The 288,358-nt window shown below is 30.0% G+C and overlaps 6 protein-coding genes and 3 long non-coding RNA genes across 10 annotated transcripts; 6 read left to right on the top strand and 3 right to left on the bottom strand.

Annotated features, from left to right (window-relative positions):
• Positions 1-83,754: 83,754 nt before the first annotated feature.
• LOC127283906 (uncharacterized) lies at positions 83,755-117,462 on the bottom strand. Its single transcript, XM_051309023.1, has 6 exons — positions 117,295-117,462; positions 114,965-115,048; positions 114,782-114,835; positions 105,335-105,400; positions 97,178-98,004; positions 83,755-84,699 (listed from the first exon to the last, which is right to left on the bottom strand). Exons 1-6 carry the CDS (start codon positions 117,305-117,307, stop codon positions 84,016-84,018), a joined length of 1,728 nt encoding a protein of 575 aa, XP_051164980.1. The 5' UTR covers positions 117,308-117,462; the 3' UTR covers positions 83,755-84,015.
• A 3,942-nt stretch (positions 117,463-121,404) lies between these two features.
• LOC127283904 (ARF GTPase-activating protein GIT1) lies at positions 121,405-243,370 on the top strand. 2 transcript variants are annotated; one of them, XM_051309021.1, is made up of 13 exons: positions 121,406-121,801; positions 127,476-127,609; positions 128,219-128,331; positions 128,401-128,587; positions 132,209-132,339; positions 133,880-134,069; positions 145,717-145,789; positions 176,627-176,824; positions 188,489-188,652; positions 206,314-206,484; positions 212,722-212,910; positions 227,062-227,295; positions 243,014-243,370. In XM_051309021.1, exons 1-13 carry the CDS (start codon positions 121,750-121,752, stop codon positions 243,212-243,214), a joined length of 2,037 nt encoding a protein of 678 aa, XP_051164978.1. In that variant the 5' UTR covers positions 121,406-121,749; the 3' UTR covers positions 243,215-243,370. The 2 variants fall into 2 exon arrangements, with proteins under 2 accessions (XP_051164979.1, XP_051164978.1); XM_051309022.1 differs by lacking the exon at positions 176,627-176,824 and having other exon boundaries at positions 121,405-121,801.
• Positions 129,764-130,561, bottom strand: LOC127283910 (uncharacterized). The gene is made up of 2 exons (XR_007843403.1): positions 130,258-130,561; positions 129,764-129,929 (listed from the first exon to the last, which is right to left on the bottom strand). It is a non-coding gene; the product is annotated as an uncharacterized LOC127283910 (long non-coding RNA).
• LOC127283911 (uncharacterized) lies at positions 221,787-222,584 on the top strand. Its single transcript, XR_007843404.1, has 2 exons — positions 221,787-222,090; positions 222,419-222,584. It is a non-coding gene; the product is annotated as an uncharacterized LOC127283911 (long non-coding RNA).
• A 5,048-nt stretch (positions 243,371-248,418) lies between the features above and the next one.
• Positions 248,419-250,398, bottom strand: LOC127283909 (uncharacterized). Its single transcript, XR_007843402.1, has 3 exons — positions 250,375-250,398; positions 250,127-250,294; positions 248,419-248,712 (listed from the first exon to the last, which is right to left on the bottom strand). It is a non-coding gene; the product is annotated as an uncharacterized LOC127283909 (long non-coding RNA).
• A 4,987-nt stretch (positions 250,399-255,385) lies between these two features.
• Positions 255,386-258,014, top strand: LOC127283895 (zinc finger protein 862-like). Its single transcript, XM_051309009.1, has 2 exons — positions 255,386-255,572; positions 255,697-258,014. The coding sequence occupies exons 1-2, from the start codon at positions 255,386-255,388 to the stop codon at positions 258,012-258,014; spliced, it is 2,505 nt and encodes an 834-aa protein (XP_051164966.1).
• A 13,854-nt stretch (positions 258,015-271,868) lies between these two features.
• On the top strand, positions 271,869-273,242 carry LOC127283894 (uncharacterized). Its single transcript, XM_051309008.1, has one exon. It carries the CDS (start codon positions 271,869-271,871, stop codon positions 273,240-273,242), a length of 1,374 nt encoding a protein of 457 aa, XP_051164965.1.
• A 120-nt stretch (positions 273,243-273,362) lies between these two features.
• LOC127283893 (uncharacterized) lies at positions 273,363-274,255 on the top strand. Its single transcript, XM_051309007.1, has 2 exons — positions 273,363-273,475; positions 273,547-274,255. The coding sequence occupies exons 1-2, from the start codon at positions 273,363-273,365 to the stop codon at positions 274,253-274,255; spliced, it is 822 nt and encodes a 273-aa protein (XP_051164964.1).
• Positions 274,256-274,297: 42 nt separating this feature from the next.
• Positions 274,298-276,996, top strand: LOC127283892 (uncharacterized; the record flags this gene model as incomplete). The annotated part of the gene is made up of 4 exons (XM_051309006.1): positions 274,298-275,069; positions 275,263-275,625; positions 275,692-275,844; positions 275,908-276,996. Coding segments are annotated over exons 1-4 (2,377 nt in total), but the record flags the coding sequence as incomplete, so codon positions are not given.
• Between the last annotated feature and the right edge of the window lie 11,362 nt (positions 276,997-288,358).

Below are 288,358 nucleotides of genomic sequence, written 5' to 3'. Positions count from 1 at the left end.
TATTTCGAATCAAACTGATATTTAGGGAAATTATTATCCTGCCTGGTAGTAATACAAAGCAAAACAAATTTTTGACTTTTTTAAAAATTTGGTTGATGTAGAAAGGGGACATGGGACATTTCACGTAACATGACAAATTTTTCCGGTTTTCCTGGTCAATTTTAAAAATTCTGGCCCCCAATGAAAATTCCCACATAGGCTCCCATATGGGAAACCACATGGGTCCCTATATAGGAAGCCATATGGTTTCCTATACAAAATCGTATACGTAATTGGAACAGGAATTTAAATAGGAAATTAAGTCGGAATTATCATATGAATCCACATCCACACAAGAATGTACATTCCTATGTATATTCCTATTTCAATTCCTATAATATGAATTTTTTTTTTCAACTCTAAGATATATATCTTTCAATAGTAGAGGATCCTGATAGCCTACAGAAATAAAAAAAATTTATTGCGCAGCCGAAAAAGTTGATGAAAACTACTGCGCATGATATTAAGATATAATGTGCATTCATATGATAATTCCTACTTAATTTCCTATTCAAATTCCTGTTCCAATTACGTATACGATTTTGTATAGGAAACCATATGGCTTCCTATATAGGAGCCTATGTGGGTTCCTATATAGGAGCCTATGTGGGGATTTTCAGTAGGGGAAATTCTCGGTCTGAAAAATTTAAATAAAATTCTTGTGAATGTAACTGAATTTTCGAAAATAATTATTTAAAAAGTTGTCAAATAATTAAAACTTGGTAAAAATATGTTGCAAATAATTTATTTTATTATTAAGGGGAGGCACTACCCCCAACTTTGACTCCTTTAAATTTTAATTATCAAAAAAGGTTATGTTGCTTTTCTTGCATCATTTCACGAAGTAGCATCATTTTTAACCCAAAAACATATAGGGTGGTCATTAAATAAAAATTTCAATATTTGAAGAGGTTAGGATATTTATTTTTTCACCCGTCGCATATTTTTACAAATCCATGCGAGAGTTTGTTTGAAATTGTGAAAAAAGCTTAGAAAAAAATATCGTTAAAAAATATTTAAAATTGTAAGAGGAGATTGATTTTTAATATTTAAAATTTTATAATTTTAGTAATTTTTCGAAAGCCCTTGATCTATAATTTTTTAAAACCATGTGTACTTATGTAATTTGATGCTCTGATTGCAAAAATCATAGTGAAATTTGTCCAGTAACTCATTTTCATTTTGGGAAATGTTTGAACATCCTTTAATTCTGTGAAGTACAAAAGTCATGTGGCAAATAAAATCGTCAACACAATTAGAGAAGCCTCGATATGTAATTGTTGGATTCCAAACAAAAAGAAAAGATAAACATAAAGATTCTGCCTGTTATTTCGATCACTGTGACATTACAAATGTAAATCTCTTTTTGAATTCACAATCATATCTGTATGGAAATTTAAGTCTAAATTTTAATCAAAATCAATATTCTATACTTTATGATATGTATGCGAATTTTCAATCTTCTTACTATGGAAGAGATACTAAACCCATATTAAAGCTTGAAACTTTTAAATCATTGGCTCCTCTAATTGTCATTGCTTGTTCAAAACAAAATGAGTTTCTCAAGCAAACTTCAGTTGATGTACGTTTGGAATTTAAAGCTAGATATAATATACTTGCTGAAACAACTGCTTATTGCCTCATCATACATGATCGCATTTTACAGTATAAACAAATCAGCGGTATAGTTAAGAAGATGTAAAGCAGTGGAGGGGGTAAAATGACAGTAGTGGGGTGTTGAACTGAGAGTATTTCTATTCCAGGATGGGCTTCATTGTAGACGTTCAAGGCTTCAAGAAACCCTGCAACGATTTCATTTTGAAAGAGTTGGCTATACTTCCTCTTAAAGCTGATGCTCAACCTCGAGTTTACCTCTTTGAATCTCCATGTGCTTGGAATTCACTACCTGAACATTATAAAAGTGAAAATATCTGGCTAACAAACAAATATCATGGAATCTACTGGATGTCTGGAGATGTATCTTACGATGAACTGCGTACCATTATACAAGAAACATTACGAGGTTTAAAAACTATCAACACGAAAGGTTTGAAAAAATCAGTGGTTAGAAAAATATTTGTTGAATGTGCAAAATTTAGAAGATATAGACTGTCCAGCGATTAAAAATATTTAAACTGAATCATTTTTAACTACAAGTACGCATCATAATACACAAACTAACCATTGTGCTGTAAACATTGTTATGATTCTTCGAAATTGATTTCTGAATGTATCGAATGAATTAAAAAAAATTTTCAGAAGGCATCGATGAACTGGATTGTACTTATACTACTTTGAAATCTTTTTATGAACAATCTGAATCTTATGTATAATAAATTTTAAATCCTTTATCGGAATAAATTAATTTATTAGTTTTTTAAAAAATAAAAAAACGCCTTTTTATTGCTTAAACCTAAACTCTTAGTATTAAGACTAATAATGAAGGTAAAACAAGAAAAAAACAATTTTTTATGTAAATTTATACGTTTATTTGTCTCACATTTCGAATATTTACAATTTTATATTACAATTTTTTTCTTTTCTTTTTATAGTCTAATAATTTTTTAATATTACTTATATTCAAATTCAATTACATGAAACTTTCCGCCGATATATTTTAATTGTAATTTTTAAGATTGCGCGGCTTCTTCAATCATTGTAAATGTAGCAGGTTCAGCTTCGAACAGCTTCGCGAAACTTGCTGGGAGGAAAGTGGTAAATGTAGCATCTAGTTCTGCTATAATCCTACCTCCGAATTTTGTGTGCACCCTCTTTATTTTAGTTACAGTATATAAAGCATTTGGAGTCAACTCAGCAAGCGGTTGTGTTGGCAGGAAACTTTCCATGTGACCAATAGCGTTGAGTTTTTGTAAATCCATGATTTCTTTTTATATCTCTAAGCAGAAGTTAACCCCTTAAGGTATCACATCGGCACTAATCGGAGTCGAAAGTTTGTAGCTCGCATTACTACTTCCCGCACTATACTTTTGCCCTCAACTCCCTATACTCTCAGCCCATACTGTACCTACTTCTACAAATACACTCGTACACGTATACCCCACACTAGCAGCGATTGGAAGGAGTAGGAGGTTTGACAACGTCGCTATAAGTCTCGCTTTGACTACTGTGGACTACTGTCTCTCTCTAACTAATGTTACCATCCTGCGATGTTGCCACATCAAAGTGGCGGGTGTGCTATATATTGCAAATGACGTCATGAAATAGAATTTTTAATTTATAATTACAAATAAACGGCACGGTAAATTATAAATTTCTTTGTATATTTTAGTTCCAAATTTATTCGTGAATTCAACATTAGTTTTTGAAAAAAATTTATAGAAAACTTCTGATGATATTTATGAAAATGTACTTCTCCCCCATACATTAGTCCCGTCTCCCATGCAAAATAAGCAACTTTGATTGCTAATATCTCTGGTTTCGTACGGTGAAAATTTTTCATATTTTGCAAATTTGTCAAGAATGATAATAAGAACATATGGTAAAATTTTCAAGAAAATTTATAGAAAACGGTTTTACCGATGTGATACCTTAAGTGCAACGTGAAAATCAGTAAATGTGCCCTGAATGCCAAAAAAAAAATTTTCCAATTTGCCTGAACATCGTCATTCGGGGGTTTTCGGGGTCACTGATTCCGAATTCGATGTCCGTTTTTCAAAATTCAAAATGGCCGATCCAATATGGCGGAAGATTTTCTAAAAATTGATTAGATTTACCTAAAAATCGTCACTCGGGGGTTTTCGGGGTCGCTGATTACGAATTCGATGTCCGTTTTTCAAAATTCACAATGAAATACATCCTGATCAACAACTGAATCACCTAACTTTTCCGTCAAAATTTAGTTAAAGAAATTGTTGCTGCTTACGGAAATAATTTACATCGAAAGAAAGAAAGTATAATCCTTGATGCAGCTTTGTCACGTCGTTCGCAACATGGTCTTGTAAAGATTCCACAGACTGAAAAATAAAAAATTCAAAATCCAACCAAACGTTGCGCGGTTTGTTACAAGAAAGGCATTAGAAAAAATGTCCGACAAGTTTGCAAAAAATGTGACATTGCTTTGTGCTCATATCCATGATTTGAAACATGTCATCAGTAAATCATGATTTTAAAGATAATCTTAATTCGTTGACTTAAAGCTAATTTTAACTCTTCCAAAGTATTTTATTACAGCTTGTTTATATTAATTAAACTTCTAAAATAAAATTTAAAAATTAAATATAAAGAACAGAAAAATTTTTTTAATTAGGATAAAAAATATATTTAAATCGGCTCGATAAATAATGTATAAAAAAGATTTTAAAACAATTTTTAAATCAATAAAATTTAAAAAAAAAATTTTTTAAATGTTTAAAAATAAAAAAAAAATTTTTAATTAAAAAAAAACGTTTAAAAAATAAAAAAAAATTTTAAAAATTTAAAAATTAAAAAAAAATAAAAGTGGGTTGCTAAATCCTATTGTCAACCTCCTTGAACCCAAGCTGACATCAGTTTGGAGGGTGCATCCTGGTGACGTATGTTATTCACAAATATACCAGCTAATGACAAAGGTTGTAAGATGTTCAAAAACGTTATATTGTGAAATTTAAAAATAACTTATACATATACAATATACATTTCATAACTCAGTAATATCACAATTTTGTGTTATTTTGTTACCAAAAAAATTATTTATCAGCTATTTTAATTGATTTTTAAAAAAATTATCAGCCATATTAGACCCATCATTTTCAATTTAAAAAAATTTTGAAATAATGACTTCGGATTCGTAATCAGCGACCCCGAAAACCACCGAGTGACGATTTTCAGGTAAATCTAATCAAGTTTTAGAAAATTGTCCGCCATATTGGATCGGACATTTTGAATTTTGAAAAACTGACTTCGAATTTGTAATCAGCGACCCCGAAAACCACCGAGTGACGATTTTCAGGTAAATCTAATCAATTTTTAGAAAATCGTCCACCATATTGAATCGTACATTTTGAATTTTGAAAAACGAACATCAAATTCGTAATCAGCGACCCTGAAAACCCCCGAGTAACAATTTTCAGGTAAATCTAATTAATTTTTAGAAAATTGTCCGCCATATTGGATCGGACATTTTGAATTTTGAAAAACTGACTTCGGATTCGTAATCAGCGACCCTGAAAACCACCGAGTAACAATTTTCAGGTAAATCTAATTAATTTTTAGAAAATTGTCCGCCATATTGGATCGGACATTTTGAATTTTGAAAAACTGACTTCGGATTCGTAATCATCGAACCCAAAAACTCCTGAGTAACAAGTTTCAAACGATTTCAGCCATTTTTAAAACGCAAATGGATTGCACTGTTCATGGCAAAGATTTTGAAAAATTTGACAAAAACGTTGTTTTTAATAATTTTTTACTTTTTTGTTATTTATTTAATTGAAAAACGGAAACTGGCATCGATTTCTTTTTATCTTAGACTTCCTAAAACCCATTTAAAAAATTTCTTTTATTCATTTTTGACTTTTTTATTTCAATTTTTACCATGGCAAAGATTATCAGTTTCGTGCACTCAGAGCAAAGTTCGAAATGGCAAAGATCTTTGCCATTGGCACATAAGGGGTTAACAACTAAATGAGTCCTTTAATCGATTAAACAACTAAGCAAACCCTCTATATACATTATTAAGCAAACCCAACTATTATTTAATCTAGAATACAAAAAAAGCATAACCTATCATTCGGATGATCAATTAGGCAATCCAGCCTTTTTATAAATTTGATTTTGTCTGAGTGAAAAATTTTTGGACTTCGGTTACTGTTCCATTTATCATAGAGAGAGTGGCCTCTCTTAAATTAAAGACTGGATAATTTGTCGTAGAATTACTTTCCGATAAGAATCTTAAGAAACGATATCTGCTGCGCCTGTAAAGAGGATAATCACATAAAAGGTGTCTTATGCCCAGATATTTATATCCGCAAAGGTAATCACAAGTTACATTCCAATTAAATCTCTGAAAGTATTCTTGACATTAACAAATTCATAATATATGTTTGTAGAATCCGCAATAGAACCAAATGGTCAACAAAGCGCACCCCAAAACTCAATGTTCTTCTTGATTGTTAATTTAAGATCAGCATAATCTACTCTGTTTGTTGTGACGGTTGGAAACTCAGTAGCTATTCTTGCCAAGTAATTCGCTCTGTCATTGCCAATAATTCCACTGTGACTAGGTATCCACAATATTTTTACATCACCCAAGCCCTGATTACGATATAATTTCAACATTAATTTTAATTCTTGGGCGATCCTTAAAACCTTATACTTCCCCTACAGGGGTTAACCCATTTCAGAAACCGCATTCTTAGAATCAGAAATCAATAAAATGTTTCTTAACTCAAATGTCCTTGAAAATTGCACCGCAGCAAAAATAGCCAACAATTCCAATGACTTGACGGTATGAAAAGACGAAACCCTTACTCCATACTGAATGTTCATTTCGGGAATATAAAATGCAATAGCCGACCTGAGTGTGCTTGGATTCAGTGAGGCATCAGTATAAATGATCAAATTTTTACCACATTCGCTTCATCAAGGTATTCCCGGAATGGCATTTCTGGATTCTGATCCTCCTTCCACAAAAGACCAGTAATTGAGTCTGCATGTTTATTGTACTGAATCTGTGACCACTCCAGATCGAAATAAGATTCTCGCTCTGTTGGCCACATCATATCCATAAGCTCATTAGCCGCCCAATACGAACATAACATTCCCAGGCTCTCCCTAGGCAACTTCGATGGAAAACCATCTAAATCTCGGCTCAATGACTTTAGGTTCATCAGAGTAGGATGGCGCTGCCATTGTGCATTAAGCAAAACCGTCTGCTGAGCTGTTTCTGCCCTAACAAGTTAATCCCTTACAGACAATTCGCTAAACTTCCGGTGATGGTCCTGATGAAACCTTGGCCAAAACTTTAATTACATTATTTGCCCTAGAAATTCTTGAAATCAAGTAATTTATATGATAATTCCACAGCAATTTGTCGTCCAGTATAATTCCTAAGGACTTAACCTTCTTTCTAGGATTTAGACATTGCTGATTTAATACTATAGACTGTTCAGAAGCTGCTACCTTAGTACTCTTTGTAAATATAATAAACTGGGTTTTAAGAATTAATATCTCCAAACCAAATTCCAGTAGCCAATAATAAGAATAAACTGTATGCAAGTTGAAATAATTATTGGTTATAGTTTTTAATAACTTTTTTTTTATAAAAAAATTTAGTTTATTCAAATAAAATAAACTCGAAAGTTTAACATAAAAATTGAGCAAACGTTTATCTGAAACTCGTTCAATATTGATGTCACAGCCCCACAAAAAAAAAAAGTGTCATGTACTTTTGACCGGAATACCCTAACCCTATGTATTTTGACGCGCTGAACACGAATCCGAAGTCCGTTTTGCTCCATCACGTCAGGATTTTTTTCTAACCTCAAAAAACATGTCGGATTTTGAGAAGTAGGCGATTTTTTTAAAAATTGATGTATTAACTTCAAACTTGGTATCTGGGGGTTTTTTGTGTCGCTGATTACGAATCTGAAGTTAGATTTTCAAATTTAAAAATGGCAGATCCAATATGGCGGACGAATTTTGAAAAAATTTTAAGATTTACTTCAAACTTGGTATCTAGGGGTTTTTTGGGTCGCTGATTACGAATCTGATGTCAGATTTCCGAAATTCGATATGTCTGATTCAATATTAAGGAATTATTTTTAAAAAATTGTCAGATTATTATGAAATTTGGTATCTACAGGTTTTCTAAGTTGCTGACAAGTAACACTAGGGAAGTGACATACGCCGATTTTTCTGAAACTTGGCAGTTTTGTAGTTTTTTGAAAACAATTTGACACGTATGTTTTGTTTTTCCCCAAAAGCTGATTTATGGGGGGGAAATACCCCTTGAATTTTTTTTTGGTAGGGGGACATTATTTTACGAAATTTTTCAAAAATTAATGTGCAATAGTGTATCTGGGGGTTTTTTGGGTCACTGATTACGAATCTGATGTCAGATTTCAAAAATTCAAAATGGCATATCCAACATGGACTTCTATCGGCCACATTAGATACGCCATTATCAATTTTTGAAAACTGACATCAGATTCGAAATCAGCGACCCAAAAAACCCCTAGATACCAAGTTTGAAGTAAATCTTAAAATTTTTTCAAAATTCGTCCGCCATATTGGATCCGCCATTTTTTATTTTGAAAATCTAACTTCAGATTCGTAATCAGCGACACAAAAAACCCCCAGATACCAAGTTTGAAGTTAATACATCAATTTTTAAAAAAATCGCCTACTTCTCAAAATCCGACATGTTTTTTGAGGTTAGAAAAAAATCCTGACGTGATGGAGCAAAACGGACTTCGGATTCGTGTTCAGCGCGTCAAAATACATAGGGTTAGGGTATTCCGGTCAAAAGTACATGACACTTTTTTTTTTTTGTGGGGCTGTGTGTTTTGATATTTAGTAGGTACTTTTAACAACTTCAGTATTTTTATATTTAATATGTTTTTACAAAATTTATTCTTTAATTTTAAATAGAAAGTGTTTAAAAGTAGGGAAAACCCATATACACATAATAAAAAATATAACCCTATTGAATGTCGTACCATAATCCCTTGGTGTCCCCTGCTGATTTTGTTTATTACAAGTTGAACCTCGCACTCAAATATAGTTAGGTAAATTAATGCCTCAATTTTAAAGATTGTTTTCCTACCGTAGTCTTATACAAATTTCAAAAATTTAATGTAATAGATTATAGTATAATAATTTATAACATTGCCTGAAGTTTATAATGTTCATATTATTTTTAATTTTTATTTATGTTTCTTGTATATAACAATTGCTTTAACAATCTTAATATTCATTATTGAAAATAAAAAATGTAAATATGAAAACTATAATATTTAACATTCTTATTCATATACGTTGTAATTAGAAAATGAACAAAAATTATATATATCTAAGCTCTTTATATTAAATTAATAAAATTCTGTATGTTTTTTTGGGTTAAGTTTAGCGTTTAACATTGGGGAAGTTTTTATTATTATGCCTTTATTTATTATTTATTATTATAAAAAAAATGTTTAATATTCTCAATATTGTGTTTCTATATGTAATTATTAAATTATTGTTTGAATTATTAAATAAATAAAAATATAATAACTATAATAACAATTTGTTTAACGTAAATCATTATAAAAAAATGTTTGCCGTACGACACTTTTTTAAAAAATCTCTAAAAGTTTAGAATTTAACTTTTTTCGTATATTGACAAAATTACAAACTATTTTCTTTTGAGAAAAAAGGATCCGATCCACAGCTCAATAGTCTCGAGCGTCTTCATATAACTGCTTTCTAAAACAGATGTGCACCAAACCTTTTTCTTATTGTACATTTTTTTGAGAAAAAGGCAATAAAAATTTTAAACCGTCTTTTTCAATTTGTTCAAAATGAAATGTAAATCCATATCCTAATATCGAGAATGATTTTCAGACATGAAGAAAAGTGTAGAAACTTTTATGGCGTCAACTAATAACAATAAAAGAATGAAAATTCCCAATTTAAAAAATATCGACTCTTTCACTGACACGGATTCCGAAAATGATAAAAAAAATTTAAAGCGAAAGGTAAATTAAATTTATAAAATATTTCAGTTATAGTTATAAACATTTTCAAGAAAAATGTGGAAATTCTGTCCTTGTGTTATAATGACTTATTTTGTCTGTAACTATTTTTAAAAATTATTATAAAATAAAAATTTTTCCAATAAAATAATATAAGAAATTATAATAATTTAATAACAAAATTGAAAAAAAGATATAGCTGCTCTACTTATCGTGGCGCAAGTACGAAAATTCAATTTTATTTTATATTCTACATAAACGGCATATCATTTATATCCTACAAAGAAAAAAATTTCTAAATGATCAAATGTAAAATTAAAAGTTTTTGAATTCCTTTTTTTTGAAAGTATATGTGTGAAGAAATGTCGGTTTTTTTATTTTGAGAATTATTATTAAACATTAATAAAAATGATATATATTATTACAGGCCTCGGATCGACTTTAAGGAACAAAAATGTCGTTTTGGTCATTTTTTTTATTTTAATAAAATTTAATTGGTTAATAAATATTTTACTTTAAATAACTAATGTTATTACATATTAAATTAATTTTATTACTTATGTAATGAGAATCTATAAGAATATTATCAAGAAAATTTATTTCGAGAATATTTCAGAATCAAACTAATTGTAAACATTTTAAACTTTACAAAAGTATCAAACATGACATCTAAATTGTACACATTGAAAATTTTTAATTTATAATATGGTCAATTATTTGATATAATTTCTCGTAGCATATTTTACAAAATTTGATATATTTAAAATAAAAAATACAATAAACTGTGAAAAGAAGTAAATATTTTGATAATCAGAAAAATCTTTGTTTTTTATTAAATTAACAAGTAGATAACAATAATGAAACTCAGAAAAATATTTTAAATGCCAAGTTGGCAAAAATGGCAGCAGTTTCTCAACCAACTATAACACCAATAACAGTACCGAAACCTGCAATAAATGTGTCTGAACTTGATAAAAATGTGCCAAGACCGTCCGAGAAGATTAAAGAATTATCGGTAAGTTACACACTCTTTCACAAAAATATGAAAGATTGTAGTGGAGTGACTTTGTAGCTGTATGTATTTTTACAGGTAAACTTAAATAGAATTGCTTCTACACAAAATGTCAGTAACTTTACAGTTAATAATATTATACAAAAAGAAAATTCTATAAATTTTGATAAAATTCATCAACGTGAAACTCCTTTAACCCTTTCGTGCCTCCGGTACATATATGTACCACTTACAAAATTTGATATAACTCTTACAAATTTAACCCAATCAGTAATTCCAATGGATAGTTTTATTGACAATCGTTATTACTATATGTTAAAAAATAGAAAACAGTATAATACAGTTATAATTATTTTAAACAATAGGTACAACATTGATAAAAAATTAACAAAAGTTATATATCAATAATGTTAAGTCATTCATTTAGGCTTCATCCGTTTTTAACAACACATTGACTCTTAATATTTTCGAGGTCGCTGATTACGAAACTGGAGTCAGATTTTCAAAATGCAAAATGGCGGATCCAATATGGCGGTCGAATATCCAAAATTTTATCTGTTCTCTTCAAATTCGTCACTCGGGGGTTTTTGGGGTCGCTGATTACGAATCTGAAGTCAGATTTTCAAAATTCAAAATGGCGGATCCAATATGGAGGAATAAATTTCAAAATTTCACCGATTTCCCTTAAAACTCATCACTCGGGGGTTATTAAAATTATTATTTTATTAAACTAATTATATTGAAATTAATAATTTTATTTTAATCACCATCTGAAAATTATATTTAATTAATTTCTTTTATATTAATTGAACAATTTTTTGTATTTTGTTATATGTAAAGCTTACATCGAATTTGAAAATTCGCGAGACTCACATGATAATGAAATTCATCCACCTTGTTAAAATAGGGTTCTTGGCGAAGGTTTACTGTAAAAAAAACCTAACGCGCCTTATTCGGAACCTCTTAGGTGGTGTGGAAGACCGTCACCGCTGCAAACAATTGCTTTGAAAGTGAGAAAAATTTAAAAATTTCTAAAAATTTTTTGAACAAACTCGATCCGTCATTTAGAATTTTGAAAATCTGACTGCAGATTCGTAATCAGCGACCCCAAAAACCCCCGAGTGATAAGTTTTAAGTGAAACCGGTGAAATTTTGAAAATTAGTCCGCCATATTAGATCGGCCATTTTGAATTTTGAAAATCTGACTTCAGATTCGTAATCAGCGACCCCAAAAACCCCCGAGTGATAAGTTTGAATGGAAACCGGTGAAATTTTGAAAATTAGTCCGCCATATTGGATCCGCCATTTTGATTTTTGAAAATCTGGCTTCAGATTCGTAATCAGCGACCCCAAAAACCCCCAAGTGATGAGTTTTAAGGAGAACAGATAAAATTTTAAAAATTTGTCCGCCATATTGGATCCGCCATTTTGAATTTTCGAAATCTGACTTCAAATTCGAAATCAGCGACCCCAAAAACCCCCGAGTGATGAGTTTTAAGGGGAACAGATAAAATTTTGAAAATTTGTCCGCCATATTGGATCCGCCATTTTGAATTTTGAAAATCTGACTTCAGATTCGTAATCAGCGACCCCAAAAACCCCCGAGTGATGAGTTTTAAGGGGAACAGATAAAATTTTGAAAATTTGTCCGCCATATTGGATCCGCCATTTTGAATTTTCAAAATCTGACTTCAAATTCGAAATCAGCGACCCCAAAAACCCCCGAGTGACGAGTTTCAACAAAATCTATAAGCTAGGTTGCCCGGGGGCACGAAAGGGTTAATTCTCAAAACCAAAGAAGATTTTGATAATATGGTATTATAATTTATTATAATACCATTATAATTATGGCAAAATCCACGTCCATCCTCAACGCGATTATGTCGGCCAATTAAATTTATATATAAAAAAGAAACCGCTGAGTTAATTCGCTCCGAAATAAATTTAATAAAATTGCAAATATTAAACTTGGAAGACGCTATTGTTACTTTGAAAAATATGCAAACTATAAACTGTAAATTCCTGATGCATTTGACCATGCTTGATGTCAAAGCGATCAATGCAATAACAGATAACAGTTCAACTCAGACCTGTTATCTATGTAAATCTAAGCCAACAGAAATGAACAACTTGTCTAACCCTAAGCATGTAAATACAAACCCTGATTATTTGGAGTACGGTCTGACTACGATGCATGCCTGGATAAAATTTTTAGAGTGCGTGCTAAACATTGCTTATAAATTAGAATTAAAAAAACCTACAATCAGAAACATAAGTTCAATTGATCTGGAAACTTTCGAACTGAGGAAAAAAATGATTCAAACGGAATTACATAAACATCTTGGAATAAGAATCGATAAAGTTGTTCAAGGGAAAGGGACTTCAAATACGGGGAATGTAGCCCGTAAATTTTTCACAAATTACAAAGAAGCATCAAGAATTACAGGTGTAAACGAGGAATTAATCAGACGATTCTGGATAATCATGGTCGCCTTGTCGAGTGGTTATAATTTAGATGTTCAAAAATATGACGACTTCGCAAAAGAAACCGCTTCTTTATACATGGAACATTATTCCTGGTATAGAATGCCAGTGAGTGTCCATAAAATTATTGTACATGGAGCAGTAGTTGCTCAAGCAATTATGTTGCCGATTGGTATGATGTCTGAAGAAGCTCAGGAAGTAAGCAACAAAATATATAAACAAGTTCGTCAAAAACACACTAGAAAAATGGATCGTGCTAAAACTACTACTGACTTAATGCACAGGATGCTGGAAATGTCAGATCCTGTTATAACAAAAGCTCGAGGACTTCCGAAAGAGAAAAAAAGATCTTCCGAATGATGTTTTACCATTGATTATATTGTAAAATTCCACAAAGAATAACAATAAAAAAAATTCTTTTTATTTTTCTACGATATAAATAAAATTTTTTATAATGTTCTATTATTAAGTGACATTAATTGTAAACTTTTAATTAAAATATAAAAAACTTAAAAAACTTTTAATTATTAATTACAAATTTAACACTTTTAATCAGAAAAATTAATAACTGGCAAGCTAAACTCAAAAATTTATTTAAAATATTGTAAACATCTTACACTTCATTAAAATGCACTGTATTTCAAACTCTATGTACTGCATCTTGACTCCATCATTTTGAATTTTTAAAAACTGCCCTCAGATTTGTAATCAGCGACCCCAAAAACCCCTATATACAATGTTTTAATTAAATCCACTGAATTTGTAACTTTGATGTCCGCCATATTGGGTCTACTATTTTGAATTTTGCATAACTGCCCTCAAATTTGTAATCAGCGACCCCAAAAACCCCTATGTACAATGTCTTAATTAAATCCGCTAAATTTTAAACTTTGATGTCCGCCATTTTGGATCCGCCATTTTGAATTTTAAAAAACGGCCCTCAGATTTGTAATCAGCGATCCCAAAAACCCCTATATACAATGTTTTTATTAAATCCGCTAAATTTTAAACTTTGATGTTCGCCATTTTGGATCCGCCATTTTGAATTTTTAGAAACTGACCTCAGATTCGTAATCAGCGACCCCGAAAACCCCCGAGTAACGAATTTCAAGTAAATTCATCCAAAGGATTTTGAGAAAATAGTTTTGTCCGCCTAGATTCGAGTTTCAGACCACTGTGTGCCACGTGGTTTATGGAAAGCCCCTATGACTTTTTACAGTAAGATGAAAATTGTTTAAAAGTGAATTTATTATACTTTTGCAAGATAAAAGAGATGTTTCCATTAACGAAAACATTAAAATTTTAGTCCTATAATATTTTCATAATTCGCACTCGTATACAATACAAAACGATTATTATTTGGTTGGCAAAATTAATTTGACAAACAGAGAAGTTGGCAAAAAGATTATTATAAGTTCATTTGTTTTTTTTCAGGGGCATAGGCAAAAAAAGTTTTAGAAAAGATTTTATGTTTGCTTATATTTCTCAAAAAAATTCAAAATTTCACGGGGGTGGATGTTTTAATCCTAAAACCCCACTATGTTTCTTGGGATGGCATGTAAATGTGCCCCCTGGATCCGCGACAGAAACTGTAATACAATAATAACCTTCTTTTCGCTATTTACATTTAAAAAAATGTACTTTTAATGGCGAAAATATTCAATAGGACCGTTCTTATAAACGGCTCCACAGATCATTTTGATTTTTTTGAGAAAAGTTTCTATTTTCCATATACTTTCACAAGAAAAAAAATTTTTTACTGAGCAAAGACTTTTCGGTTGAGTCTGGTTAAGGCGCACCGTGTCTGGTATCAGTTAAGCGTCGTATCACTTATGACAATCATATGCTGGATATTATTGAATTGATTTATTTAGGTTCAACATTGCCGTCGACAATTCAACTTTCTTATTTTGAATACCCTGTTATCCCGATTGTTTCTTGCCCAGTTCGCTGTTATAAATGTCAGAGATACAGACATGTGGAAACACAATGTAGATCAAGATATTTTCGATGTGAATTCTGTCTTGAATCACATGAATCTAAGGATTGTCATAACAGACTAAGATCTTCTATACGTTGTAATTGTAATGGCCCTCATTCTGCTACTTCGGTTGAATGTCCGAGATATATCAAAGAAAAATTAATAATGCTGATTCGCTTAGATCATGGAATAGGATATCAGAAGGAGGAAGCTCAATATTCAGAATTCGATAATACTCAAATAGAAAATAAAAATATTAGAAGTCTTACGCGTTCTAGGTCAGAAGAAAAACTAACTTGCAATATTTTATTACAGCAACCCAAATTTATTCCTCCTGAATACAGTGGATCCTTTCTGAACTCCAGAGTTTCTGACCAGCTGAGCTACTAGCTCCCCACTTGATGAACTGAATGAAGCCAAAAGAAAGCGTTTAAAAGATAATAATTCAACTTCATGAGTTAATGGTCACTTCTTATCTTTCTAAATTGTTCGAGCGTTTAGTCAACAGAAGGTTGGAGCATCTGTCGGAGTCACGGGACTGGCTGCCGTGTTTGATGCGGTTTCCTGCCTGATCTCTGACATTAATCGGACATTTGGGGAAAAAAAGAACATGGTTGCTCTTGCCTTGGATATCAAGGGGGCGTTTAACTGTATCTATCCAGACAAAATAATTCAAGAAATGGTTGACCTTGATATTCCTACTAGGTTGATAAATTTTGTAAGTTTCCTAATTACCAAGAAGAATTTTCATTTTTCTCTTGATAGGAGCAAGGTTAGATTTTCAGGGGTGGAGCTACCACAGGGTGGTGTTCTTTCACCCTTTCTGTTAAGAAAAATAGAAAGATGTTTGGGCCGGGATACAAAGATTCTAATGTTCGCAGATGATATTTTTATTTATGTTGTTGATGAAAATGTAGAGAGTGCAAAGGCGAGGATAGTGCCATGCTTAAAAAATTTGATAGAATTTGATAGAAAAAATTTTTAATACTTTTCAATCCGTTTTTTGAATCCGCAATTTTGTGTATATTGTATAAGATACTATCAATAGTTTTGGATAGAAAGTCTATCAAAATGAATACTTGTTTTTGATAGAATTTGAGGGAACAAAGTTTTAATCCTTTCAATCCGATTTTTAAATCCGCAAGTTTCTGTATACTGTATAAGATTCTATTAATTATTTTGGATAGAAAGACTATCAAAATGAATGCTTATTGTTAACAGAATTTAATGGACAAAAATTTTAATACTTTTCAATCAGATTTTTGAATCTAAAATTTATAGTGTAAATTGATTAAGATTCTATCAATTATTTTGGATAGAAATTCTATCAAAATGAATACTTTTTTCCGTTTAATTGAGGGGCTGGATGCTATAAGGGAATACGCGCCATATTAATTAAATAACACGTAGCGCATTATAGCATCCAACCCTTCAATTTGATATACTAATTTTTAATAGAAAATATTTGTATGCATTTGAATTCTTTTTTTAATCTGCAATTATAGATCAATTCTTTAAGTTTCTATCATAAAGTTATTATTGTAAACTTATCAAATTTAATACTTTTTTACAGAAAAAAATCCTAGACATTTTAGTTATATTTTGTATAAGTTTTTATTCAGAACTTTTGTAGCAATGTTTATAACATATATAATAAATGTTTATTTACTACCTTAAATATATATATATACATTGTGCAATTTTATATATATATATATTTTAAAAGATTTTTTTTAGAAAAGACAATGATTTTCATATTTTATTTTATTTAAACACTATAATGTAATAAGTTAAATAGTACGTAAACTAAAGTACATTGATATAATAGGAATAAAATTTTCAAATGCTCTGATATAATATATTTAGTTGAATACTCTTAAAAAAATATTTTAAATAAATAAATAAACCTAAATACACTATTAAATATTCTTCTCATCGAATAAATTGTCATTCATGTTCAAGGGTTCGATAAATAAGGGATCTTGGTAGTTGTCATTTACATTGTCATTAATACTGTCGTTATCATTGTCATTGTCTGACAAGTCGTCAAATTCATAATCACCATCTGATGCTACAGTTTTATCATTACTTTCATCCACTTCCATGTTATCACCTTCGTTTCCAATGAAAATATATCCTCTACTTTTTCAACACTTTCTATTTCTTGACAAAATTTTTCTTCTGCTGCTCCATTATCTAAAATAAATAAATAATTGTTAAATATGTTTTATATTATAACGAAATTATTAAATTAATTAAATGTTGTTAATTAATAAGCCCTTTTTAAGTTACAAAAAGATAACCCAACGTGAAAATTGTTAGACGCCAGCCAATTTTTAAATGGAATTGGCAAACCAGAAAAATCATAAAATAACCCCAAAACTCAAAATATCAATCATCGATCTCGGAGGAGATTCTGTCGAGAACACAGGTCGAGAAAAGGGATACGACCCTTGAGACACGACACAACAAAATTGGACTTACCCACGTCGAAACTCGGCTCACAATTTCCTTTTTGTCTGTCCTCTCAGCTGATGTCGGGAAGACGCCGGTAAGGGAAAAATGTCCAAACACAGAAAATAAACAAAACTCTCCCTTTTACACTTTATTACTTCACAATAAGTCGAGCACCCACTCGACGGCTGTACAACGATTGTTTTTTGTTACACTTTTCTTCCCAATCTACTCTCTACACTCTCAACAACAACTCGAAAAAATACAAAAACGCAATACGTCGACGACTCAACACGCTCTCCGTCTATCTCTTATTGATTTCCACTTCGATCGCCTTCGTCTCCGTCTCGTTCCATAAGTGGCCGCCGTGATGGCGCCACCTCCCGGACTCCTGCGTTGTCTCTGCTCCAAATCCCCAAACGCGCGAAACCCAATTCCAGTCAAAAATTGCCTTGTGACGAATTACTTCGTCACAATATATAATTTTTTCTATTATTTCATATTTATATAACTAAAATAATTAGATATTTTAATGTAATTAAGCAAAACATTCGTACTTGTAACTGCAGTTGACTCTTCGCATTTTTTAATACATCTTTTCATTTCATTTATTTTATGTGAAATGTATTTACCCACTTTTGCTTTTTCTAGTTCTAGTTCGGCCGATATTTTATTTAGTCAATATTTTATTTTATCGAAATTCTAAATGATAGACATTTATGAAGGTCGACATTTTATTTAGTCGATTTTTTATTCGGTCGAAATTCTAAATGATCGACATTTCAAGTGGTCGAAATTTTATTAGTTAGATAGTTAAATATCCTTTAAATAAAATGTCGACTACTTTAAATATCGAGCATTTAGATTTTCAATCAAATAAAATATCGGCTAAATAAAATGTCGACCATTTTAAATATCGACCAAATAAAATATCGACTAAATAAATTGTTGACCACTTTATATATTGATCATTTAGAATTTCGAATAAACAAAATATCGACCAAATAAAATGTCGACCACTTTAAATATCGATCATTTAGAATTTCGATTAAATAAAATATCGACTAAATGTTAATAGTGTAATTGAAAAATGTTCTGTATTTTAATTATGTTTACCTCCAATAGCCATCAATTTAATTGGATCCAATTTAAATATCTCCTGTTCTGCGTCTGCGATCTTTTTACTTTTGGACCAATTTGATGTTTTGCCTGTAACCGTACTGGCTAAGAGTGTATCTATGTCAAAGACGGCCAAAGCTATTTCTTTCACAAATAAAGCTAGTGTAATGCGAGATTTTCCTTTAATGGCCCTGTTTACTATTAATAATTTTATTTATTAGAGATTTGATATTTCTAGGAAAACGAAACAAAGAAAAATTACAACAATGAACTCAAACTTATTTTAAGGAAAAAAGATATTGAATTAAAAAAATGTATAATCGAAATTACAAAATTAAAAAAACAACTGGAAGATGAAATGCATCAGAAAAATGACTTGCTTTTGTTAAACATTGACTTACAGAGAACGGTCATTGGACAATTTTCAAATTTACATTGTTAATATTTAATCAGATAATTATTATTATAAACGTTTTAAGTACTATACTTCATATTTTTTTACATTTTATTAATAAAAACATTTTTTTATCTATAGCTAATTTAAAGGAATTGACGAGTGAGGTTACAGAGGTAGCAAACATGTCAGGAAAAGAGTGTGCGGACTTGATTAGAGCCATGAAAGGAGATGAGGTAAAAATTTAAGAAAAAACTATATATATATATATATATATATGTGACCTGGACAGTGAAAAGGGGACTTACGTGCAAGTTTACTAGAAGCTTAATGATAAAATTAAAAAAACTGTTATAAAATATTATTATATATTATATATATATACCTGGGTCGTAATATTTGGATAAAGAAGACTGCCTATGACGCCATTAAAGGAAAATCTCGCATTACACTAGCTTTATTTGTGAAAGAAATAGCTTTGGCCGTCTTTGACATAGATACACTCTTAGCCAGTACGGTTACAGGCAAAACATCAAATTGGTCCAAAAGTAAAAAGATCGCAGACGCAGAACAGGAGATATTTAAATTGGATCCAATTAAATTGATGGCTATTGGAGGTAAACATAATTAAAATACAGAACATTTTTCAATTACACTATTAACATTTAGTCGATATTTTATTTAATCGAAATTCTAAATGATCGATATTTAAAGTGGTCGACATTTTATTTGGTCGATATTTTGTTTATTCGAAATTCTAAATGATCAATATATAAAGTGGTCAACAATTTATTTAGTCGATATTTTATTTGGTCGATATTTAAAATGGTCGACATTTTATTTAGCCGATATTTTATTTGATTGAAAATCTAAATGCTCGATATTTAAAGTAGTCGACATTTTATTTAAAGGATATTTAACTATCTAACTAATAAAATTTCGACCACTTGAAATGTCGATCATTTAGAATTTCGACCGAATAAAAAATCGACTAAATAAAATGTCGACCTTCATAAATGTCTATCATTTAGAATTTCGATAAAATAAAATATTGACTAAATAAAATATCGGCCGAACTAGAACTAGAAAAAGCAAAAGTGGGTAAATACATTTCACATAAAATAAATGAAATGAAAAGATGTATTAAAAAATGCGAAGAGTCAACTGCAGTTACAAGTACGAATGTTTTGCTTAATTACATTAAAATATCTAATTATTTTAGTTATATAAATATGAAATAATAGAAAAAATTATATATTGTGACGAAGTAATTCGTCACAAGGCAATTTTTGACTGGAATTGGGTTTCGCGCGTTTGGGGATTTGGAGCAGAGACAACGCAGGAGTCCGGGAGGTGGCGCCATCACGGCGGCCACTTATGGAACGAGACGGAGACGAAGGCGATCGAAGTGGAAATCAATAAGAGATAGACGGAGAGCGTGTTGAGTCGTCGACGTATTGCGTTTTTGTATTTTTTCGAGTTGTTGTTGAGAGTGTAGAGAGTAGATTGGGAAGAAAAGTGTAACAAAAAACAATCGTTGTACAGCCGTCGAGTGGGTGCTCGACTTATTGTGAAGTAATAAAGTGTAAAAGGGAGAGTTTTGTTTATTTTCTGTGTTTGGACATTTTTCCCTTACCGGCGTCTTCCCGACATCAGCTGAGAGGACAGACAAAAAGGAAATTGTGAGCCGAGTTTCGACGTGGGTAAGTCCAATTTTGTTGTGTCGTGTCTCAAGGGTCGTATCCCTTTTCTCGACCTGTGTTCTCGACAGAATCTCCTCCGAGATCGATGATTGATATTTTGAGTTTTGGGGTTATTTTATGATTTTTCTGGTTTGCCAATTCCATTTAAAAATTGGCTGGCGTCTAACAATTTTCACGTTGGGTTATCTTTTTGTAACTTAAAAAGGGCTTATTAATTAACAACATTTAATTAATTTAATAATTTCGTTATAATATAAAACATATTTAACAATTATTTATTTATTTTAGATAATGGAGCAGCAGAAGAAAAATTTTGTCAAGAAATAGAAAGTGTTGAAAAAGTAGAGGATATATTTTCATTGGAAACGAAGGTGATAACATGGAAGTGGATGAAAGTAATGATAAAACTGTAGCATCAGATGGTGATTATGAATTTGACGACTTGTCAGACAATGACAATGATAACGACAGTATTAATGACAATGTAAATGACAACTACCAAGATCCCTTATTTATCGAACCCTTGAACATGAATGACAATTTATTCGATGAGAAGAATATTTAATAGTGTATTTAGGTTTATTTATTTATTTAAAATATTTTTTTAAGAGTATTCAACTAAATATATTATATCAGAGCATTTGAAAATTTTATTCCTATTATATCAATGTACTTTAGTTTACGTACTATTTAACTTATTACATTATAGTGTTTAAATAAAATAAAATATGAAAATCATTGTCTTTTCTAAAAAAAATCTTTTAAAATATATATATATATAAAATTGCACAATGTATATATATATATTTAAGGTAGTAAATAAACATTTATTATATATGTTATAAACATTGCTACAAAAGTTCTGAATAAAAACTTATACAAAATATAACTAAAATGTCTAGGATTTTTTTCTGTAAAAAAGTATTAAATTTGATAAGTTTACAATAATAACTTTATGATAGAAACTTAAAGAATTGATCTATAATTGCAGATTAAAAAAAGAATTCAAATGCATACAAATATTTTCTATTAAAAATTAGTATATCAAATTGAAGGGTTGGATGCTATAATGCGCTACGTGTTATTTAATTAATATGGCGCGTATTCCCTTATAGCATCCAGCCCCTCAATTAAACGGAAAAAAGTATTCATTTTGATAGAATTTCTATCCAAAATAATTGATAGAATCTTAATCAATTTACACTATAAATTTTAGATTCAAAAATCTGATTGAAAAGTATTAAAATTTTTGTCCATTAAATTCTGTTAACAATAAGCATTCATTTTGATAGTCTTTCTATCCAAAATAATTAATAGAATCTTATACAGTATACAGAAACTTGCGGATTTAAAAATCGGATTGAAAGGATTAAAACTTTGTTCCCTCAAATTCTATCAAAAACAAGTATTCATTTTGATAGACTTTCTATCCAAAACTATTGATAGTATCTTATACAATATACACAAAATTGCGGATTCAAAAAACGGATTGAAAAGTATTAAAAATTTTTTCTATCAAATTCTATCAAATTTTTTAAGCATGGCACTATCCTCGCCTTTGCACTCTCTACATTTTCATCAACAACATAAATAAAAATATCATCTGCGAACATTAGAATCTTTGTATCCCGGCCCAAACATCTTTCTATTTTTCTTAACAGAAAGGGTGAAAGAACACCACCCTGTGGTAGCTCCACCCCTGAAAATCTAACCTTGCTCCTATCAAGAGAAAAATGAAAATTCTTCTTGGTAATTAGGAAACTTACAAAATTTATCAACCTAGTAGGAATATCAAGGTCAACCATTTCTTGAATTATTTTGTCTGGATAGATACAGTTAAACGCCCCCTTGATATCCAAGGCAAGAGCAACCATGTTCTTTTTTTCCCCAAATGTCCGATTAATGTCAGAGATCAGGCAGGAAACCGCATCAAACACGGCAGCCAGTCCCGTGACTCCGACAGATGCTCCAACCTTCTGTTGACTAAACGCTCGAACAATTTAGAAAGATAAGAAGTGACCATTAACTCATGAAGTTGAATTATTATCTTTTAAACGCTTTCTTTTGGCTTCATTCAGTTCATCAAGTGGGGAGCTAGTAGCTCAGCTGGTCAGAAACTCTGGAGTTCAGAAAGGATCCACTGTATTCAGGAGGAATAAATTTGGGTTGCTGTAATAAAATATTGCAAGTTAGTTTTTCTTCTGACCTAGAACGCGTAAGACTTCTAATATTTTTATTTTCTATTTGAGTATTATCGAATTCTGAATATTGAGCTTCCTCCTTCTGATATCCTATTCCATGATCTAAGCGAATCAGCATTATTAATTTTTCTTTGATATATCTCGGACATTCAACCGAAGTAGCAGAATGAGGGCCATTACAATTACAACGTATAGAAGATCTTAGTCTGTTATGACAATCCTTAGATTCATGTGATTCAAGACAGAATTCACATCGAAAATATCTTGATCTACATTGTGTTTCCACATGTCTGTATCTCTGACATTTATAACAGCGAACTGGGCAAGAAACAATCGGGATAACAGGGTATTCAAAATAAGAAAGTTGAATTGTCGACGGCAATGTTGAACCTAAATAAATCAATTCAATAATATCCAGCATATGATTGTCATAAGTGATACGACGCTTAACTGATACCAGACACGGTGCGCCTTAACCAGACTCAACCGAAAAGTCTTTGCTCAGTAAAAAATTTTTTTTCTTGTGAAAGTATATGGAAAATAGAAACTTTTCTCAAAAAAATCAAAATGATCTGTGGAGCCGTTTATAAGAACGGTCCTATTGAATATTTTCGCCATTAAAAGTACATTTTTTTAAATGTAAATAGCGAAAAGAAGGTTATTATTGTATTACAGTTTCTGTCGCGGATCCAGGGGGCACATTTACATGCCATCCCAAGAAACATAGTGGGGTTTTAGGATTAAAACATCCACCCCCGTGAAATTTTGAATTTTTTTGAGAAATATAAGCAAACATAAAATCTTTTCTAAAACTTTTTTTGCCTATGCCCCTGAAAAAAAAACAAATGAACTTATAATAATCTTTTTGCCAACTTCTCTGTTTGTCAAATTAATTTTGCCAACCAAATAATAATCGTTTTGTATTGTATACGAGTGCGAATTATGAAAATATTATAGGACTAAAATTTTAATGTTTTCGTTAATGGAAACATCTCTTTTATCTTGCAAAAGTATAATAAATTCACTTTTAAACAATTTTCATCTTACTGTAAAAAGTCATAGGGGCTTTCCATAAACCACGTGGCACACAGTGGTCTGAAACTCGAATCTAGGCGGACAAAACTATTTTCTCAAAATCCTTTGGATGAATTTACTTGAAATTCGTTACTCGGGGGTTTTCGGGGTCGCTGATTACGAATCTGAGGTCAGTTTCTAAAAATTCAAAATGGCGGATCCAAAATGGCGAACATCAAAGTTTAAAATTTAGCGGATTTAATAAAAACATTGTATATAGGGGTTTTTGGGATCGCTGATTACAAATCTGAGGGCCGTTTTTTAAAATTCAAAATGGCGGATCCAAAATGGCGGACATCAAAGTTTAAAATTTAGCGGATTTAATTAAGACATTGTACATAGGGGTTTTTGGGGTCGCTGATTACAAATTTGAGGGCAGTTATGCAAAATTCAAAATAGTAGACCCAATATGGCGGACATCAAAGTTACAAATTCAGTGGATTTAATTAAAACATTGTATATAGGGGTTTTTGGGGTCGCTGATTACAAATCTGAGGGCAGTTTTTAAAAATTCAAAATGATGGAGTCAAGATGCAGTACATAGAGTTTGAAATACAGTGCATTTTAATGAAGTGTAAGATGTTTACAATATTTTAAATAAATTTTTGAGTTTAGCTTGCCAGTTATTAATTTTTCTGATTAAAAGTGTTAAATTTGTAATTAATAATTAAAAGTTTTTTAAGTTTTTTATATATATCAATGGTAAAACATCATTCGGAAGATCTTTTTTTTCTCTTTCGGAAGTCCTCGAGCTTTTGTTATAACAGGATCTGACATTTCCAGCATCCTGTGCATTAAGTCAGTAGTAGTTTTAGCACGATCCATTTTTCTAGTGTGTTTTTGACGAACTTGTTTATATATTTTGTTGCTTACTTCCTGAGCTTCTTCAGACATCATACCAATCGGCAACATAATTGCTTGAGCAACTACTGCTCCATGTACAATAATTTTATGGACACTCACTGGCATTCTATACCAGGAATAATGTTCCATGTATAAAGAAGCGGTTTCTTTTGCGAAGTCGTCATATTTTTGAACATCTAAATTATAACCACTCGACAAGGCGACCATGATTATCCAGAATCGTCTGATTAATTCCTCGTTTACACCTGTAATTCTTGATGCTTCTTTGTAATTTGTGAAAAATTTACGGGCTACATTCCCCGTATTTGAAGTCCCTTTCCCTTGAACAACTTTATCGATTCTTATTCCAAGATGTTTATGTAATTCCGTTTGAATCATTTTTTTCCTCAGTTCGAAAGTTTCCAGATCAATTGAACTTATGTTTCTGATTGTAGGTTTTTTTAATTCTAATTTATAAGCAATGTTTAGCACGCACTCTAAAAATTTTATCCAGGCATGCATCGTAGTCAGACCGTACTCCAAATAATCAGGGTTTGTATTTACATGCTTAGGGTTAGACAAGTTGTTCATTTCTGTTGGCTTAGATTTACATAGATAACAGGTCTGAGTTGAACTGTTATCTGTAATTGCATTGATCGCTTTGACATCAAGCATGGTCAAATGCATCAGGAATTTACAGTTTACAGTTTGCATATTTTTCAAAGTAACAATAGCGTCTTCCAAGTTTAATATTTGCAATTTTATTAAATTTATTTCGGAGTGAATTAACTCAGCGGTTTCTTTTTTATATATAAATTTAATTGGCCGACATAATCGCGTTGAGGATGGACGTGGATTTTGCCATAATAATAATTCGTCTCCAGCATTATTAAGCCCAACAATACGCAAAGGTACAACTGTAAGTAAAAATAAATTGGAATCCAGCACGCCTTCATCCATCTCAGATTTTGGCGTCTGCATGAACTCTGAATGCCCTGAACTACCGTCTGCTCCCCATTTTAAAATTAATGTAATTGTTGTAACATTTAGTGGAATTTCGATTGTTGAAACTAATCTTGTAACGGTATGGTTAAGCAATTTTTGTAATGGAATTTCAGAACCTGCAAGAAGAATTTTTTTTAAAGTGATTCAGTATAGAATGCTTTCTGAAAATTAGGTACACTCAGGTTTTCCACAGGTCAGGCAAATCAGGAAAGTCAAAAAAATGTTAAGGAAAATGAAACTTTTATGGAAACCCTGAGTACTCTCAAAAAGCAAATGAAAACTACCGTCAAAACAGCAGGATAACTTCAGACACTTGTAGTTTTTTGAAAATATTTTGTATTTCTGTTCTACCTGATCGTTTTCATTAGGAGTTAAAATTTCTTTGGTTTTATTAACCATTTAAGGAATATAATGTGGCAGATTAAAATTAAAAATAAGCTAAGAAATTCAAAGAAAAATTATTTTTAATTTTTTGAGGTAATGTAATTTTGTAGGGTAACTTTGGACATGGGACGAACATGTAACATAGTTAGAAAAAGTCGAAATACATGTTAGCATACATGTTCAAAAGCTGAAAATATATATTTTGTTTTTAATTTCCAATTTTATAACATTTTTATGTTCATAAAATTATATTAAAAACTGCTAAATTTCAATAATGTTCAATCTTTAAATTTACCTTAAATTGATTTTAATTTATTTATTTTTGTAGAAAAAATTATAAAAAATATTTAAATAGTTTTGGAATAGATTATTTAAAAAAAAAAGTTTAATAAAATATATCTGTTTTAAATATTTTTGAATCAAGCATTAAATTATGAAGTGTAAGTTACACGACCTTGGAGAATAACTCTAGACACTTGTTTTTTACTTTAGAGAAAATAATAAAGATAAATAAAAAACTTTTAACTACACATATCATAAAACAAGACATTAAAGATTGTATATTTCAAGCGGTAAGTCCCTAGATATTATATTATAAAAGATATTAATGAAAAACATCAAATACCGTCTGAAATTACCCGTTTTGACGATACTTATCTATTTCAAAGGGGATTTATACGAACCACAATCAGTAACAATGACACCTTCTGGGTAACATAGTTTTTTGGCTGTTAGCACCTTTTCGTACGCAGGGTATATATCTACATTTCTTTGCTTCGCTCCCAATCTCATTTCATGGACATATGCATCTTTAGTCATCCCGCTGTTCAAAATAGAAGCTAATGCTTCTTCCGGAGTGTACGGTGTAATTAACTTTGCAGGCTTGGACGCACTGGTACTACAAGAAACTTCGACGGTTTCAGATTCTGATTTTTCTATACACTGTCCTAAGAGCTGAGCTGAAGACTTTAATCCTTTGTTGTACAGAGTGGTTTTAGTCGCAGCAATAAGTTCCTCTAAGGATGTATTAGCTCGTAGTTTTTCTGTTCTTCTTCTTTTTGTTCTAGAACTACATTCGGAAAATATTTTTTGTGAACGTCCGGATCCACCAACATTCTGCAAATCTTTTTCAGCATTCGAGGTTGAAGCTTCTGAAATAATTCCAACATAAACAAAATCTTTAGTCGCTTCTACTCAGGAAATGAATTAAAATACAATTTATAATTATGCATGGGAATAAGGTAACAAAAGAATTGTATGTACTTTAAAAATTGTCGATCATAAAAAACACTATATAAAAAATGAATGCTGAAAAATATACCGGAAAAACTTGGTAGATTGAACGTCAAATCAAACCAATCAGCGTGTTTTGAAAGAAAATTAGAGTTAGTGCGATTAATTCCTTTCCTGTTCCATTTAAACGCTAAGTGAGAGCAAAAAGTAGCAATTTTCAATTTCAGTTTTTCTTCAAAAAAATCGTTGGTTATAGTCAAGTTCGCCGCAAGTATTTGCTTGTTTATATAAAGGAGAAGGCATTGTGAAGATGCTTTAGAAGAAGCAGTTAATGAAATGGATTGCGTTCGCAGTTCATCATACAAATCACGGTTTTTTAAAACTAATTCTGCCATAATACTGGAAAAATACATTAATGATTATAAAAAATTACACAAACTAATAAACTTGAGGATATTATTATACTCACCCTTTTCGCTATATTCCTAAAAGTTGACGAAAACATGCACAGTACTTTTATTTTTAAGTATAGTTGATTAGGAGATATTCACAAAGATTCAGTACGTTGACTGTTAATAAAGACAAGAGACAAAATCTATATTATTTTGATTTAAATATACTCTTTACGAAATTTTAGTTTTTTTCTTTTTTCTTAGAGATTACTCACTTACGTATTTTTCAATAATATTTATTTTACGTGAAAATTAATTTAAAACATAAATATTTATTTAATACTTAAATTAACTAAACAATTAAATTAATATTTATTATAAATATATTGCATAGTCACACTATAAAACATATTTGAGGAAATATTTTGTATAAGATTACTTACTATTTTCTTTTCTGCATCAACAAGCCACGACAAGTTACTGCATGCCGCGTCGCACCTATTTGTTTGCACTAATATGTCGCGCGCCAGTCGATTTAAAGACGGATATTTCAAAAACTGGCAAAAACTGGCAAAAATCTTTTATGTCCTCCGAAAGTTTACGTCTTCATGAATATTTTCTAGTAAATAATATCTCGGCACAGGTCGGCATGCTTAACTTATAGTATTTTCAATTTTGTAATATACAAACACTGTAAATACTTACCTTCATTGGTGCTTTTTTAATACTAGGATTAAAAATTGAGAGATATTTATTACAATACCTAACAAGTAGTAAAACGAACTGTTGAATTGATTTAAACATTATTAAAATAATAACATTTAAAAGGTTAGTAGCTGCGAATAATTAAACATGTGCGTTTTACGACAAAATCAAATATTCGCGAAACAGACAAGGTTGAAGCTATGTTACAGCAATAAAAAATTTTTTTAATAGATGAAATATTCTGAATCAAACAAAATAGATATCATGAAGCATAAAACCACAAAAAAAAAATTTGAATACTTAGGATTTCTGACTTTTGGCCAGCTAAAGTCGGCTCTCAGACCACTGTGTGGCACCCTTTTTGCAACTTTCTGACACCTCCCTCCCGCTACGTCGCCAAAAGTGGTTTTACACTGAACCCCCCCTCCTCTATTGTGACACGTGGCTTAAACGATTAATTTTATTTTATCGCGTCGAGACACTGTACATCTACGAATATCAGTATTTAATTTTTTTTATTGTAAGGGAAGAGTGCCGGTTGTGGACACCTTCCGGTTGTGGGCACCACTACGTAATTTTTGACAGCATATAGATATTGCTGATCTGAATATGGTCAAACTTGTATGTTGACAGTACACTGTTTTTGTATTAATACCGAAGCGATACGCGCATTTTTTTAGAAAAAGTGAGCATAATGAAAATATCTCGAAAAAAATGAAGGAAAAAGTGATTTTCTACTTTTTTCCAAGTGTGTTAAATAGGTGTAAATTATTAAAAAAAGGTGATTGCAATTTTTTTGTTCACTGTTTACATTATATTTTGTGGTTAAATTTGAATTTAACTAAAAAATCAAAACTACATAACTTGTTGGTCTTTTTTAAAAAAGGTGCATGTTCCGGTTGTGGGCACCCTAGTTTCTTTCAATTAATGCGTATATTTAATTAATCTTTTAACACTGAAGAAAAATTGATAGTAGGTGTAAACTAATGCAACACCATAATAGGTGTTTTTTTAAAATCATTGATTATAAATTTTATGTCGTATTGACAATTTGACAGTTGACAGCTGTTAAAGCAACAGTCGAAGTTTCTAAAAAATAATTATGTTTAACAAAATTGACGCTATATGGGTTTACAGTCTTGCTCATTACGATTATGATGTCAAATTGACCGTTGGCAGCTGTCAATTAAACTGTCAACTTTTCTAAACAAGATGGGGGTCCCTTTTTATAAAAGAAGTTTATGTTCATTTCATGAACATTTTGCTTCCTCATTGCGCAAAGCAAAAGATTTGCTTCCTCTTGGAGGAAGCAATAAATTAATAATTTATATACATATTATTTTTAAAATATGATAAATGATTTCAAAAAATATATCTTTTTCCACCTTTTCCACTCTTTCAACCGTTTTATTGCTGTTATCGACTGATTCCGGTATAATCGCTTTTTCCGTTACAGCAGATTCCGGTTCAATCTTTTTAGTTTGAATTTGTTGAATTTGTTTATAAAAGAAATTTGTTATAAATTCAAACACTGAAAAATCCAATTATTTATTGTAGATAATAATAATGTAATAATAAATGTAATGTTTTATTTTATTTACCCATGTTTTATTTTCAACAAAAATCCTTTTGAAAAATCTTGACCCTAATTTTTTAATAAACAAGAAGTAATACAATTTAATTAATTTAAAATTACTATAACAACTTATAAATATAAAAAATATCTCACAAAGGTAGCATTTGATTTTATTGGAGACCTAAAATCCAGGCTTTGCATATCTCTAATAAATAAAAAAGAAGAAAAAGTTTGGATAATTCAAAAAAAAGTAGGATTGAAACTGAGAGAGGATAAAAACAATTAAAGAAAAAGAAGACATCAAATCAAGTAAAATAATATGGGGCCGTCCATATACCACGTGGACACTTTCGCGGAGGAGGGGGGGTTTAAAAATGTATAAAATTGTCCACGATCCAATGCATTTTGGTGTCCACAAGGGGGGAGGGGGGGTCAAAAATCTGTAAAAAATTGTCCACGTGGTATATGGACGGTCCCTATAACAAAACTAATTATAATATTAATTAAGTTAATTACTGTAAACAATTATTAAGTTTAATTAATATAATATAAATGAAAAACTTTTTCTACATCCTCTACGAGGTGAAATTTTTTAAAAGATCAGAAGAGTAATGGAATTCTTCCTTAAAGATTTATTCTTTAAATTTAAATGAAATCAAAACTTTATATATATACCAATCAGTTTCTTTTGACGTAAGGAATAAGATTATTATATGTATTGCCTTTATTTTAGCTTTGAAACAATTTTTTTATTAAAATCGATTTTTTGAAAAAAAGTAAAAAAAAATTTTTTTTTAGGGGGTACTTTCTAAAATTGTTGTGTTCATTTTGAGATATTAATGTGACAAATGTACATACCGAATTTTAGCCAAATCCGTTAAAACGTATTAATGATATCGTGTTCACAAAAACTTTTTTAACTAAAATATGAATTTTTGAATTTTGAATTTTTTAATTTATTCTTTAAATTTCAATGAAATATAAACTTTATATATACCAATCGATTCGTCTTGATATGAGGAATACGATTTTACTATGTATTGCCTTTAATTTTGCTTTCAATAAATTTTTTCGATTAAAATCGATTTTTTTGAAAAAATGCCAAAAAAAATTTTTTTGTGGGTATTTTCTAAAATCATTGTGTCCATTTTGAGATATTGATGTGACAAATATACGTACCAAATTTTAGCCAAATCCGTTAAAACGTATTAAAGTTATCGTGTTCACAAAAAAATGGATCCACACACACACACATACACACACACATACATACATCCGGACAATTGATCAGGGACTTATATATGACATTTATAAATAGAAAAAAATTTGTTTGGTGCATTTCTAATAATTTCATAATTTGAAGGACTACATAGCTTCCTCCAGAGGAAGCAAAAGTAATTATTTTTAACGAAAATGTCAATAACAGGGTTTTTCGGGTCGCTGATTACGAATATGATGTCAAGTTGACAATTATTTGTCATTATTATTGTCATTTATATTTTATGTTTTAATGTTGGAATATTCTTGTAATTTCGAAAAATACGATGTAATTTTTATTTTTTTCAATAATATTGATGCATTATTCATATTACAATATTTCATAATTTTTTATTTGAATATTCCCAAAATATTCTAATGGAATATTCCCACAATATTCCAAAAAATATTCCTGAAGTAATCCTATGAAATATCCAAATATTCTTGCAAAATTTCAAAAGAATAATAATCTTCTTTTCGCTATTTTCATTCAAAGAAATATATTTTTAATGGTGAAAATATTCAATCGGACTGTTCTCAAAAACGGCTCTATAGATTATTTTGATTTTTTGAGAAAAGTTTCTATTTTCCATATACTTTCACAAGAAAAAAAAATTTTACTGAGCAAAGACTTTTGGGTTAAGTCTGGTGAAGGCGCACCGTGCAGATCTTTAAGACTTTCCTGGTTAATCCTATCAGCAATATTATTTGCTGGTAAAGAACAATCGACTTCCCTAACCATACCCTTGACAAATTTTAAAGATTTAGGAATATACACCCTATATTTATTCTTAATAACTTTAGGTGAACCAAGCAACACATTAGCATCTTCTAAACTCTCACAAGTAATTTTGACTCTGTTGATGCCACTTCTTTGAATTAGTCTATTCCCTTTAATAACACTTTGTACCAAATCGGCAACAGCTATGGGATTCAGTTGACCTATATTAAGGGATTGGTTTAAGCTTTCTATCAGTATAATATAGGGAGGCAATCAATTTGGTGGAAAAAGTGGAGACGGTAGGTTTTCCGGGTTGTTCCATATTAGGAACTCATCCGCACAAACAATCTGATCTCCTTCATTTTTTCTGGATATTCGCAATTGATCATCCAAATTATCCTGTCTATGAGTCATGGTGAGTAATATTATATCTGATGAAATCAATGATAAAGAATCAGTAGAGACAGATATAAAACTATTCAAATCAAAATCTCGGGAAACAGAACCTGCCGTAGATTCAATAACCTTTTTTATAATCCTCTTACGATAAGAATTAATCAGATCATAGACAAAATTTTAAAATTAGTTTAATTTATTTAATTTTTATTATAATTATCTAATTTTTATTTTATTTTGAATTTATAAGGATCAGAGTTTCAATATCACATACTTAGGTCAAAAGGCAGAATCAATTTTCTTATAGCAAAACTTTCAAATATATTTCTTATTTATTCATTTCTTTAATAATGAGAAATATCAACTCAAAACTCTAATAGTTGTATTGATCAGGTAAACTAAGAACCTTCATGTGATTGCCTTCCCATTATTTGTTTATTTTCCAGCTCAATAATAAACTTTGCATCGATCAGTTGAAACTATTTGTTTACTTTATTTTTAACCTAATCAAATCATCCCACATACATGTTCAAACATTTAATATTTACTCTCAAAAAATAACTTAAAACATATACTGATCAATTGCTGCAGTACAAAAATACAGGAATGAATAAAAAATATTTTTAGCAAAAATTCAAATTATGTAAGTATTTTAAATATATTAAAAATAACTAATCTTTATTAGCACAAACAATTAAACTTAAGATTTTTAATTTTTATTTTATTTTACTCATGTAACTGTAAAGTTACTATTTAGATATAAAACTGTCTGTTTTATCCATGAAGGTAATTAACGAAAAAGGAAAAATGGAAAGCATTTAACTGCAAAGCACGTGCTAAAAAGTGGTATCAGTTCAACTACACTACCGTCCGAAATTGTGCGAACTCTGCTTTTTCAACAACTATAAAACTGTTCAAATCTTCAAAAATATTAAAACTGAAATTTTTTCCTCTTTATTTTATTAAAGCTAATAAAATTCTGAAAGAAATAACACCTTGACAAAGAGAATATGTTAATTTTTCAATTAGATATCTAAGAAAAACCCAATTTTCAATGTTTTTACTATTTTTTTATTTCTCTTGAAAAAATTAATATTTTTAAACGTTCTTAGGCTCATTGAAATCGTATTTTGTTATGCAATTCAAATTATATAAAACAATTCATGTACACATTCTTCCCTAGCGTATGCAAACCGTGAAAGTTGGCTCATAAAATGTCAAAAAATTGTGATTAATGTTTATATGACAAAAATTGATCAGTAAAATGTATAAATTTCAAACTTACTTACATAAATCAGAGAAGTTTAGAATGATATATTTACTTGATTTTTAAACATTATATTTTATTGTAGAATTAAATTTCAATTTTTTGACATTTTATGAGCCAACTTTCACGGTTTGCATACGCTAGGGAAGAATGTGTACATGAATTGTTTTATATAATTTGAATTGCATAACAAAATACGATTTCAATGAGCCTAAGAACGTTTAAAAATATTAATTTTTTCAAGAGAAATAAAAAAAATAGTAAAAACATTGAAAATTGGGTTTTTCTTAGATATCTAATTGAAAAATTTACATATTCTTTTTGTCAAGGTGTCATTTCTTTCAGAATTTTATTAACTTTAATAAAATAAAGAGGAAAAAATTTTAGTTTTAATATTTTTGAAGATTTGAACAGTTTTATAGTTGTTGAAAAAGCAGAGTTCGCACAATTTCGGACGGTAGTGTAATCCATAGCTTTCTTGTGCATGCTGCTTTTATAGAATTTGACAAGCATTCCTTATGTGGTTTTTATTGTTTATATTAACAAAAATCTTTTACTTTGTTTAATCCTTTTTTGATGAACTCTCGGGGATTATTTAGTATAAATGAACAATCATATTACATCAACTACTGTTGATTACCGGCGTAAACTCTAATAGATACAATGTGAGTCGTCCTGAATTATTTTTATATATTTGGATTATTATATGAACAATGTCCTTCTAACTAATTACATCTGGCTCTTATTTAAAATCCGCATATAATTTTCACTACAGTTTGTTTTAAAACACTATAAAAGACTCAATTTATTATACTATAAATTACGTGTTTAAACACACGTCTGAACACGTAGACAGATTGGAACAGAGTCCCTCTTTTTCTCTTGATTTCGAGTTAGAATAACTATCCGAATAAACGAGGCAATAGTACACGGAGAGAAAAAATGAGTCTTTACAGCATGGACCTATATATGCTCTCTTCGTAAGCGCCTCTACCGTCTATCTTCGGTACCACCTCTTGCTGTATAGTAGCTCGGCTCCTTACTATTTAGTACGGGCACATGAAAATATAACATAATGTCGTATCGAAGATGGGCGGTAGAGGCGCGTACGAAGAGAGCATATATAGGTCCATGCTGTAAAGGCTCGTTTTTTCTCTCCGTGTAGATTATGGTTATGTAGAGGTCCGCTCTGGGACGTTGTCCTGATCGGTTGTGTGTTTTTGTTCTTATATGTAAATCTGTGTTACTTTTTCCGCGCAATATAGAAGCGCAACGTTTTGTTCATAATATAACTGTTGGTTTTGTATCCATTCACATCGAAGTACATTTTACACAAAATTAAAAATTACTTTGACATTTTATATTAAAATAAATCAGTTCTTTAAATATTTCTCAAAAGTTTAATCTTTTTTATAGCTCGAGAAATGTGCTATCACGTGCCAACCTAACCTAAAATCTTTTCATATCTAACTTTACCGTTGTGTTTAATCACTTTGAAAATTCCATTTATGAATCTTCGATGCTGTGGTGGGGAGTGGAATTTGTTTCGTTTTATTGATTAAATCGGCGTGGAATACATCCAGGAATAGAAGGATCAGGAAACCTAACCTCAAAATTTGAGTGCTCTATTTCCTTCAATTCATCAGGAGTTCATTTGTGATCGTAACAGCAATGCAGCTTGTCCACTATAATTAGATTAAAGTAGAATTTTTCTATGATCTACAAATTCTCAAGGTAAAAGCTGAACTTTTTATATCACACAAACATTTGACATGGATGTGCATTATGCTTATGAGGATTTTTGAAGTCAATTATTGCACTCTGCTATCCTTTTTTTCCTGTGCTTTGCCAATTACTCCCTTATCCTATTTATTTGCTTTGCTCAATTATTATAAATTCTAAATTTACTGAATTTTATATTGTATGTATGCTATATGTATGTATGCCTGGCTATCTTTCTTGCTTTTTTCTCTTCTCTTTCAATCCCGCTTATTCTTTTATATTAAAATTGTGCTTGTTTTTGTTAAACATTATCCTCTGATTTGAAATTAAAACAAAGCTTTTATACATTACTCATGACTCAGTTTTTAATAAATAATTTTTTTTTAGATCTCACTCAATGAATGAACATCTCTCGAATCACCAAGGGGAGTTGCCGTCATTTCAGTCTACTGTTTGTGAAGGTGATCAACAGAATAATTCAGTTACTTCGGAACTTGAGATCTTCAGGGGTCCTACGATTCAAACTCTGCAAATACTTCCGCAGGTTCATTTGATCATGTGCCTCAGCGAGCAAATGAAGCTCCCCAATCTGAACCGTAGACCACGAGCTCGAATCTTCTTTCTGATTTAGGGGATGATGTCCCGGACAATTTTATCCCTCTTGGATCTGTCTTGTGGGATCAGGATGATTTAGAGTGGTATAGTGATTCGGTCACTCCTTTTTACAATGATTTTAGTCCTTCGCCTTATTTAGTTCTCATGGAAAGTACTCGTCGGGGTATGAACGTTGGTAAACTGGATCCTGTTATTGTTATAGATCTCTTGTCGCCTCTTATTCGTGGGAAAAAGGTTATTACTAGAAATGGGAATAATCAACTTAAAATTGATTGTGAGGATTGGCAAAGTGCCATTGCTCTTGTGACTTCTTAGAACCTTATTCTTGCTGGTTTCAAAGTTTTTATTCCGGAATCTTTCCTCAGAAAGAAGGGATTCACTACCGTCTTCCCTTCTTCTAGGTCTATTAGAGACATTGTCAGAATAAGTGAGGTTAATGATCTGGCGAATATTACTAATATTAAGAGGCTGGTAGACGATCGCAACAACATTTTAGATCGTGTCGAATTTACCTTTAATGGTCCTACGGTTCCTAGAAAGTTTCAGTTAGGCGGTTTTACGATCCAAATTACTCCAATCATTCAACGTCCTCGTAGATGTTATCGTTGTCAAAGATTTTGTCATGTGGCAAATCAGTGCAGATCAGCATATCCTTCTTGTAAATTCTGCGCTGGTCGACATCTTACCAATGTTTGTTGTTACATCCCAGTAACAAATTTTAAACTTCGTTCAATACATATATATATAAATAATAAACCATAAAATTTATTTTGTATTTAAAACAGTTATAAATAATATCTTAAAACTATAATTATTTCAAAAATTATATAAAAGCATTGATTCATATTCATATACGCGCGACTATATCTATATATATGCATATCTCTGCCTGCATGTTATGACTCGTCGCGAGCGAGCGATATATATAGATATAGTGCGTACAGGCATGGATATGTGAATATAGATATAGCGAGTAGATGCATCACCGAAGGTGACCTCCCGCTACAGAAGGGCTATGCTGAGGAATCGCGTGTGGTTGTTGAACAAGAGCGAAAACTATCTACACTAGTTTTCGCCCTAATTCTTCAAAATTAATTAATTCTTTTTGCTATTATATTTAAAATACAGTTATCTATTACTTTAAAATAATAAATCTTACACATTTTAAACTTAAAGCATTTAAAATGCCATTATTCAAAAATATAAATAATGTTCAGTATATAAAATTTTTCTAATTTGAATCCCACGCAATGCTTCAGCTAATTCTTAGGAATTGTTTTTGCAGCTGCATAAAGTATAAAGTCTTATGCGATGATCTACTTCTCACTTGTATCAAATCGCATAGGCTAACCTTTGACTTAAATATCGAAAGCCTGGTAGGCTATTCCTAGAAATTAAACCTATGCCATTTGACACTACTACGCATATTACTCAGTAGCAGCGAGTGGACTTATGACTCATGTAAGCGTTAGCGAGGCGCAAGCACAGTATTCTAGCGTCGCAATATTGTGAGATGCTTGTAGACAATGTAATAGCGATACTTGTGCTATGCGATACAGGATGCAGGTGTTCATCTAAGCTCTGAGAATTGTTACAGTTCTATGAAAATCTAAGAGTCAAGCTTAGAGATGGGGTGATCTTTGAACTTATTTACTCCCACTGAGGGTAATTTTCTAGTATAAAAACCCATGCAAATCCATTGTCAGTCGTCAGTTGCTCCGGAATCATTCTATAATTCAGTTTTTTATTAAAGTAAATTCACCATCGTGAAGCTTGACCCTTCGGTTATTTTGAAAGTTCTACGACTGTAACTCTTGCATCTCAAACAGTATATGCCCAAATAACAAACGTGTCTGGCACGTTACAGGCACAACGAGCGGCGGACCGTGTCCCTGCTGTAACGCACCTTTTGTGCCACCTACTTTATGACAAGACCGACTGTGCCAGCATCGTGCTCGTAATATTCCTGACATATTATCCGGATCTTTTGTCAAGGATATATCTGCCAATAGGCTTGTTTAAATTTCTGTTTTTGAATCTTCATTATAAATAAAAAAAGTATTACTTTCACTATTAAAATTAAATAATTTATAAATAAATTAATTTTTATTGATATTTTATTTTTTTGGAGTGATAAGCAAAACAAGTTTGCAATAATTTTTTTTATGGTTCAAAATATATAAAAATATAAATAAAAGAATAAATCTAGGGATAAGAGAAAATAACAAGATTTGATGAATAAGAGTTAAATCCTTCCATGTTAAATTGTTGTTGATAAAATTAAATGATCGTGGGAAGGTAAAAAATTTTTTTTGAATAAATTCAAAAGTGTATCGTCAATATAGCGACGTTTCGTTGGCTCAGGTTTGCCAACCTCATCAGGCTAGATTTATTAAACACAAAAAAAAACCTTAATATTTATACATGTCTAAAGCGCTATTTTTAAATATCGATTGAAAATAATTAAAAGTAAGGAAGACATTTCTACACGACAGTTTAGTGTCAACTGAGTTAAATTTGAAATTTACTCAAATATACAAGTCAAAAATTATATAAGAGAAAAGTCAATGACCTGGGATGTCAACACCGTTTAACCAGAGGTGCAAAAGGTCTGTTTTTCTTTATAGACACGAGTCCAAACGTCTGAGAAGAGGAAAGAAAGTTTTATTTAGAGTGAATATGTCTTCCTTTCTATTAATTGTGAAATGATTTGTTTTTATATGAATCATTTCAGATATACGTCTTTTTTTATAATTAGATTCATTGTCCAAAACCCTTGCATTTTCCCAATCAAATTCATGATTATATTCGATGCGATGTCGGTAAACAACAGAATTTTCATTCACTTTTTTGTGTTCTTTTATGCGAGTTATCAAAGATCGTTTTGTCTCGCCTATATATGTCACAGGACAATCCTTACAATTAAACTTATACACGACATTAGTTCTATCCCATTTTTTAGTCACGTCCTTACCTAATCGAATGATGGAATTACAGTTTTTATTTATAAGGGGAATTGAAGCAAAATGAAATTCGTTCAGAATACTTGACAATTTAAAAAAAGATTTTTCATTAAACGGTAAAGAAACCTTCGGAATTTGACGATAAATATTAGCACTATTTTGATTGTTATTGTTGTTATTATTTGAAATTTTTGATTTATTCATTCGAATTTTAATATGTTTATTGATAAAGTCTGGAGTATAATTATTGTTTTTTAAGATAGTTTTTATTTTCTTTAAATTGTCAAAATGAAATTTTTTATTGGACAATGAAATCGCCCTGTCAACCAAATTATACACAATATTCTTTTTTTGTTGAATTGGGTGATCTGAAAAATAATTGATGAGTCTATCAGAAGAAGTCGGTTTTTGATACCAGTCTGTGATGAATAAATTCTATAAAATAATTGATAAATTCTATAAAAAATTTAGAGTCCGCCTTAACTAACCTTGATATTGACGAAAGCTCCAAAAACTCCTTACGCGGAAAATTTTCTAACGTTCTTGCAAATAATATTAAAAATACAAACCTCCCCACAAATCAAGATAGATCTTTCTCAAAAAAATTACAAAGTACTAAAATTTTCTTAAAAAACAATCCTGATGTTTTCTTCACACCAGCTGATAAAGGCAATGTCACTGTCCTCATCAAAAAATCTGATTATAATCAGAAAATGATGAACTTATTTTCCGATGCGCCCACGTACGAACTAGTTAGAAAGAATCCTCTTATCAAACTTGTAAAAGAGACATCCACCATTTTAAAGTACCTGAATGACAATGAATTTCTTGACAAGATTTACCATCCAAATCAATTGACCTTGACTGATACAGTTTTAGCAAAAGCGTATGGACTTCCAAAAATACATAAAGAAAATGTTCCTCTTCGTCCAATTATTTCCTTAATAAATAGTCCGACTCATATTCTCGCCAAAATATTATATAATTCATTAAAAGATTGTGTTTCTCTACCACATTCACACATTAATAATAGTTTGGAATTAAAAAATAAATTAAGTAATGTTACCATGGATGATAGCTATACTTTTCTTTCACTTGATGTAACTTCCATGTTCACTAATGTCTCTTGCGATTTAGTTATTCAGAGTTTGGACCGTCGTATGCGCTCTATAAACCAAAAGAGTAAGATTCCTTTTTGTGATATCATCGACTGTGTAAAATTCGTTTTTGAAAACACGTTTTTTTCTCATGATGGCAAATTTTATAGACAGATCTATGGAACTCCGATGGGTTCTCCAATTTCGGCTTTTGTTTCGGATATTGTTATGGATGATCTGGAAACTGATTGTTTAAAAATCTTAAAGGAAGAACACAATTATGTCCCACTATTCTATTATCGATATGTGGATGACACAGTTTTAGCTGTTAAAAAAGAACATGTCGCACTCGTTTTTGATACTTTTAACTCTTATAATAAAAAATTACAGTTTACTTTAGAGAAAGAACAAAATAATTCTATAAAATTCCTTGATCTCAAACTAATTAAATATAATAATAAAATCATCACAGACTGGTATCAAAAACCGACTTCTTCTGATAGACTCATCAATTATTTTTCAGATCACCCAATTCAACAAAAAAAGAATATTGTGTATAATTTGGTTGACAGGGCGATTTCATTGTCCAATAAAAAATTTCATTTTGACAATTTAAAGAAAATAAAAACTATCTTAAAAAACAATAATTATACTCCAGACTTTATCAATAAACATATTAAAATTCGAATGAATAAATCAAAAATTTCAAATAATAACAACAATAACAATCAAAATAGTGCTAATATTTATCGTCAAATTCCGAAGGTTTCTTTACCGTTTAATGAAAAATCTTTTTTTAAATTGTCAAGTATTCTGAACGAATTTCATTTTGCTTCAATTCCCCTTATAAATAAAAGCTGTAATTCCATCATTCGATTAGGTAAGGACGTGACTAAAAAATGGGATAGAACTAATGTCGTGTATAAGTTTAATTGTAAGGGTTGTCCTGTGACATATATAGGCGAGACAAAACGATCTTTGATAACTCGCATAAAAGAACACAAAAAAGTGAATGAAAATTCTGTTGTTTACCGACATCGCATCGAATATAATCATGAATTTGATTGGGAAAATGCAAGGGTTTTGGACAATGAATCTAATTATAAAAAAAGACGTATATCTGAAATGATTCATATAAAAACAAATCATTTCACAATTAATAGAAAGGAAGACATATTCACTCTAAATAAAACTTTCTTTCCTCTTCTCAGACGTTTAGACTCGTGTCTATAAAGAAAAACAGACTTATCAAAAAGATGAGAAAAATATAAGCCAACAAATTTTTTATAAATTAAGCAGTTTAATAAGTATAAAAATCCTAATAACTTAAGTTTTGTAAAACACACTATAGAAATGTTAAGAAAAGAAAATTCTTAAAATATAAGAAAGTTAAGGAGATTATTCATAAAATGAAGGAGTTTAAAAAATGTAAGAACAAAGCTTTAAAGAACGAAAAAAGCTTAAAATATTTAAAAATTCCCAAAACAAAAACTAAACAGCTTTAAATTTTAAAAAAATTATGAAATGTTAAAAATTGTATAAAATAAAATGTTGTAAGAAAATAGAAGAATTTATAAACGAATATAAAAAGAATCTGAAAATTAAAAAAAATTGAAATGATTTGCAGAAATATTTTTAAAAAATTAAAGAAAATGTTATAACAGAACGAAAAACTATTGAAATATAGGAACGATTGGGAAATTTGTAAAAATACAGGAAAAAATGCAAAAAAAACTGACTAGAATCTATTAAAAAAAAATATAAGGAAAAAGTTATTCAGTTTAGAGAAGGGACAACATTTCTAAGAAATGAAAAAATTATGAAAAACCATAAAATTTATTAAATGAGCAAAGAATGATAAAGAATTATAAAGGAACTTAACAACAAAATGAGAAAATAACGTATAAACACACACAGCACATGATATTTTCTAAATATTTCTGAAATATTTCATTGAAATTTTGAAATATTCCAATGTAAAGTCCTTGAAATATTGCTGAAATTAGGGAAATGTCCGCCTATAAGTAATATTACCGTATAATTTTGCTGAAATATATCATTAAAATATTATAGAAAAATTCCAACTTAAATGATGCTAAGGATCCTAAGGTGTTGAACATGTTAGAAAATAACGATTGATTTCGTATTTTAAAAAAGTTTCTAACTTTCTTTGAAATATTTTCTGAATATTGCAGAGTCTTCATTTGTAATATTGCAGAAGTCTTAATGTGTAATATTTCAGCAAAATTTCACGGCAATATTTCTTATAGGCGGACATTTTCCTGTTTTCATCAACATTTCATGAACCTTGCATTGAAATATTTCAAATCTTTCAATGAAATATTCATGAAATGTTTATGAAATATAATGTGATGTGTGGGAAAAAAAGAAAATCCTTAAAAAAATTAAACGATTAACTGAAAAGTTTTTTAAAAATTGTACTAAATATTAAACAAATAAAAATTCATGAAACGAATTGAATTAATTGAATAATAAATTGAAAATTGGATGGAATAAATTTAAAAAAACTATGAAAACTTTTAATAAAGGTAATAAGTTTGACTTCGAAATATTTATTTTGTCTTACTTTAACAAAGAAATAAATTAATGAATTAATAAAATAAAGATAGATTTAATTATTAATGTTACATTGAGAATTTATATCGATGGCTCCTAAATGAAAACACGTTATTCGCGAGAGCAAACAAAAAACACCCTTATTTACGAAAAAAAATAGAAAACTCATCTGAAAATTTTGTATCCTAATTTTCTTAACTTTTGCTATGTTTTTATTTTAAGCCAATATCAAATGTCTAAATAAAGTAATTTAAGGATACAACGTTAGTTTGACACAACATAAACGTTTAAATTAATTTAAATTTTAATGTATCATTCATACTTTAAAAATAACCATTAATTAAAATTGTAACATAGCCTTCAAACAACTGTCATTTTGAATAAGATGTTTTCTATTTGTTTTTCTTAATAAAGTGTTTCCTATCTGCACTCGCGAAAAACGTGTTTTCATTTAGGGGCCATCGATATAATTTACAAGAATAATTTTAGAATTTCTTTTGTAACTTGTTTGCTACTTAAGTTTGATGAATTCGTAAATATAATTAATCATTAGTGAAAAATTTATTATTTTAATGAATATAATAATTATATATTGCATTTAACAATCATGCGATTATACGAATATTCTTAATAACACAAAAAATAATCATAGAATATCTTGAAAATTATTACAATCTATATAATAATATTCAAAATGTTTGATCTATTTATAATAAAAATAATTAATTCTAAGAAGAATATTTGAATAAATGAAATTTTGAAAAACAATAATTTTAAATAAAAGTATTTTATAGTTCATTTTTAGGACAGAATTCTTGTAAATAAAAGCAAGTGCGTTGATAGATCAGTTGGTTAGGCATTAGGTTTAGTTTGCGTTCGGTCGCGGTTTCGATTCCCCTTGTGTGCGTGAGATAATTTAACTTTAAGATAAGTATTGTAAATAATCATACTGAATTAAATATATGCATATCCGTGATTAAATTCCGAAAACAGCTCATTTTTTACTAACGAAATATTTTTGAACACTCTTTTTTTAGCTATTTAATCAATGAGATGGTTGATTATCTGATAAAAAAAATTACCAGAACACATTTTCAAAATGTTAATCAGCACGTGTAATTTTTTTACTGAAATTGTTTAAATAATCATTAAACGTATCTACATAGACGCAGTTTCAATTTTTATTTTAGTAAAAAACATTTTCTGTACTTTAATGGATCGGACCGCGGGCGGGCGATATCGCCAGCAATGGCGCGTACATTGCGCTGCTTATGTGCCGGCACGTTAGTCCGATCAATCGGACTGAGGTCCGGCACACGGCCTGCTATTATGCAGGCATTTTGTTATCTGTTACTCGTTGTTCGGTTTTTTGAGCAAGTAATCATCATCGCCAGATTTGTGAGCTTGTAAATTATTGAAATTTAAAATAAATCGTCGTATTAGTGTATTCTCATTTATCGATTTTGCAAACGTGACGTGTGTGCATTTCGGAGTTTACGAACTAAAAAACTGTGAAGAAGTCCCAACTGTTCCTTTTAAGGAGTTGTAAAAACTCACAGCGTCGCTGACAAGTGCCAACTTGTTTTATATTCATTTCTGCCCTCTGAACAGAGGTAATTGTAAGTAATATATTTTATAAACACAATTTTCTTTGTAACAACATTTTTACACTAAAACACCTTTGTAATATTTTGAGTTCAATTCATTTATATTAATAAATTATACAAAGTTTAAATTAATAAAATACTTTATTAATTTCTCATTTACCTAAATTTATCATAACTATTCATATTCAACTTAACAATTATAAGTGGAAAGGCAATTATTTAATAGTAAATTACTTAAAGACGACCCCCATAGGATCGATAGGAACAAACGTTCTCACATAAAAATAAATGGTCAAGCCTTACCAACTTGACTTAATCAGCCTACCATTCCTCCAAAATTTAAAAATTGATTTTATTAATTAAAATTAAATTCAACCTCGCCTTTCGCTCGGGATGTAACATTGTCTTAATGGTCACCTCTCTCCTTTGTGCAAAAATTGTAAACGGAATCACATCGCTTCATCTACTGAGTGTCCAATATTTAAGATGGAATTCGGGATACTTAAGCATCGTTATACCTCCAATTGTAATAGAGATGAGGCCAAATTAGCCTTCTATGCCGAAAATCCAGACCTGGTTAATAATTTTCAATTAAGGGATGGAATTTCCCCTCCCGCTTCTCCGCATAATTCGCGGGAAATCAACAGTTGCCTCTCTCCACGACGGAAACAGGAACTTCTATTCCTTTAAATGTTTCCTATCAAAATAAACCTCGCGCTCCTGATCCTATGATATGTGGACTGTGTGGGTGTTTGTATATCTACTAACCGGGGAAGAATCCAGATTCTTGCTACTTATGCTCCTCCAGGTATACGAGTTCTCCCTCAAATCTGGTCTGATCTCATTAATTGTTTTAATCCAGAGGATCGAGTCATTCTTTGTGGTGATTTTAATGCTCACTCTTGGATGTGGGGGTCTAATTTTAATAATCAAAGGGGGATACATTTGGGTGATGCAATTGGAGACGCTGATCTGGTCCCGCTCAATGATTGCGATCCCACATTCATTAACAGTGAGGGTAAAATAAGAGGTAACTTGGATCTAATCTTTGTTTCTTCTTCTCTGTGTAGCATTTCGTCGGACCATTTTTTGGTCACGGCCTCTTTTGATATTTCTCCCAAACTGCAGAAATCTAATACAAAGAGATTTAACATTAATAAAGTTGATTGGTCTACGTTTTCAGATCTTATAGAACCCCGAGTAGAAGTATTAACTCATAAACTGGAGGTACCGGAACGCTCTAGTGAAATTTAAAATGAATTCTTGAATTCCATTAGGGAATGCCTTTTAGCTTGTGGTGCCTATGTCCCCTCTGCTTTGCCAGGCAAAAGGAAATTCAAACCTCTTTGGTGGGACCAAGAGTGTGAGGGGGCGCTGAACCGCAAGCGGGAAGCTAGGAAGGCATTTCTGTTGGATCAATCGGATGAAATGAGGTCTAGGTTTAGAGAGGTTGACAACAAGGTCAAATGGTTTTTACGTGACAAAAAAAATCCTTTGTAGATTTTTGTGATTCGATTAATCCCTCAATGGGCTCGAGACAAATTTGGGCCAAAGTTAAGGCATTTGCCACTGCCTCTCAACCTTTTCGGACAAACATTGGAAATGAGTTCTGAGGTTTTTCTTAATCTTCAGAAAGATCTTGTCCAGGAACATCTCCCTCCTGTCCGACTCCCACTTCTGACTGAGGGAAATAATGATGATCCTCTTAATGGTCCTTTCTCAGTGAAGAAGTTTCTTTCGGCTTTATCCAGCAACAAAAAAGATAATTCTCCCGGAATGGATTCCATTACAAACTCCATACTAAAAAACTACCGTTATCCGCTCGCAAACTTTTATTAAGCCTGTTTAATACTTTTTTTGTCAAAGCTCTTTATCCTAATGAATGGAAGAATACCAGAGTAGTATTCGTTCCCAAACCCAACGGTCTTATCTCCTTTACTCTTTAACTTAGCGGTGAGTAAAATCTTTACTGTGATACCACATCAAGTCAAATGGTTAATGTACGCTGACGACTTACTTTTATATGTTAAATCGAAGGACGTCTCGAAGGCTATTGGGATTTTGAGTGACACAATGAAAGCTTTGACCCCTTGGCTATTTAATATAGGTCTCTCTATTGCTCCTGGTAAATCTCAATTACTGTTTTTTCGAAGTGTAATGATAAGTTCTTGAATGCACATATTATGATGAGAGAGGTTAGGATTGATCTTCAGGAGGATCTTTTCTATCTAGGTATACATCTGGATCGACGTTTGACTTGGAACAGGCATATTCACCCTTTAAGGACGGGAAGGACACTTTTTTAGAGCAATATTCAATGACATATTTCTCTGCGACTAAGAGTTTTAAAATTTTGAGAGGAAGTGTGTCTTATGTATTCGATATCGTTATTTCAGAATCCATATTCAAAATTTTGAAAAAATCAAAATTCAAAAAGTTACGGCCATGTTTTTGAAAAAAAACACGTTTTTTTGAAAATTTTTTATTGTAAATTATTATGTTTCGAAGCTATTTGCTTTAGGAGATGCATAAAACCCTAAAATATCGTGTCCTAAATGTTCAGACATGAAAATGGTGCAAAAGGTTTTTTCTTAAATTCAAGATGGCGTACCAAAAATAGCGTCCAAATTTAAAATTTTTTACAAAATCATAACCTAGTGGACGAAATTTTAAAAAATGCTCAAATGTGCTTGAAATTTGTTACTCGGGGGTTTTTGGGGTCGCTGATTACGAATCTGAAGTTCTTTTTTGAAAATACAAAATGGCGGATCCAATATGGCGGACGAATTTTTAAAAAATTGATCCAATTTGCCTGAAATTTGTTACTCGGGGGTTTTTAGGTCGCTGATTACGAATCCGGTGTTCGTTTTCAAAAATTCAAAATGGTGGATTCAATATGGCGGACGACGTTCTGAAAATCTAATGCAATTTGCTTGAAATTTGTTACTCGGGGGTTTTTGGAGTCGCTGATTACGAATCTGAAGTCCGTTTTTGAAAATACAAAATGGCGGATCCGATATGGCAAAAGAAATTTTAAAAAAGGCTTAAATTTGCTTGAAATTATTTACTCGGGGGTTTTTGGGGTCGCTGATTACGAATCCGATGTTAGTTTTTCAAAATTCAAAATGTCGGATCCAATATGGCGACGACTTTTGGAAAATCTAATGCAATTCGCTTGAAACTCGTTACTCGGGGGTTTTTGGGGTCGCTGATTACGAATCCGGTGTTAGTTTTCAAAAATTCAAAATGGCGGATCCAATACGGCGGACAAATTTTTGAAATTGTTAAATTCGCCTGAAATTTGTTACTTGGAGGTAGGGTAAATGCACCAGTGGTGGATCAGGCACCAATGGTGGATCAACAGCGTTAAAAAGGTTAAAATAAGCTATTTCTAATTGAACTAAATGTTTCAATCGTTTAGGGGAGGTGTATAGATAAGTTTTATGAAATAAAATCATTTGAAAATATTTAGGAAAACAAAGCAATACAACAATTGTTGATTTTATGCTTTTTCACATGAAATCTTAAAAAATAATTGTTTAGTCTAAATTTTTTTAATTTTTAGAGTAGAAAGTAATCAACTCTTTCCATATAGAATACATTTGGAAAAAAATTTACATCATTAAGTTATTTTTGTGTAGTGTAAAGGGGTAAATGATCCACGACTGGAGCAATATCATTTTATTGTTGAATGTGGGTGTGAGGGGGTGTAAACGTTACAAGCAGGTCGAAAACTACACGATAGTGTCCTGGAAGACTTGTTAATTCATACTATTGTAAAGATTACCCTCTATTTTTCATCTGAAAAAATCTGTACACCTTTAAAATCAAAATAATAAATTTAGTAGGCTTAATTGATCCACCACTGGTGCAGTTACCCTATTCGGGGTCGCTGATTACGAATCTGAAGCCAGATTTTTAAAATTTTCTTAATTCAAAATGGCGGATTCAACATGGCGGATAAAATTAAAAAAATTGACCCAATTCGTTTCAAACTCGCTTCTCGAGGGTTTTTGGGGTTACTAACTACGAATCTGAAGTCAGATTTTTAAAATTTCTAAAAATTCAAAGATGGATCCAATATGGTGGACGAATTTTTTAAAATCGTTCTGATACGTCTAAAATTTGTAACGGTCTTCCACACCAACACCACCATCATAAATTATTCATCAAAAAGTTAATAATAATAATAAATCACAACTATCTTTTCAAGCGAAAATTAATGGTTTTCAAAAAAACTTATCCGCCATGTTGGATCCGCCATTTTGAATTTTTGAAAGCTAACATCGGATTCGTAATCAGCGACCCCAAAAAAACTACAGTAAAAAATTACAGACAAATCAAAACGATTTTTAAAAATTCGTGCGCCATATTGGATCAACCATTTTGAATTTTTAGAAATTTTAAAAATCTGACTTCAGATTCATAATCAGCGACTCCAAAAACCCCTGAGTAACAAGTTTCAAGCAAATTGCATTAGATTTTCAGAACGTCGTCCGCCATATTGAATCCACCATTTTGAATTTTTGAAAACGAACACGGGATTCGTAATCAGCGACCCCAAAAACCCCCGAGTAACGAGTTTCAAGCGAATTGCATTAAATTTTCCAAAAGTCGTCTGCCATATTAGATCCGCCATTTTGAATTTTAAAAAACTAACATCGGATTCATAATCAGCGACCCCAAAAACCTCCGAGTAAATAATTTCAAGCAAATTTGAGCCTTTTTAAAAATTCGTCCGCCATATTGGATCCGCCATTTTGTATTTTCAAAAACGGACTTCAGATTCGTAATCAGCGACCTAAAAACCCCCGAGTAACAAATTTCAGGCAAATTGGATCAATTTTTTAAAAATTCGTCCGCCATATTGGATCCGCCATTTTGTATTTTCAAAAAATAACTTCAGATTCGTAATCAGCGGCCCCAAAAACCCCCGAGTAACAAATTTCAAGCACATTTGAGCATTTTTTTAAATTTCGTCCAGTAGGTTATGATTTTGTAAAAAATTTTGAATTTGGACGCCATTTTTGGTACGCCATCTTGAATTAAAAAAAAAACCTTTTGCACCATTTTCATGTCTGAACATTTAGGACACGATATTTTAGGGTTTTATGCATCTTCTAAAGCAAATAGCTTCGAAACATAATAATTTACAATAATAAATTTTCAAAAAACCGTGTTTTTTTCAAAAACATGGCCGTAACTTTTCGAATTTTGATTTTTTCAAAATTTTGAATATGGATTCTGAAATAACGATATCGAATACATAAGACACACTTCCTCTCAAATTTTTAAAACTCTTAGTCGCAGAGAAATATGTAATTAAAAATTGCTCTAAAAAAGTGTCCTTCCCGTCCTTAAAGGGTTAAAGAAATTGCACTTAAAGCAACGAAAGCGATCAACATTTTAAGACCAATGGCTAAAATTTCATAGCGAGCTAACCCTCTCTCTATGCTCATGGTGTATAAGGGTCTGATAAGATCACATTTAGAGTGGGGTTGTCAATTTTTTGGCTTAGCCAGTAAGACCAATTTGGCTATATTAGATAGGATTCAGTTTGCGGCAATAAGGGTTATCATTGGCTGTATGAGATCTACTCCTACTGGTATTTTATTATCAGAAACTGACAAGCCTCCTTTATCTCTTAGAAGAGCATTTCTGAGTAGGAATCATTTGATTAAAAATTTTTCATGGTCTCATCAATCCTCTTATACCTAAATTGAAATTATTGCGCGAGAGATAGGAAGCTCCGGCACGTAGAGGCGAAAAGACTTTTCTACTCCAATCTTCGTTGCTCGATTCATACAGAGACATCTCTGAGATTCTCAGTAACTGTGGTCGCCGAAAGAAACCCTCTTCTTTCGACCTTACCTGGGACGAGCTCACTAAACCGCTCTTGATCGACTTGGATTCTGGTTATGAACTTAGAGGTGCTATTGACTCGAACTCTGTGTTTGAGGAATTGTGTCATTTTAGGTTTCGGGATTATGTTAGAATTTTTACGCATGGATCACACGATCCTGTTTATAACCGATCTGGCTCAAGTTTTGTCATTCCTCTTATTAACACGGAATTTGGAGTCAGACTCAGCGGTTTGATGTCTAGTGATTCCTGTGAGCATTAAGCAATTTTATCCGCCTTAAAACAGTCTTCGAGAAGTAACTTTGACAATACCTTTATAGTAACAGATTCTCGTAGTTCTTTGTGTGACATTCGTGATTGCTTTAGTGGTCCGAATCCTCACCCTTTGATTGTTAAAATTATCAAAACCATAACTGATCTTACTAATAGGGGAGGTTGTGTGTGTTTTTCATGGATTCCAGCTCACATAGGGATCAAAGGAAATGAAAAAGCGGATAGATGTACCAAAAACTCCCTGAACTATCCTTATGGAAACTTTTTGGGGGCTCCTCCTGGGGATCTCTTCAAGATCGTGAAAAGATATTATATTCAATGGCAGAGTTACCTCTGGCCTTTTTCCAATAATCGTTCCGTACGTAATGAATATTTTAATAGGGTGAATTATAAGTCTACACGGCCTTGGTTTTAGAGCATCGATGCCCCTAGGAAATATATTAATATCATTAATAGACTGAGATCGTTGGGGCGGTATAGATTCTACACAAATAAACCCTACACGAGAAAATTGCGCACCGATAATTTTACAAAAAAAAATCCTACACTTGTACAATAAGCAAAATAAAATTAATTAACAATTTTTTACTTTAAACAATTAAATCAAACATAATTTTATTCTACACATTCAATTGCACACAGGAAAACCCTACACCGTTAACTCTGAAAAAAAAATTCTACACAATAATATGCGGAATAAAATTTAAAAACAAATAATAAAAATTCTGAACGATTAAATACTACAAAATATAACCGTACAAATTAAATTGCACTCAGGAAACCCCTGCACGATTAACTCTGCACAACTCTCCACGGTTAATTAGAATTTTTTATATTCTACACAGTCGACATGGCAACCCTGTTTTTTCATAAATAAACATACTTCTGAGTAAGTATATAAGGTGCAGAATCTTCTTGTGCAGAGTTAATCGTGTAGGGTTTTACCGAGTGCAATTTAATTTGTACGGTTATATTTTGTAGTATTTAATCGTTTAGAATTTTTATTATTTGTTTTTAAATTTCATTCCGCATATTATTGTGTAGAATTTTTTTTCAGAGTTAACGGTGTAGGGTTTTCCTGTGTACAATTGAATGTGTAGAATAAAATTATGTTTGATTTAATTGTGTAAAGTAAAAAATTGTTAATTAATTTTATTTTGCTTATTGTCCAAGTGTAGGATTTTTTTTTGTAAAATAATCGGTGCGCAATTTTCTTGTGTAGGGTTTATTTGTGTAGAATCTATACCGCCCCAGATCGTTACATATACGTACTGGCGAACATTTTGCTAGACTGGGCTTTTGAGCTTCTGCCCACGTCTCTCTCAAGGCAGACCAGCTTTTTGTTCATTTTTAAATCAGAGACTTACTCACTTCAATCCTGATAATTTTGTTTTAGATGATTTAATATTTAATCCTGACTTAAATTCCACTAATGAAATTGGGAAGTTTTTCGACCAAGTTAATGGTTCCATTTAATTAATATAGGGTGGTACGAGGGAGAGCGGAAGAAAGAGGGAAAGATTTTTATTAAAAACAGAAACATATATACATTTATACATAAATTGTTAAATTTTAAAGAAAATAAAATTACTGTTTAAATTTTTAATTAAGCTGTTAATTTTGATTTATTAGTAGTTATGCAATTTTTTCTTTTTTTTAATAGCACAATTTGACCCCATAAAATTGAATTTCTCCTTTCAATTCTTTCCCGCGCAGTTCTCTATCCTCTCATACAGAAGTGCTGCAATACAGTAACTGCCTATAACGGCACATGAGTAACTAACCTACTGGACAACTTGATATTAAACAGTCAACAGCTTTCCTATTGAGCAACAACCTTGCTATATAACTATTCTGTTTGGATGAATCATCTGTACGAAACTACGTATATTTACCGAAATATTATTTAGTACTGGCTATTTGTTTCTACAAGAGGCCATTTAAACAAGAAGAAGAAGAAGAAGAAGGTTATGTAGAGACAGACCGCGGAACAATCAGCCCCAAAGCGAAAGTCACAATTAACCTCGTTATTTCGACACTCACTTTTTATCATATATTAAAAAACTAGATAAATTAAATAATTATTTCAATACAACATTCAATCCCTCGATAAATTTGGATTATTTAAAAAACGCATCGATATCTTTAAAAGATGCAAAAAATGGACTAAAAAGTACAAACTTAAAAACTTATACGTAAGTGCCTCCAAAGCACTTCAATTTTTAAAATAAAATATGACAGATTTCCTTTTTAAACGAATTTTTACATAATAAAATTAATAGCTATCGAACTTTTGTTTGACAGAATTTTTATCTTCCACAAGGAGAAAAAAAGAGGTTTAGCAGCATGGACCTATGTATGCTACCTTCGTACGCGCCTCTATGGTCCATCTTCAGTACGACCATGTGCTGTAGGTCGTACCAAAGATGGACGATAGAGTTTCGTACGAAGGAAGTATACATAGGTCCTTGCTGTAAAGCCTCGTTTTTCTCCGTGTAGTCATTTTCTTTATATGACTTTTAATTAACAAAATTCTCATTCAATCGAATTTTTAAATGACATAAATTCCTATTCACCGAAATTCAAATTTGTCCAAATTTTTGTTTATACGAATTTTTAATTGATTGGATTTTTAAGACGTCGAATTTTCATTTGTCCAAACAAAAAATCAACAGAAAAATTTCGTCTAAACCAAGAAAAATCAAAAGAAAATGTCAGCATTTCATAATTTTTAATGTTTTTTCATCTCGTAGAATACTTTATGAAATAAATTAAAATTTTGGAGAGAAATTAAAAATATAATTTTGCTATTATTGTAGCTTCTACATGTTAATGTGGCTTGAAACTCGTTACTTGAAGGTTTTTGGAGTCGCTGATTACAAATCTGATATAAAATTTTCTAAATTCCAAATGGCGTGAAAATTTAAAAATTGATCAGATTTGCTTGAAGCTTGATACATATCTGGTTTGTATAACTTTTATTTTTGATACTTTCACTCAATGTGAAATTTGTGTTACAATTTCGGCCCAAAATATTGTCTCGTATGGTCACGTAGGCTACACGTAAAAATTGGTATGTGTGCTGAATTAAAGCTCTTCAGACACACAAGAAATAGAAGTTAAGGGGGAACAAGGTCATTTTTGCAATTTTTCCGAAAAACTAGATCTCTTTCCTTTCTAGTTCGTAACCATCATTTCCAATCGGGCTCGCTGTTTTTACTGTAATCTACGCGTGAAAATACATCTGTGTATCAAATATCAGCTCTATATATCAAACACTGCAGCAGCTAGGGGGAGAAAACACATAGCTGGGACGAACGAAAGAGTATTTTTATAAAGGTTCTATCGGCACATCGAAGTTGTACAGAACCCTAAAAATCAATTGAATTTGACTAAAAATCATTACTCGAAGGAACAGATCATTGCTCAAAATAGACGCTCGTACTTTATCTTTTTCGCTTTACTCTCGATAGAGTCCCTCTCTATGAAATCTCTATTATAATTTATTACTCGGGGGTTTTTATTTTTACAAAAAGTTCTTTTATTAAATTTTAAAACTTTTAAGCCAGATTCTCCGTCTTATTAGATTCGCCATTCTAAATTTTGATAATCTGATGACAGATTCGTAATCAACTACCTGAAAAACCACTAAAAAATTCCTTTCTTGCAAATGTGATCAAAATTCATTTTTGACGTTTTTTTAAACCACTACTAATTTTCAGATGTGAAGTCGATTGATTTAGTTTTTTTGTATTAATGAACCAATGTACTATTTTTGTCTTCCCAACAAAATTTCAGTTGAATCCATCAAGTATTTTACGACAAAACATATGAGATTTTTATTACACTTAGGATCTAAGTGTTATAAGTTTGCAATAATTTTTTTATATTTTAGGAAAAGGATTGTCAACAGATCAATATTAATGTAATTAAAAAGCGCGTTATAGTTAGGCAGATCAGCACGCAAGTAATAAGAAAAATATTTTGTTATCATTTAATAGCATATGGGTGATTCTCGGCTATGCGCACAATTTCATTTTTCTCAAATTTTATAAAAAAAAACTCACACGAAAAAAGTTATCGCTAAATTTATGAACATCTGATATGAGGGGCTGATAGTAAAAATGATTTAAAATAACATTGGGAGCAAAAGTGGGATAAGTGACTTGGGAGCAAAAACGGGTTAAAATGATTCGTGTAATTTATTGATAAATTCATTATATTATCGATTAAAAAATATTAATTATAATAAAATATGCATTTTTTCCTATTGTTAATATTTTTTAATCGATAATATAATGAATTTATCAATAAATTAAACGAATCATTTTAACCCGTTTTTGCTCCCAAGTCACTTATCCCACTTTTGCTCCCAATGTTATTTTAAACCATTTTTATTATCAGCCCCTCATATATTGGAAGTTTTAAAGGGGTGGTTAAAAATTTTTCAATTTTTTGCAGTTTCTCGAAAAATGAAATTGGATTTTCTTTCGTATAGTTATTTTTTTTAGCAATTAAGGAGTACATTGCGTAAAAATGTCGTTAATAGCACACGTGGATATTTAACATCCAATCATTAAATCGAGGTCTATAATCTGGAATTTGCTTAAGCCTTAAGTTTTATGCTTAATTTATCAGTCTTATGCTTAAGTATTAAGTCTTATACTTAAGTTTTAATTCTTATGCTTAAGTTTTAAGTATTGAAACATTAACAGTAAATTTTAAATTCTTTAAGGGAGAAGTCTACTGTGACAAGAGAAAAATAGGCCGATTTTCCGGATTTTTTTTCTAACAAAATATGACTCGTACATTAAATTAAATTAAACCATCACCCTTATTACAAATACTTGTATATATAAGAAAAATGACGGTTTAATTTAATTTAGTGTACGAGTTATATTTTGTTAGAAAAAATATCCGGAAAATCGGCCTGTTTTTTCCCTTGTCACAGTAGACTTCCCCCTTAACACTGGAGGTTGATTCCGTAACTAGGGATGTGGGATGTAAAAAATAAGATGTAAGATGTGAGAAGTGAAATGTGGAATGTGAGTAGTGGGATGTCGGAAGTGAGATGTGGAATATGAGATCTGAGAAGTGAAATGTAGGATGTGAGTAAGGTTGGATTTACATGTTGATGTAAATGCAGAATGCAAAACCGAAAATAATGAGAGTAAAAAGGATAGTGATATATCCCTGTCCTTTTCACTCTCATTATTTTCAGTTTTGCATTCTGCATTTACATCAACATGTAACTCCACCCTAATGGGATGTAGAATGTGAATAGTGAGAAGTGGGATATGGAATGTGAAAAGTGAGAGGTGAGAAGCGGAATGTAGCAAGTGAGATGTGAGAAATGGGATATGGAATATGAAAAGTGAGAGGTGAGAAGTGGGATGTAGGAAGTGAGAAGAATGGGGGGAGGGGGTTGAAGGAGTATAGAGAGACCAACACTGTATAAAACTACGAAGCGATTATATTATCAACGATAAGATTTGAGTGTCTGGTATTTCTGAATATGCGAATGAGAGAGTATAGGGCAACTCCGGAAAGAGTCGTGCAATTTCGGGAAAATGAGCGAAGATTCTTGGAAGAAGTGGCATTCGTTCGAGGAATAGGTAATTAAAGTGGGGAAAATGATGTAGGGAAATAAATTCGATGGCTCGATGACGCTCCGCCTCAATCGTTCGTAAAAATTGAACAGACAAGTTGTCTGATTTCTGCGCCATATTTTATATCCGACGCCGATGATTTAAGGGTAAAATTTCTTTTGTTTATTGTAATCGGTGTGAAATTAATTAGAAAATCATAATTTGTTATAATTTTAAATGTTTGTTCAGTATGGCGCTTTTGTTCTAATATGGTTGCAAAATGAGGTGTTGAGGAGGTCGAGCGTCCGTGAAGCGGTAATCGGATCCAGGTTGATAAACGGCGTGATCCTGGTCAGATTGGGCCTAAAAAAGACTCTGGAAAGGAAAATCCAAAGAGGAGTTGCTTCCGAGTATAGATATTCAAACGTATCTTTCCTTGTGTGAAACATAACGCTTCGGACCAGTGCCACGATTCCGCCCGCACTCATCACTGCCAAGAACGATGACTGATAAGTCTTTAATTTTATTATTTTTGTCTTTCTGAATTGCTCTGTGCTCTATGTTTTTACATTTTTACAATTGCTGTCTTTTTATTGTTCTCTTTTTTTTGTTAACTATAATATTTAACGATTATTCTCTATTGATTCGTCAGATTTGTATGTGTATGTATATGTGTGAATGTGACAACGACGAATTTAAATTTTGAATATCAAAGACTCGAGTCGAGATAGATTGCGATCGCGAGTGTATTATCTATTTTGATTTATATTAAAGACTGATTTTTATACTTGAATTGTGAAGTGTTTATATTTTTCTATAATTGATAATTTTTCGTATGTAATTTCCATCTCTCTTGTCATATAATTCCATTGTTTATGATATCGGGTCTTATTTAAATAATCTTATTTTAATATTTTCTAATCGTTTTGTAAAAATATATTTTAATATTTCTCTTGAATAATCAACTATTACAGGGTGTAAATTACCTAAAATTTATATCACGTAAAATATGTAAATGGTCCTATATTAAAAAATTAACTTTGACAAACAAACTTTTTTCAGGTCAAAATTTCAGACGTCATTATGAATGACATATGAAGCCTTGCATGAAGCCATGCATGCAATCAAATTGGAAGATCCTTTAAAATATCTTGTACTCGGATACTGGAACCCCTCCTCAGAAGACGTAATTTTAATAACTAGTCGACATACAATGAGTATTTTAAGTAAGTACACTACTTTCAAAATTACGTTGATCTCTACGATGAGCATTTTGAGAAATGTAACTATATTAAATTTGAATCTAATATACTTAAAAAATGACAACAAATTGTGAACTGATGGTTGCAAAATCAACAAACAGAAGAAATTTAGATTTTGTCATATCCACAATCGTAATTATTAACGACTGGGAAGATAAAGGAATTAAAAAAATTATTATCAATTTATTTATTAATGTTGACGGTTTACCAATTTATAAAGCATCAAAAATTTCTTTATAGCTAATTATGTGCTCAGGAGTTGAATAAAAAAATGTTTATTTAATTGGAGCGTATGCAGCAAGTCATCATCCAAAAAATGCTAATGAATTCTTATCAAAATTTGTTGAAGAAGCGAAATTATATTGTAAAAATGGAATGAACTTTGAAAATCGCGAAATTCAAAACCCTTTAAGGACGGGAAGGACACTTTTTTAGAGCAATTTTTAATTACATATTTCTCTGCGACTAAGAGTTTTAAAAATTTGAGAGGAAGTGTGTCTTATGTATTCGATATAGTTATTTCAGAATCCATATTCAAAATTTTGAAAAAATCAAAATTCAAAAAGTTACGGCCATGTTTTTGAAAAAAACACGGTTTTTTGAAAATTTTTTATTGTAAATTATTATGTTTCGAAGCTATTTGCTTTAGGAGATGCATAAAACCCTAAAATATCGTGTCCTAAATGTTTAGACATGAAAATGGTGAAAAGGTTTTTTTAAAATTCAAGATGGCGTACCAACAATGGCGTCCAAATTCAAAATTTTTTACAAAATCATAACCTAGTGGACGAAATTTTAAAAAATGCTCAAATGTGCTTGAAATTTGTTACTCAGGGGGTTTTTGGGGTCGCTAATTACGAATCCGATGTTAGTATTTCAAAATTCAAAATGGCGGATCCAATATGGCGGACGACTTTTTAAAAAAGGCTCAAATTTGCTTGAAATTATTTACTCGGGGGTTTTTGGGGTCGCTGATTACGAATCCGATGAAATCCGACCGAATCAATCAGAAAATTGATCCAATTTGCCTGAAATTTGTTACTCGGGGGTTTTTGGGGTCGCTGATTACGAATCTGACATTAGAATCTTTAAAAAATTATTTCGGATTAATTATAGACCCCAAAAACTCCCGACTAACAAATTTCAAGCTATTTTTGTGTAATAATTAATTTTTTAAATATATATATAAATATATATATATATATATATATTATTTATTTATTATATATATATATTATTTATTTATTATATATATATATATATATATATATATATATATATATGTTATGGTAAAAGTACATAATCGGTAAATGTGCACATTCACCAAGGTCGTTGGTAGAAGTAAGAAATCTGTGATTAAATAAAAAAATTTCGGACATTTACCATGCAAAATTGGTAAATGTGCACATTGACCACCGTTAGTTGGTAAATGTTGATATTTTGTTAAACGTTGTTTGCTATTATTGTTATCACTGTCATTGATGTTTACAAAATATTTTAATTAAGTATTATTTATTTTTTCTATTTATTATAACAATAGCTGGTTCTTTTTCAAATGATAAAAAAATTATTATTTAATATAAGGGTCATTTTCAATGAACGCGTAAATTTGAAACGTCGGAATTAAAAAAAAAAGAATCCAATTTTTTCAATTTTTTCTATTGATACATGTTTTTTAGGGTTTAATTAGGTAATATATTAACTGGCCGAGCGTGACTACTTAATAGTAATGAGAAATTGCAATTTCAAATTTTTAATGCAACTGATAAAATTACTTACCTATATTCGTATTAAAATTGTTATAAATATTTTATATTTTTCATGAATTTTAGAAATTAACGTGCTGAAAAGTGAGAAAAGTTTATTATATTTGGAAATATATTAATTTATTTTTGAACTAATAATATGAACAAATTTTAACACAATAGTTTTCGTTTTTTTTTTGCTTTTCTTATTTTTTCTAATAAGAAATTTCACCTAAATGAAAGTGCTTGCAACGAGAATCTAAGTTGCAGTCGTAGCAACTTAGCTTGTTGAAGCGAATAGTACTAGGTTTATTTCTGCACCAAATCCATTGATGCATTTTCATAGTTCCCTTGAACGTTGGCAACTTCTTTTCCATTTTTTTGTCTCTTTGCATTATTTCTTTATTCGTGACAGAAGCAAACCAAACGTTAACCTTACTTTCCTCGAGTGCCTGAACAAGGCTTTCAAAATTGCTGACGTCCTTGACACATGCTACAACATTATCAGCGGTTCTCTTGGTTACAGCACCAACTCCATCAGCTGCGTTTTTTCCATGTCCACTTTCTGAGAAATTGTAAACAATGTACTTTATTTGTACAAAATTCTTCCTTATCAAATTCGTCAAAAGTGAAAACATAAATTTACTGCGGTATTGAGATGTTGGACCGTCACTGAGAAAATGTAATTTATTTATTTTAGGTTTCATTTTCAAAACTCGTTGTAAAATTGGATTCAAATGAGCAATGATAGCTGGAGGATCATGACGCAGGCATGGTGATAACGTACAAAACGATTCATAACTATTTTTTGAATACCACACGCCGGTATGCAGACTAACTGAATCTCTTGAAGCTCCAAAATGGACTGCTTGCAGCTCCTTGACATACTTGCAGCTGTAATTTTCACTGAAGTCTATATTTAAAAAAAGATCGTTTGAAGTCAGAGATTGCTTAACTTTAGTCACGACTTTATACTGGTGTTCCATTCTGTGAACATGATTCTCAAATTGCGTAAAATTGTCTAATAGCAATTGTTTCAGCTCACCGACTGTTGAGTGCAAACGCTGTTTTACTGTACGCTGAACTTCTATATCATTCTTCGTCTTTATTGAGACCCTTTTTTCTTTTATTCTTCCCCATTCAAAATAATCAATTGGTTCATCATCACAAACGTCAGAGAAACAGATGGTTTTAACCTGGCATTCTGGACATTTCTTTAAAATACAACCTTCAGTACGCTGATCACACACAAGTGATTGAAAAAGCTCAAATGTATTCTTGTATTCAATTACTTTTTTCTTATGCAAAGCATCAACAACATGAGACATATTTTTATGCTGTAGACATAGGCATGTATCACGATCAGATACTTTTGCTTTAACCACCCAAAATGGACGGAATCTCGAGAAAGTCGTGTGACTTAATTTCAGTGTATTGTGAGTCTTCTGAAATAATTTATATAAATTCAACATAGAATCGTTCATGTACATTTTCTGTTTTTTTATTTTGTTCTCCAAATAATAACCTATCTTTAATAACGGCACTTACTCGATGTCTACCAATCAAATCGTTTACAACAGCTTTTGGGCTTGCACGGTCCTTATCTTTTACACTTTGTCTCCATTTCGCTTTTCTTAATCTTCTTACTTCACGTTTCAATTTTTCATTTTCTTTCTTGAAGTTTAGCATTTCTCTGTATACTTTAGATCTATTCGCTTTTACTTTTTTTCGGCCAACTATCGCTTGCTTTGTAGGAATTTTACAATTTTCAGGATTTATCTAGGAAATAAAATATATTATTAATATACAATTTTATTATTACTATTATTATTATTATTATTTTTTATTTTTTATTTTTTATTTATTTTTTTTTTTTTTTGCTTAGGGACTATTGGGAAAATCTGTATACAGATACCTTGGCTTCCGCATGCCAAGGTTATGTGGGGTTGGTAAAAAAAAGAGAACACTAAACAAAAATAAGCTGGCGAACTACTACCAGCCCCGACCCACCAAAAACCCGTCAACCCTTCTTGGGAGCCCTTTGATCCACCCTCGGTACTGTCGTGAAGACTTTTGCCTTCGAGGGTAGCGCTCCAACTCTGTCGCAAAAGCGACTTCGTCCATTCCTGCGGACATCCTGCGTTACCAATTCTAAAATAAAACGGAAATCTATGTCAAGCGGAATCAACAGCACACCAGAAAAGAAAACAATAGATAGTCAATAAATAAAATAAAAGTAAATTAAACAAAAGTCAAAAATAAAATTGTAAAAAGACAGATGAACAAACAAAATTTAACAAAAAAGTGTAAAAAGACTAAAATAAATAAAAACAGAAATTTGTAAAAAGACAATAAAAGGACAAAATAAATAATAAAATGAACAAATAAATAAATAAAATAAATAAATACTGTACACTGTTAATTACGCCTTTCTGCGGCCATCGAGATCCTTTCTCATCATAACAGAGATGATAAAGGACTCGATGAGCCGCCAGTTTTCCAGGGACTGGATCATCAGCGCTACCATGTTCTCCGGTGTAACTGTAGCGTTTACACCGGTGAGCATGGCCTGCCTCTCCAAATCCCATCGACTGCAGGCGAAGAGGGTGTGCTCTGCGTTGTCCACAGGGAACTGTCAGTAAGCACACTCCTCGCTATCTATCTTTTTAAAGCGCTGCAGGTACGAATTAAAACATCCGTGACCTGTCAGCGCTTGTGTCAAGTAGTAGGAGACCTCTCCATGGTTCCTACTTAACAAAGTGGCGAGTGTCGGTATAAGGCGATAAGTCCATCGACCTTTTACCTCCCCGTCCCATTTTTGTTGCCATTTTTCGACGAGCCTGTGCCTCGCTTCGAAGCGGATGCGGTCCTTGATGGGTCGATCTTCCTCTTCAGAGGAATTCGCCTCTTTGAGAAGGAGGATAATTTCCTCCCTCTCAAGCGCCAAAAGATCTGCTGGCGGGACACTTGCAAGGACCTGCACAGCGCTCGTTGATACTGTCCGATAAGCAGAGGCGATACGTGAAGTAATGCACCTCTGCGCGGACAGCATCTTTTTACAGATGGTTGAACATCTGTTTGTTCTCAGGGAGGGGGCCCACGCTGGCGATGCGTAAAGCAGCTTAGCGTGGGCGACACTCGCCACCAGTCTCCTTTTCTTCTCACGGGGGCCACCAACATTTAGCATCACCCGTGCTAAGTTAGCCGCACATTCGATCGCCTTGTTCGACGCCGTAGCCATGTGGTGATGGAAGTTTAACCTTCCATCCAGTTCCACACCAAGGTACTTTATCTGTCTCCTCCACTTGACCTCGAATTCGTCTATCACGATTCGTGGGGATTTATAACCACGTCTGTCTGTGACCAGCAATGCTTCGGTCTTTTCCAGGGCCATTTGAAGACCTCTGGTTTCCAGCCAGCATTTTGCTAGCCGCAGACATTCGTTCACCAATGTCCCCAGAGCTTCCGCCGAGTCGGCAGTGCACACGATCAACGCGTCGTCCGCAAAGCCGACGATCACCGCACCTTCGGGCAGGTCCATTCTCAGGAAGTCATCGTAAGATATATTCCATAAAAATGGTCCTACCCTCGAGCCTTGAGGGGCCCCACGCTGCATTTTTCCATTTTTTTTCGCAAATATTTTGCATGTTCCTTTTTTTTAATAACCTTAACTTGTCTGGATCAGCTTTTATTCTTTTTAGACGTTCTCTTTCTGCAATGCGTTTTCTTTCTAAAGATTTTTCTTTCTCTATAATTTTAGACTGATTATTGAGTTTTGAATATTTTTTTTCGTTTTGCCTTTTGCCATCTGCGTTTGGTTCGGTTAAATTATTCGTTTTCTTTAACCTCGTATTCATTTTCACTAATTAAAAAATAATACTCAATTAATGCCAATTTAAATTTGTTACTTACTTTATTAAGTATTCCCATTGAAAATTCTTACCTTTATTCACATATTTGGTTTATTTTCAATAAATAAATTTTTTGACGTTTTGTCAAATTTGAAGGTTTAGTTAAAAGTTTACGTGTACCACGTTGTGTGCAGTTTTTTGTTTTTGAAATTTTTTTGCGAACAGAGGACGTTACATTCCAGGGTACGTTACATCATATAATATTTGATATTTTAACGTATACGATATAATTTATTTATTATTATAAGATATTAGAAAGAATTTATAAACTTAATATTTGTAGCCATCATTATCGAAGGAAAAGTTTATATTTTATATTTCATATCATGCCAGGGGAGATACATCAAAAAAGGTACTATAGGTTTTTTCACATTAATTGTATTTTATTTCAAAATATGATTTTTTATAAAGAAATTAATTATTACCAACTGAAAGCTGGATAAAAATACTTGATAACCAACATAAAAGAAAATTTTTTTTCTATTAATAATTTCTTTTACGAAATAATTTTTTTTGAGTCTGTTGGAACATCAAAAGTGTAAGACATCGTTAAAAGAAGTGTAAATATTTTATTCATGAATATTTTACTTCATTCAATGTATTTTCATGTTCGTTTGGATGTATAGAAAAAGTACGTATAATTGAAAATTACCGATAAAACATATGTTACTACTAATAACGCGTTAAAAGTTCCAAAAAGCACTTGAAGACAGCCAGGGGACGTTACATTTCACACTTCAATCTACTCTCACATCTTATGAACTAAATATTTGCAATTTCTGAAAATAGAAATGAGTAAATATACTATTATTTAACATGTATCACCATTATTAGCAACATAAACATTTTTTTCATTAAATAATTACAGAAGACTCGAATTTACGCGTTCATTGAAAATGACCCATAAAAAAATTAAATTATCAAAAAATCAAAAATTATTTATTCTGGCAAGGACCACTGACATGGCATTTAGAATTGCACAACAGATTTTGTGCTTTACAGCTGCATTTTTTTGTGTTGCATTTTCCCTTACAAAGGCATCTTTGAAATCCTTGTCGTCGATAATCAACAAATGTTTTGTTCTTTAATTTCATTTTCGCGTCACACACTTCTTGCACAATTTTAATATATTCTTCATTAGACAAATAGAAAGAATTATTTTTTTTTTCATTTATAATTTTTTCTGCACATGCATTAAATTTTTCTTCCATTTCAATAAATTCATTCATTTTTATTTCACGAATTAAAACTGACACTTTCGCTATCAAAAGCAAACTGAGAGAATAATAACTGAGATTGCTAATATAAACATTCTACTTTTACAAATCTATCCTCTTTGTATAAGTTTGATTTGTATCTCATTAAAATGTATACAAAATAAAATGTCAACATTTACCAACTAACGGTGGTCAATGTGCACATTTACCAATTTACTTGGTAAATGTACGAAATTTTTTCGTCATTTTAAAACTTTCTCACATTCACCGGCCTTCGTACATTTACCGTAACATATATATAATATATGTAAATATAAAACTTTAAAAATGCGACCTCAAAAACGTTTAAAAACTGTAAAAAATATTTCGAAAACTCTTGAATGCATATTGACTAAAATTTTTGAAAAAGATAGTGAGATAGATATTGCATATATACCTAATGGATGAGATTCCGATATAGAATCTGATGAAAATAGCGAGAGTAACGATTCAGATATTGAAGCAAAAGAGAGCATTGATTTTGATTTTCACGATGATGATGATGATACTGAATTGCATTCAAGAGATCATGTAATACCATCTTATCGAACAGTACTAAAACATTATTTTGAGAAACAAAAACTTTTGGAAAAAGATCACGAATATCACTGGGTTTTTGGCGAAAATTCTAATAAACGAATTCCTCAAAATGAATGTTTATTAAAAGACACACAAAAGAATATGATCTCAAATAGTACACCAGTGGAACCATTTGAAATATTTTTTTCTATGAGCATGAAACAATATATTATTGAAGCATCAGCTGAAAAGGATTTAAATATTACAATAGAGGAGTTAAATGCATTCATAGGAATAATAATTCTGGCTACTTTCAACAAAAGGACATCAGAAAAAGACTATTGGTCTTCAGATTCATTATTAGAGTGCCCAGTTGTTAGAGAAATAATGTCAGTGATAAATTTTTGAAAATAAAAAGAAATTTAAAATGTTCTAAAATTGAGAATAAAAATCCTGAGGATGCAGCTTGGCGAGTTCGAGCGATTTTAGAGATGTTTAGAAATAATATAAAGTACATTGGTTTCTTTGAAACGGCACTTTCGATTGATGAGATGATGGTCAAATTTTATGGTCGTTTAAAAATAAAACAGTACATAAGAAACAAGCCAACTCGGTTCGGTATAAAAATGTCATCATTATTAATATGAATTGTTATATTATTTTTAAAAAAATGTAATTGAATTGTACAATATTAAAATTGTAACTTGGAAAAAAAAGTAATTTTTCATATTTAAAAGCAAGATAGAATTAATTTCAGAAATATTAGACAGCGCCACCTAATCTACTTTACCAACATATACAAACTACTAATTAAAAAACCAAGGATGGGAAGATACAGCAAAAAATCGTTGACACATAAAGTTATGACAAATGGGAATTATGTCAAATGAAAATTATGACAAATGAACAGTATGTCAAATACACATTATACTAATTTAGTGTTATACCAATTAAAAATTATTACAAATAAACATTATGTCATAAAATAGTTATGACAAATGAACATTATATCAAGTACATTTTATACTGCATGATAATTATGACAAATAAAAATTATGAACAATGAACATTATGTCAAATTAAAATTATGTCTAATGAACATTATGTCAAACTTAAATTATGCGAAATAAACATTATGTCAAGTGCTTATTATAAAAAGTTAACATTATGTCAATCAGTAATTATGACAAATAACAGTTATGACTAATAAGAATTATGACAAATGAGCATTATGAGAATTGTAAATTATGACAAATTAACATTATATCAAATAACAATTATGTTAAATTGAATTTATGCCAATTAAGAATTATTATAAATGAAAATTATATTAAACAATCGATGTGACGAATAAACATTATATCAAATATATTTTATACTAAATGATAATTATGCCAAATAAAAATTATGACAAATGAAAGTTATGACTAATAAGAATTATGACAAATGAGCATTTTGTGAAATGCAAATTATGACAAATGAACATTATGTCAAATACACATTATACTAAATAAGCGTTATGTCAATTGCTGATTATTAATAATAAACATTATATCAAACAGTGATTATTACAAATGACAGTTATGATTATTAAGAATTATGAAAAATGAGCATTATGTCCAATAGTCATTATGTTAAATTAGCGTTATACCAGTTAAGAATTATTACCAATAAATATTATGTCAAAAAGTAGTTATGACGAATGAACATTATATCAAATACATTTTATGATGAATGATAATTATGCCAAATTAAAATTATGATCAATGAAAATTATGTCAAATAAAGATTATGACAAATGTATATTATGCCAAATAAAAATTTTGACAATTGAAAGTTATACCGAATATAACTTATACTAAATAAACATTCTGTCAAATGCGAATTATGCTGAATAATTAGTATGTCAATTAAAATTTATGCTAAAGTAAAATTATGACCAAAAAAATTATGACAAATATTGGTTATGTCAACTGGTTTTATGTCAAATGAATATTATGACATTTGAGATTTGGGGAAAATTACGGCACCACGATATAGCAATGCCAGCCGCGTTTTCCCTATATAATAAATACATGGGAGGCGTAGATACACATGACCAGTATTGTAGTAAACTTCTACCTATGTTCAGAAGTAAAAAGTGGACTTGGCCTATTTTACTCCGGATCATTCCGTCAGCAATTACAAATGCAGTCATCATTTCCAATCACGTGCAACAAGACAAAAAAAATCAAGTGCTAAGGAGTTTGCCATGAGTATTTGTGACAGCTACTTCAAACAATCGAAAAATGATCTCTCGAGTCACAAAAAAGTTAAAGTAGAAAAAAAGAAATATTGTTCTGAAGAGAAATGTCACATTAGAACACAATTCCTTTGCAAACAATGTGAGAGATACTTCTGCAAAGATTGTTATAAAAAACGACATACTAGCTAGAAGTGTTAAACAAATGAATTAAACAATAAATTGAACAACAGTGAACAGGTTTCATATAAAAAAAATACAAAAAATATAACAAATTTACAAAAAAATTTACAAAAAAATTTAAAAATATACAAAAATTATAAAAAAAACAAAAGAATCTTGAGAACACGGTTACCTCCACGCGGTAAGAGTCGGACAACATCATAAATTTTTTATGGCTAAAATCGTGGAAGTGTACATAAAATTAAAAAATTTTAGTTAGATTCGTAATCAGCGACCTCAAAAACCCCCGAGTAACAAATTTCAAGCAAATTGGATCGATTTTTTAAAAAGTCGTCCGCCATATTGGATCCGCCATTTTGAATTTTGAAAAACTAACATCAGATTCGTAATCAGCGACCCCAAAAACCCCCGAGTAAATAATTTCAAGCAAATTTGATCCTTTTTAAAAAGTCGTCCGCCATATTGGATCCGCCATTTTGTATTTTCAAAAACGGACTTTAGACTCGTGATCAGCGACCCCAAAAACCTCCCGAGTAACAAATTTCAAGCACATTTGAGCATTTTTTTAAATTTCGTCCACTAGGTTATGATTTTGTAAAAAAATTTGAATTTGGACGCCATTTTTGGTACGCCATCTTGAATTTTAAAAAAACTTTTTGCACCATTTTCATGTCTGAACATTTAGGACACGATATTTTAGGTTTTTATGCATCTCCTAAAGCGAATAGCTTCGAAAAATAATAATTTACAATAAAAAATATTCAAAAAACCGTGTTTTTTTTAAAAACATGTCCGTAACTTTTTGAATTTTGATTTTTTCAAAATGTTGAATATGGATTCTGAAAGAGCGATATCGAATACATAAAACACACTTCCATTTAAATTTTTAAAACTCTTAATCGCAGAGAAATATGTCATTGAAAATTGCTCCAAAAAAGTGTCCTTCCCGTCCTTAAAGGATTAATAATTCTAGGTTAATATGTGACAAAAATATATATGTAGAAACTTACCAAAAGACTGAACCAACTATTATGACACAAATTCCTCGGTTTAAAGATGTGTCAAACGTGGTTCTTGATTACATGCACCTCGTGTTATTGGGAATCTTTAAAAAACTCATTCTTCTGTGGTTATGCGGTCCTTCAAAAATAAAAATCGATGCAAATCTTATTGATAAAATTTCAGCAAAATTAATGGAATTAAGAAAAAGTTAACCAACAGATTTCTATAGGAGCCCAAGATCTTTAAGGGATGTGAAATTTTGAAATGCTACTGAATTCAGGAACTTTTTATTGTACAGTGGTTCGATTGTTTTGAAAGATATCTTGCCAGAAAAGATATTTACAAATTTCATGTCTCTTCATGTAGCGATAACAATACTTGAAAGCCCTATTTTAATTAAAAATCAAGAGAACTGGAAATACGCTCGAGAACTTATTGAGTATTTTATTATAACCTTCCAAGATACATATGGCAAAGAATATATGTCTTACAACTTCCACAACTTACTGCACTTATGCAATGATGCTTTAGTTTATGGTCACGTAGATTCATTTTCAGCATTCAAGTTTGAAAATTTTACGACGACTATTAAATAAAATTAAGAAAGAAAAATAAACCTTTGCAACAGTTGAGTAGAAGATAATATGTTGAAATCGAAGCTTCTGAAAAAGCGAATGGTCTACAATCAAAGAATAGTATTATTCTAATGCAAACTCATTTCACAGGTCCTTTAATAAACGATGGCATAAAAATTACAAAGCAGTACAAACGTCTTAATTATGGTCCTTTTGCTTCCTCGTGGAGGAAGCTATGTAGTCCTTTCGTTTATAAAATTTTTAAAAATGGTGAAAACAAATTTTCCTCTATATAGAAACATGTTATATGAGATCCTGATCAATTGTCCGGATGTATGTATGTGTGTGTGTATGTGTGTGTGGATAGTTTTTGTGAACACGATATCTTTAACAGGTTTTAATGGATTTGGGTAAAATTTGGTAGGCTTATTTAACACATTAATCTCTCAAAAATGACGAGAGGATTTTTAAAAATACCCCAAAAAAAAAATTTTATCGTCTTTTTTCCAAAAATTTTTTTTTAATTGAAAAAATTTTTAAATCGAAAAATTTAAGGTAATATATAATATAATCGTCTTCTTTATGTCAAGATGAATCGATTGATATATATATAAAGTATAGATTTGATTGAAATTTAAAGAATTAATGAAAGTTAAAAAATCAAAAATTCTCATTTTAGCTAAAAAATGATGTGTTTATTTAAATTCATGTTTATATATGAAATAATTTTATTCCCTGCATTAAAACGAATCGATTCGTATATATAAAGTTTATGTTACACTCAAAATTAATTAAAATTTTCTTTATTTTTCAAAAAATTTAATTAATTTAAAACATTTTTAACTCGAAATTTTTTAAATCAATCAATTGAATTGGACAAATTCATTACTTCCTTCACGAGGAAGCGAATTTTTTGCTTCAAACAATGAGGAAGCATAATGTTTATGAAATAAACATAAAGGACCCCCTCCTTGTTTTATTGATTGTGATAGCGTAAGGAATAACTGCGTTCTTTTCAAAGATGACGTTATCGCAGTAATTTTGAATATTGTAGAAACTGGAGAAAATAATATTCACTTAATTGGAAGAAAATGCTCTCTTCAAGGCGATGTTTATAACATTCCATGCAATTCAAGTGATTACAACATTCACGAAATAATTGAAAACAATAATGAACTTTTTTCTTGGCCAATATCTGAATTGAAAATAAAGTTCTGGAAAATTCCTGGAAAAAACAAAAAATCAATAGTATTTCCAATAATGCACACAAATTCCATGTAAAGACTGTCACTTGAAACACGATATTTATGGAAATAATTATAAGTAAGTAATAAAATAAAACTGAATTCCAAAAATTTAATTAATCCAGAAATACTAATAAAATCACATAATTAGTTTATTTAGATTATAATTTTTCTGAAAGTGAGAAATTTACATATTGAATTTATTAGTCTTTATAATGTGGATTATTTTTTACTGTTAAAATAGTTGTTGTTTGCTTATAATTAGAAATTTCATGGCTTTAAATTAATCAATGACTCTGTTTAAGTTTATTAACATAATTATTTATAAATCATATTTTAAATAAATATTTTTTAAAAATTACTTACCTTAAATGTTATAAATGTGTGCAGAAATTAAAGGGACTCTCTGAATTATGGGTTTTCATTCACGGATTACATAAACGTTTGAAAAATGATGCATTAGAAAGTGACAAAGATTGATGGAGCTGACAATTCTAACGACAGCACTGACGACGAAGAAGATGAATTTTAATTTGCCTTTCATAAAGTTTTATTATTATTATTCTAGTATTTTATTATTTACATTATAACTTTTCAACGAATTTGTATTTATTTTCACACAAATAAAAATGCTGTTTATATCACGCAAGCCTAATTATATTTTATCAGTCAACTCATGTAATAGTTTCCATTGACTATGTAACAATATTTTACATTTTCCTTATATTTTTTCAATTTCCTGAATTCTTCTCAAAATTAGTTTTTCTTTTCCTACTATGATCAAGTTAAATATTTTTAAAAAATTTCTAAAATATTGCAGAACATTTTAATGAAATATTACTGCAATGTTGCATCGAAATATTCCAGCAATCTTCCGGCAACTTTCAAAGATTCTGCGAACATTTTTTTGGAATGTTTCTGGAATGTATCATGGGTATGTTCCTTTGAGTCGGACATAGGAATGTTCCTGAAACATTACTGCAATATTTAGTTGGATAAGTCGCTGATGGTGCGGCTGGCATACTAGCCGCTGACCCTGTCTCACTCCTGTTTCGTTATTCGCGTTGATTTGATTGTTTGTCAAATCCACTTCAGTTACCGGTACCTTGTCTTTGTCCGACATAGCCTCCACCAGAAAATTTTCCTCCGCATCACTGGCATCAAATTTTCTCATCCAAGGGACGAAGACTATTTCGCCATAAACTAGCCTTGTCCGAATGCGCAAAAAAACGTTCGCGGAGTATTTGTACAGAACCCAATGTGCTCACATTATGATCGTTCAATTCTCTCACGACGTCAACAACAACAACGGTAAAGAAACTAACTTCGGGATATTCTCCACTTTACCTGATCAAATAATAACGCTGAAAAAAGATAACACACTAAAAAAATTCTTTGGTACTAATCTGCGGCACTTAACACTACTCTATTCGTTTTTTTTAAAACAATTGAGTTGTCGCTGAAATGACGCTGACTTTTTCGTACCGATTTACCGAATACACAATATATAGTAAGAGTAAGAAAGAAAAAGATATTTCACTAATAAAGAAAATAATTTCTCTATTTAACACAAAAATTCGAAAATACATTTCCAAATTGGACGCTAAAAAGAATTACACTTTATTAAAAGAATAATTTCTAAAAAATATTGCACCCGCAATAGTTAATCAGGTCCATAAAATAATTTCCAAACGCCAACGACAAAAAAAATTTCTCCGTAGCAAGCAAGTGTCAAACTAATTTTTAAAAAAAAATTAAATAAATTTTTTCTTATTGAAGAGAGAAAGAAATATTCAAGGGGACATTTCAGTTCAAAACGGGGAAAAGGAAGGCTTTTTTTGGATGTATTTCTAAAAAAACCATTATATTTATTCAGAAATTTTTGTTTACATGTTATAAATAACTTATTGAAGAATATGAAGAAAAAAAATTTCACTTGTAGGGGAGAGTGGAGCAAAACCGGGTACCTTTTTGTAATTCTCGGTTTACAAAGAATTTATCAAACAAATCAGTTCAAGTCTCATTGAAAATTCTTCCTTGAACATTAGAAAATGAAAAAATAAGGTCGATCCCTGCTAAAAATAAAATCACAGAACGTCAAAAAATTAGTCAGGATCTCTGACGTTTTGAGACTGTTTATGTTACGATTGCAGTCACAGAACACCACAATAAGTGAGGTTTAGTCAAAGAATCGTCAATAGTAGTCAGATTTTTTATGAGGGTCGGGGACCCTTTTTTTTGGCCATACCATAAATCATTAAACCCTGTGACTATTTGTGATGTTAAATGACATTTCTTTCTATAAAATAGTTTTGAAGATTCCTGACTCACTTCTCATGAATTCTGACTACAAATATTTAAAAATAAAAAAAAATCAATATTTTATCATCACAAAAATAAATTATCGCACAACATTTTTTTATCTTTACGTTACACATACTTAATTATTATTTTTACAATTTATTATATTTATTTACTCCTATCGTAGAAAATTTCACAAACGCAGGGAATCGAACTCACAACCTAACGAACGCAAACCGAATACCTAACCCCTGAGCTAAACTAACCTACCTGAGATCTTAAAAATAGAATACGGTTTTATTAAAATAGAAGATCTTATTACTTTTTTTCAATTTTATCAACATATTTTGTTGATGATTATTATTATTATTATTTTAAAAAAAATTTATAATTTTTAAAAATTAACAAGTAAAGTTAAAATAGGTATATTGTTATATTGATCAAAAAACATTTGTAGTCCAATTATCATATATTAATGTATTCAATTAATAAAATTTGCTTCAGCAAATATTTAATTAAACAAAAAATTCGTATGTAAATATTATTTGAATTCCAACTTAAAAAAATATGTGTAATATAGAAATAAAATAGTCTAGAAAAATAAGATACTGTCGGATTGTCTCAAGTAAACTCTGAGCGAATTTTATCAGGTTTTTCACTCACGTTTTAGCACATTCATTACTATTATAATTAATTATAATGATAAGAATTAATTAATATGCATATATTAATTACTATATTATTCAAATTCAATTTAACATAATTCTTCCACAAATCAACTAAATAATTACTAATTTTAATTTCTCTTTTTAGCATACTGCACTATAATTAGATGCAATATTTGGTTCAAATCAAATTTATATTTAGTGAAAACTGGTTCAAATTCGGTAAGAGATTGATTGAGCGATCATTTCATATATTCTATTTTACAAGGGACCAGAATGTTTTTGCTCATCTAGTTGTAAAAAAATAAACTTTTATGTGAAATAGCCACCGATTTCTAATTTTTTTTCAAATAAATATATATATATATATATATATATATAGAGAGAGAGAGAGAGAGAGAGAGAGAGAGAGAGAGAGAGAGAGAGTTAACACAGTGGTAAGAATAGGTTTTCAACATATGTTGCTTTCTTATAACTAAATGTAAGGAAACTAGCTTACTGTAAAATAATAAATACAAATTTGAAGTAGGGACTTTAAAAGTATAGTCGTAGTCATTGACGCCTTCCTTTTTCTGTCCTTGTCTTACAAACGTGATTCCATGTATATTATATGTACGTTAGAAAAGGACAAAAAGAAAAGTATAGGCCAGAAGGATCTTTTATGGTTTTATGGCTTTTCATTGCAAAATTACAAATTGTTGCATTTGAAAAAAATAATTTTTAAATATTATATTCGTAATGTACATGTTAATACAATTACAACGACATAAAATTTTTTGCAAATATTTTTAAATTATTGAGAATTAATTTTAATTAATGGAGTATTTATTGTATAATCATTATGTAATTTTAGAGTTTTTACATAATGTTTTATATCATTGGAATCGTTAAAATCTATAAATTACAAATATAACATTTAAAAAAATATTTATTTAAATTTAAATAATTTTTTATTTTGCATTAAAAAGTCATAAAACCTGATGGAACCTCGAAAGGACCCTTCCATTGGAAAAAGGGAATATATAATATAATAGAGTTATATGGTGGGTTTGAGTGGCCTTGGTACCTCTCTTGGAACCCTTTTTACAAAAAAAATAAAACGTAGTGAGAAATAGTCACTTTTTAGAAAACGTCAGGCCCATAAAAACTATTTTAGTCAGAATTAGTCAGCAGCATCACAAAACATCAAAATAGTCTCAAAACGTCAGAAATTGAGACTGATTTCTGATTTTATTTTTAGCAGGGATGGCATGAAAAAAAATGTTTTGATCAATTTAAATGAGGTTTTTCAAAAAAATGCAAAGTACACTACTATAGGATACTATCAAGAAAACATATAAATCATGGAATATTTTTTAACTTTTTATTCAATTATTATTAAATATTACTTAAATTATAGAAGATAATTAATATTCAATAAATTTTATTGAAATATAATATATTAATAATGAATAACAGCAGTTAAATCTTATAAAACGAAATTTCTCATATTTTTATTACTTTTTTATCGTTTATTCATCGATATGGTGAAAAATTTATATATCGAATGTTAAACAACGATCTCGAAACATACATGTCGATTCTTTTGAGATAAAATTTAAATATGCAAAGTGTAATGCATTTGAATATACCAGATTTTGCCCCGCACTGCATTTTTTAACAAAATGTAAAATTCATAAAAAATCCAATAATTTAAAAAAATTATACCACCAAAAAATTTAACACGTTTTTTGAGGTTACGAAGAAATCCAGACCCCAGGAGCAAAATGGACTTCAATTCTGCGTTTAGCGGCCCAAAATACATGGGGGTACACGGAGAGAAAAAACGGGAAATAATAGCACCGAGGTCGTTCGTGACTTAAACGCATTGGCGCTTCACTTACCCGTTGAGAATCAATTCATACCGTGGCTGCGCAAGCAAGCTCCATACTATGAAGCCGTGGCAGCAGTGCTTTATTTGTATAAACCCCCGTACTGAATAAGTAGCGTCGCCATGCGGATACCGCAAGAATCAACAACGTGCAAAGTTTGCACGTGTTCCGTCCTATTTCGGTAAGGGAACCTTACAAATTGTTTTGTTGTGACTAAAAGATGTCGCTTTAGTTTCAATAGTGATCAGACAGGAACATCGAATCTCATGATCAAATATTCATGAATATTCATCACTATAGAAACTAAAGCGACATCTTTTAGTCACAACATAACTACACGCTACAATAACTTTACTTACCTGAAAATATTCTCTTGCTGTCGGTATAGTAGAGTTCTTATCACTTTTAAGAAAACTTTTTTTTAAAATCAAATTGCAATTATTTTAAACTGTGCTCGATAAATAATAAAATAATTTAATAAAATTTGCAATTTCTATTAAATATAAATTATTTTTTCACACATTTTACAATAATTTCTTGAAAATATTATGAAAACTGACAACGAGTTAAAACCTACAGTTACCACTTGCACATATCAAGTGATTATTTATTATTTATCACGTTAATAATTAAAATTCTTACAAAAATTAACTCTATAAATGTTCATTTAACCTCACAATACTAATTTTTATAAATTTTCATCAATTTAAAGCTTTTTTTGATAATTACCTAAATTCGACTTAGATTCGCCCCAGCTGGGTCGAATTTACGTAAATCAAATCCGCCAGGTAAATTGTCAAAAAAGATACACTTAAACATTTGAATGTAAAATTAAATAATATTTAATATTAAAATTAAATATAAATAATATCTATAAAATACGAAAATGTCGAGACGTATACTTTGATACTTAAAAATCAAATAATTGTAGTTTTAATAAATTTCAACCTGAAATTGAGAAAATTTTTAGAGTGCGATGTATATATTTTTAATTAAATAAACTTCAAATGAAACTAAATTCCGACTGTTTAAAGTGTATGGCAGTTTGAAATAATTTCGGCAATATATACTGATTCAGTAAACCAAAAGAAATTTATAAAAATAATTTATTTATAACTTAATTTAATTATTATAATACCAAACATTTTCTTGATACAAGCAAAATTTATTTTATTTGAAATATAAGTCGAACCATTTGTAAATAAAATATATTTATGTAAATGATAAGTGGATATTAACTACCAAATTAATTTTATTTTTGCAAACCGTTTGAATGTTGAGAAACTGAAGGTGACAAAATTGGACTTATACTATTACTCATCTTGTCTTCACTAAATGAGTTCATTGTGCTTTGTTCTTAAAAACAATATTTTAAATCACCTTTTATTTGAAATTCTACACAACACTAATTTCTCACAACACTTGACAAAATCTACAGATGATTATAGTACACTAACAATAAAAAAAAATCAGAAAATAATTTTCATATCAGTATGTAAAGCTCAAGAGTATATTTAAGTATATTTATTTTGTTTCTAATAAGGCGAATGTGTCACTATACCAAATTAATTTTATTTTTGCAAACCGTTTGAATGTTGAGAATCTGAAGGTGACAAATTTGGACTATTACTTATCCTTATACTATTACTCATCTCGTCTTCACTAAATGAGTTCATTGTGCTTTGTTCTAAAAACAATATTTTAAATTACCTTTTATTTTAATTTCTACACAACGCTAATTTCTCACAACACTTGACAAAATCTACAGATGATTAGGGGAGAATGGGGCATGAATAGTTAGGTAAGACGTTTTCGAATCTAGCGACCAAACCTGAATTTGTATCTGCAAACGAGTAGTATTTTTGGAAAACCTGGTTATTTGGATATAATTTTGCTATACATTATTTTGCTGTAGAGTGAAATCCCTACGAGATACGAATGAAAAAGTAAAAAAAAATATCAACTATCCTTGCCCCAGTACCGGGACAAGGATAGTTAAAAGAATCCAAATGCTAAAATTGTCATAGAAAGTCAGTAAATTTTCGGTTTCTTTATTTTATTGGATTTAGACTATTCAATATTGATATATCAAGTATTAACAACATGTTTTGAACATTTTCTAAATATCAATTATTGCATTAAAATTCGTCTGAACTAAACTCTGAGGTTTAACCAATTTTCTTCAGATGATCACCAATTTCTTGGTCAATAAGCTTCTTTTTTCGTAAATAATTACGTACCATTATGTATATCAACATAAAAAGAACAATTAAACATTTTTTTATAATTTGCAGTCGCATTAGCAGGATTTTATCAAGCCGTAATAGCTCTAACTATCCTTGCCCCATGAGCACATATTTCAGTTTATTCTAAATTTTAAGGAACGACGTTAATTAATTAGAAAATAAATACGATATTCGTGTTCAGCAGAAAATTTCACTCCGGAAAACATTTACGAAAATATATATTCGGAAGCACTAATATAGAAAACAGTATGATAAACACTACGTTGACATTTTAGCAAAACAGACTTTTTACAAAAATAAACTCCTGACTTCGCAAATGGTAGCAAATTGACTTCCAATTTTTACTATCATCTATTGGTGTTAAGACGCAAATATACCATGAATGACGCGAATTTTGAGCAAGCCGTCTAAACATAACAGCAACTAACTATCCTTACCCCTTAACTATCCTTGCCCCATTCTCCCCTATAGTATACTAACAATAAAAAAAAATTTTGTTTCTAATTAGGCGAATGTGTCACTATACCAAATTAATTTTATTTTTGCAAACCGTTTGAATGTTGAGAAACTGAAGGTGACAAAATTGGACTATTACTAATCCTTATACTATTACTCATCTCGTCTTCACTAAATGAGTTCATTGTGCTTTGTTCTAAAAAGAATATTTTAAATTACCTTTTTTTTAATTTCTACATAACACTAATTTCTCACAACACTTGACAAAATCTACAGATGATTATAGTATACTAACAATAAAAAAAATCAGAAAATAATTTTCATATCAGTATGTAAAGCTCAAGAGTATATTTAAGTATATATATTTTGTTTCTAATAAGGCGAATGTGTCACTATATTTATTTATTTTTCCATTATGATTATTATCTTTATTAAAATATTTTGGTTTACTAAAATATTAAACTTATATTAATTTAAATCAATTAAAATTATTAATGTTCAAGTATTACTTACTCCAAGAATAATGGAATAAGCCGAAAGCATCCACAATATATCCAAAGCTCGAGAATTGGCAACATATAACACGGGTTTGTACAATTGCTCACTTGCAAGTAGGTTTTCTTACCGAAATGGGACGGAACACGTGCAAGCTTTGCACGTTGTCAATTCTTGCGGTATCCGCATGGCGCCGCTGCTTATTCAGTACGGGGGTTTATACAAATAAAGCACTGCTGCCACGGCTGCATAATATGGAGCTTGCTCGCGCAGCCACGGTATGAATTCATGGTCAACGGGTAAGTGAAGGGCCAATGCGTTCAAGTCACGAACTACCTCAGTGCTATTAATTCCCGTTTTTTCTCTCCGTGTAGGTTACTCTGATCCCCGAACCCTTACACTTTGTTTGTGGGGCTGTATAATGAATAGAAGATTTATTTAACTCATACATAATATTCAACAAGAATAATCAAGCATGTAATGCTATACTTGATAATGAGTTTTCGCGAATGGGTCTTCTCTTCAATACAATCCGCAATCGACTAACTAATTGACCGTCAACTTGCCCTAGATCCCCTGATCCATGAGAGGGACGCGCTATTCTCCTTCCTTCTCCCTGGACGATTTTGGCGCACAAAGTAATAATAAGGCACGGAGGAATAGTAAGGAGACCGATCTCTGCGTTTGAAAATGTCAGAAAAACATGTACGACCCGTGTGGAAATCTTCAAAAGGCGTTAGAGAGGCCCTGGCCAATCTGCCTTGTGAATAGAAAGGGACTGGGGAGTAATATTGGCCAGTAACTGGACAGGCTGTAATGCTAGTTTTGGGGAATGCCTTTAAAAGGGGAAACTGGCCAGTGCCTGGCATGTTTTTCTGGAGAAAGCCTTGTTCTTTTTTTAGTAGAAGCCTTTTCGTTTTTACAACAAAGTTTTAAATAAATAAATTAAAATTAATTGTTACATAATCTTTCTCATGAATTTATAAAAAATTAATTACATTAATATTAACTTATTAAAAATATTAATATATTTATAATTTAAACAAGGATAGAATTAAAAAATATATTCAGAGTACTCATTTCAACAAAATAATATTTTAGTTTAAAAATTAGTTATTATTTAATTTTTTTAAACTTTTTTTTATTTGAAGGCAGGAATTTTATGCACATTTATGTCTATTATTATTTAAGAGTCAACATTAACATTCTATGTACCCAGTTATACTTACATACAAACATACATATATTCAGAAAATTCCTAACGCAGGGATTCGAACCCCTAACACAATATCGCAACGCAAGTTTGGATAACGCAAGGACGCTTTAAACCGCTCGACCATATCGGAGGTCGTGTAGAATTCACTTTGGAGAAAAGTGTACTTTTAAAAGACAGGTCATGTAAACCCTCCCCCTCTCTCTCTCTCTCTCTCTCTATCTCATCCTTTAAAAAAATGAAAACCCTAAGTTATTTAGATTCTTTGCAGGTATGGATCGTTTTATGGGGTCTTTCTTACAATATGTCACATGTTTGTAGCAAATTTTTGGGATTTCCCAGATGCAATTATACTACTCCTATTCGAAATGAAATTATATTATTTTAAGTATTTAAAATAACAAAAAATTAATTTTATGGTTGAGCCAAAAACAGGTGACAAACCATTTAACTAATAAAATGTTTCATGTTTATTATTCATATTAATACTTAAGAAAATAAGCTTCTCAATGTGTAACTTTTGTTTCATTCGACATCTTCTAACACGAAGACGACTCAGTTCGTCTCTTTTTCTTTTATTCTGTCGTTGCCGAGAATTTATGGTAAAAATCTGTATGGTATTGATAAGTATTTCTATTGAAAGTCCTATTAAGGGCTCTGGCGAGAAATTCTATATGGCGTTAGTTAATATTTCTGGTGAAAGCCCTATTAAGGGATTTGGCGAAAAATTCTATGTGGCGTGAGCCAGTATTTCTGGTAAAAGCCCCATTCAGGGCATTGGCTAGAAATTCTAGTTTGGTGTTGGCAAGTATTTCTGTTAAAAGCCTTTTTAATGGCTCTGACCAGAATTTTTATACGGCATTGACGAGTATTTCTGGTAAAACCCCTTTTAAAGGCTTTGACCAGAATTTTTTTAAGGCATTGACAAGTATTTCTGGTGAAAGCCTTATTAAAGGCACTCACCAGAAATTCTATTAAACACCACACATTTTGGAAAGGCGTTTACAAGTAACACTGGTAAATGCCCTTATAAGGGCTTCAACAGAATTTCTGGTAAACGCCATGAAAAAAAAATTGTAATAACCGTTAAATAATGATATTTATTAATAGTTAACAACGGTATTGGAAAAAAAAGTTATTAAAAACTTGTATTTATATATTTTTTTATTAATCTAGAAAAACTGGCCAGGGCCTCTCTAACGCCTTGTTATTATCAGGGCCAAACAGGGCCATTTCCACACGGGGATAAGTGCCAGGTTCAGTGCATTGTACTCAACTGGCCAAAGTAGTTGAGCATGCGCATTGGACCTCAATTTTGACAGATGAAAAGTGTGGTTATGCGATATACATATATTATGTCACAAAAAAATCTTAGTGTTCAGTGTTTATTTCAGAAATTTTATTTACCATTGCGATATTGTATCTCCAAAATCATGTGTAAGTATATAAAAATGTATGCTATTGGAACCCTACCGAAAGAGTGGTACTGGAATGGTACTAAATTGGACTTGGCTTGAGTTCCACTTCAGTACCACTACCTGATAACCCATAAGAAGACATTTTTAAAGTACTTTAACAATAGTTTTAAAGGTATATAAGATCAACAAACCGTCTCTCACGATATACGTGTAAAACAGCAAAAAAAACATAATAGTTTGTAGAAAATTTCTGTTAAGTTTAGAAATTATATTGCAATCCCTCCTTGAACAATAGACCCTTAGGTCCTTTGTTGAAGGATTAAAATTTTAACCCGAGTTTTATTGCTTAAAAAATTTGTAATTTTAATAACTTAACTTTAAAAAATATATATTCAGTTTCGTTAATATTTCCAGATTATGAATATCTAAAATTTATCATAAAATAATTACATTTAAAAAAGTTATAATTTATCTCGTATACCTTAAGTTTGATAAAAAAATGGACATCATTTTTGAATTTAGCTGCCAAAGGAAATATCATATGCATAATAATGTATGAAAATAATATAAATCCATGAAAAACAAATATAATATTGAAATAAATATAATGTTTTAGTTTAAACATATTGAAAAAGCTAGTCGCTTTTCACTTTTACGAGGGTATTAACGGTAACTCGACCCTTTTCGCAGGTAAATTTCCCAGTTCCATTTCAGTACCAAAATGCACCAAATTAGAACTGAGTTGGTACTGAGATCTCAGTTCCAATTTCCCAGTACCAATCCAGTACCACCCTTCCGGTAGGGAATATTTAAAGTGTCAATAAATTGAAGTAATTATTAAAAGAATAATGGAGCCATAGTAATTACAAACATATTATTTATTATGTATGTCATGAAAAAGATTTTTCTTACATCCTGCCACACAGCACGACATTTTAAAATAAACATTAATAATAATTATTAAAATAATAACACATAACCCCTTCATCACAACACGCATGGAAGACTTGAGAAATATACGTCAGCCAGATCTCACTCGCACACTTTTTGCGAGAGAAAGAGAGAGCACATGGCTAATGCGCATGCTCAGCTACTTTGGTGGTTATGTAGAATGCAGTGAAACTGGCACTTATCATGCATGTTTTTCTGACATTTTCAGAAGCACTACTACAGCAAGATCGGTCTCCTTACTATTCCTCCGTGTAATAAGGAGACTTCACTCCATGTATTCAATGTCCCCAGTTTAGGGAACATGATGAGTTGAACGTAGCAGCACAAGCGCCCCTTAAGAAAAAGCTGGAAAATACAGATTTTCCAGTGTCACGTAATGTTTTTTTGCGTAATGGTTTTCCCTTACATTTCCCGGTGCATATGCACTGATGATAAACAATTGTTTTTTGTTATGAATTTTTATTTTTATTATTGAGGTTTCTAAAGTTTCCATTCTCGTCTGATATGATAGTTTAATGCTCTCATAGTTAATTAGTTTATTTATTATTATGGCTGTGCCGCCGCCTTTTCCTTTAATTCTATCATCTCTTATAATATTGCTGTACGTTTTAAAAAACAATTTATGACTATTTTTCAATTTCATTTCGCTTATTAAGGCAATATCAATTTTGTATTTATTAATATATTGTAATGATTGTATCTTCTATTGTTAGCTACAATTGAATTGACATGTATTGCTAAAATATTTATATTACCAAATTTTAATATATTTGGTTTTTGATTATTTTTTTTTATTATCCATTATTTTTATTTTTATTTAATATATTGTATAAATGCTCTATATTTTGTTTATTTTGATTTACTATCTCTTTGACTCTGTCTAGCTCTGTGGTTAAATATGATTCTTAATTTGTTCCATAAACGATCTTGTCATCCATGATGTGCGCATAGAGGTAGTAAATAATATCAATAATAAATGTATGGTAATTTCATATGACAGTGACCATAATGCATTATTTTTAAAAATACAAATAGGAAATCTAGATAATTTTTTGTTCACACAAGAGCAAAATAATAAATTCAATTTAAACAAAACCAATTGGGAAAAATACAAAAAACTTAAAAAAAATAGAAATAAATATACCCAAGGATAAAAATTTGAAAAACTTATATTCATTTCAAATTTAGCCAAACTTTAAAAATTATGGTTGGCAAAACATACGCATCTAAAGTTGGACCAACGTTGGAGTCAGTTGTCGGGCCCAACTTTTGGCATGCGAAGAAGGGCCAACCACAGGAATAATTGGCCCAACTTTGGGCCGACCAAAAATTGGCACCTGGGAATCTAAATTAATTGTACAGAAATTTTTCGCACAATTTTAATAAATTATAATGAATTCAAATATCTGTTTTCTTTTAATAAAGTATCAATATGTATTACTTTATTATTATTTATTATTATTATATATATTATTATATTATACATTATTATTATTATTATTATTTATTACCTTCACTTTTCGTATATAAATTGATCGCATATTCAAATTTGTGTACATTATAGCTTTGTCAAATTCAAAATCAGCTTTAAATTTAAATTTAGTTTTAATTTTCAAAAAGTTTTATAATTTCTAAAAATTCAAGCTTGGCGAAAATTTATTAGACAGACACATAATTATTAGAAACTATTAAAGAAAGTTTGTACAAACTTATTTCCAGAAAACCTGAATATTTTACTGTTACAAATAATTAAGTGTAACAATGGTTTGAAGAATATGCAAGGATCAAGGGTGGCAAGTCTTAAGTTCTCTAACAATTGTAAATGGATAATTCCATTTAATAGAAACAATTCTTCATTATATTATTTTTAGTACACTGTGTAATCAGTTATTAATAAAAATCAATTGTTAGAGAAAACAAGACATTTGCAATGCCGAAAACTTTTTGGATGATTGTATTATTAGAAAAAATAAACTCTATATTAATATAAAAATAATATTATTTATGTAAAATTTGTTAGAATAAATAGTAGAAAATAATTTTATAACCGACATTATAAGAAGTTCGTTATGATATAGACATGAAGATAGTAAAATATATTTTATATATAGTTATAAAAAATTTACTTTACAGTATGAAAATATTATAAATAGTAAAAAATCCAGAGAATGTGCAATTTAAAAAATACATATATTAAAAAACAATTAATGAATATAGTATTTAAAATCATCAAGTACATTTTTTAAACTTTCGTACAGGGATACACAATATCCAATTCTCTTTCCAACGCAAGAAAACTGTCCTCTCCTAGAGACTGTCTAAGATGATGTCTAGCAATGCGTACAGAACGTCTAAGCTTCTGGGAATCCATGCCAGAAAATGTTTTTCTACGCGTCATTGGTGTTTGGAAATTTTCCTTATTATCTGTTTTTGTAGAAGGAGTCATTAATTTTATTAACGGATTCCTATCTATTGTTTTTGGTGTTTTTAATAAGTTATTTTCGATACTTTTCAAATTTCGTTTGGGTGTTGAAAGTACAGAAGTAACGTCTATTGTAGGACTTCGAGAGCATTGTTCAGTTACTGTTGAATTTAAGTTTTCGATTGTATCCTGTTCTTTTTGAATCTCTTTCGTTACAACATCATTGGTAGATGGAAACTTTAAACAGTCCTCTAATCTCACTCGCAATGTGTCAATTTCGTGGAGAGATTTTTCATTCGACAATATATTTTCAGAGTTCGTCTCAGAAACAGATGGTGTCAAAAACGAAATAGAAGGAGGACTCGTGTCACCATAAGTTGGTTCTATTTTCACATCAATTATGTCACAGAGTTCCGAAACAGGATTAAAGACATTTTCAATGATAGGAGGAGGCGGGAAGAATGTTGAAGTATATTCCTTATTACCACACACAGTAGATTGTACCTGAAAATGTGTAAATATAAATTATTTAAATTTATGATAATGTAAAAACGTTTTTAAATAAAATATCCGCACAGCAAAATATCTTCTTTTAAACTTATTGAGAAGATTGGTAAAATCCTAAAAGAAGCTTAAAATATCCACCTCACGGGAAGCTTCCCTAGAATCTTGAGGGAATCGAGGAATGCTTCTTTGAACATTTCAGTGGAAAGTTAATTTTCTTGATATTTTGGAATGAATGCAATTCTTCACTTATATTATACTGATACATAAAATTTAGAAAAAATAGTCAAACAACTTTCTACTGAATGCTTCCCATGAAGCGGATATTTAAAGCTTTCTAGAAGCTTCCACCAGATCCTCACGGACCTTCCCAAGAAGCTTCTAGGAAGTTATCGTGCTTTATGGATAATTTCAAATATGCGGCAATCTGTCAGATCCGTTTAAAATAATAATTAAAATATTTCTACTTTTATTTTCGGAAAATAATATTTGAACAAAAATAAAGCCAATAATAGTATTTTAAATTATCATTTTTTTCAAATACACGAAGGGATAATTAGGTAGGTGTAGTTTTTGTGTCCGATTTTAAAAAAAAACTAAACGTGAAAATGATAAACATTGATTTTAAAATACTTTCTTCTCGAAAGATGAACACTTTTTACAAAAGCAGCTAGAGATCCTTATCTTATATAAATTTCCTAAATCCTAAAGATTATACGAATCCATACAAAAACACGATTGCAAAACGAAAAGTAATATAATGAGGGGTTCATTACCTCCTGCCGCCGTCAGATGGCAGCAGCATGCAGGGCGCACAAAGTCGCAGCTGTTATTAGATTACTTTTCTACTTTTTGTTTTGCAACCATGTTTTTCTATGTATTCGTACAGTCTTTTGATTTAGGAAATTTATAAGATGAGGATTTTGGCTGATTTTGTTAAAAGTGTTCGTGTTTCGAGAAAAAAGTATTTTAAAATCAATACTATTTCACGTTCAGAGCGATAATTAAAGCTCTCTTCTTGCCAAAGAATTTCAGATACCGTTCGACACTCTTAATGCATAAATATAAAAACGAAACAAGAAAATAACTTCATTGTTAATAAATTTATATGAACCCAAATCTAAAACATCTATTATCTATACGCATATAAGTATACATTAAATAAATTCTGGTTCCTCATAAAATACTATTTTTAAATATTTAAAACTCAATTTGTTTTAAATTGGGCACGTAAGCTGATTTTAAAACCTATTGAGAAAAGTTTTTTATTCATCTTAGAACCATAATCAAAAAGAATTTTTAAGTGCCAATTCATTTTTATTTAAACCTCCTTCTGGCGCACCGTGATAGGCTTGCTGAAGGACAAGGTTGAGTTCTTAGCTTTATTTATGAAGCAGGGAAATTTCATTGAACCACATATGAAGGTTTTCGTGTATCGAAATCGATAGTCAGACATTGGGGAATATTTTTCTAAAGATGAAGATCTGGTATATTGCACTGACATTAACGGACTCCTGAATGAAATGAAATAAAATTGCTACAGATTGGCTTTTCGATCAGTTGCTCAAAACATCCTAGGCAATCAAAGAAGTCTACAATACAAGGAATTAGCCGCCAAGATGATCCGGAATAGAAGAAACTAGGATGCTTAATAAACTTGAATTTAATTTATTTATAGAAATTGTTAAATAAAGCAATTTATTTGTTAAATTTTTGGAAAAATTTATAATAGTGAATTTTTGAAGACTTACAATTTTTAAACAGAAAAATGAAAAAAAAATTTGACCTATATGTTTTCAAAAAGTTTTTTCCTGCTCTCTCGAATGATGCAACAATTTTTTCAAATAATTCAAAATTTGACCCTTTTTTGAAAATTAAAAATTTTTGTGACTTTTTTTTAAGATCGGTCTTTTTCTTAATTTTTTTTTAAGATAAAAATGTGTACTTTTACCACAAAAAATATTGAGATGTCCTTTTTTGTTATTTTTGAGATATTAATAAAATTAATGGATATACTTCCGAAGTAGGGGTACCTCCGATTTTAATAAAACTTGGTATACTAACGTATTTTGGTGCGCTGATTACGAAAATGATAGTGAAAATTGGCGCAAATTTGATAATCATGGTAAAAACCATAAAAAACACCATAAAATCATGGTTTTTTACGATTATCTCGTAAAAAACAAAAAATTTCGAAAACAGTTTTAGACAAAAGTTGTAGATCTCAAAAAAAACACATTTTATGTTTTATCCATTTTTTATCAAAAGTCATTATTTTTCGAGAAAAATGGTCCGAAAGTAATTTGCGGAAATTGTGGGGTGGAGTCTACAGCAGCGGTAAATGCAAAATAGTAAACACGGCCTTCGGCCGCGTAATGTACTGCTCGCTTCTCTTTTTAAGAAATCTTGGCGAGAGGGGGTGGATGTGTCCGAAAGTAATTTGCGGAAATTGTGGGGTGGAGTCTACAGCAGCGGTAAACGCAAAATAGTAAACACGGCCTACGTACGCGTAAGGTACTGCTCGCTTTTCTTTTTAAAAAAAACCTTGGCGAGAGGGGGTGGATATGGCCGAAAGTTTTTTGCGGAATTCGTTGGATCCTGAGTAATGGTGAATATGATACTACACTGGAGTCTCCCAAGAGAGGACTTCTGAAGAGAGGACTAAGTAGTGACGCGGCGCGGTAAGGAGTGAGGGGAGAAGAGATGGGCGGGATCAGAAAGAGGAACGTGAACTCAGGAGCGTTTGTTCTTAGTGTACCTTTCTCGCGCAGTGTTTTATGTATGTAATAGAATGTATTCTGTTAAAAAAACACATCTCTGTGATACGATATACGGCCCGGGAGTGTTTACAATTTTCGGCGTCAAGGGCGAATTCCGTAGAGAGGTCCAAGACTCTTCCTGTCCTCTCTTCGGAGACTCTAGTGTATATACAAGTCAAATAATATGTCTAACCATGACTGCTGTATATGTTTTCATTATCATGGTGTTTTTCGTTTTTTGGATTTTTCTCAAAAAATAATGACTTTTGGTAAAAAATGCATAAAACATAAAATGTGTGTTTTTTGAGATCTACATCTTTTGTCTAAAACTGTTTTCGAAATTTTTTGTTTTTTACGAGATAATCGTAAAAAACCATGATTTTATGGTGTTTTTTATGGTTTTTACCATGATTATCAAATTTGCGCCAATTTTCACTATCATTTTCGTAATCAGCGCACCAAAATACGTTAGTATACCAAGTTTCATTAAGATGTTAATGTTATAAATGAATATCACTTAAATTAAAATTAACCCCTTCGCAGTCTAGGCCAAAATCTCATAAGTGGGCCCAAAATGTCAGTAAATTTTTGAATGACCAAAATTTGTGAAAATGTGTATACTATGGTATTTAAGGTCGCTAATTACGATTCCAAAGTCAGATTTTAAAAATTCAAAATGGCGGAGCCAATATGGAGGACGATTTTTCAAAAAATGACAAAAATGATTTAAAAATACTTAAAAATTGTTACTCGGAGGTTTTTGGGGTCGCTGATTACGAATCTAAAGTCAGATTGCAAAAATTCAAAATGGTTGAGACAATATGGCGGACGATTTTTCAAAAAATGACAAAAATGTTTTTCAAATACTTAAAAATTATTACTCAGGGGTTTTGAGGGTCGCTGATTACGAATCTATAGTCAGATTTCAAAAATTCAAAATGGCGTTACCAATGTGGCAGATAATTTCTCTCTAACGTCGCTCTTTACGATATTCAAGTCAGATTTTGAAAATTCAAAATAGCATAGTATGGGTGTGATTATTATTGTATCCATTTTGAAATTTTGTAATTCTCACATCAAATTCGGAATCAGCGACCCCAAAAACTCCCGAGTAACGAGTTTCAAACGAATATGGTCAATTTTCAAAATTTTTGGTCGCCATATTGGTTCCGACATTTTGAATTTTTGTAATTCTGACATCAAATTCGGAATCAGCGACCCCAAAAACCCCCGAGTAACGAGTTTCAAGCGAATATGGTCAATTTTCAAAATTTTTGGTCGCCATATTGGATCCGCCATTTTGAATTTTGTAAATCTGATATCAAATTCGGAAGCAGCGACCCCAAAAACCCCCGAATAACAAATTTTAGGCCAATTCCGTCTTATTATTGGGCTCAAAATTTATGTGCGTGTATACACGTCATCGACACTTTGAGCCCACTTATTCCATGACGTGTATACACGTCATCGACACCCAAGGGGTTAAAATAGTGAATAAGCAGTAATGCGCAAGCTAGAAAAAGATTAAAAGTAGAGGGGATGTGCGTATGCGATTACGAATTAGGAAAAGATGATATAATGGTTTATGGGCACGTATGAGTGAGTTGGCTTGTAAAAGCGATAAATACAAAACGAATATTTAAATGATATTAATTGATGTGATTTAGTGATGTGTTACATAATAAAGGAATGCGAAGAAACGAAAGTGAATGAAGATGTAAAAGAAGTGCTGGGGGAAAATGGGCAAGGATTGGAAATAATGAAAAGGATAGAAAAAAAGAGAAATCTAGTGTTGGAAAAAGAGAAATAAAGACTGATAAGTGAGTTTTCTTTTTATATTTAATAAAGTTCGAATCAAGATGAAGTTTTGGATTAGGTTTGTAATTCGTTAATATACAAGGTTATTTTATGGAGTTGAATACTTCACTTTTGATTTTTAATGTTTGTTCATTTATTATATTACGACTTTTATAGTTTAGTTTATAGTTTACTCACATTTTAATTTAATTTAAGTTTTAAATTTACGTTTTGTGCAATTATTTTGATGTAATATAAGAATAGAAAGATGTAAACCGGAAGTTCGTCCGAAACCGAAAGGTGTGGACTATGAATAAATAATAATAGTGATGTGTTAATTAAGTGCTTTATAACTAATCGGTTATTCAGAAGTTATAGTTAAAACTTTGTGTATATTATACACCCACGTGTAGTTTGTAAACTAACATTAAATACTCTGTTTAATTATTTCTATATTATTAATAAACTTTTATAAATAAAAACTTTTATAAACTTTTATAAACTTTTTTTTCTTAAATCATCTCGTACAGTTTTTGCATGACTGAACGAGCTCGAAGCATCCAAAATTAATCATGAGTGAAGCGATGCAATTACTTTTAGCATTGCAAAATCCCAACTGAAATCAGCTGCTCAAAAATGGATATTATACAAGTCGTCTGATGTGAACGACTATCAAACCTTTAAAATTTTGTTCAAATCAACATTTTTGTTTAGCAGAAGCCCGGTCGAAAAACTGAAAACTATGGTGGCTCGAATTCAAGGGTAAACAGAAACTATTCAAGAATATATAATGGACAAAATATGGCTATGTTCTGGACTCAGTTTAACAGTGTCGGAAATAAGAGGTGAAATTGCTGCTGGATTATGGTTGAGAAACGTAGCAGATCACATCCTGGGGAAAACATTCGACAGCACTGACGAAATCCTTCCAGAAATTTTACGATATCAGAGGATGGAGAGTAGTCGACGAGAGAAAAGGAAACGAGAAGGAGAGAAGTCAGAAGACATCGAGTAATCAAGCAACGCTGAAAGAGGGGAATAGCGATTCGAAAGAAGAGGATACATCAGGTGAGGGAAATGCGACATCCAAACCCGCTTGGACGAATAAGGTAAGAAAATGCTATCGTTGTGGTTCAACGAAACACTTATCTAATGTATGTACATGAAAATACTTTACACTAATTTTTCCGTGTTCTTAAATGGTTATAGTAACCAAAAATAAAAAAAAATAATTTCAATTATTTGAGAAAAAATCACCGTAATTTCCCCTTAAGTGAAAATAAAATTTACATCAAAGCAGGGCAAATGATTGGGGATTCTTTGTACATGGTTAATGAAAAACTTTCAAAAACGGAAAAACGTGTTACAGTTATTGATCCATCTGAAATCAAAACAGATCAAAATATCACCTTACACGGAAAATGTACATACAACACAGTTTAAACCAATCCCCTACAGCAAACTAAATACTAACACGCCTATACATTTATATTACCCCAACCAAAAATTCCAGTATTATACCAGAGTTAACTACTGGCGCAGTACTGGTTCAGTATTGGCTGCCGAGGCTGGGCAGTCTGTACTGAACCAGTACTGGTATTTTCATTGATTATTTTCTTTTTGATTAATACTAGTTTACAAAAAGTTCTAGAGTGAACCTGATGAATCTTTTTGTTTAAATATTTTGTTTATAACAATTTTTTCACTTTGATTTTATTTTTGAAAATTAAAAGGTATTTTATTTTGCTTTTTTGTGGGTGAAATTATTTAAACAAAAAGTTTCCTGAGACTAATTCCAAAACATTTTGCAAGTTTTTGTTGCAAGTGCTTTAAACATATCGGAATGTAAAAATGTTGACAAGACGTTCTAGTAATAAACATTCTTTAGATGGAAACGATTTATGGTTATTTTAAACAAGTGAGACTCTAGCGCAACATTCACTTAATAAGTCTGCTTAAATTACAAAATAAAATTACGTAGAATTTCTTTTAAAAATGCGACCCCAAAAACCCCCAAGTAATGACTTTCAAGCGAATCTAGACAATTTTTATACTTTTTGACGCCATATTGGATCCGCCATTTAGAATTTCTTAAATCTAATATCAAATTCAGATTCTGCGATCTAAACTACTATAAAGTACTTATGGAAATTGAAATGAAATTTGATTTAGTACGTTTTTCTAAGGTGCTTTTATACAGAGTTCATGATCGAAATACTAAATGTTAGTTTTTTTAAAAACGGCCCGATGGATTATTTTAATTTTTGTTGGAAAATAACTTTATTTATTTGTAAAATATTTCATTTTTTATTAACATTAATTAATTAATTATTATCTCGAAAATAACAAAAAGGACATCTCTATATTTTTTGTTGTGAAAATACACATTTTTAACTTAAAAAAAAGACCGATCTTAAAAAAAAGTCAACAAAATTTTTAATTTCCCAAAAATGGGTCAAATTGGGTTTTTTTTTGAAAATTTTTTTGCACCATTCGAGAGAGAAGGAAAAAACCTTTCAAAAACATATAGGTCAAATTTTTTTCATCTTTCTGTTTAAAAGTTTTAATTCTTCAAAAATTAACTGTTTAAATTTTTCAAAAAAAAATTCTCCCTCTTCATTTTCGATATGCTACCAAAGTTACAAATAATAGTTTCCATAGCATTTCTAAATATATGGGTGATTTTCCGCGTAGCACACAACTTGCTTTTTTTCAGGTTGTGAAAGAAAAAGCACAAATACACTACCGTCTGAAAATGTGCGAACTCTGCTTTTTCAACAACTATAAAACTGTTCAAATCTTCAAAAATATTAAAACTGAAATTTTTTCCTCTTTATTTTATTAAAGCTAATAAAATTCTGAAAGAAATAACACCTTGACAAAGAGAATATGTTAATTTTTCAATTAGATATCTAAGAAAAACCCAATTTTCAATGTTTTTACTATTTTTTTTATTTCTCTTGAAAAAATTAATATTTTTAAACGTTCTTAGGCTCATTCAAATCGTATTTTGTTATGCAATTCAAATTATATAAAACAATTCATGTACACATTCTTCCCTAGCGTATGCAAACCGTGAAAGTTGGCTCATAAAATGTCAAGAAATTGAAATTTAATTCTACAATAAAATATAATGTTTAAAAATCAAGTAAATATATCATTCTAAACTTCTCTGATTTATGTAAGTAAGTTTGAAATTTATACATTTTACTGATCAATTTTTGTCATATAAACATTAATCACAATTTTTTGACATTTTATGAGCCAACTTTCACGGTTTGCATACGCTAGGGAAGAATGTGTACATGAATTGTTTTATATAATTTGAATTGCATAACAAAATACGATTTGAATGAGCCTAAGAACGTTTAAAAATATTAATTTTTTCAAGAGAAATAAAAAAAATAGTAAAAACATTGAAAATTGGGTTTTTCTTAGATATCTAATTGAAAAATTAACATATTCTTTTTGTCAAGGTGTCATTTCTTTCAGAATTTTATTAACTTTAATAAAATAAAGAGGAAAAAATTTTAGTTTTAATATTTTTGAAGATTTGAACAGTTTTATAGTTGTTGAAAAAGCAGAGTTCGCACAATTTCGGACGGTAGTGTAATATTCACATAATATTTCGATTCCAATGTAAAAAGGTGATTTCTGTGAATATAAACAAAAACCAATAGTTACTTTTGTATTTAACATTATAATTTTTCGTGAAAAGTGGTTTTTAAGGCTGAAAACGTCAAAATTTGACCCGTCCCCACAGGATGTTTAAACAAAAAAGTTAATATTTTTAGCAATGTGCACTAATAAATACAATTTCTGTTGCTATTTTAGTATTGTATATTGTAGTGGAATTGAATAAAGAAAAACGTTTGATCAAAAAAATAATTATTTTCTTTTTTTTCTATTTATACTTGACTGATCTTCTGTGTGTTATTCTGCGTTTATTATTAAAAATTGAATTATTTAAATAAAAGTCAAATGTTAATATAGTTCTACTTCAGTAACAGCAAGTAACAGCAGTAACAGTTGATCCATGAAGGAAGTAATCAATTTTCTAATTGATTTATCCTTTTTTTACACATTTCAAGATTCAAATTTGTACAGGGCATCACAAAATCGTCTCCACCGGCATCCACCGACCCTTCAATATTATTTTAAAAAATATAATATAATTAAATAATAAAGGTTAAATAAAGTGTAGTTATATTATTTTAGTCTATATATATGTGAAACATATGACACCGATTAAAAATAAATGATAATTTTCTCAAAAAAAAAGAAAAATTATTAACGCCAGTTCCACCGATTCCACCGACCCCAGCGTCTCCACCCGCCACAGAATTTCGACCGTCACTAGTCCAAGTTTAATACACAATGAAACAAACGAAATTCAAAATATTTATTATAAACTATCATAGCTCCGGTAAGTTTACTATAACTTACCAAATAAATTTCTATACATTACAGTATAAATTTCCATAAATTACCGCATAAATTTCTATAAATTACCAGAATAAAATTTTTAATTGTCGTTTGCGCTATATATATTTTTGTAAATTACCAGGAAATTTTTCATAAATTACCGAAATTAAAATATTTAATTGCGATTTATACTTTTCATATTTTGTGACGTGACATTTTTGACCCGTCACTAAAATTATTAAATTTTAAAGTAAAAATAAAAATTAATTAAATTGTCTTACTGGGAGAACTCATACTCACGTTCCTCTACTCCATAACTCGATCTCGACCACATTAACTATAGTAATAGAAAAATGAATTTGTATACTGCCGTTTTATTTTTATTTTTTTTTATGTATTCATTGCGTGCGATATCGACGATCTACGATGGACTACGAGACTGCTGATGGATCCACGGACAAGGAGACGTCCTCAAACCCGTATAGATAAGAACTAGTCCAACTTTATCATTCTGGTGCAGTTTCATTGGAAATGACTTCGCTAGGAATTATTACCGAAATACTGTTGTAGAAAAATCTTTTATCGTCTTAGAACCATTTGGAATTGAGAAGTTGAACCACGACATACGCTAATGGACCATATATCGAAACTTGGCCGGCAATGAGGGACGACCAGTTCAATTTTGTTATTCTTTTGCTTTCTTTTTTTTTTTTTACCTTTGATCAGTCGACGATGAGGTGCGGCTGTTTCATTTAACCAATTTTCGTTTTGGATCTATCGACGATGAGGAGCGATGAAATCCACCGAAATTGGTCAATTTTGGATTATTGTCGTCAATGAGGAGCGACACTACTAATTTCAAGAACGAATGCTGGATGACGAGAAGGCGTACAGTCCGAGTTGATATTATATGAGAATTCCTTTTCTCCGATGATAGTCTAATTGAGATCCAGACTTTGTATTAAGGCAATGACTATCACCATATGGATCTGCGTGATTTTGGTCAGGATATGTACGAGAAATCGTGAAAACTGACGTAACGATCATCGAAAATATTATGGGGTCATTAGCGGTAAAAAGGTATAAATTTTTCATAACATTTCCCAAGTTTAATAATCTACTTACAGACGACAACAGATGTACGATACCATAGCAAGAGTGATTCCAATAACGATTGCACCAAGAATACACCAGCAATATTCCATGGTTACACCAAGAATACTCCAATGATATACAAGAAGATATTGCGTACTGTAGTAATTAATTATATTTTGTTTATTTTATTTCTTATAATTTCCTTTATCATTTTTGGCGATATTTATGATAATTATTTCTTTCTTATTATTTTTTTTTAACAGATTAGAGTTGAATATTAACTCGTTATTTAGAATTTATTAGCGTTAATTAAAATTATTTGAGTTATTTAAATATTTGAACTCTTATAGTATTTTTCTTTATTATAATTTTTTTTTGCTTTGATTGATTCATTTTGTTCAGTAAAAATTTTGACTACTATTGCGATATAGAATCGATTTCATGCGATACTGATTATTAGTTATTATTATTTTTATTATAGCATTAATTTGTTTACGTATTTTACACTATTAATATGTTGATTTATAACTCGTAATCATATAAGAAATATTATTGTAAAATATCAGCTGTGAAGGTATGATTTAATAATTCGTCTGATTTTGAATTTGAATGTGTTTCGCGCCGTTGCGCAGAATAAGTATGAGTGCTCGCGCGCCGGATTATCAGATTAGGTTAGAAAAGACTCGACGCCACCGGTACTCTGGAGCACGAGGCACATTAGATTAGCTTAGCGATAGCGAGAAGGACTGGTCCCAAATTTTGTCACGTCGAGATAGAGAGCCAAGCCGAGAGATTTTGATATCGTAGCGAGAATAAAGAGGATATTGAGACGAGGAAATCAATTAATTGGATATTACTGTAACTTTTCTGTAAGTCGATATATAGTTCTCTCTCTCTATAATTATTTTTTTTTAGAATGCATATTCCAACTATTTATTACGTTACAACTAAAATATAGAGTAAAATTATTGAAATTGGAATATGGATTCTATACTGTCGAATGGTCGATATTATCGATTTTCGCGTTATTTTTCTTATGTTATTTAAAAATTAGATTTAACTTAATATCGTTTATGCGACACTTCGACAAAAATGATTCCTTTGTGTTTATAAATTTAATTTTTTTTATTATTATTTATTATGCTGGAGCAAGATTTTCGATTTTGTATAATTTGTTAAATTCATTATTTCATAATATAACGTTATGTCGCGAATTATTCTTAGAGATCGAGTTATTTTCGAGTTATCGTTAGGATAAACTAAATTTTTCAATTTTTTTTGTATCGCGATATCGAGAGAAAATTTTTGAGTGGAATTAATTATTAAGGTAAATTGTTAACTATAACATATTAAATACTGTCGAGAATTAAACATTCTTTTTTTATTTTTTTTTGTAAATATTACGACTATATTGAGAAACGCCATTGCTAATATAAAGTTATTAATTTACTTTAATGGTATCGTGAGTTCTTTTATACCTAATGAAACACTCTCAACACAGACCCACTTCCCCTTGTTTTAATTAACAGCCGCGAGCTAGAAATAATAAATTGGGTACCGGTTTATTGAGATCGAAATGTTAATAATTATTAATTGATATTTTTTTTTGAAATTCATATGACGCTTTTGAGTTGTGTACGATCCTATTATTGTTGGTTTTGCTGACGTTGACTCATCGGTGAGTCTGGCGCCCAACATTTGTTAAATTTTACTATAGAGTTTTCTTATTTTAATATTTAGTTAAGAAATTAGATTTCGATTAAATTCTCGATCAAGATACCGAAGGTGAACGCTACTATTCCTAATTTGGCATAGGAATCGCGAGAGGTAAATTTGAGGATTACCTATCATTTATTTCTTACATCACAATTTTTATGAATTATAGCCAAAATTTCTATAAATTACCATATAAATTTCCATAAATTACTGAAATAAAATTTTTAATTGTCGTTCGCGCTATATGTTTTTGTAAATTACAGCGAAAATTTCCATAAATTACCGCGGAAATTTCCGTAAATTACCAAAATAATAATTTTTAATTGTGATTTATGCTTTACATATTTTGTACCCCAAAAATTCCCATAAACATTTTAAATCAAATTTCAACTATTTTATAGAATTTAACAAAGAATTTTTTTTTATTTTGTTTAAAAAAATTTTAAAAATTTTCCGGCCCACCATGGATATTTATTTCTTGACACTTTATCTTCAAAAATATGTATTGATATTTATCATTTCGATAAAAAAATATTTTTAAAGTATCAGACACCAAATCGTGCGCTACGCGGAGAATCACCCATGTATCAAATTTCACATAAAAGGCTTCTTATTTTGCCACTTCAATCGAAAAATAAATATACCAATTTCAATAAATTAATATTAATTTCACGCATTATACGCACCTGTTGTTGAAGAGAGTTGGAATACAGCGTGGCCTGCACGAGATTTAAAGCTTGTGTCATATTAACAATTCCTTCTTTTAGAAATTGTTCTATTCCAAGCAAATTGGTTTTGTTCATAATGACATGTTCAGAATTTAAATTGCTTATATAATTCATGGTAGGAACGTTTGATATAGCTCTTGAATTTTCTCTAGTTTCAGGGACTTCCAAAAATATTTGATTTGTTGGTAAAGGATGTACAAGGATGTACTCATTATCAACTAAGATGGATGATTTTTGCCCTTGTAATTGAGCATTTGCACTATTATTATTAACTCGGCTTTCTGTTCCATCAGTTGCAGAAATTAAAGCAGACGAATTTGTTAAAACGTTTTCAGTGTCAACACATGAAGATCTTTCACTAACTATATTTTTATTTGATACAGCTTCTTTTAATGACTGCGGGACAGTGCAAATTTCAGATTTTTTCTTTGCTTCACATTGACAACCATTCGTAAGAAGGGCATTTGTTGCTGGGAAATTTTGAGTTTCTTGACTGCAAAGAGTATCAGTTTGAACAGCTACATCTTCATGAGTTTCTTTAATGACTGTTTCTTTGTTTTTCTTTTTGTGAATATAATATTCTTTTATTGAATTTGGAGGTAATAATGAACTTTTTCGAGACAATTTATTTCGATTAATGTCTCCAATAAGGCTTGTTCGAGTTTTGGAGGTGCAACTAGATTTTGATTGTGGATTAAAGTCCTTGGTAGTGCTTTGTGTAGTATACAACTTTCTTCGAGCATGAACATCAGATGCAGACGAAGAAACAGCACTCTTTCGTGGCACTGAAAACAATTAATTTTGTAAGTTTAAATTAATTTAGTATAAATTTTAAAGTAGGGGAGACCACCACCCTTACACAGCAGCCCCGGTTGAGCAGCACTTGTAATTCTGTTCATGCTTCTTTATCTATTGATATGAAACTTATATCAACTTTTGGTCACGTTAAAAGGATGTTTTTGAGCAACCGTCGATCCGCTAAATACACAGCCACACAAAAAAGTGCCCGGGATGGGAGATCAAATTACCCTACCACCCTGTATTTTTGCCCGCTGAACACGAATCTGAAGTCCGATTTGCTCCTGCACGTGTACGTTTCTTCCTAACCTCAAAAAACATTTCACATTTTTGGTGGTATACGATTTTTTTTTAAATTAAAGGATTTATATTAAATTAAGTATTTAGGGGTTTTTGAGGTCGCTGATTACGAATCTGAAGTCAGATTTTGAAAATTCAAAATGGCGGATCCAATATGGCGGACAAATTTTTTGAAAATTAATGATTTTTTAGAAATTTTTTTTAAAAATTGTTGGATTTTTATGGAATTTGTTACTTGGGGATTTTAGGGGCCGCTCATTACGAATCTGAAGTGAGCTTTTCAAAATTTAAAATGGCGGATCCAGTATGGAGGACGAATTTTTAAAAAATTGTTGGATTTTTATGAAATTTTATATCAAGGATTTTTTGTGGTCGCTGATTGAGAATTTGAAGTCAGATTTTTATAATTCAACATGGCGGTCGCGTATTAATATACGTTTATTTCAAACTTGGAGAACGAATTTTTAATTCTTCCTCCACATTCGATCCGCCATTTTGAATTTTGAAAAACTGACTTCAGATTCTTAATCAGCGACTCCAAAAACCTCCAAGTAACAATTTTCAAGCCGATCCGAATGATTTTTATTTTTTCGTCCGACATATTAGATCCGACATTTTGAATTTTGAAAAGCTAACTTTAGATTCGTAATGAGCGGACCCTAAAATCCCCAAGTAACAAATTCCATAAAAATCCAACAATTTTTAAAGAAATTTCTAAAAAATTATTAATTTTCAAAAAAAAAAAAATTAATTAAAAAAAAAAAAAATAATAAAATAAAAATAATAATAAAAATAAAATAAAAATTAATTAATTTTTTTACGTCCACCATATTGGATCCACCATTTTGAATTTTCAAAATCTGACTTCAGATTCGTAATCAGCGGCCTAAAATACATGGGGGTAGGGTAATTTGATCTCCCAATCCGGGCACTTTTTTTTATTTTGTTTGTCTGTGATATTATTTAACCTTTTGTGAGCACTATGTGAAAAAAACGCTATAATGATTTTTTCCGCTTTGTAACATACTGATTTTTTCCTACTGGAAAAACGTAGGTAGATTAGGTCGTACATAAAAACTCACGTGAGAACGCTGGCAAGATTTCAAGCATATAGGATCCTGTGAGAGATCTTACGTACGAACTCATGTGAGTGCACTAATAAATACAATTTCTATTGCTATTTTAGTATTGTATATTGTAGAGAAATTGAATAAAAAAAACGTTTGATCAAAAAAAAATTATTTTTTTCGCCATTGACATGAAAAAGTGTCTTTTTTGTGCCTGTTTTGGGCAGATAAAGTAGTACTTTTTAAGGCAGTTTGGGCCAACTGCCTAAAAAAAGTATTTTTTTTGTCAATTATGATTCCCTACTTTATCATCACAAGTATTTCAAAAAAAGAAAAGTCAGTCAAAAGTGATTAATATATTTGTGATCGCGCTCCGCCCACTAAGTGCTACGTCGTTACAGTGGGACGAAAAACACGGCCGTGGACAAATTAACATAGAGCATACTTTCAACCGATTTTGACATTCTTGGTCTTGTTTGCCTTTTGACCTAATGCAATATACTGACTTTTCTTTTTTTGAAATACTCGTGATAAAATAGGGAATCATAATTTACAAAGAAAATACGAAATTAAGCGCAGAAGTTTATTTTTATTTTCATTTGTTTATAATAATTGTTGCTATTTTAAACAAATTATGGACAAAAATCAACAAATTTTGTTTGTTTGAAAGCATGATTATTGTATATTACACATACTAAATTTTAGCAAAATCCATCAAATAGAACCGTAGAAAAGCTTTTTTTACTAATTGGATGCTTAAAAATTGTTTAAACAATAACTCTTAAAAAAATTCTAATTTTGCAAAACATCTGTAGGATCTTATTTTGATTCGAAAATACTATAAAATTATTGATATGACATAAAAATCTTGCCATCGAAAAATTAGTGGCTCATTTCAGATATTTTTAGCCATTTATAAAATCTGTAAATGTTAAAGGCTTTTATGATTATTAAATAATATAAAATATATTATTATAATTGTAGCGATTTACTTGTATAATCTCTATGAGTAATGTCTTGTAGTAGAATGTGTCTGTGTGGAATGTGTGTGAATAAGAAATTTCGAGAAGTAGGAAATTGGGTGTCATGCGTCGCATTGTGCGAGTAAATCAGTGTGGTCAAAGACCTCGAGCACATCGTGCGTGCGATAGGTGATCTAATCGCCGACTGCGAATTTTCAATAAGTATTAAATGTAATATTGTTCGGCACAAGTTTTAATTATACTGTTTTTCTTTTTAATAACATAAAGATTTGTTACATATTTTAATTATTTATTCAAATAGTAATTTTTAGATGTGCTGCACAACCGAGGTCAAATTTTATTTTGTCCGAAAACACTACCTTTTGAAATTCTTTCGTAATTCTTCTGTTTTAAAGACATTTTTAGTTTTTTAAGCAAAAGTTAGGTGTTTACTCTAGCTTTAAAATGGAAGCTCAACAATCAAAATTAAATGATCCAATTAAAAGTTATGGATAAAAAACTACACCTGCTGTACAACCGGGGACACTCCTCTAACTAAATAATTTATATTTTAATTTTTGATTATTCGATGATAATCGTCAATAATCAACAAATTTTATAAGACGGTTGCATTGTATAATGGTAAATAATAATTTATAAGACCTATTCACGGCTATTTTGATGTTCAAATACTTCAAATACTTTACTCAGTATTAATCCCTCTTCTAGGTGAACTAAAAAAAATTTCAAACAAATTTTTTTTTACAATTTTGGGAACCAGTTAAAATCATTATTTTTTTTGAAAAAAATTAAGTTTTTGATTTTATCTCTCAAAATATTCGAATTGCACCATTTTTTTTAGAATTTTTTAATTCACCTAGAAACTACATATGTAAACTTTAAATTTTTTTGGATTTCATGTTTCAGACAAAAATTGCGCTCTCTATCGTGCCCACCGTTTTTTAAGGGGAGGTTCCACTGGTTTTTTTTTAAAAAATCGAAAATTTTTTTTTTCATTTTTGGTTAGTATACATACCTAAGAATACGGTAAAAATAGTCTAATGCACAAAACTCGCTCTTAAGAGTACTTATGATAGCGAAAACGCTACCCCCTTCATGCGAAGCGAGGTACAGTAGAATAAAAGTGAAATTTTTGTTTTGAAATTCTATCGAAGCGGCAAATGTTAACCGATTTTAATGCATCTTTTTGCAAAACTATCATGAAGAATTTCTTTTTAAAATAAGCTGCAACGACTATGAAATTACAAAATGGCGGATCCAATATGACGTTAAAATGTTTTTAAAAAAGTTTAAAGTGACCAATTACGGTGGAAAATTTTTATTTGGGGGTTTTTAGGGTCGTTAAATAAGAATTTGACATCAGATTTTCAAAATTCAAAATGGCAGTTCCAGTATGGCGGATAAATTAAAACAATTAAAAAATGGGCAAACTGGTTTGACACTTGTTACTCGGGGGTTTTTGGGGTCGCTGATTACGAATCTGAAGACCGATTTAAATAATTCAAAATGGCAAATCCAATATAGCGGACAAATGTTTTTAAAAATTGTCGAATTTATCTGAATCATGGTATCTAGGGGTTTCTGGGGTCGCTGATTACGAATCTGAAGCCATTTTTCAAGAATTCTTTCACCATAGTCGATCCTCCAATTTTATTTTCATAAATATTGATAATATGACTTCAAATTCCTAATCAGTGACCATAAAAACTCCTAAATACCATGTTTCAGATAAATTGGACAATTTTTAAAAAGTAACATTAAATTCGTGATCAGCGACCCCAAAAACCCACAAGTGATGAGTTTAAAGTAAATCCGATAAATTTTTGTAAAACTCGTCCGCCATATTGGATCCGCCATTTTGAATTTTTAAAAAGTAACATCAAATTCGTGATCAGCGACCCCGAAATCCCCCGAGTAACAAAATTCAAGTGAATTCATTGAGTTTTTGTCAACTTGAAAAATATTATCCAAAATTTTTATATAAAAACTTTAAACGCGTTTTTCTCGAAACCACATATTTTCAACTGGTTCACACTCCCATTTTAACAATACTTAACCAATTAACTTGATTTTTGGACAGCATGTTCCTTGAATGTGTAGTTTTCGTGTGGACTAGGATTTTGAAAATTCATTAATATTTAAAAAAGTTATAAACAATTTAAGTTGCAAAATTATGATAAAAAAATTCAAAAGTCTGTCCTTCGGTTATTTTTTAATAAGAAAATCTTATTCTAGTCGACACGATAGCCAAAATGGTACAGATTAAGAAACTATTTACTTTTTTCATTTTAGATTAACCGTTCCAGAGAAAAAGTGTGAACCACTTTTAGAGAGGACCACTTTTGGCAGCCATTTTCTAAGACGCCATTTTGAAAAAAAAATAATAATAATTTTCGATTATCTTAAGACATGTATTTTGAGATAAAAAAATTTTAAGTAACAAATATTTTTTTTACTATAAAAAAAAATCTTTGAAAAAACCATCAAAACCAGTGGAACCTCCCCTTAAGTCAAGAATTGCATCGCCGTCAATAATTTTTTAATACTTTTTGTCAAACATTTGTTCACAAATACTTCAAATATACATATACAAAAACATCCCAAAAAGTCCGGAGGTCTAAATTATTTTTTTCCTTTTCAAAAAAATTCTTAAAAAAGCGCTATTTTTAGGCCTTCTAAACAAGAATCCCCCTTAAAGATTCCTAAACAGCGTGTGTTTTTTTTATCAGAATTGGCCTTTTGGTCGCCGGCGGTTCAATTTTGAAAAACTCACACTGGATTAGAAATCAGCCACCCCAGTAAGTTCATTTTTTGAACTAGCACAGTGTAAAAAATTTAAAAAATTTGAACACTTTTTTAAAGCTCGTAATTTTTAGCTGGCAGATAAAAAAAATTTGCAGTTATGCAGATATTTTATTACTAATATAATTTGAAAATATTTTACATAAAAATATTAATAACACGGTGCTACAAAAAAAATTTTTTTTAATATACTTCTTATGAAACCTATTGGAGGTTGTAGATCACAAAAAACTAAGAAGAATGGTGTATATAAAATTCTCCAAACACCCCTAAATTTTCATTTTAGAGCTAGCAAACCATTTTTACATATGTTTATGCATAAAAACCTTTATAACTTTCTTATTTCTGCACAGATTTCAAAATTTTTTTTTCATTTTGAAGCTGAGAAACAGAGCTTTTTAGCCCATATTCGATATTTTTGTTTAAATTAATATTTATAAGAGAAAAATTACAAAAATGTTCAGAAGTTGTCATTTATCTCGCAATTTTTCAACTTTAACTGATGTTTTCATCATTAATTTTAATTTAAACATTTTTTCTCTTCTAGCGCTATTAAAGCGTATTAAATTCTACATTCAATGAGCCCTATTTGAATAAATTTTGTAAAAAATTAACTGAATTATTGTAGTTTTTCTCTTTACAGATCTAGTAGCTGATTCAAGAACATTACAGTTTATTCTTTTCTTTTTCATTCTTAATTGTTTATGTATAGTATTTGTCAAGTTCTGACAGTTTTTATTCCATGTTGGTCATGCTAACAATGAGTTTTTTTAACAAATATTAATTTTATAAATGAACTATAAACAAACACGATTGAATAAAAATACTCCAAGTTATGAAGGTTTTACTAATTTTTGTCGTTTTTTGCATTTTCAGAAATAAAATAAATTCTACTTCTTGTATCAGATCTTGAACAAGAAAATATATTTAATATTTGTATACAAGAAAAAGTACATGTTCTTGTACATATTCTTATGCAGGTTCTTGTACATGTACTTACACATGAAATCGTTCATGTCCTTGTACAATTTCATATGGAAAAAACTTTTTTTTCAACAAAATTTTAGATTTTATTAGTTTAGAACCATTAAAACTCTTTAATTATGTATTTTAAGAATTATTGCGCAGCTGTAAAGTTGTAAGAAAACTACTGCGCAGTCTTTAAAGTTTTTCATTTTTACTAAACGAAGACATAAATACCCAGTAAAAAAAAAAAAATTGGGAGTAAGCGAAAAGAATTGGTGGTAACTTAAGCTGAATTCGGTTTGGTGAAAAAACCGAATTGGAACGTTAAGGTGAATTATTTTTTTCTTACTGTGAATTCTTTTCTCTTGAACATTTGAATTGACGTTTGTTTATTCAAGTTTGCATTATAAATGAATAAAATAAATGTTTCGAAGTCTAAATTCTGGTTTCACGAAAATGTATATTTTCTTGTACAAGATTTTGTACAAGGGATTTTCAATAGGGTATAAAATAACAATTTAGAAATATTTCTATTAAAACAATATGAGAAATCTCGAATTCCAATTTACTCTTTATATTATAGTAAAGAGAAAAACTACAATACTTCAGTTAATTTTTTACAAAATCTATTCAAATAGGGCTCATTGAATGTAGAATTTAATACGCTTTAATAGCGCTAGAAGAGAAAAAATGTTTAAATTAAAATTAATGATGAAAACATCAGTTAAAGTTGAAAAATTGCGAGATAAATGACAACTTCTGAACATTTTTGTAATTTTTCTCTTATAAATATTAATTTAAACAAAAATATCGAATATGGGCTAAAAAGCTCTGTTTCTCAGCTTCAAAATGAAAAAAAAATTTTGAAATCTGTGCAGAAATAAGAAAGTTATAAAGGTTTTTATGCATAAACATACGTAAAAATGGTTTGCTGGCTCTAAAATGAAAATTTAGGGGTGTTTGGAGAATTTTATATACACCATTCTTCTTAGTTTTTTGTGATCTACAACCTCCAATAGGTTTCATAAGAAGTATATTAAAAAAATTTTTTTTGTAGCACCATGTAATTCAAGGTCTTGAAGTTTACAAAACAATTTTACACATTAAAAGATTTTTAGAAACATCATTTTCGTATTTTTAAAGTACATAAAACTCTTTGAAATATGTCTAAATGTCAATATTTAAAAACAAATACTTACAATTAATGTGTCTATCTACACTCTTTGATGGATACACGTATTTAGTTGATTCTGGTTTCTTTCGAGCTGAAAAAATTCAAACAATATTTATTTATTCATATATGAAGTTAGTGACCGTTATAGTTTATTAATAAGATTTATAACAGGCTTATCGGTCAAAAATATTTTATTAATTTATTATGAAAATAAAATCAATGTGTCGACGTTTCGGTTGGTACCGACTACCGAATATTTATATTAATAAAATAAGACGTGTGTATGCATTAATGTCAAATAAACAAGGAACATTACAGCAATAACGTGTTACAATTCGGTAACAATTTTGCTAACTTCACGCTACAAAACAATGACTTAGAATTTTATGTTACAGATTTTTGTTATTATTTTCATTTATGATCATATAGAAAACAATGACTTAGAATTTTATGTTACAGATTTTTGTTGTTATTTTCATTTATGATCATTGATCGAAATTCCGATTACCTAACCTAATATGCACAGAGGGCCAGGAGCGCCGATTATTGCAAAGACACGTCAAAACCGCACTATTCGGAAAGCAAAAGTTAAAAAAAGTTTCGCTTTTAGATACCTCAAAGTATGTGAAAATTAAACTTTAGATTATTTAGAATTATCCGTTTGATACAGAACTTGTTAAAACGTTAATTTTCAAAGTTTAAAATTTGTGACTTTTTATTGTGACAAAAATTTAAAGAAACGTAAGGAAATTCATAAAAATTAAAGATTTTTTATCGACAAGTCTTATAATGTATCTAAAAGAAAGTAATTATGATAGAAACAGGTTTGAAAAATTAATAATTTTAAAAATACTACGCCCTGAGAAATGTTTTATGTGAAAAAAAAATAAAATAAACAGTGCGTTCAAAAAAATTTTCTCCAATTAATAAACATTCTATATGTGTATTATATTCATTAATTCACAAGTTTAACTCTTTTAACATATTCATACTTACAGGGTGGCCACTATTTTTAGAATTTTTCCCTCCCGGTTTTAAAATACATTTTTTCTGTTCACAAATCTATTATATTTATGTAATATGCAATTGTAAAAAATAATGAATACCAAAAGCATTCAATGAAAATTTATAAAATTTAAGTTTTATGAAGTACATTGAAATAAAATATAACAAATTTTATTAAGTATAGTAGACATTTTAGTAAACATTTTTCAATTTAGGGAAAACGTGTAAAACTGGGAAATATTGATACAAAAAATAATATACTTCTGAAAATATTTTTCAGTCTTTAAGAAATGTATTTCAAATTTTAGTAAATATTTACAAACTTCAACATAATTTATAGTAATCATACAAAATCTTTACTGAAATTTAATATATTTTATATAATTTTTTTCCAGTTTGCAGGATTTTCCCTTATTTGAAAAGTATTTACGAAATTTTGTTATATATTTTCTTTCAGTGTAGAATTAAAAAATTTTGTATTGTGAGAAATAAAAATAGCTAATTTTTGTTGATGGTAAATGAGCAATTCCACGTGAGATTGAGGGATCTATCCTCCGATTCCTTGTATACTACGTTTTTGGGTAGAGGTTATGGATCTAATTGAGTAAATTAAATTTTGAAAAAAATATTTATTATTTTTCGAGATATTTGTATTAAAAAATTAGTGCAATTTTTTTTCAATTACTCATAACTTTTTCACTTTTAGTCCTAGAAAAAAGTGTCCTAAACGTTTTTTGCTCAGAAAATATTGAAGTTTAAGAAAAAAAATTAATTTTGAAAAATTAAAATTTTTTAATTTATTTATTTATTTAAAAAATAAAGTTTGTTTTTAATTTTTAAACTTATTATCGAGCTTCGTTTACTTAGAGGGGGTTTCCTACCTTCTCGGAACGGTATTTTTCAGTCTTTCTCTAAATAACATTTTATAATTAATTTTCGATTTTTAGAAATACTTAATATTCTTTTTTTGACACAGAATTAGATTAGACGTAGTATAGAAGGAATCTGAGGATAGACCCTTCAATCTCACGTCGAATTGCTGATATATTTTACATAATTAACGCGAAATTTTTTTCAGTCCCGGCTTTCTCTTGGTTCTCCCGGTTGGCTGAACACCCTGTCTTATAATTTAACAACGAAACATATCGAAAAATCTTACATTTATACAGATTCGAACCCTGCCTAACTTATATGTAAACGCAACCTAACATCGCACGCTTTTACATTAAGCCTCTCGGCCACGCAATCGCTATAGGAAAAATTTTTGTTTACCCGCACATATCCTTCTTTAATAATGTCAATTATAAATTGTACTTATTTATTAGATAAGTTACTGAATTAAAATATAAACATTTTTAATAATATTAATGAAATAATATTAATAGATAATAAATAATAAATTAATAATATTAATAAAAAATTTAATTAATTAAATTAAAATTACTTATTTTGTTACTTATTCTGACTTTATATAAAATAAATAAGAATTATGTAAATTAATTTTATAATAACTTTATATAAAGCTAGAATTGCACATTGTAATATATAAAACTTTGAAGTACTAACAAATAATAATTATAATTACTATATAATCTTAATAAGTTTATTTCTTTGTATTTTTTAATTTATTTTATTATTATAGGCATAATAATTATTATAATATTTATTATTATAACGAACGCTGCGCATGACCGTAGTGACGTCGTCACCCACACACACAGATGTGTAGTAGTAGTGGTACGGATTACTACTTTTTCTAGTAAAAAGTTTGATCAGCAATAGTAAAAGTTCTTTCTTGTAAAAGCAATTTTTATAATTCCCAGTATTACTTATTAGAATTTCAATGAGTAATATTTAAAAAGTGTCGAATGTAAAAAGTAATACAAAATTTAATAAAATTTACAATGGCTTTATAAAATTTAAAAATCCTAAAGTAATTTCTATTATATCTGTAGCAATTTTTAAAAGTGACTACTGTAATAATTACTATTAGTAATTATTACTACCAAAAATAGTAATATTTACTTCATGCGAACTACACTTTACAATTAATAGTAATTTCTACTAGAAAAGTATAATTATTACTATTCCATTGGAATTTTTACTAGAATCTCAGCACCATTTTTCTCCGTGAGTAGACAAATTTAGCTGACTTTTTTCATTTTTGACCTTTTTTTCAACTTAAATTGTTTAAAAAAATTGTTAAATATTAATGAAAAATTATGATTCTGATTCCGGCGATAGCGGTAGATGTGTAGAATAAGCCATAAAAATTTGAGCTTAATCGGTGCAATAGTTTTCCTTTTATGATGTCCGCCAGGTCAAAAAACGTTGTTTTGAGAAAAAGCGAATTTACGAAAACGTCCTTTTTCAAGAAAATACCCCCTTACACGACAGGATACATTATATAATGTATATATGCTTTTATATACATATTTATATACATATATGTGTAATTTGATATATGTATATTTATATTTATATGAGTGTATGTTTATAAAAGCATATACATTGTACTCGCGAAGAGTACGCTCCGTGAGCGTGTGACTTTTACATTATACCCCATTTTTCCATATGTTACAGAAGTTTCCAACCAAAATAATAGTTTCCATAGCATTTCTACATATATCTACTACAAGAATATGCAGTTTTTAGAAAATCGATTTTCTTGAAAAAAGATGTGGTACACAGTTTTCCTAAAAGTATCAAATTGAGACCAAAAATTGCATCAAATCTTTGCAACGTTTTGATGCATATAAGTTATATCAAAAAGAGATCGTTTTGTGTATCATTTTTAGAAATGATACACGAAACGGTCTCATTTTTTGATGCAAAAAATTTAATCAATTTATATCAATCATGGCCGAATTGAATCGACTCAAAATTAAACGAATTTTTTTCAGATATTTTGGTAATAGTACAATTGCGGAGACCATTTCACTATTTAATTTGAAAATGAAAATAACAGAAAATCAAAGACAATGTGCAATTCGATAATTAAAAAGTGACAGCTTATAAACATAACCTAAAATGCATGAGAAAAAATTTGTCGATAAAATCAATATAGCCGAGCTTTTTAGAAGGTAGATGGCAGCACTCATCTATTTTCTTTCTTTAAATTTTTTCTGAATCGTTTTTATAAAAAGCAAAACTGCCATCTAACTTATAAAAAGCTCGGCTATATTGATTTTATCGACAAATTTTTTCTCATGCATTTTAGGTTATGTTTATTAGCTGTCACTTTTTAATTACCGAATTGCACATTTTCTTTGATTTTCTGTTATTTTCATTTTCAAATTAAATAGTGAAATGGTCTCCGCAATTGTACTATTACCAAAATATCTGAAAAAAATTCGTTTAATTTTGAGTCGATTTATTTCGGCCATGATTGATATAAATTGATTAAATTTTTTGCATCAAAAAATGAGACCGTTTCGTGTATCATTTCTAAAAATGATACACAAAACGATCTCTTTTTGATATAACTTATGTACATCAAAACATTGCAATAGAAAAAGATACAACCAAGTTTACTGTGTACTAACTCCTTAACAGAATTGTCGTTCGACAATGTCCTTTCACCGACACGTCAATTAACCGCCAAGTCAAGTAACAGAATTGTCACATAAGAGGGGATCCTACTTTACAAGGTCAAAAAAAATATGTATGAATAATATGTACCTGAAGTTTTAAGGGGGGAAACTTATGTAAATGCACGTTTTTCAGAAATTTAAAAAAAACTGGTAAAGTTTATTTAATTACATTAAAGCATACCTTAAAGTACACAATAGGTATAAGCTTTATAAAAAAAAAATTTTTTATTAAAAAACATTACAAAATGGTGGCGTTACAGCTGTTTGAAGTTACATCTTTGATTTTGCGCCGTGCAGCTTACAGGTCCACAAATCTCAACTTAAATTAAAAATAAAAATTTTTACCGTTAAAATACGCAAATACGCTTTACATGACGAAGAGAAAAATTTTTGAAAAAAAAACTTTTTTTATAAACAATGTTCAAAAACAATTGTTAAAAAATTATTTAAAAAAAAGCAGCTCGTCATGTAATAGCATAAAGAAGATTTGTGGTAAGTTTGATTAAAATCGGTTAAAAATTGTCTGAGTTACACTGCACATTGCACGGCGCGCGAAAAACCACGTTTCGAGAAAAACGCGTATAAAGTTTTCGATACATAAAAGTAGTGTTATAACTATTGCCTTGAAGACGTTATGTATTCGAAAATAACTATTGTACTAAAACAAAGATTTACTATCACTTGCTTATGGTGCATGCTAATGACAATTAATAAAATTATATTGACAAGAAACCAATAGAATACACAGTGGGCCAGGAACGCCGATTTTTGGCCAAAAGTCGATTTTGGAATATTCAAATAAGAAGTAGTACATTGTAATCAGTGACACTGAAACTAACATTTACCAAATTGATTTGATAACACTGGGTAACAAAAAAAATGGTCATGTTGTGTTTATTTCAAAATTCCTGTGCTTGTTGAAAATCTAGGTGTCAAGAAAAAAGAAAATACAAATAATTTTTTTTTTGATTTGTTCAGTTCCCTGAAAAAGAGGGTTAGTGTATCAAAAAATTGCTTTTTTGGCACTTTTTGAAATACTATGAAAGGAAAACGTAAGGACATAGAAAGTTTAAATAGGGCGCAAAAGAAAGCTTAAACCTTCAACTTTAAGACCCAAAACTGAAATATTATGCAATAATTGCGGGGAACCTGTATTTAACGCATAACCCATAATGTTTCATGTGTAACGAGATTTAAGAGGATTTAAACGGTTTTTAAAAAATTAGTCCCCATATTGGATCCAACATTTAAAATTTCGAAAAAATGGCTTAAAATTCGTAATCGATGACCCCTAGATCCACCGACTGATACGGCTTAAGCATATTTTAACGATTTTTAAAGAATCGTCTGCCGTACCGCATACGCCATTTTGAATTTTTAAAATTTAACCTTAAATTTGTAATCAGCAATCCAGAAAATCTCTAAGTGAGTAGTTTCAAGCAATTCCGATTTTGGAGAATCGCTACATGTCAAACATACATTCCCAATGATTTAAACTGCAAATTCAATGAAACGTTATGAATTATGCGTTAAATACAGGTTCCCCGGAATTATTGCATGATATTTCAGTTTTGGGTCTTAAAGTTGAAGGTTTAAGCTATCTTTTGAGCCCTATTAAAGCTTTCCAAGCCCTCACGTTTTCCTTTCATAGTACTTCAAAAAGTGCCAAAAAAGACATTTTTTACACTTTAACCCCCATTTTTAGGGAACTGAACAAATTAAAATTTTTTTTTTTATATATTTTCTTTATCCTTGACACCCAAATATTCAATAAACACAGGAATTTTGAAATAAACACAACATGACAATTTTTTTGTTACCCAATGTAATAAATTCATTCTGTTACATTTGGCAGCTATATAGATTCAAAAAAAATAAATTTTTTTAATTGCACTTATTTGTTTGAAAAAATGTGCCGAGTCATAAAAGTTACTGTTTTTACTTGTTATTTAGAACATAAACAACAGAAAAATTTTGAATATCCTGTATAATTAAATATTTTTTAATAATGAATTCGTGATTAGATCGAAAAATTAAGCTTTTTTATATTAAGTACACGCTTGTGAATAAAACTTCCCCGAACTTCTGCGCTCTGTTTCATAATATGAGGTGTTAAATTCTGCTCTAGAGTGCGGACTATAAGATAACATTTTAATATACGCTATATTGGATTTGCCATTTTGTATTTTTAAAAACCAACAGCATATTCGTTAACAGCGACTTCGAAAACCCCCAAGTGACGATTTTCATGCGAATCTGATCGTTTTTTAAAAAATAGTGTTTGCCATATTGGATTTACCATTTTGAATTTTGAAAATGTGATACCGGATTCGTAATCAGCGACCTAGAGACCCCCGAGTAATGATTTTCAGGCGAATTTTAAAACTTTTTCGACCTTTGGTGAAAAATCGGAGTTCCTGGCCCACTGTGGAATAGTGGAATCTCTTGCTCATAGTTAACTGCATTTGGTAGCATCTGAAGTGCTAAATTTATGTTTACTATAGACATTCATACATCTAATTATAGGACAATTTAAAGTATTTTTTAAGATACGAGACTAAACGATTCGAGGAGTCTGGCAGGTGTTTAAGCGCCTGGCTAAACCCGGCGGATTACTAATTACAGAAATTTTGAGTCGCGTAAAATTTATTCTTACTGAACCACAAATTTTGAAGCGCGTTTTCTCTAATTTCTCTTTTTACGAATTTCACAAACTGGTGGGCAGGAATAACAGAAAACGCCTTGACCGATTTTAATGAATAATGGCTTGTCTTACTCAGTATTAATCCCTCTTGTAGGTGAACTAAAAAAATTTCAAAAATTTTTTTTTTACAATTTTGGGAACCAGTTAAAGTCATTATTTTTTTCAAAAAAAAGATTTTTTTGATTTTATTTCTCAAAATATTCGAATTTCACATTTTCTTTGGAATTTTTTTAGTTCACCTAGAAGCTACATATTAGGGTGGCCCTTATTTTTCGAATTTTGAAATTTCTTATGTCGCCGTCCGGAATCTACTTTAAAATGTTAAAAAAATGACATGTGCACAAGGACAGCTCGATTAATTAATATTAGCCCGTGCCACCGAGGGTCTAAAGTTTAAGATTCCGGTTAGATCGTTTAATATAAAACAAAAATTCAAATTTTTTTTGAATCTGTGATAGATTTAGCTTTAGAGTACGCAGGATATTTTAAAAATATTAATTTTTGTGGATTTGACAGCTATTTGAAGGAAAAAGTTGATTTTTAGGGCAAAATTTTTTCAAAAAATCTATTGCCAAAATAAAACAAAAAAAACCAATAAAAAATCCGCTACGTACTCTAAAGCATTAGTAAATAACGATAAAAAAAACTTTTGCCGAAGTCAATCCGATCGAAACTGTTCGAGCTAGACTGCCCACCGTTTTGAAAAATGTCATTTCGAGAAAAACGCGTTTAAAGTTTTGTCATATGAAAACTTATAAAAACAATGAAATTGACGTTAATCAGCGATGCCTGCACCACATAATTGGCCATCTACATTAATATTGGCTTCATCTTCAGTCTTTCGAGCGGCTGTGAGTGTAAAAGAACGCAATTGTTACCACAGTAAAAGAGAAAATAGCCGATAGCATAGCGCTATCAAGCACTCGAAGCGCTCTTGAACACCTTCTGCAGATTTCGATTTTTTTCACATAAAATTACTTCGAAATCGCTTTTGCTGATATAATTTCTATTCTTCATATCATAAAGTATCGTTTAAGAAAACGAAAAAAAATTGATTTTTTTTTCCGGGCCAAAAGTGTCACACAAGTTTAGTGCACTTTTTTACAAGTTGTATGTTATTACTTTTATTTATTAATTTGTTTCTTTTACAATATGTACACTTATGGTTTAGGATATGCTAAACATGAATCCGATGTCATAAATAATTTTTGACATTATCCAGCTGTCAAACTTTTATCAACGTGAGTTTATAAGCGTTATTTTACACTTATTTACGCACATACGGTTGTTTTTAGAAACATTAAGTCTAAATGAAGTGTAATTTTGACAGTTGACAGCTGTCAAATAAACTGTCAACGTTTTGAAAACAAAAGTTTTGAAAGCTTTAACATTAATTTACTCAAAAATATTTAATTTTTAGAACATTAAAAAAATTTTTTTTGTTTTTAATTTTTAAAATTTTTTATTTTTAAGGCCACTTGAAATAAATGTTTTAAAAATTAATTATTTTTGAGAAAATTAATCAAAAGCCTCGTTTTTAAAAATTTGTGAACTCTCAAAATTAAATGTTTTTTTTTATTTTTATTTAGTTTTAATGTTCCGGAAAGTAATTATTTTTGAGTAAATATATTAAAAACATCCATAAATTTTCGTTTTTAATAATTTGACAACTGATTATTATTACAACATCCATATGTTAAAGAAAAAACGAAAGACGATAATTTTGATTCGCCTGTTTATAATAATTTTTATTAATATTTATTAGAGTATGTTAGAAATATTAATTTTTTGAACAAATAATATGATTCCCTCCTTTTTAATTGTTTTTTTATAATTTAAATGTAAACAAATTTTTTTGTTTTAAAAATATTTTCATTTTAATACGTAAAAAGATTTAGACCGATATTTTAAAAAATAAAAAAATATTACAAAAAACAAAAAAGTTTATTTTTTGCCTTTTCATGAGAATCCTCCCTTAAATGACGATTCGGTTAAATGACAGTTCTGTTATTTTTGACAATTCGGTTAATTGCATTTTGGTTAAATGACTGTTTGGTTAATTGACTTGTGGTGCATATTCATGCATCCAGAATTATTGTGTTTGTGATTTATTTGCATAGAATCACAAGGTAAACAATAAAAGCAAAAGAGATCAAGAAAAAATACTTACCACTTAAAGATTTAATCAAGTCCTTAATTTTTCTTGGTTCAAGTTTTTTTCGATCTGAAAAAATTGAAATATTTATTATTTCAGTAGCTTAAAGTAATTACAAGGAAAAACTTTTTTCGCACAAGGCACTATTTCGACCAGCGGTATTTAAAAATTATAGTGTACTTTAAAAATTCAACTCACCAGTCGACGGTGCGTTCTCCATTCTCGATTCATCACTGCTAATTAGCATGTCCTTTAGCTTCAGTGGCATAAGTTTTGTTCGCTCTAAAAATTCAGCATAAGTATATACTTTAGAAATTAGTAATTTATCAAAAAGTATCATATTTTATTTATTTTATCTCTATATAGAGAAAAATTTATCAGCATTGATTAGAATAGTCTGCATTAAAGCTCCGATTTGTGACACCTTTTGCGTGAACATAAAAAGTAAATCGATCGAAAATCGATTTTTTTTTACCAACATAATATGCTGTAGAATTTTTAGAAAGATTTAATGATAACTTTTCAAAAAAAAAAATTTTAAATCTACTAGGAAAGAAAATAAATATCAAATTTTACAAAAATACATTGTGTCTACTAAAAACCTAAGTAATTTGAAATTCCAGGACTTTTTATAGCGTATTTTTTTACCTTTTTATTTTACTTAACATGTATACTTTAAAACAAAATTAAAATCAAAAGAAGTAAAATTGTGATACTTTTTAAGGAATAATAAAATAAATTTAACTCAGTGTATTCGATCGGCGAGCTATTTGAACAAAATTATTGAAAACTTAAAAATTTCAAGGACAAAATTAAAATTCCAGGACTTCCAACACCAGCAGACACCCTGAAATATTTTCAAATTTTGTTAAAGTATTTTAAAGTCGTGGAAAATATGATAAAAAGCGAAATTTTCATGTAAGAATACTGATCTTTAATAACCTTTTATGACAATAGTTATATTAAAATTTGGTAAAACATATAATTATAATTCATTAGTAAATGATACTAAAATTTATTAAATCCTATACTAATTTTTTTTTTTATTTAAAATAAACATTTATTTTCAAAAAAATGTGAAAAAAAATATCAAATTAAAAAAGGTAGAATAGGAGGAAGAGAAAAAAATTAGATAGAACAGAGAAACGAATAAAAAACTTATGGGAAAAGTCCACTTTTTTCAAAAAAACAAAAACAACGCTATGGTAATCAATTCCAATCAGGTTCGCTATATATTTAAAAATCGTGTACCCCCCCCCTCCTAGTAGTCACACATATTTATCTGGAGGGCTGAAATTCAGTACAAATGTATTTTTGCGTATTGATTACAGAAAAAATATAGCGAACCTGATTGGAATTGATAACCATAGCGTTGTTTTTGTTTTTTTCGAAAAAGAAATTTTTTTTTGAAAAAAGTGGACTTTTCCCATAAGTTTTTTATTCGTTTCTCTGTTCTATCTAATTTTTTTCTCTTCCTCCTATTCTACCTTTTTTAATTTGATATTTTTTTCACATTTTTTTAAAAATAAATGTTTATTTTAAATGAAAATAAAATCGGACAAGTGCGAGTTACACTCGTACTGAAATCGAGGGTTCCGTACACGAAGTAAACTTATTTGGTATAAAAACAAATATTTAAAAAATATAAGTTTTGTATGTCAGATAATGTAACTGATACGAAGAGGAATAATTTTCTTAAATTTTTTAAAAAAATTGTTCCTTTTTGTATCACTTATATTATTAGACATACAAAACTTATATTTTTTAAATATTTGTTTTTATACCAAATAAGTTCGCTTCGTGTACGGAACTCTCGATTTCAGTGCGAGTGTAACTCTCACTTTTCCGATTTTTTTATAATACATCAAGACAGTAGTTTTTTTTAATTGTTCAGTACTATTTCTACTGTACAACGTTGCAGATAAAGTGCAAGATGATGATGATCATGATGATCAAATTATGATTTTTATCAAACTGTTTAAGTAGTAATTTAATAAATTAAATTCCCATCAGTAAATTATTATACATTTAATACCTTACGAAGGAAAACACTTCTAAAATACATTTGCACGAAAACTAACACTCCTGATTTTTAAACTCGAAAATGAATATTTATTTTAAAAAACTAATTTGATTATATTGAATTTTTAAATAAATAATACTACACGAAAGAGAAACTTGGATAAAACTTGTTTATTTGTACGGAAAACTTAAAATGAAAAACTATGTTTTTGGTTATAATATCGTCCCGAATCTCGATTGTGTTATTGTTCGTAACACCCGTCGATTTTGCCAGTCATGTAAACAGATAACAATAAGAGTTGTTAAAAAATAAATGCAACTTTGTTAAATGAAGCGACACTCCGAAAAAATGCACCTTTTAAATCGCTAACGTTTGCTTTCTTCTAAATGCATATTTTAAATGGACCATTGATGGCATTTTCTATTTTCATAATATAATTAGATTTAAGAGAAAACAAAGACTTTTTTATAGTTACTACAGTATTGATATTGAACATTTAACTTACCCACAGTGTCCATTTTGTTAAATAATATATCTTAAATACTCTTCATTAATTTTTAGCAAAATAAGTAAACATTTGAAAAACAAATAACTGTTCAATTACTGTGTTTATGTTTAAACTGGTAAATAACGGCAAATGGGCCTCGACACAATAACATCATAATGGTATGGTCACAGTTCGGTTTCGTTGCTGTGCTTATGCTGATTCTACACTCACCTAAAGTTGCTTCTCCAATGGGCACATTCGTGCGACGTCAAGGCCAACGCAGAATAGGAATGTAACCGGAATCGTAATCGCAAACGCAACCGGAAGAATGAGTTAGAGAAGGATAGACATATTGTTTGTCCTTCTCTAACTCATTCTTCCGGTTGCGTTTGCGATTACGATTCCGGTTACGTTTTTATTCTGCTCAGGCCTTCACCCATTTGGACGGAAGCGAAGCGCCTATCTGTGACGTGTAAGAGTCGATTTTAGGTGTGACGTCAGAGGTCTGGAGGGACAACAAACAGACGACACAATGTTATTCTTATGGGGAAGAAAATTAGTTTCCACTTTCATCAATTTTATTCATACTTTAAACATGGAAAACGCTTGTTGACATATAATAAAATTAAAATGTGTGTTGATAATTAATTTTGTTATATATTTGATTCAATTGCATTTATAGATTCTCTGAATTGGTGATAAAATATAAATTTTGAGGTTAGGGGTGTTTGTTTACTAACTTGAAATCTTTTACTGCTGCGGTAATTCCCACTTAAAATATATATTTTATATCTTTTTAATAACATGTATACTGGATATTGTTTAATAATGTTGTTAAAATGTAAAATGTGATTAGTAAACAAACACCCCTATCCTCAAAATTTATATTTTATCACGAATTGAGAGAATTTATCAATGCAATTGAATCAAATATATAACAAAATTAATTATCAACACACATTTTAATTTAATTATATGTCAACAAGCGTTTTCCATGTTTAAAGTATGAATAAAATTGATGAAAGTGGAAACTAATTTTCTTCCCCATAAGAATAACATTTTGTCGTCTGTTTGTTGTCCCTCCAGGCCTCTGACGTCATATCTTGAACTCGAAATATCTGGATGAACTGACACAGCCTAATACTACGGAAACTTCTACGCGCCAGCTCGTGACGAGGCGAAACCAAAACCAAATTATGCTCGTTTCATATTTAGCATACAGAACATCGTTGTTTCAATGCTTTTGTTGTACAGAACACACAAGTTGGTTCGATAAATCCATTCATCTTTAAATTATAAGATGAAATTTGTTGTATTTAAATAATCTATATGTATAATAATTGCAATGAATTTTTTAATATTAATATAACAATAATTAATATTAAAAATATTAAAGTAAATGAATAAATATAAATTTATATAAAGGGTGTTCAAAAAGTTACAAGTTTCCATACTTTTTCAACACCGTATATATATGTATAAACATAACCTTATATAAAAATGAATCTATTGCCCGGTTCCACCAACCTACTGGTTAATGCTCTGTTAACTGCCGGTCAGTTAAATTTAACGGCGCCGTCAATTTGTGTTTAACAGGCAGTGCGTTCCACCAACGTTGTAAGGACATTGGTTAAGGCCTAAGCAGAATAGATTCTTGAACGGGAACGCAATCGTAAACGGAAACGTAAGAATGTGTAAGAGAAGGATAGCAAATATCTTTATTCTTCTCTTAAGGCCTTTCTCCAATAGGAACCTAAACTTTTGCGTTGCGTGACTGACGCGTTGATTTTAGCATTGGTTGCCAATAGCAACCGACGCAATGCATACGCAACGCAAGAGTTTAGGATCCTATTGGAGAAAGGCCTTCACCCATTCTAGGCCTTTCTCCAATAGGATCTTAAACTCTTGCGTTGCGTATGCATTGCGTCGGTTGCTATTGGCAACCAATGCTAAAATCAACGCGTCAGTCACGCAACGCAAAAGTTTAGGTTCCTATTGGAGAAAGGCCTTCTTACGTTTCCGTTCACGATTGCGTTCCCGTTCAAGAATCTATTCTGCTTAGGCCTTTAACTAACCGTATACTGCGTTCATGCTAACTCCACTTTCACTTCAAAATTCTGTTTGTAATTGGTTAAGAGCTGAGTCTAACGGATTTATTAAATAAATATATTAATTAAATAAATATATATATAAATTAAATAAATTAAATAAATTTAAATTCAACTAATTGTTTCGAATAACTGAAAGAACCTTAATATACAGAAAGTATTTGAGAGATGAGTGGAAAATTTATACACGTCCTTTCTGTGTTTTTAAATATCAAGTTTTATAATTACTTATGATTTTCATAAGTAATTATAATTAATTTTTGAAACAATTAGTTGAATTTAAATTTATTTAATAAACATTTAAACTTACCGATTTATTTTCAACACTCATTATTTATTAAAAGTTAAAAAGAACCGACAAAACATAAACAAAACTTTGGGAGACACTCACAAGGAAGAAGCACTGTACAAACCATTTCACAAACATCGTCATTTTACACTTTCTTGTAGCAGAAAACGTTTTAAAGCAAAATTCGCTAAATTTTTCAATCAAATCATCTTTCTATCACTATTTTAAAGTGTTCTTACATATTTAAACAATTATTTAATATTATATTTCTTAAAAAAACATTTTTTGTTTAAAACAATTCAAAAATACCCGCCGTGAAAATGACTTTTCACGCATTTTCATGGTCCAGAAATAATGTTCATCTGATCGAAATTCGAGGTATAAAAGCACCTTTAGTCAAATTTACCATAAATTTTTTTGAGTGTATATAATCTTTAAAATTACCGTGTGGTGTACTTTCATGGAGCGGTCACACCTCGGTTGCAAGAGCAGTTGCCCATGGCAACCGTGTAAGAGTAAGAGAGATAGAAGATTTTCCATCTCTCTTACTCTTACACGGTTGCCATTGGCAACTGCTCCTGCAGGCGAGGTGTGACCGCTCCATTACACTACGAGATGTAAATTTACAAATTCTAAAAGTAAAATTTCCCATTCTAGATGTTATACTGTTTTATGTACATACGTCACTTTCACAGTAGGTAAGATTTTGGACCTACGTAAAAAGTAATAATGTTACAATAAAAATTTGTTACAGTGCGTTTGTTACGTTTTCGTAAATGGAAACGGACAATGAGGGAGAGAGAGAGAGAGAGAGAAGAATAAAGATATTTGCTATCCTCCTCCTACTCATTCTCACGTTACCGTTGACGATCGCGTTCCCGTTTAAGAAGCTATTCTGTACGGAAGCGCCTACGAGTCACCAGCGAACTGTCTTGTTCGCGTCACATTTTTAGCTGTGAAACCGAGGAACGCGTTCGATGGTTTCGCTGTTTCCTTGTTTTTGAGTGACGATAAAACACACTATACGGTTCGATAGTTCGATGGTTCTCTGGTTTTACTTAGTTCTATCGTTATCGAAGTCTAAATTTTGTATTAAAAAAATAAATTTAAATTTAAAAACCGAAATATAATAATATATATTTAAATTATATATTTGAGATATATCAGATATCTTATAATGTGTGCCTAAAAAATTATTTTATTTAAAAATAATAGTACAAAATATTAATAGTATAGTACAAATATAAAATGCAAACAAATCAACTTACTTCAAAATAATATTTTGTACTATTATTTTTAAATAAAATAATTTTTTAGGCACACATTATAAGATATCTGATATATCTCAAATATATAATTTAAATATATATTATTATATTTCGGTTTTTAAATTTAAATTTATTTTTTTAATACAAAATTTAGACTTCGATAACGATAGAACTAAGTAAAACCAGAGAACCATCGAACTATCGAACCGTATAGTGTGTTTTATCGTCACTCAAAAACAAGGAAACAGCGAAACCATCGATCGCGTTCCTCGGTTTCACAGCTAAAAATGTGACGCGAACAAGACAGTTCGCTGGTGACTCGTAGGCGCTTCCGTAATTCTGCTTAGGTCTTAAAAAATATTTTTTTGTAATAGGTGTAAATACACCTTAAAAGTTTGAATGCATTCTATTGGCTAAATTTCTTTAGAGCCAAAGGAAACATTAAGTTATTGTGTCATTGTGATTAGGCCTTATGTTCATGTTTTACGCACATGTGTGAAAAGCAAATCGTGCACCTATACTGTATTATTGTTTCTTTATAAATACATTTTGTCGGAGATGTGCAAGGAAAAGTAAACAGTTATTAATAAATATTAAAGTTTGAATACAGCTGTGCTTATTTGTATAGAACTGTAATTCTGGAGTGAAAATAAAAAATGTGTATTGCAACCCAACTTTTTAAAACATCAATTACCTAAATACTATTCAACTAAAAACTAATCAACTGCACTTTTACATGTTATTGTTTTCGGTGAATGTAAACATTAAACGTTTGAGATAAAAAATATATTTGAAAGTGCAGGTTAAAATGGCACGTCTGAAACAGAGAGTGGATATTTGTGCTGATTGTGGGTCTCCTGGTAAGCTTTAATAGTCCAGCTTAATTTGTAATTGATTAGTTTTACTTGTTTTAATATCATTTAGCTGCATTTAGTAAGTTAATATTATACTTTGGAAGTGAATTCTGTATTTTACGTAATTTTTCAATTATATTAAAATATTTAGTTCTTATAATAAAGGTTATGTTTAGAAGTGTCTCCTTGAGCACAGTCAAAATTTATTGAATTTTTCTTTTAAAGTATGTGAGAAAAAATTGTCAAATACACCCTCTATATAAATGACACTTTTACAAAAATTAACGTTTTTGCCATGAAATAATTAGCAGAATTTCGTCGACTTGTGTGAAAATTAGAACTATCAAAATTGTAAACACAGGAACAAAGAAATTAATCGTTTCCTATTCTTAAACTACGAATTAAACTATTTGTGATGTAACCTGAAATATGCATCTTAAAAAGGAATAAATTAGTAGCTTGAACAAACAGAATTCTGTCAATTTTTTGTTTCACTGTTTTAATTAGAGAAACGAATGAAAATGTGAAAACAAAATTCTTATGATTCGAAAAAAACTATTTTATGCAATCAAAGAACTACTTGAAATTTTATTAATTCAAAATTGTAATTCTTAATTTATAACATGGAAAATGTCATTAAAATATAATAAACATGTTACATTACCAAACGATATTGTTTAGATGAATAGTAGTTATTTATTTTATACCATAGTTAATACCTGTATGGTGTTTGTTAAAAAGGGGAAAACAAACTAATCATTTTAGCACCAAACTGCTTTATCCTTTAATAGTATGTAACTTCGTTTACCTATCAAAGTATAAAATAATGCTTTTTAGCAATGTTTAGTGAAAATTGTGTAAAGATTTAAATGTTTAGTGTGAAACTTTCCTCAACAGTTAAATGAAATGTTCGCCTAATTATAATTATAATTGGGCGAAAATTTCATTTCCATGTTCAGTAAAGTTTCGCGCTAAACATTTATTCAAGTGGGACATTTAAATCTTTACACAATTTTCACTAAACATTGCAATTAAATATTGCGAACATTTCAAATAAATCTTTAGGAAAGTTTCGGTGCTGTCGGGGTTATACTCTTACAGTAATAGTGACGTACTTTAAAAGCATAAAATTGATGACCGCCAAGTACGACATATAGTCTACCTAAAATAGCAAGAGCATAAATAAGCAGAGCCATATAAGAGCATGAAAAACTAAGGTACCCACAAAAGACATCCCAGGGATATCCAAATTTCCATCCCGTGGGTAACCCGTGCTGTATATCCCAGGGACATCTTGTACGGAATTTCCCGCAGTATCTGAGACGGAATATCTCATATAGACTATCGAAAATAAATTAAGTTTTTAGAATTTTTTAAAATTGAAATAACAAAACTCTGAAATGCACAATTATAATCATAATACTTTTTTATTAAATATATAAATATAGGTTTACATTAAGTATTTTTGGAAAGACGTTCCGGAAACGTTTACACTGTATACATCTTGTCAGCTGTGTGGAACTCTCAGGGATATCCCGTGGGATGTCACACAAACGGGAAATATACAAGCAGAAAAAAATTGAGCTTTATAAAGAAATTTTTTTTGTATTTCAGAATCAATGGATTTAAAACATATCTTTTACAAAATTTTTAAATATGAAAATTTAATTTTAAATTTATTTTTTAATTTTTTATGTTAAAATTAATCTAATTTTCAAAATTAATAATAAATTATTAGTTGAAAAAATTCGATCCTTGGAAGGAATAAAATAACATTGAAATTAATGTTATTAAATGTTGTTTATTGTCACAAAACAAAAAACGACGTTTAGATGACTTGGTTCGTCATCATCTTCATGTTAAATCTGGTGAACATTAATAATTATATTTAAAACACCATACTTTTTAAAGTAAAGATGTATAATGGTTCAATTTTATGTTGGTGATTTTGCTATTATTTATATATTATTATTTATTTATAAAAAAAGAGAATATGGTGTTTTAAATATAATTATTAATGTTCATCAGGTTTAACCTGAAGATGATGACGAACCAAGTCATCCAAACGTCGTTTTTTGTGTTGTGGCAATAAGCAACATTTAATAAAATTAATTTCAATGTTATTTTATTCCTTCCAAGGATCAAATTTTTTCAACTTTTTATAAGTAATACTTGAAAAGCAAACAAAGATCGGGGTTGTCCGCTTTACACGAATATATACCTGCATGTACGCAAAAATTATAGCAAAAACGATGTGAACATAAACTTTAAACTTGTTTTTCTCGAAACAGTTTTTTTAAAACTGGTACCCCCTGTAAAAAAAAATCTAAACGAGATTTTGAGGATTTCTTTTTTGCATGTTGTTAAAAAACATATTCTTTAGAGGACTAATTATCAAAATTTTGAAAATTAAACTTTTTTCAATTTTTTTTTTGCCAAAAGCTGTAAAAGAACTGTGATTTTTTAAATTTTGATTTTAAAAGGACACCATTTTGGTTTTTTTAAAATTTTCTTTTATTTCATGATATCAATCCACTGGGTATTTATGTATACTAAACAAAATTTTGGTTTTTTTATTTTCGACTGTCAGGAGTGGCTCTACAGGGGTACCGCAAAAACTTACAAATTTTAGACCTCTACTATAGCGCCCTCTACGAATCATAATTAACAATAAAAATACAAAGCAATTTTTGCTTTTTGTAGTTTTAATAATGTATTTTTAGGAATAAAAAAAATTTTTTAATTTATATTAAAATGGCTGTGAAAAAAATTGGAAAGAGGTGCCTATTTTTCGTCTTCGCAAACGCAAGTACGCCTTAAATATCTATCTTCTTTCACAATTTTGACTATTTTTCATCACTCATTTTTTTCGACGCTTTTTTAATGATTCTTCTCGCTTGGTTTTTAAAAAATATTAATTTATTCATATTATATTATTTAAAAACGATTTTTTGAAAGACAGTTGAATAAAACACATTCACAATTGTAACGATAAAGTTTCGTTTTTATGTATTTAATTTTTTACTCCTTTGACGAAATGTTGGTGCAATTTCTTTTAAATAGATTGTAATAAAACGATCTGATGATGGTGGCGAACTGCCAGAAGAAAAAGATATACCTATAATTTTTATAAATTTATTCAAAAAATAAAAATTCTAAATTGGTCAAAAATAAAGATTTTCTTTTTTTTGACCATCTTACCTATATGTTTTCAGGACCGAAATGATGCAAGAAAAAAAATATAACCCCATTTAATAATTTAAATTTAAGTGTGTCAAAATTGGGGTTGGTTTCTCCCCTTAAAGTTTTTGATTGGAGAAATCTAAGTTTTTATACGGAACATATACAGCAGAGACTTCACGAAAGTCGAATGAAATGAAAATTTAATTTGGATTCGGTTTAGTAATCGAAACGAAAGTTGAATGGACTTTTGATTCGGTATGGATAACGAAACAGAACTCAAATCGACTTTTGATTCGGTTTGATAAACGAAACGAAAGTCTAATGGATTTTTGATTTGGTAAACGAAAAGAAAGTTGAATGAACTTTTGATTCGGTTTGGTAAATCAAACCGAAAGTATAATGTTGACTTTTGATTCCGATAGTATCCGTCATTATGTGACTGTAAACTAGAGACTTAAAACGTAATAATTTAAGACATGACTTGATTCAGTTAGCGAACCGGAAGTAATCTGTCAAACTTTCGTTTCGTTTAAAAAACTAAATCAGAAGTACATTCTACATACGTTTCGTTCACTAAACCGAATCGAAACTAAGTTGACTTTTGATTATGATTTCGCAATCAAATTCGAACATACTTGACTTTTGATTCTGATTTCGGAATCAAACCTTAAATGAACTTGACTTTTGACTTAGGTACCAGAATTAAAACTGAATATAGCTGAATTTTGATTCTGATTTTGGAATCAAAACTAAATAGAGTCGACTTTTGATTCTGATTACGGAATCAAAACTAAATATAGTCGACTTTTGATTTTGATTTCGGAATCAAAACTGAAAAAACTTGACTTTCGATTCCGATATCCTGATCAGAATCAAAACAAAAGTGTTTTTGAATTTTTTTTTGATTCCGTGAAGGTCCCTGATATATAGTTATATAATATGTTAAGTATGATGTTTTTTAGTCCGTCTGTCAGTTCTGTGTCAGACTGTTCAGTCTTGGTGCAGAAATGCGACAGTAGTTAATTTCCCATTGGGATTCTTTGGTATACGTACTTTATGCGCTCCGCTTATAACAATATTTAACTATATTTGCAGTTCAAATTTGTTAAAACAATTATAGAAGAGCATTATTCACATGTTTAAGAATATTTTTAAGCAATAAAAAAAATTGATTTTTACGACCTCATGAACCAGACTCCCCCCTTAAGCAAATATGATAAAAAATAAAAGCTTAATTTCAGCATAATTAAGCAATTCTTTTAGCGTAATTTAACTTGTTAAAAAGGCAGAAAGTTCTTATTTCTAGTCATTATTTTTCTGTGGCATTACCAAAGCAATATTTACCGGGTTAATAAGGTAACATAAATGTCATTAAAAAAATTAATAATTTGCTTTTTTAATCTAAAAATAAGTAATTAAACAAATATTGTATTTTTTACAAAACCTGTTGCCATGTGTGAATTTCTTTGGTAATGCAGCAGAATTTTCTGTATTATAAAATATATTTTAAATTCTTTTTTTAGTGTAAACTTTTCTTTTTTATTTATTTTTTTTGTTAAAAAAAGTTCATTTTGTTGTATGTCTGTAATGGGGTTAATTTGATTTTAATCACATTGCATGTATATTGTATATTCCTTATGGAGGAAGTATTGGAATAAAAATTTTCCGAACTTGATTTTTTGGTGTCTTCCATTGGGCTCTAGGCCCAATTAGAACATTAGCTTCGAATTTCTAATTCAGGCCAATATTTTGGCCATTTAAACCACATGAGTGAACGCAGAATTTCATGAGAATTACGAATTTGATACCGAAAATTAGTGGTCTCATTAAAAAAAAACTTTATTTACTGTAGGGCCTCACATTGGGCCTGGGGCCCAATTTTTTGGGTTTAAAAATATATATTTTTTTGTTGGGAACAACTTTTGTCATGAACAATTTTTACGAAAATGCATACTTCTCAAGATATTTGTAAGTTTCTATACTTTTTAAATAAAAGCCATTCTGCGTGTTAGCGCTATGTTAACTTGCTGGAATTTATAATGATAAATTTACTGAAAGTTTTTGTTAGTATGTTTGCATAAATTTTGCAAGAAATTTTTTCTGATACATTCAAAATTAAAAAAAAATAATTTTTTTTCAAGATGTATGTATTTTATTACATCCATATCTTTTCTATAGGGAAATGTAATTAAAAAGTATTTCGCAGCTCTAGCTGCCATAGAAAACAACTGCGTATGAAAATAGATTTTGTATAAAATTACAAAGGAAAATTTTAGCAAATTTACTTTTCTAACTTTCAAAAAGCTAACAGTCTTAACTTCCGTACTTATCAACGTTAATTTCCTGTTAAATTCCTGCAAACTTCGGTGCTATACAGATAGAGGTGAGGTTGTCCTCGTTTCTTTGTTAGTGCTCTTCAAAACATAAAGATTTTATGGAAATTGAAGAAGGAAATTCAACATTATAATAAAACAAATATTTATTTTTTATATTTCAGAACCAAGCTGGGTGTCTCTAAACAGAGCAATATTGTTGTGTGACGAATGTTGTAGCATTCATCGCAGCTTAGGACGTCATATTTCCCACATTAAATTTCTTCATAAAGGACCTTGGAGTACATCAATGTTGAATGTTAGTATTTTTAATTTACATCATAATATACAATATTTTCAGTGTTATTATCTATTGAGGGTCCCGAGACGGTTACAAGCTGAGTCGACAACACTAGGTTCGAATGTTCTATCAATTTTTGTCAATTTATTAAGTTTTCATGAAAATATTTACGTTTTTTTGAGAAGTGTATTGGTGGGGCGAGGTGGCTGGTGAAGAATATTAACATATACATATTAAAATTATATTGAGATCCGATTCATTGTTTCAGAAATATTAATGTTTAAAAAATAATTGTCAAAAAATTCAATATGGCGTAACTTGTACAATTTTAATAATTTTCAAAAATCCTTCGGGACTTTAATTTTTTATATCCAATACTACAATTTTACCAAATTACAGACGAATTCAAAGATCCCTTGCAAATCGTGATATTTCTGACGGAGTCTTACCCATAGGTACATGTGCATTCCAATTAGTAGACCAAAAGTTATCAAGTTTAATAGACATGTACATTTAAATTCAATGGCAATTGTATATTAGATTTTAGTAACCGTAATCAGTATCTGTTCCATTTATTTTTCAACCTGTTAGAGAGAGAGACTTATTTTATATACAGCTTTTTTATAGATGGTGCGGACATTACATGAAAGTGGAGCGAACAATATTTGGGAACATTCTCTTCTGGATCCAAATAATTCTAAAAATAGTAGAAGAAAACCGCAACCTAAGGATCTGTTGCAGTCAGTATTTTATTAATTAATTCTACTAAAACTTTTAAAATTATAAAATTGAAATATTATTTCTTGTAGCCCTGTTAAAGAAGACTTTATTCGAGCTAAACATCAGCAACTTGTCTTTATTTTGCGCCCAAGTAAAGAAGAATTTTGTACAGAGGAAGAAATTTGCAGACAATTGCACAGTAGTGTACGAACTACTAACCTTGAAACATCTCTTCGTTTGCTAGCACAGGGTGCAAACCCTAATTACTTTTATAAGGTTTGATTTACTTTTTCATGCCTTAAGGTGTATCATTAAGGGGACCGTATGATATACAAGGTGTCCAGCGGTCAAGGAAAAGTATATAGAAACTATTAAAAAAAAGAAAATATTAGTTCATTGTAAAATGATAAATTCATGATAAAATCAGTATTTTACTTTAAGGGGGCAATCGCAGTTGTAGCGCCAAAAAATAGACCTTTTTTATGCATTTTTTTCTCGTACACCATTAAATTTTTTCAAAAGATCGATTTATTATTTAAAACTACATATATTAAACACGAATTTAAAAAAAGTTAAAAATATTAAATATTTTTAAAGTTATATCCTGTCAATGTGATGTCCTTTTAAAAAACATGATTTGAGGTGACCACGACTATGGAAATCTGGCTCATCTGAAATCAAAAATTCAAACGGATTTACAGTTATTTAAAGATTATCTAGTCCTTGACGGAGCGATTTTTCAAAAAAAATTTTTTTGACAAAATAGCGACCTGTCAAAATTTAACTTTCGATTTTCATAAAAAAAAATCGGTCGTTTTTCAGCTGTAAAAAAAAAAGTTTTGCATAAAAACTAGATTATTATGTATTGAAAAAGCATTTTAAATTTTATGACAATCGGTTCAGTAGTTTTCAAGTGAGAGTGGTCACCGACTTTAAAAATGTAGTTTTGAGAAAAACGTGTTTAAAGTTTTAAGTTACTTTTTCATGAAGATGGAATTTTTGTTTTGAAATCAGATAGAATCATCAATTCTTGGACCATATAATAATTCTTCCGCAGATGAAGCTGCTTCCAAAATCCCAATTTATATATAAAGGTATAAGGACCCACACGGATGTTGGCCTGTTCTTGACCGACCTGACGCGCCTCCCTTTCAGCCTGTATATCTCATTCAATTTTCACTGGATCATCATAAAAATTTGTAGACATATTTCTGAAAACATATACTTTAAGAAAATTCAAAAAAAATCGATTTTTTAAAAGTTACAACTGCGATTGCCCTCTTAAGTGCTGAATATATTTTTGTTTATAAAAGGAAGAGTTTATTATGTCAAATTACTTTTTCTTTATTATTTTAAAGTATTCGACAGTATTGTACTTTAAGGGGGGAACACCAGTTGTAACTCAAAAAATAATGCTTTTTTCAAGAATATTTTCCAAAAGAACAATGAATCTTTTTAAAGAATACTATTTATTAGTTAAAAGTACATGTAAAAAGCTGTAATTTAAAAGAAAAAAAAAATTTTTTTAACAAAAACTTTTGGAGATATGAGCCATTGAAGTGGCGTCTTAAGAAAAAAGGCGAATTGCGGTGACCAGCATTCTGCAAGTATACTTCGTCTGAAATACAAAAATGAAATTGATTTACATTTATTATAAGATTATCTAGTTCGTGATCGAAGGATTTAAAAAAAAAAAAAAATTTGACAAAATGGCGACCTGTCAAAGTCAAAAGTATGATTTTCGTTAAAAAAATACGGTCGATTTTCAGCTATATAAAAAAAAGTTTTGCATAAAAAAAAAAATCCTTCGATCACGAACTAGACTTATATGTGTAAATGAAGCACACTAAATTTTAAATAAATCGGTTTAATGGTATTCGAGTAATCGTGGTCACCGACTTGGAAAATGTCATTTTGAGAAAAACGCATTCAAAGTTTCAACTTACTTTTTTTTGTTCAGAAGAAATTTTGTTTCCAAGTTACAAAGAGTCATCGATTCTTGGACCATATAATAACTCTTCCGCAGTGGTTGCCGTTTCTAAATCATAGGAAAAGGCCATCTGTCGTTAGGGTCAGTTATGGCTGGCCACCTTGTATGAAGCCACGGGACGCGCCGATGCAGTGTTCTGTATATCTCATTTATTTTTCACCGGATCAACTTTGAAATTTACAGACACATTTCTAAATATGTGTACTTTAAGAAAATGCACAAAAAAAAAAATTGATTTTTCGAAAGTTACAACTGGTGTTCCCCCCTTAAGTGTTTATAAGATTACTATTTCAGAAACAGAAATTTTACAATGATAATTAAATAAATTGTTTTATGTTTATTATTTTAAAGTATTGAACTGCATTATAATATAAATGCGCCACATATTAAGGGATTAAACCACTCTAGAACGCCAAAAAGAGGCCTAATTTAATTAATTGTTTTTAAGAAAAGTTTAAAAGTAAAGAAAAACATGTTTATATATCTTTGTTAGGTAGACTTTAAAGAAAAACAAATTTTTATAAATTTTATTTCTTTAAATTTCAGGTTTACAGGTACGTTATAGAAATCTTTTTTGAGGAGAAGCACTTCGCGACCGGAAAGGTTTTTGCTACAATTTTTATCCTATAACAAAAAACAAATTTTTTTCATATTTTACATCTCAAAATCTAAAGAAAGATGTAGAGAATTTTTTTAAATCGATTTTTGCAAAAATGGTGAACATTGTAAGGAAAAACTACAAAAGTAGGGACTAAATTGTTTATACAGGGTGGCCGCAAGTCAGGGAAAAACTGAAAATCAGGGTAAAGTCAGGGAGAAGTCAGGGAATTTTTAAAAATTTTTTAAAAGTCTGGGAATTTTGATTAAAAGAAACCACAAATTAAAAAACTTTGATACATAAATGTCAATTCAGTTGTTTTTATTTAGACGTTTTTGTAATATAGCTCATTATAATGGTGCCGTCAGATTTTTCATTTTTCAAAGGATTTAATTTTTTTATAATAAAAGTTTTAAATATAATAAAATTTTGTTATTAAATAATTTTTAATTATCTTATCTTTTTTTTTATGAATAAAATTGTTACTTAAAAAGCTTTATAAAAATTTCAATCAGCAATGCAGAATATTAATTAATTCAAAAGTTTTTTAGTCAGGGAAAATAAAAAATTTGTCAGGGAAAAGTCAGGGAATTTTGAAAATAAAATTTTGCGGCCACCCCTGATTATAACTTTAAAATTATGCAACTTAAAAAAATCCATACGTCTTTCTCTAAATAATGTTATTAAGAAGCTCCAGTTAAATTTTTAGGTAAATCGGTTTTCCGGCATTTCAAAAAAAGTAGTTTTGAAAAAAGTCCGTTTAAAGTGTTAATTATGATTTGTTGGATATACATTTAATCTGCAATACTTGCGCCATATAATCAGTGGAATTTCACTGACTAGTTGTGAAAATTAGTTAAATCTTTCTGATGGAGCTAGCCAAGATTTAAAATAAAGTGTAAATGTCACTACATTAGATTATATAGAAAAATACTTCTGCCGAGTACGCAGTACAGGACCACGATCGGGATCAAATTCAAGTACTTAAAAAGTCTTTCTACTTATAATTGATATTGTTTCTTATTTTATATACCATTAGACATCTTTTAAAGGAAAAAAAATTTGTTTTGATTTTTTGAAAATTCTAGAGTGGTTTAACTCTTAATCAAAAACAAAGTTTATAATGATAATAAATAAAATGTTTTTTATTACCTTAAAAATACTGTAATATTGAATACCTTTCATTCTTGTTGTATTAAAGAGGTTAGAAAAAATTAAGGAATTTTTTTCGTACTTACTGGACACCTTAATAATATAGGATATTGATAGTATCGCAATTATGTTTAATGTAAATATAAAAAAATTACAGGAGAAAGGAACAACGCCTTTACATGTAGCAGCTCGCGCAGGTCAATCATTGCAATTAGAACTTCTTATAGCTAATGGAGGAAATCCTAGTTTGGTTGATTCAAATGGCTACACTTCTGCTGAAATTGCAAAGTAAGTTAAATTTCTTCTTTTACTCTACACTACTGGTCGGAATAGTGCGACCATACTTACTTATTATTTTCTATAAAAAGAACACGTTAAACCCTAAAATGTATCGGAACTAAAATTTATTGTACTTTATCATCTTAAAAACTGATAAAATTGTGATAATTTAGGAGCGAATTTTTTAATTTACTTTAAATTTGAGACTAGTAGACTGATTTGGAATAAAAAAGGGCATCGTGCCCCACTGAAGAGTACGGTTTTGTTACAAATAAAAAATATATAGATAGGGGGGAGTTGTGCTCCAGGTTTTGTTTTTCGATCAAAACTATTACATAAAATTTTTTTGACTGTTCTATTATAATGTACTTTTAGTACCCGTACAAACATAACTTTTGCATGATTGATTAATTAAAATTTAAAACGGAAATAGAAATTTTGCTTGTTTTTTGAAAATACTGGTTTTATAACTTTTCAAAAACAGTGGGGAGTTGTGCTCCACGGTTGAAAATTGAAGAAAAAGACATATTTTTTTAGAATATTTTTTATTTAAATTATGAAATGTAAAAAAGTAAGAGAAGTTACATAGAATAAAGTAATATATAAGTTAATTAAAGATTAATTTTATGTAATTTAGATAAAATTAAATTATTTTAAAAATAATTGAATTAAACTAGGTAACTAATTTCATTTACAGTTAATACATATGTAAAAAGTCTCATTTCACTAAAGAACAATTTTAAATTGAATAAAACATTCTAATTACTCATAAATAATTTGAAATAAAAATAGAGAGTGCGTATTAGAATTAAAAACTGTTAAATATGATGTGAGGCACAACTCCCCATTTTTTACATTTTCAAAATATTCATAGAATAATTAATACATCGAATGCTTATGCGAATTATTTTTATACTTCGAAAGTTATTAATGACAGCTAATTTTTATGCATTAAACATTGTGATCACTTTGAAAAAATTAGTGGAAATGACCTAAAGATAAAGAGACAAAAAAACTCTTAGAAACTCTTGTATGAAATCCCGTATAACATCACTTATGGTTTCTCATATGAGATACTACATGAGATCTTACGAGAATCCTATATGGAAACTCATGAGACAAATCTCATGAGTGTCCATATAGAATTCTATATGAGATCTCACATAGGATCCCACATGGGAATATGATATGATATTGTAGGTTTTAAACACAAAATATTTTTCCTTTATATAAAATGAACTCAAAATTTTGTCCGATTTAACGTATCTCTCACTATTTTTGAGATATTCACAAATCTTATTTTTCAAATTTCGACTCCATATGGGATCCTATATGGAATCCTGTATGGATACTGATGAGATTCTTCTTACGAAATGTCCTTATAAGATTTCGTATAGAATCATATATAAGAAACCATAAGCGATCTTACAAAGGATCTCATATGACCTTAATATGTACATTGTACGTTCTGAATTAAATTACCCTATTTATAGTCTATTTTTTTATAATCGTCTGTAGTTTATCGTTTAATTAAATTCTTCTTTTTTAGAATGGCAGGACATTTGGAATTATCGGAAAGACTTGTAGAAAATATGTATGAAGTGACGGACAAATTGAGTTTTTTCTTATGCGGACAGAAACCTAATCACAAAGCTGGACAGCACTTAATCATTCCAGAATGGTCCAGAGAATCAGATCGTGGTGAATTTTCTTTAGAAGCACGGAACAAGTTACAAATGGTAGATTTTCAAATTTATTATATTTAATATTTATTATTTTTTACAACTGATGACAAAATAACAAGTCTTTTACACACCTATCCTCAAGGGCGGATAAGTTTCTCAAAAATGTTACCAATATTGGCTTATGTGGAATGTTTACTAATTCTTCAAGAATTCCAAATCTCTAAACCTTAAAATCGTAGGTGTTCCCTTTTTAAATATTTTTATAATTTACATATGAGGGGCTGATAGCAAAAGTGGGTTATAATTTGAATGTGAATAAAAGTGGATTTAAAGCCTTGCGAGCAAAAACGGGTTAAAATATTTTGATTAATTTATCTATTTGAAAGAGATATTCATGACTTTTCTTTTATAAATATTATTTAAATAAATATTCCAAACCTGAAAAATTATACTATAAAGAGTATAAATGTTTCTACTAAATAGATTAATTAATTAATTAATTTATTGGGTTTATTTGAGACCCGTATATGTTTAAATTAAATAAATAATTAAAATATTTTAACTCATTTTTGCTCGCAATATTTTTATCCCACTTTTGCTATCAGTTCCTCAGTTTTACAGAGTCCGACACAGTAGTGCGAGTATTGGTTTATGGAACAATTAATTCAAGTTAAATAGTGATTAGTAACAGTACCCAGATAACAAAATGTCAGACATAAACCTCGCATGTGTGTTCTGACTAGATCAGACATCCATCAACTTATAAAAATCTTAATCTTATGGGGTCCTGGTAGAATATTTTTGAGACGGTGGAAATCAAAACAAAATCCATTTTGTTCCACTATAGGGGAGAGTGGGGCTGGTTGCACCACGTTTTTTAAAAACTGTAATAACTTTTATATCATTCATTTCATACGCCATATACGATAAATTAAAAAAGCAATCACTCTTTTATGACTCAAAAGTATTTACGTCACGTTATATCATGATCTATTCATGAAATCAGCATTTTATAAAAAAAATCTCTGTTGGTGCAATATGGTCTTGCACCACCTGTAGGGTATCTTCCAAAAGCTCGCAAAATGTTAAAAAAAAGGCCGTAGCCGGATAAGCAGGGTCCTGCGGCCCCCGCTCAAATTTCGTCGATATTTACAGGATCAATTAGTCTTAGTATGAAACTTTTTTTCGCCAAGTTTCAACTTCTAAAAATAATTTTGAAAAAAGTTATGGCATTTTAAAAAAAAAATTAAAAATTGGATTTTCTCTTAAGCGTTTATAGTTTTTTAATCGGGTACAAAATATGTTATAGGGGAAGCAAAAATGCATCTAACAAAAATTTGGCGACCATTTTTGTGTAGTGGAAGGGGTAAAAAAAATTTTTTTTACTTTTTATATTTTTTAAAAATATTAATTGACTTGGCACAATCACCATATTTTTTCCCTACATTCTTTAACATCCAAGAAGCAACATATTTTTTTGGCAGCTCGATCTGAGGGGTACTTGCCCGTTAAAATTTAAAAAAACTTATTTTTGGCCCCTAAAATGTATGGTATCTCTTGAAAATGGGAGGCCAACATCACCGGGCAAAGAAAATGTTAAAAAGGAAGCAAAAATGCATCTAACAAAAATTTGGCGACCATTTTTGTGCAGTGGAAGAGGTAAAAAAAATATTTTTTTAATGTTTATATTTTTTAAAAATATTAATTGACTTGGCACAATCACCATATTTTTTCCCTACATTCTTTAACATCCAAGAAGCAACATATTTTTTTGGCAGCTCGATCTGAGGGGTACTTGCCCGTTAAAATTTAAAAAAACTTATTTTTGGCCCCTAAAATGTATGGTATCTCTTGAAAATGGGAGGCCAACATCACCGGGCAAAGAAAATGTTAAAAAGGAAGCAAAAATGCATCTAACAAAAATTTGGCGACCATTTTTGTGCAGTGGAAGAGGTAAAAAAAATATTTTTTTAATGTTTATATTTTTTAAAAATATTAATTGACTTGGCACAATCACCATATTTTTTCCCTACATTCTTTAACATCCAAGAAGCAACATATTTTTTTGGCAGCTCGATCTGAGGGGTACTTGCCCGTTAAAATTTAAAAAAACTTATTTTTGGCCCCTAAAATGTATGGTATCTCTTGAAAATGGGAGGCCAACATCACCGGGCAAAGAAAATGTTAAAAAGGAAGCAAAAATGCATCTAACAAAAATTTGGCGACCATTTTTGTGCAGTGGAAGAGGTAAAAAAAATATTTTTTTAATGTTTATATTTTTTAAAAATATTAATTGACTTGGCACAATCACCATATTTTTCCCTACATTCTTTAACATCCAAGAAGCAACATATTTTTTTGGCAGCTCGATCTGAGGGGTACTTGCCCGTTAAAATTTAAAAAAACTTATTTTTGGCCCCTAAAATGTATGGTATTTCTTGAAAATGGGAGGCCAACATCACCGGGCAAAGAAAATGTTAAAAAGGAAGCAAAAATCCATCTAACAAAAATTTGGCGACCATTTTTGTGCAGTGGAAGAGGTAAAAAAAATATTTTTTTACTTTTTATATTTTTTAAAAATATTAATTGACTTGGCACAATCACCATATTTTTTTTCTACATTTTTTAACATCCAAGAAGCAACATATTTTTTTGGCGCCACGATCTGAAGGGTACTTGCCCGTTAAAATTTAATAAAACTGATTTTTGGCCCCTAAAATGCATGGTATCTCATGAAAATGGGGGCCAACATAACCGAGCAAAAATATGTTAGAAGGAAAGTGTGACGAAACTATATATAGATATATATTGAACACTGTTAGTGTATCTGCTATATATAAGAAACAACAAGTCTTGACTTATACGTCCAATGAATGCACAAAGGGTGTAAAGAGTCAGTAATGACGTAGACATATGTTTTACACCTAGATTAGATATGCTAGATTTATGTATAATGAATGCGATTGTGCCAAGTCAATTAAAAATTTTAAAAGAAAGTAAGAAGTAAAATATATTCTTATACACCTTCCACTGCAGAAAATTGAACACCAAATTTTTTTTAAATGCATTTTTGCTGTCCTTTTAACATATTGTTTGCTCAGTTGTGTTGGCCCCCCATTTTCATGAGATACCATGCATTTTAAAGGCCAAAAATCAGTTTTTTTAAATTTCAACTGGCAAGTACCCTTCAGATCGTGGTGCCAAAAAAATATGTTGCTTCTTGGATGTTAAAAAATGTAGGAAAAAAATATGGTGATTGTGCCAAGTCAATTAATATTTTTAAAAAATATAAACATTAAAAAAATATTTTTTTTACCTCTTCCACTGCACAAAAATGGTCGCCAAATTTTTGTTAGATGGATTTTTGCTTCCTTTTTAACATTTTCTTTGCCCGGTGATGTTGGCCTCCCATTTTCAAGAAATACCATACATTTTAGGGTCCAAAAATAAGTTTTTTTAAATTTTAACTGGCAAGTACCCCTCAGATCGAGCTGCCAAAAAAATATGTTGCTTCTTGGATGTTAAAGAATGTAGGAAAAAAATATGGTGATTGTGCCAAGTCAATTAATATTTTTAAAAAATATAAAAAGTAAAAAAAATTTTTTTTTACCCCTTCCACTACACAAAAATGGTCGCCAAATTTTTGTTAGATGCATTTTTGCTTCCCCTATAACATATTTTTTACCCGATTAAAAAACTATAAACGCTTAAGAGAAAATCCAATTTTTAATTTTTTTTAAAAAATGCCATAACTTTTTTCAAAATTATTTTTAGAAGTTGAAACTTGGCGAAAAAGAGTTTCATACTGAGACTAATTGCTCCTGTAAATATCGACGAAATTTGAGCGGGGGCCGCAGGACCCTGCTTATCCGGCTACGGCCTTTGACTCGATATAATTATCATAGAAACTTTTGTTTTTAAGTGTACTTACGATTATAATTACGTTTATTGAAATCTCAAACACATCGAAAGAACAGCAAACATTTTTCGAAAAATAGGCAGGACCAAAGGGGGACCAATAGGCAGCAGGCTGATTTCAATTCTCAGACTTGTTCTTCTTTCTTGTTTAGTGGCCTTTTGCATAGCATACAGCCATATCTATGTATAAACATACATAATGTGTGTGTAAAGCTTGGAGTAGCTTAGCGAAGGAACCTGCAGGTTATAAAGCCCGCGAAGTTCAAATTATGTATAAGTTCAGATGCATAAGATCAAAACAAAAAATAAATAAGGAAAAATAAAATTGTCAATCATACAGACTGTATATGGGATAAACAAAAAGAAAAAAAATGGAGGAGGAACAAACCAAAAAGGTAAAAAAAAAAGAAAACCAAAATCATGGGTTCAGTTAAAAAATCCACACCACACATCAATTAGCTGCCGGAGACGTAGATTATTCAGTTCATCCGGGCGGAAAGCAACCAAGATACAGGGAAAGATTAATGTCTGTGACAACACTGAGAGACTTTTTGCACCGTAGCAGACTTTTGACAGGCGGCTGCGGAGCATTCTAGCGATCAGCTATGCAACTACGTTTTTGGTCTGCAGCCGTACAATTTTTGGAGCGTAGCTGTCTAAAAAGTTGACGGTCGCAATGTTCATTTTTATTTTTGGACAGTCACGATACAAAATTTAGAATGCAGCGCACCAAAACCTATAGTGGCGCTACAGTCACACACGTAGTACTGACGCGGTACAAAAGGTCTCTCAGTGAAGCTTCTAGTTTCTGCACCACACGGACATGAAAGATCAATCCGCTATCCCAAACGCGCAAGAAGTTCCGAACCAACGACATGGCCTGTTCTAAGACGAGTCAATAAGCTAATCACCAAACCAGAAGATCTAATACCGACAAACCACGGTCACTTCGAATTATACGTAATTCTTGAGAAATACCTATTTCCCTTAGGCATGTTTCCGAAGAAAGGCCATGCCTCCTGTATCTCATAGCGAAATTTTGAACCAAATAATTTCAATATATCTGAACTTGGCAATCCAAATTGCTTTTTAAAAGGAGTGCGAGCAGCCAATTTAGCAGTCCGGTCAGCAATATCATTGTCCGTAATACGGCCATGAGAGGGGATCTACAAAAAGGAGACAGAAAACCCCAATGACCTAATTTCAAACAAAAGAGCCAAGACTCTATAGATCAACTGAGAAGAGGGCTCAGAATAAAAACTGTTCTTGAGCTACCCAAGAATCCACTTAGCAACCGACAGTACTAGGGAATTTAGTATCATGGTTCACCTTATAAAGAGAAGAGCAGAAGCCTCAGCCGAGTGAGCAGACGTGTGCTCCTGCAAAGCTACAGCGAACCTGTAGTCAATGCTTGGGATATAAAATGCACTCCAACCAAGAGGGGAGTCACCTGATATCAAAGAGTTATCGGTGTAAATTGCAGTGTGGGACGAATACTTCTCGTGAACAATGGATTCCACTGCACTTTGGTGTGAAATATCATCCTCCAATTTCTCCTGGAACAAATCCAGTTGTCGAAATTGAAAGTCGCAAATCTCGGAAGCCATCCGAGATGGGGGTAATTTCCTTCCCAATAAGTTTCGAAGCCTTCTGCAGTTCATCGCCTTGAGCGTACAGAAGAAGATCGTCCGCATACTGAGCAAAGGTAATTTTACTCCTTTCAAAACCCAACAAAATGTCAGTGGTGACAGTAGCCACACAATCCATGGAAGAACGTTTACGTCGGAAACCAAATTGAAAGTTGGGAACGTCTTTGAACGCTTCTTATCGAATGAATAGACCGGCAGATTTTGATCTTCCTTGGGACTCCATTACCAAAGAGTATGACATACAACTGGATTTGTTCCAGGAGAAATTGGAGAATGATATTTCACACCAAAGTGCAGTGGAATTCATTGTTCACGAGAAGTATTCGTCCCACACTGCGATTTACACCGATAACTCTTTGATATCAGGTGACTCCCCTCTTGGTGGGAGTGCATTTTATATTGCGTCCCTCCACAAAGTGTTCCAGTCGGTGATGGACCATTCTTTCCATTAATTTACAGAAAGTGGAAGTCAAAGAAATAGGGCTAACACTGGACTCAATAGCTCAAGAAGACTCACTAACTGGGGGATGCGTTTTTCTATATAGCTTTTATAGACCAACCAATTAATCCTCTCCACTTTGTACCTCAAAGAAGAAGCCTTACAAAAAATTTAGGCTCACAAGAAATCAAAAAAGGAAGGAAACCATGATCAGAGACGAAATGGTCTTTCGTGACATCACATGAAAAAGGATGAGAATTTTCGGCTAATGTAAAAACTAAATCTAAATTGGAATTTGTGCGTGTGTCCAAAGGACAGAACGTTGGCTGGCTGTCGTTAAGCGTGACAAAACTCTGATCAGCTTCAACAGAGGAAAGGTGTCTACCTCGGAGATCAGCATGATTTAACCCCCATCTCTCATGAGCGTTGAAATTGCCACAAATAATTGGAAAGGACGAAGAACGTACAAGATTAAAAAGAGACAGCCAATCGCCATAATCAGTCACTAGGTTCGGGGGGACAATAGACCAGACATAAAGAGATGTTTCCCAAGCGGCTAATCGCCACCACAAAAAAATTGGAGTGGTGATAGATTCGACCCTCAAACCATCTCTAGTCAGGATCATTACACTTCTCTCTCTTCCTGCGATACGATCAGCCCTATGCACTGTATAGCCAAAGATGTTGAAAGTTAACTCTCGAGTAAGACAGGTCTCAGTAATGCACAGAACATCCAGTTGGTGTATATAAAGAATTGATTCAACCTCAGTCTTCCTGTGGACAATGCTACGGGCATTCCATAGAAGCCATAGAACTTATAAATCCATTTCCTCCAAGGAAGTGTTCTTGGAAGATTCAGCAGATTTCGGAAACAGTGCCGAAAGGAATTTCTCCATGAGCACTGATCTCCACGTCAACTTCTCTAACCATTATCTTACACCTAAAAAGAGAAGATGGAATGTAGGCTTTATAGCCCTTTTCACGAAGAGTTAGTGAATCTACCAATATATTAGCATCACGCGAATTGTCACAGAAGACCTTTAATTGGTTCTGACCACTAGGCGTGATTTGCTTTTTGCCGAAAATAACTTTCCCTATAAGAATGCCTATGGCAATCTTTCTGAGTTTCCCTTCATTTTTCCCTGGTAGAGACGATTTTATGAGAACAATAAAAGGGGGGAAATTTCTCAGATGCCTCGGGATACTCTCTTCTCCAGAGATAATATTTATTAGTATCATTCCTTAGACCATCAGAGCAAGAGAGATCAACCGTTTCGTCTAAAACTTCCTTATGTTGATCTGTAAAAACGAGACTCTTCTGAGTATTTTCAGACGAAATTATATTTTCCGATAAAATTGTCAATTGGGGAGGAACAAATAATGCGCGGTAATGAACTTGCGTAAGGTTAGGTGTTCTGTGTAACTAACGCCATTTGTTATTAACACTCATAAATTCCTAGATATATAAGTAATATTTCGAATGGTGCATCTTACCCCGTGGTGCAACCAGCTCCACTCTCCCCAAGGAGACTAGAGACAGGAGGAGTAACTCAGGTGGTGGGGATGTCGTCGAAAGTGGGGGCAATGAATAAAGATTCTCTCTGCATAGGTAGTTCGTGCGGTAACCAAAAATGGTTTACTGCGCATGTTTATATAGAGCCATAATATAGCAGAAGAGAATGTGTCAAATCGCACAAGGCAATGTTAAGATAGAGAGGTTATAAGTAATAATATTATTATTAATTATTATTATTAATCAGAAAAATATTATTATTACAGTTCTTGGCGAATTTTCGAACTGCAGTTCAAGGTATTTTATATAAATTGCAGGTCTCGGATTATACGACTTTTTACAATTTTTTTATAAAATACGATTTTTTTCGACTTATTTTAATAAAATGCGATTTTTTAAATGATTTTTTTCCAAATTTTTAAAGAAATTACGGTTTTACAATGCAAATCTTCGTTAGATCTTCTTTATTTCAATTATTTAACAAATTTTTAACTAAAATTTTAATTTTAAAAGAATAAGCAAATAAAATTATAAAGAAATTTTATTTCTAAATGACTTGAAATTTAATTAATTTCAAAAATTTCAACTTAAATTCTTCCAAAATTGTTATTTAATAAAAAATTTTATTTCAAAATCTGTAAAACTTAATTATTTCCTGAAATTTTTTTTACTGTCAACACTAAAACTGTGAAAAAATTTTAAATTCTAATATATTGCTTAAATCATACTTCCAAAAATTATAAAAATGGAACTTTAAGAATTTATTTTAGAAATTTGTTCTACTTAAATAAAATTTGTCTTACAATTAGTTAGATGATTCTTAAATAATCGAAATAAATTTTGATAATATTTTTATAGAATTATTCTCATTATAGAATTAATAAAATGAATTTAATATCTAATAACATCAGTTATTTAAGAGAGAAAAGATGTTTTCAAATTAAATTACTTATTTAAAGTAAAATATTCATTAACCAATTAAATTTTGTTAAAATAAAAAAAAATTTTTTTGATTTTTTAAAAATATAAATCAACTAAAACGTTTTTTTTGTACATTAAAAGATATTATTTGTACTTGTCATTATAATAATACTAAAAGTTTTTTTTGTATTTTAGAGGCTGATAATAAATTTAATAAAATGCAATCAGTGTCGGAAGATAAATAGAAAGATTGTCAAAAATATCATTCGATTAATTGTTTATGTCAAATTATGTTTTATTTATCAGTCGGCGAAAACCCATGTGCGCCAAGAATACTAAATATTTGCAAACCGATAAATGTATTAATATGCGCAGAAGCCCTATTTTAGTCTACTGCAGCGACTACTTGCCAAGTACGCCACCTTCATTGCCCTCATATTATACGTCACCTTTCTCTATAGGACTCTAGCGAAGTTACTCCTCGTGTCTCTAGTCTTCTTGACTTTCCCCTACACCAGAGACTCTATTCAGTGCCACGTTCGGTTATAATTGAGGATCCCGATCAAATAAATCAACCGACACTCGGACGAACGCTCTAATGGTATTCGGGTAGCAGTGAGCCGCCCAAAGGCTATCACTGTTACTTGACTGGTAATAGAGCCTTCGTCCGAGTGTCGATCGAGTTATTTGATCGGGACTTTCAATGATAATATAATTTTTTTTAGTTTATCATTTTCAATAAGCACGCTCTATTTCAAACAATTAAATGACTTTTGCCAGGCATGTGCAATGGTGCAAACGCATTTCATGACTAAGGGTACCAGAGGGAAGCCAGATGATATTAATGGGGGATTTTAACGTCCATTTTCTCATTTTTGAACCTCTTCAAATGAATGAAAAGGAGAAAGTTCTTCTTCACTGAGAAAAAAAATTTAGTGTTTGCAACAAAATTGTTTGGATAGGCAATTTTTGTTCTTGTAACCAAATTTTGGTTGGCTGAAACAAATTCGTAGAGTTATCTCAACCAAACATTTGGTTAGGCCAACAAAATTATTTGGTTGAACATTTTTAAATTCCATCCATAATTTGGTTACGACAACAAAATAATTTGGTTAACACAACAAAATAGTTTGGTCTAAAAAACCAAATGATCTTTGGTTGCGACAACCAAATAATTTGCTTCGCTCTCAGCTCATAGCTTAAGAGAACAATTAGTTAAAATCTCTCACAAGGATGGGTAGTCCAGTGGTCAGAGCTCCCAACCTTCAGTTTTAAAACAGAGGTTCGATCCCAGGCGGAGATGAGATTTTTCAAAGTCCACAAATATTTCATTTGGATAAACATAAATTCAATGTTAAATTGATAATAAATAAATAATGAAATAAATAAAAAAGATAAAAAGAAAAGAGATAAGGTAGAATAAAATTTTTAATTAAAAAAAAAACTGTTTGTTTGATCAACCAAACATTTTTGTTGACCTAACAAAAAAAATTTGGTTGAGCTAACCAAACATTTTTGTTATGCCAAAAAAACACTCAACCAAATTTTTTGGTTGACGCAAACAAATACTTTGGTTGCTTAAATACCAACAAAATTTTGGTTGCTCTGACTAAACATTTTTCTCAGTGTTCAATTCCAGAAAATAAATTATCTGGTTGTCATCAACGACGGTAAACCAACTTTGAATCCAACACAAGATATTTTCCCCAGGGTGATAGATCTTCATTTTATGTCTTCTACATTTGCTCCAGTCTGTTCTTCTGAAAGATTGGAAGAATATTTCTCCTACTGCTGTAATAAATGTGAAAATATTGAAAATTGTTGCATTTAGACTTTTCAGATAAAGAATTGTAAAAGTTAAGGAAAAAAATCGTTTTTATATGAAAAATTTTATTTTTTGGGGTCAGACCATTATATTTCGACCAAAGTCGTTGCGGCCTAATTTTAAAAAAAAATTGATACTTGCAGTTTTAACCTGAAAATAATGTGCAATTTTTAATCGCCTATATCTCCTAAAATAGTTTCGGGACCAAAACGGAATTTATGGTGCGCGTAGATTTCGATCCGCTTTAGCTGCTGTGCAAGTGCCAATTTTTTTTATTTTTCTTTAACGGAGATATTCAGTTGCAAAGTTCGCAAAAATGCAGAAATTGCGAACTTTCAACTCAATATTTCTTTTATATTTAGTATGAAAATATAGAAAGTGCCAAGAAAATTTGAATGTCCTATCCATTTACTTCATATTAGGTAAGTTCAAATTTAATTTAATAATTCCACTTATTTGTAATTAACTGATAAAAATCGAAAAATTAGGTTATTTGACAGACTAACTTTAAAGACATATTTTATCCATTATTTTAATTTTTTCACTAATTTAATCATTAGAAAATAATAAATCAATTCATTCTAAACAAGAAACAATAATTCTTTTTACCTTTTTAACAATTATTATATGTTTTTTTATATATTTTATAATTGCTAAAAAAGTAACAGTTTTTCGGACCTTCTCCACTTTAAACTCATATTTTGAGAAAAATAAAGAAATTTTTGTAATAATTCTTTTTATTTCGTTCTCTGCATATCATAAAGAATCAGTACTGCAAGTATCAATTTTTTTTTAAATTAGGCCGCAACGACTTTGGTCGAAATATAATGGTCTGACCCTTTTGAAAAAATGAATGTGTTTGAAATTGACCGTTTTCTTTATGAGGAGTGAATGGTGGAAATAAATTTAATAGGCTCAATTACACAAAAATTTACATTATTTAACACAAGTCAAGAGAATGCTCAGAATGATAGAAAAATAAGGCACCAGGTTGATGGGATGTTCGACGGCTCTGTTAACCGAAGCAAATTCAATATTACGTGCTTTAAAATACATGGAAACAATTCACATAAATAAAGTAGTACTTTGCACAGACTCTTTGAGAACACTCGGTATATTAGAGAACCGGATGAGAAGTGTAACTGACTCATGCCCAAAAATCCATGAAATAATTGACCTGGTTATCAAATTAATTAATAGGGGCACAGAGATAAGATTCTTTTAGATTCCTTCCCACCCACAAATTCTGTCAAATATGTTGGTAGACCGATTGGCAAAATTGGATTTGTAAATTATCGACCCCGAAAACCCCCAAGTAGCAAGTTTTTGAAGCCTATGGAATGCCCTGATGTACTCTATTTAAATTTTTCTTTGAAAGTCTGACAGATTATTTTCCAAAAATTTTAAAATAATATGTAATTTTTTATATATTTCAGTTACCCAATCATTTGCTAGAAGAGTTAGCAATGGACGTTTATGATGAAGTCGATCGTAGAGAGACTGATTCAAGTAAGTAAACGTTTCTTTTAATTGAAAATTCAAAGTTCTTGTGGTCTTAAAGTACTATGTAATCATTATATTGTTATCACTAACCCAATTCCTAAAAATAATCATATGAACGATTTGACTACAATCTTGTCTCATTATTGCAAGAATTGTGAAAATTTTCCATGTTTCACTGTTTGCTACTGGAACTCATCGTTCTTAAACTTACGGCACTGACAGTTGCAGTAATGAACAACTTGCAGTAACGAGATACGACTGTATTATTTATACCTACATTAATTAAAAATTAGGTACCTGTAATTTATTTATTATTTACTTTCCTTTACTTATATAGCTCATTTCATTTAAATTATCATATTCAGCTTCCAGAAAAGTTGAGTTGGAAAATTTTGATTTTAAGGTTGAAACTAATTTTTTTATACAGTTTAACATGTTAAATTAACAAAATAAATAGTGGTCACAAAATTAAAGTCATTTATTTCTTATGGTAGAAGATTTTTTTGGCAGAAATCGTCATATCTTTTAAAAATTTTTATCTGTCAATTTTTGTTAAAATAATAATACTAAATATAATTTGATTTGACTGGTGATAAATATACTGAAGTTTTTGGGGTCGCTGAATCCGAATTTGAAGTCAGATTTAAAATATTCAAAATAGCCGATCCAAAATGGCGACCATGAAAATTTAGAAGTTGATTCGTTTCGCTTGAAACTTGTTACTTAGGGGTTTTCGGGGTCGGTAAATTCGATTTTGATGACAGATGAACCCAAAAATATTAAATACGATGAAATCAAATTTTTTTGAAAGCTCTGTTTGGAAAATTTATGTTCTTAAACATTATGAACATAAAACAAATAAACATCTATTCATTTCGCCGAAAGAATTAAGATAAAAATTTTTTGGGGGTTGGTTATAACCCCATTTTATGGAAAAAATTAGGGGGGAGGGTTGCGTGTACGGGTCATGTAGTACACGATTTATGCTATAATTTAAAACTTTTTTGAAGTTTTTACCACGTCAGGTCAAAGAGAAAAATCATATTAAACACACATAAAAACATGTTTCTTGGGGGTTTTTGCCCCCACTTTTTTCAAAATCCATGTATGCTAAGGAATTTTAATATCCGGGATCGTGTTCAGCGGCCAAAAATACATTAGAGACCATTCTGATATCAAGATAAAAGAAAAAAGTTTTATTTTGTAGGCCTCTGTGATTTATTACGTTTACTGAAGCCATATATACAAATTTGCATTACACTTATTACCATTACACTGTTGACATTTTTCTCGTTTTTCGCTTATAAAATGAAAACGGTTATACTTATATCGACGGGGTTGGTCTCATTCGAAAGAGAATCCAAAAATACATTAAATTCCATACCGATATAAAATTCAAAATATTTTCAAACCATTTTCAAGGCGTTACACTGTTGACAGAAATTCAATTACGAAAGTGTTTCGGCTTTTTCTGCCTCCATGACAAACGAGCAGATTTATACTTATATCGTTTTCGTTTTTTTCACACACTTCGTTGTTGTGTTCTGCTGCTTATGCGATGGTAAAGAAATTTTTTTGCTCATAAGGTAATTTAAATAGCAGGTAAAAGTAGGAAATTCTGACGGCAAAACGTAAAAATACAAAAGTGAGGGACACGTCATTTTCATTTTCTGGAAATTGGATAAAATAAAGTTTAATTACCAACACTTGATTTTCCTGAGATATAGAACTAATACTTCACGAAACATTTTTTTAATCTGGTTTAAACACTATATTTTCGATATTTCATTCATTTGAACATTGAAAATATCTCCGGGGACGCATTACACTTATGACATTTTGCCTGCTTTTTGTTCTGCCAATATTATGAAAATCACTTTTATGTCCTTGTAAGTAGAAAAATTATTAAAAATTATTGCTTTTTACTATATAAACAAATTAATTTCAACTAAGGTTATATCAAATAATTTTTTTGGCAAGGGACACGAATATGACAATTTAAATGAAATGAGCCATATATGAGTAAAAATTCCTCAAGTGTACCCGCCTAAAATTTTTTTCGTCCAAAAATTCTGCAACTCTACCAAATAGTAGTGTATGACATTTTACTACATTTATAACTGCTGTAAATTATTTTAGTGGTTTGGTTTCAAATGCATTTAACTAAACAATTTTTATTATTATTATATTAAAATGACATTTTCATTGTAACACTCTGTTACAAGAAGAAACTAAATATTTATTATTAATTATTATTAAAATTATATTTATATTTTTTTATGAGGCATTCTGTGAAAAAAGCCAACAACAAAAATTTTTTCAATGAAATATGTTAAAGTATACATAAAAACAAGTATATATGGAAGATTTTTAGGTCTGTGTAATAAGTGGTTGCCATGTTATCAGGGACTCAATTTTTTTGCTGCATAATCTTCAAATGGCAATAATATTTATGCGGATCAATGGATTTGAAAATTTCACCAACGTTTTTTGCAGATAATTTTCTAAACTTTCAAATGAAATATTTTTTTTCAAAAATGTTGTTTTGTCCAAAAAAGCAAAAAAATTTCTCTTCCTTCAATTTTTCTACACCTTTCCCCTCTTTAATTTTTTTCAAAATTACCATTATATATTCCCTTTTCCATAAGCTTTTCACACTCCAAATGTTATTTCAAGACAGCAAAATGCGTACGAGCTACAGATATCGTAGCTACTTTGTGAAAAACCGCACTTCATAAAAAAAAATATATAAAATGCTTTTTATGAAATGTCCGTGTCGTTAAATGCCGATAATGAATATCACATTTATAAAAAATAATTAAATAAATCAAACATATTTTACTTATTTTTATATGGCAGACTATTGTGACATTTGCTATTACATAGAAGTTTTCTTTTTTTACAGACACATATTTTTGTACTACATTAACCGTTATGTTTTCGTTGACATCAACCTTTTTTTATTACTAAAAGTTGATCCAGCTTCCATGATCTGTTCTGTTGATAAACTTTTTTTTTCGTATCTAAGATCTCGCATACAACATTTAAAGGATCAGTTGGTCCACGATCAACTTAGGGCACAGACAGCAAAACCCATTCTCCTATTTTAAATGTTGCAAGTTTTTCATTGACAGCAGAGAGCATTTTTTCTGCTGCAATTTGCATGTTCTTGCGAGAATTTGCTCTAGCCGTTAGAATATTTTCCTCTTGCTTACAAAAATTACAAAATTTTGCATTGGAATAGTTCGAAGATGAAATACAAGTCTCATGAAAATTATTTATTTTTAAAATTTATTATAATTTTTTAATTATAAAAAATTACATTCCTTTGATTTATATTTAAATGTTGGTTTTACAGATTAATTACGTTTTATTTACCATGCAAGGGTAGTTTTGAAAATATTTAAAGGAGGGAAAGGGGTGGAAACTACATTTTTGAAAAAATCAATAATCTCATTTGAAAGTTTAAGAAATTCTTTACAAAAAACGTTTATAAAATTTTTAAATTCATTGATCCGAATAAAAGTTACTGCTATTTGGAAATTATGCTGCAAAAAAATTGAGCCCTGGATAACATGGTAAGTACGCATTACACAGACCTAAAAACCTACCCTACTTGTTTTTATATGAGCCTCCGGAAAGTAAAACAACACATAAAATTTGTCTGTACTTTTGAGTTGAACTCTGGTAACCTAAAAATTGATATTAAAAAAAATAAATTTTATTTATTTCCAACCTAATTCCAATGACTTTGTAATAAATACAATTTATTTCTTGAAAATTGATTTTTTCTGTACTTGGGGAGCCAACTAAAAATTATTAAAAAATTTTATGTGTGGTTTTACTTTCCGGAGGCTCATATATAATACATTTCATTGGCAAAAAATTTTTTGTTTTGTTTTTTTTTACAGCGAAAGTAATGTAAAAATAGTATTTTTTCTTTCGCTTTCTTCATAAATGTTGATTATTTTTTATTAGAAATTTTATTTTTAGTTCCTTATCCTTGATAATAATTTCTTTGTACATGGTACTTCATTAGACTGACAGAACTGTCTATTCAGCTTAAAATGAATTCTTCAATTATATTCAAATTTTCCTTTTAATATTTTTCATAATAAAAATATCTTTCTTGCCAATAACAAAATCTAAATACATCTTCTTCGATAAATTCATTTCAAGAAACACAGGTGTCTGGAAAGAAAAAAAAGTTTGTCTACGATGCCTAAACAAATCATTGTTACCCACTGATTCGTTAACATCCCTTGAAATGAGAAAACTTAACTCGAAAATCTTAGCTGTTTATTTAGGAAAGAATCTTTCTATACTTTCATTTGTTTTATAATATTGTTACAAACTAGAAACTTTGCAGTAATAAATGTTTTTATTTTTTAATTACTTGACTAAAACAAGAAAATTAATATTTTACTAGCCTCATATCCTCTCTCGCTAACGCTCGCTCGGTGTAAATTTTAATTATTATTGTTTACTTATTTCAGTTCATTCATATGTATTTATTTTACTTCTTAAATTAATATTATATTAAATTTATTATTATTGTAGTAATATTCTTTTGTGTCAGGAAATAAAATAAGTAACACTGAGTGAATTTAAGATATAGATATAATTTATTAGTCGTAGCAATATACGTGTTATCAAATTAGCGGTAAGTTACAGACTCTTCCCCTTATCATATTTCGTGATGATCCCCCCCCTTTTATTAATCGACACTCATGCACAATAATCATTTTTATTTGGTACCTTTCAAAACTATACTACATTATCTTTAAATTTTATATTTTTAAGAAATCTTTAATACTTTGAAATTCAGCTAACGAATGCAACAATGATAGTCTTATGTGAACGTGAATTAGCGTTGTTTAATCTTTTTCCATATTATATTATTTTCGATAATGATTATTATTTAACTTATTTTCCTCTGCACTTTTCATTAATATTCAAATCAATATTTAACTCACAAACTATTATTTAACCCATAAAACAACTTCAACCCTTAAAACAATATTCAAACCTCTTTCTATCTATTTAAATACTTTTCCAAAAGCCAGCATCCTCTATTATCAAACAGTCAATATTTTTTTTCAATATCGAAATATATTCAATACCAATGTTATCCAATATCATATTTTATTATTCTCAAAATCCAAATATCTTTAATGCCTATCTTATCCAATACCAAAAAATTTTTCCAAAAACCAATTTCCACTGTGGTCAAATAATCAATATTTTTTTCCAATATCAAAATATATTAAATACTAATGTTATCCAATATCATTTTTATCCTTAAAATCATAATATTTTTAATGCCAAAATTATCCAATACCAAAAAATTTTTCCAAAAGCCAGCTTCCACTATTATCAAACAATCAATATTTTTGTTGAATTATCAAAATATATTCAATACTAATATTATCCAATATCTTTCTTTATCCTCAAAATCGTAATATCTTTAATGCTAATGTTATCCAATACCACAAAAAACTAAATGGATTGAAGTATTTTTTATATGAAACATTTAAGACAACCAATAGAAACAAATATCTTCTATACCAATATTATGCGATATCCATATTTTATGCATAAAAAAATTATGTAATAATCAATGTTTTATCTTCAAAATACATATATAATTATTAATACTATACAAAAATAGGAATGTATTTTTTGGGCTCAATACAAAAATGAAAAAGACAAATATAATATAAGAAGATTCAACACATGCAGTAAGTTATTGATCGACAAATTGCAGAAAAATATTATAAACTATATAATAATCAAGTTAAGTTACCTGAGACTATTAGAAGCTTTTTTTAGCGACATTACTACAATGTTGTTGCAACGGTAGACGGTTGCTCTATGTTTATCTTACATCAGCAGTAGCCGTTTCACTCCATTGAGGAGAAGTGTTATACCCCCACTCTTCCAACCCGGGCCTATGTTAAGTTCTCGCGTGAGGCAGATATTACGGTAGGCCTGAGTAGCGTCCTCGGGGATAGGTGTTGGTAAGTTAAGTATGGATACACCACTTCCACTCACGGGGATTAAACGGTTATCATCTATATCGCATATACAATAATAAAAAAAATTTCCCTCAACCCAAGGCTGTTTGGACGAATCGAGCGATCACGGATAGGGTCCTAAAAAGGGAAGTGGTATACCCTCACTCTATCGGCCTGTCCCGGGCTCAGACCTCGAGTTAGTCAATTACAGCGGGGGCCTGTGTGGCGTTCTCGGGCTTAATGACAATATTATTTTATGACGTTTAATGAGTTTTTCAAAAAAATTATAAAATTTTTAAATATAAACATTGTTTAATTTATTTTGACATAGGGAGCGTTCAAAAATTACGTAACATTTTTTGGGGGAGGGGGGGGGGGGGTCAAGCACTTTGTTACGGACAGCAGAAAAAGTAGCGCTAATGTATACAATAACGTGTTACATGGGGAGGGGGGGGGTCAAAATTAAAAAAAACGTTACGTAATTTGTGAACGCTCCCATATTCGTTTTCCTCCGAAGTTCACGATTACGAGCATATATTGCTCTAATAATAATAAATGTTAATATTGAAAAGTTTTATAATTTTAGTTCAATTCATTAAACCTATATGATATGTTTTAAACCGATTTAACCCAAAGGTGCTGGCACCAAAAATTTTCTTCTTGCTTTTTATTCTCCAGTACATAAATAACCACATGGTGATTGTTCGGGCCGGGCTGGTAAAGTGGGGGACACAACTTCGCCTTACAGGACAGTATTTAAAAGGTCATCGACCATCTTACGAACCCTCAACCGAAGGCTGTTTTAACAAAACAAATTCTAGGTAGAAACCCTCGAGAACTCTAATTATCAAAACAAAGAAATGTCCGAACAAAAAATTAAAAGTTCTCGAATTTAATCCATACTTTTCTAAAATGTTATTGTTGGTGAAAGTCTAAAAATCAATTATTATTGAATTTAATAAAACAGTTTTTGAATTACAACGTTTTTAATTTTTGACTTTTGAAAAAAAAAATTTTTTCAATGTACAATATTTATAAGTAGAATGCATAAAAGTTAACATATATATAATGATTTTTAAAGCTTTTTTGACGAGCTACACGCTGTTAATAAATTTTTTTTTAAATAACATTTGACCTTGAAATTCAAGGTCAAAATGTTAATTTACGTTTATCTCAAAATCGGATTTTTTAAAATTATTTTTAACTATCTCAATGGAAAGCTTGACTAATTTCCTACAAAACATGTAATTTTCAGAGTGGGATCTTTTAAAGTTTTTGAGATATTAATTAATTAATTAATGTTTATAACAAATCAAATATTTTACAAACGAATGAAGTTACCGTTATTCTGAAGTTAGTAATTGAAAGTTAACGTAATTCCGCATCCAACGAGCCCTATATGAAGTATTTTGGATAAGTTGATTGTTAATAAACAATTAGTTAACATTGCAATTGTTTATTAACAATCTACTTATCCAAAATACTTCATATAGGGCTCGTTGGATGCGGAATTACCTTAACTTTCAATTGGTAAGTTCAGAATTACCATAACTTTATTTGTTTGTAAAATATTTTATTTTTTACTAACAACAAGCATCCAAAAGCCCTATATGAAGTATTTTTGTTCAATTTTAGTTAAATAACAATAAAAAATGAAATATCTTACAAACAAATAAAGTTATCGTAAATCTAAACTAACCAATTGAAAGTTAAGCTAATTCCGCATCCAACGAGCCCTATATGAAGTATTTTGGATAAGTAGATTGTTAATAAACAATTACAATGTTAACTAATTGTTTATTAACAATCTACTTATCCAAAATACTTCATATAGGGCTCGTTGGATGCGGAATTACGTTAACTTTCAATTACTAACTTCAGAATTACGGTAACTTCATTCGTTTGTAAAATATTTGATTTGTTATAAACATTAATTAAATAATTAATATCTCAAAAACTTTAAAAGATCCCACTCTGAAAATTACATGTTTTGAAAAATTTTTTTTTTTCAAAAGTCAAAAATTAAAAACGTTGTAATTGTAAAACTGTTTTATTAAATTCAATAATAATTGATTTTTAGACTTTCACCAACAATAACAACATTTTAGAAAAGTATGGATTAATTTGAGAACTTTTAATTTTTTGTTCGGACATTTCATGAATTTTGCCTCATATATATAATCTAATACTAATGTGAAAATTCAAGTGCTAAGAAAATGTGAATGAATGACGGAAGAAAATAATGAAAATTCAAGATTTTTTTTGATATTCTATTTAAATATTAACATTATTAACCCAATCCTTTTGCTTAGAGCTTATTTTTGTATAATATGAATAGTTTTTAAGATATTTAAAGAAAAATTAATTCATACATTTTAGAAAATAAACAAATATTTGCAGTAATGAAAAAAGTAGCGTTCGTACAATTTCTGGCGATTGTGTTTCATATGCATCGTAGGCAAACTTTTTTTCGAGGCACCTGTGGAAAAACTTTTCTTTTAATAGCAAAACATTCGTATAATCGACACTTTTCAAACATAATAGTAAAAAAAAGAATGCATTGTCAAATATGTAGAAAATATTCTTGAAGTATTATTATTTCTTTCGACATTAAGAGTAATTATTTTTTATAAATTAATTAACGCCATTTTTATATTTAAATGATGTATCTTTTGATTATTACTAAGAAAGAACTTTTTAAAAAAACTTATTTTACTATTGATTGAAGTTTCCCTTCAGTGTACTTTTTAATGTTAATTCACTTGATCTTAATGATAGAACGTCCAAGCGCTCAGCCTGCCAAAAGTCTATAACGCTAATTTTAAGAATAAACAATCTGAATACGTTTAATTATATATTTTCAATATGTTTACGATAAATAATATAAAAAGTAAATGATAATACATAATAATACTAAATTTCAAAATATAAAAAAAATTTAAACGAAATTTGCCTTTAATCCCTTGACAGTCGATGGCCCAAATATGTCTAAAAAAAGTCGTGCCACCTTTGTGGTTTTGGACATATATGTCCACATTAGAAAAAAATACTAAACATAATTCGATTTGAGTGTCAATGGATACACTAAGGTTTTTGGGGTCGCTGAATCCGAATTTGAGGTCAGATTTAAAAAAATCAAAATAAACGACCCAATATGGCGGAAAAATTTAAAATTGATTTTGAATTTTTTAAATCTGACCTTAAATTTGGATTCAGCACCCCCAAAAACTTTTAATAGGATGATATCTTGTTTCATTACCATTCCAACCATATATTTAACTTTGTTTTTAAGTAAATTCATATTAATTTTATAACGGCTTAAAATAGAGGTTCCCAGAAGGCATAGTTGGCCTGCCGGCAGGTCCCTTGAACGTTCTATCATGAATCTGTAATTGAAAAATTTAGTAGAATTCCCAATTTTAATCTGAATAATCTGCATGACTTTTTCCTTGTGCTACACTAAAGGAGAGGTAAGTGTTTAAATATATGTTTTCACTCGAAAAATATTTGTTATTAATAAAGCTTAACTTTGTTGTTTTGTAATTCTACTAAATTACATTATATATTCCTTCTTTAATATATAATAATAATATATTAATTAACAATTAAAAACATAACACTATGTTACAAAAAAACGAATATGGGAAAGGTGTACCGTCGTGGAATCCCTACTATATTACTAGTTTACATTTAACCCTCATTTCTTATATAAAATGACCGCTAAATCCGAAAATGAGGTTCAAAATTAAGAAAGTAGTACACTTTTAAAATATCGTTTTTTTTATATTTTTCACTATGAAAAAAAATCGTTTTACTTAAATGTAAATATCTTCGGTTCCAGTGGACGAATTTTAATTTTTTTTCTAATTATAGGTAATTAATTTTCCAAACCGTCTATAGCATATTTTTCAATCTGACCATCGCCTTAAACGCTATTGATGAATATATCGAAAATTTTGCTTCAAATTTATAAAAATTTAGAAAAAAATTGGATTCTATTATTGATTGCGGTTAAATTAAATTTTTAATGACCCGATTCATGATTGGTAATTAAATGCTAATGTATTACAATAAAAATAAGAGGTCATTTAACAAAATCGGTTGAAAAATATAGATGTTATAAGCATTTTAGTAAAAAAAGCAGAAATTCAATTTTTCACATTTTTTTGAATAACCTGATTTTATTGAATATAGTAATGGCTTGAGACGGTTTTGCAAGGAATTACCCTACTTAGGGCTAAACTTGCCAGGGCCTTGACAATTTTCCTGAGAATTACCCTATACTTTGTGACAAAAATAAGCCGTTCAATTGACATTTCTGCCAAAAGCATAAAAATCATTGATTCAAAAATAAACGCTATAGATTTTTCAATATTTGATATAAACTCTATTATATTTTTATTTGAACGAATAATTTTCACGGATTTGACAAAAATTTTACAAAAGTAACATAATATTTTTATTGGTAAATAGTTTTTTTGTGATACGATAATAAAAATATTTGTATTTTTTAAGACAAAAATTTATTGCACAAAAATAAATGTTTTGTGAATTTTTTAATATATTATTAAAATATTATTAAGCATATTAATAAAATATTTAAAGTATTAAAATTAAATAAAAATGAGTCTTAATTGACATTTTTTTGGCTTCGTTCCTTTCGACCGCCATCCCAATCTTTAACGTTTGAAAGAACAGTCCCAATCGCTTCATTCACTTCCTTTTCTTCAATTTTTTTAATTATTTTTGTTTGAGTACTTTCGTATTACTATTTCTGTAAGTATATGTTATTTACGATTAGAAAATAAAGTTTTATTATTCTTTATTAAATATTTATTAAATAACATTAAAAATAAAACATTGGTTAAAAGTTTTCATCGAAAAATGAACAAAAAATTATATTTTAAAAAGCAGTGCTCAAAATAAATATCATATTTAGCAGTAATTTATAGAAAAGTGCATAGAATATAATGAAACACATGTTTTCTTACCAAGAATACAATTATGAAATTCGTAAGTCATTAAACGAAACTTGTCCCCAGATTTTTTTGAATTAGTGAACTTTAAAACCAAATTTTTTGACAGGAACTTTTTTAATACGTTTGTTACACTTTTAGATATTGATTCAGAAGTATCTATTAAAGATTCTGAATAATTCAACTGAAAATGAACAAGTTTTTATAAGTGTTATGTAATTTAAAAATTACATTTAAATTAAAATATTATTTGGTAAATTGTTAACTTACGCAATCCAGCTTAAATTGTTTATTACTTTTTAATTTTTCATTGAAAGCATTAAATTCGTCAATTTCTGTCAATGGGACATTTAGTTCATTTTCGATTATAAATCCAAATTTAATTCTGCTCCATTTTTGGACATGAATCCCAGTAATAAATTTTCAAGGCGTTCTAATCGACGTCTCAAATCAGCATTTTCAACTTTAAGATCTTTTAATTCTTCTAATATTAATCGAGTATCTAGAAGGGTAAAATAAAAGTTACACAAAATAATAATTAATAGGTAATTTATATACATATAGTTAAACATTAATTAAATTACTAAACATAGTAATTCCAAGAACTTACCATCAGAAACATATTTGTATTTGTCCTGCAGATCCCTTTTTGCCTTAACTGACTTTTTATTTGCTCCGTGTGACTTTTGTACTTTTAACTCAGTCGAAATTTCATTAACTTGGTTTTCAAGATTCACATTTTTAATAATATTATCTTGCTGAATTTGATTAACAGAAGAAAGTGTACTGTCGACATGTATTTGAACATATTCTTCTGGAGGTGTATTATTGTTTAAGAAATTAGGAATAAGTTCAAAATTAGCATTTTCTGAAACATTTTATATTAAAAAATTATTTTGTATATTTTATTTATAATATATTATCAAAAATTTTACCAATTAACCCTACCAATTAATTTTTAATACAAGTCATTATCATCAGATTGAATAACATGAGGTGGAATATGATTTTCCAAATCAATTATATTTCTTTGTAAAATAAATTCTGTATGACGTTTAGCTGTTTCAATTGCGTTACTTCTGTTTTCTAGTAAAGATTTATCTGGTGCAGTTGTATAAGAAGATTTTGGAATATGATTTTCAAATTCAATTATATTTCTTTGTAAAGTAAATTCTGTATGACCTTCAGCTGTTTTAATTGCGTTACTTCTGTTTTTTAGTAAAGATTTATCTGGTGCACTTGTATAAGAAGAAGATTTTTTGATGGTAGTTTGATTTTTCTTGATACTCTCATTTTCGACTAAAACATATAAACTTTTAAAATTTTGTTCATAAAAAATTATGTTAATTTTTGTATTTTATATTTAATTTGTATTTTATTTAAAAAAATTTTAAAGTACTTAAGTGGATTTAATTTAATTAATTTTAGTGTTCTAATTATAAAAAATATTAATTTTTTTCCGAAATTGGAAAACTCTGAATATATAAAAAACTTAAAACTGACAATGTGAGTCCTTCTTATGTAGATGCATAAAAATATAATTTGATCATAATTTTGAATGTAAATAATTTAGAAAAAAGTGAATAAGATTTACAATTTGTATTATCTGTATTAATTTTAGATGACTGTGGGTTTTTTGAATTCTCAGAAGAAGTTAAACTATTTAATGTGTTCTTTCTTTGCCTTTTACGTGAATTTGTATTGCGCTTCTTTTTTTTCGATGAATTTCGTTTCTTTTTATTTTTTGATCCTATTTTTTTTAGAATTATTTTGCTGATCACTGGTGTCAATAGTACTGGATTCGTTTGAACTGGAATTAATAGGAATTACATTCATAACATTTTGTAAAGAAGACATCGGATTTTGTCTAAATTTTTTTTCTATTATTTTCGCCTTCTCTTCAGCCGTATAATCTGAATCTTCAGTATAAATATAATTTTTTCGACGAGACCTCGGTTTCAGTAACTGCTGTTTTTCTTTTGCTTCTTGAACATTTTCTGTAAAAAATGCATAGAAATTATAGTTAAGAGTAATTTTAAATATTATTAAGTATATATGAGCCAAAAGTTTTGAACCTTCATATGAACGAAATTTTTTTTTGCAACTTCTTTAAGTACGAATTTTATTACAAAATATTGTTAAAAATATCTAAAAAGAAGTTATTAATTGAATAATTGTTTAATTTACTGTTTTATTTTACATGGTCATCATAGTTTTTAATAATTTATAGTTTGAAAAAAATATTTCGTTCATATGAACGTTCAGAACATTCGGCTCATAAGTATATAAATTTTAATCATCACATGATTGATTAACTTAAACGAAAAATAAAATAAAATTAATTAGCTAAATATGCATGCTTAAAATATTATTATTTATTTGAAAACTTACTAGCCTGCCCCTTCAGAAAAACTTGATACGAAGGCCATCCAGAAACTGGTAAATAATTAACAGGAGCTTTTTTCTCAATTAAATTATTTAATATCTTAAATTTATCGACATCATATGGTGGGGGCATGAATTTTGACACTAAAACACCAATATCTGAATCAAAATATATCCAATCTTTAGGAACGAAGTCACTTGTTCCATCTTCAAATTCCACAATTTGAGAATCATTTATATTGACTTTATCTGTAATTGAAAAAGCAGAAGAAAAATTTCTTTTTAAATTTAAATATTTAAAAACAATTAACTAATTTTTCCATATTATAAAAAGATTGCACACATTACCGCTATTTTTTCTGCAGACCATATAAAATAGTTTAATCCCCCCTTTCCCCCCTTAATACAAGTTGTGTAAGTTCTCCAACGATATTAAAAAGCTATTTGTCATTTTCTACCAATAATGTTTATCAGTTTATTTACTTGATTCTAAAAAAATATCCAATATCTGTAAAGCTATATTAAAATTTCTAGTATATTTAGTATTTTCTGCGACAAAAATGATTGCCCTAACCTATAAATATTCTATTAAAATAACACCAACGCTAATAAAATTATATTTAAAAAAAGCTTAATCAAGTAATATTGAAAAAAATTATAAATTACTTAATTACCTTCTGCCATTGCTGATACCCAATTTTTGAGAAACGATTTTCTCAAAACACTTTCTTCACTTATTGACACTGAAATGAATAGAAATGAAGTTCACCGATGCCGGCATGCCGCATGGATCTTAATCGCCATTTTAAAAATACTGCGCACATTTGAGATGACGCAACAGTTCTATAGCGCGAATTTTGAAAATCTTGAAATACAAAAGTCTTAATATTTACTTCACATCAATATCCACTTTAAAAAAAACCAATAAAAATAAAGATAAAAAATTTGAACCTGTATTAATTAAAATAAAATAAAAATGAAAGTTTTTATAAAAAAAGCATGTTAATTTGAAATATTTCTGTGTGTCATAATATAATAATTTAATAATATAATAACAATAATAATCATTATAGTAATAAAAAATGTTTTTTTTATTTTGTGTTTAATATTTTTCAATGAGTGAAATTCTCGTTTATAATGTAAACTACAAAAATTATTTAATTAATTCATTTTAATTTATATGTAGGCCTATTGGTGTAGAAGTGGAATTACAAATTCTTTTTTTCGGTCATTCTCTCGGAAGTTAATAGAAATTTTTAGTAATTTACATTCAATGTTTTCTACATCAAATATTTTTTGAATCCCTGATTTTTCTGATTTTATTTGCCACATTTTTAAATGTTAGGAGTCGCAAGGATAAGTGAAAATCGAATTCGCTTTTTCTAAAATTTCACCTTTTATTTTGAATTGACCACGTTGATCTCTACTAATTGAATTTACGTGAAAAACAGTATTATCTTTAAGTAAAAGTGTATTATTGGGTTCATAAGTTTTAATAGTGGATTGTTTGAACTTAATTTCCGTTATTCTGCCATTTTTTTCATTTAAAATTTCAACTCTAGCCGGTAATTTGACCTTTTCTTTTTGAACAAATTTTAATTTGTGAAGACGTCGACACACTTGAGCTAACGGTTTATTTGGCGTCCGAACGTACTTCTTTAATTTTCCTAAAAAGCTTTCAAATCGAAAGGCAGTGTAATTACTAATGTCACATTTCATATTTTTTGGGTCATCTGCTAAGTGAATTAAATGGTAACAATTCAAGACTTGTGATAATAATCCATACAACTGTCTCATGGCAACGAAAAAAGCTTTTAGATATTGTTTAGCGTGTTCTCCAAATCGATTGTAAAGCTTATTGCTACTTAAAATCCGGCATGCAGTATGAAATAATAAAAAATGATCATATAAGGGTTTTTTAAGCAATTTAAAAAGAACTATTGGACCACAATACCAAAGGAAAAATCGAAATTGGGTTGCTTTCCATTTGAGCACAGATTTAATAGGTCCTGTTTTACGTTGGAATTCACACGGAATTTGATTTTTTATTAATTTCATTCTCCTAGAAAGTTCTAAACGATCTCGTCTTGATAATTTATTATTACTTTTTTCAACCCAATATAAAAGTAATTTCTTCATGACACCTAAGCAGCATAGATGCATGAAATCAAGTACAAAAATAAATATAATATTTAAGAACGGAAAAATTCTAAGTAAAGGCGTTACTCCCTTATGATGAGAATTTTGCCTTTGAAACCTGAAAGATGCATCTGTTCTTTCTTCATCATCAACAGATGGAAAGACAGTAGTAGAATTTCTACTAAAACCTTGTACAGTGCATCGTTCACAAGCATTTTAACCTTTATGGCCTATTGTTTTTTTCAAAAATGCACGTGCCGGCGTGTCGCAAATAAAGCACATTATTTTTATGCTAAACTGAGTACCAGAAATATTAATGCCATTATTTTGTAAAAGATTTACTTCATCAATAAATTTTTGTAAATATGCATCAACATCTTTCGGCTTAGATTCACCGCAATAAATAGCTACGGCAAAAGGTTCATAGCAGGCTGGAGAAAAATGAACCTTACATAATATTGGCCAAAGTTCCTGACTTCCCGATTTGACTAATGGTAATCCATCACAAGAAATTTTTAATTCTATACAATCATTTTCATGGATGTTAATATTTATACACTCATGAAGACCTTGACTGATTCCAAAATATACAAATTCTTCCATTGATCCATTGTTGTCTTCAATTGGAAATATTTCATAATTTGCATTTGAGGTCCCTAAAAATGTTTTAGCGGTTTTGGGGAGATTTGGAAATACTCTTCTTCTAAAAATGTTCAGAAGTTTATCAACATTATCATGAGGTATTTGACATTCGAGCGCCCAGTTTCGTAACTCTGCTATTTCTGGTATACCATAATCTATAATGTATACATCTGCTTCATCATTCAAAACATTTATTTCTGCTTCTAAATCTTCTTCGTTTTCTTCACTCATTTCCGATTCACTTTCTTCGTTGGCATCATCTTCCTCCAGTTCTGATTCGGTATCTGTGCTTTCACTTACAAAATTTTCCCTATTTATCTTAAACTCAGCTTCCGGTATAAATTCTAAAAAATTTAATTGAATTCTATACAAAAGTAATATTTTCAAGTTTAAAAATGTTTCAATCCTCGGAATAATCTAAAATTAGGAAGTAGTTTTGAACAGCAAATTAAAATTAATATCATATAATATTAATTATATATTATTATTATTATATATTAATTATATATTATTATTATTATATATTAATTATATATTATTATTATTATATATTAATTATATATTATTATTATTATATATTAATTATATATTACATTTTAATACTCTTAGATTAAAATTGTTAAATTAAAATTTGTGTTTAAACATTTTTATAAAATTAACCGTGAAATTCATAGATATTATTATTAAATAACTATTATTTAATAATAAATTTATCGTGAAAATTTAATTTTTATTTTAGATTTATTTAGTGTTAAAAATAACTTTCTATTTTGAGGTTATATTAAAGGATCGAATACATTAATTATATTTATTAATGTATGATATTTAAATATTAAAATTTATTTACGCTATTAAAAATAGAAAAATTATTTGCCTAATCTAACTTTCAATATAAATTTACCTTCTGCAGATGAGATATTATTTTCTTGAACATGTTCGTTTCCATCACTTACATCAACAGACGAATTGTTATTACCTTCAACATTATTTTCACTACTCTCATTTAGAAACATTTTCTTTTTTTCTCGATGTTTTTTGCGTCTTAAATCTGCTAGATCCTTTTCGTGTTTTCTTTTTCTATCCATTTTTTTAATAATTGAAACTTGAACAATTTAAAAGGTTGGAATAGCTGTATCAGTGAATGACATTTTATTTTATGGTTATGTTATCAGTAAACCATGGCCACGAAGTAAGAATAAGGAGTCTTCACTCCATGCGTGGATTGGAGGAAAAATGTTCCCAAATCTGGTAAAAGCATTCCGGAAAATTAGAATAGTCGGAGGTGGCGTTCGTAACTGGAAAAACCTTAAACTATTGATTTCCCTAATGAAAGTCGTCTGCTATTTTTGAAAAGTATATTATAAAATCACATAATTCCATATTTTTGAAAAATTAAGTAATGGAATAAATAGTAAATGTTAAATATGAAATATTATTTGTATTTAAAAAGTCATTTACAAATTAATTAATTTTATTAATTTTAATGAAGTTCTTAAGAATTCCTCTTCGACTACTTTGTTACAATATTTGGAGTATTCATTTGTTTTAAAGTTACACTTTGATTTTTTTTGATAAAATTCTTGTTTGAAGCTTGTTTATTAGTCGAATTTGTGCCATTATTTTAAAATCATTAAGTTTTAATCCTATATTTACATTTTTTGTCGGACTAGTATTAATTTCCAAACGAGGATATATTAATAGAGAAGAGGAGGAATAAACCTGCTGGTAGTCTCTTTGTTTTAGTATATCGTTATATCTTTCAATCCATTTTAATTTATTTTTTTGCAATGTTGACAAGTCCAGGGATTCCCATTCCTCCTCTAACCCCATTTCAACAAAAAAGAACTTAACATGAGAGGCCCAATTAACATTTATTTGGATAACATCAAATGTGCGCAGAGTACATCATCACATTCAATGCTAAATTGTAAAATATCCTACTAATCGATGACAATGAGTCTATTTGTGATTTATATATTAATGACAATGTTGAGTTTATTGCTATTTTACTTTTTTTAAATATTTGTTTCTTGGCATTTGTGAACAGAGTCGGGTTACCAAACGAGATACCCAAATAAACATTCTTTTACAATTTCTATTTTATCTCCGCCATAACTAAAGCATATATTTTAATTAATTTTTTTTCCTTATAACCTTCTCCTCCTCTCTTAAATTCGATAATTTTTGTTTTTGTATTATTTACTTCTAAGTTATTAATTTTATAGTATTCGTACTAGATTTTAAGAATTTTTTCCATATCAGTCACTGAATCCGAGAGGATGACAAGGTCATCTGCATATGCTAGAATTAAGATTTCAGATTCTTTTACTTATTCTTTTACTTCTTAGATATTTTTCTAAACCTGCTATGAATAAAGTAAAAAGGGCGGGGGCTAAGAAAATCTCCCTGTAACACTCCTTTTGTGATCTTTATGTTCCCAAATGTGCCTCTTGAACTCTTCACTTTCAAATTTATATTATTATAAAAATGTTATAATTCACGGAGGAGAAGGCGCTTTTAAAGTCGACAAATAAAGCGAATAATTTATTTTTTGGCAAACTCAGCCTGTATTGAATCATAGATAGGCCAGTCAATAAAGACAAAAAGTGCCATTAAATGTAGACAGGCAACTCTAACCGGAATTTGGTAGTTTGGGGGGGTAGTATAAAGGCCCCACAGTTTGCTCTCGATTTCCGGTTGCAGAAGTTGTTGTAAACAATGGTTGAAGTTGGTGAAATGTGGTTTTTGCGTGCTCGTTACTTTCCTCTACATTTTAGAGGAAAAAGTTGTTATTAGAAAAAAAAGGTATTAAAAATACCTACAAAATGGTGGGTCGAAAGTTAAAATCGGATTATTTGTTTAAAAGTTATTGAATTTAAACCATTAAAAATGGTACTTTTTTAATTGTTTAATAACTTTGTTAATAATAATCCGATTGAAGTGAAACTTTCTGAAAATGTGCCCCTCATGATACTGAACAAAATGAAAAAACTTCAAGTTTAAACGGATGAATAGTTTATAAATTATTCCATTTGTTAATTAAAAACATGTTGTTTTTCAACCTAATTTCTACAGAACGATATGGAGCGAATTCAATTTTTTTTCTTTCATTTTACTCTTGAAGAGTGATACTATCATGTACATAAAAGAAAGAATTGAAATTCATTAATTAATTGCATAATTATGGATAAAGAAAAAAGGGTACGTTTTTTCGTTATAAACAATTGAAATTACTCGACCAGTTTTTACTCTATCGAATTCTAATAAACGCCATTGAATTTCTTTTTTCTTTACAAAACTTTTTAAAAAAAGAAAAACAATCTAGGTCAAAGGGGGGGGGGAGATCATTTTTTTTTTTCAAAAAAATCCTAACACTATAATTATTAATATTTTTCATTCAAATTTACAGTACTTGTAGTTTAATATGTGTACTGTTAAATAAAAAATTGTAAACATTGAAAAAAATTTTTTTATTATTAATAATGACTGTTAAAGAGAGCTCAACATTTTACCTTGCTCCGGAAGGCGGAGTGGGGGAACTCGGTGGCGCGTGGCAAACGCCGCCACAAAATCAAACTCAGCCGATCAAAATTACAAAATTTGTTATAACTCGGTTAATTATTAACCGATTTTAATCTTTCTTTTTTTGAATTCATGTTATTTTTTCTCCTCTTTTCAAAAATAAATTTACATTATTAATAAAAATTTTTTTTTGCTAATATTTAAACATTTTTTTTTTAATAACAATTTTTTTTCACTAATTCAAGTTTTTTTAAAATTTTTTTTTAACTGCATATAATGACAGGTATTTTAGTCTCTTTTTATGTTTAACGTTTTTTAAAATTATTTATACACATTCGTGTAGCACTATGTCATTTTTTTCATAATTTAAAAAATTTTGATTTATATTACTTTTTAAATAATGTAATGATGTTTTAATGTATATAACAAAAATTAATGTATTTTAATAATAATTTATATAATTTAACAGCAAATTTTTGTTATATATTTTTTTATTTATTGCTGTCTTCACGTGACCACGAGGTCACGAAAAATTTTGGGTCCGACATTAAAAAACGTTAAACATAAAAAGAGACTAAAATACCTGTCATTATATGCAGTTAAAAAAAAATTTTAAAAAACTTGAATTAGTGAAAAAAAATTGTTATTAAAAAAAAAATGTTTAAATATTAGCAAAAAAAAATTTTTATTAATAATGTAAATTTATTTTTGAAAAGAGGAGAAAAAATAACATGAATTCAAAAAAAGAAAGATTAAAATCGGTTAATAATTAACCGAGTTATAACAAATTTTGTAATTTTGATCGGCTGAGTTTGATTTTGTGGCGGCGTTTGCCACGCGCCACCGAGTTCCCCCACTCCGCCTTCCGGAGCAAGGTAAAATGTTGAGCTCTCTTTAACAGTCATTATTAATAATAAAAAAATTTTTTTCAATGTTTACAATTTTTTATTTAACAGTACACATATTAAACTACAAGTACTGTAAATTTGAATGAAAAATAATAATTATAGTGTTAGGATTTTTTTGAAAAAAAAAATGATCTCCCCCCCCCCTTTGACCTAGATTGTTTTTCTTTTTTTAAAAAGTTTTGTAAAGAAAAAAGAAATTCAATGGCGTTTATTAGAATTCGATAGAGTAAAAACTGGTCGAGTAATTTCAATTGTTTATAACGAAAAAACGTACCCTTTTTTCTTTATCCATAATTATGCAATTAATTAATGAATTTCAATTCTTTCTTTTATGTACATGATAGTATCACTCTTCAAGAGTAAAATGAAAGAAAAAAAATTGAATTCGCTCCATATCGTTCTGTAGAAATTAGGTTGAAAAACAACATGTTTTTAATTAACAAATGGAATAATTTATAAACTATTCATCCGTTTAAACTTGAAGTTTTTTCATTTTGTTCAGTATCATGAGGGGCACATTTTCAGAAAGTTTCACTTCAATCGGATTATTATTAACAAAGTTATTAAACAATTAAAAAAGTACCATTTTTAATGGTTTAAATTCAATAACTTTTAAACAAATAATCCGATTTTAACTTTCGACCCACCATTTTGTAGGTATTTTTAATACCTTTTTTTTCTAATAACAACTTTTTCCTCTAAAATGTAGAGGAAAGTAACGAGCACGCAAAAACCACATTTCACCAACTTCAACCATTGTTTACAACAACTTCTGCAACCGGAAATCGAGAGCAAACTGTGGGGCCTTTATACTACCCCCCCAAACTACCAAATTCCGGTTAGAGTTGCCTGTCTACATTTAATGGCACTTTTTGTCTTTATTGACTGGCCTAAGAATTCAGCGTAAAAATGTGATCTTCGCAGCTACTTTTCCTCCTGAACCCCGCCTGTCATTCCGGTGTCAGATGATTTTGTTCCATCCAAATCTACTAGTCTATAAGCGAGGATCTGTGTAAACACCTCTGGGGTGTCGTTCATGAAGGGTATAGGTCTGTAGTTTGCAGGGGCATCCGTTTTTCCCTTTTTGTAAATCAGTTTGCTTCCTCGTGGAGCGGAGGAAGCTTTGTAGTCCTTTCGTTTATAAAATTTTTAAAAATGGTGAAATCAAATTTTTCTCTATATAGAAACATGTTATATGAGATCCTGATCAATTGTCCGAATGTATGTATGTATGTGTGTATGTGTGTGGATCATTTTTTTAACACGATATCTCTAACAGGTTTTAATGGATTTGGGTAAAATTTGGTAGGCTTATTTATCACATTAATCTCTCAAAAATGACGAGAGGATTTTTAAAAATACCCCCAAAAAAAAATTTATCGGCTTTTTTCCAAAAATTTTTTTTAATTGAAAAAATTTTTAAATAGAAAAATTAAAGGTAATATATAATATAAACATCTTCTTTACGTCAAGACGAATCGATTAGTATATAAACAGTATAGATTTGATTGAAATTTAAAGAATTAATGAAAGTTAAAAAATAAGAAATTCCCATTTTAGCTAAAAAATGTTGTGTTTATTAAAATTCAAGTTTATATATGAAATAATTTTATTCCCTGCATTAAAACGAATCGATTCGTATATATAAAGTATATGTTACACCCAAAATAAATTTCAATTTTCTTAATTTTTAAATTGTTTAGAATCTTTTATTGAGGCTATTTTATCTGTTATCATTTTTTTATAATCTACTTTCTTTTTAACGATTAATTTATGATTTTTACTTTGGCTATATTTTTGTAATATGAATGGAGTAAAATTTTTTCCTTTACATTTTTTTAATAATATTTTAAGGTTTTTTTTACTCATCTTACACTCAGAATCGTACCTCGGTCTTGAGATATTTTTCTTTGTTCTGACAGTTGTTGTCATATCTGATAGCTTTGCAGCTGCAGTTATAGATTTTAATAAGTTATTAGATATCTTCACGACCGTGATAGGACTCTGTAGATTACTAGGATATTTAATTACATTCTTACATTTTTCAACATTCTCTTCTTTCCATTTAAGGTGAATTTCCGAACCACTTACAAGGTTGAGAGAATTATTACTCTTTAATGTTAAACAAATAGGAAAATGATCAGAACGTGTGGGAATATGTAAGACCTTGAAATCCTCGATCAACGACACACCAGGGCCCTCACACCACACTAAATCAAGAATGGAGGCGCAACCTTTTTCCGTGTAAATTAGGCAGGATTATCACTCCGGGATCTCTCGTTTAATACAACAAAACCCTCATTCTCAAAAAAATTCTGTTATTTTAATACCCCTTTTATTTTCGGTGTCATCCGAGGTCGATCTATAGTTAAGTATATTTATATTATCAAAATTAAGATTTCCTTCAATTTGATTTAAATTTCCAATTTTCCCATTAAAATCCCCCCAATTATAATAGCATGATTTGTCTATTGCAAGTGTATATCAAAAATTCTTTCATTCAAATCATTTAATAATTTATTAATATCCGAATTTGGACTCAAATAGACTAGTCCTACTACTATTCTTATATCACGATTTTCAATTTTAACAAATATACATTCATCGTTTACAGAGATTGATTCCATTTAGTATTTACAAACATTAGAAAATATCATCAAACCTCCTCTTGCCTGCACTTTATTATACATTTTAATTGCTTTATTATATGAATTATCTTATTTTTAAAATTACTCACAGGCATCGAGACGTCCGGTTCTGTTACATGCCAAGCCTCAGCTATACATACAATATCTTCTTCCTCGATGACGTCATGTAGGTCTTGTAGGTTGTGAATCCCTCTCGCGTTCCAGAATATTATCCTTGTATTGGTTCGTTTGGCATGTCACTTGCATCTTTTTCCTTGTCCTTTTGGGTTTCTGTTTCGTTTGGTTCTTTTAAGAAACTTTTATTTATTTTTAATTTTATTATTTGTTTTGGTTTTTTGACTTTTGTTGTCGGAGTATTGGAATTCGGCTTTCGTCCTCTCTTGCGACTACTTGAAGATTGGGTAGAAACCGATGATTCCCCACCATCCGAATCGTAGTCATCTTGTGTTTTGGCAACAATCTCCTTTTCTTCCATCCAATTCTGTATTTCTTGCAAGTTGAACAGAGTATATATATAATCAAGTATATATGTTTTGCTCTTAGGATTATCTAGTTTGACTAATATCGGTCTATTTCCAATACGTTTTCCAAGTCTTATAGCTACTTCTATATTTTCCTTTTTAATGTTAATGTTTGCTGCATTAAATATTTTCAGATTAGTTTGTATCGTGTCTTTCTTACCTTCAATAGAGTCTTTTACATTATGCATTATAACATTTCCAAATCTTTCTCTGATCATTAAAGTTTCGAACGATTTGTCCAGAGTATTAACTTTTTCTGTTAATTCATTGTTGTTTTTCTCCAGTATAGTGCACTTATTTTTATAGATTTTTAATTCTAGTAATATTTTTTCATCTGAGCTTTTCAAGGTTTTGACATCCTCTGACAATTGTCCGACATAATTTTTTGTAGATTTAATATCTTGTTGAATATCCATCAGGATTGTTTTTAACTCCTCATTTGAGGTCATTTTGATGAAAAAAAGGTTTAAAATCACTTACTAAATTGGCACTTTTCACAGCAAAAGATTGGTCACACACATTAAGAATCACTCAGCACTTATTTATATTTCTTTGATAACTGCCTATAAAGACCAGTAAATATAAACACTACCGCTCTCCTCGAAGGTTAAATCGAGACTCATCAATCATATTTTATAAATTATTTCACGTTTTTAAATAATTATATCAATTGATAACACAGGCACACAAAAAAAAAAAAGTTGTCTGTTTCTTGAACTACACATATATTTCCTATAGTATTTTGGCCCGCTGAAACCGAATCTGAGGTCAGAATTGCTCCATCACCCTCAGTTTTTTTTTAAATCGACCAAAACCACCCTTAAACGATCAAATTCACACTTCGGAGATAAAAAATAAATCAACTTATTTTTTAGAAAAACCAAATTTTACATCCACGAAACTTTGCTCCACTAACTCAAAAACAAAGCCAGCATTGATCCAGCACCCCCTGAATTTTTTTAATCGAAAAAACTACCCCTAATCTGAAGAATTAAATTCAGGAGGTAAAACAATAAAATAACTGATTAAAAAATTTTATAACCAGGTATTTTTACTCCAGCAAGGCAGAAACAAATCCAGAAATGCTCCCTCACCCTCTAAATTTTTTTTAAATCAAAAAAACCACCCTTAAATAGAAAAATTCAAATTTAAGAAGTAAAAAAATAATAAATTACCGTCTTTTTTTAAAAACAGAACCTTACATGTTTGTAGTTTTGCTCTACTAACTCAAAAAAACAAAGCCAGCATTGATCCAGCACCCCCTGAATTTTTTTAATCGAAAAAACTACCCCTAATCTGAAGAATCAAATTCAGGAGGTAAAACAATAAAATAACTGATTAAAAAATTTTATAACCAGGTATTTTTACTCCAGCAAGGCAGAAACAAATCCAGAAATGCTCCCTCACCCTCTAAATTTTTTTTAAATCAAAAAAACCACCCTTAAATAGAAAAATTCAAATTTAAGAAGTAAAAAAATAATAAATTACCGGCTTTTTTTAAAAACAGAACCTTACATGTTTGTAGTTTTGCTCTACTAACTCAAAAAAACAAAGCCAGCATTGATCCAGCACCCCTGAATTTTTTTAATCGAAAAAACTACCCCTAATCTAAAGAATCAAATTCAGGAGGTAAAACAATAAAATAACTGATTAAAAAATTTTATAACCAGATATTTTTACTCCAGCAATGCAGAAACAAAGCCAGAAATGCTCCCTCACCCTCTAAAATTTTTTTAAATCGAAAAAACCACCCTTAAATAGAAAAATTCAAATTTAAGAAGTAAAAAAATATTAAATTACCGTCTTTTTTTAAAAACAGAACCTTACATGTATGTAGTTTTGCTTTACTAACTCAAAAAAATAAAGCCAGCATTGATCCATCACCCTCTGAATTTTTTTAAATAAAAAAAACTACCCTTAATCTGAAGAACCAAACTTAGGAGGTAAAACAAAAAAATAACTGATTAAAAAAGTTTATAACCAGGTATTTTTACTCCAGCAATGCGGAAACATACCTGGCTGTAAAATTTTTCAATCAGTTATTATATTGTATTACCTCCTGAATTTGATTCTTCAGATTAGGGGTAGTTTTTTCGATTAAACAAATTCAGAGGTTGATGAATCAATGGTGGCTTTGTTTTTGAGTTAGTGGAGCGAAAATACATATATGTAGTAAGTTTCTGTTTTAAAAAAGTCAGTTATTTAATTTTTAATCTCCTAAATTTGAATTTTTCTATTTAAGGGTGGTTTTTTCGATTTAAAAAAAATTTAGAGGGTGAGGGAGCATTTCTGGATTTGTTTCTGCCTTGCTGGAGTAAAAATACCTGGTTATAAAATTTTTTAATCAGTTATTTTATTGTTTTACCTCCTGAATTTGATTCTTCAGATTAGGGGTAGTTTTTTCGATTAAAAAAATTCAGGGGGTGCTGGATCAATGCTGGCTTTGTTTTTTTGAGTTAGTAGAGCAAAACTACAAACATGTAAGGTTCTGTTTTTAAAAAAGCCGGTAAAGTATTTTTTTTTACTTCTTAAATTTGAATTTTTCTATTTAAGGGTGGTTTTTTCGATTTAAAAAAAATTTAGAGGGTGAGGGAGCATTTCTGGATTTGTTTCTGCCTTGCTGGAGTAAAAATACCTGGTTATAAAATTTTTTATCAGTTATTTTATTGTTTTACCTCCTGAATTTGATTCTTCAGATTAGGGGTAGTTTTTTTGATTAAAAAAATTCAGGGGGTGCTGGATCAATGCTGGCTTTGTTTTTGAGTTAGTGGAGCAAAGTTTCGTAGATGTAAAATTTGGTTTTTCTAAAAAATAAGTTTATTTATTTTTTATCTCCGAAATGTGAATTTGTCCGTTTAAGGGTGGTTTTGGTCGATTTAAAAAAAAACTGAGGGTGATGGAGCAATTCTGACCTCAGATTCGGTTTCAGCGGGCCAAAATACTATAGGAAATATATGTGTAGTTCAAGAAACAGACAACTTTTTTTTTTTTGTGTGCCTGTGTAATGATACATTTTTTCATTCTTAGTAAATTCCAATAATTTTTGCTTTCTCATGAAGAAGCTTTGCATTCGTGACGATGTTCGATGTTTTAAAATTGGGTTTTATGGACTCATTTTTTATCTAGAATTTATATATATGAAGTTCTGAGCAAATGTCCAGATGTATGTGTGTGTATGTCACAAAATATTGTGTACAAATTATCTCAGAAACGCTTTAACAGATTGTCCTGAAATTTTGTATGCTCATTGTAATAATTAATACCTAAAATCTGAAACAAGGATTTCAAAATATATTCACAACATTTTTTTTACAATTTTTTCAAAATATTTTTTTCTGTGTAAATTTAATTTTGTTTGGTAAAAAAACTTATTTCTTGCATTGAAACGAATCGATTAATCTATATAAAGTTCATATTTTACTGAAATCTGTAGATTAAATCATTTTTTTGAATTTTTGAAAACAAATTTAATTAATTCTTGGCAAAATTGTATTCCTGGCATGAAAACGAATCGACTGATGTATATAAAGTTTACATTTTACCAATAATTATAAAATTGATTGCTATTTTAATTGTAATCCTTCTTTTAATCTTGAATGTGTATGTGTATCATGATGAGGAAGCTAAATGGTCATGAAATGAACACCTAGTTTTTTATTTTTATGGTACCTAAATTCTATGTTTTTTTGCATATTTTCTAATGGCTAAAAAATTGACAGTTTTCAGCACCTCATATACTTTAAATTCATATTTTACAATAAGTAAATAAATTTTTAATAAAATTCTTTTCACTTCATGATTTTGATAACTTCAAAATCATTCCTGTAAAGTATTATAATTTTTAAAAATTAGTCAGCAACGATTTCAGTCGAAATATAATGGATTGACCAAAATATATTTCTATTCACCTAGAAACATATTCTGGTTTTGCATCTCAAATGCAAAAAATTGGTCAAATGCGACAACTCACTTACCTAGGGTTCCGTTCACGATTATTTAAATGTTTATATATATTTTGAAAAAATAATTTTCCTATAATTTGTTTTCAATTTGCTAATAAATATATACATATATATGTACAAAGTTTGAGATGGTTGGCTAAAAAATTGTTAAAGTTAAGATAAAAAGGAATTTTTAGCCTTCTTCAGGAATTTTAAGTTTTTGTAGCGAAGCAATATTTAAGTTAATTTTAAAAGGGTTTGCTATATTTTTCGTCAAATCTACACATGAAATTAAATATGTGTACCAAGTTTCAGCTTCTTAGCTCGAAAACTATAAAAGTTAAGGGGGGCACGCTTTTTTCCGAAATTTCGAGTTTTTGGAATATAACTGTATTTAATTCAAATGCAATCGGATTCGCTATAATTTTCGTTAAATCTACTCGCAATAATACGTATTTATACCAAGTTTTAGGATAATCGTTTAAAATGGCTAGGTTTTAGAGGGGGGGACATAATTTTGTAGACGGACATGAGTGATACCATGAGGGTTCCGTTTCGGTGCACTCCGTGAACGGTACCATAAAAATGGGTAATAATCACCTTTTCTAAAAAGTTAAGCTGTTTTTAAGTAGGAAAATTTTTTTTTCAACTTTAACATTAAATAAACAATCGAAAAAAATTTTTTTTCAAAAAACCATTAGGGTCAGCCGGGGTAAATACGAATGCTTTTAGTAAGTTTCAACAACAACATAAGTTTTTTCTTTTAAAAGACAATACTTCCGGTATCCTGGTGCATGAAGTTGTTACTTTACTTCCATAGAACAATTTTATGGGGTAGCAAAAATTTTTGATAAATTATAATCGCAGGAAAGTTACCGTTGGTATTTACCTCGATACTTTGCAACTTTCCTAAAATACCGGGGTAAATACGAACGCCACTGTATTTCATAAAAATCTTAGGGAAAATAAATTTAAAGTATTGCAATTGTTAAACTTATATAAAAACTCAAAAAAATACGATAATAAACCTATTATGTAATAATACATCATATATAAATACAAAAATCAAACAGGTTAAAAATTAAAATGCATTACACAGTTAAAACTTTTAATAACTTTATCAAATCATGACGGATTTTTGCCAAACTTGGTACAGAAAGTATTTTGGAGTGATTGAATGTAAATACAAAAATAAAAGTCAAATTTTTTAAATTCAAAATGGCGGACTTTCCTAAAACTTATTTTTAAAAATGATCAAATTTGCTAACTCCAAATTCGTAATCAGCGACCCTGAAACCCCCCGAGTAACAATTTTCGAGCGAATCCAATGAATTTTTTAATTCTCGTCCGACATTTTTAATTTTGAAAAACTGACTTCAAATTGGTAATCAGCGACCCCAAAAACCCTAGAATACCAAATTTTATTAAGATCCTGAAAAACTTTTTTCAACAAACCATTTGGCAAAAAAAAGTGGAACACTCCTTCGAGAGAACAGAGATTAAGTTTCTGCTTATTAATTACTAACGAGGATACATATAGAAAGAAAAACTTTTTTCTATGTACTTTTATAATGTTAAAATAATAGTGTAATCAAATAAAAACAATTTTGTGTGGCTCTGATATAAGAAAAAATTATTGAAAATACAGTTTGGATTTACCCCGGTTTTTCAATTTTCCTGGGTAAATACGAACGGTCTGATATTATTAATAAAATTTTACAGAAGGCAAAAATGAAAAATAGTTTCTGTTCTAGTATTCATAACAAACAATTATAAATAATAAAATGAATTTTTAGCTTCTTTTTCTTCAAATACGAGACAAAATACTGAAAGAGTGTCATCTTTGATTTTCAATCTTCTTTGCAATACTCGTTATCTTTGTTTATGCTGTTGCTAATTAACAAACAAAAAATGGGATAATACTTAGAATCTCTTGAAGAGGATCTGAGGTAAAAATTCTCATGTCTAACTTATTTTTTAAAATTTTAATTAAGCTGAAATAATTAGCGTTCGGATTTACCCCGGCTGACCCTAAAGACGTTATGCAAAATTTTATGATCTTTAAAACAAGACCAAGAACGTCAAAATCACTTCAAATTTATAGGCTCTATGTTAATTTGTCCACGGCCGTGTTTTACGTCCAACTGTTGGAGGCTTAGCTCTTAGTTGGCGGAGCACGATCACAAATATATTAATAACTTTTGACCTAATGCAATATAATGACTTTTATTTTTTTTTGAAATACTCGTGATAAAATAGGGAATCATAATTGTCAAGAAAAAATATGAAATTAGGCGCTGAAGTTTATTTTATTATCAGTTGTTTATAATAATTGCTATTTTTAACAAATTATGGACAAAATCAAACCAATTTTTTTTTAAAGCATCATTATTGTATATTACTCATACCAAATTTTAGCAATACCCATCAAATAGAACGGTAGAAAAGATTTTTTTTCTAATTGAATTCTTAAAAATTGTTTAAAGAATAACCTAATCTAAATCTAATCTAATCCAAAACAAGCTTATACCGAACTCCCCTAGTACGAGTGTTGGTACTTAAGTCGCAAGACGCATTGCACCTAACCCCGGCAAGCTCGAACCTAGTCTTTAGAGTGCTGTCTTATTCTAAAAGTCCAGTAACTCTTCTACCGAGAGGTCGCGAATCCTATCCTATCCTATCCTATGTGTCGCTGCAGCGTAAGCTGGACAGTGACATAAAATGTGAGTAGAAGAATCTTCTTCTGCGTCACACAATCTGCACCTAGGTGAGACGTTTCTACCTATTTTGTGCTGATGGTAGTTCATGAGGCCATGTCCTGTGAGCAGCCTGACCACTACTCTAACTCTGATCTTGTTGAGTTTTAGAAGTTTAATCAATAACTCTTAAAGAAATTAAAATTTTGCAAAACAAAAAACAGCAATGATTATTTCTGAACCAGCCCCGTCAACATGGAAAAAATTTACTTTGAACTTTAGTGTCTGGTTCTACCCCCAAAGTCGCACTTCGTACACAAGTGTTGGAAAAATTTTTTTTCATATATATTTATATTATAAGCAGGATAGACTTTTATTCTCACTTTATTGAGATTGATATCCCTCCAAATTTGATTTTGATGTTACTTTATTTTTTTTCAACGTATAGTTTGGCTCTCAGTCGCTTCTCTTCCGGACAGATGCGCAGTTCCATTTTTACCTGTGAATCCACGTCTCTCTTCTACTAGAAATCAAGGAAGACAAAAATTGGCTCGTTTTACGCCAAAAGAATTTGCTACTCTTATATTCGATTTGCTCATCGAAACTGGTCATCGACATAAACTTGCCAGTCAAACTCCACTTCAAGGTTTGTATACATGTTTTTAGCAATAACTATATTATAATAAATTCGGGCAGTATGTGACGCTCTGAATTACGAGACAACTTTAAGCTAAGCGATATTGAGGGGGAACTCCACTTTTGGTATTAAAAAAATTGATTTTTCTTTTTTTTGCATAGTTCTAAGCTAGAGGTTATTAGACATGTGCTCCCATAAATGAAATTGAGGAATCCTTTTAGTTGATGAGTAATTGAAGCGCCAATATGATCGTCTGTTCGATTCTTCCACTAGCTTCTGAAGTGGGTGGTAGCGTTACCATTATTTTCAGTAAATTATTTTATTATTCCATGTTTTTTTTATAGTGGTCACAAGTGATCAAATCATAAGTTTCTCCCATCATGTTTTATTAAATTATTTATGTTTAATCCCGTTTATCAAAAACTCGTGTTTTTCAATAATTTGCTATGACTTTGACTACAAGATTTTGGTCAATAATTTTTTGATTTAGTTTGGTTATAAATACTACCTACATTTATTAGCTCAAAAAATAATAAAAAGTCAATTACTTGTAGAAAGAAACTTGTTAAAATAAGATATTTGAAATTTTTTTAAGAAGCTCGTGTCTATATCTACAGATTGTAATAACACATAAAATCATATTTAATTTTTTTGATTCAGGCAATTTAAATTGAAAAAGTTTTACCAAAAAGTTGGTAGCAGAATTATTGCAGGCTTGTGCTCAAGAACGCTTTAAAGTGGCGTGTGTAAATATTAATATTAATTAAAGCAATATTTTTAGAGTTTAAGTGTTAGAATAAATAGCAACAAATCGTATTTCATTATCGCGTGTAGTTCTTGCAAACTTTTCTGAAAAAGAGGCTAGGTTAATTAGTTTAAGGAAATTTAGAAATTTAAAATATACATTGGTACCTCCATTCAAAACAAACTTATCTGGCAATGGTCGTGTAAAAGAACCGCTCTTAATTTGTCCCTCTAAAGCAGCCAGACTTCTTTTTTCTCTAACCTTGAAATATTTTTTAAAGCATTCTTGATTTACAGCAAAACATTTAGAATGAAATTTATACATTTAAAATTTTTATTCATTACAAGAAAGAACATTTAATGATTAATAATTTATTTATTTATTTACATCACCAGTTCCCGCAGTCCTACTGGACCATATATGGGTAACTAAAAGGAGATACTAACAAAATATAGATAATACAAAAATAAAATAATTAATATGTGAAGTAAATATGTAAAGTATATAGTACAAAGAAAAATAAAATATGAAAAACCTGATACAAAAATAATAGTTAAAACCTTACTGGCAACTGATTGCACGATACAAATGTCGTAGGTACTATAAAGAATCGATATAGGAATTAAGAGTGGATGTGAATACTTTTGCCGATTAAAAAAATAAGTCCACGTCCGGATTCATTTGAGAAAATAATTTGTTGATATGATTACAAGAATAAAAAATAGGTGTAGTAGTGCCAAATGATTTCCTTGGGGTATCAAGATAAAAAGGTTCGAAATTACGGGTTGAAAAGTTAGGAATTCTTAAGTTAATCATATATAAAATATGAGGAGCATAAATTTGAGAGTTAAGTACTTTGAAAATGAAAAGGGCTGAAGTAAAAAAATACGTCGGTTTGCAATTGTGCGGAAGTTAAAACGTCTACATAAACAATCATAGTCAGATCCTTGAAGGGGATAATAACCATCCAATTTAAATGCCAAGAATTTCAGAAATCTCTTTTGAATTCTCTCCAAGTCATCATTGTATTTTTGAAAAACAGGATTAGCAATAATATAAGAAAAAGATATACGCGAAAGTACTAGTGAATTGAAAAGTAATATTAAAGTAGATAGATTTTTAAAACCTTTTGATGATCTGATGAGAAAACCAAGAGCCATAGATGCCGATGTCACTACATTAGATATTTGTTCATTGAATAACAATCTGTTATCAAAAATCACACCGAGATCACAAGTGGAAATCACACTTTCCAAAAAAGTTACATCTATTTTATAATTATAGAACAAAGGATCGTTACGTCTAGTATAAGAAAGAATATGGCATTTTTTAACATTTAACGGAAGTAAATTATTTTTTGACCATAAAAGAATATTATTTAAGTCAGATTGGAGGGAAATAGCGTCTGAAATAGAGTAAATAATTCGGAAGATTTTCACGTCATCCGCGAAAATAAGAATATAAGAGTCGGTGTTTAAACTACATCACACGGTGAGCTTCGTTTAGGTTCAACCTAAACTGCATGACCCTTCTCAGGTTTTTTTTATATCAATTCGGTGATGCCTCACGATCATTTTAAGACGAAAATTAAAATAATCGTTGGAGGGAAACTCAAATTATATTGATTTTTAAATTTTTTTTCTAGGTTATTAAAGATATTTTCATTAAAATACCGTTTGGTAAAATACTTATTGCTTCAAAAGCTACAATTTAACATAAAAATAGATTATATATAATAATTAAACCATTTTGATACAAAGAATTAAGAAAATGTTTAAAAATAGTCGAAAAAACTGAAATTTTTCTAATTTTTTAAACTTTACTCCTTTATTTAACGTTATTTCAATAAAGTCATGTAGAAGTGAATTAAAGTACATAAAATTTCCTGTAAATCAAAAAAAAAACTCTTCTATCTATTACTGTTACAAAAATATGGTCATTTGAATTTTAAATTTAATGGATAAATAGTTAAAATTTAACATTAGGTCTAGATTATTTGGTAAAATTGTTTTCGCAGAACCTCATCTCAATTCCATAATATAATACGTATAAGAAGGTTTAATCTTGAACAGTTTCAAATTGAAAAAACTGATTTATCTCACTTACATCGAAAGTTACATTGGTTTAAAGAATGTCTATTTCTATAAGAGAGATTTGAGTAGTTTTTAAAAATCCGTTTATTTTGAAAAATGCAACATAATCATATTTAAAATATTTACTTTTTTAAAAAGTAAATGGTAAGGTACAAATATTTCAAAATAAACGGATTTTTAAAAACTACTCAAATCTCTCTTATAGAAATAGACATTCTTTAAACCAATGTAACTTTCGATGTAAGTGAGATAAATCAGTTTTTTCAATTTGAAACTGTTCAAGATTAAACCTTCTTATACGTATTATATTATGGAATTGAGATGAGGTTCTGCGAAAACAATTTTACCAAATAATCTAGACCTAATGTTAAATTTTAACTATTTATCCATTAAATTTAAAATTCAAATGACCATATTTTTGTAACAGTAATAGATAGAAGAGTTTTTTTTGATTTACAGGAAATTTTATGTACTTTAATTCACTTCTACATGACTTTATTGAAATAACGTTAAATAAAGGAGTAAAGTTTAAAAAATTAGAAAAATTTCAGTTTTTTCGACTATTTTTAAACATTTTCTTAATTCTATGTATCAAAATGGTTTAATTATTATATATAATCTATTTTTATGTTAAATTGTAGCTTTTGAAGCAATAAGTATTTTACCAAACGGTATTTTAATGAAAATATTTTCAATAACCTAGAAAAAAAATTTAAAAATCAATATAATTTGAGTTTCCCTCCAACGATTATTTTAATTTTCGTCTTAAAATGATCGTGAGGCATCACCGAATTGATATAAAAAAAAACCTGAGAAGGGTCATGCAGTTTAGGTTGAACCTAAACGAAGCTCACCGTGATCATTAATGTATAAATTAAATAATGGGGAACCAAGGGAAGACGCCTGAGGAACACCAGAACTTAGAAAAAATACGTAGGAAGAGTGTTGTCCAATCGTGACACGGTGAGATCTATTGACCAGGTAGTTTAAAACCAATTTAGTAATATTGTTCGGCAAATCCAAGTTTTCCATTTTCCTAGCTAATATTTGGTGGTCAATAGTATCAAAGGCCTTTGAGAAATCCAGGTAAGCAACGTCGACCTGTAATCCCCTTTGCAAAGCAGTATTAACTATTTGAGTAAAAGTAACCAAGTTAGTAAGAATAGATCGATTTTGAACGCAGCCATGTTGCTCGTCAATAATTATATTCATAAGTGGTGACAGTATTGAATTTAGAATTGCTCGATCAAAAACTTTAGCAAAATTTTACAAAAGGGCAATAGGTCTATAATTGGTCACTCTGGACTTCTCTTCAGCCTTATACACTGGTATGATTTTGGCCTCTTTCCAAACATGAGGAAAAATACCTGATTTCAAGGCTTAATTAAAAATAAGTGTCAGTGGTTCAGCTAGTACTGATGCACAATCCTTTACTATGAAGCTGGGAATATTATCCGGACCAGAAACAAATGTTGCTTTCAATGATTTAGCAGCCTTAGTTAGTTCTTGCTCCTTAAATTGGAAAGGGTTATTACAAAAATATTCTAAATTTTGAATATTATCTGATACATTAATTGAAGAGAAAGTTGCTTTCGAATGAAAAGAGAAAAGATCGGCAAAAGAATTCACAATAGAAATAGGTGTATCTAGCATTAAATTATCACTGTACATTACATCAGGAATAGGCGAATTTTTTTTATTTCTATTAACAAATCTCCAGAATTCCTTGGGGTTATTTTTGAGGGCATCTTCAACAGATTTAATGTATTGAATACGATTCTTTTTTATACGTTTATGTAAGGAATTAGATAATAACTTTATTTGTTCAGCGTTATACTCGGATAAATGTCTTTTTTTAACAATTTTTTCTTAATGTTTATGTCATTAATTATTGATTGGTCAAACCAAGGTGGATAACGATGACTACAATTTTGCTTTTTTTTGTAAACTGGAACAAATTTATTAAACGTATTAAATATAATAGTGAGAAATTCTTCACAAACTAAATTTACATCATTATGTAATTTCAAGCATGACCAATCAACATCAGATAAAAATACATAAAGACCAGTTAAGTCAGCTTTTTTTAAAGTTATATCTTGTAGGTGGTGGCGACAAGGATGTAGAAGTGTCAAATTTAGAACTTAGAAACTTATTGTCAGAAGTAAGAATGATTTCAAGGTTGAGAGCAGGGTGATGCGGATCTTCAGGGACTATTGAAGGTGAAGCTCTATGGCATGGAGACTTGAGACTTATACAAATTAAATCGAGGAGTTTACAAGAAGTATTTAAGGTGGAATTAACTTGATCTAGGTTAAGAGAATTTAGGCAAATAGACAAAATAATAGATTTAGGATCAGTATGGTGATGTAATGAATGTTGTAAAAAATTAGGACAAGAAATTATAATTTCTTTAAAATTTAGGCAATTTTTTAGGATAGGACAGATATATAAAAAACATCTTTAACGTTCCAAAACCGGTACTTGTTTCCTCATTAGAATTTATTAATCTCTTATTATATAAATGAATGTTAAATTATTAGTTTTTTAAAAATAAATTATTTTAAATGCGATAAAAAACTACATACCGTCAAATGCTGACAAATTAAATACAATTTTCGAATATGATTGTGATTAAACCCTATGCATCAATATAACTTATAAGAAATTATATTTATGTATATATAAATATAATTCGTCAATTAAATTTCCATCGGAAATCAGATTCTGTGGAAGCCACTGTCATTTTAATGCAAATAATTTTGACACTTCTCAAATGTTCATCGTGTTTTGACATTCCACTTATATTGCATGTTAAATTTTTATTTATTGATATAGAAAATTTTAAAATCGAATGAAAGATTCGTCTTCCTCTTAGAAGATTAACTGCTCTACCAGTTCATGCAACTTCTAAAAATATCAGTTCTTAAGTTTCAAGAGTATAGTAATAATTTCTGCACCACCGGGTGTAGAAAGAATAAAGTACCTATTTTTGCAATAATCACACTAAAATAAAAAGATGACGTAAATGCTATTTAATATAATCCACAGTCAACACTACCTTCTGGTTGCTGATCAAGAGATACCAAAATTACTGGTGATTTAAAAGAAATTAATCTATTTAAATATTTTTTTATCCGCTTTTAAACAACCTTTATTAAGACTAGTAGTAATACAGTTTTTTCACTACTCTATCTCTCCTCTACTTCAATTCTCCACCATACTATATTCCACTAACATTTTATCCAATTAATTCTTTTTGCGCAAAAAGTTATTTGATGATATTGTGTAGATTTTAATCAAATAATTTTGCAATTACCATTCCAGATACCATCAATGTGTAAAAAAGGGTTTTTTATTCTGCTAAATACAATTTCTCTAACCATTTTACTTAAAATTGTTCAAAAGAATAGGGTGTTGTGGGGGGATCTGTCGGTAGCTTGTTTTTTTTATATATAACACACGAGATAACACGCCCTCTGGTTTACTATACGAAAAGACAGTAACATTTCTCATGTTCAAAGTTTTTTTTGCGATTCACATTGGTGATTATTTCACGCATTGTTCTTAATAATTTTATAGGTAAATATATTTGCATAGTTAGTTTATTAAGGAGGTTCATCCCTTCAAGCGGTACTCATTCTATTAGGGGTTTTCCGTAAGTTTAAAACCGACAGCTATAGTCCATAAAAGTTGAGCTCCACTGGCCAATTTAGAGGTTAATTTGCCGTTTCTCCTCTTCTTTCTTTTATTTACATGGGATAAGTTCAAAAGTTGCTAACTTTGATTAACATTTACTTCACAACCAAACGGTAAAAAAATTTCATATTTTTGTAAAAACTGTTAAAACTCATAATTTAAAACATATTAGTTTTTGAAAAAAATCTGTAGAACCGTTTTTTTAATTAATGAAAACATGGTCATTTTTCATGTTTTTTCACTGTTCCCATGTAAAACTTCAAACTTTATCAATTTTTATCTTGAAAATGATACGGTAAAATTCAATAAAATTTGAACAACACATGTAAAGTGATGTCAATAATACATCTTAAAAATTTTTTAAAAATCTGTAGAAAATCGATTTTGGGATGAACCTCCTTAAGTTCCTTTGATATTCTGAAACGATTTTGTAAATTATTTACATTATGTGGGTATCACGCAATACCGAGCAAAATAGCGTGTTTAAGGGGATGTGCAACACTTTTTTTGGGGTGATGTGCAACTTTCTCTTTTCGTTAATTTTTTGCTATTTTATGATTTAATTTGTGTATAAGAAATAGATAAAAAATCAAATAAAAAAAGATTTTCTTGGGTGAAATTTTTAATTGAGAAGCTAGATCATTGAACCGACATTTGATTTTTTCGAAGACATAGGAGACAGCAAAGAGTTCTTCTATTCAACTTCTCAATTTTCAGTGTTTGATTGCATCATATTAAATTTTTTCACCCGACTTCGATTAATTGTAATTTCAGAAGCCCAAATTTATCAGTTAAATCGAATTATGTCGATATTTATTCATTTTTAACTTAAATTTTACCTATGTCGCACATCACCCCAAAAAATTTTGAAAATGACAAAATGGACGATTTTGAAAATACGAAAAAACTTAAGGACAAATCAAAATTCTGAAAATCTAATAATTTATATTTACAGTATTTCACTTCCTCTAAACAATAGAATCATAACATATTAAAAAAATTGATTTTTTAAAGTGTTTTCCGATCAATGAAAAAAATGTTGCACATCACCCCACGACACCCTACAAGATACTGCAAGATTTTGACATTAAACAAATTGAATAACAAATTCAAGTTTACTTCGCTTGACTGGAAACCAAAAACTGAAACCGTCCATCTTTGGACAAATGACACCAGTTTCTGGACGCCAATAAAAGTTGTTTATAAACATAGTATTGACTAAATCATTTTAGAATATTATTATATGATAAATAAATGAGAATATTACGATGTGAATCTATTGGGATTGCCTAAACTTCAATACACCATCTGGAATTTACATACTTCTGACTACCATTTTCTTTTTTCGCCTTTGTTTAATTAACACGATAGAAAGAGAAATAAAAACCAAAATGTCTGACGAAGTAGGTAAAAGTCACTAGACGCCAATCTCAATTTGAAATAAAAAATTTAGATAATTTTACTAACTGAAATAAAAATGGCTCTATTTATGTTTGGACCCTCGCCCCTCGTAAAAAAATTGACTGAATAAACTGGGTATATCATTTAGACTAACAAAATCATAAAGTCTTTCTCCATCGAAATAAGTACAAATTCAATGAACACAATTGCGATTACCACTAAAAAGTATTTGACTATGCTTTTCAACTATTTGAATCGCCATAATATTATATTACATTTTTTACTTAAAGTGACATACCTTTCTCTGTTCGCCATGATTTCTTAATTCTTAAATCTTATATAATTCATGAAATCATAAGCATATGTAGATAATTTTATATAAATTACAAAAAATCTGTTACCTGCTTTAAAAAAACAATTTTAATCCAGAAAAAAAAATTTCTTCAAACACAAGAAATTAATTATCGAAGAAGAAAAATAAATAAGTAAATTCACTTTGTTAAATAAACAACACATTAAATAAAAAATTGTCAACAAAAAATTAGGAAAAAGAAATAAATTTTCTTTATAACACGAACTACACTTCAAAAAAAATAGTCACACAAAATAATCATTTACAGTTAAAAATCCTAAGTTTCTTTACACAAAATACGCTTAAACGTTTAATGTATTTTTGCTCATGCAAAGAATTTTCAGCTGCGAGAGGGGACAATGAAAATCGAGCCTGTCCCCTTATACTATTGAATATCTTTATTATTAAATATATGGCATTGAGAAATTAATACTAATATTTTTTTTCTTCCATTAAAAATATAATAAATTAATTAATTATATTAATATAATTGAACAAGAAAAACAAATAATTTAAGTTTATTAAAAGAATAAAATGCATGTTTAAAGTTAGGAAAAATAATAAGTCAATAAAAAAACAGGATGCTATTTTTTAAACCAATAAGATAGCCGTTACTTTCCATCTTTTATTCTTTCTCTCTCGGCAGCAAATATCGTTAAATTAAAATATTATTTAATATGTATATTTTTTTAATAAATATATTAAAAACAAAAGAAGAAATAAATTTTTTTATTACATGAATAAAAAAATAACTAACAATTTAACGTTGATAAGAGAATAAAATGTATATTGAAAGTTAGGAGAGATAAACAGCCAATAAGAAAACAGGACACCCTTTCGTCATTATTATTAATTATTATTAACCAATAAGATATAAGTTACTTTCCTATCTGTCCCTCCTACGCTTCTTGTCTTTGTCGCCAAAAAGATAGTAGGGATGCGGACGGAATGAAATTAATAATAATTAATAATATTAATATTACATACATAAGAGGTAAACTTCTTCTAGCGTACTAAGTGATAAAAAAAGTTGATTGGATCGGGCTGTAACTTGCTCATAGTTTAGCCCTAGGGTTGAGTACTTTAACTACGAAGTATTGTTAGCTATTTTTAAAAACTGTAGGAGAGGGAGGGGGTTGAATTTTTTAGAAAAATTTATACAGTTAATTTTTGAAGATTAGTAACTTCCAAACAGAAAGAAGAAAGAAAATTTATCATATATGTTTTCGAAAGGTTTTTTCCTGCTCTTTCGAATGGTGCAAAATTTTTTTAAAAATTCAAATTTTGACCCATTTTTTGGAAAATCAAAATTTTTTTTGACTTTTTTTTAAGGTCGATCTTTTTTTTCTTTTTTTGAAAGTTAAAAATGTATATTTTCACCACAAAAACATTGAGATATTCTTTTTTGTTATTTACAATACAATTATTGATTTAAAACATTTCGAGTTAAAAACTCATTTAAATTAATTAAATTTTTTGAAAAAATTAAGAAAATTTTAATTCATTTTGGGTGTAACATATACTTTATATATACGAATCGATTCGTTTCAATGCAAGGAATTCAATTATTTTATGTATTAACTTGAATTTAAAAAAACACAAAATTTTTTAGCTAAAACATGAATTTTTGATTTTTAAATTTTTATTAATTCTTAAAATTTAAATCAAACCTATAATTTATATATACCAATTGATTCGTTTTAATGCAGGGAATAAAACTATTGCATATATAAACTTGAATTTTAATAAACACAAAATTTTTTAGCTAAAATATAAATTTTAGATTTTTTAACTTTCATTATTTCATTAAATTTCAATCAATACTTTAAATATACCAATCGATTCGTCTTGATGTAAGAAAGACGATTATATTATATATTACCTTAAATTTTTCTATTTAAAAATTTTTTCAATTAAAAAAATTTTTAGAAGAAACACGATAACATTTTTTTGGGTTTTCTTAAAAATCCTCTTGTCATTTTTGAGAGATTAATGCGATAAATAAGCCTTCCAAATTTTATCCAAATCCATTAAAACCTGTTAAAGATATGGTGTTCACAAAACGATCCACACTCACATACACACACAAACATACATACATCCGGACAATTGATCTGGATCTCATATAACATGTTTCTATATAGAAGAAAATTTGTTTTCACCATGTTTAAAAATTTTATAAACGAAAGGACTACAAAGCTTCCTCCACGAGGAAGCAATAGTACACGATGTGTATATGTTACGGTAAATGTACATAGTTGGTAAATGTATACATTTACCGGTAAATGTGCACATTTACCAAAGTAGACGTTTGTAGGTTGGTAAATGTGAGTATAGATAATATAATCTTTAGTTCTGTCCACTTTTACCGGTAAATGTACACATTTACCAAGTCGGTTTGGTAAAAGTTAGAAATCAATTAAAACTCAAAAGTAAGAAAGGTAGTCTGAATTAAAAAAAAAGAGAATAGAAAGTGAAATAAATTAGAGGTGAAATTAATTTTTTTTCTTTACCAACGGTAATTACGTCAAATTGCGTTTTAATCGACGAAAATCAATATCACTTTTAGTTTTTTGTTTTACTTTTGCACCATACACTTCTTGAATTATTCTTAAATAGTCTTGTCTGGATAGTAAAACATCCTAGTGGGCAAAAACCATCATTTCATGTCTGCCAAATAACGTTCCAAGAACGTTCTATGTTTCTAAAACGTTTTAAAAACAATGAAACGTTTTTGGGACATTATTTGGCGACATGAAACGTTCTAAAAACGTTTATAGAACGTTTTTAAAACAATGATGGTTTTTTGATCACTGGGATTATTTTTATTTTTTTTTTAAATATAATTTTTGCTGCACATTCATTAAATTTTTTTTTCATTTCCATAATATCAGTCATTTTAACTTCACGAATAAAAATTGTACTTGTACTTTTATTATCAATAGCAAACTGAAATAATCACTGAAGTTGACAATATTCAAACAATTGATCATTGTACTTACTAACCTTTCATTTCTGTGTATTATTTTGATTCATAACTAATTGAAATCGATATAAAACAAAATATTTACATTTACCAACATACGATGGTTACTGTGCACACTTACCAATTTTCTTGGTAAATGTACAAAATTTCTTCATTGAATATGGGATTATTCACTTTTACCAAACAACATGGTCAATGTGCACATTTACCGGACTGTGTACATTTACCGTAACATATATAATTTCTAATATTTTTGCTTTTTCGTTGAAACGGCTACTTATAATAATTTGAAACGATAAGGGTTAATACGGTTATTTGGTTTTAAATGTTTTTTTAAATTTATTAATGAAATAATTTTCGAAATTTTTTATTTATTAAAAATCTTTGTTTCTTTTAGATCCCATGGTATCAGCACTACGAAGAGAACAATCAGGAAAATATGGTTCTCAAGCGTCAGATGATGAGCCTCTTTACGACAGTGTCGCATCTGACGATGACTATACAAATTTTGCTTCTGATAGTATAACACGACTAACCAGTGCGTCTAATTTGGATAACAAGGTAAATAATTAATGGTCCCGATCAAATAACTCAACTGATGCTCGGACGAACGCTCTAATAGTAGACGGGTAGCAGTGAGCCGCCCACAGACTGTCACTGCTACTTGACTGGTAGTTGAGCGTTCGTCCGAGTGTCACACAGTGGTCTGAAATTTCAATTAAGTGCTTAAAATCAGGTACAGGTCACAAATCTTAACTGATTTTAATGTTCTTTTTTTAAAAATAATTAGCGATAAATTTTTAAGAAAACTGTCGATTTCGATTTTTAAATTATTTATTCATAAAATTTATAAATAAACAAATATTGTACAAAAATTTACTTCTTGAAAAGAACCTTATGTTTTTTACTTTAAAAAACACCTAGATGCACTTATTAAAAAGTAAAATCATATAAAGTAACATTTTAAGGTATAAACATTTAAATAAATGTGTATCACAAATATAATGTCAAATTGGCAGATTGATAGCTGTCAAATCATTTTCTCCACGAAAATGACATTAATATGGTTTTTAGCGTCACTGATCACAAATGTGATTTCAAATTAGCACACTTGTAAATTTTCGAATTTTTTTATTTGTTTCTCTAATTCTTCATCCAATTCTTTGTCTTCTTTTTTCCATTCTGGCCTTTTAGATGCAATTAAAAGATCTGAGGAAACAAAAAGTTTATTCATTAAATCTTCCATTGTGTGATAGCGAGAGATTTTTCTAGTACTGAAATGTTGAATGTATTTTATGTCTTTCTTTATTTCGGGCCTCAGAGGCTTCTTTAGGATACATTCCAATTGGTAGAAAAATTTTCTCATGACTTTTCCCCCATGAACAAATATTTTGCGAAGTGAAGAAGGCATGTAAAACCATGGATACAGCGTGACGTAAAGTTCTGCGTTTTTTAACCCTAATTCTTCGAAAAAAGAGGGCGAGATTTTTCTGCTGCTAGACAGCATTTGCAGCGTTTGAGAAAATCTTTTAATCAATTCTTTATCTACTTCAGTTATTTCTGCGGTTTGGTCAATATCAGTAAAAAAGCTTCGTGCTGTGTTACCACAGTTCCAATTGCCTGATCCTTGAGTTGGTTCATCAATGATTAACCCTATTCTTTCTTTATATTCTCTACAAATTTTTATTTTTGCAATTTTCATTTTTTCCTTATCAGCCTGTCGTACTTACCACTTGCAAATTTCTAAGCAAGTAAAGTAGAAAGACCGAAATTCATGAAATCTTCCACTTCCGCCTTTTCCTTTACACGCTGTAGATTGTTCATTTCCGACGGCTTTGCTCCACAGATGTAACAAGAAGAACTGGATGGAGTATCGGACAGAGTTTGACAAATTGTTTCATCAACCATTGTTAATTTCATGTTCGTTTCTATCCACAGTTCAAAATAATAGTTGTTGGTTCCAGATTGTCAATTTGTGTTTGAATTTTTTTTATTTCAAACTTTGTTATTTCAGAATTTTCCTTAGCAAATTTCAGCATTATTGGTATGCAACGTTTTGGTGAAGAAGTGTGTGGATTCATCCAAACAACATTTGTAGTATCTTTTTGCTTAAGACAGATAGGTACCATTGATGATGTAAGAATCGATGCATCGGATAAATTTTTATTATCAAACTTTTGGTTATATCTTGATGTACTCGATAATCCATCGATGCCATACTTAATTTCGAAGTCGAAATAGAAAATTTCAGAACTGTTGGTTGACACTGGAGGGCTCAAACTTGCATTTAAGAATAACCTATTAACCGTATATTTAATAAGAGACTGAATTTTAACATTACCTCCTTCTTCAGTTATATAAATATTAAAAGGATAGCATTCTTTTTTAGCCTCTAATATATTTATATAGGAAGGGTAAATATTAACATTTCTTTGCTTGGCCTGCAAACGAATAAAATTATATTGATATTTTGAAAGTTTGATTTGCTCTATTAAAGCCAAAGCTTCTTCTGGAGAGTATTGTTTACAGGAATTTAGATCAGATTTTTCGGTAAAATGTATACCCTCAATATTATTTTTATTTAAAATTGCAATTATTTCATTTGCAACTGTCTTTTTTCCACTTATTCTTAAGTTTCGCAAAAAGCTTCTTGTATTTCTTCACTTGTGAATTTTTCCTCAATTGATATTAATTTTCTTCTTTTTGGTGAAATTGAAGTCTCTTGAAAAGAGGCTTCACTACTTTTCTTTCCTGATTTTGTTTTAAGATCTGTAAATGAAACAACATCAGTGCTCAGCAAATTTTTCAAACTTTTTGTTAAATGTAATGCGTAAATATTGTTTCCATTTTTCTTCAAATCTTCTGAAAAAATGCAAATTCAGAGGATGTTTTACAACATCTATTTGATCCGGAGCAAGATAATGATGCTTTTGTATTGAGAGGCATATTGAGTTACGCATTGATTTGATATCGAACATTTTTGGCATCTATATATGATTGTCCCTTATTTTGTATGTCATCGACAGCGTTTTGTAAATGTTGCATTTGATTCAAAAGAATAACAACTATATTTATTGCTAATGTAAGATATTTATATTCCATCTGCAACATTGCATTTTGAATCTATTGTGAGTACTTTGCGTGTCTGTGTACTTTTAAAAATTGACAGATCTTCAGCTGCAATATCCATGAGGATGTTTGTTGATTTTATTCGTTATTTTTCCATTTTGAAGAATTTCCTGTGAAATTTGATAAATCGGAATTATGACGTTTTTCATAGGGCTTTATAACTTTCGTAGTTTGCTATAACATTGGTAACTATTTTTATTAAGCTATCAAACGCGGAAGTGTTATGTAAAATTACATTTTGGTGTTAGAGATAAGTATTTTGTTTTTCTCTTTTTCACAGGTATTTCGTCTTCTCTTCCCACACCTCTCCAATTTTCATTTTCATTTAATATATTGTACTCTAATTCCTGACTGTTATTATTAACATCAGTTCTGGAATCTGATTCCACTGGCGTGGAAGTTTCTCGTGGAACATTATTGTTAGCATTAGTGTTAAAATCTATTTCCATTGGCGTAGAAGTTTTTCGTGGAGGTAATTCACTTAAAAAAGATTCAAAAGTTCCTATATTTATTGTAGAAGTAGAGTCTGGTTCTCCAGGTAAAATTTCATATTTCTCCTATGAAACAGGCCTTGAATTACCGTTTGTCTAAGGTTTTTTTTTACTGTCAGCGACAATAATTTTTTTAGGACCTGTCTTCGACTCTGCTAATTTAACTTTTTATCCAAATATTCAATATGAAGAAAAGAAAATTAGTCTATCCGCATTTGTCGTGTAAAATATTTTTTTCAAATCAGCAAATTCTGACTTTATAGGGGCACATGTTGCTATTACTCTATCACGTTGAAAAAAATATCTCATAATGCCAGTTCACAAAGGTAATACACACATTAACTTTTTTTTATTTTATTTGCTGCAGTCATATTAAAAAAATCCATTAACGATTGATCCACTATTTGATGCAGTTGCTTTTTGCATGAGAAATGAAGAAGAACTTCCAGTAAAAGATTTGTTTATTAGTATTTAAATCTTTCTAAGTCGACACAATATGCGAATCACTTACTCACATTCAAGTCACATTTCAAATATATGATTTCACGTCTATTGATATTAACGATCGATCCAAAAGTGCCATGTGCCCGACAAGCACGCAGTTTTACGGCGTCCCGTTAAACGCATGCGTTTCATTTATCATGGATCTCCAGGATCGAATTGATAACCAAAAGGACCCTAAATGTCGACTTTATTCAAAATTTGAGTGTTAAGTTTCAATAAAAGAATTTTCTGTCACAATTTCAATCTGATTTTCAAGAGTTCTAATAGGTATGCTGTTTGACCCTCATTAAGGAATATTTGAAATTACAAAAAATATAAATATTATTAAATTGAATTTCATGAGTTCTTATTAGTGTTCTGTTTGACACGGTTTGAGTTACAAGAGTTCTGATGAGAGTTCTGTTTGCCCCTTATTAAGTTATATGAAAAACCCTAACAAAATTTTATTCTTATCTCAAAATTAAAGAAATTGTACAAAAACGCACAAGAAGAAAATTGGGATTCTGACTTATGCATTGATGTAGTATCAAGTTTAGCCAATAGATTAATTTTACCACATGGCAAGAAAAGTTCAGCAGTATTTTTTTATTCTTGTGGTTTTAGATCGGAAAACATTACTTTTTCAGCTTTCTAATTATGTTGACCACAAAGCAAGATACGGTAAGCATAGTAAAGTTTTCTAATGGAATAAAAAACGCGTAAAATCGACTTAAACTGTAGTTTCTGATTTCGGAGATGAGATTTTAATTGCAGTGGCATATGTGTCACAGCTGAATGTGACAATTGTCAGGACTACTTAAGCCGTAGCTACCAAATAATAATGTCAGTAGGTATCCCCTTGTTACCGACAACTTTTAGTCGATTGGATATAAATTATTTTGTTCAAGCAGTATGCAAATGGCCATATTTACAAAAGCGATTACCAAAAACTCGAGAATTTTCAATTACAACTTTTTGCTATATTTACAAGTGCGACAACTTTAAAGAAGTAGAACCTACGTTGCATGATCTTCTCTCTGTGTTATTAACCCATATAGGACAGAACATACTGTTCGAGTAGTTAAACACTAATTTTCACATCGCAAATAAAATATTAGAATATCATACATTATTAAGCAACTACCGTAAAATGAGGTAAAGTCGGCGTTTGAGGGTAAAGTCGGCCGGCGCTTTAAATCATTTTAAAGTTTAACTATTACTTTTTTCCAGAAGAAATCTGAGTTTTATTAAAAATGTAGTTAGAATTTATGTAAATTAATAAATGAAATACAATATTTAAGTGTTTAAAGCGCCGGCCGACTTTACCCGCAAACGCCGACTTTACCTCAGTTTACGGTACATTTTTAACAACGACAAGTGGTTTACTTTCAAGTTTTTAAAGAACCAAAATTAATAAACAATTACAATAATTCCAACAAATCTTGGCATCACTTTAGTGAAGCACATGTATGGAAGATTGTAGTCTATTCTCCATGAGCATCATGTTTACACTTTCCCCTATAAAAAAATTACACGTGTAATTTGAACTTTAATTTGAAAGTTATTTTTCAGAAAATTCCATTTGTAAATACACGTGTAATTCATACTTTGACATTTCTCAAATATTTTTTAAACTTTTGCACGTATAATTTATACTTTAAAACATTTTGAAATTTCATAATTTTTGGTACACGTTTAATTACACATGTAATTTATACTTTAAAACATTTTTGAAATTTCATGATTTTTGGTACACGTCTAATTACACGTGTAATTTATACTTTGACATTTCTCAAATATTTTTTAAACTTTTACACGTGTAATTACACGTGTATTTTATACTTTGATGTTTCTCGAAAACTTTATAAATTTTTGAACGTGTACATATGTAATTTATACTTTAGAACTTTTTTGAAATTTCATAACTTTTGGTACACTTGTAATTTATACTTTGACATTTCTTAAATATTTTTCAAATTTTTACACGTGTATTTTATACTTTGATGCTTCTCGAATATTTTATAAACACATGTAATTCTTACCTTGAAGGTTTTTTTTTTAAATTTCTTGAATTTTGGTACACATGTAATAGATACTTTTATATTTCTCGAATATTTTTTACACATGTGATTCATGCTGTGAAACTTTTTTGAAATTTCAAGAATTTGTTCACGTGTAATTACACGGGTATCAGATACTTTGATATTTCTTAAATATTTTATTACCTTTTACACGTGTAATATATACTTTGAAACTTTTTTGAAATTTGAAGAATTGTTATGCACGTAATTACAGTGAATAAAGATGTAAAAAGTCTTATTTGACTACCAACTAAAACAAATTGGGAGTAAGCGAAAAGAATTGTTTGTAACATAAGCTGAATTCAGTTTGGCATAAAAACTGAATTGGAACGTTACGCTGAATTATTTTTTTCTTACCGTGAATTCCTTTCACTTAAACATTTGAATTGACGTTTGTTTATTCGAGTTTGCATTATAAATGAATAGAATAAATGTTTCGAAGTGTAAAAAAGTCGATTTGGAATAAGAATTATATAATTTAAAAAAAAATAAAAGAGAAATGTGACAGATTCACTGACAATTTTATCAAGTGTGTAGAGTTCATATGATAAATTTACCATATGAGTACCACTCTCATGGTAAAATTGTCGGTAAATCTCTTTTATTTCTTTTTAAAAAATTATATATTTCTTTTTTCAAATCGGCTTTTTTACACTTTGAAACATTTATTGTATTCATTTATAATGCAAACTCCAATAAACAAACGTCAATTCAAATGTTCAAGAGAAAAGAATTCACGGTAAGAAAAAAATAATTCACCGTAACGCACCAATTCGATTTTTTTGCCAAACCGAATTCAGCTTATGTTACCAACAATTCTTTTCGCTTACTCCCAATTTGTTTTAGTTGGTAGTCAAATAAGACTTTTTACATCTTTATTCACTGTAATTACGTGCATAACAATTCTTCAAATTTCAAAAAAGTTTCAAAGTATATATTACACGTATAATTACACCTAAACATTATTAAACTTAAAACAATACTCATTTTAATTTCCTTTCCTCCTTTTAATTAAATAATTTTGTATTTCTTTTCAAATCAAAAATTCGAAGGAACCCTCTTTAACTTTAACTAATTTTCGTCTAATAGTGGTTGCGACCAAATATTTAAAATATCTAGTTGTAATATATGTGAAACTCTGTAATTCCCTAAGTTCATTAACCATAATATTATGGTAAAAATATTATTCCCTTTAAAAATATTAAATATCAAAAGTAGGAGGTTCACAATGTGTTATTGTAACCTTAAATTTTTCAATTTTTTAAAACACATTATTGAAAAACTATTAAAAATTATATGTTGGAACTCACCAAAAAAATAAATTATTCTATTCTTCACACAGGAACGAAGGAATTATTACAAAAATTTATTATTTTTGGATAAAATCTGAATTTTAAAAAAAATTTCTTGAAATAATTTCAAAAGTTTTATTTACTTGTAATTTTTTTATTAGTGCTCCAAAAAAATTGAGGTTTTGCACATTCATTTTTAATAATATTCTTTACCATCCATTAAAATCTCACGAAGGTGTTTTGCTTCGTTTTGGAGATATTAGTTTTCAAAATTTTTTATTTAAAAATGTTAATTAAATGACTTGAAGTTAACTGACCAATTTTAAATCGCTACATTTTTTATAAAAATATATTAATAAGTAGAGATTTGAAATTGATCAGTTAACTTCAAGTCTTTCAATTAACCTTTTTTAAAAAAAATTTTGAAAATTAATATCTCCAAAACGAAGCAAAACACCTTCATGAGATTTTAATGGAAGGTAAAGAATATTATTAAAAATGAATTTGCAAAACCTCAATTTTTTTGGAGCACCGACAAAAAAGTTATAATCATATAAAAATTTTGAAAATATTTCAAGAAATTTTTTTTCAAAATCATATATTATATAAAAATAATAAATTTTTGTAATAATTCTTTCGTTCCTGTGTGCAGAATAAAATGATTTATGATTTTCGTGATTTCCAACATCTAATTTTTAATATTTTTATAATAATAGCGTTTTTAAAAAATTTAAGGTTACGAAATTCACATATATTAAAACTAGATTTTTTAAAAATTTGATCTCAACCACTATTAGACGAAAGTCAGTGGACTGACCCTTCCATGGATGACGGGTACCACTTAAAATGCTAGTTCTTAACGAGAAAAGATTATGCTAATAGTTGAAATTTGTCATATTAATTGCCGTCAAAACATAACCTCAAACATAGATGTTATCTAACGCTGTTCAATAATTGTTATACATATGTACACTGGCTAACACTACACGATCGCTACACATTTTTTTCCGTTGTAAACGCAGCTTTGAACAATTATACGAAAATAAAACAAAAGGCCTTTCCTTTTCTAAATATTGGCTATGAGAGTTCTAATCTGTGATAACGTAAAGGTTCTCAACCTGTGTATAAATGTATAGCTAAAGGTAGAACACACCTTCGGCAGCCTCCCACCACGCAGAAAACGTATTGGAGTAAGAAAGAAAGAAAATTCCAATTTAAATCTGTTGACTCTTTGATTGGCTCTTACATATGTGACCGTAGCAATAATTTCGTCGAGGCCGTTTCCGAATTGAGGTTTTTTTTGCGCAATTTTGATAGGCCGTTTCCGAATTGGTATTTTTCGTGCACACTAGATGGAGGTACAAGTACAAGTGCCAATGTTATGAGTGCCGAAGAGATTGGTAGTTTATCTATCTCTCTTGCACTTGTGTGATTTGCATTTGGACTTGTACTTGTTCACTTGGCTTTTGCACCTATTCTGGAATCGCCTTTATCAAAAATGCGCTAACAATCCCAATTCGGAAACAGTTGTAGAAAAACAAAGAAGCCATTTCCGAATTGAGTTTTTTAGCGTATTTTTGATAAAGTTTAAACCTTTCTTCAATAGATTCCTAAATGTTTACGTTGCGATGGTTCGCAAGCGCAGTGACGTCATCAAACATTGATACCAATCGCGAACAAAAAGTTTCGTTTATGATTCTTATCTTATCCCTGTTTTCTAACTTTACAATTTTTAATGCACGTTTTTCTCGACAACTTTTAATAAATTTAATTGAATTAAAGAAAACTTGATGAACAAAATATTTATAATTAAAAAATTCAAAGTTTTAAAATTATAAACCAAACTTTCTGTTCGCGATTGGCATCAATACTTTGATGATGTCACTGCGCCTTCAAACCAATGCGTCAGTCACGCAATGCAAAAATTTAAGAACATATTCGAAAAAGGCCTTTATACTCGAGAATTATGCAGTGTCCTTGTCTTTTGTGGCCAAAAAAATGACACTGCATGACCGTCTTCGACAGTTAGTTTGTTTGTAACCTTCTGAATAAGAGGTTGTCAAAATTTGTTGTGTTCAACTTGAAAAATTACTGTAATATTCCAAAATTTTGTGTACAATTCTAAAAGTTTTTTTGATTTACTCAATTTATAGAACAACATTTACTAATTTTCCAAATTTCGTATTTCCATTTTGGTTCGTGACTTTTAATTTCGTGGCTCCACAGAAGGTAGGAAATCAATAAAAAATTTTATCCAAATGTCTTTGGTCTCTTTTTATGTCATTGGCCAAGCAGTTATAGTAGTTTTACTTTTTCAGCGTGAAAATGGCTGAACCAGAAATCATAGTTTCTTCTAGGGGTGGCAGAAAGTTGTTGTACAATGGATTTATTTATTATCGACGGGACTCAAATAAAAACAAAACCTACTGGTATCTACGCCTAATAGGATCTGAATACTTTCTGTATGATTATAAATAATTAATTAAAGTGGGATTTTTTGGGAAAAGTGGTCTGCAACGAAAGCCAAGTACAAGTGCAAGTCCAAATGTAAATCCCATGAGTGCTTTTTTTCATACGGAAAAACAAGGGCATTTGTTCAACAAATTTTCTGAGTATACATTTTACAAAAAGTGCTCTAAAAATCTCATTTCGAAAACGGCCAAAGTGTATAATAGGGAAATAATGGTACGGTCACAGCTCGACTGCCTGCAGACTGACGGGGCAAGGGGGCGACATGATTGTGAGACGGAAGAAAAACTGACTATTTCTCGCTTACACTCATGTGACCGCTCCATAAGAGCCGTTTCCGAATTCAGATTTTTATAGTGTATATGTTACGATTAAAGTGCATAATTGGTGAATGTGCAGATTCACCGAATTGGGCGTTCGTAGGTCGGTAAATGTGAGAATATCATAAGATTTTGTGGTTAATGTGCACATTCACCGGTCAATGTACACAATCACCAAATCGTTTTGGCCAAAGTGAAAAAGCAATATTGTAATTTTGATCTGTAAAAAAATATTTTTATTTATTCTTGCAAGGGCCACTACATTGACACTTAGAATTACACAAAAAATCTCCCGCTTGCAACTACATTTTTTCGTGTCACATTTGCCTTTGCAAGAGCATCTTTTAAATCCTTGACCGCCAGTCAAGGATTGCAAATTCACTATTTCTCGCAAAGATTTCGCTATATCCGGAACTTCCGTAGGCGAGATAATTTTTTGTCTACATACAGTGAATTGATTTCTGCTGTAGTTTTGTTTTAAACGTCCATCCTTGGTTCCCAAAGAATATAAGTTGTTGTTGACTGACAAAACAATAATTAGCGTGGACACTATATATTCATTGAAATTTATATATGTATATGTATATTTCATTCATATACAATTGATATTTTGATTTCTGTTGTTATTTACATATTCTATTTCTATATTTATTTCTATTCTATTATATTGTGATATTTCTTCCTGATAAGCCAGATCTAACGGATAATTAAATTATTTTACAAAATAAAATAATAAAGCAACTAAAGGTTCGATTGTAAAAATGTGCTAGATAATACTTTTGTTTTCATGAATTAAAAATTAGACGTTAATAAAATGTGTATTGATTTACCAGTAATATTTTGGTTTTCCAGGTTATTCTCAATATTCTCAGAAAAATTGCGAACATTTTGAGAAATGTCTAAATACAAAGCATTTCCACTTGGCGAATATAAATTTTCACCGTATCGAGGTTGAAGTGTTGAATAATGCCATAAATAATATTCGGGGTCCATTTAAATAGTCTAATTAATTTAAACTAATTAAAACCTAAATTTTTATTATTGACAGTAACTAGCCTATTTTCATTAATTAAATCGTCAATTTCTATTTCTGACAGACAGTATTTTGTTTCGATTAAATTTTAATATAGAAGCTAACCGACATAGTAAAAACCCAAAAAGGGTATACGTGAAGAGATCAAAATAAAAAAAATAATAATATAGAAGCTAATATTTCATATAAAATGCACTATATTGTAAGTGCAAACCAAGTAGAAAAATAATTACAAGAAATACAATTTATACAATTTCCAGAAAATGAAAATGACTTGTCCCTCACTTTTGTATTTTTATGTTTTACCGGCAGAATTTCCTCCTTTTACCTGCTATTGAAATTACCTTATGATCAAAAAATTTTCTTTACCATCGCATAAGCAGCAGAACACAACAACGAAGTGTGTGATGAAAACGAAAACGATATAAGTATAAATCTGCTCGTTTGTCATGGAGGCAGAAAAAGCCGAAACACTTTCGTAATTGAATTTCTGTCAACAGTGTAACGCCTTGAAAATGGAAAGTAAATATTTTGAATTTTATATCATTATGAAATTTGATGTATTTTTTGATTCTCTTTCGAATGAGACCAACCCCGTCGATATAAGTTATCGAAAACGGTTATCCGTTTTCATTTTATAAGCGAAAAACGAGCAAAATGTCAACAGTGTAATGGTCATAAGTGTAATGCAAATTTGTATATATGGCTTCAGTAAACGTAATAAATCACAGATGCCTTCAAAATAAAACTTTTTTCTTTTATCTTGATATCAGAATGGTTCTAATGTATTTTTGAGCGCTGAACACGATCCCGGGTCTTAAAATTGCCTACCATGTCAGGAATTTGAAAAGAGTGGGGCTTAAAACCCCCAAAAACGTGTTTTTATGGGTGTTTAATATAATTTTTTTCTTTAACCTGACGTGGTAAAAACTTCAAAAAAGTCTTAAAAGTCAACGAAATTATTGCTACGGTCACATATGTAAGAGCCAATCAAAGAGTCAACAGATTTAAATTGGAATTTTCTTTCTTTCTTACTCCAATACGTTTTCTGCGTGGTGGGAGGCTGCCGAAGGTGTGTTCTACCTTTAGCTATACATTTATACACAGGTTGAGAACCTTTACGTTATCACAGATTAGAACTCTCATAGCCAATATCTAGAAAAGAAAAGGCCTTTTGTTTTATTTTCGTATAATTGTTCAAAGCTGCGTTTACAACGGAAAAAAATGTGTAGCGATCGTGTAGTGTTAGCCAGTGTACATATGTATAACAATTATTGAACAGTGTTAGATAACATCTATGTTTGAGGTTATGTTTTGATGGCAATTAATATGACAAATTTCAACTATTAGCATATTCTTTTCTCGTTAAGAACTAACATTTTAAGTGGTACCCGTCATCCATGGAAGGGTCAGTCCACTGACTTTCGTCTAATAGTGGTTGAGATCAAATTTTTAAAAAATCTCCAAAACGAAGCACAACACCTTCGTGAAATTTTAATGGATGGTAAAGAATATTATTAAAAATGAATGTGCAAAACCTCAATTTTTTTGGAGCACTAATAAAAAAATTACAAGTAAATAAAAATTTTGAAATTATTTCAAGAAATTTTTTTTCAAATTCATATATTATCCAAAAATAATAAATTTTTGTAATAATTCCTTCGTTCCTGTGTGGAGAATAGAATGATTTATGTTTTTGGTGAGTTCCAACATATAATTTTTAATAGTTTTTCAATAATGTTTTTTAAAAAATTGAAAAATTTAAGGTTACGATAACACATTGTGAACCTCCTACTTTTGATATTTAATATTTTTAAAGGGAATAAAATTTTTACCATAATATTATGGTTAATGAACTTAGAGAATTACCAAGTTTCACATATATTACAACTAGATTTTTTAAATATTTGGTCGCAACCACTATTAGACGAAAGTTAGTTAAAGTTAAAGAGGGTTCCTTCGAATTATCTATTTGAAAAGAAATCCAAAATTATTTAATTAAAAGGAGGAAAGGAAATTAAAATGAGTACTGTATTAATCTAATCTAAAATAAGCTTATACCGAAGTCCCTTAGGAGGAGTGTTGGTACTTAAGTCGCAAAACCCATTGCACCTAACCCCGGTAAGCTTAAACCTAGTCTCCCTCTTTAGATTCTTGTCTTATTCCAAAAGTCCAGTAACTCTTCTACCGAGAGGTCGCGAATCCTATCTGGGTCTACAAAGGCATAGCCCCAGCATTGATGTCTCCCTGCAGCGTAAGCTGGACAGTGACATAAAATATGAGTAGAAGATTCCTCTTCCGCGTTACACAATCTGCATCTAGGTGAAACGTTTCTACCTATTTTGTGCTGATGGTAGTTCATGAGGCCATGTCCCGTGAGCAGCCTGACCACTGCTCTAACTCTGATCTTGTTGAGTTTTAGAAGGGACTCGGCAAAACGCCTGTTGAGTTTTAATCCCAACAGAGCCTTGGCCTGTCTACCCACAGTAGTCTCCGCCCACTCTCTCTCGTGACATCTCCTAGACCATCTTTCAATGGCCCCTTTTACCGCACCTGGCATAATGCCTCAGGAGTGTAACCTAGAGCTATACTTGCTCTCATGATTTTAACTAAAGGTAAACGAACATACTACTGTCCTTTTGCTGTGCTCTGATTCTCTGAAGTCTGGGAAATTAATTCCCACAAGATGCTTCAGACACTTAGCTCTGTCATGGGTGAATCGTCCGTTAGGTAGCTTAACCTTTCCTGAACAGATTCACTTGTATCAATTATATACAACTGACCGAATATACTTCTATCATCTTGATTTGGAGGAAGAGAATATGTATTATGATAGATCTGACCGTGTATACGAAAAACATAAAATTTAATTAATTTATCGGGATAAGCAGTTAAATCATCTAACTTTACTTTACCCTCATGACAACAACTACTAAATTCTTTATCTGACGGCTGTTCACACAAGAAGTTTAACGAATTACAATGCTTACATTTAACGTTCATCAAACCTAAATAATTTTGTGAAATTATTTTTTCATTAAATTTATTAAAAGCAATAATAACTATTCCTAATGTTTTAAACTTCTTATTACTCTTTTTATTAGTTTTACTCCTTGAATCTTTCAATTGGCGTTCTTTCTTTTTTAACTGACTGTCTAATAAAAATTTCGCCTTTTTACATAAAATATTTTGGTCTATTCTTTCTTCATTTTCGATTTTTATTCTACGAAAACTCCGTTTCCTAAGTTTATCTATCTCTTGTCTGCATTCTTTTTTTCTATCGTTTCCTTAAGCCTCAGTTTTCTGTTTCTTTTAGTACTTTTTATACGCTGGTTAATTTTTTTCTCATTATCTTCATCTAAAGAACGCACAAGCCTTTTTAGAGAGTTTGAATTATTATTTTTACTCTTATCTATATCATCATTGGTAATATTAGAAAAATTAGAAGAATTTGTTTTTTTGTAACGGAGTTCATTTACTCGATTTTTATAAAGACACTTCCAATCATATTCAACAAATAAATGCCTATTATCTAATGTCTTTATGTCTAATGTTGCAATTGCAAATAAACCACAATCAATACCATTCGGTTGTTGATGCACTGTTGCAAAAACTACTGGAGGTTGATAAGGATATAATCTATTTAAATATTTCATTTGATCCTCATTTAAACAACCTAAATTAAGACTATCATAAATATATAGTCTTGCTCCATTGTAATAAGTACATATCCAATGACTGGCAACACAAGAACCACTAAAAAGTATTTGAATATGCTTTTGACTTTTTTTAATAGAACAAATTTGATCAAGCATATTTAAATACATGGTACTTTGCATGTTGAAACTAGAATTAGATTCTCTTCTCAACAATTTTTCAAATTCATAAATATGATTATCATTTAGCATTTCTCCTTCTTCATCAATAATTTTAAAATCTGCGTCACTTAAATTAACATACCTTTCTTTTTGTAACATGATTTTCTTAATGCAATTTACAGATGTAACTTTGACAACTTACCCCACAAAAATCCTCTTCTGTATAATTCACCCTAAAATAGTATTACAAATTTTAAAATATTTTAATTTAATGGTGCTTAAATATATTGATATTTTAAATAGCCTTATGTTATGTAATCTGATTCTTATTCGTCATTATCTTAACATAACTCTTATGTGGTTTGAAAGACATTTAATGTAAGAATTCTTTATTACCCCCTAACAGCAACGGACTTTTAATAATATCCTATGGACGTCCTACCCGCATCCGGAAATTTGTATATCTCTAAAATGTCCTCAAGATATCTACGGATATACCTGAGACATCCTAGGGATGTTAAACTTTCCGGTCATCCCCAGGACATTCCTAAGATATCTTGAATATCCAAATGGTAATGGGGGATCACACGTTAAGTGATCAAGGTTCAAAAAATTTTTTCTTCAAACATGCTTACACTCGATGCAGTTGTAGTTCTCATAAATGTTGATTTTTGGTAAAAATATTTTTTCATTTAGATTATAGATCAGTATTTTCCGAGAGGGAGTAGGTCAAAGTTTTGGGATTTTACAGTACACCGCAAGTTTTAATAATTTTTAGGGTTTCGTCGCCCAGGGCCGTAAGCCTTATAGTTTCGTTTTGGCGTTCGTCTGTCCGTCGTACATGGTAACCGCTTCCAGGGCAACAGTTACTATGGCAACAGTTACTATGCAATGTACCGTAAAACCCCAAAACTTTCACCCCCTCGGAAAATATTGGACTGAATGAAAAATATTTTTACCAAAGATTAATTATTGTATTAGTTTGTATTATACAGTCGTGTCTCCGTACTGTGCGGTTTTCTGAAATTTCCCTCTGTCCATGATTCCGTACCATGCGGCTCTGAAATCACCCCTACTACACACCTTTTCAGGCTCATCTTGAGAAGGTACTTTACGGGTGCTTTAAACAGTTTTAAGCATTAGATGCTTTATAAACTTATAAATAAATTACAATTTTTGCTTCATCATATTTATTCAAATTTTCAATTTAACTTTTGTTATTAAATGTATTACAATACTTACTTGCTACAGATATAAATTATCCTAGCATGCAAAATGGGATTTCCACTTCTTTTTGTAATAAATAAAATATATTTCTTAATATTACATATTATATATTTTTCTAATAATTTTACTATTTTGTGAGTGTTTTGTTTGTTGTTGTATTTAATATTAACAGAACTTTAGAATTTTTATTCAACAAAAATTGTTAATATAATCACCTAATAGTAAATAATATTAACATAAGTTATTATAATTGTTATGTCTTAAATAGAGAAATAACTAACGAAATAATATTTTATTTATGTCCGCTCGGTGATTCAGTGCGCATTCCTGTTTCATTTACAGAGCAAAAGGCTCTGAGCTTAGGGTACAGAGAAGAAAGAGAATATTGTTTTTTAATAACAAGGTTACAAGTTTATTTAGACAAACATTTACAGTTATAAAATTGATCTTTGAGAGAGAGAGAAAGAGAGAGAGAGAAAGAGAGAGAGAAAGAGAGAGAGAGAAAGAGAGAGAGAAAGAGAGAGAGAGAAAGAGAGAGAGAGAGAGAGAGAGAGAGTATCCTGAAGCAACCATTCTTGAAATAAGGGAAGTCAACATTCCACTGAAACAAGTAATGTAAAGGTTACTACAAATTTTTATAAGGAGTTAGGAAGGATTTAGATAAAAAATATTACGACTTACCTTAAAAACTTAGATGCTAGATGTATGAAAAAGGACCACTGCTGTGTCCACATGTCGGTTTATGAGGCTCAGGAAGGTTGACGGGCCTAGGTCAGGAATTCAATTTGCCGTTACGAAGACTCAAACGATGAGATTCTCCCAGAAAAAGAAAGAAAAGATGATTTCCAAATATTATGTAAAGATCAGGTCCTTGAATAATAGGATGAGCACTTCTTGATGTAGAGAATTTTAACACTTGACATGGAAATTCTTCTAAGTCGAACTTGAGTATGAACTTGAGTATGAAATCTTGTACAAGACTTGTACAAGATTTCGTATGTGAAGATGACGTGCTGGTACCAAGATCTGAACTGGATGTTGCTGCTTCGGTGAAAAGTTCTGAAGTTCATTGGTACACTTTCTAAGTTTTACATTATAATTTCCCCTTATTTATAACAATTTAATTGTTAATAATATAAAGGACAAAAAATTAATATATACTTCATTTTATGAATTCACAATATAAAAAGAAAAATTCTATTCGAATATACACAGATAGTCAGATTCGGTACATTTTTTAAACATTCCAGTAATAAAATGTCAAAGTTTTGACCTACTCTTCCTGCATTCCATTCTTTCACTACCAAGATCAGGTTGTTGATAATAATTCCATTTGCTCTCTCCCAAACGAAAATTTGTCTTAAATCATTGAGCTGAAGAAAGGTATCTGTATACAGATTTCCCAAAAGTTCCTTAGCAAAAAAAAAAACTTGAACTATCAATTTTTTCCCAATCATCTTGCAATTATTAATCCACTTTTTTTTACCAATGTTGTCAATTTACTACAGATCAACTTTCATTTAAAATTAGGAGTAGTTTCTCGTAAATTTAATTAATTAATTTTTAGAATTTTAGGCCTTCATATTAAATTAGTCATTTTTAATTTTCAATATTTGGTGTTAGATTCGTTACTAGTAACCCGAAATACCATTTACAGGTAAAAAATTTTGATCAAATTCGAAAAAAATAAAAATTTTTGAGAATTATAAATGTATAAATTTATCATGATAAGTAGTTTTTATCTTCAAAAAATACTAAACAGTAAACTATGTTTTTAAAACATGTTCACTTGTTTTTATAAATTTCGTTTTGAAATATTTAATCCAAAAAAAATTTTGTGAATATGCATTTTATAAAACATTAATATTACTGTTTTCAGAAACCCATGTCTCCAATGGGGAAAGGATTACCTTCGGCAGTTGATGTTCTTAGAAAGCAGTTGAGTATTTCTGAATCTACAATAAAGGATCTTAGAGAAGAAGTACGTTTGTTACAAAATACTGTTGAACGGATTTCAGCAGAAAACCAAGAATTGAAAATTATGTTGCAGGTATGTATTTAGACTTATAATGTATGTAGTTATATTCTTTTGAGTTGTGATTATTGTTTAAAATTACATAATATCCAAACTGTCTCATCTGTCAAATTTTTTATTTAAGTAATGACCTAGCAAAATTTACGGTAATTATGCAGTTAAGGGGCTCCTGTCATATCTAGAAATTAGAGATCCTCAAGGGAGAGTTGACGCAAGTCGAGGATCTCTACTAGAAATATGCAGCTTTTCTATTGGTCTTTTTTGCTGATTTTATTTATTTTACATATAACCAAAAGGGGCAGCTGTCCTGTCAAATCGTGAAACGTACAGCTTTTCATATAGTTTTTTTTGTTGATTTTTTTATTTTACAAGTAACTAGATAGGAAAACAACGTAAAAGACGTAAATTACGCAAATAACGTAACACATAAAACTTTTTTCTGTCTTTTGAGCTGATTTTTGTTATTTTACTAGTATTTAGGTAAAAAGAAACTTACGCGGTGACTACGGTCGCAACTGCCGATCCCACTCCACTTTGTCCGCAGAATACTTTCGGCCATATCCGACCCCCGCCAAGGTTTCTTTAAAATGCAAACGAGCAGAACCTTACGCGGCCGCGTACACTAATAAAAGAAATACTAGTATTAGGATGAAATTTATGGTTGAATATTAAAAAAGACTACGTTTTAAAGGAAATGATGATTTAATGAAAAAATTGTTATTTAATTTACTAAATATGTAAGCTGTGAGAAGAGTAAATCGATGGTAATTATTTACCTAATAATATTGTTCTTACTGACTGACAGTAGATATTAATGTCGGTCAATAAGAACAATATTATCAGGTAAATCATCACCATCAATTCACTATTCTCACAGCTTACATATTTAGTGAATTAAATAACAATTTTTTCATTAAATCGTCATTTTCTTTAAAACCTAGCCTTCTTTAATATTCTAAATTAATATTCAATCATTAATTTCTTCCTAAAACTGGTATTTCTTTATTCAAAATGATGCAAAATTTGTCCGTATACAACCTCCGTATTAATTTAGTATTACAGTAAAGGCTGTAATACTGAAATGTCAAGATTCCGTATACCAGCTTAGGAGTTGGTATAAGGAATCCTGACTTCTGCTATACAACATTTTTTACAGAAAGAAAAGGTTAAAAGCTTTTAACCTTTTCTGCCCCTCCCCGTTAAGGTTTTTTAAAAATGCAAAAAAGAAGAATCTCCTGCGTAAGGTACTGCTAGTTTGCATTTTAAAGAAATATTGGCGGGGAGAGTCGGATATGGCCGAAAGTATTCTGCAAAGTGAGGTTGGGGGGTTCTCCCCCCGACGGGACTAATACTGGAACTCCAGTCAGGGGGTTAGGAGGCGAAGCCCCTATTAATAATGCACCAAGTGAAAAGAATAAGAAATAACCTTATTCGTCTCATTTGACTTCTTAGTCTCTTAGTGAATACATTATTGTCAATAATAGTGGTATTTTTCTAAAAATTGATTTTTTGTAATTTTAAAATGTCTATAAAAACTGACACCTGGTTTCAACGATCAACTCTTTCTTTAGAACTATCTTGCCAATTCGTTGCATGGTACCTACATTTTTCTACCACCACCTCGCCTCGCCAAGAAAACCGTGCTGATGAGATAATTAAAAATAAGATAGCACACGTGTGTTGATTGGGGCAATTTTGTCAGGAAAGCTTTATTTCTATGGTGTCTAGAATCCAGCAATGATAAAATGAGCGGACCTGTCAAAATTGTTGAAATTGACGAAGCAAAATCCGGCAAACGAAAATATCATTGTGACCGAATTATTGATGGTGTTTGGCTCTTTGGTGGTTTTTGTCGTGAAACTAGGGAAATTTTCATTATTCCTGTTCCCGACAGAACTTTTAAAACTCTTTTATCAGTCATTAAAGAGAAGATTGATGAATGTCGAATAATCATGTTGGATTGCTGGAAAGCGTACTAAAGCCTTGATCACGGTTTTAATCACTTCAAGATAAACCATAGTATAACTTCGTTGATCCGGAGACTCGTGCTCACACTTAACATATTGAACGTACTTGGCGTGACACCAGAGCAGCAATTCCAACGTATGGTCGTCGTGAAAAGCATATGGATGGATATATTGCAGAATGTTTATTTAAAAGAAAGTTCCTAGATTACACTAAAAGATTTTATGAAATTTTTAACGTGATCCAAATGTTTAAAGATTTAAATGAAGGTTCCGCAGATTCTTAAAGTATTTAGTCCTAAAATCCGTCCTTCACAATCAGCTCATCTTAGAATTATCTTCTTGTTTTTTTTATTTGGACTTACACTACAATCAGTCTTTCTCAGGACTACCAGTTTGTATAATTATAAAATCTTTAATTTACACTACAATCAGTCCTTTTTAGGACTACCAATTTTTATAATTCTAAAATCTTTAATTTAGGCTATAATCAGTCCTTTTCAGGACTACCAAATTTTATAATTCTAAAATCTTTAATTTAGGCTACAATCAGTCCTTTTCAGGACTACCAGTTTGTATAATTCTATAATCTTTAATTTAGACTATAATCAGTATTTTACATTATTTACATAATTTACGTAATGTATGTAGTTTATCATACTGCCTCGTCTAAATACTGGTAAAATAACAAAAATTGTCCCAATAACCTGAAAAAAAAGTTTTAAATGTTACGTAATTTAAATTATTTGCGTAATTTACGTCTCTTACGATTTTTTCCTAACTAGTTACTTGTAAAATGAATAAAATTAGCAAAAAAATCCATCTGAATAGCTATACATTTCTAGATATGATAGGAGCCCCTTAACTGCAGAACTGAATAATATTACGTAATTTACGTTATTTGCGTAAATAACGTCTCTTATCATGCTGCTCCTTCTAGTTACATGTAAAATAAATAAAATTACCAAAAAAATCAGGAAAAGAAGCAGTCGCAAAGCGCCTACATCTAAGGTTTCGTGGCTTTTTAAATTCAGATCAAAAGTTATTTGTATATGGGTGATTCTACAAACGAGGGAATTATGAGCGGTCAAGCTTATTTTGTATATTAATTTTGAAAAAAAAATTTTTTTTAATGAAAATTGTAAATCTAGATGGTTTCTATTGTGGCACTAAAAAGCAGCTGATGAAAAAAATATTTCTTGCAAAAAATACACATCAAAGTGCTAAATTTTCATTCGTCTGACATGTCCCGCAGTGTAATTGACAGTTCATATTGTGAAAAAATATTATTTTTCAAGTGTTTAGCGGAAAATTCATACTGGATTAGTAATTTTGAATAGTTGTAGATTATTAATATGGCAATAATTATGACATTACTCTATACCTACCTTATTTATAAAATATCTTCTTAAATTTTGTCCCTGGATTTTGTGATCATTCGTCTGGCAGTTGAAAACACGTTAAAATTATTAAAAATCAACATTCTGATGAAGTTACAGTTCGTTATTGTTGTTAATTAAACTAAACTAAATGTGATACCACGCGCGTTTTATTTAATTTGTTATTCTATTAACCAAGATTTCTCAATTTGTGACCAAGAATGCGTTGTGACCAGACAAATTCTTATTCGTCTTGCATCTATTTTTTTGAAAAAATATTATTTTTAGGTCTTTTTATAGGCTTATGTATTGCAAATTTGAATTCTCTATCGGATAGAATTGCTTATTTTTTTTATTTAATGTTGTTTCTACCTTTTTTTTTAAAAAAACTGCCAAATTCTCATTCGTCTGGCACTTTTGAGACAGGATATACATTAAGCACTAAAAACAACGTAAAACTAATAATTTTTTAACATTTTTCGATTTTCTTGACTTAAAATAATCCTCACTAAATTTTTAAGATATTGCTAAACCCCAATCTTTAATTTTCATTTTGTATACTTAATTATATTAATATAAATAAACAAATAAAAAGTACCTTTTTCCTGTGAATCATATGAATATCACAACAAAATCGAAATATTTTTTATTATTAGACACTTAAAGTACTCCTACAGATTTGTGATTTGTAAAATTATGTTCTAGTAGAACACACGTAATTTGTTATAAACAAATTATATAAACAAATTACTAATTAAAGTGATAACTTTTTTTTAAAGTGATCCTTGTAAAATTCGTTACTCGAGGGTTTTCGGGGTCGCTGGTTACACCATATGAGTGTACGACGGACGGACGCCAAAGTGAAACTATAAGGCTTTCGGCTCTGGGCCGCGAAACCCTAAAAACCCATCTAAGGAGCTTTATATTTCTAGATATGACAGGAGCTCCTGAACTGCATATACTTAATACTTAACTGCATACCAAATTTACAACCGGCGCAGTATTGCGCCAGTACTGTCAATTACTGGCAAAGTACACGGAAAAGGTTTTGGATGGACTGCTCTCTCCGGCAGGTGAGTTGTTTTACAAAATTGACAGATTGCTGAAATGCTTCAATTTGAGAGTTAGTGTAGCAGCGTAACTATAGCTAGTACAGCAGATCACCCGAAAACTTTTCCGTGTACTGACCGACAATACTGAACCAATATTAGCATATGTTTGGGATGATAACGTTGATCAGTACTGGTAATTAGTAATGGCTTAGTACTGGCGTTCAGTACTGACTCAATACTAGAATTTAGCACTGATCCTCTATTTTGCCAGTATTGGCAAAATTATAGTAACCAGTAATAAGACAGTTCTGGTAGATATTCAAAATTCAGGGATTTTTGCTTTATACAGGGTAGAAAATTGAAAGTGATATTTATCAATTAACAATTCGTTAAATAATTATTTATTATGACATAACATGCAAATTAGGAAAATACTAAAAGTTTAATAAAAAATAATATTATATTAATGAGTTTATTTTTTATTTAAATTAAATTAATTAAATAATTATTAAATAGTATTAAATTAAATATTATTAAATTATTATTATTGTTAAATAAAATTAAAATAATTAATATTAATTAATAAGATATCTAATACAGTGAAACCCACGTATATCGGATTTCAAGGGACAATTGAATTTGACTTTTGTCTTTTACAATTTTAGTTGTTTTTGTAGCTTACTTATATTTTCTATTACCTCTTAAAATTGTTTCAGGACAGTGAAATGACAATTTAATATAAAAAACATTTCCCTTGCTTAAATTTATTAAACATTTCATGAGAATTTGATATATAATTGCCCCGATGCTTGAATACATAAATAACATTTATCCTACTTAAATAAATAAATTTGACTTAGCAGGCAACACGGAGATTAACGTTAAATGAGGTTATTTCGCTTATTATGGGTAAATTCACTTACACATACATAAACCTGCTTCAAATAAGATTTGAAGCAAAGTTTTGTAACGATTTTAAGTTTATATATAATTACTAATAAAAATAAACATGAGGAATCGTATTTTATCTTTTAAATTAAGAATGTAAAAAATAGCAATAATAATACACAATAAGAGTGACAGTAAAGTAATGGAGGAAGTAATACATAATTATACAAATAAAGAAAAATAGTTAGTTGTTAGTTGGCGTTAGTTAAATATATATCTAGTTAGAGCTGAAATGATTCTGCCAAGTGTATGATTGGATATGTAAAAGTTCAATAAAATGGAAATTCGACATTTTTAGAATTCTATCGAATGAAAATCTTTGTCTTAAAAAATTAGCTAAGTAGATAGAATTTCAGTTAAATGACAATTTTATTAAATAAAAAGTAGATTGTATAGAACTTTTATGAATAAAACTTTTGTTAAATATGAATTTTTTTATATAGAAATTCTTTTAATTGAAAATTCTGTTAATAAACATACTTTTAAGTGGAAATGCGAATAAATAGAAATTCGACAAAAGAACAATTCTGATACATAAAAATTCTTTTTTATGAAAATTTTTCTAGATTTAAATTTTGTTAAATGGAAATTGTGTTATTTGAAAATTCGATGTATTCGAAAATCTGTTTTATCAAAGTTCAGTTAAATAAAAATTCTACAAAAACAGGATTTTGTTAAATAGAATTTTTTCGAAATTAAAATTGGGCTTATTATAAAATCTACTTTTTTAAAATTTTACTAAATGTAAATTCGATAATTTTTAATTCGACACCATAAAAATTCCGGCAAGTCTAATTTGGGGAATATTCATGCGTCCCGAGTGAATTTACCTTTAATGATCAAAATAATATATTTACTTATAGTTTCATATATAAATAGAATTAATTTTAATGTCTGTATATGTAAAAGTTAAAACCACAGACTAAACCTTCTGACATAGTCGTAAATGGTTGTACCGGAAGTGAAGAAATTGCAGAACTTGCGCCATCGCTTGATGTGAAATGTGTCATAGCTCGTCCAAATCAACGACCTGCTTCAATGTATGAAACCAGAGAAGGGTTACGTATGCCAACAACATGGAGTACAAACCTCAGTCAGGTATGATACAATTTTTGATTCTTAGTGTTCGGAGGGATTGGTCAATTTGTTAATTTATTTTTTAATTTAAGTATATGTATGACATTACATTTTGATGTAATTGGTTGTGTACATACATATCATGGATAGTATAAAATTAACTAGTCTTTAGAAGCTGAATTCATCACGTTATGCTTGGAAATTAACTTTTAAAGTCATTGTATATTTTTTGTGTATATGAGAGATTCTTTTTCAATCGCCCCAGCCCAAAAAGTCAATGTTCTGGGATTGGCTTCATACTTTGGTAAATTGTTGTCCTATATGATAGTAATAAATCCCTAAAATATAAACTCGTTAAAAAAATATTTGTAGAAAGTAGAGGGGGTTGAAGTTTTGACGTTAAGGGTAACATTGTCATTTTCAAATCCGTATAACTATGACAAAAGTTAATGGATTTTAATTTATCTATAATGAATTTTATTGAATTTTTCACGTACTTTTCAAAAATGTATACGAAATTTAAAAAAAAAAATTTTTAACCCCTTTTTTTTCAAAATCAACCCTTATTTTTCGATTTTCACCCCTTCGGGAATTTTTTTTTGTTTTTTTTTATTTTCATTGGAAAGCTGAGGTTTTTTCCCATGAGCTATGTAAATATGAAAATGGGACAACAATAATTTTGTGAGAAACATAATATTAAATTAGGCGGTGCCTATCTAAATCCTCAAAGATGATCTCCAGGTACACCCCTTATCGGCACCGCCTACTTTAATATTCTGTTACTCACAAAATTATTGTTGTCCCATTTTCATATTTACATAGCTCATCGGAAAAAACCTCAGCTTTCCAATGAAAATAAAAAAAAAAAAAAAAAATACCCGAAGGGGTGAAAATCGAAAAATAAGGGTTGATTTTGAAAAAAAAGGGGTTAAAAATTTTTTTTTTTAAATTTCGTATACATTTTTGAAAAGTACGTGAAAAATTCAATAAAATTCATTATAGATAAATTAAAATCCATTAACTTTTGTCATAGTTATACGGATTTGAAAATGACAATGTTACCCTTAACGTCAAAACTTCAACCCCCTCTACTTTCTACAAATATTTTTTTAATGAGTTTATATTTTAGGGATTTATTACTATCATATAGGACAACAATTTACCAAAGTATGAAGCCAATCCCAGAACATTGACTTTTTGGGCTGGGGCGATTGAAAAAGAATCTCTCATATATGGTATAATGGTTCAAATTACTTCTTACTGTTTAAGATTTGAACTTAAAAGTTTTTTAACGTAAATGGGTTAAATAAGGATTTTTTTATACATTACTTTATTCTGAGGCACATGATTATACACCAAATTTGTTTTCTCGAATTTTTATTTTCTCGAAAATCGTTTTATCTAAAAGGAATTGACTATAATTTTTTTAATTCGAATCGTCAGATTATATAATAAAAATACTTTCGAATTATTATTTGACAGAATTTTTTAATTTCGAAAGAACATTTTTTATAATTTTCAATTTACCGAGTAATTATTTCTCATAATTATTATTATAGCGAATTAGTGTTTTTCATAATTTTTATTTTTCCAAAAACCTGTTTATACTATTTTTGATTTTACATAATTACCATTTTGTATAATTTTTTTTTTCTTCGAATTACCATTTTGTATAATAAATATTTTTTTGGAACAATTATTTGTCCTAAAATGTAATTCACCAAATTTATACTTTTTCTATTTTTAAAAGTAACGATTAGCTATTTTATATAATTTTCAATTTACCGAATAATCATTTCTCATAATTATTATTGTAGTGAATTAGTATTTTTTATCATTTTTATTTTTCGAAATAAAAGTTCATACTATTTTTGATTTTACATAATTACCATTTCTTATAATTTTTTTTCTTCGAATACAATAAATATTTTTTCGAACAATTTTTTGTTTTAAAATGTAATTTATCAAATTTATATTTTTAAAAGTTACGATTTGCTATTTTTTATAATTTTCATTTTACCGAATTGCCATTTCACATAATTTCTAAATTTTCTAATTATTATTTTTCCGAATTTTAATTTGAACGAATTATTAATATAAGAATTATTTCTTTTGCGAATTACCATTTAACATAATTTTAATTTCCCCTAACACTGTGCAACAGATTTTCATTTTTTTCTATTTCTGAGACCGCATAGGGTGATTCTTATAGGTTTTTCGACGCTGAACACGAATCCGTAATCAGAATTTCTCCATCACCCTAGGTTTTCGAGAAATGTTGGCCTTGAAAATTGAAAAAATGCCGTTTTTAGGGTACTTTTTGATTTTTTATTACGGTACCAAAATTTTTTCTGAGGTTTTCATGATATGCATATGAAAGCTGATATCCTCCTTAACATTTTCCAATTTTGATTTTTAAAAAATATCTTTTTTGGATGAGTTATCCTGATTTGAAATTCGTGTTGCAACGAGAAACGGGATCACAGTGCAGGAGGCGTATAAAAAAATGGTCCAAAATCCAAATGTATTTTAAATCGCCTGTAACTTTTTGAAAATTCAAAATGGCGGATCCAATATGGGGGACGACTTTTTCTAAACTCGATCGAAATGGCCTGTAACTTGTTACTCGAGGGTTTTCGGGGTGGCTGATTACGAATTCGAAGTCCGTTTTTAAAAATTCAAAATGGCGGATCTAATATGGTGGGCGACTTTTTCTAAACTCGATCGAAATGGCCTGTAACTTGTTACTCGGGGGTTTTTGGGGTCGCTGATTACGAATTCGGGACAGGCAATGCAGTAAGTCCGGACTGTTAAAGAGAGATAGAGAAAAAATCAGAGCTTCACGAGTCACATCGAATTCGTAATAAGCGACCCCAAAAACCCCCCAGTAACAAGTTACAGGCCATTTCGATCGAGTTTAGAAAAAGTCGTCCGCCATTTTGAATTTTCAAAAGCGGACCTCAAATTCGTAATCAGCGACCCCGAAAACCACCGAGTAACAAGTTACAGGCTATTTCGATCGAGTTTAGAAAAAGTCGTCCGCCATATTGGATCCGCCATTTAAATTTTCAAAAACAGACCTCGAATTCGTAATCAGCGACCCCGAAAACCCCCGAGTAACAAGTTACAGGCGATTTAAAATACATTTGGATTTTGGACCAATATCCTCCTTTTGGTTAAGGAGGATATCAGCTTTCATATGCATATCATGAAAACCTCAGAAAAAATTTTGGTACCGTAATAAAAAATCAAAAAGTACCCTAAAAACGGCATTTTTTCAATTTTCAAGGCCAACATTTCTCGAAAACCTTCACTGAAAAAAATTGTTCGTGAAACTTTCGTAAACTAGTTGTTTACTTTTGGACGGGCCCAAAGTTTGGAAATCTTTCATTAACATTTTCCAAGATTTCACGAACTTTTTTTTGTGCGATTGTTATGAAGAGAGTGATGAACGTTCGTGAAATCTTGGAAAATGTTAATGAAAGATTTCCAAACTTTGGGACCGTCCAAAAGTGAAAAACTAGTTTACGAAAGTTTCGCGAACTATTTTTTTCCGTGTAGGGTGATGGAGCAATTCTAATTACGGATTCGTGTTCAGCGTTGAAAAACCTATAAGAATCACCCTATGCGGTCTCGGAATTAAAAATGCTGTTGCACTGTGTAATATTTATTTATTCTAATCTCTATTTTCTCGAATCGTTATATACCATAATCAGAATTTTACAGAAACTCCATTTGCCCTAACATGCTTCCGGTCAATTTCAGTACTGTAGTTTCCCATCTACATTAATTTCTGGAATTTATCCTCGCCAGACCATCGCTTGTCGGTATGGTAGAGTGCGTCACAGGAAGTGGCGCAACAGGGTGGCGAGCGACCGGGAATAGACAGGGAATTTTAATGGTCAGGGAAAAGACAGGGAATTTTGTCTGAAATCAGGGAATTTTTACGCGACTGTGATTAAAATGTCGTTGCTAACCCATTTTTTTGACAATTTTGCATTTGCTATCAAATAAGCAACTTTAGTGGTAGTGGGTTTGGATTAAAGACTCATGCTTTGAAGAAAATATTGATTCTAAAATCGTCCGCAGGGTGTGTTGCACTTTTCTTTTTTCATCAAAGAGGAAACAACGAATGCTAAATCGAAACATGTGAAACTTAAACATGCAATAGCGCCTTTATGTGAATTTTTACTCAATGTTTTCCAATCTTAGTATTATGCAATATGGGTTCTTTAGTTTAAACAAGCTGAAGCAATAACATGATAATAGAGATATTATAATTTAGTTGCCACTTATGTGTTTACATATTTATTAACTTTATTTGTGAAGCGTGAAGTGAAATGCAGTTTATATATATTTATTTTATATTTAAAGAAATCGGTAAATGAAGTAAAGGTTAAAAATATACTACACTAACAATTTTTTTATTTTGTATCAAAGTCTGTAAAATTAGAATATTCAATGAGGTTATGTTAAGTGGAAAAGTATCTAACAATTTTCCATTTTCGGTAAATTTACTACTTTTAAAGTGAGTAATAATTGGTTAATATGGTGTGTGTGAAATTATATAACCTAGTTTAGAAGTGGTAAATTTACCGAAAATTAAAAACTGTTACTTTAAAGGGGTTAACATAACGCCAGATAATATGTCAATTTTATGTACTTTTTGAAAATTAGACATTTTTATCTTACTTTACTATTACAATAAAATCTATAGTTAAATTATCTTATTTTATAGGATTAAAGTGTTTGAAATATGACTCAAGGTAAATTAACATCATTTAAAATTCAATGGCTAATTGACCCAGAGTTTAAACCTTGGCTGGCAAGAGTTGAAAGTAATGTTTTTGAAGCAAAATGTATCAAGTGTCCGAAAATAATTAATTTCAGTAATATGGGAAGAAGAGCTCTGACCAGTCATATGAAAAGTGACAAGCACAAAAAATCTATAAATGCTGAAGCTAATGTGATTTCGCTGTCTAATTTTTTTTCGAAAAACACCAAGAATCTGACAGTGCTTCCTCAAGGAATTTAACATCGACAATTAACAACTCTGCTTTAATAAATTCTCCAGATCAAATTATACAAATTGGAAATTTACCGTCTACTTCTCAGTCTTCCGTGATAGTTGCAGGGCAAGGTGAAGAAACTGTCAATAGTGCAAAACTACTTGATGGATTTGTAATTAAAGATGATATCACAAAAGCAGAAATATTGTGGGTCATTGAATGTGTCATGACGCACAAATCATTACGCTCAGGAGGGCGAGATGTTAGACTTTTTTCTAGGATGTTTACTGATAGTTTGATAGTGCGAAAAATGCAATTACAGCGAGATAAAATTGGTTATTCGATTGTGTTCGGCTTGGCACCATATTTTAAAAATGAATTGATTACTGAGGTAATGGAATGTGATTTTTTTACAATTGGATTTGATGAAGCGCTCAATAAAATTGCTCAAAAGCAGCAAATGGATATAAATGTTCGCTATTGGAAAAAAATAGTAATGAAGTTAGAACGCGATTTCTCACTTCAGTATTTTTGGAGCGTTATAGAGCCTCTGATTTAATAATTGCATTTTTAAATGGTGTATCTCCTCTCACAATAAAAAAGATATTACAAATTTCTTTGGACGGCCCATATGTCAATTTAAAGTTCCTTAGAGATGTAAAAGGCCATGTTGCACCTGACAAAAATGACCCTAAAATGTTGGGAATTGGTAGTTGTGGGCTTCACACTACAAGTGGATCTTTCAAGGGCGGCTTTAAGGAAACAGGCTGGGACCTAGTACAATTTTTAAGAGCACTCTACAATTTCTTCAAAGATGTTCTATCCAGGCGACAAATGTTTACTGAAATTACACAGAGTCATTCTTTTCCACTCAAATTTTGTTCAGTTCGATGGCTAAATAATGAGAATGTCGCACAGCGGGCTTTAGAAATATTACTTGTAATAGCTTCAATACTCTTATAAAATTCTGCAACGATCCTTTGTTGCCAGCCAAGTTAACATTTTTCAAACCATTGTCGCAAGATCTTGAACCATTTCTGGCTGCGTTTCAGACAGATTTACCTCTAGCTCCGTTTTTGTACAACGCTCTCACCAGTATTATGTGTGATTAGATGGAAAGGTTTGTAAAATCTGAGGTCCTGAAGTGACAGTAAAAATCTTTTAACAGCTGCAGAGATTAACATTGGTATCGCCACTAAAACTATTTTGAGAAAAGTGAAAGGTTGCACTAGTCTTGAAATTCTTCAATTTCGTCAAGATTGCAGAAAGTGTCTTATTAAATTCGTTAGCAAGTTACAAGAACGATCTCCTCTAGCGTACAAATTAACTAAATCTATTTCCTGTTTCGATCCAAATGTAGCGGCTGACATTAAATTACGAGAGAAAAGAATAAATGATTTATTAACAACTGAAGGGTAGAATGACAAAAGGGGTCAAGCGCCAATTCACTGTTTTTACAGGAAGTAAAAAAACATTTTTAAAAATTTTGCAGGTCATTTAAAAAAAAGTGAGTAAACCGTTTCGATATATTAGTATGTTTTAATAAATAAACAACAATTTGTTGAAATAAACCTACATATTAACGATAAAATTAAAAAAAACTGTGGTGCCTTGAGGTTATAGCAACTGCGCACATTTTCTTTAAGCATTAATTATAAAAAAAATATACAGTTTAAAGAAAAACTGGAAAATTAGTTTCTTTCTATGGAATCGACGAAGTGAATAGAAAAAAAATTCCTTTAAAAAATTGTTTGTTTGCAAGAAAATTACGAATTAATTGCTTGCTTTGGAATTGAGCAATACTTTCATCTTTTAATTCAATTGTTCACTTATTGTTAGTATAATCATAAAAATATTTAAAAATTAATAACAAAATGATTTTAAAATTGCTTAAAATTGAAAATATATTATTATTATTATTAATTTTATTAATTAAATATTAAAAATTTGTTAATATTATTAAATATACAGGTAAAAAATTTTTAATTAAAAAATAATAAAAATTCAAAAAAATTATTTATTCAGGTTACATATACATACGTACCTGATTTACAACTTCTTTAGCTAAAACTTTTTCCCGATTACTTTTAAATGTTATATATTTGTAAATGTTGTCAAAAATCTATAAAAGTAGTGACTCCTGTCCTTTGCATTGGATGTCAAGCCCCATATCACCCTGGGTGTGCAGATCGCAAAACCACCCTCATTCCCAATGTTGGATATGCGAAGTGTTGCGGCCCTGACGCCTCTTCTATGCCCACTTCCTCTGCTGATTCTCTTATCGCATCTGATGACGACACACCGTCTCTGTCTACCCCCGCCACATCAATTGAAGAGTTATCTCGCCTAATGACGTCACTTGCCGCAAAAATGATGACAAGCCTTTCTAAAGTCGATAGCACAGTTTCCTCACTAAAAAATGATTTTGCTGATTATAGTGAGAGACTAAATAAATTGGAAGCTTCTGTTACCACATTTGAGGACAATGTCATGGGGATTTCTGAGAGGATGGACGTCAATGAATCCAAGATTGATCAAATAGAAAAAGCAATTTCCTCGTCTGAGTCTACTCTCTTAGGTGAGTTCGAGGATCGACAGAGGAGAAAATCGAATTTTATCATTTTTGGCATGAGGGAAATTTTAGATGATTCTGGAAACTTTGACAACCACCGTGATACTGAAAGTATTTTAGAATTAATTAGTAACATACTATCTGTCCTTGATACTTATAAATTTGTTCCACAAAAAATCTTAAGATTGGGTAAATTTTCCCAGGCTCGTGTATTTCCAAGGCCAATCAAAATAATGTGCAAAAACGTAGAAGAGACATCACTCATCACTACCACAATGAATATGAAGGCGGCCAAATCCCCACTCCTCAGCCTACTAACATTTGCTCAAGACAAAACTACGAAGCAACAACAGGAGTACAAAGATGTGAAGAGAATTTACAACGAACGGGTGATGAACGGCGAAATCGGAATAAAAATAAAGTATGTCAAAGGATCCCCCGTGATAGTGAAGGAGTAATTGATGTGCTAAATAAAAAACGAGTTAGGAACCTTAATATTTTTTATCAAAATGTTAGAGGGTTAAATACAAAACATGATCAGTTAAATTCGTTCATGGATTATAATTTTTATGATTTAGTTATTTTAACTGAGACATGGCTTTCAGAAAACTCTGATGTAAGTAATATGTTTTTCCAAACTTTGTTTAATATATATAGACATGACAGATTAGACCGTAGAGGAGGTGGTGTTTTAGTTGCTACTAAAACTAATTTTCAAATACGTACTATCCCACTAACCTTTCCTGTAATTTTAAATTCTATTATTAATTATGTAGCCATAAGACTTATGTTACATGATACTTCGCTTAATGTCATTGCACTATACATACCTCCTAACATATCAGCCCACGATTATGATTTAATTTTTGACTCTATAAAATCTCAAGTACATATATGCGCACAAAATATAATCGTTTTGGGTGACTTCAATGCTCCCAACTATGTAAAATATACCACTAATTCAATTTCTCAGGAAATTGTGACTGATGGTAGGGTGCTATCATTATTAAACTTTGCAATTTATTTTGATACTCAACAGATTAATAAAATTAAAAACCATAATGGCGTCATGTTGGATCTGATCTTTACCAATTTAGTTTGCACCTCATCCCACTCTCCTTTTCCACTTGTATATGAAGATAGCCATCACCCTGCACTTAGTATTGATATTTCCCTACCGCATGTTAATAATTTTCAAAACAAAAATAATAACTCTTCTCTGGAGTATACTAAACCAAGATTCAACTTTGCTAAAGGTAATTTTCCAATGATTTATTCCGAAATTGCGGCTTGGGACTGGACTGAATTAAGGGGGGAACACCAGTTGTAACTTTCGAAAAATCAATTTTTTTTTTTGTGCATTTTCTTAAAGTACACATATTTAGAAATGTGTCTGTAAATTTCAAAGTTGATCCGGTGAAAAATAAATGAGATATACAGAACACTGCATCGGCGCGTCCCGTGGCTTCATACAAGGTGGCCAGCCATAACTGACCCTAACGACAGATGGCCTTTTCCTATGATTTAGAAACGGCAACCACTGCGGAAGAGTTATTATATGGTCCAAGAATCGATGACTCTTTGTAACTTGGAAACAAAATTTCTTCTGAACAAAAAAAAGTAAGTTGAAACTTTGAATGCGTTTTTCTCAAAATGACATTTTCCAAGTCGGTGACCACGATTACTCGAATACCATTAAACCGATTTATTTAAAATTTAGTGTGCTTCATTTACACATATAAGTCTAGTTCGTGATCGAAGGATTTTTTTTTTTATGCAAAACTTTTTTTTATATAGCTGAAAATCGACCGTATTTTTTTAACGAAAATCATACTTTTGACTTTGACAGGTCGCCATTTTGTCAAATTTTTTTTTTTTTTTAAATCCTTCGATCACGAACTAGATAATCTTATAATAAATGTAAATCAATTTCATTTTTGTATTTCAGACGAAGTATACTTGCAGAATGCTGGTCACCGCAATTCGCCTTTTTTCTTAAGACGCCACTTCAATGGCTCATATCTCCAAAAGTTTTTGTTAAAAAAATTTTTTTTTTCTTTTAAATTACAGCTTTTTACATGTACTTTTAACTAATAAATAGTATTCTTTAAAAAGATTCATTGTTCTTTTGGAAAATATTCTTGAAAAAAGCATTATTTTTTGAGTTACAACTGGTGTTCCCCCCTTAAAAAATATTGATGATATTAATGAGGCGTGTTTATACCTTGAACAAAAAATTTTGAACACATTCCAGAAATTTATTCCTTATTATTCGGACGTTAGTATCATTAATTGTAAATACCCAGAATGATTCACTAAAGATATCATTAGTGATATTAAACTTAAAAACCGTATGTTTCGTAGAAATAAAATAACAAAATCTCAGAAAATTAAAGAACAAGTCCAATACCTCACCGCAAGCATAAAAAAACGAATTATTGACAGCAGAAAACTTTATTATGACAAAGTTGAATCTGGTTTCGTCTCTAACCCAAAACAATTTTGGAAGTTTTTTAATCAAAATAAGAAACCACTTCGTATCCCCAACTCTATGAATTTGGATGATCAAACTTATAATAATTGTCAGGAAATTGTCAACTCATTTGCTACATACTTTGCTAGTGTATACCGACAACCTGACGAAGAGAATGTAAACACTAATTTTAATACTTCAATTGATTTCCTCTTATCACCAATTGATGTAGCTCGAGCCATGATTTCACTAAGTGATAAAAACACAGCAGGTGTGGATGAGATACCCAGCTTCTTTTTAAAGTCTTGTTCCAGCTTATTAAATCAACCACTCTGCTTTCTTTTTAATAAAATGCTTACCTCTGGCCACTTTCCAACTATTTGGAAAATAACAAAAATTGTTCCTGTCTTTAAGTCTGGTGAAAAAAATGATATAAAAAATTATAGACCAATTTCAATAATTTCAAATTTTGCTAAGGTCTTTGAGAGGTCCATTGTTAAATACATTTCTTTCCCTTTATCGTCATACCTAGCCGATGAACAGCATGGTTGTGTTAGTGATAGATCAACTACCTCAAATCTTGTGTGTATAACTCAGTCTATTAATAATGCAATCTCTGTTGGTGCCCAACTCGATGTAATATACACGGACTTTTCAAAGGCTTTTGATAGCATTGATCTTAAACTCCTCTTTTCCAAACTCTCAAATCTTAACCTGCCTCAAAATTTAGTCTTTCTTCTTCAATCCTATTTAGTTAACAGACCGAATACAGTCCATTATAATGGATTTTCTTCTCACCACTTCCTTCCGACTTCCGGTGTCCCCCCAGGGTCAGTCTTAGGATCCCTTCTCTTCAATATTTTTATAGACGATGTAACATCCACCCTCTCAACTACGAAATTGCTATATGTAGATGATTTAAAAATTTTTCACAAGATCGAATCCATTTATGACGCAATTTTCTTACAATCCAATCTGAATAAATTTGAAGAATGGTGTGAATTAAATAAACTAAAAGTAAATTTCAAAAAATGCTATGTTGTCACGTTTGCGAGAAAAGGATCCACCATCAGTTACGATTATTCCTTACACAATAAAATATTATCAAGGAAAGATACAATTATTGATCTAGGCGTTGTTTTCGACTCTAAACTGACTTTCAATTTACATATTCAAAAAACCGAACTAAAAGCAACGAAAGCCCTGGGATGTTTGATACGAAGTTTCAAGTGCTTCAAAAATCAACAATCGTTCACTATTTTATACAATGCGTTTGTTCTTTCGTTATTTAACTACGCCCAAATAATTTGGAATCCTACCTTTGATAAATACATTAACTCTTTAGAAAAAATTCAAAAACGGTTTTTGAAGTACTTGACATTTCGAAAAACTCAAATTTATCCGCAGCGTGGTTCAAATTCTATCGAACTGTGTAAAAAATTTGACTTTCTAACTTTATCTGAGAGACGTTTGATGAACCAGGCAATTTTCATTTTCAAAATCATAAATAATCAAATTAAGTGTTCAAGCCTGTTAGAGTGCATCAATTTTAGAGTTCCTCGATTGCAGTCACGCTATTATCAACCTTTCTCTTTACCAATGCCTGCGTCTTCTAATGGTTTTAATGCGCCAATACACAGTGGTTGCAATATCATTAATATTATGTGTCTTCGAGATGAGACTGATATAGATCTATTTAATTTGTCGCTTTCATCCTTCAAAAGGATACTATTAAATTATATTTAATCAATAAGATAAAAGGAGCAACATTGTGCAATTTAGCTATATTTAATTTTTTGCGGTAAATGCTACAATATTATCTTTTACTTGGTATACTTTAAATTTGCGTATAATGCCAGATAGCCAATTTTATTTTTTATTTTATTTTTATTTTATTTTTCTTTTTTATAACATTATATAATGATAGTATTTAATGTTATATTTTTCTACGCAAAAATTGTTATTACAAGTATTTTATAAGTTTGTAAATCTTTTTGTAGTGCCCTTTGATGGTCTATGACCGTGGGCTTTTTTCTATGCAAATAATAATAATAAATTCACCTTCATATCGTTTCTTTTTAACAATATCTTTTTTATTAATAGATTTTTTCCGCATCTGCGAGGCACTTTCGATTTGTAAAAAGCAATGTTTTTAAATTTGTTAAGTTATGCATAATATTATTGACTCACCACTTTCTTTTGTTTTTCAATTGGGTTGCAATAAAGTAAATTTGAGGCTATTTTATTAATTTAATTTTTATTAAAAACTGATTTAAATACGCAATAAAAAAGGAAATCCTTCTACAGAAATGTGTAAATGAATTTTCTTGATTTTTTTATGCAAAAACCTCATTTTCGATAAATTGGCGCTTGACCCCTTTTGTCATTCTACCCTTCAACTCTGGTTGAAAAAAATTGGCTTGACGGTAATGTCGCTGAAAAAGCTGCACGTGAATTTAAAAATGTATGTAAGATACCAAAAGTTCAAAAGGACTTGCAAGATTTTATCAGAAAAACTCAGCGTTTGGATCATTTTTGGTCAAACATTTTTGATGAATTCACACCCAGTAAAAACATAAGAAATGTGATGCAAATGGTAAATGTATTTTCTCATGGAAATGCCATCGTCGAACGCGGCTTTTCTGTTAACGGAGAATGTTTGATTGAAAATATGAAGAAGGAAACTTTAGTCGCTAGAAGAATCGTCTATGATGCAGTGAATAGTCTCGGCGGAATCGAAGAATTCAATGTTAATAAAGAAATGATTCTGTCACTTCGAAACGCATATTCGCGTTTTAAGGAAGCCAATGAAAAACGTCGAAAAGAATCGGAAGCGGCAAATACATTAGTGTCTAAAAAAAACTCATCAATCTTCAAGTGAAAGAACTAGAGGCAAAGAAAGCCAAATTATTAGAAAATTCTCAAAAAAAATTGATGCATTAAATAATGAAATTCAAGATTTACGAGAAGGTTAACATCATAATTATTTGTTTTTCAATTTTACTGTAAAAAATGTTCATAACTGTTCGATGTTTTATATTATTTGAAATATTTAATAGAATTATAAGTAATAAAATAAAAATCATACCAAAGTTTAATAAAATGCTTAAAACAATTAATTTCAAATTTTCTTTTACACAAAAATAATAATTGCTTTTATGATTAATGAATATGTATAGGTTTATAAGAGGGAATTTTGTTTTTGGTCAAAGAAAAGTCAGGGAATTTCAAAAACATTTTTCACTCGCCACCCTGCGCAAAAATTCCAGAAATTAATGTTGATGGGAAACTACAGTACTGAAATTGACCGGAAGTATGTTAGGGCAAATGGAGTTTCTGTAAAATTCTGATTATGGCATATAACGATTCGAGAAAATAGGGATTAGAATAAATAAATATTAGGGGAAATTAAAATTATGTTAAATGGTAATTCGCAAAAGAAATAATTCTAATATTAATAATTGGTTCAAATTAAAATTCGGAAAAATAATAATTAGAAAATTTAGAAATTATGTGAAATGGAAAATCGGTAAAATGAAAATTATATAAAATAGCAACTCGTAACTTTTAAAAATAGAATACTAATTCACTACAATAAAAATTATGAGAAATGATTATTCGGTAAATTGAAAATTATATAAAATAGCTAATCGTTACTTTTAAAAATAGAAAAAGTATAAATTTGGTGAATTACATTTTAGAACAAATAATTGTTCGAAAAAATATTTATTATATAAGATGGTAATTCGAAGAAAAAAAAATTATACAAAATGGTAATTATGTAAAATCAAAAATAGTATAAACAGGTTTTTGGAAAAATAAAAATTATGAAAAACACTAATTCACTACAATAATAATAATTATGAGAAATAATTATACGGTAAATTGAAAATTATAAAAATTGTTCTTTCGAAGTTAAAAAATTCTGTCAAATAATAATTCGAAAGTATTTTTATTATATAATCTGACAATTCGAATTAAGAAAATTATAGTCAATTCCTTTTAAATAAAACGATTTTCGAGAAAATAAAAATTCGAAAAAACAAATTTGGTGTTTAATCATGCGCCTTCTTTATTGTATGATTGTATGAATTGTCAGGTAGTATTTTTTATTGTAGACAAAGAGAGAATCAGATTCTTTTACACGACCATGTACAACTCAGAGCCTTTGGGAATATAGTGGAACAAATCGTCCTCCTCGTGAAGAAGTTACCAGGCGAACAGGTCAAGTTACAAAACGAATCCAAGAATTGTGGATGGCAATGCAAGACCCCAGCCGCAGAGAAACGTTTGTACCTTGTGCAGAGAAAATACGGGTAGCTGTGGCCGAACTTACAGCAATCTTTCCTCAAGTAGGTGTACTATTATTATTAGTGCATTGTATCTTTGACGATTCAAATCTTCAGAACTCCCGAATATTTATTGATAGATATGGGTACAATACAGAAAGAAACGCACTTTTTCAATATACACTACCGTCGAGAATTATGCTACCGCTGCTTTTTTGATGACTACAAAACGGTTTAAGAGGGTGGTCTCATACAAACGACCTTTTTTCAAGAATTTCTTCTTCATCAATTTTTATTTTAAACTTTTTGTACATTTAAATAACCCTACATATTAAATTTTAATAAAAAACTTTTTTTGATTACGGACCAAAAAACTCAAAATGTCGGCCAGTTTAATTTTTAACCCTTTTTTACAACTTAAATTGGTTAAAAATATGTGTAAATGTTGAGGAAAATTAAAATCCTAGTTTATGCGATAGCCACTTATTTGTAAAAAAATCCTGAAAATTTGAGCCCGAGCGGTGCAATAAATTGTTTTTAATCATGCACACCATGTCAGAAAACACGGTTTCGAGAAAAACGCGTTTGAAGATTATGGTTAACGTTTGGCAATGTCGAAGTTATTTCTAAATGTTTTGTCATAATGTTGCACATATAAATGTTTTTGGCGTCGCTGATTATGAATCTAACATCAGATTTTAAAAATTCAAAATGGCGGATTTAATATGCCGACGTAAAATCATAAAATATTCTAATTGTTCATAAATATGAACAATTTCAATTGTTTAAATTTATGAGAATCCAAACAATTTTCTATTGTAAGTCCGCCATATTGGAGCCGACATTTTGAATTTTTAAAATCTGACTTTAAATTCGAAATCAGCGCCTACAAGTTTGCAAGATCACATGATCTGTCGTCATTTCATACCATTTGTCAATAAAAAATTTTAAGCTTCCTGATACTTTACTTACCTCGTTTACTTCCGAGGTTTTGTGAAATACTGATTCCACGGAAATTTTTATTTTTATTATCTCAGGTTTAGTACCACATCTCAGTGACTTTTCTTAAACATTTTTTTATTACAAAATTTATTTTATTTATTTCAAACTTTTTATACCGAAAAGAAGAAGTTTTACCTAAACAATTAAAAAAATTTTATTCTTAAGAATTTTAATTAGTTAATAATTGTTTTAATTTATTATTACTATTAGTAGGGGAATATACTCAGGGTTGAACACTTTATGAAAATCGAAGCGAATTATGTGTAAAAAATAAAATAACATCTATAATGTTGCTGAAAACGTTTTTTATGTTTATTTTTTTCATTTTTACATTATTATTATTTTTAATTGATAATTAATATTATTTATAACGTTACTGAAAACGATTTTTAACTTCATTTTTAACTTTATTATAATTTTTCTAATATCTTTGGCAGAATATATGCTGTGTGTGTGTGTCAATGTTTATTTGTATATTTATTTACAAATTATGTCAATTTCATAATTAACAAAGTGTCCAACCCTGAGTTTATAAAGTGTCCAACCTTAAGTAGAAGTAACATTTTCGAATTGTCCTAACCATAACCAGACATGTTTCGCGATTCGATTTTTCCCTTCATTTTTCCTTCAATCATGAATACATGCAATAAACTTACCTTGCTGATTTCTTGTTTTCTTTATTCATTTTTTATGTTTAATCACATCGCTCACAAAACTTTTTTCGTTTCTACAAATGCACCGACGTCACAGCAGACGCTACTTTTCATCCTTTAAAAATGTAATGGCAAAAAAGGTAGGTTCCACTACGAGAAGCTTCGACACGTCCGTGCATACATGGCGCTAGTGTTCTTATTTTAAGAAAAGCGAAGTGTCCAACCTTAAGTATATTCCCCTAATTAAATAAACTTTAGTTTTTTAAAAAGATTATTTCAAAGACAAAAAATTAAAAATTTTAAATACTTCTACAATACGAGGTCTGTACATGCACTATTGTGATAAATGTTCAACTACTTATTTGTATAAGTTAAATAATGGTGACACTTAGAATTGCACAAATATCCTTATCTCCTGCATGCACATTTTTTAGTAGTGCATTTTGTCACACACGAGCATCTTACAAATCCTTGCCTTCCATTGAGTGAAGCCTTAGTGTTTGCAGATCTGACTGAGATTGTCATGTTCGGTACATTCTCAATTTTTAAAAAATCTGTATTCGTTGGCGCTAATTGGTTCCTGCTAAATATTTGCGCAATTATTCCGCTTCTTGTGCCCACTTTATAATAATTGTCTTCCGTTACGTCAACAATAACACTTATTACTTATTACAATTAAATTTTATTATGAATAAAAAAATGTTAAATATACCAACAAGATTTCTGAGATTACTTTTACTTCTATCAATATCGGGTATAAGAATGGTAACATTGTTCCCTTTCTCCAAAGAGTTTCCAACAAGCGTTTATCTTGTTCCTCAAGTTCATCAATAGCCAACCGCTTATTTTCGTTAATATTTTCATGGCATTTACTTATTATGGCTTGTGATGTAGACTCAGAAGTTTCTTTAAAATTTTCTCCATCTTCAAAAATGTTATTTATAATATTTTCCAAATCCTCTTCAGTTTCTAATGTTCCAATTACTGCATTTGGTAAATTACTACCTGCCAAAGCTACTTTGGCTTTTCTTCCAAAAAGTGCTTCAAATGGTGATTGTCCAAGTCCAGAGTGTAAACCATTTTTTTTCTGAAACTGACAGAAACATAGACCTTCACTCCACTTCGTAGTTTTATTGTCTATCATTTACGCTCTAATTATTTCTTCGACATCCCTGTTGCACCTTTCGACACTTCCTTGGCTTTGAGAATGGCGGGGATTACCATGTACGATTTTCTAGCCTGGCCACATTATTTTTAATTCATTTATAACACAATTAACGAATTTTATCCGTTATCAGATTGAAGTATTGAAGAAGCACAGAAAGTACAAAAGATATCAAGTAAATTATTACACACCTCAACTGCTGTTTTTGTTTTTAGGGGCTTTAGTATTGTAAATTTTGTCAAGTGATCTTGATAGTTAAAAGTAAATTTAAAAGCACCATCTTTACTGAACGATATATTAATAAGGTCGACTTGCCCGCGTGCATTAATCTCTTTTGTTAAAATTGGCTCAGTAATCGTATGTGCCACTTTCAATAAATCAAAAATTTCATTATTATGCACAAAATATTTGATACTTTCACTTTCACTATTATTTATTTGAAGTATTAATTTTTTTCATCACCAGTTGCTAATATGTCAAATTTTTTTAAGCGCCTATAATCACTTTCAGTCTTTTTACTTTTATTTTTTTGCTTCTACCACTTTTTCTATTAATTCATTATAAACTTTTTCACTACTTATGATAACAGAGGTATCTTTAATGGGCAACGCATTTAATTTTATTTAGAATTCTTTTTGCATGTTAAAAGTATCCATGACTTTGAGTGAAATTAATTAGAGATCAAACGTAAACAATAAACATCAAATAAACCGCACTACTGAACCCTTAATGAAACTGAATTATTTCATAAAAATCAAAACAAAACTTAGTTATACGTTTGCAGAAACAATAATTAACTCCCCCAAGTTGATTAACCCTCACGTGTCTGAGTTTATTTTTTGACGTGCGTGCCTGAGCTAGGTCCGGGGACCCAGATAATTAATTTCCTTAAAAAACAAGATTTATTAGCAGGATATTCAATATTTTAATTCTAAATTATAATTGTAATATTTTGCAAATATAATTGCAAAATATATTTAATCTTTTGACACTCTAGGGTACATAAATAGCCCACAAAAGGTTGCGTCGTGACACCTTTTTCGACAAGACAAATTTGAGTGTACAGTTCAAAAAAAGTAATTAATTTAATTTTAGTATTACTGGATATTCTTAGGTTTTTTGGGTCGCTGATTACAAAGTCAGATTTGGAAAATTTAAAATGGCGGACGAATTTTAAAAAATTAAACATATTTGCTTGAAAATCGTTACTCGGGGGTTTTCGGGGTCGCTGGTTGCGAATTTAAAGTCAGTTTTTTAACATTCAAAATAACGGATCCAATATGGCGGACAGGAAAATAAAAAATCAATACAATTTACTAATAACAGATTTGTAATCAGCGACCCCTGAATTACGGCAGAAACTAATTTCATAACTGACTTTTTTGTTTTTTCACTTTTAAAGCGCCAATTTTACATAAGGAATCACAGTATCTTCATGGGAAAGCCTTATATATTTTACAATAAATTCACTAATTATTAATATTTTCTGTTAAATAAAGTGTAGTTGTATTAATTTAGTAAGTATAAATGCTGTTAATACGAAACCGACTGAAAATCGTTGAAATATAGTTTAATAAATCAGTATTAGTACCCAAATATCACTTAATATTCGTACAATGTTGCTGCAATATTGCCGTGCAATGTTGCCAATATGTTAAAAAATAAAAATAATTTTATCGAAGTTAAAAATAAATGCTTTAAAATTTTTTTAATATATGTGACCTGGACAGTGAAAAGGGGGCTTACGTGCGAAAAAATCGATTTTTTATTGATTGGTGATTCTGATAATAAAAACTTTTTCCTATCAGAATCACCAATCAATAAAAAAATAATTTTTTCGCACGCATGCCCCCTTTTCACTGTCAAGGTCACATAAAAATAAAAAAACAATTAAACTTTTTTAATTTCTAACTTCATATTCAACCAATTTACTTTTCTGGAATCTAACATTGTGAAGACAGTTTTGAAAACAAATTGAAGGGACCGGGGATAGATCCCGGCACACCGCGAGCCGAAGATACACTGTTAAAAATCGGGCTTCAACTTTACTCTAGAAAGATTGTATTTATATAGTTTCAATCTTAAAAAGTCCGAAAGTTTATATTTCACTGGCTTAAATTTTTTTGTCCAACTAATGACATGCAAACATTCACACTTTTCTAGATTGAAAATTTATTATTTTCATCTTTTTAGTGTAAAGTTTAGTTTAGAAGACTATTCGTAAATGTAAAAACTGGTTTTCATAAAATCCTAGCTGAACGTTTTGTCGAAAAGACTTAAAATTACGTTTTACGAAATGTATTTTTAGCATTGTTTTATATACTGTTCAATAATCAACAATTATATCTGTAATGTTCATTGGTAAACCATTTTAGTGTACAGTACGTACTCACTAAGCATTAGTATATTTAACTTATAGTAAAATACATACAAAAGCTTGTAGAATAGCTCATTAGATTACTCTTTATAGACGCTAAAACGAATTTGCCTGAAATCAGAACCAATTTTTTTCGAAATATTTTTAAACTGCGTTTTACAATAATTTTTCATATTTTAAGATTACCATTAAGCTTAATTTACCATTTAAGCTTTATTTATCTATTTATATTCAAGTTGAAATTTCATTCATCCATTCATATCAATGTATTCGTGCATTAGTTTTGTAACTTCTTGTAACAACTGACTGATTAACTTATAGCTTGCGCGCAAGACCAATTGTTTTTTCTCCATTTTAAAATGAGTTCTCATGAGGAGAACTAGTAGAAAACATGTGCACAATGCGGTCGGAAAATTGCTTTTGGAAAGGTTAAACTAGAAAAGTTTCTTATAAACGAAAAGTTAACTAATTTAATTAAAAAATTTATCAATAATAGTTTTAATTTAAATGATGAGAAATTTTTATTGAGCATTTGTAGAACATGCTATCTTACTTTTCTAGATTACGAAAAAGGTATCTTTAAAAGGCCCATTTAAATTATAATTATTGTTGATAAATTTTTTAATTAGATTAGTTAACTTTTCTGGTTCAACCTCTTTAAAAGCAATTTTCTAACTGCATGGTGCGCATATTTTCTTCCGGTTCTCCTGATGAGAACTCATTTCAAAATAGGGAAAAAGCAGTTGATTTTGCGCGCAAGCAATAAGTTAATCAGTCAGTTGTTACAAGACGTTACAAAACTAATGCACGAATACATTGATATAAATGGATGGAATTTCAACTCGAAGAAGCTAAATTAAGTTTAATAGTAATCTTAAAAGATGAAAAATTATTGTAAAACACAGTTCAAAAATATTTTGAAAAAAATTGGTTCTGATTTTGGACAAAGTAGTTTTAGCGTCTATAAAGAGTAATCTAATAAGCTATTCTACAAGCTATTGTATGTAATTTTTTATAAGTCAAATATCAGCTAAGATTTTATGAAAACCAGTTTTTACATCTACGAATAGTCTTTTAAAAGCTTGTACAGTCAATTTTTGGATCCATTTTAGTCGAACCTGTCGATGCTTGAAAACCACTGTGAATTATTGTAAAACGCAGTTTAAAAATATTTCGAAAAAAATTGGTTCTGATTTCAGTCAAATTTGTTTTAGCGTCTATAAAGAGTAATCTAATGAGCTATTCGACAAGCTTTTGTATGTATTTTACTATAACTTAAATATACTAATGCTTAGTGAGTACGTACTGTACACTAAAATGGTTTACCAATGAACATTACAGATATAATTGTTGATTATTGAACAGTATATAATACAATGCTAAAAATACATTTCGTAAAACGTAATTTTAAGTTTTTTCGACAAAACGTTCAGCTAGGATTTTATGAAAACCAGTTTTTACATTTACGAATAGTCTCCTCTTTAAGTCGACAAATGAATTTCCATTGCAAGAATTCTTCATAATTGCAAAATTTTTTGGTGGCTCAACCCTGACTCACGCGTCTTTAGCGTCACATCACACACAAAAATAAACGCGTGATCCAAACACCACGGTCCACATTTACAGTTACATTTCCCCAAGTTCCCAAAATGTGTTAAATAACTTTTCCTGACGTTAGCTGTCAATAGTTGCGAACATTTTTTTTTGCAAAAGGAAGTAGAACCTTAAAATATTTTTCTGCAAACTGTTCTCCCGGTATGCAATGACACATATTCTTTTCCCTGCACAATTAAATAAAAATAAAAATTACATTTTATTTTATAAATATTATTGTGTTTCACTTTCTAAAAATATAATTTTTTTTCTTTGAAAATGATTACACTATCTTAAGAATTTAGACAGAGTATCTCGTAAGCTTTGCTGGAGATTTCTCAACATGTTCAATCATAGAATTTTTACTGACTAAGTCATATTTCCCTTTCCCTTCCTGATGAATTTATTTTGCTGTCGGCAGTTGTAAACTTTCTACCACATTTTCAGTTCTTTTAAAAATTGACATTATAAACTGAAAACTGGCGTTTAAATATAATAAATACAAAATAGAGGAGAGTAGTCAGGGTTAGACAGTGGTCAGCGTTGAGCCTTCGCGTTTATTTAGTTTTATCACTTTAGATCCATCTGTCTTTGTATGTAAGTATTTGTTAGCAATGTCAGCGAACTTTTCACATACGTTATAGTGAAGTGTGCGAACAATAAAGATGTATTATGCAAATCAGTGCTGTACGCTCAACAAAAAACTTTTTTCTTGTTTCAAAAGAAGACAATTAAGTTATCAGTTTATTTGACAGCTGTTAACTGACAAATTGTTCATGTGACATGGAATTTGTGGTCAGAAACAATAAAAACAAACTTACAATCATTCTTATAAAAACAAATTACTTTTTAGCAAAGTTGACAGTTGATTTGACAGCTGTCAACCATCACATTGTTAATTTGAGAACATATTTGTGATTAGTGACCCCAAAAACCTTTAGAACGGTGTAGTGTTAATTTATACGTATTTTCAATTTGTTCTAGTGATAAAAAGTTAGATGGGCCAACCTTGGTAGACTCCTTTGTTTACAACTTGGTATACATATTAAATTAGGTCTATAAAAGCCATTAAAACATTAGAAAAGTCAAAAAAAAATTATTGTTTTATTATTTTTAATTAAAAATTGAAAGAGGCCGATATTCACATTCTCTAACTTTTGACGATAAATGTCTGCAGAGAATTTCAAAACTGAAAGAACTTCTCTTAAAATATTTATTCACTACTATTTCAGGAAGTTTTCTACAAAAAATTATAGTACAATATATATTTGATACAGGTATTATTTACATATTTTATTATTTAATAAAATATAAATTATTTGTGACCTTTGGTCCGTAGAAATAAGTGATTATTATTAATTATTATTTAGTTAAGATTTTGATAAAGTTTATTATAATAATACGAATGCATTTTCGGCATAGAACATAGGTCATCAGGAACTACAAGAAAAAAGACATCGGTTATTTTATTTTGTAAATTTTCAACAATCATAATTTCGATTAAGAGGAATAAAATACGTACCGCATTAGTATGGTAGACATTTAAAATGAAAAAGACATATAAAATTTAGAAATATGTGAAACATAACCTTAAACGGTGAAGGACGGAAAAAAGTATAAAAAACTACATTTGTAAGACAGACGTTTCATCTTATATTTATTGCATATTTATTGAATGAGTCATCAAATTAAAAATAAAAACTAAAATATTATTTACATGATTTTAAAATCATTTTCGTTTTGAGAGACTCAAATAATGTGTTCTCAAATAAATGAAACAACACATCAACTAGATAAGGAAAAAAGAATCAGGTTAGTACATAGTATACGTATGACTTAGGGTACGGTCACACTATCTCCTGCATGCATGCGCATGCAGAAACATTTGGCCGGTCACACTTCAACGAAATCTAGTGAATGTTTAGTAACTTTCTAGTAATTTTCCAAAAATTTCGCTAATAACTAGAAAGTTACTAAACATTTACTAGATTTTGTTGAACTGTGACCGGCCAAATGTTTCTGCATGCATGCACAGTGCATGTATGAGATAGTGTGACCGTTCCCTTTAAGGCTAGTAGGCAACTGTGGGAATTAATGATTAAACGAACTTACAAGTGAAGTTCGATCATAATTATATGAATTACTTGTTCGAAGATACTTAGTTACTTGTAGTACCGCAACTTGTTGCCAGATGACGCCACCTTTTAGAGATAGAAGCGAAAAAGTCGGATGCTCTACCCTCTCCTTCTATCTTTGCCCCTTGACTTCATTTAGTTCAGAGTGTTATGAAATTTAAAAAAGGGGTTGGGTTTAGTTATTTTTATAACTATAATAAAAAATTATTTTGTTATCTTTATATTTACCTATTTTATTTTTAGTTATTTATCTTTATTTTATTTATCTATTATTATTTATTTATTTTTAATTAGGGTGGGAAATTAGTATCTTCGAACAAGTAATTCATATAATTATGATCGAACTTCACTTGTAAGTTCGTTTAATCATTAATTATATTTCATTCTACTTGTTCGAAGATACTTAGTTACTTGTAGATGTTTAGAGAAAAAAATTTTTAAGAATATAAAAAATTTTATTAATTAATCAAACATTCTTACAATCTTAGCTTATAATATTACTGTTTAAACTTTGATTCTAACAGTCTTTTTCATTTTAAACGATTAAATTAACATTTTTTTTTTTTTTTTACAGAAATTAAGACAAAACCGTATTGCTAAAATTCTTCTCTGAGCAGGCTACTGGTCTGTTATAAAATTTACTAAAAACTTTCGAGGATTCAGACCATCCTGCGGCCTTTTTAATACTATTAATATCAAGTCCTTTGGCTAAGGCTCTGGAGGTTGAAGCGTGCCTAGTGCTATGAGCCTTAAATTCTTTCTCCAGGCCTGACCTATTCATCACAAACTTTAACCAGCGGCTAATAGTTTGTGTACCTACTTCCTTATGAGGCTTTTTAAAAGAAATTAAAAGTTGCTCTGCTTGACCTCTCAGGTTTTTGGTTTCCTTTATATAATGTAATAAAATTCTGGCCAAACATAAATCACGATCATTAAAGTAAGGAAAAAATGCATATGGTTGCTCAGCACCGGGTTTGGAAGTTTTTACCAACTTAGAAACTCTGATTTCTACTCCGCCAGTGAGAGTTTTAATATTGTCCAAACTGATTAAAGATAGGGTTTGAACCCTGAAAGCTGAGCCCAATGCTAACAGCATTACTAATTTTAATGTTAGAGTTTGCAAATCTAAAGTATCCGTAGGACTCCATTCCTTTAACTTAATTAAAACCTTGTCTACGTCCCATGTTGAGTCGTATCTGGGGATTGTTGGACGAAGCTTGAATACTCCTCGAAAAAAGCGGTTAATGAGTTGGCTATCCTTATTTTCGTATATATTAATCAGATTAATTGCTGATCTTAAGGAATTTAAAGTTCCGTAATTAGCTCTCTCGTTGAATTTTTTCGTTAAGCACCTGAGAATAATTTTTTCATTAGCGTGAAAAGGGTCCTGCTTTTCCAGCATGCAAAAATTCCACCAATAGTTCAGTGCTGTATTATATTGTTTTTTCGTACCTGGAGCCAAGGATGCCAACATTATTTCGATTGTGTCTTCGTCCAAGTTCTTTTTCTGGAAAGCCTCCCGGATACAATTCCCGAAACCAGGATAAGATCTGCTGCTAGCGGATGAGTGAGTGTCCTGCAAGGAGAAAGTAACAAATTATTACTTGGATTGAATTCAATTAATTCGGAAATAAGTAATTGTTTAAAAATTGGAAACCAAGGTTGCCCTGACCAAAATGGTACAACTAAAATCCCTTGAGAACCCTCTTCCCGGATCTTTTTTAAAATTCTGCTTATTAAAGCGAATGGAGGAAAGGCATACCAAAAATCATTTTTCCAGGAGATCGTAAACGCGTTAATTGCTAGGGCATCAGGGTCTCGGTCCCATGAGCAGTATCTAGCGCATTTTTTGTTAATTCGAGAAGCGAATAAATCAATAGATGGGTTTCCAAGTTTTTTGACTAACAACTTAAAAGCAAAATCGGATAATTCCCACTCAGTATCCGGATTTGAAATTCTGGACCCTTCATCGGCTGGATTTTCTTTGGATGCAATATATTCAGCGAATAACCAAATTTCTCGAGTTTTACTCCATTCCCAAATTCTTTTTGACATTATGTGCAAGTCCCTATGTTTAATTCCTCCCATTTTGTTAATATAAGCCAATGCCGTGAGATTGTCTATTCTTAAGAGGATCTGTTTGTTAAAAAGTGAAGAGGCAAAACATTTTAACGCTAAAAATGCTGCTTTGATTTCGAGATAATTAATGTGCATCATTCTTTCTTCCTTACTCCATAAACCCCTGGCCTTCTCATTTCCACAAGTGGCTCCCCAGCCAGACTTGGATGCATCGGAAAATATCTCGAGATCAAAAGTGCTAGTTCTAATTTTGTTTTTAGTTACAAAAATCTGAGAGTCCCACCATTTTAAATCACTAATTGCACTGTCCGATAAATTTGTAATCTTATTAGGGTTATTGTCAAAAAGATTTAGCGCTTTTCTTTTAACTAACTCGAGTTCCTTATAATACAACCAGCCATAAGCCACGGCAGGACAAGCTGCGACCAAGACACCTATGCTTTCAGCTAAATTTTGAATTTTTATTTTCCTGTCTGATAACAGCCTGGACAACATGTTTTTAATCTTTTGTCGTTTTTCTATGGGTAATTCCAAAGTCATATCGACCGAATTAATAATCATACCCAGGAAAATACAAGATCTTTTTGGAATCAAGTCGCTTTTTTCCCAATTGATGAGTAGACCGAGAAAGGATAATAATTCAATTAATTGATTTGTGTTTTCTATACATTCCTGTCTAGATTTACCAAAAATTAGAAAATCATCGAGATAAGCTACAATTCTAATCCCTCTTTGTCTCATCAAATTCAAAATTGGTTTAACTAATTTTGTAAAAACAAACGGAGCGGAAGTTAAGCCAAACGGAAGCGCATTAAATTGATATAAGATACCTCGATATCTAAACTTGAGATATTTCTTGTGATCCTCGTGAATCGGCACAAGTAAATATGCATCCTTCAGGTCTAATCTACACAAAAAATCACCCTCGTCAAGTAAATTGACAGCTGTTCGGATGTCCTCAATTTTAAAATGCTCTTTTTTGATAAAAAAATTTAGCCCTTTTAAATTTAATATGAACCTGTGAGATCCGTCTGGCTTATCTACCAAAAAATACGGGGACAAAAATTGATCAACCTCCTTTTTGCATTTTTGTATGGCACCGGAATTTTCTAATTTTTCGATTGAAATGTCCAAACTATTATTTGGACTTAGAGAATGAGGTTCATCATTTTGAAAAACTATTTGTTCAAAATTTAGCCGGTAACCTTTAATGATTCCCAAAACAAAAGTATCTTGAGTGATTTGTGACCAATTTTTAAAAAAATATTTTAATCTAGCAGCAGAACTTACTTTGTCGATTACTTCCTGGTTCTCTGTGGTTGAGATTGGGAGTAATATTTCTTTGCCGGATTTTTCTGGCTGCCGGAACTGCTCTGTTGATTCCTGGAGGTGCTGTATCGCTGGTTGTAGTTTGAGCTCCCCCGATTTCCCTCCTTTTTGATCGTGGGGCTGCGCCAGTTTAAAGACCTGCTCGGCGGGTTTTTAAAAGTTGGTTTGGATTTCGGTTTTAGCTCCTTAGAGACTTTTTCCATAGCTTTTGAAGTCTCTATTAGAGCTTTTAGATTGTCGCCGAATAAGAGAGTAGTGGGTTCGACATTTCTGAGAATTTTTTGAATTCTCTCTTCGTATCTGCCGAGAAGGAAAGTTTTGCGAGCGAGTGTCAAAGCAGAGTATAATTCTGATAACAATTTTAAAGAGTTCGAGAGATTTTTTAAAACTTCATCGCGATCGAGATGAACCTTCGCATCGTCAAGAATAGCACTGAAAACTGATGCACATCCTGATAAGGCTGCTCCTGTTAGGTTTTGATAACCTTTGAAGTAATCATCTCTTGCTAAAACTCTCGGAAGAACGTCGACAGTAACCTCATCGTTAAGCGCAGGCGCTATTAAATTTAATGCTCCCTTTCGTGGAACTGATGCTATCAAATTTTCTTTTACTTCTTTTTTTCCGATTCCGTCCTTAATCCAGGCTTTAATTCTGTTTGAAATGTCCTCTCTTAGCTTCAGTTCATCTGGTGATTTGACGGGTTCACTTCCCAAGAACAATTCAACCTCATTTTCTGACTCGCTTTCCTCCATTGGCGATTCAACTCCGTCCGCCATATTTTGTTGGTCGTGTTGCAACACGTCTGAAGGGGAAAATGAAAATTCGTTTATTTTATGAAAAGAGTTATAAGAGTCAGAAAATAATTTGCATTCCGTCCTTAATTCATGATTAAGGATCAGAGTTTTATTTTGACCCACGGCAACAGTTCCAGACTGAAGCTCGGTCTTTTTGTCAGGAGAACTTGTCTGTGACCTGGATCTGAATTCTAAAAAATTACCTTCGTAAGCTAATTCCTCTCCGGATTCCTCCATTTCCGCTAACTCTCCATATACAGCATTCATCTGTTTCTCTAATTCCCTCAATTGTTGCTGTTTTTGTTCCCTCGATGTTCCTGCGTCCGCGTTCATCTTGAAAAAGTTTTTAAAACAAGTGGTCGTCACCAACGCCAAGAAACGAATGAAGTCAAGGGGCAAAGATAGAAGGAGAGGGTAGAGCATCCGACTTTTTCGCTTCTATCTCTAAAAGGTGGCGTCATCTGGCAACAAGTTGCGGTACTACAAGTAACTAAGTATCTTCGAACAAGTAGAATGAAATATAATTAGAATTAAGGTAGGATAGGGAAGATGAGAGGGGGGAGGAAACGGAAGAAGGGTAGTTAATTTTTTGAAAAATTATTAAAAGTATCTATAATGTCAAGGTACATTATAGATAGGTTTTCTGTGTCAGTTCTAAAATTGATAGAACGTCTGTCTTTTACAATATGGAACATTTCTAGCAAGTTGAGGTTATATGGTTCACTAGAACAAATTGAAAGTACGTATAAATTAACACTACACCGTTCTAAAGGTTTTTGGGGTCACTAATCACAAATATGTTCTCAAATTAACAATGTGATGGTTGACAGCTGTCAAATAAACTGTCAACTTTGCTAAAAAGTAATTTGATTTTATACACTACCGTCCGAAATTGTGCGAACTCTGCTTTTTCAACAACTATAAAACTGTTCAAATCTTCAAAAATATTAAAACTAAAATTTTTTCCTCTTTATTTTATTAAAGTTAATAAAATTCTGAAAAAAATGACACCTTGACAAAGAGAATATGTTAATTTTTCATTTAGATATCTAAGAAAAACCCAATTTTCAATGTTTTTACTATTTTTTTTATTTCTCTGGCAAAAATTAATATTTTTAAACGTTCTTAGGCTCATTGAAATCGTATTTTGTTATGCAATTCAAATTATATAAAACTATTCATGTACACATTCTTCCCTAACGTATGCAAACCGTGAAAGTTGGCTCATAAAATGTCAAAAAATTTAAATTTAATTCTACAATAAAATATAATGTTTAAAAATCAAGTAAATATATCATTCTAAACTTCTCTGATTTATGTAAGTAAATTTAAAATTTATACATTTTCCTGATCATTTTTTGTCATATAAATATTAATCACAATTTTTTGACATTTTATGAGCCAACTTTCACGGTTTGCATACGCTAGGGAAGAATGTGTACATGAATTGTTTTATATAATTTGAATTGCATAACAAAATACGATTTCAATGAGCCTAAGAACGTTACAAAATATTAATTTTTGCCAGAGAAATAAAAAAAATAGTAAAAACATTGAAAATTGGGTTTTTCTTAGATATCTAAATGAAAAATTAACATATTCTCTTTGTCAAGGTGTCATTTTTTTCAGAATTTTATTAACTTTAATAAAATAAAGAGGAAAAAATTTTAGTTTTAATATTTTTGAAGATTTGAACAGTTTTATAGTTGTTGAAAAAGCAGAGTTCGCACAATTTCGGACGGTAGTGTAAGAATGATTGTAAGTGTGTTTTTAGAGTTTCTGACCACAAATTTTATGTCATATTAACAATTTGTCAGTTAACAGCTGTCAAATAAACTGATAACATTGCTAAAAAGTAATTTGGTTTACAAAAATGACAAAGTTTTTTTAGTGTCAATGATCAGGAATTTGAAGTCAAATTAATTATTTGACAGTTGTCAATTTTTAAAAGAAAACTGAAAATTTGGTAGAAAGTTTACAACTGCCGACAGCAAAATAAATTCATCAGGAAGGCAAAGGGAAATATGACTTAGTCAGTAAAAATTCTATGATTGAACATGTTGAGAAATCTCCAGTAAAGTTCACGAGATACTCTGTCTACAGCCATAATTAGTTTTAAAATCAGAACTTATATTCTGCTTAAGTCACTCAAAAGTATCCACATATGTGTCTATAGAAGTACAATGCCCATGTTTCATTTCCTATTAGCGACACAACTAAACGTTTCCTTGTAGACTGTTCTACACTCCATGAAAGCTCATGAAATACTCTGTCTACAGTCATAATTAGTTTTAATATCAGAACTTATCTTCTGCTTTCTAAAATTGATACTTTTGTGCATTTGGAATAACAAGTAACGTAAGCAACATGGAACCAAAACAGCCAAATTATTTACGTTGAAATTTGCAAGCACTCGTTCACGTCTCCGGCTGCAAAGCCAAAATAATCATTGGCTGCCTTTAACCTATTGTTACTTAATATACTATTTCTTGTGTGTACTGATTTTTTTTTTACTTTTGTTGGGCGAATTTTTTTGTTCATGTTATTAATTTTGTATCCATTTTCACCCTGAAAATAGAAATTTTATTTCAAATGTTGTTTTCTTTACTACATTTATGATATAAAATTAATTCTATTCATATTCATAATTTTAGAATCCAGTGGAGGAGAATGTGAGAGCAGCTTTACGACAATTAAGCGGTAATACTGGTCGACTTCAAGCCGAATGTTCTGGTCTTCAACGATGTACAAGCGATCCCGATCATATGGATCGTTGTTTACAACAAGTTCGCTCATGCGCTTATGATATTGCCAAAGCTACAAAACTTCTTGTCACTCAATTTCAAAATTCTTAATTTTTGATATAAATGATCAGAATCATAGTTACTAACAATTGTATTAATTATTTGATTTTAAGGTATTTCTCTAAGGTGCAGTTTTTTGAAAATTTAAAGAAACAAATAGCGTAATTGTTATGTGGTATAATAAAATGCTCATACTAATTGTAAGAATCGTTATTTACTAGAAACATAACCTTTCATTATGCAAACTGCACGCGTATGCTTGGGTAGAAAAGTTTCTAAAATTGAAAAAATTTACTTCGGTATGAACAAGATCTTCATACATATACGCTATAATGGCTGTAGAGTAATAATAACCAATAAAGCTTGCAGAAGTACCTTAAAGTTACCTTGTATTGTGATGTAAGTATACGCTTTTATATGTACAGTCTTTGAGAGGTTTCTTTATTGAAAATGTAGTAGGCATTACGTTATTTAAAGTACATATCTAAAAGCAAATTTTGGAAAATATATTAAAACAATATTTTCTTCTGCTGTAGTAATTACAATTTTCTTGTAGAATTACATTTGTATAAACGGGTAATTAACTAATTAATCACACTGATGAATAAGTTTCCGCATCTTAAATTAAAATATATAATTTAGGTACTGGTTTTAGTAAAATTAAAATTTAACAATTTAATAAAGAAATTAGTTATAGTTTTTAAATAATGTAAGTTTAAAAATGTTACAAAGTGTATTTTACCTTTTTAATTCGTGAGTTGTGATTGCATTCTCTTTAAAAGAATTTTTTTATTAATAATTATTAATAAAAGCTTGTTGAATTTTTTAAAAGACAGGAAAGTTAGTTTTTCTTTAATCTTATTCCTTTATGTTGTTTGTAGCTATAACTAATGGTTTTTGCATTAAAATGGTATACTTATTTGCCATACAATTGTTTGTTTATTTTTTATTGCAAAAAAACTACTTTTTTTATTTAACAATTAATATATTTCCATGATGATGCAAAAAATAGAATTACTCGTCCTTCTTGGAATTTTGGATTAATCAGATGAATTTAGAAAACAGCACTTGAAGTAAACTTGGAACTTGTAGAATAACTGAACTTGTAATAAATTTTCAAAGATTGAATTTTAAAATTTAGAATTCAGAAAAATAACTTGAGAATTTAGAATAACTCTTGAAGATTTTGAAGCGACTTTTTTGGAATTTTGAATGAGAGTAAATTTTGAATTTAGAATTTTTTAGAAATGTGAATGACTGACTAATTTACGTAAACATTCGTTTTTAAAGGTTTGTCCCCACTAAAAATTTTGAGTTTTAGCAGTGTTAGGGGTAGATTTTTGAAGGGAGAAATTTTTTGTAGAAAGGGAAATTTCTTGTAGGCGGAGAAAAAATGGAGTTAAGGAAACTTACTATTGGGTTTTCTCAAAGAAAATGGTGAAAATTTAAAAGAAAAATTGAAGGAAACTCATTTTCCTTTTCTTTCTATTGGGCCTCACTAACCTAACCCTTAAGGTAGGTCGGAACTTTGGGTTGTCACAGATTTCCAAAAGTAAGGATAAATTCTTAGAGAAAGGGAGATCATCTATATTTTGCATCATTTTCCAATAAGGCTAAATTTTCATTAAAAACAATAATAATTTTTATTATAATTTGTTATTAAAAATTATTATTTAATTTGTTTTACATGTCCATTTTGAATTTTATCGATACGCTGATTATTACGAAAGTTACAATTTATTCGTGTAATTTTTATAATTATTATTAATTTTCACTTATTTAGATATGTTAGGGTTAGAATTTGATGGGGAAAGGTTTCAGGTTTTTATGGAAATTAATTATAAAACAAGAAAATGACCTTTCTTATTTCAAATTCCGGTTGGCTAACAACATGCCCTTCGGATAAAATTAATTATAAAGGTAGTGGATTCCTCCTACTACCATTCTATTATTCAGAATGTCGTTGAGATTCGTATTCTTATTAGTACTCTTAATTTGATCAATCAGAAAAAAGGAAATATAAGAACTGGTTTAAATAAGAAGTCACAATTTAAACCCCAAAGAAGAACATGTATTTTATAAAGTTCAAATAGAATCAAAATGCTTTTAGTACATGTATCAAAATAATGGGTTTAATAGTGTGAATGTCTGTGTGGTGTAAATATAATTCATTAAAACTCACCAAAATCAAATCAATAACAAATCGATATTCCTCAATAATTAATCAATATTCCTCAATAATCAATATTCAGTAGATTAAATAATCAATATTTCACAAATGAATATTCCACAAATCAAATTTCACAAGTCAATATACCTCAAATCAATATTCAAAAGATCAATATTTCACAACTCAATAATCAATAACACTGGTCTGTAAAACAATCAAGCTACACAATAAAACAGTCCGCATACGACGAAATGAAAGCTTAATTATTACCCTTTGAGACCCTAAAACAAAAGATTAGGTAATTTAAACTTTAAAATATTGGGAACAGTTTTTGAACTGGCGGATGCCCGAATTATGCTCAATGCTTTCACGTGCATTTCCTAATGCATAGGACTGAACTTAAATTGTTTTTTTAGTATTTTTGGGCCGTTGACTACGAATTTGAAGTCAGGTTTCAAAATTTCAAAACGGCGGATCCAATATGGCGGACACGAAAATTAAAAAATCGTTGGGTTTGTCATAAAACTTGGTACTGAGGAGTTTTTGGGGTCGCTGATTACGAATTTAAAGTCAGATTTCAAAAATTCAAAATGGCGGATCCAACATGGCGGACACAAAAATTAAAAATTGTTGGGTTTGCCATAAAACTTGGTACAGGGGAGTTTTTGGGGTCGCTAATTACAAATTTAACGTCAGATTTTTAAAATTTTAAATGGCGGACCTAATATGACGGACACAAAAATTAAAAATCTTTCTGATGGTTATGAAATTTGTTATTGAGAAATTTTTAGGGTTGCTGATTTTGAATTTAAAGTCAGATTATGAGATTTCTGTAAGTTCCGATTTTTCGGTATTATAGAGTGCGCACTGACAAATTCGTTGAAAATGGGAAATGTATTTTTTTAGTATGTAAAGCTTGTTTTTTTAAAAAGTTTAAGTTATTTTTGGGTCCGACATTTTGATTTTTTGAAATTTGACCTAAAATTCATAATCAGCTACTCCGAATATTCCCCAGGACCAAATTTCATGAAAATGCGAACGACTTTTAATTTTTGTCTCCGCCATATTGTATTCACCATTTAAAATTTTTGAAATCTAACTTTAAATTCGTAAATAGCGACACCAGAAACTCCCTAGAATCATGTCTCATGACAATCCGAAAGATTCTCAATTTCTTTTGTCTGCCATATTGAATCCGCTATTTTAACTTTTTAAAATCTGACTTTATATTCGTAATCAGCGACCCTGAAAACTTTCGAATACCAAGTTTTATCAAAATACAAACTTTTAATTTTTATATCCGCAAAATTGAATCCGTCAGTAAAATTTTTTAAAATATGACGTTACATTTGTAATCAGCGACCCCAAAAACTCCCCTGTACCAAGTTTTTTGGCAAACCCAACAATTTTTAATTTTTGTGTCCGCCATGTTGGATCCGCCATTTTGAATTTTTGAAATCTGACTTTAAATTCGTAATCAGCTACCTCAAAAACTCCCCAGTACCAAGTTTTATGACAAACCCAACGATTTTTTAATTTTCGTGTCCGCCATATTGGATCCGCCATTTTGAAATTTTGAAACCTGACTTCAAATTAGTAGTCAACGGCCCAAAAATACTAAAAAAACAATTTAAGTTCAGTCCTATGCATTAGGAAATGCACGTGAAAGCATTGAGCATAATTCGGGCATCCGCGAGTTCAAAAACTGTTCCCAATATTTTAAAGTTTAAATTACCTAATCTTTTGTTTTAGGGTCTCAAAGGGTAATAATTAAGCTATCATTTCGTCGTATGCGGACTGTTTTATTGTGTAGCTTGATTGTTTTACAGACGTTCAAAAAGTGCCAAAAATGCAGTTTTTGACACCTTTAAACCTAAATTGCTCGAAAACTAGAGCCAATTCAGCATTTTCATGGCCAGATTCGGATTCTACGGACAAAATCCTATAAGAATCGGCTGTAACCCTTTGGGCTCCATGAAATTCTTGAAATTTTGTTGGCCTGTGTAATTAACTAAAAGAATTTCTCCACTGAGAGAATTCTTTTACAATATACACTTTAAGCAACCCCAAACTGTGGGTTGTAAACTCCGTTTCCACTTGAGACCTCACACTCTCCAAACCTTTACCTTAACTGCCTGTATTTTACATTAACAATTGGTTTTATTAATTGATGAAAAGGGTGGGAAATTATAATGAAATTGTCTGTCGCTAAGTCGCTTCTTGCAACCTTGTAATTTTGGGTAGAGGTGTGATCCACCTTCGATGAGCGACTCTTTGTATTGAGAAATTATGTTGCTCAATTTATACTTTGATTTATGAAATGATTGAGATATGCATTACCTCTTCAGTTTTTGACTATCATCTTTATTTTTCCATGTGATAAGCTGGTCGCAAGGTTGCTTCAAGCTTACATGCTATCTGGGTAAGCAAAAGAATTGGCCGCGCATAGCGCGCGAATTGTATACTAGTATTACATTAATATTAAATGACAATATTGCAAATATTGCACGGCAATATGATAGAATATTGATATTATCTCCGCCCAACGGAAGTATTGTGTGATGTGTTATTTTGAAATGAATAAAAATTGAAATATTATATATTGAAAAAAATATACATCATATATTTAATTTTTATTTTCAATATTTATATATACACTGTTAGAAAAATCCAAGGGAAATTTAATATACTTGTGTGTGAAGTAATTTGCAATTACTGTATAGTAAATTTAATATACCACAATGTATTAATATTAATACACCTTCATATTAAACTTTAATATACAAGTGTGTATTAAATTTAAAATGCGTATATTAAATTTAATATAATTCAATGTGTTAATATTAATACACCTTTATATTAAAATTTAATGTACATTAGTATATTAAATTTAATGTACTTGGGCATATTAAATTTGATGTACGATGGTACAGTACAAATAATATACCTGAATATTATATTTAAAGCAACTTTTAAATATACATGTATATAAAATTTGCAATGCTTCTAAATGAAATTTAAAACATGTAAATTAAGTTTAGTATACGCCAGTATTGTAAAATTAAAATACAAGTATATGAAGTTCGACATAAGTTTATTTTCTATATAAATATATATAAATTACAATAAAACATTCATGAAGTTTCTCCATCAATTTTTAAAAATAAAAAATGTTTAACATGTAATAGTCTTTTTTCTTAAAATGTAACATTTAACATTTCTCAATCAGCTCCTGTATTCATCGGGCTGAATAGAAAATGCACTCGTATAATTCATTAATTCTTGAGATAAACGATAGACACTGGTATCATAGCTACGACCACGTCATTTGTATCCAGCGGCACGTTTATCTCCTGGAGGATTTATCCGAAAAAGTACTCTGCAAAAAGTATTATATTTTTAATAACAGTTTAAAAAATCAAATGCCATAAGAAAAAGTCTTATTAGGGTGTCCAGCAAAACTTGAGAAAAAAATTCCCTGACTTTTTCGACTTTTCCCTGACTTTCTTTTTTTAACTATTCAAATTTATTCTATTATAGCAAAGAAATTTTTCATTGACTATTAACCTTAGATATTAAATAAACATTTACATTTCAATAATTAAACTCAGCAAAATTTTCAATATTTTTATATATTTAAAAAATTGGAAGTTCCTTTTTTCTGAACATCTTTTGAAGTTTTATTTAGGCAATTATTTTAATTCAGATTTTCAGTCAAATTCTGAAGTTCAAGTCGTAAAATATTTTTTAAAAACTCATGAAAACTCAATTCTTGAAAAATTATTAAGTCAAATATATAAAATAATTTTTGAGTTAGAAAAATTCTCAGTGTTTGAAAACAAAAAATTTTTGAAAATATGTTTAACTCAAAAATAAATTTTCAAAAATTATTTAAAACTAATGTTTGATTAAAATTATACATTGAAATTTAATTGTTTAAAATTTTGATTTATTAAAATTTTAATTGCTCATCTAAAGTTTTGGGTAATTTAATTTTTAAGTGACTAAAATGTGGAAAAATTGAATTTTCAATTGATCAAAACTTGGAGTAATTGAATTTTCAATTAAATAAAATGTAAAATAATTGAATTTTTAATTATAATTTGGAGAAATTTAATTTTTAATAGATAAATATTTTAATTAATTAAAATTTCAATTGTTTATCTACAGTTTGGAGTAGTTGAATATTTAATTTATTAGAATGTGGATTAATTAAATTTTTTATAGATTAATGTTCAGAATAAAAAAAATTTTTAATTGATTAAAATGAGGAATAAAAAAATTTGTAATTGACTTAGAATTTGGAACAATTAAATTTTTAATTGATTGAAATGTGGAGTAATTAAATTTTTAATAGATTAACGATTGGAATAACTAAGTTTTACATTGATTAAAATTTGGAATTATTAAATTTTTAATTGTTTAAAACTTGGAATAAAATTGAATTTTTAATTGATTAAAACTTGGATTAATTACATTTTTATTTAGTTAAAATGTGTAATAATTGATTGGCATTCGGAATTATTGAAACTTAAATTAATTTAAATTTGGGACAATTGAATTTTAATTGATTAAAATGTGGAATTGAATTTTTAAATTAAAACGTTCAGAAAATATTTTTATCTTTGGACAATATTAAAAAAATCCCTGACTTTTGATTAAATTCCCTGACTTTCCCTGCCTTTTCCCTGACGGCTGGACACCCTGCTTATAAAATTAAATAAACAGTAATTACAAACGATAATCCAAGATCTACAATCAATAAGAATCGTAGAATTCAATATTTCAAATACCTTTGAATAAATTCCAATGTTTTGGATAGACACGTTGGATAAGCATATCCGAATGTGTAGTAGGAGACGAAGGCAATTAAAATTCCCTCTGATACACTAGTCGCACGAATAATAATTTTTTTTCCAGAATGACGCAAAAACTTGCATTGCTATCATACAAAGACGTGCCTGTAAGAAATATATTAATTAGAAAAATTCCTTATATAAATTTTCAGTATTTTATAAAGAAGAAATTATAAAATTCTTACACATTTTTTTTCAAAAAATTGTCTTAAATCTATTTTTTGAAAAGTGGTGCTCAATTACTATTTCACTATATTTAAATAGAATAGATTTATTTTACACACCTCTTACAATTCAATGAGGATAAACTGCCGCTTCCGTAAGCATTTCTTCATCAGTAACAGAATCCTAAACACAGAGAAGCTATTTAAATAATATATTATCGAAAATTTATGACAATATTATTAAAATTTTTAAGTCTGGTGAAAATAAACCAAAAAAAATCATGTTTACCTGTCAATATGTTACATTAGTTTATTTTTTACGGTACTTATAGCGTGTGTGCATTAATAAACAAAAACACGTCCAAAAATCGATGAATATAAAAAAAATAAAACCCAAATGTCATGAAATAAAAAGAGCCAAAATGGAATAAAAATAAAAACTTCTTTCAGGTTATTTAAAACGTGAAGTAAACTTGAAGTTATTAAGACAATTACATTTCAAAACTAATTAAGAAATAAAAATATACAGTAATAAATGCAATTTTGATGAGGTAAAAGATTTTTTGACATAACCTACAAGCTGTCATTCTCTGAAAAACTTTCCAGACAGCATTTATATAAAGTATCTTAAAAAACCAAACAATAGAAAGAACAATCAGTGTCTTTCTGTTCTACTTGTTTACAAAATTTAAATTTACTTACAAGAATAGAAAAAAAATGGCCCAAGTAAACTATTAAACCGTCCATTGACGTAGAATATTTCATGCCCACTTGTAAAGAAATCACAATTAATTGTTTTAAAAATTGGTTATTTATTTTAAATACCACCATCAAATTTATATTGGAACAAGAAACTAGCGTAATTCACTTTAAAAGAATATACTTAAAATAAAAGAAAACACGTAAAATTATCCAAGCATTTACCTTTAACTTTAGGCTTGTAAACGCCATTTTGTTCGTCCCTAGTACGCATGCGCGAACATTTGTTCCGTATTAACCTCCATGAGATGGCACAAGGACGCGGACTCGTTTTTCAAAAGTGTATATTATTTTTTATGTGTTAAAAAAGATTTGATTTTACAACCCATTCTTAGAGAAACCCAAAATCAATAAGAAAATATATGAGCAGTGACAACCGCATAAATAAACCCTGCAATGTATTTTATTATTTTCCATTTAGAAATATATTTTTCTCTTCTTTTAAGGAGGGTCACGACCATTACATAACCTCAAAACTAAACAATGCTTTTTAACCCTTTCGTGCCTCCGGTACATATATGTACCACTTATAAAATTTGATATAACTCTTACAAATTTAACCCAATCAGTAATTCCAATGGATAGTTTTATTGACAATCGTTATTACTATATGTTAAAAAATAGAAAACAGTATAATACAGTTATAATTATTTTAAACAATAGGTACAACATTGATAAAAAATTAACAAAAGTTATATATCAATAATGTTAAGTCATTCATTTAGGCTTCATCCGTTTTTAACAACACATTGACTCCTAATATTTTCGAGGTCGCTGATTACGAAACTGGAGTCAGATTTTCAAAATGCAAAATGGCGGATCCAATATGGCGGTCGAATATCCAAAATTTTATCTGTTCTCTTCAAATTCGTCACTCGGGGGTTTTTGGGGTCGCTGATTACGAATCTGAAGTCAGATTTTCAAAATTCAAAATGGCGGATCCAATATGGAGGAATAAATTTCAAAATTTCACCGATTTCCCTTAAAACTCATCACTCGGGGGTTATTAAAATTATTATTTTATTAAACTAATTATATTGAAATTAATAATTTTATTTTAATCACCATCTGAAAATTATATTTAATTAATTTCTTTTATATTAATTGAACAATTTTTTGTATTTTGTTATATGTAAAGCTTACATCGAATTTGAAAATTCGCGAGACTCACATGATAATGAAATTCATCCACCTTGTTAAAATAGGGTTCTTGGCGAAGGTTTACTGTAAAAAAAACCTAACGCGCCTTATTCGGAACCTCTTAGGTGGTGTGGAAGACCGTCACCGCTGCAAACAATTGATTTGAAAGTGAGAAAAATTTAAAAATTTCTAAAAAATTTTTGAACAAACTCCATCCGTCATTTAGAATTTTGAAAATCTGACTGCAGATTCGTAATCAGCGACCCCAAAAACCCCCGAGTAATAAGTTTTAAGTGAAACCGGTGAAATTTTGAAAATTAGTCCGCCATATTAGATCGGCCATTTTGAATTTTGAAAATCTGACTTCAGATTCGTAATCAGCGACCCCAAAAACCCCCGAGTGATAAGTTTGAATGGAAACCGGTGAAATTTTGAAAATTAGTCCGCCATATTGGATCCGCCATTTTGATTTTTGAAAATCTGGCTTCAGATTCGTAATCAGCGACCCCAAAAACCCCCAAGTGATGTGTTTTAAGGAGAACAGATAAAATTTTGAAAATTTGTCCGCCATATTGGATCCGCCATTTTGAATTTTCGAAATCTGACTTCAAATTCGAAATCAGCGACCCCAAAAACCCCCGAATGATGAGTTTTAAGGGAAACAGATAAAATTTTGAAAATTTGTCCGCCATATTGGATCCGCCATTTTGAATTTTCGAAATCTGACTTCAAATTCGAAATCAGCGACCCCAAAAACCCCCGAATGATGAGTTTTAAGGGGAACAGATAAAATTTTGAAAATTTGTCCGCCATATTGGATCCGCCATTTTGAATTTTCAAAATCTGACTTCAAATTCGAAATCAGCGACCCCAAAAACCCCCGAGTGACGAGTTTCAACAAAATCTATAAGCTAGGTTGCCCGGGGGCACGAAAGGGTTAACGCAAAACAAGGAAATAGTAAAAACTAATTTTAAACTATTTCAGAAAATCCAGTTACATACTTTCCAGAAAAAATTACGTTAAGTCGAAATCTTTGGCGAAGTAATAATTTTTTGGCATTTTGACTTTTTTCCTTTAGATCAGACAAAAGTCGCAATTTTCATCCAATTTTGATAAACAATAGTTTCTTTTACTCAGTGAAACATTCTCTACAAACGTAATTATTTTCCAATTCTTGAAAGTATGTTATTAAAAAATTATAAACAATATACATAAATTTTATTTATTAAATAATTTGTTAACAACATACTTTCAACAATTGGAAAATGATTACGATTGTACAGAATGTTTCACTGAGTAAAATAAGCTATTGTTTATAAAAATTGGATGAAAATTGCGATTTTTGTCTGATCTGAAAGAAAAAAGTCAAAATGTCAAAAAAAAAATTATTTCGCGAAAGATTTTGACTTAACGTAATTTTTTCGAAAAGTATATAACTAGATCTTCTGAAATAGTTTAAATTAATTTTTACTACTTCTTTGTTCTTGTTAAAAAAACATTGTTTAGTTTTAAGGTTATGTTATGGTCACCACTCTCCTTAAGTATACGGAATATATCCCCACAGCACACACAGAAATTCTTCAAAGATTACAATAATCTAGAAATTAGTTAAAGAGTTCGAAAAAAAGAACCTGAAAAAATTTTAATTTTTTTATAAGGAAATCCATGTGGATTTCTTGCGTAAATTTTTCAAAATTTTTATAACATTTCGTATGGAATTTCTCTCACATGGGGCTGAAGAGTTGTCACTTAAATAAATTTATTTATTTTTTAATTATTTATTTATAAATTATTTTAAACAAATTTTCTATGAAATAAATATAATACGAAAACTGTGAAATATTCAAGTATTAAGACGATATATTTGTGGCACAAATATAACAGTTAGATACATATACTTTTATTAATTGTACTTCAAACAATGAGAGATAATAATAAAAATAATAATACTAATAATAATAGGAGTTAGTAGAATTTATGGTGATAGACGTGGAACAGAGGATATACTGACAATATTTGTTTGTCTACATAAGTGATAAAACTTAATTTTCTTTACTTTGTGGAATGAAAAATTTAAGTCAAAGACAGTATTAGTTTTAAATAATAATAGGAACAACTTCTGTTCCAGGCCAATAAAAAATAAACCATTTCTACGTATATTAAAAAAAATTATTAATTTTAGAAAATTAAAATTTAAAGAAAAAATTTAATTAATATCAAAATTAGTGCACATAACTCTTGGAAATAATTATATTATTATATAAATTTAAAATTGATAAATTAGGTTATATAAATATAGGAAATGAATATATAAATATATATGTATATATTTATTTTATATTACATAAAAATGTAAAAGAATTAAATAATTTACTTACTTTTTTCCTATTTCAATTGTGAAAATTTATTAGGTTGAAAAGCATCCGCTCTGATCTTGAAGCAACTTGTTCAAAAAAATCACTAATAATTGTATAATTTCTATCAACTTTTCTTTTCACGATTTTGTACTATTCAAACCATAGCACAGAGGATACTGACAATATTTATCTAATATAAGCGCTAGAAGCATTTCAGAGCCCCAAGAAAGTTGTTGACAATAACAAACCATTCATTTTCATTTACACATCGATTATTCTAAGCTGTTAGGAACATTACCATATAGATGTACATTACAAAAAATTAATTTACATGCATCTTGAAATTAATATACCATGGTATATTAAATGTGTTTTAAATTTACAAATATCAAGGACTAATACACTGGTATATTCAGAGCCATATTTGTAATAGAGGCCAATAAGGCCATGGCCTAGGGGCGGGCGGATTTTAGGGGCGGCAAAATATTGAAATAAAAAATTTAAAAAAATTTTAAAATGTGTTAGGTAAAGTCGAAAAAAGTTAAAAATAGAAAAAAACGGAACATAGTTTACATGTGACTTTATCTGAATACCAGGGGACAACTTTCGATCGTAGCGCCAATCTGATAATCAATTTCAGGAACTTCTCTTTTCTTCATACTGCTCAACACTCCCACCTATTAAGTTTGTAAAACTTTTTGGTTATGACTTTATGTTTACATATTGTTCTTGTTGTTGTTGACATATTGTAAATGAAAGTTAAATTACTTAAATTATGTCTTCTAAAAAAAATAAATTAAGCGGTTGTGAATACCGTAAAATAAGAAAAGAAAAAAATGTAGCTTTAATAAAGCATACCGGTCAATACCAAAAATTGGATTCTTTCGTTACGAAAATCCAAGCTAATATATCAGACAATAATAATTCGATTCATTTGAACACCGTGGAAAATGTCGCCGAACGTAAGTTATAATTTTACCAAGTTTTCTTATTCTTTGTTCGAGTTTTTTAATATAATTGTACATTTACTTTTTCATCATATTGTGCTATTTTTAAAAATTCTAACCTCTATTTATACCTAAATAGAAAACGCGGAAAAGGGTTTATCGGAAGAACCTGGTGATTTTCAATTAAATGAGGGTCTTGACACAGAGGGTATTCAAGACATTTCGAAATTATCATTAACTCCAGACAATACAGAGATTGATTTGACAAATTGTGAGATCAGTGATGATCCGTCGAAATGGACAATTAATGATTCAACGGTAGAGTATTTCACAACACACGGATTTAATCAAAACATTGATGCCGACTTTTCGAAATCAAAAAGACAGTATAATAATAGAGCAAGGTACATGTCAAAATCACTTTTTAATCGAGAACTAAAAAATGGAGAAATTCAGGTGCGTCCGTGGTTGATATATTCAACAAGTGTAAACTCGATTTTTTGTGGTCCCTGTAAATTATTTAAAGTGAAAGAAAGTTCGTTTACAACAGGATTTAATGATTGGAAAAACGCACATGATCGTTTAGTGCAACATAAATGTTCCACGGAACATAAGGATGCAATGATGAGGTTTTTACAAATAAATAAAACGAATAAGAGTATTGACAAATCAATTATTTATGAAACACAAAAACAAATCGAATATTGGAGAAACGTTCTTAAACGAGTAGTGGCAACGATCAAATCTTTGGCATCTTATGGATTACCATTTAGAGGAACAGATGAAAAATTTGGATCATTCCATTCGGGAAATTACATCATGGCTTTAGAGTTAATTGCTCAATTTGACCCCTTTCTGGCAGAGCATATAAAGCTTTATGGAAACAAAGGTAGTGGAAATACATCTTACCTTTCATCTTTCACTTGCGAAGAATTTATTAAAATTTTAGGAGATAATGTTCTGAACGAAATTCTAAAAAATGTAAAGATAGCAAAATACTTTTCGATTAGTATTGATTCAACTTCAGATGTAGCACATTTTGATCAGTTATCATTTATCTTGAGACATGTAGATGGAAATGGTTTACCAAGAGAAAATTTTGTAAAGTTTATTCCCAACTGTGGACACAAATCAGAAGAAATGTTCGATACCATTCTCGGTGTTTTGGCTGGTGATGATTTAAGCATAGGAAATTGTCGAGGACAGTCTTACGACAACGCAGCCAATATGTCGGGTATGTATTCTGGTGTTCAAGCAAGAATTGTTGAAGTAAATCCCGCAGCTGTCTTCGCTCCTTGTTCACCACATTCACTCAATCTTGTTGGGACAAATACTGTTAAAAGTTGTCAGTTAGTGGTAAATTTTTTCTCTATTTTGCAACAGCTTTACAATTTCTTTTCCTCGTCAACACACAGATGGGAGATTTTACTCGAAAATTTGAAAGATAACGCGACTGTTCTTAAGAATTTATCTAAAACTAGATGGTCAGATCAACACCAAGCATGTAAAAGTGTTTGTCAATCTTGGAGTGAAATTTTAAATGCCCTGTTACAAATAGCTAACAATAAATTTGAAAAACCTGAAACTCGTCAACAAGCCAAAGGAATTCATGTTTCTCTTGATAATCTTGAAAATTGCTTTATTTCACTTGTTTGGAACGATATACTTCAAAGGTTGAATGCTGTCAGCAAAGCATTACAAGCTAAAGATTGTCACCTCGCTTTGGTTGTTGAACTTTATCACTCTTTAATGCAGTACGTTGCCGAATTCAGGAACCAATTTTCTGTTTACGAAGAGAAAGCCAAAAGTGTTTGCAAGCACACTAGTTATAAATTTGATTTGTCGAGAAAGAAGAAACGTAAACCACATTTTGATGAAGCTGGAGAAACGGAACATGAATTTACGGGCAGAGACAACATCAAAGTGAACATGTTTTACTTTAGCATTGATAGGTTGGAAGCGGAATTAAAAAAACGATGCGAAGCCTATGAAATTTTGTGTGACAGGTTCTCTTTCTTAACATTATTGCATGTTCAAGATTCTGGCGAAATAAGGAAGAATTGTACAAAGTTACTCTCTTTTTATCCCGACGATTTAGGAGACGAATTAGAAGTTGAATGCCTTCACCTTGGAGCACATCTAAGATCGATGAAGATACAAAATATTTCGATGATTGAACTGTCGATTATGCTGCACGAAAAACAATTAACGATTGTTTATCCAAATGTAAATGTTGCGCTTCGTATTTATTTAACAATCCCTGTTTCAAATTGTTCTTGTGAGCGATCATTTTCTGCTATGTCAAGAGTTAAAGACTATTTGCGCTCAACCATGTGCGAAGAAAGATTGAATGCCTTGTCTATAATGTATATTGAATCTTCCATTCTTCAAACAATTGATACCGAAAAAATTATAAACGAGTTTGCAGAAAAAAAAGTACGTCGAGTAAATCTGTAGACTAAAAGTCTTACTTCATTATTATTTATTATTATTAAATAAAAATAATTTTTAAATTATTAATTACATATTTCTTTCTTCTTCTCCATTAAATTCGCGAAACAAATGAGAAGTTATTCAAGTCTCTTTTTTTATCTCAACATGCAAATAAAAATCTTAAATATGCAAACATTTTAATATATCATTATTAATCATCATACGCCAAAATTAATTTTTCCAAATATTTGTATTCATGCATGAAAATCCTCGCCTTAAGGAGGGCGGATCAGTAAAATGGCCTAGGGCGGCAAGATGTCTATATTCGGCTCTGGGTATATTAATATCACAACAGAGAGGTGTATTACGTAAATTTAAATTACAGGTATCTTAAAATTAATATTCTTTGGTATATTAAATGTGTTTTAAATTTACGAACATTTTTAACAGTGTACATTACATTTCTTGAATGCATGCAATAGAAGAATTGGCCAAATAGCGCGCCAATTGTGTGCTAGTTTCAATTTAAAAATATTGCAAAATGGCGGCGATACAGATGTTTAAAGTTAGATCTTTCTTTTAGCGCCGTACAGCCTACAGGTCTCAAATCTCAACTAAAATCAAAAAATAAAATTTTTATCGTTAAAAGACACAAATACGCTTTGCGTGACAAAGAGAAAATTAAAATAAAAATTTTTGAAAATTTGGAACCATTTTGAAAAAAATCAATTTTTTATAAACAATCTACAAAAAAAATTGTTCAAAATTTTTTTAAAAAAAGGCAGTTCGTCATGCAATAGCCAGTAAGATAAAGAAGATTTCTGGTAAGTTTCATAAAAATGACGAGAAACCGAAAGAATAGAGAAATCTCGTGCTCATCGTTAACTGCATTTGGTAGCATCTGAAGTGCTAAACTTATGAATTCTATACACATACATACATCTAATTATATCTGATTAGTAATGTAAGATCATATTCAACAAATAGTAAACTAATTTTTAAAGTAAAAAAAATTGTAAAAAAATTTTTTTTACACGAGTTTTCCCCTTATGTGTCTTTGATATTCTGAAAAGATTTTGTGATTTATTTACATTGTGTAGGTCTAGTTTAGAGGAAATAGATTCTCTTTTTTGGCCCTTTTATTATTATTTGAATTATCATTTGTAAAATCAATATTTCTGGACTTCGTAGAAACATGTTTACTAACACGCCTTTCCCCAAAAAATAAAATAAAGATTACACAGGCCTGCGAAATTTAATTTTTTTCAGTACCTAAAATAGTTCTTGATGATTCTTGTAGATTTTTTGTGCTGAAAACGAATCTGACCTCCAAAATGACCCATCACGTCAGGGTTTTTAGTAAATGAAGCCTAAAGGGTCAAAAAATGGCTATTTTAGCCATTTTTGATAATTTTTTTGGATAGAAATTTTTTTTTTAATTTTTAACAAAAAGAACTTATAGTATTACTCTTTAGCTTTAAAAGCCATTTTTTAAAATTATTTTACGATTTTTTAAAAAAACTTGTGACATTTTGATATTAACACTTTTAGTAATGTTAATATACACTTTGGTCATATATAGCCACATTAGAAAAAAATATTAAACATAATTCAATTTTTGTGTCAATGAGTATATTAAGGTTTTTGGGGCCACTAAATCCGAATTTTAGATCAGATTTAAAAAATTCAAAATGAGGGACATAATATGGCGGCCAAAAAATTAAAAATTTACCAGATTTACTTGAAAATTGTCCTTTGGGGGTTTCGGGGTCACTGAATGCAAATTTGAGGTCAGATTTAAAAAATTGAAAATGTCGGACACAATATGGCGGCCAAAAAATTAAACATTTTATCAGATTTATTTGAAAATTGTCCCTTGGGGGTTTTTAGGGTCACTGAATCCAAATTTGAGGTCAGACCCTGGCGAATTGTGTGAATCGAGAAGTTGACTGAGCTCGGTCAAGTTTCGGTTCGTTTGGGTTTGAGCCAATATTTTATAAAAAATAATTGAAATATTTGTAAAATTGATATTGGGAAGTAAAAATGAATCATTTCTGAGTCAATTTATGCAAAATTATTGGATAATTAAGCTCTAATTATTAAATAATTAACTTATTTAATGTGTGGTGTATTTACCTGTCATGGTTTATCCTATTTGTTGATTGAAAAAAAGTAAAATGAAAGAAAATCTACTTTTTAGGGTTCCGTACCCGAAGGGGGAACCCTATTAATGAGACTAGTGAAGCAAGTCATGTACCCCCCCCCCCTAGCGGCCACACGAATTTATCTAGAGAGCTGAAATTTGGTATACATATGTATTTTGGCGTGTAGATTACAGGAAAAATATAGCGAATCTCATAGGAATTAATTATCATAGCGTTGTCAAGGAAAAACCATGAATTTTTACGAAAAATCCCTAAAAATGACTACCCAGCAAACACGTTCTATAATTGTTCTATTAAAATTAAAGAACATTGTTCTAGAACAATTGTGCCATCAATAACATGTAGCAGTTATAGAACCAAATGGTAACAGTGTTCTAGAACTATGTTCCTAATATGTTACATAACTGTTCTATTTTTTTGTTGCAGAACTCTTCTTAGATATAAGTACCATAAGTGTTATAGAACATTTAAATCACAAATGTTCTAGAAATTTTGTACTTTTTTTGCTCTAGAATTTTGATATAACAATATTATGTCACCTTTCTAGAACAATATTCTCTTTTTGTTATAGAATATATCCGGAAATTTGTTCTTAAATTATTCTATAACAAATGTTCTATAAGAGTTCTAAAACAGTCCATGCTTAAAAGGTTTGAGAAACATGCTTTCGTAGTATGTATTTAATACTTTAAATGCATAAGCGCCACACGCAAATCGTATGAAACTGAAACCTACTACTATTGCAGGAGTCTCATGCTTTTTCGGTATTAGAGTCCTGCAACTGGCGATTAAGCTACGCTCACTTTAACTTGACTCAAACTTGGTGATCGCCAGTTGCAGAACTCTAATACCGAAAAAGCATGAGACTCCTGCAATAGTAGTAGGTTTTGGTTTCATACAATTTATGCGTGGCGCTCATTCATTTAAAGTATTAAATGCATACTACGAAGACGTGTTTCTCAAACATACTAAGAACGTATGAATTTTTGCTTTCTTTGTAAGAAAAATTCATGCTTTAATGGTAGGAATCATTTTCATGTTATTAAAACTAGATTTTTCTTTTCGTATAGAAATTATTAATAACTATCTGTTCTAGAATTATAACATTATGTCAAATCTACAAATGTTCTGTAACACTTCAGTCACAAATGTCATTAAATGTTTCATCCTTTTTGTTGTAAGATTCCTATGTTAATTTTTTTCCATTAATAATGCCTTGCAAAGTAATTTTGTCAATTTTTATGCCAACATCAATTGTTTTAATATTTGAATATTATATAACATAGAATTTCAATAATATTGGATATTGAAACTTGACCGAAACATAAATTATTTGATTAATTTGGGAACTTTTAAATGTTTTTAATTTCGTACATTTTTATAATTTATATTTATTAGAAATTTAATATTTGCTTTGTTTTATATTTAAGTAATTTTTAAATTCTTTGCGTAAAAAATTACTATAAGACTTGCAATTTGTTGAGACTTACCAATTTTTTTTTTACATCACACTATTCTTATATATAATATTATAAATCACTATTATGAGTAATATAAATTATATTAGTTAATTAAAAAAATTTTACTGTTTCAACATTGTTACTTAATTACTTTTTTGGAGAAAATTGAAATTTATATGTACTGTCCTCTTGACTAAAGCAAAGATTTATTTCCTTTCAAATTAAAAATTAAAAGGTAATAAATTTTTAAATACAATAATTAAAAGATTTAACAATTTTTACATTTATTTTAATTAACATATTTAAGAATTAACAAATAAAAATTATTAATATTTTAGAAACGATATGCTAATATACTCATTGTAATAAATAATAAACAACTAAAAAATTGTTTGATGGTCTTACAAAATAATAAACCTATCTATTTCATGTGTTTGTTACAAGGAACATTTCCTAAGAAACCTTTGTAGTCTCCCTTGGTCGAGCGCGTCTAGGCGCAGCTCCCAGTACGGTTGAGCTCTGCAGTGTAAGTACACTAGTGATGGTCGAAAGCTCGAATCTCGGGAGACAACCGGTTAAAAAAATTCGAGAATGTGTTAGGATTACTAATTTTTTTTTATTTTATTAACATTATCAACATCAAATTAAGACAAAATATGACACTCTCTTAATTTATTATATTAATTTTAACTGTATTTTTTTTGTAACAAAGTTCTATATTTGTTACATATGTGTTATATAAGATGTTGTTACTGGATTTAAAAAATTTGTAATTAATTTATATAATCGTTACATATCTGTTATAAATCACTAGTAACAGTGTTATGTATTTATTACATATCTGTTACAGAGATCAGAGCTGACATTTATCATAACCTGCTTGTAACATGCTACAAGCTTGTGACAGAACGTGTTACATCTTGTTATAGAACATATATATAACCATTACGTATTCGTGTTTGCTGGGTATGTACCCCCCCCTGGTTGCCACATCTTTTTACATAGAGAGCTCAAATTTGGTACACTTATGTATTTTTACGTGAAAATTACAGGAAAAATATAGCGAACATGATTCGGATTAATTTACATAGCGTTGTCAAGGAAAAATCAAAAATTTTGAAAAAAGCGATTAATCCTCCTAGCGCACACAATATTTGACGAAGGCAGTTCATATTTGGTATACTTACGTATTTTTGCGTGTAGATTACAGGAAAAATATAGCGAGCACAATTGGAGTTGATGTTCATATTGTTTTTAAGGAAAACTCATATTTTTAGAAATAATCATGGATTTTTCGAATAAAAAAAGAAGAAAATTTTATCCTAAGGGATCCAAATTTATACTTTTTTATGTATTTTTACGTGTAGATTACAAAAAAAATATATCGAGAACGATTGGAGTTAATTATCATAGTGTTTTCAAGGAAAAACTGATAATTTTCGATAAAAATCATGACTTTTCCCCAAAAAACGAAGAATATTTTATCTAAAGAGTTTCAAATTTATACACTTTTACGTATTTTTACGTGTATATTACAAAAAAAATATAGCGAGAACTCCAATTGTGCTTGCTATATTTTTTTGTAGTGTTTTGCCATTCTTTATAATTTGCCATTTTTGCCATTTTCTTTTTTTTACCATTTGCTATTTTTTTTATCTTTTGACATTTTTTATTTGTTGATATTTTTATTATTTGGTGAAATCTAAAAAAAATCATAAAATTGAAAATGTTAAATGATAAAAAAATATTTAAAAACTTATGATATGTATTTCCATGCTCACATTACAGGAAAAATTAAGCAAAATTGGAATTTTTCTATCGGCCTTCACACTTTAAACCCCTGAAATTTTAGGATTAAGGGTACGGAACCCTCGGTTTTAATGCGAGTGTAACTCGCACTTGTCCGATTTTATTTCATATTAAATTAATATTAATTATTTTTGTTATTTTTACAATAAACTAGTAGTATATTACCGGCCTAGTACATGCGTTAATCAATAAATGGCACTCAAAAGCACTTAATGAATTTTTTTTCTGTCGTTTTGCGGTTTAGAAAAATTTAAAGGATTCTCTAAATCAGTTACAAAAAACAATTTATTTGGGACTGTGAAAATAATTTTGCTTAAATAGAAAAATTATTAGTTGCTAATAAAAAAAATATTTCTCAAAAAATTGAACTAATAAAAATATTTTACATAATTTTTTATAATTTCGATATGAAAATTTAAAAATTATGAATTACTCTCAAATTGCAGTCTAATTTAAAAAAAAAATTATGTCAAAGTAAAACGAAAATGTAGCATAAAACATAATAAAATTTTAAAACAAATACATATTCAACATTTGAGTTTTTAAGTGAAAAAAATATTTAAATATAAACGACGTTTTTCAGTTTTTCAATATTTTAAGGTTTGTTGGCCACTTTGATGACATTAATTTTTAGAAATAATAAGTGGTAAAGATAATAAATGGTACAAATTTTGAAAAAATTTCATTTAGGTAAATACATAATTATTTTACAAAAGTTTAATTTTTTTATTAAAAAACTATTTTATTAAAATTGCAAAAAAATGAATGCGTTTAATTATATATAATTCATTTTTTATTTATTTAAAATAATATACAGGCTTACGAAGAAAAAAAATGCCCTTTCGTGCAGAGTACTACATTATGTAATTATATATATATTATAGGGGGCTACGCCCCCTGCGCGCTTCGCGCGCATTCTCTAAAATTTTCGAGACAAATTCTGAACGATACGTGAATTGCATGGTAGTCGAGTACAGCGAATTCCAGCGTAGTGTCGAAATTTCCCCCTCCCCTCTTCCCCTCCTTTCCCCCTCTCCACCCTAAATTTTAGAGGTTAAGATCGTTTTAACACTCTGAATATAGCCGCAAGTCCCTCCCTCCCCTCCCTTCTCTTCTACCCCCCTTCTCTTGACTTGCGGCTATATTCAGAGTCTTGGAACAGCGGTGGTGGCGGCGATATCTTTTTGTAATATAGGTAGATATATATATATATATATATATATATATATATATATATACTAAGGAGGCTCCGCCCCCCTGCGCGCCAACCCCCTATTTTTTATTGGTTTTATAGATATTTGAGTTAATGTTTAGACAATTTCTGGATTTTAAAACTATTATTAATATTTTATTATTTATTTCTTTAAATGTCATTTACGATTTTTATTAACAATAATTTTTATTATTTTCAATTTTTAAAACAAAATTCATCTAATTTTTTAAATTTTTCAGCTAAAATTTAACCTACATTTATGGTTATGTTCGTTTTTTGGTCATTTTCCTTCAAAGTTTGACCTAAATTTTGAGGTTATGTTTGTTCCTTTGTCTTTTTGCGCCAAATTTTGAAGTTATGTTTGTTTCTTGGTCGTTTCGTGACAAAATAACTTAACCTTAAAATTTAGTTCAATTTCGGCGGAAAATCCACCTCTCTTTCAACGTAAAGAAGGAGGGAGGGTCTTGCGACTATATTCACAGTCTTGAAACGAACATAACCTTTAAATTCAGGTCACTTTTGGCAGGAAATCTACCTCCACTTGCTATTATATTGAAAGTCTTGAAATGAACATAACCTCATAATTTGTCATTTTTGGCGGAAAATACAGAGAGAGAGATGAGGGAAGGGGGAACGACTTGCTGCTCTATTCAGAGTCTTGAAGCAAACATAACCTCAGAATTTATGTCACTTTTGGCGGGAAATACGGAGAGAGGGAAGGACTTTCGACCCTATTCAGTTTTGAAACGATCATAACCTAAAAATTTATGTCATTTTTGGCGGGAGACGAGGGAATTGCGGCTATATTGAAAGTCTTGAAATGAACATAAACTCAAAATTTATGTCATTTTTGGTGGGAAATACGGAGAGAGGGTATGGGAGGGGAAGGACTTGCGGCCCTATTCAGTCTTGAAACGAACATAACCTTAAAATTTAGGTCATTTTTTGCCAGGGAGGGGAGAAGGGGGGGGACTTGCAGCTATATTCATATGGGTCATTCCATATCAAGTGTAACTAAATATTGTACTTTCCATGTCAAAAACATGGGTTGGCTCACCCTTACCTAACCTTGTCAAAAACATGGGATGGGTACACTTGACATGGAATGACCCATCCTTGTCAAAATTTCTGAAACAGCGGCGGCGGCTGCGGCGAAATCTTTTTATAATATAGAAAGATATATATATATATATATATACTAGGGGGCTATGCCCCCTGCGCGCTTCGCGCGCCAACCCCCATCCCCCTCCTCTCTTCCCCTCCCCCACCCTAAATTTAAAGGTTAAGATCGTTTCAAGACTCTGAATATAGCCGCAAGTCCCCCCCCCCTTCTCTTCTACCCCCCTTCTCTTGACTTGCGGTTATATTCAGAGTCTTGGAACAGCGGCTTCGCGCGCTAACTCCCATCCCCCCTCCTTTTCCCCTCCCCAACCCTAAATTTAAAGGTTAAGATCGTTTCAAGACTCTGAATATAGCCTCAAGTCCCCCCTTCCCTTTTCTTCTACCCCCCCTTCTCTTGACTTGCGGCTATATTCAGAGTCTTGGAACAGCGGCGGCGTTGGCGGCGATATCTTTTTGTAATATAGGTAGATATATATATATATATATATATATATATATATATATATATATATGTATGTACAAAGCATGATTTGGGGACTCACGTTTTTTGCCGCATATATAGGTTCCTGATGAAAAATACTACATTATGCAATTGGAATAATTGATTTATACTCAAATTTACTACTTTTAAATCAAGGATTAAGTACACAAGGCATAGTTTGGAGACTTAAAACTTTATATACCGCCAATGTCTTCAAAGAATGCATTGTACTTGTACGTCTTTTATATGTACAGGGCATAATTTTGGGACAAAATTATATATACAACGAATGCTTTGAGGACAATTTTATGTACAGAACGCATAATTTGAGTACAATGTTTGTAACAACCGTGTCCTCAAAACATGCATTGCATTAATAATCTGGACAAAGTAAAGTGTACAGTATACTTTCAAAAAGTCCTGAAAGTATGCGTTTTATAAATAATTACTAAGGCTTAAAATCGAAATTTGATAATCATTATGCGCAGTGTAGCAGTCCTCAAAATATGCGTTACTTCCAAAACCAAATAACATACACACTACACTATAAAAAAGTCCTCAAAGTATGCGTTACATAAATAATAGTTAAGGCTTAAAATCGAAATGTGATAATCATCATGCGTAGTGTAGCAGTCCTCAAAGTATGCGTTACATAAATAATAATTAAGGCTTAAAATCGAAATGTGATAATCATCATGCGTAGTGTAGCAGTCCTCAAAGTATGCGTTACTTACATAACCAGGACCAAATAAAATACACACTACACTATAACAAAGGACTTCAAAGTATGCGTTTCATAAATAATAACTAAGGCTTAAAATCGAAATGTGATAATCACCATGCGCAGTGTAGCCGTCCCCAAAGTATGCGTTACTTACATAACCAAGACCAAATAACATACACACTACACCATAACAAAGGTCCTCAAAGTATGCGTTTCATAAATACTAACTAAGGCTTAAAATCGAAATGTGATAATCCCTATGCGCAGTGTAGCAGTCCTCAAAGTATGCGTTACATACATAACCAAGACCAAATAACATACACACTACACCATAACAAAGGTCCTCAAAGTATGCGTTTCATAAATAATAACAAAGGCTTAAAATCGAAATGTGATAATCACTATGCGCAGTGTAGCAGTCCTCAAAGTATGCGTTACTTACATAACCAAGACCAAATAACATACACACTACACTATAACAAAGGTCCTCAAAGTATGCGTTTCATAAATAATAAAATTTATTAAACAAATGTTTCTGTACAAGAACATGAACGTGTTCATGTGAAAGTACTTGTACATGAAACCTGCACAAAAAATATGTACAAGAACATGTACATTTTCTTGTACAAGTTTTTTCAGCCCGATATATATATTCAGGGCAAACTAACATGCAACCTACACTATAACAAAAGTCTTCAAAGTATGCGTTTCAAAAATAATAATTATTGCTTGAAATAAAAATGTAATAATCACCATGCGCAGTATAGCTTTTTTTCCCTGTTCCATGTTCAGTAAAGTAAAATTATGTTGTATTGAGTTTTTTACAGTATGTCAAAAAATCCTGCGCAAAGGGATTATGGTAAAGAAAATTACTTTTTTACACTTCGAGACACTTTAGTACTTATAGATATTTAGTAAAAATATTTTTCCATTCGGTCAAATATTTTTGAAGAGGAATGGTTCAAAAGAGACCTCAAAGGCAGAAGTTCACCGTTTTCAACCGTTTTCTCTAATCCACTAAACAATTGATGCATGCAGAAACTTTGTCAACAGGACCATACAATAGAGCCACAAAACCATATCCGGTTTTAGACCCCAAGATAATATAATTGCCCTTCTGCAAATCCAAAAAGTAGTGCAAAACATACTATATTGATATTCTGAGTGCTTTCTCAAGATTAGCTTCTTGTCCAGAATCACTCCTAGATATTTAACCGAATCAGAAAAAAGCATTTCTTTTCCATAAAATACAGGTTTCCTCACAGTTGGAACTTTGTATTTTCTAGTGAAGAAAACAATATTTGTCTTGTCTGGATTAACAGGGAGGCCAGTACTGACAGTACACCTTGTCCGGTGGTAAGAGTTCATTTTCTGTTCTTGGAAAGTAACCAGAGGCAAGAATCAACTCTTTCTTACTTCCATTTTTATCTCGATACATGACTTTTATAACTGCCAGATATCGACTAGTTAACTCTGAAAGAGGAACCGTATTTACTCCCTTATAGAAAATACACGCCCTGGGTGGTAATTCTTGTGGTGAATACACTAACTCCCCACAGTTATTTAGTTCTCTAATCTTACACTTGTAAACCCAAGGTTCTTGAATGAAGGCAATAGCTGTAAAGTTCTTGGCTAGAATCGCCGTTGCGCTTATACAGTGATGCAAGTTAATCTGCGAACATTGAATACTGTGGTCCGTCAATATTAAGACTTATCCACGAAATCCTCCGTCGCTTCGCTAGCCGTGTCTTGTCTACAACTCATCGGATCCATTCTGTGCTTACTCACTCGAAGAGTGATATGCCTAAGACCGAAACACAGTTTGTAGTGAAGACACTCAAGCACACCCAGCTTACTCTCAGGCACATCTACCGCGAGAGTCCAGCTTGCAGCCGTAGAAACTACCCCTGATCCTGTTTAACCTCCCGAATACAACCTCCAATTAGTTGTATACACCCCAGGATTCTGTTACCTGAGGTTAGTCAGGATTGAAACTTGGTCCACCTTAGGACCTGGTACCCAAGCAACCACCCTGGCCCTCTTAATGAGGTTAGAAGTATCTATCACTTTAAGTGGCAGACCCTCGATTGCCTGACAGATATTTGGTACGTGGACATTTAACCACTCCCGAGAATCTGAGTCAAGACACTCAATTAAAATCGCCCCTCTTGTGAGGCGAACTTCTCAGAAACGAGGTGCAATCCCAGATCTTGACACTTGGGAGAATTAGGCGGTTCCAACTAGGGGTCTTTGCCTCCTTCTCTTCTCCTGTTGTGGAGAGGTGTCTGACTCTTATCGGCGCGAACTCCTTTTCGTGCCTGACCAACAGACCCAGCTTTACTGTTGGCCCGCATAGAAGTCGATGATGAAGCAGGTTGAGACCCTTGCCGGTTCTGTACCCTTGGATTCTCCAACCTCCTTGTTGCGCTGCCACTGAGCTTTTTACCCTTAACGGATTATCTCGCCATTAGGTCTTCGACCACAGTAACAGTGGAACCCTGAGATCGTCCCGAACTTTTCTGTATTAGAGCCTCAGAAATATATTGTTCCCTTTCAGGTTTCATTTCATCCTGAGGCGATATTACCGAGGCTGAAGTTAACGTTAAATGTGCCCTTTCTTCCTGCAGCAATATCTCAAGCCCTGAATCCCGACTCTCCAAAGAGTGTTCGGTACTCTCAGGCGAAACACTTTTGTTTTTGTTGTTTTCTGTAGTCTCCATTTAGATCCCACGAGTACATGGGAACAAAAGGTCCGTCCTTATATTATTATTATTTTTATTTCTTTATTTTGTCCAAGCAAACCATGAGGACAATAATTCAAGTACAATACAATCCATAATATACACAAATGATAATATATAAATTCATAAATTATTTTTTATCTAAAGTTGAATAACAATGATAAAGATAGAACTATAACAATCTTTGATGATTATAACAGTAGAAATCATAAAACATTCAACCAAAAATAGACTACTCTCAAGAAAACAAATATCTTTCAAGAGGGAACCATTGAAATTTTTGTAGTTTTTCGAAAAAACGCATAATTTCAGTACAATTTTATTAATGAGTCCTCAAAGTATGCGTTACTTATATAATTAGAGCCAACTAACATGCACACTACACTATAACAAAAATCCTCAAAGTATGCGTTACAGAAATAATTTAAGGCATGATATTACGTGAAACCACAAACTGTAAGATTTTCGTATTTTTATAAATGATCCTGTTAGATTTACACAAAATCTTTTTCAGAAGCATTATCTATTATATCGAATAATAATAATCTTATTATTTTAGTGTGGTATAATATGTTAATTGTCTTTATCCGGGTTTCTGTACTTTAACCTTTGACCCATCAGTAATAGATTTGTTTATTCATTCCGAAACCGGATTCGGACTTAGTTGTCCAATTAAACAATAATACTGCATGTTCCATGCGAACCATTGTACTCGGTGTAATTTATTTTGGATTCCAGTGTTAAATATGGTCAAAAATGGGAGTATTTGTACTTTCGATAAATGATAATTAAAATCTGGTACCTGTATTGACTTCCGACCAATTTTGAACATCGTTAAAATATCTAAACATATAAATTATTTAACCATACTACGTATACTTTCCTTCAAGGAAAGCACATAAGTAAGTTGTGAGTAATATTTGATTGCAATACTTTATTATGCTTAAAAACTAATTTGAGTTTCTATTTGAAATCTTAATATAAGAAATTAATATTTTCTTGCATATCATTATACTTTCTTTTCTCTTAATCTCTAATACTCGTTCCATTCGAATAAATAAGAACAATTTCTAACGGTCCATGTAGGCAAAGGAATTAAGGCCAGGTCCAAGTGAGGCAGCGCCATCTACATTGAAACTAAAATTTTGGAAAATTTTCAACAGCCTTTTCTTTAAAACAAGAAGGTAAAATGCTTTTTCCTTTATGGATAATTGATTATTGGCAAGATATACACCAGCTAAAACTTTTTTTGAGTTATAATAATGAAAAATATTTCATTTCAATAAATTAAATATGAGCACTTTCTTCACAAAAACTGTAACAATACTTTCTCAGAAATTACAATAAAAAATGCAATTTCCATTTGGAAAATTAATAAACGCTAAAAAATACGGATTTTATGTTAAATTACACAGTGGGACATATGTTTCTTTCGTTAAATATATAAAAATTAAACTTTACAAAGTCATTACGTGAAATAGCAAAATTTGAAATTTGTGTCTCTTTTTATGATTCATCAAAAAATTACAAAAACCAATCTTAAACTTTGATATCTCTGTGAGTGTTATATAAATATTTTCATGTCTGCTATAACATTACACTGTTACAAGAAAATGATTCCGCAAATGAAATGTTAAAACTTTAGATTCCAAAGTAAGTTTGCCCGCAGAGGGACAACTTATGTGCGTCGTATGTAGTCGTATCTGCGAAGTTTTTAGTTTCTGTTTGTCTTTCGTACGCATCATATAGAACCGCTCTGTAAAAATCGCTTTACCTGTTTTATCTCAAATAAGTTAATAAATTCAGTGTTAATTTTACTTTCACTATCTTATTCTCCTTTTTTTCACAAGTCCTTTATGTTAAACTGTTTAAATTCATAACATGGTCCTTCGAGCCGGATTTCCAAAAAGGAGAAAAGAAAGTGAAATCAGTGCTTTGTGTTAAGTGACGCTTAAGGGATTTTTCCTTTATATATTGCATTTTTTTATTCTCTCAAGTGACTTGAATAGTCAAAAAGTACTTTTTTTAAGACTTTATTGTGTTTTTTCCGCAATATTTTGGTGCTATTTTACTTTTTTTCTCAGTATCGAGAACCTTTTTTCATGAAAAATTTTTTTCACTATATTTTACTTAGCGTGGTCGGCTATTTTTCCTGTAACAAACATGGCCACGACTAGTTATGAACGAGTGTTAAGTGACCAAGAAACTCTATTTAACTCTATCGAAAAGATTGTTAATCGTGTTTTAAATTACGAAAATCCACCTCGACAACTGTTGTTAGGACGCCTAACAAATTTACAAGATTGCTGGCTGAGGTGTCGACAAAATCATGCCGCTTTACTTGCAAATCCTCCAATAATAGATCCTCCTAATCAAGCCGAAGGAGGAGAGACAACAATTACAATTTATAATTCTGATGAGTTTAATCAGATTGAGGACTTGTATGAGGAGGCCATATACCACATACTTAGCAGTCTTCCTGAGCCACCGCCCATGCCGGTACAAGACCGTTCTCAACCACCAGATCCAGATGCAACGCCACGAGGAGCATCATCATCTGTAAAACTTCCTCGCATTACTATACCCACTTTCTCAGGTTCGTATTGTGAGTGGCTCACCTTTAGAGATCTGTTTAAATCTCTTGTAATTGACAACGATCGCTTGTCGGATGCAGAGCGTCTTCATTATCTCAAATCATCTCTTAAAGGTGAGGCATTAATAATTGCTCAAAATCAACCAGGGACAGATGGCAATTTTCAGAATATTTGTGAAAATCTCGAAACTCGTTATAGTAATTCTAAAGTTTTAATATATGAATATTTAAAAAAGATTGTTGAATTGCCACCTGTCACATCAGATTGGTTGAATAATTTAAAAACTATGCGTAACGTTGTTATTACTGCGACATCTGCTTTAAAAAGTCTAAAACGTCCTATCGATGAAGGGAATGATTTGTTAGTTTTTATGTTAATAAACAAGTTAGATAAAATTTCTCGTGATCAGTGGGAATTGTCAATTAGTGAAGAGACAGATCCTCCCTCTCTCGATCAATTTGTTAAATTTCTTGATTCTCGAATTCGCGCTTTAGAAGCTACAGTAGATATTAAAAAGCGTCCTGAAAGTAAAAATTCAAATCATTCGCAGTCGGTACTCAAGAAGGTACACACGCATCAAAACTCAACAAAGTTTGTATGTCCAATGTGTAACAGAGAACATAACCTCTATGCTTGTTCTGTATTTAAAGAAAAAACAATTGATGAACGTTCTGAATATTTAAAGGCTAATTCACGATGCTTCAACTGTTTAGGTAAGCATAATCGCAATTTATGTCAGAGCCGAAAATTTTGTAATATTTGTAAAAAGCCTCATCATTCTTTATTGCATCGCGATAATAAAAATTTGTCACAAAGTCGCGAATTAAAAACTGATCATAGCGTTTCAGAATCAAATCAAGTGTCTGATGATGTGGCGATTTCATCGCATTTGAACTCGTCTAAAAATACCGCACTACTGTTCTGTTGGGAACCGCTCGAGTGATGGTTGAGGCGCCTGATGGCCGCCGCGTTCATGTCCGCGCTCTTCTTGACCAAGGGTCAGAAGATACGTTTTTGTCCGAATTAATTGCTCAATTATTACGTCTTCCACGCAAAAATACGAATGTTACAGTGTCCGGTTTGGGAGGAAGTTGTACGAATAAAATCCTTTATTCCGTTCCTATCACTATTTAAACGATTAAACCTTGTTCAACCACGCTCCAAACTCAAGCATTCGTACTTCCAAAAATCACTGCATATGTTCCAGCTGAATTTACCCTTTTAGAAATTCCTGAAAATCTTTAAAGTCTCGAACTTGCCGATCTAAATCCATGGGAAAGTGACCGGATCGATTTGCTGATTGGAGCCGATCTGTACGCTCAATTGCTCAAACCTGAGATTTGTCCTGGACCACGTGGAGATCTCGTTGCTCAGTCAACTATATTTGGTTGGATCTTATCAGGACCACTACAAGGATCTCCTCTTCAAAGTTATCACATTAATGTCCACTTTTCCATGGAAACCCGAGTTGACGAAAGCTTGCGTCAATTTTGGGAATTGAAAGAGATACCAGCAGTGAATTTAATGACAAAAAAAGAAATTGAATGTGAGCATCATTTTATGGAGACACATTCTAGAGACTTAAATGGAAAATATGTAGTTCAATTACCTTTTGATGATTCCCCCTCGAAATTAGGTGACTCTTATAACATAGCTCTCAATTCGTTGTGTAGAATAGAAAAAAGATTTACTCGTGATCCTCTGCTTGCTGAAAATTATCGTGATTTTCTAGGAAAGTATCAAGAGATGGGACATATGACTCCAGTTGACGTTGACCAGACTGATTCATCTCGTGTCTTTATTCCGCACCACCCTGTCGTTCGCGAAAGTAGCCAAACAACGAAAGTTAGAGTCGTCTTTAATGCTTCGAGTCCAACGTCCAACAAAACCTCGATTAATGACATTTTACACATCGGTCCAAAATTACAAACAGATATTTGCTCCATCATTTTATGATGGCGTCAATTTGAATTCGTGTTGTGTGCTGATATTGCTAATATGTTTCGCCAGATTCTCATCGATCCTGCCCATCAAAAATATCAATGTATTTTGTGGCGAGAAGCTCCTAAGTGTCCGATCCATGTGTTTGAATTAAATACTGTTACCTACGGAATGGTGTCTTCGCCATATCTTGCCATTCGCGTAATGAGACAGTTGGCACATGACGAAAAGGACAATTTTCCTTTAGCTGTTTCCGTGCTTTTGGAGCAAACCTACGTTGATGACGTTTTTCTTGGAGGATCGGATAAAACCTCCACACTCAAGGTGAGAGATCAAGTCATTAATATGACAAATGCTGGGGGATTCCCATTACGGAAATGGTTTAGTAATTCTCCTGATTTACTAGACGGATTGGATTCTGCTGATCATGGTTTAGCAGTTGAGATCCCTTTTGACGATTCTTCAGGTTTCAAAGTCCTCGGAATTTTTTGGAAACCGTCAGATGATGCCTTTCACTTCAAAACTTTTGAAATTCCTGAAGAACCTGCAACAAAAAGATCAATACTCTCGGCTACCGCGAAAATATTCGACCCAATGGGTTGGATTTCGCCTGTGACAATTATTGCAAAAATTCTTTTGCAAAAACTCTGGCTTCGAAAGCTAGACTGGGACGATTCTCTTTCCTCGGACTTGCTTAAAGATTGGAATCAATTTCGATCTTCATTGTCGGCCTTGTCAAATCTTTCAGTTCCAAGATGGACGCATAATTCTTCTGATGCAGTCTCGATACAAATCCATGGCTGCGTCGAGTGTCGCATATTCTGCAGTCGTATACTCTCAAATTCGGTCCGCTTCAGGTGATGTTTTAGTCAGTCTCCTCAGGTCCAAAACAAAAGTTGCTGCGCTCAAGACAATAAGCATCCCACGACTCGAATTATGTGCCGCAAGCCTTTTGTCTAAATTAATTCATTTTGTTATTGATTCTCTCGGTTTAATGAATTCTCAAGTTTTTTGCTGGACAGACTCTACAATTGTTCTCAGTTGGCTTCAGAAGCAACCAACTTCCTGGACTACTTTCGTTGCAAATCGTGTGTCAGGTATTTTAACGGAGTTGCCTGCAGCTACGTGGAATCATGTTCCTTCTAAGCAAAATCCCGCGGATTGTGCCTCACGTGGACTCTCAGCGGAGGACTTGTCAACCTTTTCCCTTTGGTCGGAGGGTCCCACTTGGCTGCTAGATTCACCGGAGACATGGCCTCGACGAAATTGTGGTCTGGAAACTACCGAAGAGTCTCGTATAGTTTCTCATCTGATCTACAATAACCTCGAACCTGATTGGCAATCACAACTGATGTCTCACTATTCATCTTGTGCACATTTATTGCGTGTGACTGCTCAAATTTTACGAGCTATTTAAGCCTTTAAACGCCAAATTTTGTTTTCGAATCAAGTGACGGCTACCGAAATCAACAATGCCGCTTTATTTTGGGTTGAATACGTTCAAGAAAATTCTTTTGCTCACGAAATTCAGTGTCTCAAGGAAGGAAAACCAATTCCCCCAAGTTCTCGCATACAAAAGTTCTCACCCTTTCTCGATGACAATGGTATCCTTAGATTGGGCGGACGACTACGCTAGTCTAAGTTATTGACTTACCAAAACCCACCAGATATTCTACCTAATCATCCGATTTCCTTTTTAATTTTGACACAATTGCACAAAAATTTATTACACGGGGGAGTTCAGTTGACTCTTTATATTGCTCGCACTCAATATTGGATTATTGGTGCGCGAAATCTCATTAAAGGAATTATCAGGAAATGTGTCACTTGCGTGAGAGACAAAGCGCGTGTTGAAAACCAACTTATGGGAGATTTACCTAGTGCTAGAGTATCTCCTTCTCGTCCTTTCTCTCATACCGAAATTGATTACGCGGGTCCATTTTTGGTCCGCTCTAGTTCGGGTCGCGGAACCAAGTCACATAAGGCTTGGATCGCTGTTTTTGTTTGTTTTTCTGTTAAAGCCATACATTTGGAGCTTGTTGACGATTATACGTCAGCTGCTTTTCTCGCAGCTTTGAGACGCTTTACCTTACGTCGAGGTTTGCCAACAGATCTTTATAGTGACAATGGCACGAATTTTCGCGGTGCTGATCGCGAATTGTCACATACATTTAAGCTCATTATGAAAGATCCGACGATTGCTTCTTACATGGCCTCAGACGGAATCACGTGGCACTTCATGCCTCCGTCTGCGCCGCATTTTGGAGGTCTGTGGGAAGCTGGCGTAAAAAATGTAAAATTTCATTTGCGTACATTATTATCAAACGCTACACCGACTTCCGAAGAATTAACGACTTTACTTTGTCAAATCGAATGCTGCTTAAATTCTCGACCTATTGTTCAACTAAACGAAGATCCAGAGAGTTGCGAAGCATTAACTCCTGGACATTTTTTAATCGGATCTGCGTTAAAAACTGTACCTGCGATATCTGTTCTGGATCTACCTGAGAACCACTTGTCGCGTTGGCAGTTTTATAAACGTGTCTTAGAACAGTTTTGGCGCTCATGGTCCAAAGATTATTTACAGTCACTGCAACAGCGAACAAAGTGGTTGTCAGAGCGAGTTAATTTGAAAATTAACGATGTTGTTTTACTACGAAATCCTAATCTCCCACCCGCTAAATGGGAATTAGGACGTGTCATTAAATGTATTCCCGGTCAAGACGGTCACGTTAGAGTCGTTCAAGTAAAGACGAGTGCGTCTGAATTTACTCGTCCAATCACACAATTAATTCGATTACCGTGCAACTATTCATAATATTTGTAACCTAATACGTATTCTTGTAATTTCGACAATTAGTTTTAAGTTCGTACCTTTTGTTCTATTGTGACCATTGCAATCTTAAAATAAGCTCGCAAGGTAGGCGGTATGTTTACGATTTCATCGCATTTCATTTACTTTTTTTTTAAATTTTATTTCGCGGTCTTTTTAAATCAAGGATGATTCCTTAGTTTGCCCGCAGAGGGACAACTTGTGTGCGTCGTATGTAGTGGTATCTGCGAAGTTTTTAGTTTCTGTTTGTCTTTCGTACGCATCATATAGAACCGCTCTGTAAAAATCGCTTTACCTGTTTTATCTCAAATAAGTTAATAAATTTAGTATTAATTTTACTTTAACTATCTAATGTGATTTTTAAAGGAACAACTATGTTACTATGTTATTTCTTAAACGAAATGTAACATCTGGAGTACCCAAAGCATGCAGTGGATCAGTTCAATGAAATTTACTATCCAATGAGTGTTCTGTTACAAGATTTATGTGTCAGATTACTTTATTTAATTTTAGTGCTAAAAAAATTGGTCATAATCATTTAAAAAGTTTTTTAAAAATATATGGAGACTTTATGTTAAATTACATAGTTGGACAATTGTTACTTTTGTTAATTATATATAAATTAAACTTTACAAAGTCATTACTTGAAATAGCAAAATTTGAAACTTGTGTCTCTTTTTATGATTCATCAAAAAATTGCAAAACCCAATAATCTTAAACTTTGGTTTCTCTGTGAATGTTATATAAATATTTTCTTTACTGCTATAACATTATACTGTTACAAGAAAATAATTCCGCAAATGAAAAGTTAAAAATTAGATCCCAAAGTAAGTAGTAGATTAGTTCGATGGAATTATTTATCCAGAAAGTTCTCAGTTCCAATTTCTGTATTTCTCAACCTAATTTATGTGATTTTTAAAGGAACAACTATGTTACTATGATAATTATTAAACGAAATGTAACATCTGGAGTACCACAAGAATGCAGTGGATGAGTTCAATGAAATTTACTATCCAATAAGTGTTCTGTTATAAGATTTTTAAGTCAGATTCTTTTATTAAATTTTGTTGCTAAAAAAATAGGTCATAATCATTGAATAAGTTTTTTACAAATATAAGGATATTTTATGTTAAAATACATAGTTGGACATTTGTTACTTTTGTTAATTATATATAAATTCAACATTACAAAGTCATTATGTAAAATAGCAAAATTTGAAATTTGTGTCTCTTTTTATGGTTCATCAAAAAATTGCAAAACCCAATAATTTTAAACTTTGGTTTCTCTGTGAATGTTATATAAATATTTTCTGTACTGCTATAACATTACACTGTTACAAGAAAATGATTCCACAAAGGAAAAGTTAAAACTTTAGATCCCAAAGTATGTAGTAGATCAGTTCAATAGAATCATTTATCCAGAAAGTTCTAATTTCGGACTTCCTTATCTCTCAACCTAATTATTGTAGTTTAACAAAGAAGTAGAATGTTTAAATTTTGATTCCGTAAATGAAATGAAAAATGTTGGGTAAATGTTATATAAATATTTTCTTTTCTGCCAAAACATTACACTGTTACAAGAAAATAATTGCGCAAATGAAAAGTTAAAACTTTAGATCCCAAACTTAAGTAGTAGATCAGTTCAATACAATCATTTATCCAGAAAGTTCTCAGTTCGGAGTTCTCTATTTCTCAACCTAATTATGTAGTTTAACAGAGAAAAAAAATGTTTAAATTTTGATTTCGTATATGAAATGAAAAACATTGGGTACCGTAATAATGTAGTAGATTAGTTCGATGGAATCATTTATCCAGAAAGTTCTCAGTTCCAATTTCTCTATTACTCAACCTAATTTATGTGATTTTTAAAGGAACATCTATGTTACTATGATATTTCTTAAACGAAATGTAACATCTGGAGTACCCCAAGAATGCAGTGGATGAGTTCAATGAAATTTACTATCCAATGAGTGTTCTGTTATAAGATTTTTAAGTCAGATTCTTTTATTAAATTTTGTTGCTAAAAAAATAGGTCATAATCATTGAATAAGTTTTTTACAAATATAAGGATATTTTATGTTAAAATACATAGTTGGACAATTGTTACTTTTGTTAAATATATATAAATTAAACTTTACAAAGTCATTACTTGAAATAGCAAAATTTGAAATTTGTGTCTCATTTTATGATTCATCAAAAAATTACAAAAACCAAACTTAAACTTTCGTATCTCTGTGAGTGTTATATAAATATTTTCATGTCTGCTATAACATTACACTGTTACAAGAAAATGATTCCGCGAATGAAAAATTTAAATTTTAGATCTTCAAAGTAAGTAGTAGATTAATTGGATGGAATCAGTTATCCAGAAAGTTCTCAGTTCGAATTTCTCTATTTCTCAACCTAACAATAAAATAACTGATTAAAAAATTTTATAACCAGGTATTTTTACTCCAGCAAGGCAGAAATAAATCCAGAAATGCTCCCTCACCCTCTAAATTTTTTTTAAATAAAAAAAACCACCCTTAAATAGAAAAATTCAAATTTAAGAAGTAAAAAAATAATAAATTACCGGCTTTTTTTAAAAACAGAACCTTACATGTTTGTAGTTTTGCTCTACTAACTCAAAAAAACAAAGCCAGCATTGATCCAGCACCCCCTGAATTTTTTTAATCGAAAAAACTACCCCTAATCTGAAGAATCAAATTCAAGAGGTAAAACAATAAAATAACTGATTAAAAAATTTTATAACCAGGTATTTTTACTCCAGCAAGGCAGAAACAAATCCAGAAATGCTCCCTCACCCTCTAAATTTTTTTTAAATCAAAAAAACCACCCTTAAATAGAAAAATTCAAATTTAAGAAGTAAAAAAATAATAAATTACCGTCTTTTTTTAAAAACAGAACCTTACATGTTTGTAGTTTTGCTCTACTAACTCAAAAAAACAAAGCCAGCATTGATCTAGCACCCCCTGAATTTTTTTAATCGAAAAAACTACCCCTAATCTAAATAATCAAATTCAGGAGGTAAAACAATAAAATAACTGATTAAAAAATTTTATAACCAGGTATTTTTACTCCAGCAAGGCAGAAATAAATCCAGGAATGCTCCCTCACTCTCTAAAATTTTTTTAAATCGAAAAAACCACCCTTAAATAGAAAAATTCAAATTTAAGAAGTAAAAAAATATTAAATTACCGGCTTTTTTTAAAAACAGAACCTTACATGTATGTAGTTTTGCTTTACTAACTCAAAAAAATAAAGCCAGCATTGATCCATCACCCTCTGAATTTTTTTAATTAAAAAAAACTATCCTTAATCTGAAGAACCAAACTTAGGAGGTAAAACAAAAAAATAACTGATTAAAAAAGTTTATATCCAGGTATTTTTACTCCAGCAATGCGGAAACATACCTGGCTGTAAAATTTTTAATCAGTTATTATATTGTATTACCGCCTGAATTTGATTCTTCAGATTAGGGGTAGTTTTTTCGATTAAACAAATTCAGAGATTGATGAATCAATGGTGGCTTTGTTTTTGAGTTAGAGGAGCGAAAAAACATAGATGTAGTAAGGTTCTGTTTTAAAAAAGTCAGTTATTTAATTTTTAATCTCCTAAATTTGAATTTTTCTATTTAAGGGTGGTTTTTTCGATTTAAAAAAATTTTAGAGGGTGAGGGAGCATTTCTGGCTTTGTTTGTGCATTGCTGGAGTAAAAATATCTGGTTATAAAATTTTTTAACAGTTATTTTATTGTTTTACCTCCTAAGTTTGATTCTTCAGATTAAGGGTAGTTTTTTTTATTTAAAAAAATTCAGAGGGTGATGGATCAATGCTGGCTTTATTTTTTTTAATTAGTAGAGCAAAACTGCATTCATGTAAGGTTCTGTCTTTAAAAAAAGCCGGTAATTTAATATTTTTTTACTTCTTAAATTTGAATTTTTCTATTTAAGGGTGGTTTTTTCGATTTAAAAAAATTTTAGAGGGTGAGGGAGCATTTCTGGCTTTGTTTCTGCCTTGCTGGAGTAAAAATACCTGGTTATAAAATTTTTTAATCAGTTATTTTATTGTTTTACCTCTTGAATTTGATTCTTCAGATTAGGGGTAGTTTTTTCGATTAAAAAAATTCAGGGGGTGCTGGATCAATGCTGGCTTTGTTTTTTTGAGTTAGTAGAGCAAAACTACAAACATGTAAGGTTCTGTTTTTAAAAAAAGCCGGTAAAGTATTTTTTTTTACTTCTTAAATTTGAATTTTTCTATTTAAGGGTGGTTTTTTCGATTTAAAAAAAATTTAGAGGGTGAGGGAGCATTTCTGGATTTGTTTCTGCCTTGCTGGAGTAAAAATACCTGGTTATAAAATTTTTTAATCAGTTATTTTATTGTTTTACCTCCTGAATTTGATTCTTCAGATTAGGGGTAGTTTTTTCGATTAAAAAAATTCAGGGGGTGCTGGATCAATGCTGGCTTTGTTTTTGAGTTAGTGGAGCAAAGTTTCGTAGATGTAAAATTTAGTTTTTCTAAAAAATAAGTTGATTTATTTTTTATCTCCGAAGTGTGAATTTGTCCGTTTAAGGGTGGTTTTGGTCGATTTAAAAAAAAACTGAGGGTGATGGAGCAATTCTGACCTCAGATTCGGTTTCAGCGGGCCAAAATACTATAGGAAATATATGTGTAGTTCAAGAAACAGACAACTTTTTTTTTTTTGTGTGCCTGTGTAATTGATGTGATTTTCAAAGGAACAACTATGTTACTATGATATTTTTTAAACGAAATGTAACATCTGGAGTACCCCAAGAATGCAGTGGATGAGTTGAATGAAATTTACTATCCAATGAGTGTTCTGTTACAAGATTTATGTGTCAGATTCTTTTATTTAATTTTATTGCTAAAAAATTGGTCATAATCATTGAATAAGTTTTTTACAAATATAAGGATATTTTATGTTAAATTACATAATTGGACAATTGTTACTTTCGTCAATTATATATAAATTCAACATTACAAAGTCATTATGTGAAATAGCAAAATTTGAAATTTGTGTCTCTTTTTATGATTCATCAAAAAATTGCAAAACCCAATAATCTTAAACTTTGGTTTCTCTGTGAATGTTATATAAATATTTTCTTTGCTGCTATAACATTACACTGTTACAAGAAAATGATTCCACAAATGAAAAGTTAAAACTTTAGATCCCAAAGTATGTAGTAGATCAGTTCAATAGAATCATATATCCAGAAAGTCCTAATTTCGGACTTCCTTATTTCTAAACCTAATTATTGTAGTTTAACAGAGACGTAGAATGTTTAAATTTTGATTCCGTATATGAAATGAAAAATCTTGGGTAAACGTTATATAAATATTTTCTTTTCTGCCAAAACATTAGACTGTTACAAGAAAATGATTGCGCAAATGAAAAGTTAAAACTTTAGATCACAAACTTAAGTAGTAGATCAGTTCAATACAACCATTTATCGAGAAAGTTCTCAGTTCGGAGTTCTCTACTTCTCAACCTAATTACGTAGTTTAACGGAGAAGAAGAATGTTTAAATTTTGATTCCGTATATGAAATGAAAAATCTTGTGTACTGAAATAATGTAGTAGATTTGTTCGATGGAATCATTTATCCAGAAAGTTCTCAGTTCCAATTTCTCTATTTCTCAACCTAATTGATGTGATTTTCAAAGGAACAAGTATGTTACTATGTTATTTCTTAAACGAAATGTAACATCAGGAGTACCTAAATAATGCATTGGATGAGTTCAATGAAATTTACTATCCAATGAGTGTTATGTTACAAGATTTATGTGTCAGATTCCTTTATTTAATTTTAGTGCTAAAAAAATAGGTCATAATCATTAAATAATTTTTTTTTACAAATATAAGGATATTTTATGTCAAATAACATAGTTGGACAATTGTTACTTTCGGTAATTATATATAAATTCAACATTACAAAGTCATTATGTGAAATAGCAAAATTTGAAATTTGTGTCTCTTTTTATGGTTCATCAAAAAATTGCAAAATCCAATAATTTTAAACTTTGGTTTCTCTGTGAATGTTATATAAATATTTTCTTTACTGCTATAACATTACACTGTTACAAGCAATTGATTCCGTATATGAAGTGTAAAACCTTGGGTACCGCAATAATGCAGTAGATTAGTTCGATGGATTCATTTATCCAGAAAGTTCTCAGTTCGAATTTCTCTGTTTCTCAACCTAATTGATGTGATTTTTAAAGGAACATCTATGTTACTATGTTATTTCTTAAACGAAATGTAATCCCAAATGTAGTCCCAAAGAATGCAGTGGATGAGTTCTATGAAATTTACTATCCAATGAGTGTTCTATTACAAGATTTATGTGTCAGATTCTTTTATTTAATTTTAGTGCTAAAAAAATAGGTCATAATCATTTAATAAGTTTTTTAAAAATATAATGAGATTTTATGTTAAATTACATAGTGCGACAATTGTTACTTTCGTTAATTATATATAAATTAAACTTTACAAAGTCACTACTTTAGATCCCAAAGTATGTAGTAGATCAGTTCAATAGAATCATTTATCCAGAAAGTCCTAATTTCGGACTTCCTTGTTTCTCAACCTAATTATTGTAGTTTAACAGAGAAGTAGAATATTTAAATTTTAAATCCGTATATAAAATGAAAAATCTTGGGTACCGAAATAATGTAGTAGATTAGTTCCATGGAATTATTTATCCAGAAAGTTCTCAGTTCGAATTTCTCTATTTCTCAACCTAATTTATGTGATTTTTAAAGGAACATCTATGTTACTATAATATTTTTTAAACGAAATGTAACATCTGGAGTACCCAAAGCATGCAGTGTATGAGTGCAATGAAATTTACTATCCAATGAGTGTTCTGTTATAAGATTTTTGAGTCAGATTCTTTTGTTAAATTTTATTGCTAAAAAAATAGGTCATAATCATTGAATAAGTTTTTTACAAATATAAGGATATTTTATGTTAAATTACATAGTTGGACAATTGTTACTTTTGTTAATTATATATAAATTCAACATTCCAAAGTCATTATGTGAAATAGCAAAATTTGAAATTTGTGTCTCTTTTTATGGTTCATCAAAAAATTGCAAAACCCAATAATCTTAAACTTTGGTCTCTCTGTGAATGTTATATAAATATTTTCTTTACTGCTATAACATTACACTGTTACAAGAAAATGATTCCGCCAATGAAAAGTTAAAACTTTAGATCCCAAAGTAAGTAGTAGATTAGTTCGATGGAATCATTTATCCAGAAAGTTCTCAGTTCCAATTTCTCTATTTCTGAACCTAATTTATGTGGTTTTTAAAGGAACAACTATGTTACTATGATATTTCTTAAACAAAATATAACATCTGGAGTACCCCAAGAATGCAGTGGATGAGTTCAATGAAATTTACTATCCAATGAGTGTTCTGTTATAAGATTTTTAAGTCAGATTCTTTTATTAAATTTTATTGCTAAAAAATTGGTCATAATCATTGAATAAGTTTTTTACAAATATAAGGATATTTTATGTTAAATTACATAATTGGACAATTGTTACTTTCGTTAATTATATATAAATTCAACATTACAAAGTCATTATGTGAAATAGCAAAATTTGAAATTTGTGTCTCTTTTTATGATTCATCAAAAAATTACAAAAACCAATATTAAACTTTCGTATCTCTGTGAGTGTTATATAAATATTTTCATGTCTGCTATAACATTACACTGTTACAAGAAAATGATTCCGCAAATGAAAATGTTAAAATTTTAGATCCCAAAGTATGTAGTAGATTAGTTCGATGGAATCATTTATCCAGAAAGTTCTCAGTTCCAATTTCTCTATTTCTCAACCTAATTTATGTGATTTTTAAAGGAACATTTATGTTACTATGTTATTTCTTAAACGAAATGTAACATCTGGAGTACCCAAAGCATGCAGTGTATGAGTGCAATGAAATTTACTATCCAATGAGTGTTCTGTTATAAGATTTTTGAGTCAGATTCTTTTGTTAAATTTTATTGCTAAAAAAATAGGTCATAATCATGGAATAAGTTTTTTACAAATATAAGGATTTTATGTTAAATTACATAGTTGGACAATTGTTACTTTTGTTAATTATATATAAATTCAACATTACAAAGTCATTATGTGAAATAGCAAAATTTGAAATTTGTGTCTCTTTTTATGGTTCATCAAAAAATTGCAAAACCCAATAATCTTAAACTTTGGTCTCTCTGTGAATGTTATATAAATATTTTCTTTACTGCTATAACATTACACTGTTACAAGAAAATGATTCCGCCAATGAAAAGTTAAAACTTTATGTCCCAAAGTAAGTAGTAGATTAGTTCGATGGAATCATTTATCCAGAAAGTTCTTAGTTCCAATTTCTCTATTTCTGAACCTAATTTATGTGGTTTTTAAAGGAACAACTATGTTACTATGATATTTCTTAAACAAAATATAACATCTGGAGTACCCCAAGAATGCAGTGGATGAGTTCAATGAAATTTACTATCCAATGAGTGTTCTGTTATAAGATTTTTAAGTCAGATTCTTTTATTAAATTTTATTGCTAAAAAATTGGTCATAATCATTGAATAAGTTTTTTACAAATATAAGGATATTTTATGTTAAATTACATAATTGGACAATTGTTACTTTCGTTAATTATATATAAATTCAACATTACAAAGTCATTATGTGAAATAGCAAAATTTGAAATTTGTGTCTCTTTTTATGATTCATCAAAAAATTACAAAAACCAATATTAAACTTTCGTATCTCTGTGAGTGTTATATAAATATTTTCATGTCTGCTATAACATTACACTGTTACAAGAAAATGATTCCGCAAATGAAAAGTTAAAATTTTAGATCCCAAAGTATGTAGTAGATTAGTTCGATGGAATCATTTATCCAGAAAGTTCTCAGTTCCAATTTCTCTATTTCTCAACCTAATTTATGTGATTTTTAAAGGAACATTTATGTTACTATGTTATTTCTTAAACGAAATGTAACATCTGGAGTACCCAAAGCATGCAGTGTATGAGTGCAATGAAATTTACTATCCAATGAGTGTTCTGTTATAAGATTTTTGAGTCAGATTCTTTTGTTAAATTTTATTGCTAAAAAAATAGGTCATAATCATGGAATAAGTTTTTTACAAATATAAGGATTTTATGTTAAATTACATAGTTGGACAATTGTTACTTTCGTTAATTATATATAAATTCAACATTACAAAGTCATTATGTGAAATAGCAAAATTTGAAATTTGTGTCTCTTTTTATGATTCATCAAAAAATTACAAAACCCAATAACTTAAACTTTCGTATCTCTGTGAGTGTTATATAAATATTTTCATTTCTGCTATAACATTACACTGTTACAAGAAAATGATTCCGCAAATAAAAAGTTAAAACTTTAGGTCCCAAAGTAAGTAGTAGATCAGTTCGATGGAATCATTTATCCAGAAAGTTCTCAGTTCCAATTTCTCTATTTCTGAACCTAATTTATGTGGTTTTTAAAGGAACAACTATGTTACTATGATATTTCTTAAACGAAATATAACATCTGGAGTACCCTAAGAATGCAGTGGATAAGTTCAATGAAATTTACTATCCAAAGAGTGTTCTGTTATAAGATTTTTAAGTCAGATTCTTTTATTAAATTTTATTGCTAAAAAATTGGTCATAATCATTGAATAAGTTTTTTACAAATATAAGGATATTTTATGTTAAATTACATAATTGGACAATTGTTACTTTCGTTAATTATATATAAATTCAACATTACAAAGTCATTATGTGAAATAGCAAAATTTGACATTTGTGTCTCTTTTTATGATTCATCAAAAAATTACAAAAACCAATATTAAACTTTCGTATCTCTGTGAGTGTTATATAAATATTTTCATGTCTGCTATAACATTACACTGTTACAAGAAAATGATTCCGCAAATGAAAAGTTAAAATTTTAGATCCCAAAGTAAGTAGTAGATTAGTTCGATGGAATCATTTATCCAGAAAGTTCTCAGTTCCAATTTCTCTATTTCTCAACCTAATTTATGTGATTTTTAAAGGAACATTTATGTTACTATGTTATTTCTTAAACGAAATGTAACATCTGGAGTACCCAAAGCATGCAGTGTATGAGTGCAATGAAATTTACTATCCAATGAGTGTTCTGTTATAAGATTTTTGAGTCAGATTCTTTTGTTAAATTTTATTGCTAAAAAAATAGGTCATAATCATGGAATAAGTTTTTTACAAATATAAGGATTTTATGTTAAATTACATAGTTGGACAATTGTTACTTTCGTTAATTATATATAAATTCAACATTACAAAGTCATTATGTGAAATAGCAAAATTTGAAATTTGTGTCTCTTTTTATGATTCATCAAAAAATTACTAAAACCAATATTAAACTTTCGTATCTCTGTGAGTGTTATATAAATATTTTCATGTCTGCTATAACATTACACTGTTACAAGAAAATGATTCCGCAAATGAAAAGTTAAAATTTTAGATCCCAAAGTAAGTAGTAGATTAGTTCGATGGAATCATTTATCCAGAAAGTTCTCAGTTCCAATTTCTCTATTTCTGAACCTAATTTATGTGGTTTTTAAAGGAACAACTATGTTACTATGATATTTCTTAAACGAAATATAACATCTGGAGTACCCCAAGAATGCAGTGGATGAGTTCAATGAAATTTACTATCCAATGAGTGTTCTGTTATAAGATTTTTAAGTCAGATTCTTTTATTAAATTTTATTGCTAAAAAATTGGTCATAATCATTGAATAAGTTTTTTACAAATATAAGGATTTTATGTTAAAATACATAGTTGGACAATTGTTACTTTTGTTAATTATATATAAATTCAACATTACAAAGTCATTATGTGAAATAGCAAAATTTGAAATTTGTGTCTCTTTTTATGGTTCATCAAAAAATTACAAAAACCAATATTAAACTTTCGTATCTCTGTGAGTGTTATATAAATATTTTCATGTCTGCTATAACATTACACTGTTACAAGAAAATGATTCCGCAAATGAAAAGTTAAAATTTTAGATCCCAAAGTAAGTAGTAGATTAGTTCGATGGAATCATTTATCCAGAAAGTTCTCAGTTCCAATTTCTCTATTTCTCAACCTAATTTATGTGATTTTTAAAGGAACATCTATGTTACTATGTTATTTCTTAAACGAAATGTAACATCTGGAGTACCCAAAGCATGCAGTGTATGAGTGCAATGAAA

The sequence above is a fragment of the Leptopilina boulardi genome, unplaced genomic scaffold, assembly GCF_019393585.1.
Source record: "Leptopilina boulardi isolate dan_hultmark-lab unplaced genomic scaffold, ZJU_Lbou_2.1 LbouV2_315, whole genome shotgun sequence".
Taxonomy (NCBI): domain Eukaryota; kingdom Metazoa; phylum Arthropoda; class Insecta; order Hymenoptera; family Figitidae; genus Leptopilina; species Leptopilina boulardi.
The sequence above is the reverse complement of the archived record's forward strand: the minus strand, read 5'-3'. Positions and strand labels throughout refer to the sequence as shown.

What these genes read in the sequence shown, in the direction of transcription:
- LOC127283906 (XM_051309023.1), bottom strand. An exon ending in GGAGAACGCACCGTCGACTG is followed by an intron (nt 114,836 to 114,964) that starts GTGAGTTGAATT and finishes CAATTTTTTCAG; the next exon opens with ATCGAAAAAAACTTGAACCA. An exon ending in CTTGATTAAATCTTTAAGTG is followed by an intron (nt 105,401 to 114,781) that starts GTAAGTATTTTT and finishes GAATTTTTTCAG; the next exon opens with CTCGAAAGAAACCAGAATCA.
- LOC127283904 (XM_051309021.1), top strand. Translation starts at nt 121,750, where the DNA reads ATGGCACGTCTGAAACAGAGAGTGGATATTTGTGCTGATTGTGGGTCT. An exon ending in CGTCTAATTTGGATAACAAG is followed by an intron (nt 188,653 to 206,313) that starts GTAAATAATTAA and finishes TACTGTTTTCAG; the next exon opens with AAACCCATGTCTCCAATGGG. An exon ending in AATTGAAAATTATGTTGCAG is followed by an intron (nt 206,485 to 212,721) that starts GTATGTATTTAG and finishes TATATGTAAAAG; the next exon opens with TTAAAACCACAGACTAAACC.
- LOC127283895 (XM_051309009.1), top strand. Translation starts at nt 255,386, where the DNA reads ATGTCTTCTAAAAAAAATAAATTAAGCGGTTGTGAATACCGTAAAATA. An exon ending in CGTGGAAAATGTCGCCGAAC is followed by an intron (nt 255,573 to 255,696) that starts GTAAGTTATAAT and finishes ATACCTAAATAG; the next exon opens with AAAACGCGGAAAAGGGTTTA.
- LOC127283894 (XM_051309008.1), top strand. Translation starts at nt 271,869, where the DNA reads ATGGCCACGACTAGTTATGAACGAGTGTTAAGTGACCAAGAAACTCTA.
- LOC127283893 (XM_051309007.1), top strand. Translation starts at nt 273,363, where the DNA reads ATGTTACAGTGTCCGGTTTGGGAGGAAGTTGTACGAATAAAATCCTTT. An exon ending in CGCTCCAAACTCAAGCATTC is followed by an intron (nt 273,476 to 273,546) that starts GTACTTCCAAAA and finishes AAATCTTTAAAG; the next exon opens with TCTCGAACTTGCCGATCTAA.